Raw genomic sequence first — 288358 nt, 5'->3', positions numbered from 1 at the left:
TGTGCCAGGCAAATTCTCGGTGCGTCCAGGCACAGAACATTTATTGCTGATCTAGAGGCATGTAATTTTGCTTTCCTTATTAGGTGCTGTTCAGTTGGCAGGTGCACTGCAGCCAAAATGAGAAATCCTTGCAACTTATTGCAGATCCTAGCTGGGGAAGGGTTGGAGCTCAACGGTAGAGCGTCTGGCAAGTTCCACTCATCTATGGCAGGTCTTTGGAGGAGACAGCCCTGCAGGAAACCCTGGACAAAGTGCTGCCTGCCAGTGTCAAGACTGCTAAGGTAGATGGTCAGACACAATACAAGGCAGTTGGAGGATGGATGGCAGCTAACAGATTGAGGCTGAATCCTGACAGGACAGAAGTACTGTTTTTGGGGGACAGGAGGTGGGCTGGTGTGGAGGACTCCCTGGTAATGAATGGGGTAACTGTGCCTCTGAAGGACCAAGTGCGCAGCCTGGGAGTCATTCTGGACTCACAGCTGTCCATGGAGGCGCAGGTTAATTCTGTGTCCAGGGCAGCTGTTTACCAGCTCCATCTGGTGCAAAGGATGAGACCCTCCCTGCCCGCAGACCATCTCGCCAGAGTGGTGCATGCTCTGGTTATCTCCCGCTTGGACTAGTGCAATGCGCTCTACGTGGGGCTACCTTTGAAGGTGACCCGGAAACTGCAATTAATTCAGAATGCGGCACCCAGACTGGTGACTGGGAGTGGCCGCCGAGACCATATAACACCAGTCCTGAGAGACCTGCATTGGTTCCCAGTACGTTTCCGAGCACAATTCAAAGTGTTGGTGCTGACCTTTAAAACCCTGAACGGCCTTGGTCCAGTATATCTGAAGGAGTGTCTCCACCCCCATCGGTCTACCCAGACACTGAGGTCTAGCTCCAAGGGCCTTCTGGCGGTTCCCTCACTGCGAGAAGCCAAGTTACAGGGAACCAGGCAGAGGGCCTTCTCAGTGGTGGCGCCTGCCCTGTGGAGCACCCTCCCACCAGATGTCAAAGAAATAAACAACCATCTAGCTTTTCAAAGACATCTGAATGCAGCCCTGTTTAGGAAAGTTTTTAATGTTTGATGCTGTATTGTGTTTTTAATATTCAGTTAGTATAAATAAATTCTTCTTCTTCTACTACTACTACTACTACTACTACTACTACTACTACTATAAGGTAGCTTTGTATTTTCCTATGATTAAAGTCGGCAACTATTGTCCACTTCTGAGTCTGACTCTTGCTTGATTCTTCCGGAAACCAAACTGAAGAGAATGATGCCTTCCCTAATTCCATGAAAAGTACCACCTGCTTGTTTTTTTGTTTAATCAATTGGCAGTGCTGCTAGTGGCGTGTGTGTTCATGGTGGTGAAGCCACGCAAATGAGCAGCCACAGCTACAAAGGCTGTATTTTTTTTTAAAAAGCTCTTGAGTATTTGTGGGCTGCATCAACAGAAGTGAAGTGTCCCGATCGATGGAAGGAATAGACCCACTCTATTCTGCCTTGGTCAGACCACACCTGGAATTCTGGGTCCAGTTCTGGGCACCACAATTTAAGAAGGATGTTGACAAGCTGGAATGTGTGCAGAGGAGGGAAACCAAGATGAAAACCAAGCCTTATGAGGAATGGTTGAAGGAGCTGGGTATGTTTAGCCTGGATAAAAAAGGAGATATGATAGCCATCTTCAAATATCTCAAGGGCTCTCACATGGAAGAGGGAGCAAGTTTGTTTTCTCCTGCTCTGGAAGGTAGGACTTGAACCCATGGCTTCAAGTTACAAGAAAGGAGATTCCGACAAAACATCAGGAAGAACCTTCTAACAGTAAGAGCTGTTCGACGGGGGAACGGTCTCCCTCGAGAGGTGGTGGACTTGTCAGGATGCATCCAAGGAAACGGGGGCAATTTGCAGGCCCCCAGGTGGCTCCAGACCCCCAGCCGGTAACTGGGCGATCTCCGGTCCTTGACACAGCATGAAACAGCAACCTGCAGCTTCAGAACTCTTCAGGAGCTGGAGCACACTCTAATCAGCAGAGTAAATAACTCTTCGCAATGGAAGGGCAGAAAGAGGCATATGTAAAGTGTATTTGCGGGTGGCGCTGTGGGTTAAACCACAGAGCCTAGGACTTGCTGATCAGAAGGTCGGCGGTTCGAATCCCCATGACGGGGTGAGCTCCCATTGCTCAGTCCCTGCTCCTGCCAACCTAGCAGTTCGAAAGCACGTCAAAGTGCAAGTAGATAAATAGGTACCGCTCCTGTGGGAAGGTAAACGGCGTTTCCGTGCGCTGCTCTGGTTCACCAGAAGCGGCTTAGTCATGCTGGCCACATGACCCGGAAGTTGTACGCCGGCTCCCTCGGCCAGTAAAGCGAGATGAGCACCGCAACCTCAGAGTCGTCCGCGACTGGACCTAATAGTCAGGGGTCCCTTTACCTTTAAAGCGTATTTACAAGCAGTTTATTCATGACAAATGAAAAACATGACTCTCCCCCTTTCATGTCCAAGCAAGCAGCTAAAGCAAAAGCTATACACAAACCGAAGTTCCCAGCAAGCTGTGTTGGACTGTAAACAGACATGTGACATACAACAATTCCACACGCCTGTTCTTAAGATGGAACGGAACATCGATATCCTAACAGGACTCTCCTTCCTTGGATGTTTTTCAGCAGAGGTTGGATGGCCATCTGTCATGGATGCTTCAGTTGAGATTCCTGCACTGCAGGGGGCTGGACTAGATGACCCCTGGGTCCCTTCCAACTCTATGATTCTATGAAGCTTTGGTTTGCTGTCGTGGAAAAATACAGCGCTGAGTATAATTTTGTCTTTTCCTGGTAATGGGTTGCTATGCAAAGGTGTGAGAAGGGGAGTTTCCCCACATCCACTCCTAACGCACTGTTCTCTGCCCGAAAGCCCTGACCAATAAGAAAACCCTCAGCATCCTCACCCTTTTTGCAGCTGGCCATGACAAATACTGTATCTGATTGTGCTTGTCACCCTACCGGTTCAGGGTCAAGATAAGGCGGAAGACTTGGAAAGAGTCTGGCCATAAATATTTGGTCACCAGCTACCAACTCATCTGGGCACTTTCTCACAAAATCGGGGACAGAAGCTGGCCAGGGAGTTTTATCCCACAAGCAGTTTGATAACGCCTTTACAGTAAAAGGATCGTTGCCTAACCTTGAGAAATCCCTGCATCAGAAGAAGAAAAAGCACATTCTAATTTGGGCACCCGCATAGATTGGAAACTGTATTCAAACAACGGTTGGAGGAAGTTAATCAGGGGCTAGATAGCCTGCTATCGTTTTCCTTTGGGAACCGTATTTAAGCAGTCAATCTCAGGGTTGCACGTTGCTTATATTCTTGTGCCCTGTCTGGAGGAGAACAAGTCAACCGACACAAGTGTCAGCCTTCCAGAAGGTAAAGGAAAACTACTTGAAAATGATTTACAGATGGCATTTAATTCCAAGTAGGCTTGCTAAGATGTATAAGACTGAATCAGATAATTTCTGGAGTTGCAAAGAGGTGTAGGGACCGTTCTTTCATATGTGGCGGACTTGTAAAAGGGTAAAAGAGTACTGGGAAATGATCCATAATGAATTGAAAAAAAGATGTTTAAAAGTACTCTCTCCCAAAAACCAGAGTCCTTTTTGTTGGGGAAAATTCAGACTGAAATTTGCAGGTGTCAAAAAAGGTTATTTATGTATGCCACTACTGTGGCCCATGTTTTGTTAGCCCAAAAATGGAAAACGAGTGAGGTCCCAACCAAAGAAGAATGGCAGCTTAAGTTGACAGAATATGCGCAGCTTGCAGACTTAACATATAGAATGAGAGAACAAGAAGAACATACGTTTAGAGAAGATTGGAAAACATTTATTGAATATATGGGGAAGAACTGTGTACAGCTGAAAACGCTGGCAGCATTAAGATAAATTCAACTGTGTAAATAAGTTATGATGGGTGTGACAATGGAATACTGAAAGGTATAGTTTCTGTAAAATATGCAGGGGTTTGTGATAATGTGAAATGAACCATGGAAAGAGAAGAAGGGAAGTCATTGATATTTTAAGGATGTAAAAACGAGTACTTTAAACTGTAAAACAGAAAATTTAATAAAAATTATATACACAAAGCAATTTTCTTCTCTATTAAAACAATTTCCTTCTTCCGCTCTCCTGTTTTTTAAAGATGATTTTTACTGAATTTTTTACGATAAAAAAACCACATAAAAACGAACGGGACACAGGTTTGATTTGAAACTTAGTGCAGCTTGCAAATGAGCAGAAAGAAGGAAACAATCAAACAGTCATGGAGAAGATAACAGAACCATAGAATGGAATACAGTTGTACCTTGGATCTCAAATGCATTGGCTCCTAAACAAATTGGCTCCTGAACAATCAAAACCCGGAAGTGAGTGTTCCAGTTTTCGAACGATTTTCAGAAGCCGAATGTCCAGTGTGGCTTCTGCAGCTTCTGATTGGCTGCAGGAACTTCCTGCAGCCAATCAGAAGCTGTGCTTTGGTTTCTGAACGTTTTGGAAGTCAAACGGACTTCTGGAACGGATTCCGTTCGGCTTCCAAGGTACGACTATAATGGAATTGTAGAGTTGGAAGGGACCCGGAGGATTATGTATAGTTCAACCCCCTGTAAGGCTGGAATACGCAGGTGTCCCGTATGGGGATCAAACCTGTTACCTTGGCCTTATCAGCACCACGCTCTAACCAACTGAGCTATCCAGATGCAGCAATATAGAAGGCCAACAAAGCTAATTTATAGATTTAAAGCTAAAGGCAAAAAATGTCTAGGTGGAGAGCTGAATGAAGGACTGCTCCCTGTTGTTATAAAATGAGTTTGACCAATGGAAACCAAATAACTGCAAATGATCTTTTAGATTTAACCCCTCTGTGTTGCCTCTTGCGCTTCGTAACTTTCTGCAAATGCTAACTGACCTATCTTATTCCAGCATCCCTTTAGAGAATGAAGTGAGATTGAGCTCTCCAACGCTGGGCGATTTCCAGCCTCGCTGCTGTTGCTAGGTGGATGATTAGATCTTTAAAGGAGGCATTTTGCATGGTTTCTGGGAAGAGTGATAGCAGTGCTAGACCTGGGTCGGGAGGAGCACTCTGTTCTTAAGAAATAAATAAATCACCTGACTATTTAAGCAGAGGGATCTGCAGTGGAGATTAGGGGGGGGGGAGAAATTCAGCTCACTTTGCATTTAGAGCTGGTTCTATCACACTTCCCGAAAAACCATGGGAACCAGAACACAGCTCTCCTTCATAAATCACATTTCTCCTGATTTTGCAATGCTGTGCTCCAGCTAAGCAATGTTCCCAAAACTGCCTATGTGAAAGTTTGCATTAAAAAACTGAACGCATAAAGCGAAGATAACAACACACAAAATGCATTCTATTAGAAGAATCAGCTTGCAAAATATGCATGCTTAAAGAAATGTATTCAAAATGTGTTTATTTACGAGAAATTGGCACTAAAGTTCCTGCAGAAAATGTGGGGACCTGAATTTAAGATTGGAGAAATGGAGAGACTTGAAGTTATCGGATCCTTCCCTCCCTAGGTGGGAGGAAATGAGATCCATTGCGGGCTAGTGGTTAGAGCAGGTGTGGGGAAAAGACAACTTCTGATAGCCCTGGCCATTGGCTGTGCTTGCTGGTGCTAATGGGAGTTGTAGTTCAGCGATATCTGGAGTGCCAAGTGTTCCCTAAACCTAGGTTAGTGTGACTATTAAGGGGTTGTTTCCAGCTAATGAAACTATGCATTTAAACAAGCGTCTCTTCAAACAGCCGCTCGGTTTTGAGGAGCCTGCACAATGTTGCCGATTCTCCTCCTCGTGGCGGTGTGCCAGCTGAACTCGCCAGGGAGCGCCGAGGTGGTGACCTCCTTTGAAGACACCTGCCCCCAGTTTTTCTTCAGAGGAACCCCTCCGAGTATCGGGCTGGCTCCCCCGCGCCCGGCTCGGATTTGCCAGCGCTACAAAAACCAGTATCGTTTTGCCACTCTCTACGACCGAGACAACCGCATCCCGGTGTTCTCTGCGTACATCTACAACCCTGGGCAGGCAAAGAGGCCGAACACATGGAGGATTGAACCGCAGGTAAGAGGTCTGAGCAGACAAGAGCCGCTGCTTTAAACTCAGTGTCTCCACCTGTGTTCAAGTACGTTGCTGAGCACAATACAAAGTGTTGGTGCTGACCTTTAAAGCCCTAAACGGCCCAGTATACCTGAAGGAGCATCTCCACCCCCCACCGTTCAGCCAGGACACTGAGGTCCAGCTCTGAGGGCCTTCTGGCAGTTCCCTCACTGCGAGAAGCCAAGTTACAGGGAACCAGGCAGAGGGCCTTCTCGGTAGTGGCACCCGCCCTGTGGAACGCCCTCCCATCAGATGCCAAGGAAATAAACAACTACAGTGGTACCTCAGATTAAGAACTTAGTTCGTTCTGGAGGTCTGTTCTTAACCTGAAACTGTCCTTAACGTGAGGTACCACTTCAGCTAATGGGGCCTCCTGCTGCCGCCGCACAATTTCTGTTCTCATCCTGAAGCAAAGTTCTTAACCTGAGGTACTATTTCTGGGCTAGCAGAGTCTGTAACCTGAGCTACCAATGTATCTGACTTTTAGAAGGCACCTGCTTAGGGAACTTTCTAATGTTTGATGTTTTATTGTCCTTTTAATATTCTGTTGGGAGCTGCCCAGAGTGACTGGGGAAACCCAGCTAGATGGGCAGGGTATAAATATATTTATTATTATTATTATTAGTAGTAGTAGTAGTAGTAGTAGTAGTAGTAGTAGTAGTATTCAGCCTGCCTATTTGGGAGGGAATTCAGACATTGCAAAATGCCTAAGTTCCCGAGGAAACCCTGATCTGGGAAGGCATAGCACCCCAACACATCTTACTGCTGAAAGTGGGGTGGGGAGAGCCTAGCGAGGTGGTTGAAGGCAGTGTTCGGCGGGGGGGGGGGGAGGTTTGTCTTCTCATTTACTCCCTTTGTCTTCTCAGTGTGGTGTAGTGGTTAAGAGTGATAGACTCACATCAAACAATTGTTATCCCTCACTTCCCAGAGCACTTTCCTTACCACAAAAAATGTTCTTGGAGAGGGTGGAAGTGTGTTTCTTGCATAGAGCACCAAATCCAAAGAAATTGGGCAATCTCAATTTACTGGTATGGGATCAAATCCCACACAGGAATTTTGGATTTATTGGTGGGGCTTGCTTCCAAGTAAACATTCCAAGTAAAGATGGGGAGATGGGCTAGATCCAGAAGGGGGAGCCAGTGTGGTGTAGTGGTTAAGAGCGGTGGACTCGTAATCTGGTGAACCGGGTTTGCTTCCCCGCTCCTCCACATGCAGCTGCTGGGTGACCTTGGGCTAGTCACACTTCTCTGAAGTCTCTCAGCTCCACTCACCTCACAGAGTGTTTGTTGTGGGGGAGGAAGGGAAAGGAGAATGTTAGCCGCTTTGAGACTCCTTCGGGTAGTGATAAAGCAGGATATCAAATCCAAACTCCTCCTCCTCTTCTTCTTCTTCTTCTTCCTTGCTTGCACCCCTGTCTCTCTTTTTCCTAAAGCTCTTGGATTTAGCACTGCCGCCTGAAATGGAAACGGAAGGATCCCTCCTGCAGGAAGGTGATGACATGCAGGAAGCACTTAAAGGCAGCCAGGCTGTTTTGCTAGATTACAAGAACCTGACCGATTTCAACAGGGGTCACCTTAACCCTAATGGCCACCAGCCCGACCGGGACGCCAAGACTTCCACCTTCACGTTGACCAACATTGTGCCGCAATACATCAAGCTGAACGGCGGGGCCTGGAACCACTACGAGCAGTCGACGATGGCAAGCAAGACCGAAGGATGCAATGAAACCTTTGCCGTGGTGGGCGCAGTGCCAGGGGATAGCTTCATTGCCAAAGGGAGGGTCAACAAGCCCAGCCATGTATGGTCTGCAGCCTGTTGTGTCATAGACAACAATCACCTGAGATCTTGGGCCATAATTGCCCGGAATGACGAAAACGCAGTGCAGACTCTCACTCTGGGGCAGTTGGAGGAGAAGCTGGCAGAGTTGTATAACCAGAGTCACATCTCTCTATTTGATAGTGATTGTCCCCGGGAATAAAGCCTTGTTCACTGAGACATCCTGCATGAATCTAGTGATTTTAAAGTATACGTTATGTTAGTCACATGTTATGTTAGTCACAAGGTTTGACCTTAAGTACAAGGTTTTTTATTATTATTCTGTAAGTAGTCAGCCTGGTTTTTTTCTTTGGCAATCACTCATAGCTGAGTAAGATTGTCTTCCATTAACACAGTTTTAACAGTGAGTCCGAAAGTGACTGTGGAGGCCAATTCTGGATCCACACGTCCTTCCACAGCGGGGACATAGGTTTCTGGGTGGGAGCTGATCCCGGTGAGGGTTTGCCAAGCGTGCCTTCCTCTTAGCACGTTTCTCCCTTGTGTCCTGAGTTCGAGCCTCTTCAAAGCTCATGACACCTTTGGCAAAGGCTGTTCTCCAATTGGAGTGCTCACAGGCAAGTGTTTCCCAGTTGTCGGTGTTTATAACATTTGATTGGGAGCCACCCAGAGTGGCTGGGGAAACTCAGCCAGATGGGCAGGGTATAAATAATAAATAATAATAATAATAATAATAATAATAATAATAATAATAATAATAATAATTATTATTATTATTATACTACATTTTTTTTAGATTTGCCTTGAAACACTCTTTTGTCAAACCACCAGCATTACGCTTTCCATTTTTAAGTTCGGAATAGAGTAGTTGCTTTGGAAGACGATCATCAGGCATCCACACAACATGACCAGTCCAACACAGCTGGTGTTGAAGAATCATTGCTTCGACACTGGTGATCTTCGCTTCTTCCAGTACACCGGCATTAGTTCACCTGTCAGCCTGCTGCCGCTGATCTATATCAGGAAGCTGGTATAGAGGGGAGGGGAGCTTTAAACATTTGCCCCCACTATGTTTCTAATCCGGATCCTGCCATGGTTCCATTTGCCTCTCAATTCAGGAATTTTTTTGTACACACTGAAGCTCCAATGCACAAGCAGCACATATTAATTTTTTGCACAATTTTTTTTATTGATGCTTTGTTGATACAATGAGAAAAAAAGGGGGGGGAGAGAAAGAAAGAAAAAAATAAAATGAAGGGGGGACACCTTGGGCAGAGCAAACAAGTGCAGTAGCTACAGGCCACCCATAGCAACATTGGAGGTGTGTACAGACATGCACACACCCCGTTGTTCCATCCAGGCAACTGAGAGGCGTCTGAAGAATTCAAGGTTACATTTCAGCCAGACAAAAGCAGCCAAGGAGGGTGACAGTGAGAGGTGTGACCTGGGAAGGAGGGCTCATAGTATGGGGAGAGTCCTAGGGGCTAGATAGGAAAGCCTGAAAGGGCACATTTGGGGTGAAGGCCTCCCCACCACTAGTACTAGCCCACGGGGCCTGGCTTTCCCCCTATGAATATGTTCCAGTTTTGCTTTCTAGCTCATCTTGGCTGAAAATGTGGTTGGTGAGAAGGACCGGTCCTTTGCAGGGGTGGCCCCACAGTAACTGAACTCCTTGATGAAGAGGCTCCCTTCTCCCTTTAGGAACACAGGGGAATAGAAACGTTGGTGGGTGATGGATCAGGGCAAGGCAAAAGCCCTTGGGAGGATAGTTGCCTGGCGTAAAGGTAAAGGGACCCGTGACCATTAGGTCCAGTCGTGGCCAACTCTGGGGTTGCGGCACTCATCTCGCTTTATTGGCCGAGGGAGCCCGTGTACAGCTTCCGGGTTATGTGGCCAGCATGACTAAGCCGCTTCTGGCAAACCAGAGCAGCACACAGAAACGTCGTTTACCTTCCCGCCAGAGTGGTACCTATTTATCTACTTGCACTTTGAAGTGCTTTTGAACTGTTAGGTTAGCAGGAGCAGGGACCGAGCAATGGGAACTCACCCCGTCGCGGGGATTCGAACCGCCGACCTTCTGATCAGCAAGTCCTAGGCTCTGTGGTTTAACCCACAACACCACCAGCATCCCTGCTGCCTGGCATCTAACAGCCAATAAGGAATGAGTAAGGTGGCCTACCCTTGGGGAGGAGTTCTACAGCTTTGGGGCCACGAGGAGAAAGGCCCCACTGTCACTGCAGATATATGTATTTACATCCTGTCTTTCTTCCACGGTGATATATACACAGTTCTCTCCTTCCCATCTTACCCACACAACAACCCTGTGAGGTAGGCCAAGCTGAAAGACTGTGGCCAAGGTGAGCTTTGTGGCCAAGCAGGAATTTGAACCCTAGTCTCCTGGGTCCCGGTCTAGCACTCTAACCACCAAGTCACATTGGCTTTCATATGGTGGGGGCAAGATAATTTATATTTCTTAATTTCCCCCAATGTGCAAGAGGGGGGTGTTATTGCAAGAGGCTAAAATCTGTATGGAATTTATTTTTTCAAAAATACACCAGCAGGAGTCCAGCAAATGCATGAACGATATGAGCGTTATAATAAAATGGAAATCAACATCATATTATGCATGAATGAATCTTGGGCAAATGTTGTTTACATGGAAAACAAAACAGAATATGAAGATGGAACTTTTAAACTTAACTCTATGCAGAACAACAGGCAAGATTAAATTAACTACAAATTAACAGCTGCTAAATGCTGTGTTAGGGACGCGGGTGGCGCTGTGGGTAAAACCTCAGCGCCTAGGACTTGCCGATCGCATGGTCGGCGGTTCGAATCCCCGCGGTGGGGTGCGCTCCCATTGTTCGGTCCCAGCGCCTGCCCACCTAGCAGTTCGAAAGCACCCCCGGGTGAAAGTAGATAAATAGGGACCGCTTACCAGCGGGAAGGTAAACGGCGTTCCGTGTGCTGCGCTGGCTTGCCAGATGCAGCTTGTCACGCTGGCCACGTGACCCGGAAGTGTCTGCGGACAGCGCTGGCTCCCGGCCTATAGAGTGAGATGAGTGCACGACCCTAGAGTCTGGCAAGACTGGCCCGTACGGGCAGGGGTACCTTTACCTTTAAATGCTGTGTTGGGGCACCTAAAGCCCAGAATGCCTCTAGTCAAAAGTTTACTACATTAGCAACGCTGTCCTAACTACACAGTCCTTTAGAAGAAGACCAACTACCCAAAGTGAAATTCCGGGAGGCATAAACGTCCATGGTTTTAGTTTCACATTACTAGAGACCAGTTGGGCTGCCAGGATATACAATCCAGGAAAATCCAGATGGAAGATTAGTCCAGGCATAAACTGTAGAAAAATGCTTATTACAAGCAGCAAGAATAGAATCTAAAAAAGAAAAAGAAAAGGTAAGTTATTGCACACGCACGCACACACACTGTAAAAAAAAAAAAGTGTCTGGAAAGGTGAAGCTAAGATGTTGACCACAGAAGAAACTGCAAACTTTTCTCTGATTCCCAACAACCCAGAATTCTCTTCCCAAGTTTGATTGGTTCTTCTAATTCCACCTTTGCTCACAACTAAGACTTGTTCCGCAGTTGCTAAGTGGCAGCCAGGTTAACAGATAGAGCAAGATAAGTGACTGAACCGACACTTGCGGTCAAGTTGCAAGACAGTGGGTAGGCAAACTAAGGCCCAGGGGCCGGATCCAGCCCAATCGCCTTCTAAATCCAGCCCACGGAATGTGCCCTTTTATTTAAAATGCATCTCTGGGTTATTTGTGGGGCATAGGAATTCGCTCATTTTCCCCCTCCAAAATATAGTCCCCCCCCCCCACAAGGTCTGAGGGACAGTGGACCAGCCCCTGCTGAAAAAGTTTGCTGACCCCTGTGCAAGCCGCATCCATGACCTCCAACCCAAGCTAAAGATAGTCCCACCAAGCTAACTCAAGTCCTATTGCTTTTGAAAGCCTTCATGATCAAATTAAGGTAAGTTCAGGGTGCTAGGTTAAGAACGTAAATATCAGGCGGCAGAGGACCCAGCCCCCACAGCAGGTTGCCAGGAACGGACAGGACAAGGAAAAGTCCTTTCCATTTGCTTTTCTTCAATATTCACAGAGAGAGGCTTGGGAATGCAGCCACTTGGAATACAGTGGTACCTCGGGTTACATACGCTTCAGGTTACATACGCTTCAGGTTACAGACTCCGCTAACCCAGAAATAGTACCTCTGGTTAAGAACTTTGCTTCAGGATGAGAACAGAAATCGTGCAGCGGTGGTGCGGCAGCAGCGGGAGGCCCCATTAGCTAAAGTGCTGCTTCAGGTTAAGAACAGTTTCAGGTTAAGAACGGACCTCCAGAATGAATTAAGTACTTAACCCGAGGTACCACTGTAATGGCATTGCCCTAAGTGAATCTCTGCCCACTCCATCTCTCCCACTTCCTCATGGGTCCAGCAGCGGAGCAAGCCAATCGGGTGCCTGGGGCGGCGTGCACACCCTGTGCAGGGGGCGGGGCCAGCCACCCCAGCCGCCCGCGGGGCCTCCAAAGGGTCTGCCTGCCTCCTCCCACTCAGCCACCCTACAGCTGAGGGGCAGGCGGCGGGTGGACCATTTGGGGCAGCGGGGAGCCTGCGAGTGCTCAAGGAGAGATGCTTGGCTCAGGTGCGCTGCAGGCCCTGTGTTGAGTGCCGCTAGGTGTGGTGTTTGCCCTCCTATGTGTGTGACATCATACTGGGTTCATAGGGAAAGGGTTAACTACCGTATTTTTCGCTCTATAACACGCACCCGACCATAACACGCATGTAGTTTTTAGAGGAGGAAAATCCGTAGGCATGCCACCCGTAGGCATTCCCTCCATAACACGCACATACATTTCCCCTTACTTTCTAGGAGGAAAAAAGTGAGTGTTATAGTGCAAAAAATACGGTAATTGTAAAATGACTAACCAATGGGGACCCAGGGGGCAGATTTAACTGTGTATAAGGTTTAAGCACAGAGGTATTTTAGGGGTTTATAGTTGTAGAGAAGACAGTCTGGAGTGAGAAGAGACAGAGAAGATAAGTCTGTGGGTTGGGCTAGTCTGGTGTGAGAGAGGGAGAGAGAATCTGTTAAGAGGAGTTGGTCAAACAGTTGAGATAATCAGTCAGAAGGTATTAGGAAGATAAAGATACTAAAGTTAAGAGGAATATTATCTGAGAAACGATAAACTTGTTAATGCTTGTAAAATAAACGGGTTTTTTGGTTCACTTTTAACAACTGTCTGGACTCAGTGTTTTACCAGAGAGTAACCGGTTGGTGGCAGCGGGGAAGCGAGCACAGTGGTGGCGCAGGGATCAATAGACCGTTAAACATCCGGGGTGGTGTTCGCTTCAGGAGGCGAATGGGGCTCCAGAACTAATCCCGTTTGCATTGTTGTAAATAAAAATATGCCCTTTTCCCTTATGGGGTATCCAAGAGCCCATATAGAGTCCTTACATAGGTTCCCTATTGGTAGGAGAAAATAACAGAGGCCAACCAGAGAATATTGAGAAGCAAAGCAGCTAGTAAGCTTGATCTTTATTAATCTGTTGCAACAGGGTGCTCCCCTCACACGCAGGAGAGGAAGAGGACCCACAAAAATGCTGTGCAATGGCTTATAAAGACTTTTGAAATTCCCCTCCTCTAGATCAAGACCACCCCCAGAAACATTATGCATACATCACAGAAATTTAAATGTTGTTTTTCTCCTGTTGTTGTTTATCTCCTGTCTAGCAGGTTACTTGATTGGATTTCCTGGGGAGCCTGGCCATTCTTTTGTAGTGGTAAAATATTTATTTCCTGGGCCAGGTCACAGGCTCACACCTTATTCAAACAGACATATCCTTGAGACAGGATTTGTGAGGAAAGAGACAATAGGGAGGCTTTTCCAGTTTTACCTTGCAGAAAAAGGATTTGGTCAGTTTAGGAATCAAAATGGTTCCAGGTTGGTCTTCCTGTGTTGATCTATGTATGTGCAGTTATGAACATTACCATATATCTAAGACCATAAAATTCCTATCACAGCATCCAGAGGCACCACTGTATAGACATTTTAAATTCCCTGCCCTGGAGCTCAAGACCACCCTTCCATACATCATACATACACCACAGAAGGGGTGTAACCCAAGACCACCCCCCACAAACATCATATCTACATCACAGAAAAGGTGTTGTCATTTTTTCCTGTCTGCCAGGTTATCTGGTTGCCTTTCCTAATAGTCTGTCACCCACTAAAATGCCGATTACTCAATTCCTGAGACAATGGGAAGGCTCCCTGACCCCCTCCCTCCTTGCAGAGAAAACACCTGGTCAGTTTGGGAACCAAAAATGGTTTTCCTGTGCTGATCTATGTATGTGCTTGGTTGGTACACTTATGAACATTTAACATATATCTAAGACCTCAAAATTCCTACCACACCCCTCATCTGCCTCTGAGCTGTGACTTCCCTCAAATCCCTGCTGTAATTCTGAAGTGTCTTCTTCTCTGGAAGGGTCAGGCTGGGGAGATGGCCTCCACCATTCCTCCTCTGCCCAGTCCCTGACAGAAACTACAGTTTTAGGTTACAGCTTTTCCGGTGCAAAGGGCACTTTATAAAGCCACTTACCCCACAGTTCCTGCGAGGATTCCTTCTATGATGATGAACTTGGTCACTGCAGCAAGGCTGAGAGCAGCTTTAAAACGAAAAGGAAACCACGTAGTCAGGGAGTGAAGAAATGGCTGGCTTATACTATCAATGCTTCAGATCCACGTTGCTTACTCTTTATCATCCCACGGTGGGATTTATGTACAGTGGTGCCCCGCAAGACGAATGCCTCGCAAGACGGAAAACTCGCTAGACGAAAGAGTTTTCCGTTTTGGAGGTGCTTCGCAAAACGAATTTCCTATGGGCTTGCTTTGCAAGACGACAATGTCTTGCGAGTTCCTGCTGGTTTCCCCCCCTTTTTCTAAGCCGCTAAGACGCTTATCAGCTGATCCGATCAGCAGATAAGCCGCTAAAAGCCGCTAATAGCGCTAATCCATCAATGGGCTTGCTTCGCAAGACGAAAAAACCGCTAGATGAAGAGAATCACAGAACGGATTCTTTTCGTCTTGCGAGGCACCACTGTATAAGCTAAACAAGCTACAGTTTAGGGCTACACTCTCTTGCCCCCCCCAATTTTTTTAAAGGAAAACAAACTGGATGTACATTTCCAAAATACAAGATAAAAAACAAATGAAATAAAACCTACATACAAGCAATAGTGTTTTGTGTTGTGTAGGCTCCCTATTTGTTATGTGCAAATGGCTTTAGATACATATGAAGTCCATGAATTACCATACAGTGGTACCTCTGGTTAAGAACTTAATTCGTTCTGGAGGTCCGTTCTTAACCTGAAACTGTTCTTAACCTGAGGCACCACTTTAGCTAATGGGGCCTCCCGCTGCGTGATTTCTGTTCTCATCCTGAAGCAAATTTCTTAACCTGAGGCACTATTTCTGGGATAGCGGAGTCTGTAACCTGAAGAGCCTGTAATCTGAAGGGTCTGTAATCCGAGGTACCACTGTATAGCATATATTCAACACAAAGAACAGTGACAATGTGTTGTTGACAAAGGACAGCTGGACATATAAAGGGCCCCATTGCCTTCAGGAACTTAGAGCCTCATCAAACCTAAATCCGGCCCTGATCCCACCCAACACCTGTGACTCCTATAATGAGTCCTCCTTGCAAGCAAAATGCTCTCTCCTAACTCTGGAGGAGGAAGAAGAAAAAATGGGAAACTGCAATGAGACCCTTGTATGGGGCAAATGTGTGAAACACACCAGAGCTGGTGCCAGTTGGAGAGGAGGGTGCTGGACTCTGTAGATGATTGGCGTGAGTCAGTATAACACAGCTCCTTGGTCACATCCACAATATACATTTAAAGCAGGTGACTCCCCCAGCCGCCACTGCTGCCACTGCCGCCAAAAAAAAGGGAACTGTAGTTCAAGTTCTGTGAGGAGTAAGCAACAGTTCACAGAATTCCTTGGGGAAAGTAATTTTGTAAAAAGCGCATAGTGTGGATGTGTCTTTATGGACACAAGCAATTCTTAGAACTTAAATATATACATGGGTGGCATATAATATATACATGGGTGGCATATAAAGGAATCATGATTGTCAGGGAACTGCCATCAGCTCAGAGGCGAGAGGTGGAAGGGCAGTTGGGTTACAGGGAGCCTCCGAAGATCGTGAGTAGTAGTTCTTCCTCCGGGGAGGAGGGAAACCACACCTCCAGTGGGGAAGGGATGCAGGGCTCGGAGGTTGCAAGGGACAGCCACAACACCGAGCCTGAGCAAAGCGGGGGGGGGGGGGGAGGCAGGTCCCCCTTTGCCCACGCCCTCTCTGCGCAGTTGGTTTGCGCACAGAGAGGGGAGGCGTAGGATGGAGTCAAAAGACTGCTCTGCTGGGGCAAGTTTAAGGACCGCCCACTCCCAGATTCTGCTAGTGACTGAGCAAGACATGGAATTGAGACGTTCTGAACTGTGAATGTTTTTGTACCAATAATAAAGCCTTGAAAAGACCAGTGGGGGTCTTGCTTATTCACTCTCGAGCAACCACGCATAGCAATGATGATGAAAGAAGTCTAGAATCAGCGGCAGAAGCTGAAGTAGGGGAGGAGGGAAGCCAACAGGTGGAGACTCCTGACACATCAGAGCCAACCGTCACAGCCAGTAGTCAAGTATGATGAGAGCTGTAGCAGAAATCATCTGTAGACCACCAAGTTGGGGAAGGTTGGTGGAGACAGGCGGACAACAAATATGGTGGCCATCGTCATTATTAGTTCGAACCTAGGATATTCTGTAAGGGGGAAAGTGCCCTGTTACTATGCAACGTTTACTCTTAAACCTCATCTTACCTGCACCAGAATCCTCTGGTGTGTCCCTGTTGTGTCCCTGTTGTGTGCCACAACAGAGATTTAACTTAGACCAAACGTTTTTTCCACCAGAAGCCTCACAGGTGCTGACTTCAGAGAAGGGGACGGTTCCTCGATAGCCTTCCAGGCATTCATAGCGCAGTTTCTGCCCCACATGGTACATTGTCACTTTAACGTCAGCATTGCTGAGGGGTTCTGGTTCTCCGCAGAAGCCTACAGGGCGGAAGAGGAAGAAAATGAAGAAGTCTGACAGTCAGTGATGGAGCCAGGAACAAGCAGGGGCTGTTTGTTTGTTTTTAAGGGCCATATATTTTTATTTTCAATTTCGTGAACTCATTTTTTTCATAGTACAAAAACCAAGGCAGGAGAAAATGAGAAGCGGGTACATGAGATCATCAAGGACAGAGATTCAAAAGCTGTTTGGCACCTTCTACGGCACCCAATGCAGCAGGTCTACTATAGGGGTGCAACAACCCAACAGAGAGGTACAGCAAGGGGGTTCTCCTGTATCTGCCACCTGAGGTGGTTGCCAAACTTTACCTAATGATAGGGCCGGACTGTCACCACAATTCTGGGTCCAAGATCTCAAAGATATCACTTTTGCAGGGTTAAAGTAAAGGTAAAGGGACCCCTGACCATTAGGTCCAGTTGTGGCCCACTCTGGGGTTGCGGCACTCATATCGCTTTATTGGCCGAGGGAGCCGGTGTACAGCTTCCGGGTCATGTGGCCAGCATGCCTAAGCCGCTTCTGGCGAACTAGAGCAGCGCACGGAAACGCCGTTTACCTTCCTGCTGGAGCGGTACCTATTTATCTACTTGCACTTTGACATGCTTTTGAACTGCTAGGTTGGCAGGAGCTGGGACTGAGCACCCCGTCGCGGGGATTCGAACCGCCGACCTTCTGATCAGCAAGTCCTAGGCTCTGTGGTCTAACTCACAGCGCCACCTGCGTCCCTCTTTCCATGGTTACATTTGTGTTAAATGCATGATCAGGGACACGTACAGGATTAATAGCACCCCAGGCCTTAGGAATCCCACCTACCCACCCTGAGATGTTCTGCTACTTCTGAACTTTCCAAAATTTCTCCAACCCTGCTGGCATCAGAAGAGGAGCCTGGGGGATCAGGCCAATGGCTCATCAGGTCCAGCATCTTGTTCTCACAGTGGCCAACTGGATACCCATGGGAAACTGAGGCAGGATTCAAGCACAAGAGCCTTCTTCCGTCTTGTGGTTGCCAGCAACAGGTATTGTGAATTGTTTTGTGGATTACGAGGGCTGCAGTGCTTTGTGAATTTTATAATACAGTGGTGCCTCGCAAGCCCCACCGCAAGCCTTCAGGACAGGTACGGGAACAGAGGGGAAGGGGCGCAGTGCTTCTCCTCTGTTCCCGGGGCTTGCGGTGGGAGGAGGGTTTTTCCTCCCCACCGCCAACATTCAGAACAGCATTCTGAATGTTGGCGGTGGGAAGGAAAACCCTCCTCCCACCCCAAGTCTTCAGGAAAGCCATCCGATGCCGCGCGGCGGGAGGAGGCGTTCCCCCCCTCCCGGCATCGCAGCCCATAGGAAATTCGTTTTGCGAAGCACCTCCAAAATGGAAAACTCTTTCGTCTAGCGAGTTTTCCGTCTTGAGAGGCATTCGTCTTGCGGGGCACCACTGTACGACTTTTCTTGTGGTTGTGCTGTTTGATCTATACTTTTTTTTAGTTGCTTTGTTAATGTCGTATGGAAGGTGGCCGTTTCATTGGTGATTTGTTAATCGTTTTATATACCGTATTTTTCCATGTATAAGATGCCCCCATGTATAAGATGACCCCTATTTATGAGCCCCAAATTAAGAAATTTTAAACATTCCATGTATGATGCCCCCCAATTTTAAACTTAAACATTTTTTGGGGGGGAATATACGGGGAAATACAGTAATTTATGATGCAATGGTGATGCTCTGCGTGATTGCTTATTGTATCCAAGCCGCTTTGTGACTCATGGAAGTGAAAAGAGGTCATAGAAATAAAACAAATAAAACTGAAAAGCAATGGTATTAGGAAGGATAATGCCCTTAACTGGAGCGGCACACAGGGCACCAGTTTACTCTTTGCCTTTATTTGTTTCCTGTGCGGCTACATCCCCACTTGCGGAGTGACTTCACCTTTAGGCTATGGGATACGAAGATGGAAGTGTCTGTCTTACCTGCCCGATTTGTAGGTTGGGGGCTGGTGGAAGCTATGCTCCAGTTTCCTGCTGTAGAATGTACTGTAGGAGGAAGAGTCTGCCGCGGGTCAACTGTGTAGAAGAAAGAGGAAGAAAATAAGGTACTCCGAACAATATACAGTGGTACCTCGGGATGTGAACGGGATCCATTCCGGAGCTCCGCTCGTATCCTGAGTAGAACGTAAGATGCGTCTGCGTGACTGCGTGTGCGTGGGTCGCATTTTGCAGCTTCCGCGCATGATGTCGTTTTGAGCATCTGCGCATGCGCGAGCGGCGAAACCCAGAAGCAACACGCTCCGTTACTTCTGGGTCGCTGTGGAGCATAACTTGAAAATGCTCAACCTGAAGCACATTTAACCTGAGGTATGACTATAGAAGTGCTTGCTTGTTAGGCGCATCATGCGTTGAACAGCAAAGAAGCAGTGTCTGTTTTCAGTCCAGGGTCCACTTTCCCTTGTGGTGAGCCTGGCAGGAGCCACATAACCATGGTGGGTGGAGCCAGAAGCAAAAGCGGGCAGAGTAATAATAATAATAATAATAATAATAATAATAATAATAATAATATTTTATACCCCACCCATCTGACTTGATTGCCACCGCCACTCTGGGAGGCTTCCAACAGAAACACAGGAAAGCAACAACATCATCTAACCTTGAAAGCTTCCGAAAACAGGGCAGCCTTCAGATGTCTTCTGTATAATTTTTCATAGACATCTGAAGGCAGCCCTGTTTTGGGAAGCTTTTTCACAGTTTAATGTTTTGTTATGTTTTTATATATGTTGGAAGCTGCTCGTAATGGCTGGGGCAACCCAGTCAGATGGATGGGGTACAAATAAATTATTATTATTAACCTATCTCCTTGACATCTGATGGGAGGGCATTCAACAGGGCAGGCGCCACTACCAAGAAGGCCCTCTGCCTGGTTCCCTGTAACCTCACTTCTCCCAGTGAGGAAGCCGCCAGAAAGTCCTGGACCTCAGTGTCCGAACAATGGGGGTGGAGACACTCCTTCAGGTTGACAGCACAGAGGCCATTTAGGGCTTAAAGGTCAGCACCAAGACTTAGAATTGTGCTTGGAAACATCCTGGGAGCCAATGTACATTTTTTAGCATTGTTGTTATGTGGCCCCGTGGCTGTTACCAGTCTCGCAGCTGCATTTGGGATACGTGATAGTTTCTGAGGTCTTTTCAAAGGTAGAGCGCATTGAAGTAGTCTAAGTGGGAGATAACCAGTGCATGGAGCATTCTGGCGAGACAGTGTGCAGGCAGGCAGGGTCTCAGCTGTCGCAACAGGGGAAACAGGTAGACAGCTGCCCTGGAAACATAGTTTACCTGCACCTCCATGGGCAGCTGTGAGTCCAAAATGACCCCCAGGCTCCACACCTGGTCCTTTAGGGGGACAGTTACTCCATTCAGGACCAGCGAGTCCCTCACACTTCCCTGCCTCCCCATTTTGTTGGGATTCAATTTCAATCCATTAACCACCCTCCAACTGCTTCCAGACACCCACAAAGGGCCTTCACCACCATCACTGGTTCCAGGAGGTCGAGCTGAATATGGCTGCGATCGGCTGCCATTTTTCTTTTTTGCAAAGTGGCGTTACATGCAAAAACAGAAGTTTTTACCTGCAGGTGCTTCTCTTCATTTCTCAGATCTTCCAGCTGACTTCAAAGAGGAAGACAAGGTATAGAAATTCATTCTGTCTCCCAGAAACACAACTTCTTACCTACACAAATTGGGAGCGGAGAAGTTCTGTTCCACTTAGCTGTACCGCCCACGTTCCTGCATGTCAGAAGATTGCTTTTCATTGGTTTTCTCTGGTACCCTTTATGACAACTGTAACGAGCAGGTGTGCCTACGACATACCCTTCAGGAGCAGTGTATTCCGCAAACTCGATTTTCTGTGGAACGGGGCACTCTTCTGCAAAAGAGAAAGGAAGTTTGCATGTGTGAACCAGGGATACGGGATGTTAGCAAAGCCATTCAAATAATGCATAATAAGACGTAACCGGCTGGATTTTTGAATAAATAAGGTATACTATTCATTGTATCAAATTGTAGATTTCAACGGAAGTTTCATAAAGTTCAATGAAAAATCAGAAGACCCAGTAGATCAGTTCATTCTCTAGTCAGTTCATACATGTATAAGTCATCATCATCAATCTTTATTATGGCCCAGAGACCCAACAAATCATTACAAAGCAATTCATATAGCCTACCTCCAGGTTAAACAAGCATTTTGTTCAAAATATAGGGATCACTGGTTCTTGCAACCACCGATAAAAACTTTGCCACTGCTAATGTTCTAGCGTTTGTCCAGTCTTCCAATAGGAACCTGACATCGTGAGCCTCTGATTTTCCCGGGAAAGGTACCAGCAAGGGTAATATCAGTTCAGCCCTGGCTTGCTCATATTTTGCACAGTGCAACAAAATATGTTTTATAGAAGCAATGTATTGAGCACAGGAGCAAAGTCTGTCCTGGTAGGGAGCTCCTCTCAACCTGCCATCCAACAGTGCAGAAGTGTCTATTCCACCTGTCTGTCCAAAGAGTCCAATAATCCACCTGAAGGGTTGTTACAGTTCCACAGAATCCTTTCACAGAGTCTAAGACAAGGATTTCTGGAATATTAGCCTTGTTTCGCCATCCTAGGCTTCATCAGTAGAACAGGCTCTGGGTAATGCAAATAAATACAATTTCGTAATCTCACACATTTTTACAGCAAAAATAATATAAAAAACCATAAACAACTGTACATACAATATGTAATATTACAGGCTAGTGGATCTTATAGCATAGTTGTGGTTGCAGTAAACAACGACTGTTACAAAGAAGGATTACAGTGGTGCCTCGCAAGACGAAATTAATTCGTTCCACGAGTTTTTTTGTCTAGCGAATTTTTCGTCTTGCAAAGCACGGTGTCGGAAAAGTTTTGGAAAAGCTTCAAAAATCACCAAAAACCTCAAAAAAGGCTACCACACCACGTTATATGAGTTGCTCCTCGAAGTCAAGTCGCAACTGTATTAATGGTGTTAAGAAAAAGGAAACAAACTTGCAAGACGTTTTCGTCTTGCGAAGCAAGCCCATAGGGAAATTCGTCTTGCGAAGCAGCTCAAAAACCACAAAACCCTTTCATCTAGCGAGTTTTTCGTCTTGCGAGGCATTCGTCTTGCGGGGCACCACTGTATATGGACAAGCACAATATTGGTTTGAGTAACAAGTGTTGGCAATGCACAGATACAAAATTTCTTTCTTAAAGAGACCCATATGGCACGACAGAAGTGAAGCAAACTTAATCCATGCTCAGATGTGTAAACTCATACATAAATGTAATCAATTTTTAGATCTAAGGTAATAGCAGTCCACAGATACAAAATTTGTAATAATGCAAGCAGAGTCTAGGAGGAAAATAAATCCTGACAACACTTCACTGAAGAAACTGAACGAAACAGCGTATAATTTGAGAGGAAAGGAACAGAGAAGCCTTTCTTACTTCTGGCCTGGTTCGTAGCGGGAAGACAGTCAACCAGTCATACAGAGGGGGGGAAACTCCCTCAGAACAGCACAGCCAATCACATGCTACCTCAGTAAACACACTGCCTGGTTGCTAAGAAATGTCTCTACCAGTCCCTCTCTTGTTTATAATAATAATTTATAATAATTTATTATTTATACCACGCTCATCTGGCTGAGTTTCCCCAGCCACTCTGGGCGGCTCCCAACCGAGTGCTAAAAACAATACAGCATTAAATATTAAAAACTTCCCTCAACAGGGCTGCCTTCAGATGTCTTTTAAATAATAATAGTGAAATATACTCAAGAGTCGAGAGTGGATTTCATGCTCTTTATTCAGCTCATAGTGGTGAGGAGGAATGAAAGTTTCCCCAAAGTATCTGCTTATATACATTATTTACACAATGGGCTGCACGTGATTGGCTAATTTCAGAATTCTCCTGTAGGCCAATCAGGTTGTGGATTCACTTCCATCTGGAGCTAGATTGGGTGGCTCCTGCAGACCAATCATACTGCTGCATTGTTCTAGGACCAATCAGATTGCAGCATTCTGAATCCTATTGTTCTAGGACCAATCAGACTGCTGCATTTTGGATCCTATTCAACTCAGTACATAACAAATAATAATTTAACAGAATTAACCCTTTAGTTGCAAACTGGATGATCCTTGTTGTTGCATTTCCAAGGTCTGGGGGACAAACGCAGCCTTCCAAATCTCTCTGGTCATTCCCTAAGACTCTCCCCACGCCACAGCCCTCACCAGTCCTGTTCCACAGCCTCCTCAGACTTGTGTGTCTAGCCAGAATGCGTCCCTGAACTCTGAAAATGCTCTTGCTTGCCTCTGTGTGTGTGTGACAATAATACATATACATCCATCGCTCCTCCCGCTTTTGCTGCTCCCCTAGGAAATATTACTGGGATTTAAGTCCACAAATCACAACTTGAGGGATGGGAGAGAGATTCAACTCAGTTGCATTTAAAGGGGAAATTACCTAATTCACACTTTCTAAACCAACATGCAAATCGAAACACAGCCATCCTTCGAAATTCACACTTCTCCAAGTTGCACAGTGCAGTCCTCTAGCCAGTTAAATGTATAACGTTGGGGTAAGTGTGCACTCATTGCCGAAAACAGCGTATGAAAAGAAATTATATTTGGTGAAATTGCTTTGGAAAAAATGTGTATAACGGGCAAAACTGCACACGCAAATTGAGGCGTTCACAAAGTAAAGGAAGGATTGAACTCTGGTTAATAAGAATACACACAGAGGCTTGAACCAGTAAGACTCTGGGAAGGGTGCGTATAATAATCTCTCTCTGCCTCCACCCCTCGGCCCAGGTCGTTGTATTCACAAAATAACTTTTACAGAGTGTTTGTAAGAACCAATCAGATTTCTTCTGAGCATTTCAACAAACCCCACGTGGGGACAAAGTTAAACTACTAAAACTAATTAAGCATGGGGTAAATAGAGAACAGAACTACAAAGGAGTGCCAGAGGTGATAAACAAGCAATATACATGATAAGAAGGATGGCCAGGAGGACAGCGATCATTATCACCTTCATGTGAGATCTGTTTCCTGGCCCTAAGATTAACATCCTAAGATTAACATATCAGAAAAGCTACATCAAAGAAACTGCCCACTGTCTTTGATGACCCTGGATGCCTGCCTGGCGAAGCAACTGGGCTGTGTATGTGACTGGTCAAGAAAGAGAAATGGAACAGGGATGCAGAGGTGTGGATTGATCAAGAATCATATCAAAATAGTTTAAACCCAGTCAACGCAACGCTTTCATTGCTGACACAGATGGCTTACTCTATATTTGTTATAATTCCTCATAGCAATCCCACCTGATCACTACAGCAAATGTGTACATCTGGGGAAATTTGCATTAAGATGCTGACATGTTTTCATGAGGACTTAAAAATTAATAAATTGTAAACGGGTGTGGAATTATGAGGAACTGAACTGAAGATTGGAAAAATAAAAAAATTCCTTCCAGTAGCACCTTAAAGACCAACTAAGTTAGTTCTTGGTATACAAGAACTAACTTAGTTGGTCTTTAAGGTGCTACTGGAAGGAATTTTTTTATTTTGACTATGGCAGACCAACACGGCTACCTATCTGTAACTGAAGATTGGAAGAATGAGAAACTGAGGCCACATTCACGCCATGCATACAAAGCACTACCATACCACTTTAAACAGTTATGGCTTTCCCCACCAAACAATTATGGGAGCTGTAGTTTGTTAAGTTATCACAGGCATAGGCAAACTCCGGCCCTCCAGAAGTTAGGGACTACAATTCCCATCATCCCTGACCACTGGTCCTGTTAGCTAGGGATGATGGGAATTGTAGTCCCAAGCATCTGGAGGGCCAGAGTTTGCCTATCCTGAGTTAACAGGAGGCCCCCATCCCCCTCACAGAATTACAATTCCCAGAGTGGTGTAACAATCCCTCTTCCCAGAGAACTCTGGGAATTGTAGTTCTGGCCGGGGACTAAGAACTCTCAACACCCTTAACAAACTACAGCTCCCAGAATTCTCTGGGGGAAGTTATGGCTATTTGAAGTAGTGTCATAGTTATTCACATGTATGGTGTGGTGACTGTGGCTTTAGAACAGGCTTCCTCAACCTCAGCCCTCCAGATGTTTTTGGCCTACAACTCCCATGATCCCTAGCTAGCAGGACAGGTGGCCAAGGATGATGGGAATTGTAGTCCCAAACTTCTAGCCCAACCCCTTACAATGCAATTATCTCAACACAAACAGTGTTAGTAGACATGTATTAGGATTTTCCTGTAAATGCTCTTTAGAGATGGCTTTGAGCTTCACCCTGCAACTGCGCTATGACTCTCTTGTGACTCATTTAATCAAGAGTGCCCTTTAGAATAGGCAGTTTTGGGGCAAAGGGGGGAATGAACGAAAGATAAGCGTCAAAAACAGATGAAAAATGGAAATCCCAGGCTGCCCGCTGCTTTCAAAGAACCGTTTGAAGCCTTAGCAGAAATGTGTCACCCCTTTATGAGGAAGTAGCTTGCGGAGACTTTTTTATTTGATAAGCCTGCTTTCGTTTCAGAATATGTGGCTGAGGTGTGCGGTTAATCTCTCTCTCTCTCTCTTCCGATCATCAGTCCTGCAGGAGAACCACAGCCTGCGACTAGGTTAGAGAAGGGGAGGGGAGTGACCTTAAAACCATCTTATACAAACGCAAAGCACAGGCACAGACATATTGTTTTGGCTGAGGACCAGTAAATGGTTCAGGGCGCCTATTAGTCATTTTAACCATAGGACTCGGGGCGGGCTCAAGACTTTTTGCAGCCTGAGGCGAAGGACAAGATGGCACCCTCCCCCAAGGTATATACAGAAGCCAGTTGGACTGGTAGTTGAATCTTACTCCAATACGGGTGAAAGGATGTTTTGTACTGAGTTGAATAGGATCCAAAATGCAGCAGTCTGATTGGCCCTAGAACAATAGGATCCAGAATGCAGCAGTCTGATTGGTCCACAGGAGCCACCCAATCCAGCTCCAGGTGGAAGTGAATACGCAACCTGATTGGCCTACAGGAGAATCCCGGAATTAGCTAATCACGTGGGGCCCATTGTGTAAATGATGTATACAAAGCAGACATTCTGGGGGAACTTCCATTCCTCCTCACCACTATGAGCTGAATAAAGAGCATGAAATCCACTCTTGACTCAGAGTATATTTCAAAGGACAATGCCTTCCACTGGATTTGGAAGCAATGTCTTCCACTGGATTCTAGCTTAGGGGATACAGGGCGGGCCCAAGCCTGAGGCAGTTGCCTCACTTTGCCTCATCGTAGAGCCGGCCCTGACAGAATCACGGAATTGTAGAGTTGAAAGGGACCCCAAGGGTCATCTAGTCCAACCCCCTGCGATGCAGGAATCTCAGCTAAAGCATCCATGACAGATGGCCACCCAACCTCTGCTTAAAAACCTCAAAGGCAGGAGAGTCTGCAACCTCCCAACAAAGTCCATTCCACTGTCGAACAGCTCTTACTGTCAGAATGCTTTTCCTAATTTTTAGTCGGAACCTGCTTTCTTGTAACTCGAAGCCATGGGTTTGAGTCCTACCCTCCAGAGCAGGAAAAAACAAGCTTGTTGTTCCCTCTTCCATGTGACATCCCTTAAGACATTTGAAGATAGCCATCATATCTCCTCTCAGTCTCCTCTTTTCCAGGCGAAAAATGCGCAGCTCCCTCAACTGTTCCTCATAAGGCATGGTTTCCAGACCCTTCAACATCTTGGTCACCCTCCTCTGCACACATTCCAGCTTGTCAACATCCTTCTTAAATTGTGGTGCCCAGAATTGGACACAGTATTCCAGGTGTGGTCTGACCAAGGCAGAATATATTCAATTCAATATAAGTTTATTGTTCTAGCCAATGTCTATGACAAAACTGCAGCAGCAGTACCAATGAAGTAATTGAGATCATACACCCATAATTTGAGCCAACATTTGCAATGTAAGAGAGGTTACCAGGGACGCAAACAAACTGAAATCCAGCTTGATTTCAAATTAAACCACCAACTCACTGCAATGATTTCCAGCGATTTTACCTAACTCCTTTTTTCTGATTTCCTCCCCTTGAAGCCAGCGGAATAGAGGTCCACTCTCTGTGTTACGAAGCTATTATTGCCACTCAAAAGAATGTGGACCATTTCTACCTAGCTGCTTGCTTGTGTGAACAGAGGTTTCTGAAAGCAATTTCTTGAGTATATAAGGGGCAGGCTATGATGTCTTCCACCTCAGGTTGACCACTAATACAAACTCTGTCTGTGTACAGGACCTTGTTGTATCAGCCATCCAAGAGCCAAAACACACCTCTGTGTATACGCATGTCTATCTATCTATCTATCTATCTATCTATCTATCTATCTATCTATCATCTATCATCTCTATCTATCTATCTATCTATCTATCTATCTATCATCTATCTATCATGGATATACTTCAGCAACACTTAAGGGAAGCTTTCCTTCTGTTCTGGAAAACATATTCTGTGTGTTTCACTTCCTTCCAGTGTATAATGGATGACATCCCTTAAAAATAGACTGTGTTATATGGAGACAGACCATTGGTCCATCTTGCTCAGTGTTGTCCACACTCATTGGGTCTCTCGTTGTCCCAGCTAGAGAAGCCAGGGATTTAACCTCAGAGCAAGGCAGATGATCAGCCCTTGCGTTAGGTGGCCCTTTCCTGGTGTGCATGCCCATTCTGGAGTGCATTATTTGGGAAGATCAGTGGCACAACATGCGCACTGCAGGCAGAAGGTATCAGGTTCAATTCCTGGAACCTGCAAGAAGGGCTGGGACTGCCTCATGCCTGAATCCCATGAGAGTCACAGTAGACAATGCTATCCTAGAGGGAGCTAGCTTCCTTGTGTTACCGGCACCCGATGAAGGCAAATTTCTGTGTTTCTCAAACTGTTTTTACTTATGTGCACATTTATGGTAATCCATCAAGGCTGACCTCCTAAGTCCAATTACTTGGGAGAAAGTCCCACTTAATTAAGAGCACACCCTTCAACGTTTTCCCAGTGAAAATAGGGACACCCTATTCCACAACAACAACAACAATTTTATTATTTACACCCCATATTTTTTATAAAATTAAAAACAATTTTATTATTTGTATGCCACCCATCTGACTGGGTTGTCCCAGCCACTCTGGGCAGCTTCCAACAGACACATATAAAAACATGATAGAACATAAAAAAACCCCCTCACTATACAGGGCTGCCTTCAAATATCTTCTAAAGGTTGTTACAGCTACTTATCTCCTTGGCTCAGGGTGACACATAACTCCAAACCCTCCAACATTTCTCCAGTTGGAACGGCCTAAGGAAAAGCAGGATATTCTAGGATCAAATCAGAAACCGGAACGACTTCTATAAATCTGGGACTGTCCCTGGAAAATAGGGACACTTGGAGGGTCTGTAATAGGACTTATTTACTTCCGAGTAAAACTGGTAAGTCCTATTACAAACCTTATTTATTTCCTTATTTACTTCCAAGTAAAACTGGAAACAGGGACGCGGGTGGCGCTGTGGTCTAAACCACAGAGCCTTGGGCTTGCCGATCAGAAGGTTGGCGGTTCGAATCCCCGCGACAGGGTGAGCTCCCGTTGCTCGGTCCCTGCTCCTGCCAACCTAGCAGTTCGAAAGCACACCAGCGCAAGTAGATAAATAGGTACCGCTTAGGTGGGAAGGTAAATGGCGTTTCCGTGCGCTGTTCTGGTTCGCCAGAAGCGGCTTAGTCATGCCGGCCACATGACCCGGAAGCTGTACGCCGGCTCCCTCGGCTTGTAAAGCGAGATGAGCGCCGCAACCCCAGAGTCGGCCATGAATGGACCTAACGGTCAGGGGTCCCTTTACCTTTACCTAAAACTGGTCAGGATTGTGGTGTAATTCATCAGGTCGAACCCATACAGTTAGGACAGCCAGAGGACAGCTGCAGCAGTTTGCTACTTACCCTCAGTGGCAGCCAAAGTGGTAGGTTGGAAAATTCCCCATATGAGAAGTAGCCCCAGTCCAGTGTAAAAGCCACCCATGTCTTCTCCAGCTGTAAGCTGGTTCTGAAGGTGGCAGGAGGTTTTCCACTGACTGAATGCGAGCCGACACGCCTCTCTAGTGCAGAGCCAGAGGAAAGGGACTTGATAACATATTTATATGCTCGTTGTCTCAAGTCTGATCAGCGTTGCTCTCTGACTTTCCCCCATCCACCCCCCTCCTTGTCTAAGAATAGGCGAAACTGTCCTTCTCAGGTGTGAGGACTACTCATCCAGGAAGCCACATTTTCTTGTCAAGGTGTGACACAGCTTTGCTCTTGCTGTGGAGGAGGAGGAAGTGGTTTTCACAACTGGCTCTGCGGGTGAGCTTGGCAGAGAGTGGACAGCTCTACCCAAACTCCTTGTGTGGCCATTATTATAGTGACCCCCAAGCCAGCGGACGATTGCTCGTCTCTGGTCTAGGATGGACTGAAGTGTGGCAAGGAAAAGGAGAATTAAAGCACCATCTTTAACAGCCTCGGCCCAGTATACCTGAAGAAGCGTCTCTACCCCCATCGTTCTGCCCGGACGCTGAGGTCCAGCTCCAAGGACCTTCTGGCGGTTCCCTCATTTTGAGAAGCAAAGCTACAGGGAACCAGGCAGAGGGCCTTCTCGGTAGTGGCACCCGCCCTGTGGAACACCCTCCCATCAGATGTCAAAGAGATAAACTACAGTGGTACCTTGGGTTACATACGCTTCAGGTTATAGACTCCGCTAACCCAGAAATAGTACCTCGGGTTAAGAACTTTGCTTCAGGATGAGAACAGAAATCGGGCGGCAGCGGGAGGCCCCATTAGCTAAAGTGGTACCTCAGGTTAGGAACAGTTTCAGGTTAAGACCGGACCTCTGGAACGAATTAAGTACGTAACCAGAGGTACCACTGTACCTGACATTCAGAAGACATCTGAAGGCAATTCAGGGAAGTTTTTAATGTGTGACATTTTAATGTATTTAATGTATTTTTAATCCCAGCCAGATGGGTGAGGTACAAATAATAAATTATCATAGTATTATTATTATATTATTATCTTGGATGCACTCGGCGCTACAGGAGAGCAGGCGCTATGCAGTATTCCAGGTTTCAGAGTGCTCTTGGGTCAAGCACTCTCCCTGGGATTCTCACACAATGGGTCTTGTTCCTGGACCTCTTTGTCAGGTGTGTTGCAATGTCCTCCTTGTTGGTTCCACTTTTTGGCTCAGGAAAAGAGTCAAAGAGCAAGCAGGCAATGGGAACTACTTATCCAACTGCACCCATTGGTGGCTGGGATGGGTGGGTCAGATGGCAGGTGGAGTCAAGAGTTCCTGCTCTTTTTCTCGTGACACGCTTTTGATGTTTACTGAACTATTTCTTTAGGAAATTCCCTGGTTGATCATATGCACTTGATGCTTCATTTGCCCCTTTCAGATCAGAGTGCACGCATCTCTTCCAGGACAGCTTACTATTTTGCTGCTGCACATAAAATAGTGACAGATTTCATTTTCATTTTCATTTTTTGCTGTGGCATACTTTTATGGGGTTTTCTTTTTCTCCCCCCCTTAAAATCTTTTATTGAAATTAATAGATATCACAAAAAGGTAAAGGTAAAGGTAAAGGCTGCAGAAGCAGCGCCTCCAGTTGCGGAAACTTTGGGATATGGCTGGACCTCTGGAATGGATCCCGTCCACAACCGGAGGTACCACAGTAATCCTGTAGATCAGAGGAGGCTAACCTGTGTCCTTCAGGAGGTTTTGGCATACTTATAATTACAACTACAGTCAACTCGCATCTTGTGCGCATTTAATTTTCGCGATTGACCGCCTACTTGCCAGCAGGTCAGCTGACATCGCACAAATTAAATGCATGCAAAGTGGAGAACCTAAAACCTTCCTCTGTGCTGGGTTTTCCTGGAAAAGACTTTTAAGCTCCCAGACTTGCTTACTGGGCTCTGGGACGGTCTCAGGCGGGCTCTGAGATGTTGAGATACAAGGGGCCAAACAGCACCTTATCAATTTGACAGGGTACTGTTTCCGTTCCTAACCTTCGTAAACACTTCTCTTAAGAATTCGTGGCCTCCAGCTACCCACAGGGGGTTTTGGAGGGCCGTATCAGACAGTTGGTTTTACTTAATTCTTTATCTGATTTAAGGCTTATCGCTTCTTTCCAACAATCAAGATATCAAGGACATGAGATCTGAAACTTCTTCCTTTTAAAATTGTGCAATTTGCACCATCAAAAAAAGGTTTCCTGTGGAAAAAACAGGCTCTGTAGCTCTGTCCTATCACAATGGCTCCTACTGCCAGACACCGGGCAGATCCACACCATGTATTTCAACCCCATTCAAAGCACATTTAAAACACAGTGTCCATTTATTTATTTTCATAAGATGTATACACTTCTTGATTGTAAAAAACAACCACCACCTCAAAGCAGTTTACGAAAAGATAAAACAATAAAATCCAGAAAACGTGTCTCCCCCTTACAGAGCTACCATTCCCAGCATCCTTAACAAACTACAGTTCCCAAGAATCTTTGAGGGAAAGTTACGTGCGTTAAATATATGGCGTGTGTTATTTTGTTTTACAAAAATGTATGGTGTGGATCTAGGCCTGGCATGCCTGTGGATTGGTGGCTCCGTAAGGGAGGTTGCATATCTGCCGTGTTAAGTATCCCTACTGATCTTTAATTGGATTTTTTTTGCTTTTATTGCTAAAGGAAGATGGTTTTTTATTGCGTTACAGTTTCAGTGCCCCAGAATTCCAATACAGTGGTATATTGTGTTACGGATGGGATCCGTTTCGGAGGACCATCCGTAACGTGAAATGCCCGCAACTCGAAGAGCTGCGTCTGCGCAGGCGCGCAGCGCAATTTGCCGCTTCTGCGCAGGCACAAAACATGATTTAGCACTTCTGCGCATGCTTGAGCGGCAAAACCCAGAAGTAACCCATCCTGGTACTTCTGGGTTGCCGCGGGACGTAATGTAAAAAGACGCAACACGAAGCGGACGCAACACGAGGTATGACTGTATTTATTGCTGCACCGTGTATGGAAGTGAGAGCTGGACCATAAAGAAGGCTGATCACCGAAGAATGGATGCTTTTGAATTGTGGTGCTGGAGGAGACTCTTGAGAGTCCCATGGACTGCAAGAAGATCAAACCTCTCCATTCTGAAGGAAATCAGCCCTGAGTGCTCACTGGAAGGACAGATCCTGAAGCTGAGGCTCCAAGACTTTGGCCACCTCATGAAAAGAGAAGGCTCCCTGGAAAAGACCCTGATGTTGGGAAAGATGGAGGGCACAAGGAGAAGGGGACGACAGAGGACGAGATGGTTGGAGAGTGTTCTCGACGCTACCAGCATGAGTTTTACCAAACTGCGGGAGGCAGTGGAAGACAGGAGTGCCTGGCGTGCTCTGGTCCAGGGGGTCACGAAGAGTCGGACACGACTAAACAACAACAAATTGTTGCACCAGGCAGAAAAATCCACAGAGACCCTCCACAGAATTGATCACAGGACGTGGGGCACGCAAACTATTTGAATATCAATGCCCATCAACTTGGGGGGGCGGGCCCTTCAAATATTTTGGGGGGGGCAGGTCTGAAGAGCCCTCAACCCCTAGGAGTTGGCTGCTATGCTAACCAGTGTGACGCCTGTTTTGGGAATCCATCAACGCCAGTTTTCTGCAAAACCATTTGGTGCATAACGCTGGGTGGGGAAGAAAGGGTTAACACCTTCACTCTAGCCCCTTCAGAGCACTAGGGAAACCCCATACGCTTGAGCGTCCCGGAGCTTTTGCAAGCCTTTCGGAAGGGTTGTTCCAAACAGATAAACGGGGGGGGGGTGCATGCAAGAGGATTTTTAGGTGGAGACGCTGCTAGGGAAACCCAGTGTAAGCTTGACAGATACCAAGGGTAGTACTTAAAAAGTGTTTGTGGTGATGTGTGCAACCCGGGCAGGAGGTTTGAGCTGGGGTGTTCTGCAGAGGGCAATCGGGAAGAGCTCTCCCCTCTTGTCGTTCTTGAGTTGGTACGATCCATCGCTTCTCTCCCCTTATCTGTTCTGCGAGCTGAGCTGAGTTTCAGATGAGCGCGGCGCGTTAGCGGAGTGGGATGGCGGTGGGGAGAGTTAGGGCTTGTCTTGCAAAACCTTTTGCTGACTTAGAGCATTTCTATTTTAAATTAAAGTAGTGTAATTGCTTAGGAAAGCTTATTTTCCATTTCCAGTTGAGCTTTAGGGGGAGTGGAGGGGAAACAGCTTAAGAAGAAAAGCACAGTTGAGGTTTTTTTAAAAAATGCTGCCTTTTTTAGGATTTGCGTTTTTTTGTGCAGTGATTATTTCGGCAGAGTTCTCTCTTTTTAAATAAGCCATATACTTCATATTTAACTTTTAAGGGCCAGGAAAGCTAGTCTGCCCCTCTGGTCCTGTGTGAAGCTGACATGCAACATGCAAAAGCTTTATTTTTTTTACAACAAAGAGCTAGCTGTGTTTATTTTACACTTAACTACTGGCAGTTCCCAAAAAAGGGGTGTGTGTTTGTAGAAAGGTCATTTTTACAGAACTGCTGTTAATATAAACCACCCAATGTAAATTAAAGGGAACTGGTTGTTTGCATTGTAGTGAGAAATGCTGTTGCAAAGGGTTGCGTTTAAAAAGGACAATTCAACCTAAAAGCTTTGAGAATCCTGCTTTTTCTTTTTTTAAAAAAAAGGCACAGTTCCTGTTTGCTCCAGAAACAAGTAGTTTGGTTGCAGTTACTAACAATGGTTAAATAGAACTGCAATGGTTAGGAACTGTGTGAAAAGCAAACTATGGGGCAGTTGCTATCCTAATAATCCTGCTTTTGCACTTCAGAGGAGTTCTGTTGTGTGTCTGAGGAAAACGCTGGGATTCCCCCCCCCTTAATTGGTTCTTAGCTAGATTATCCACCTGGTGGTTAATCTGATAGTGATAATTTCTCACCTGTCCTTCCAGAGGTCTCAGCACAGGTTAGAGGATTAAAAAGAATAAAAAGTGGCTTTCAAATAACTTTCAATTATAAAAGTAGAATTACTGGTAAAAAGAAAGTGAAACAAAAACCAGCGAAAAGAAAAGCAATTTGAATCAGAAGTTAATATGATTTGGGGAAGGTTTGATCTGCTTGGTTCTATGTTTCATACCTTGCCCAGTTAGCCCTGCTAAGCGCTAGTTGTAAGTTTGCCAAGAAGGCCCCAGGAGTTGGGGTGGAGGCATTCCATGGGACTACCAACCATGAAAGGCACCAAAATGAGGGGGTTGGAAATTTTGCAGCTGCAAAATGCTTTCCAATTAAACATCACCTCCTGACTTTGGGGAATCTGGGCAGGTGGTTGAGAGCCAGGAGAAAGACTGATGGTGTGGAGGTTCGCAAAACAAGCTAAAATGCTACAGGAAAGGTCTCTGAGCACACAAGATTGCTTAAATTACTGCAGAAATGGGCTCAAAACCAACTTATGTGCCTTCAACATGGGATATCACTTGGGGCATCTACTGAATCTTACCCATATATACCATAATCCTGCTAGTCTTTAAGGCAGGGGGTCTCAAACTACTTAAACCTGGCCATGTCTAGGGGTTAGGCCTTGGTGTAAAAGTTTGGCATAAAATTTATACACTGCTTTAAAAACAAACTCAGTGGGTTTGCAAAGACTCAAATGATGGCATTAACAATGAAAGCTGTTTAAAACACTCAAAAGTCTGCAATTGACTAAAAGTCTTAAACACATTTAATACATTAGCTTTTTGCATTAGAAATGTATTTATTCAGTCAGAATCTACAGAGCACTGCATAGCTTTGAGAAACATAACTAAAGTGTTTGAGTGGACCACTCCCCAATGTTAAAGGACTATGTACTTCTGAAATGCTCCTACAAACTAGGCAGCCCTCCAGCTGGAACCATTTTGCACCTTTATTGCACAATTACCTGAATTCATTGGGTTTTCAGGGGGAGGAATTGGGATGAAGAAATGTTTTTTGTGTATAGTATTGTCATCTCGTGAAATATCAGGGAGTAGTATAAGGAAACAAAAGCTATTCAAAACAATGAAAAATAATTAAAATACCTAGCTAAGAAAACAATAGAAAGTCTCAGCTGCTGTTAATCTGCATTCAGCTGTTCTGGGACCTTGGTGTGATCAAGTCTCTTAGGAATTCATATACATAATTTTGATAGACTTAAGAAAGCTAACCAAGTTTTTAACACCTAAGAAGGAAAGGCAGAACAGAAAGAAGTGTACAGTTTTAAAAACTTGCTTCACAGGTGTTTTTGGCTAAATTTGGTTATTAATCAAAATACAAAACAAATTGCATTTTTCAGACGTGGTTTTTTAAAAAATTGTGTTAGGTCTTTGTTTCCACCTCAAGAAGCAGGTGTAGGACAGGAAAATTGTGCCTGTTTGCTTTTCTCTTATCAAGTGTAGGTTAGACTTCTTTTTAAAGACCTACCACCCATGGTAAAATTGGTACAGTACCACTTGACCTTTTTTAAAAAGCACACAACTAAGAAGGCTTTGTTGCAAGGTTTATATTTCTTAACAGTCACTACTTTTTGTGAAATGAGCAGAGTTGGATCACAATTGTATATTTCCATTAAGACCAGAATTGTATTCGGTTTTGCTAATGTGCCAACTGAATAAAGGAAATCAAGTTAAGAGAACAAGTACAACAGTGTGACAACATATATATAAACAGCAATTAATTGAAAAATGGGTACACTCTAGGACTTTGAGATGTTAACTGTTAAACAAGCCATTTATGCTTTGCAGTTTGCTTGCAGCTAAAGCACATAATGAAGTATTATGTATTACATGTGGGTAAAAGTCCTTACAAGATGTGCTACTTGATCAGTAGGTTGTTGAGCTAGATGAAATGTGGCTTGGGATTTTTTTGTGTGCATTTCTATCCTTCGAAGAACATTGCAATTCACAGTTTACATTCTCCATTCCATAGCAGTTTCCCAGCAAATTTGTGTACCTGTTATCTACTGCCCCCAGATGGCAGAAGATTTAATCTGTTGGGGAAAAGGCCTACAGATTTTTCATGCCCTCCCTTTTTTGTGTGGAAAAAGAATGATAAAATTGAGACTTTTTGAATGTTGTCAAAACTTTATCTATCTTGCTCTTTATCTAACCTATCACTTCCTTTTCTGTCTTAAATTAGCCTAAAATTATTGTGGCAGACTACATTTTTGTAACAGATTTTGGATTCTTACTGAGTTGCTTTTTCTGAGTGGGACCCGTAGCTTCTGCCTCAGGGATTTAAGGGGTGATACCCTCACCCAAATGATAAAAAAGCGTAGTGAAAGTATTTTCCAAGGGAAAACGGATAGAGTGAAGGAGGAGGTGGGGTTCCGTTCCATGGTAGGACCTGAAACCCAATTGAAAAGGAAGGATCCCAGAAGACATTGACAAGAATGACCAAAAACTGTTCTTAATACACAACAACGGTGGCAAGGTTATTGCTGGCTTAGGTATGGAAACAGCAAAAATTGCCTACAATAGAAGAATGGCAGTACAAAGTTATGGAATATGCAGAAATAGCCAAATTAACAGTAAAAATTTGACATCAGGGGGACGAAACATCAAAAAGAATGGGGAAAATTTATGTTATATATAGAGATGATGTGAAATAGGGGACCAGTAGAGCAAAAATAATATCTCATAACGGGAAAATACAAGAAATTTACTGGATAATAATATCTTAATGAATTAATGTATATTAGGACTATTATTGAACAATATTTGTAAATGAATATAGACAGACAACAAGAACTTATATATATATAGAAAGATTTGTTTACGGACATTTAATGGAAAAAATGTCATCTGGAGAAAAGGTCTGCATCTTCCAAATGTCCTTTGGAGTTGTTCAGTGACCCCACTCCATCCCCTTTCCCAGGAATATGGAATGTTGGAGATTAATCTGCCCAGGTCCAAATATGGTTTTAAGAAGCAGTTTGTGGCTTCTTGCAGGGGTCCTGTGAGAACTCTCAACAGAGGGAAGCATTCCCCACCCCACAGAGCCCAGTCTTGCCCGCCTCGCTTTTATGAGTCGGGATGGGCAAGGATCAAGGAGACAGGTTTCACTCGTCCAAGCAGCCTGTCCACATCCGCAGGGGTAACAGGTTGAGATTTATCCCATACAACTTGACTAGACAGCGCTCTGGCACTCTCCGGCCCCGGCCCCCCACGGTGGAGTCTCCTTTCCAAATTGCAACAAAATAGTTACAGTAATAATAATTTATTATTTATACCCCTGCCCATCTGGCTGGGTTTCCCCAGCCACTCTGGGCAGCTTCCAATAAAACACTAAAGTACATTAAACATACTAAAGATTCAAAGCTTCCCTAAACAGGAGATCTTGGGTGTCTTTATTGGACCCCAATGGCAAAGATGGTTCTGTTAATAATAATAATAATAAATTTTATTTATATCCCGCCCTCCCCAGCCGAAGCTGGGCTCAGGGCGGCTAATAACAATCAAAATAGTTGAACATTCTAAAACATTCATTATCAAATTAATGGCAACCATCAAGCAAAATTTTGTGCAGATTGCCAGAGGAGGGGGTCAGGCTGCGCCCTGACAAAAGGCCTGGTGGAACAGCTCTGTCTTGCAGGCCCTGCGGAAGGATGTCAGGTCCTGCAGGGCCCTAGTCTCTTGTGACAGAGCGTTCCACCAGATTGGAGCCGCGGCCGAGAAGGCCCTGGCTCTAGTTGAGGCCAGCCTAACCTCTCTGAGGCCTGGGATCTTTAGGGTGTTTTTATTTGCAGACCGTAAATTGCTCTGTGGGACATACCAGGAGAGGCGGTCCCGTAGGTACGAGGGTCCTAGGCCGTATAGGGCTTTAAAGGTTAAAACCAGCACCTTAAACCTGATCCTGTACTCCACCGGGAGCCAGTGCAGCTGGTATAGCACTGGGTGAATGTGATCCTGCGGCGAGGACCCCGTATTGAGTCTCGCCGCGGCATTCTGTACCCGCTGGAGTTTCTGGGTCAGTCTCAAGGGCAGCCCCACGTAGACTACGAACCTCCTGAAAGAGTTTCCTGTCCTCTGCTGATATAGAAGTTGCCGAATGAGGTCCTCTTTACCGTCACTATTGCCACTTGGTAGGCTCAATGTTTAAATTTGGAGAAAATCAAAAGAGAAAGATGTTTGACATGCATAAATCAAGATAATATAAAGGAATCTGGGGAGGGAGTTGGAAGGAAGTCAAGGGATTTGAGTAATCGCAAAATGGATTTAATAAAAGATTTCAATCTGTATTCACATATTTTGTGCTTACATATTTTTATTTAAAGTGATTTTGTTTAATTGTGAGACTACTTTAAAAAATACTAAAAACCAATGCATGCTTGCTGTGTAATAAGCATGGCCCTATGTTTTCTTTTAACTCACACAAAGTTGTTCCCCCTGCCTTTTCAATAGCAAGCCCAAAGGTTTTCTAATCCATTCTGTCACCTTTTGGAGACATTCAGTTGGAGGGTATTAACTTCAGTCTGCATGGGAGATGCCATACAGGAGAGAAGCAATACAAGTGCATTTACCTGGGGCTTGCAGGCTGAACATCCATGGCAGTTGTTCATTAGAGGCCTAGGTAAGCTATCAAATGAAGCTGCTTTCTGACCCAGGACAGGTTCAAATGTTACTTTTAAGCATCGCATCCTGCACACACTTGAATCTCCCAATAACCCCACTGAAACCAAGACCAACTCCCTTCTGCATAAACCTCGATAAAACAGTGGCATTTGTTCTGGGCTCTAATACTGTAGGATATTGTTGGATACATGTTAAAATGAACTTTCAATCTCTGAATTTTCAGTTTTGTTGGCAGTCGTGATTTTTTTGTTCCTCTCCATGATTGTTCTGCTGTATTTAGATGGTTTTTTTATTTGAAAACCAGTTAGTTGTTGGTGTGGTGAGGTGGTGCTGCTGCACCACCACCTCCTAACACAGCAGGGGCAAATTTGGGGTTGTGTGGATGTACCAACAGCCTGTGCGGTCCTTTTGCACAACTCTGCCTCACTTGCCTCCCTTTACCTGCACTTCTGTTGGGAGAGGAGCGGCACAGCATTGTAGTCAATAGACTAACCGTGCTTCCAGATTGTTGCTATTTTCAGGTAGGATTCAATTACATGCAGTTATGCTACATTTACATTGTGCTACTGCTAAACTTGACTGGGACGTTTTGCACAGCACACCTAACGTCCCCCCAAAATAAGACTTTTTTTTTTTTTTGCAACGGAGAACATGCCAGGAAAATGCACTGGAGAGGGGGATAACGATACCTTTTGACTTGCCACTTCCATGAAAAGAAATCAGAATGAATTCTCTTTAAACAGGCAGTGTCCTTTTAATCACCCTGCAAACAAATTAGGATGAATACGTAATAAACAGATTAGTCTTGTGCATATAATCCCTACCCTCTTGTGCTTTGAAGTAAAAAATGGAAGGCTTTAATTTTTACCTGCACTTAAAACAAGAGTAAGCAGGAGCAAGAGTACCTGTGTCATTAAAACATATGACCTCTTTTTGTTATAGAGGTGGTCCTGTAATATTTTACATCTTGCAGGTAGCAGCAAAGGGAATTTGCAATATTTGCAGACCTGTTATGTGCATACTTCACGAGTCTTTTCAAGATTGCATCATGCTAACTGTGATTGTATGATGAATCTGTTTCCAAAGACCCCCGTGAAACCCGAGACGTTACGTGCTTTAATTATAATTTGTACCTTTTAAAACTTTAAAGGGGTGTGCAAGTTAGATTTTATTATAAATCTCAGCTCAGTTTAGAATAAGGATTTAGCACCCTATTTGATACCAAAATTGATTTTTGCACTAACTTTCTTATATTTTTGAAATATGTATTTTTATTTGTAGAAGGGATGAACAATTGTGTCCCAAATGTTATTCAGAAGGTGTTGAAGTAGTCTGAGCTGCAGAAGGTAAAGGGAAGTAGAAAAGGTGAGAGAGTAGAGAAGTGAGAATGTTGGAACAGGAGAAAAGTTGTAGTGTGTTGTAAAGATGGTTGAGTGTTTATGCTGATTAGTATTACTGAAATTAATATATTCAGATGCTATTATTGAGAGAGAATTTACTAAATATGGTAAAAGCTGAATTGCATAGTGGCTGTGTGTGTGACTTAAAACAGGAGTAAGCATCAAAACCAATGGGACCAACTCGCTTCTCTTTTGGGGGCCCAATTAGTACCATTGCCTTCTGTTTAGGTGTAATCCTTGATTCCTCCCTTTCCATGGAGGCGCAGGTTACAGCAACAGCCAAGGCAACATTTTTCCACCTTCGCCGCATCAAGTAGTTGGTCCTTCCCTTTCCCACTCCGACCTGGCCACTGTGATCCATACGACGGTCACCTCCAGGCTTGACTACTGTACGCTCTTGAAACTCCCACAGCGGGTTCAGAATGAAACCGCTTTCTTTGTACTGCATGGAAAAGTAATCGTAAGTCCACTGTTCTTTGAATACCCTGCACTCTTGAGTCAATTTTTATTTTCTTTTTTTGGACATAGCAATCTATTAGTAAAAAAAAACAACCAATAAATACAGAGCTACTGATAGATCAAATAGAATTTATCTACCACCCCCCAGCAGCCCCTGCCCCAAACATGACCAGAAAATGTCTGACTGAGGAAATAGTGCAAGAATCGGCAGTTAGAAAAGCGGAAGTGGAAGAGTCTTGAAATCTTGTGGAAGCAATGTGTGTCTGGAAAGAAATGAGGACGTAGAGAGATTTAGAATTTGCTTGGGTTGTCTGCGCAAGGGAGACTGTTCTTTTTATAATCTGCTAATTTGCAAAATAATTACTGTAATCCCGCTCCACATGTGTGTTTGTCAGTCATTATAAAAGGGCCCCTGAAAGAGGAAATGGGTCTCAGCCCTTGAGAATGGTCTTGCTGCTCCGCAGCTTAGAACAATAAACTAGACCTTCCTTGGAAAGGACCCTTCGTTGACGGGGATAAATTCTGCAACGCTACAAAAACAATATAACAGCAATAGCGACTTAGTAGTGATGATGCACATTAAATACGGGGGAGCCCGTTTTGAAACCTGGTCATGGCTGACCCCCACCAAGGAGGCTGGAGGAGAGATGGCTTAGCAGCTGCCTGTCTCAATCCTGAGACAGGACCTCCTTTCACCTCTGTTGGGGTGGCCGACCGACCCCCCCCAGCTGCCTCACCCACGTCGCTCACATTGTTTGTTTTTTTTTTTGAAATTTATAAAACAAACCTAAACTACTTTTATTGAAAACATTTAAACTTGTCCAATACAACTCACACTTGGACGTTTAGAAACTTTAATTTTAACTTTAATACTTTCCATTGGAAAGTTAACACAATACACCAACCTAAACCCATCTTAACCTCATTGTAGCTTCAAAGATGCGTCTATCAAACACATTATGCATACGAACAATCTGATCCAACATGCTAGTTGTTGCATTCTGGAAACTGTTCTGAGCATCATTTGCGTCGGTGAATACCGATGGAGGCATGTCTCTCGCTTTGCCATCTTTAATATGATCGGCAAAAGACAAAGCACCTCTCAATTGCTGGAATTTTCTAGCCCAATCTCCCAAAACTTCACAAACATAATATGCCCCATCAGGAAATCTTACATCAGGTCCATACGGGCACGTACCATCCAAACTATTCAGGACGGACAAAGCCTGCTGTCTGGCCTCTTTAACAGTCCAATTGATACAACAAATCTGCTTCAATGCACGCATTAAATCAGAAACATTATACCAATTTGCATCCTGCAAAACAAAAACTCTCCCACCAAAATTTTCATAGTGGTTCGCCATTACAACTCTTAACAGCTCTCACACGGGATCTAGCCCTGCCAATAACACTACGAGCAGCTCTGCGAGCCTGCGACACCAACTCCAAAATTAACTCCTCACCCAATCCTAACTCCAGGTTTTAATCCTGTGTCACAAACCCGCGCCACGTCGCTCACATTGTGCAGTGCAGCCAAAGAAACTCTCAGCCATGGACCATAGAGAGAGAACGCAAAAGCACCAGCCCGCCTGCTGCATGTGCGCAGGATTGCATCGTCCCTCCCTCTTGTGCACACACTGCTCCCCCTCCCCGCAACCAACTAGCCACTCGCAGTAGCAACGGATGCTGGATGCAGGGATATTTCTCCTTCGGGGGTGTGTGTGATGGAGTACTCTCCTTGAAGGGTGGCACATTCTCGGTGGAAAGTTAATCTCCGCTTTGATCTGAAGGTTACGTGTTGTGGTCTTTTTTTGGTCCCCCTTGATAACCTCGTTGCCTGAAGCTCTCTCGGCCAGCTTCTCTTAGCTTATCTAGTCTTACCAAGATGTCGGTTTGTATTAATGGTGGGAACATCCAGAATTGGTCAATTAGGATATTTTCTTCCATAGTAAAGAAATCCTCACCTTTGCTTGCAAGGCGTTGCGGGTTCTGTTTGTCAGGCCAGAATTTTGAGAGTTGTTTTCCCTTTCTAAGTATTCTAAGATACTTAATTTTATTTATGCTGTCTAATTTTAAATTGCTGTTATGGCCTAATCTGTATTGAAATTGTCCTTTGTTTTTTCCGGTGTTATGCTTCGCTGACTAGCTGTACGAGTTAATCTGGTCTGTGACCGTTTAATAAAATTTGATGCAGAGGCCACGCTGTACTTCCTTTTGCCATAGATCCATTAGACAGTGGCTGGTTCGACAATTGCCAGGCGGGCTGGGGTCAGGACCCTAGCGGGCGAGACCTGGCCAGCGGACCATAGTTGGAGGAGCCCTGGTATAAAGTAAAGTAATAATGCACAGCATCAGTTGAAATTTTGAGGGAACCAGGGAGGGGAAATTGTAGGTGGAATGATTGCTAAATTTCTAATGTTGCAGAATTGTTTTGTTTTGCTTTTGTACTATGAGGTTTATCAGTGCTTTTGAGTAAAACAGGAATGTTATTGCCCCTAAAGCAATGCAGAATATTCGTCTTGGCTTCCTTCTCCGCCAGCACTGGCTTTTGACTTCCTGTGCCACCAAGTTTCCACTCTGTAAGCCTCCCCTCCCTCATATTTCCACATTCCAACCATTGTTTGCTCAGCGATCTGGACCCCACATATTACAACTTATTTTCTTAATTCATCATCATCAAACCTTTTATTGGCATCACATAGAAACAATATTTTCTTAATTTCTACGACGCACCCAGTGCCTATTCTGTCCTGCGGGCTCCACCTGCTTTGCCTGGTGTTGAGGGGGAGACCGGATATTTTTAAAGAATGCTTAATCCTGCAGTTGTGTTTTTCTGATGGCTTCTTTTACAGGGCTGTAAACTCCACCTTTTCGGCATATACACTGTTTAAAGTGGATGGGGGGTAATCGTGATCTCCCCAACAAATGACCCTTAGAGAATTGATCTCGTCCTCTTGGGAGCTGGGGCGTGAGGGATTCACAGCAGGCAGATACTTGTGGAAAGTAAGAAGGTAGAATGGATAATTCCTTCTTTCCTCACCATGTTTGGAAAGGGTTAGTTCTGGGCTGAAACGCAGGCTGAAGAGAATTTCCATGCCTTGTTTGTAGTGGCCCCCAGGGACATGTGTTAACTTGTGAATGGGGGGGGGGGGAATCCCTTCTAGTCAACCACATGAGAGATTCCATACAGGGGAGAAACCTTATGAATGTTTGGATAGATGTCACCAAGGAACTAGTAGTAGATGCACATCACACAAACCTGCGCCTCAAGTATATAGTGTCAAAATCATCTTTCCCTTCCAGTTCAGACGGCAGCGGCAGCTCTGCCTGGTGGGTCTCCTAAGATTGGGACACTGCTTGTTTACAAAGAGAACCTCAAAGGGGCTACCATTTTATTTTATTTTTATTCTGAAAAACCAATTCTATAAACCATTTACAGCCGTGATTTAAAACGTGGAGAGTTGAACGGCGACAGACCAGACTAAAACAAAATGAAAGCGCTTGCAGATGTTGTAGGTGTTGTATAGTGGGAAAGCTGGGCGACAAGACATCTCTTTTAAGCAATAGCTCTTCATTAACAGCAGTTAGCACTGCTCTAAGTCTCTGAAAAACAGTGAAGCTGGCTGCCTTTTATAATGCTCAATAACTTGTAACAGTAACGAATTCCAACTAACTACCCACAATTGGTGAAAGCCTTTTGCGTGATGAATTCAATTCTGCATATAAGTTAAATAAGCAGGGGGACAATATACAACCTTGTCGTACTCCTTTCCCAATTTTGAACCAGTCAGTTGTTCCATATCCAGTTCTAACTGTAGCTTCTTTTTTTTTTAAAAAAAATATTTATTACTTTTAAACCTTACAGAAAGGAGAAAAGAAAAAAGCAAAAGAAAAAACAATACAGTACAATATATAAACAATACACAATACAACATTAGCACATTAAACAAAACGAAAGCAAAAACAATTCAAAAAACACACATTATATCATCTCAATATCCTCTCTTTCATTCCCTTGTTTCATCGACCTCTCACCTCCCTTTTTGTATTCCATTTCTAGTAATTATTTCAGCAAATCCTTTCCATCTTTCTCTATTTTCTGTCATATGATTATCTTAACATATTTTAACCTTATTTTCCATTAATACTATAATACTTATTTATGCTTAATTCCTTAAAACATTTCTACTAAAGCCTTATAATTCCCTTCCAACATTTTTCTAACACTCATTAATTTTACATTATTTCCATATATAGATTTTAAACTTTTTCCAATATTCTTCCACCGTCTCTTCTCCCTGGTCTTGGATTCTGCCAGTCATTTCCGTCAATTCCATATAGTACATCAACCTGGTGATCTTCTGTCCGAGGCTCTTAACTCTTTTCCAAGTTCCTTCTGCAGGTCTTCTTCATATTTATACATGCACTTTACTTTGTCTTCTCCTGATCTTGTTATTATTTTCCTTCCTTTGATGCTGAAAAGTAGATCTCGGGGAAATTCCCACCTAGCAATGTTTTTATTCCTTCTTGACAAGTCAGCCAAATCTCCATAGTTAAAACTAAAATTCAAAAGATATTTCCAAGTTCCTCCAAGTCTGGCGGTCCCCACAACTCCACTCTCCTCCTGACCCAAGTCCAGTCCCAAAGGTCAATAAATTCCTGCGTGAAGGGATCTATCCAACTTTCCTTCTCCAGTCCAAGCGGGGCTCCAATTCTCAAAGTCTGACTTTCTCTAAATTCAGTCATAAAAGGCATCAACTTATAGTCATAAAAATGCATCTGTGAGGCTGGGGCTCTCTCCCTCTCCACTTGTGCTACTTTAGGTTCCACAACAACAACTTTCTCCCCCACCTTCTCCTCAATTTGCCATGTCAAAGTAGATCCCTGTATCGATTCCTGAATCATTTCTGTATTAATACTCACTTTTTGTCCAAAATTAGTCACTTTTTGTTCCAAGTTATCAGTTTTTATAATCATCACATCTGTCTTCTTATGGAGCTGTTCCAGTGAGTCATTAATCTTACATAATGCAACCACTAAGGCTTCTGTCAACATTCTTAACGGTCCAAGGTCAATCCCAGATTCTCACAGTCTTATTGCAGCTGGAAATTCCCTCAGCTCATGTAACAATTTCAAAGGCTTCCTCTAGGGGGAAACAATTTCTATTTGTATCATTCCTTTTAAGCACAGTTCAAGCAATAAAGTTAGTTTCAATTTTCAATTACTTTTACTCCTTTTTAAACACAGAAGGAGACAATGTAAACAATGTATTTCTCTTCTTTAACTTACTGTCAACAAATGATCTATTCACAGTCAATGAGCATATCCAAAACTTCAGTCTTACAAGCAGCCCGTTTCCAGGTTCAGAGCGGTGGTAATTTGACTTTCTTCACTCTCTCCTGCAAGCGAACGGGGTCTAAAATTTCCCCCCTCTTCTGCTGCCAAGGGGGGTTTGATGATTTTAGCCGATGGAAGTTTAATCCGTTATAAAAAGCTTTCCAAGACTTTAGTTTGCAGCCTCTTTGCTTCAGTCTATTTACAAGGGGAAGGTGGACTTCCTGTTTGAAACCTCCCCGTTTCGGTGCCAAATTAAGACGTTTAAAAATCCAATTTTCCGTTCTACTCACGGGTAGTTGTTTTAAGATCAAATTGTCCACAGGAAAAAGTGCTCTCTGGTAACAGCAATGTGGCTTCACTCCGTGAAAGAAGCAGTCAATTCGAAGCACTGCGCCACTCACCCCACGTCGCTCCGGATCCCCGAAATCGGGTTTCCCCGCAAGTAGGGGAGGCGCAAAAGGTGCCAGCCGAATCCCACATTCACAGGCTTCTCCCGCCTGTGATTTTTTGTGGGTCCCCGCCTTCGCCGTGGCGGCCAGACCCTAATTTCCATGAAGCAAATTCCTCCCGATCAGGTGAATTCAGCCATTACCGCGGAAGTCCCTAACTGTAGCTTCTTGTCCCACACAGATTTCTCAGGAGACAGATGAGGTGATCAGGCACTCCCGTTTCTTTAAGAACTTGCCATAGTTTGCTGTGGTCGACACAGTCAAAGGCTTTTGCATAGTCAATGAAGCAGAAGTAGATGTCTTTCTGGAACTCTCTAGCTTTCTCCATAATCCAGCGCATGTTTGCAATTTGGTCTCTGGTTCCTCTGCCTCTTCTGAATCCAGCTTGCACTTCTGGGAATTCTCGGTCCACATACTGCTTGAGCCTTCCTTGTAGAATTTTAAGCATAACCTTGCTAGCGTGTGAAATGAGTGCAATTGTGCGGTAGTTGGAGCATTCTTTGGCACTGCCCTTCTTTGGGATTGGGATGTAGACTGATCTTTTCCAATCCTCCGGCCACTGCTGAGTTTTCCAAACTTGCTGGCATATTGAGTGTAGCACCTTAACAGCATCTTTTAAAATTTTAAGTAGTTCAGCTGGAATACCATCACTTCCACCGGCCTTGTTATTAGCAGTGCTTTCTAAGGCCCATTTGACTTCACTCTCCAGGATGTCTGGCTCAAGGTCAGCAACCACACTACCTGGGGTGTACGAGACATCCATATCTTTCTGGTATAATTCCTATGTGTATTCTTGCCACCCCTTCTTGATGTCTTCTGCTTCTGTTAGGTCCTTACTACTTTTGTCCTTCATTATGGTAATCTTTGTACGAAATGTTCCTTTCATACCTCCAATTTTCTTGAACAGATCCTTGAGTCATATAGTTGACCTTAAATAATTTTCTTTAATTTCAATTTCGAAAATGATCTTTCACCTTCAGCTACCGTTACCTGTAGTGATATGGACAAGTTAGAAAATATTGGGTGTCAAATTATTTGACTATATATAATTGAAAACATCCACTGGATTTGTGTCTTGAAAACAATTGGTAATAGTTCTAGTTCGTGAAATAAATCTTCTCCGTCTATATCAGCCCCCCTTTCGGCAGTCAAATTTCTGTTGCAAATTGAAACACTGCTCTTTTCTGGCATGTCTCTAATTTTCTGCATTTGTCTATATTTTGTTAAAATGAAAAATGGTTATTGTGTTCACTTAGTAGTTCAAATCTTTAATTTTGTGATTGACGTGTTGAACAAATAATAATTTTAAAATTTTCTGTGGATCTGTAATTGGCTCATTGGTAGACTCATAACTGAAAAAGCGTTTCCTGGCATAAGGGCATGCAGTGTATGTAAATTCAGTTTTGCATTCTATTTACTCAGCAGTTGATATAGCTTCTAACAACATATCGTCAAACGTGGAGTCTACACGATTAAAAAAATAATAATTGTCCAGTGGCAATGTGACCAACTTGTTCTGGGAGTAAGCTTTTGTGTGCATGCACACTTATTCAGACACTGAAACAGAAATCATCAGACCCTTCCCACTTATATATAGTGGGAAGGTGGGGTGGGGTATTTCTCAGAAGGGTAGTAGGAGATGGGTGATTGATTCAATGGGTATAGTAAACCTGTTGACTGCAATTAGTCCTACAGGAAGAAGCAGGGGATAGTATGCAGATGACCAAAAACAGCTTTAGCATGTGTAAAGACAAGAATCCAATATTTCTATTCAGACCAGGTCCCTCCATATCAGTTTAGTAATAAGTTGTAATTCAGCAATTTCTCTTTCTGTAATTCTTGTGTATTAAGATGGCTGCTTTGAGATCCTGTATTGAATGTCCTGGGAGACTGAAGTGTTATCCTCCTGGCTGTTCTTGTCTTGAGATTCCTGATGTCAGATTTATGTCCATTTATCCTTTGGCGTAGCTGAAGGGCATTGTTGGCATTCGATGGCATACACAATGTTTGAAGATGAGCAATTAAACAGCCCTGAGATGGTGTGTTGGATGCTGGGTCCAGTGATGGTGTTGTCTGGGTGCAGGGGCGCCGACTTATAAAAAATAGTGGGGGGGGGCCCATACCGGGGTCCTGCCCCGGGAAGTTTTCTAAATTTTAGATGAAAATTAGTGAGTTTTAAAGTTTTTTAAAAGTATTTTAGAGTCATGTGATCAACATGAGAACCCCGAAAACTCGACCCTCTAACTTCACACTCCGGGAAACTCAACAAGCCTGAAACACTTTTTGGCTTTGAAAAAAGAAACAAAACATAAACACGCACGGTATTTTCGTAAAAAGCTAATTTAATTTACAGTAATAATTATGCTTATAGACTATTACAGAGCAGTGAATATATAGCTCTGAAAAGACTGAAATGATATTTAAATAAATCCTAAACTATCATTAAAAGAATAAAACATAAAATATTGCTGTCGCACAGTAATAGCACTTTGATTAATAAGTGAAATAGCTAATTTAAGGTTACTTTGAATAAGGCTGAGGGTTCATTAAATAAAAATAATATCTCAAAGTTAATGCTTTAATACAGTTAATAAAGTTAATACAGTATGCCTAATACTGTATGTAAATACTGTAATACTGTATGTAAATAACGGGCTTTAATTGGGTCTTACACCCTAAAAATATTTTATTTGAAAATAACTAATACAGTACTATAGTAATATAGAAATACAGTACTAAACTAGTCCTAATATTTCGAAACTGAAAATTTAACATTCTGTATGTATTTAATTCTCTATTTTATAAAGATTTTTAATATTGCTCTAAATACCATTATTAGGGCTAGAGTGTCTTTAGAAAGGTGCAAATGTCGACCGTCTGACTGGATTACTGAATATGAAGTCGTTGATGACTGGTCGGATATCCAATTCATCCAAAACATCTCGATGGGCTTGAAGAACAGCCAAGTTGTTCAATCGCTTCTGTCCCATTGTTGATCGGAGATATGACTTCAGACGTCTTAAGGGCGCTAAATGACCGTTCTGCTGTTGCTGTCGTGATTGGAACTACTTGGAGAAGCTTAATGCACTTCACTACTAAACATAACATTTCTCCAACTGCAGGCTCTTGTGTAATGTACTTTCTCACATCACACATGTTTTTTAAGACCAGTTGTTTTTTATTAGCGATATCGGCTAACATACTCAAGTGTAAGCGCAGTCTCTCAATGTCTAGGTCATTTTTGAAAAACTCAGTTGATTTTTCAAAATTTGTTTCACCTCTGTTTACTAAAAGCAAGCACTCTTGTTCAACTGCAATGACCTGTGTGAATCCAGTTGATGCAAACCGCTCAGTAATGCAAGATTGCACCGTTTCACAAACTTCAATGTAAATAGCTTTGTAGTATTCCTTTGGGGTTTTGAAAGTGTGCGGTGAGCTGGCTTCGTTGTTTTCATACTTCTTTGGTATACGTCTATTCCGAGGGAGCGAAGGATCATCAACTTGTGAAGGTTTTTCTTTTAAACACAATTCCCAAAAGTGTTCAAAACTATCACGCCTTCCATTCAATATACAAATCAAGCCCTCATATATTTTTTCCAGATCAGCAACACTTAGATGAGGGCATTGAATTTTTTCATTGACATCCTCTACTGGGTTCATTGCATGGCAATAAAGAAGTAAAAAGAAATAAGTTTTGAATTGTAACATTGACTCAAAGTTAGCCTGCACATTTGTAACCTGCCTCTGTTTTGTCCTCTGCAGAAAATGTTTCAAAAAACTCTAGAAGTTCTTCAAAGTTTTTCAATATTCTCAAGATACTAGAAGCTCGCATAGTCCATCCAGTCGGGCAAAGGGGTCGTAGACCAGCTTGGTCGTTGGCGCTCTCACAGTGTATGCTTCTGAAAAGTCCCATCCTTTTGTTGGATTCCCTTACGGTGTTTATTAAGTCCTTGGCTAAGGCCATAATATCCCTCATAGACGTAAGATGGCGGAGACTGTCTACAACTGCCAAGTTTAAACTGTGACCAGTGCAGTGCACATAACGTGCTTTTGGTTGTATATCCAAAACTAACTTTTTTAGTCCTTTGAACTTGCCTCTCATATTCGAGGCACCATCATAGCACTGTCCTCTTAAGTTATCCATTGACAAATCAAGACGAGCAAATACGTCTTTTAAAATACTAAACAGAGTTTGTGATTCAGTGTTGGGGGTCTCGTATAAGCCAATAAAGTCTTCGTTGATAATGAAGGAATCATCGACAGTACGAATACAAAATGACACTTGTTCGTTAATCGAAGAATCACTTGTTTCGTCAACCATAATAGAAAAATGTTCAGTCTTCTTGATTGAAGCCAATACTTTTCTCAACACACTTTCCTAGTAGATCAATGATCTCGTTTTGAATATCGTGGGACGTCCACTTATACCCCGAACGCCCTAACCAATCTTTTAACTCAGGTACGTCATTCTTTCGGAGGTCCAACAATTGAAAAAAATTTGAGTTTACATCTTTGTGCCCTCTAATTGCTAGTCCTTGTCGGCATAAAAATTGCACGGTAGTAAAAATTGTCTCAAGAGCTAAACGGCCTTTCTTCATATCACTATCTAACTGTTCATTCAATTGGGAGGCCACACTTCGGTTAGTGATGGAATTTAGTTTCAGAACACCTTCTTTATGCATAAACGTATTTTCATGAAGACGGAATTTTTCCAAAGCCTTTTTCCAGTTAGAAAACCCTACTGAAATAAATGCATCTTCTTTTTTTGAAGAAAATTGTAATAGATTTTTAGCATCTGCCTCTTTGCAGGTTTTGCAAAAAACTTTGTCGGTACATGCTTCATATTCTAGCCATGTATATTTGATCAACCAAGACTTCTGAAATGATCTTCCCTTACCGGATTGTCCAGGTTTCGGCTGTGAACGGTTCTCGCCTGAAGACGACGAAGCAATTGACGACACAATTATTGTTGGAGGTTGACTTGCAGTATCATCAACTTCCAAGCGCGCCTTTTTGGTAACAAATTTATCCATTGCAAACTTAATTCACAATACACTAAGAGACTAAAGTAAACGAATAAAATATAGTCATATAAAAGAGTCCACTAAACACTAAAGTCGGAGCGCTAAACACGTCTGCAGCATGCACTGAACGAAACTATCCACACTGAATGACTGCGCCAGCAGGGTGGGCTTTATATAGCCGCGGCGTCGTAATGTCTTGAAGCGTCAAGGCGACGCGAGGTGGAGGATTCCAGGCGCTTCTGCTCCAGTCCTTTTGATGTCGCCGCGGCCGCAGCGCTGGCCCGCCAGACTTTACACGAAGGTTCGCGCACCGGGACAAATTCTAAGTGTGCCCGCAGCACCGTAACACTAGCATGATTCACACCACTCTTTTCAGTTAACCTGCTTACTACCGTAATAATTATTTGTTTTAACTCATTACTGAATGTATTTTAAAAGGCAACTATCGTCAAACAAGGAAAATAAAAAATACCAACATAATTTTGTGATTTTACAAAGCATAATATAACTAATAATTTTCTTAAATTATTGGGGGGTGGAGCCCCCCCAAACGAATTTTTGAGGGGGCTCGGGCCCCCTCAGGCCCCATGGAGTCGGCGCCTATGTCTGGGTGGATGTGGCAGCAAAGTTGGCATCTGGGTTTATTGCAGGTTCTGGTACCAGTGTCCATGTTAAGTCTGTTTGCTGTATTGTGGGTGAGGAGTTGTTTAAGATTGGGGGGCTGCAGGCAATGAAAAGTCTTCCTGTACTGTAAGCCAAGTCATTTTTGACTTGCTCTATCATTTTAACTGCTTCCGGAAGAACGACAGACTTTTGTAAGGTTTTACTAACAATAATTTTCAATAATACGTTATACTGTGTCACTAAAGAACAAATGAATTTGAAAGACTTCAATTTCAACATCAACGAACTTGCTATGTTCCTTGTGTCACTACCTCTTGTTATCTGAATAAATAGAATATAAGGTGTTGTAAACCTTTTCCATATTACAACACAAGTGCTTTCAACGCCTCTTGCTTTCCCATTGCGTGTTTGATAATGGTCTTAAGGTGAAAGTGGGCACCTGGTTCATGACGATTTGCCGACGTGACGTTGACCCGGAAAAGAATACATATATTTCTTGAAGAGCAGGAAAAAACGTCATTTTCAGTGAGCTTTTAGTGACATCATTCACTACTAAGTTGAGGCTGTGAGCCACATAACGAATGTAGAAAGCACGTGGGTTTATAGCCAGTATTTTTTTTTTTGAGGCCTGTATTTTTGCCTCTCATATTTGCGCCATTAACATATCCTTGACCTTGCATGTTGTCTAGTTTGATATTTGAAAAAATCCAACAAAACAACACTTGTTCTTGTAGAGTAGTGTCAGTAACTGGAAAAAAGCCTTTAAAATGCTCTTTGATAATGGGTTAATGTGTACAAACTTAACAACAGTAAGTTTTTCCTTTGTGTGAGGCATCAGGAGTACAATCTAAAATAAAAGAATAGTATTTGGATTGCTTCATAAGATAAATAATAGTGATGATAGCTATTAAAAACAATCTTAACTTTTCTGGAACTATTTGAGGCCACAAAGAAGGACCATCCACTGCATCTTCATGAAACGTCTCTTCCGGGGGAGGATCCGACGTTGAGGCAGATTCAGTTGCAAGTGCAGGTGTGGTAGGAGTAGAGCTTTCTGCAATAGGGCTTGGCGCTGGCCTTTGCTTTCTTGTGTACTTCGTCCCTCAGATATTCTGCAAATCTCGGAGAGTTGTTAATTGTGGATTCATCCAGATCTTCCACCTGCAATTCGTTGTTGTATCTTAATGCGTGTGTCAGCAAGGTGTTGATCCTGCTGGTCGCCAAATCTCTTTCCTAAACAGTCTCCCAGCCATTTATTGGCCTTTTACATTATCTTCTATGGAATCTGTACGGCGCTCCCAGTGCCTGCTCTGTGCCAAGGCCTTGGGCATGTTTGTCCTGTTTGCTCCTCTTTAGTAGGGCTGTGAACCCCTTCACCTTTTTGGTATGCGACTTGTTAAGGCGTATCTATCTCTTGACTTGGTTTCCCTTCTTTCATAGAACCTTGCCTTCTGCATGATTTTGCCAGATAAGGGCTTGGTGCTGGCTTTTGCTTTCTTGCGTACTTGGTCCCTCAGATCCTTTGCAAATCCAGTAGCGTTTATTCTGGATTCCTTCAGGTCTTCCACGTGCAATTCCTACCCATGTTGTTGAACCTTAATCCCCGTGCCAGCAAAGCTTGGATGCTTCTGTCCACCAGATCCTTTTCCTCCTGGTTGTTTTGATCGGACAATCAGCACATCACATCAACATGCATTGCATTGTCTCGATGGTTGGGGCTTCTGAAAACATGTCCTTTTAGTTCCTCCGTTTCATCAGAGGTGCCCCCCTGGTCTCTGCTTCCAGAATACTGAATCACTTGATTTGGAGTACAAGAGCCAGTCTTTTAATAGTTTCGTTGTTTTGTAACTTTCTTGTCTAATGAGTATCTGAATATGCCCTATTACTACCATTTGTAGGATAAGCTGATTTTTTCATTTGAAGTGGCTCATGATCTATTAAAACAATCTTAACTTATCTGGAACTATTTGAGGCCACAAAGAAGGACTATCCACTACATCTTCATGAAACTTCTCTTCCGGGGGAGTATCCGACGTCGAGGCAGATTCAGTTGCAAGTGCAGGTGTGGTAGGAGTAGAGCTTTCTGCAATAGGGCTTGGCGCTGGCCTTTGCTTTCTTGCGTACTTCGTCCCTCAAGATATTCTGCAAATCTCGGAGAGTGGATTCATTGTGGATTCATCCAGATCTTCCACCTGCAATTCGTACCCATGTTGTTGTATCTTAATGCGTGTGTCAGCAAGGTCTTGATACTGCTGGCCGCCAAATCTCTTTCCTAAACAGTCTCCCGGCCATTTATTGGCCTTTTACATTATCTTCTATGGAATCTGTACGGTGCTCCCAGTGCCTGCTCTGTGCCATGGCCTTGGCTCACTTTGCCCGGTGCCGCGGGGGCACTAGAGAGTTTAAAAGAAGTGCTCCTTCCTTGTTCCAGTAGTCCAGTTCAGCCTTGGGCATGTTTGTCCTGGTTGCTCCTCTTTAGCAGGGCTGTGAACCCCTTCACCTTTTTGGTATGCGACTTGTTAAGGCGTATCTATCTCTTGACTTGGTTTCCCTGTTTCATAGAACCTTGCCTTCTGCATGATTTTGCCAGATAAGGGCTTGGTGCTGGCTTTTGCTTTCTTGCGTACTTGGTCCCTCAGATCCTGTGCAAAACCCAGTAGCATTTTTATTCTGGAGCTTTTCCACCTGCGATTCCAACCCATGTTGTTGAACCTTAATCCCTGTGCCAGCAAAGCTTGGATGCTTCTGTCCACTAGATCCTTTTCCTCCCGGTCGTTTTGATTGGACAATCAGCACATTACTTCAACATGCATTGCATTGTCTCGATGGTTGGGGCTTCTGAAAACATGTCCTTTTAGTTCCTCCGTTTCATCAGAGGTGCCCCCCTGCTCTCTGCTTCCAAGTGTGGGCTTCAGCCTAATGGGCCTCTCATCAGTTCAGGTGGTGCTGGTTCCTTCAGGCCCATTGGTCCTTCCTTGGAGGGAAGGGTCTCCTGCCCCCTAGCCCTGCTCCCTGAGCATTGAGCCTGTATGCAGCCCACGAATCCACACGTCTGATGGCGGTCGCTTCTCTGTTCCCACCCGTAACACAGTAGCTGGAGCGGGATATATCCTTCCCAGTAAATTTGTGTGGTTTTTAAATATTGGCTCCAAAGAACACAACTTCCAAAAGTCAAAGGGGAAAAGAGAAAGAAAACCAAGCTGTTCACCATTCTAGAAACCTTTAAGGTCTAGGGCCAATGGGGCTCTTCCTGCCAGCCATTTTGTTTTGCTTCCTGTTGCTGTGCCAAGGCTGGGCTATTCTCTGAGCAAGGCAGGAACAGAAGGAGGCCAAACACAAGAATGGGGCTCCTGTCAGGGTGGGATAACTGCCTGCGAGGACCCTTGATCCCTCTCCAAGAGATGGAAGCCTGCCTGCTCACTGACTTTCTCTGATCTTGGTGTCACTGTACAATGTGGCTTTCTGGGGGTTGGATTTGGAGTTATTGCTTGAGGCTTTGTGTCACTGAGTTCTTCAATTAACGTGTGGGGATGTTTGGGATAATAGGTAAGGAAATATTGTTTAAGTATCCTTCCTTCACCCACGCTAGTGAGTGACATAGCAGAGCAAATCCCCTCTATTTTCACGGAAGCGAGTTGTTGATAGATTGGTTTGAATCTCTGCAAAATGACTAATCCAATCTGGTTTGCCCAGGGGGGTTGCTCCTGGTGTCCCCTTTTCTCCCTCCTAAAATACAATAAAGACTTAAGAGTCTGTCTTTAAAAGTATAACAGCAAGTTTACTCACAAGCTGTTCACAGTACACATCTTTTTAAGCTTCAGGTTACAAACATATAACGTGGCTTGACATCCTTTGTGAGGATGGGTCCAAGTTCTGCTGGCTGAGAGCCCTCAGACAACAAAATGAATGAGACGTAACAGAGTTGAATTGAATAGAGACAAAATGGGTGCGTGACTCTGCTTTTATAGAGGAACAGGAAGTTACACATCCCTCTGTCCACTCTAGGAAGTAAAGTGTGTTGTAATTGACTGTACTGATGTAACACACCCCACAATATGCTGTTTGTGGTGTGTGTGTGTGTGTCTTTCTGCACCCTAGACAATGTTGTGCTCGGGGGAACGGGCTGGATTTCTGGAAGAAACAGTTCCAGTCTGGAGACCCCCCCCCCACTCCTTCCAACGTTGATCTGTTTGATGCTTGTTCCCGTGGCTGAGCAATTTGTGCTTCTGAAGGGTGAAACACATTTCTCAGAGCAGCTAGTGCGAGTGGGGAGAAGCCAGCAAGTAGCTGTGCTCTCTTCCAAGTTCAGGGTTTTGGGGAGGGGGATCCCTCCTAGTCAACCACACGAGAGATTCCATACAGGGGAGAAACCATATCAGTGCTTGGGAAGATGTCACCAAGGAGCTAGTAGTAGTTGTGTTTCACAGGGCCAGATTTAGATGAAGAGAAGGCCCTAGGCTACTCCAGTTGTGAGGTCTCTGGAAAATTTCTCCTCTCCTGAGCAGTTGGTGACTATAAGGCTAAGAAATAGCCGCAAGATTACTTCCACATTAGGAAAGGCTATCTGAATTTTTCCTTCTATATAATTTGATAAAGGTCTGTATGAGACAAGTGCTTTGCCGTAAGCCTATGGCTTTGTGTCACATACAAGTGCAAAAGTTCATCCAGAAGTCTCAGGTCAATATGTTCTGTGGGTATGCTTCCAACATTTCAACAACTTGCTGAATTTCTTGCTTCAATGCTGTCAAATTAGCAAGAACGGCAAACGATTGTGCAACATCACTTTACGCAGTACTGCTTCTTTTTAAATTGGCTTCAAATTGGCATCTATAATGTAGGAATAAAGGATTTTATCCTAAACCTATCTCTTCAAGAAAGGGCATCTAAGGCATCAGGTGGACTTCTGTCATTTCTTTGCCGTTCCCTCACTCTTCGTCTCCTTGTTTTGTTGTTGACATTTGGCAAAGTGGCTTTTGCTTGTTTCTCAAGCTCATCAAAATCATTCCTTATTTTCCTTAAAAAGATCCAGGAGTGAACTGTACAAACTCACAAGAACTCAATAACAGGTCTGGTTTTTGAAGGCCTTTGCTGACCTTGTGAAAATGACCTTGCACCTGGGTCCAAGAATGCAGCATAAACACAAATTCCAGTTCTTCCATTTTCTGCAGGAGACTGTTAACTCTGGGCTTGGTCTCCCTCTTCCCATTAACATCAGAACAAATGACGGAGGGCATCAATGATAGCACTGTAACTTTCCAAAACAGCTGCTGTGGCTTTTGCGTGTGCGTCCCGTCCTAGAGTCTGACAGGCACTTTAGACTGAGGTGGCAAAAATAAACTGCCCATCTCTTTGTGGAGGATGAAAAGAAGGTATAAAGATAGATAGATAACACTTTATTCGGCTATAAGCCCACCAGGTAAAAGCAATCAGTAAATAAAATAGCATTTTACGTTCTAAAATATCAACTAAAATACTTCAACGCATAATCTCCTTCACATTACATACGGTCTCTAGATGTACCATATTGTGGCCTTGAATATAAAGATGGTGGATAGAGTTTATTAGATTTTAATAGTCACGCTGCATTCCATGAAGTCTTTTATATGAGAGAACAGAATTCAGGAATCTTGCAACCTGTAATGTTCTATAAGAGTCAATGTCCTGGAGTAGATAGGCTAGATGGTCTAAACCCGGCCTGTTCATGGCCTATCAGATTGGAATCTTCGGCCCATTGGGTTAGTCTGGTTAGCAGGAAGCGAGTATAGATTTTTCCGATGATTGATAATAAACTGATATTACGATAGTTTCCTGGGTCCTCTGGTGGTCCTTTTTCATATATAGGAATTATGATGGACTCCTTCCATGATCTAGGTATCTGGCCCGTGGCATTAATTGCATCAAAGATTTTTGCAAGGATTTTGGAAAGAAGGTATAAATTTCATTGATAATGCCAAAACAGTTCCCTGCATCAAGGCAGCAATCCACAGCTGAACTGCCCACCAGATTTAAAGAGTGACCTGCGCATGGAATAAATTTTGCAAATTGTTTCCCCCCCCCAATGTTTTATTGCTGCATATCGTCGTACTTGCCAGCCATGTTGGCAGCGTTGTCATAAGACTGCCCTCAGCATCTAAAGTCAATTTCAAGCTCAGTAGTAAAATAGGAGAAAGCACGGCTGAATTAGTGTTCAACTGTAAATCTGTGTTGGCAAACGATCTTCAGGTGATACATACCTGATAATTAAAGTCAACTGATCAGTATGTGAAATGTCAGGAGTGGAATCTACTGAAAAGCTTGAAATATCCAGTCTTTCTCACATCAGCCAGAGTTGCATCCTTAACTTTTTTTGTCCTGAGCTGAACAATTTCCTCACATACAGTTTTTGACAAATAAGAGGGATTGCTTGATTCAGAATGTCCATACTGATAAGAGCAAGTAAAAATGGATCAAATTTTGCCACTAGTTCTAAAAGACCAAGATAATTGCCATTATTTGGAGATCCAAAGTGCTCATTGTCTCTTCTGAATGGTAAGCCTCGTTCTACTGGAGTGCATATTAACAGCAATAATTCTCTCCATGACATGCCTCCAGTACTGCTGTTATGCTTTTATTTGTTCCTCTAATAGAAAGAAAAAAAACACAGAACTGAGAAATTGCACAAAAAAAAAAATACTGTGAAAATCCCTGAAACGAGAAGTAATCGACTAGAAATATTAGCTTGTGGAAATAAACTAAATAATAAAAATCAAAAAGCTTAAGGAAAAAAACATAGAAAAACCTAAAATTGAACAAAGCATGCTGGCTACAAACCTCGTTTCACTGAACTATTCAGTTTTCTCAGACGGAAATAGAAAAATTAAATGACGAAAATTCAAAAAAAGGGGAAGAACCCAAAATGCTGAAGTATTATAAGCCTAGCTCAACCTAGGTAAAGCAAAGTGCAGTAATAAAGGATAGAGAGCTCAAAAGTACCGTTTCTAATACTGAATTTACAAAACCTAAATGGCAAGTTTTAAACAAAGCCCAGCTTGAAGAAAGCAAAGCACAGTAATAAAGGGTTGAGGACTCAACTGTGAAAATTCTAGTGCTGCTTTTACAAAAAGGTTTAAAAACCAAAATGGCACAAATTCAAAGAAAGGAATACGAGATAAGCTGTTTTAGATTTTAAACTCAAGAACAGGGCTGAAACGCTCCTATGGTCTAGATGTTCTGGCATCTCTCCTATGAGGGTGACCTCTTGCAACAGAATAATAAAAGATCAGCCTTTCTTTCACTGAAGCCCACAGCTGATTCTCTGAGCAATAGCAAACTTTGGGACTCTTGAGTCCCTTAAAAGGGGAAGCAAGCAAGCCATTAAAGCCGTTAGCCTGTGTTTTTCCAAATTCAGGATTTTGGGGAAGGGGATCCCTCCTAGTCAACCACATGAGAGATTCCATACAGGGGAGAAACCATATGAATGCTTGGGAAGATGTCACCAAGGAACTGCACTTCACACACTGGCAGAGGAAGAGGAGTGGGGGGGAGCGCGCTGGCCCCAGAACCACGATCCTGGTGGGGTGCCAATGTGGCTGCCCCCCATGCCCCCGGGACACACGACAGCCCTGTCCACGCCTGCTCTCTGCCCCCCCCCCCCGGTGCTGGAGCATGAAGCTCCGCTAATACAACACACACCCTGCACCCCAGTTATAAGATGTCAAAACAAAAAAATGTTCCTAAATACAGAGCGGCACACATACATAGGTACAAAACCCATACTCAGAAAAAGGTTGCAGGAAAGCAATCCTAAAGCCATTTGGATGCTTTTAAATGATCCCAAATTTTCAAAGAAGGTAAAAGGGGAAGAATTGTCTGTACACCTTTCAACCGATGTCAGCAACTGGGCTCAATAACTGGTTCTGCCCCGACTGGGCTAGGTGACTGGAGCACCACTTTCAGAGACCTTCCAATCCTGGAAAGCAGGTCCCAGTGCACTGGACTCACAACTGTGTATTGTGAGCACCAGACTCAGCAGAGTATAAATAACGTGGAAGCTTAACTGTTTATTTCTAATAGCTACTACAGACTAATGAACTACTGGCTTGTGTGAGTGTTAGTTACATCTCTGACTCAGCCATCTAGTCACTACCATAGAGGGAGGAGGAGCCAAAGAAGATGGCGGCTGTAACAACTTCTCCTTCGTGAACCCTCCGGATTACAAACCTTTTATTGCCTTTTATAGCCTTTTACAGCCGTCTTTATAGCTGTTTTTATTTGACTTTTAAATTATTTTACCTCTGTTGGAAGTTTTCAATCGTTTTACTTCTATGGTTGGCCTGTCGGGGCCATATACGTATCAACAAGGATATTCAAACCCCCTGCTGAGATAAGACTCTACACAGAGTCAGGCAATCAGTCAGCAGCAGAAGAGTAGAAGAGCAGTTTCCGCCCGCTCCTTTCTCAAAACATCAGATCAGGAGATTCTTGCAATGGGAGGGGGTGAAAATATCAACAAGAATACTGTCAAAAAATAGTTCTTTTCATCCGTGTTAATCCTATTTATCTATTGAAGACCTTGAAATGTAGAGGCGTCTGTAAACTAGTTCAAATTAAACTCTTAATTTAACAGAAGAACCTCTGTTTCTTAATGGTAATCCATGCCAGAGCAAGAGCCAGGTATTGAGAAAAACTGCGAGTGAAGGCCATTACCCGCTGTCCCTGGGGGGAATTCGCAAAGATAATTGCCCTCTTCGTTTCCCCCCGCTAATCTCCTGTCATGGGAGCCTTTCCATTAAGTCACACCGGAACCGGAAGCCACTGCAAGATGTTTTGGGAGTTGCTGCGCTAAGTTTGTAGCTGATGGTGTCATTTCCAACTGGAGGAAGAAAAGTTGCCCAGCTCTGAGCCTCTCACCCTCCTTGTCACCCCCTCCCCCACATTGAAATTATTAAAAGGGGAAAAAAGATACTTAAAGTTGCAAGGGTTATTTTCTGGTTCATTTACTTAACATTGTGAGCATAAGCACTTAAAACCTTTTTTAGGCTCTGGGAATTTTTGAATGATTTTTTTTACTTAATTTCTCATTTTGCAGCTTTGGCTTAACGTACAAATACAAACAAATAGCATTCATCCTACCGTTTATGTTACTTACCAGACTCCATATCATAGAGAAGGGGATGATCACAATGAATCAATGAACTAAAAAACGTAACAAAAATAAATTCGGCACGGCACTTAAAAGCTTCAGTAATAATGCACAACTAACTCAACAGAATGACGTGGGGCGACTGACCGGCATGGCAGCAGATAGGATTGGTTGCGGGTTGAGTGATGATGAGTTTGTACTCTCGAGTACAAACCGCGGAGACAGACTTAGGCAGAAATAAACACCCCCTCCCCTTCCTTATCCTTACGCTCTCTGCTACATAAGTGAGTTCAACCGCGTCGCGTTGCATTTGTTGACTGAACTAAAAAGTTTAACAGGCATTTTCTAGTTTGTTTTGCCTGCTTATGAAATAAATAATGATCATTCACACCAACAAAAATACATAGAATATCCCAGAAAAAAGGCGAAAAAAGAATAATATACACCCATGTGACTTCCCTCCTCCAATACTCATCATCCCTTAAACTTTTATTATTTACAGTGCATCTTACGCATCTCATCTCTAATATTCTAAATATATTAATTTTTCCTAGGGCCTCTTTACAAATTTAATCTAAACATATCAACATGTTCTCCTTAGAACAGTGTTTACTCATGAACCCTTCCAAACACTGCCGTTCTAGCCTTATTTTCTGATTTTTCTGGTGTCTTGTGGCTGCTGTTAATTTCGTCGTTTCTATAAATTCAGATAAGTTACAAATCCAGTCTTTTGTGGGTATAGAATTTCCTTTCCAATTCTTTGAAAGTAAGAGCCTGGCTGCGGCTTGTTGCATTTTGTTGAACTAAAACGTTCCAGTATGTATTATGTTAAGTTCTTGAGGTCAATTAATTGTCAGATGACGTTACTAAACTCGTTTTAAGTATTTTTTCAAAAAGGTGCCGTGAGCCCAATTTTTAGTTATTTACTTTAGAAACGCATTTTTGTCATTTTGTCGCCCCCCTCGGTGATGACACCCTGGGTGACCCGCACTCCCCCTTCCTACGCCACTCTGTATATCTGCTGTGGGGTTGTTCTTTAAAAAAAATACTATGAGGTTTTTTGGTGCTTCTGAGTAAATACCTAACTGACAGAAACCTAATACCACTTGTGCAAAGTCTCTGTGCGTACAGGACTCTTCTATAGGAGCCTTCCAGAATCGGTGAGGGCAAGGCCGAGCTTTCTAGCAAAAGTGAAAGCCCTTCTTGCATTTCTGGATGTAAGGAAATAAGAGATAATGTTGCTGGAGCAGCTACATAGCTCCCGTTTTCTATGATTTTATAATTGGGGACCCTTGTACAGTCCTGTTGTCTCTAGGCCCATGATTCTTTGCCTAACCGCGGATCTAGCTTGGCCAAGGCCCATAGTTAGGAGGGTTTGGGGAGCAAGGCCCAGTTTCTTTTTTTAAAATTATTATTTTTATTAAAGATTTTCTTGTTTTACAGAAGTGTAATGTCTCGTATTTTTTTCCATGTAACATTTTTACAAATCCGTTTTATTTGTTGAGACATTAGGGGGAGCAAACAAAAGGGGTGGAGAGAGGGAAGATGGGTGAGGGTGGGGTCGGGTGACGATGTTTCTATTTTGCTTAATGTTTGGTGTCAGTGTTGCTTGTGCTGTTCACTTGTGTTCCTTTGGTGGTGAGAGAGGTTGGGGTTGGCCTAGGGTGTGGTTGTTTGTTTGTGATTGGCTGTGGTGATCTTTGTTTTCGTGTGTGAGTGAGGTGGGTGGGTGTTTTGGATCAGGTTAGCCGTATTGATTGTATGCTGTTGGTGGATTATTGTCATTGTCTTGTTGGGCTGTGTATTTGATAAAGGGGAGCCATACCGGGGTGAAGGCGTCTTCTGTTTGTCCCCGTGTCAGTTTCAGTTTATTAGTTAATCTTTCTAGTAGGGCTGTTTCCCATACTATTTGGTACCATTGGTCCATGCTTACTCCTCACAGGTCTCTCCAGTGTCTGGTTATGGTGTTTCTGGCTGCTGAAAGTAGGTGGGTTATGAGTTCTTTGTGGTGTAAATTGGCATTGTTGTCTTGGAAGATGTTTAGTAGGGCCAATTCTGGGGTGATGTCTAATACTTGCTTAAGTTATTTTACATATTTCTCATGTGGCTGTTGTCCAGAAAAGTTGGATTTTCGTCCAGAATGGTTGGATTTTGGGGCACTCCCACCACATGTGAAGGTAGGTGCCTGTGGAGGTGCACCCTCTTCAGGTGAGGTTAACAAGGCCCAGTTTCTGAAGACTGTTTAAGACCGCCGTCTGCCTGTCAGACTGAAACTGGTCGCTCAGTCAATGGGGCTATTCCTTAGGGGAGCAGTTTCAGAGTTAGCCACTTACATATTGATGTTAGACTAATATGAGCTTCGACTTTTATCATGCCTGTTTCTAGTCTGACCCATGCATTTGAAACACATCTAGGAACTCTGGGCTCTGAGGAGTTTGATATAAAAGTAAATTCCCCACAAGTCTCCCCATTCTTGCGCCCATTTAGTATCACCAGGTCCAGCTTGTTAGAAAGACGCAATAGGCAGAGACCTGCATAATTACATCCCTTGTCTTTTGAGAGTCTGGTGGGTATAAGGTGGTTTTCTTCCACGATAGGTGGCGAGTCGTGGAAGTGTGCATATAGTGCTTCGTCAGACTGGCCAATTCTGGCATTAAAATCACCAGCCACTAGCACTGAAGTTGCAGGGGTTTGAGTCATCAAACCATCAATGTATGTTTCCAGCCCATGCCAGGTGTTTTTAATCAGCTGCTTGCCAATTTGGGGGGGAAGATATACATTAATCAGGGTGAAGAATCTACTTTTCACTAGTAAGGCCATAGCCAGGTGTTTCAGTGTCTCTAACTTTACTAGGGACGCCCTCAACCTTGTAGATATTAAAATGCCTAGGCCACCCTTGACTCTCCCCCCTTTAGTGCTTGGGGATCCTGTGAGGGACATTGAGGAAAAGCCGTTAACTTCTAGGTCCCCTGTGAGCCATGTCTCCTGTAAAAATACTATGTCATAGCCTTGGATAAATTTAGCAAAGGATGGGTCAGCTGCCTTTTTTTGCCATCCTGCGATATTCCATGATAAAAAGCTAAGGTTGGCTTTACCAAGATCCACTCATTGTCAATTATCTTCCAAGGTACTGTTGGAGTTTACCATTCTACGTGGCTGCCGACTATCATCTTTACATGGAGAGCTGCCCAGGTGTTCTATGGTGTCAGATGGTAAATATAGAGTGCTCACATTGGTAGACACTGGGCCTTTGCTATACAAGGCCTCCTCCTGGGGGTACTCTACCTGGTTGTAGCCTAATTCTGCTTCATCTAAGTATCTCATTTTGGACCAGAAGCCTGGTGAGGTTTCCTTAGGCATGTTTTTCCTTATAGGGAGTGATGCATTGTTCTCCTTTGTGAGTTGTACTTTCTTGATTGCAGGTAGATTAATCTCTGCCTTTATCTGAAGGGGTTACGTGGTCGACGAGCCGCTGAATCGAGTTCTTGTGAGATGATCATTTTGGAAGGGCTCTTGCTCTTTCTTTGGACATCCACCTTAGTTTCCTTATAAGTCTTTCCCGGCCAGCTTATTTCTTAGCGTTTCTAATCTTTCTAGGATTTCAGCTTGTATTAAAGGTGGAAATGTCCAGAATTGACTAATTAAGGTATTTTCTTCAGAGGAGAAGTGTGTGGAGGTACCCAGATCGTGAGGCGACTGGTAGTTATTCTGAAATTCAGCTTTATTGTTTTCCACCACCTTTGAATAGATGTCTTTCTTATTTAGTTTGATGAGGTGCGAGGGGGGACCGGGCACTTCGAATAGGCGAGTCACTATCAGGCCCACCCTTTGCAACTTTTCCTTATTAATTAATATTTATTTTGCAGTCGAGTCATCTTTCAATGTCAGCATCACTCGATTATACTTATTGTCATTTGGGAGAAAATCTACATTGATAACATTACGTTGTAATAAGAGTACTAAGTCAATTTTTTTGAATATATACGTTCTTTGTGGGTCCAGTGAATGTAATTCTGTACGGTTGTACATAGGGCAGATAACCAATCTGCTTCTGTTGAGGATCAGCGTTTGATTGTTCTGAGTTATCTTATTGCGAATGGGGGTGTTTAAAGGGAAATCCTCTCTCTGCACATAACTGTTGCATTATGGGGAAGCATTGCTTCTTTTCTCTTGCATTCTGGGAAGTCTTGCTTTTAAGCTTTCCTCTGCTCCTGCACACACTGTACGAACCTGTTCCAAACACCAAGACATTCCTTCCTTGCTCAGTTCATCTTGAGTTCATGAAAAACACTATGACCTGTACTTAATGCACAGCTGACACATCTATGGAATTCACTTATTATATTCTTTCATGTTATGATCAATCATTAGTAATTGTTTTAGTCATGTTATATTAATCTTTAGTTATAATTTGATTAGGAGGTTTCATGCCTGTCTAGTTCCACCTTCGTTTCCCAGCCCTTAATCTATCGGTGATTAATGATCACATGTAATTCCCGCCTTGTACTTATGTTAACCAATCAGCAACAAGTTGCTTTGTTTTTGTATCAACCAATCAGCCACAAGCACACCTGTGGCAATGTTTGAAATATTCAATAAAAGAGAGTTCACGGGGCTCGCCCCGGTAGACGCCTCTCTCACATGACACCTGCTACTCGTCTGTCGTTATTCCAACCCAACAGGTGTTAGTCTCCACAGTAGCAGAGGAGGTTTGCCGGTCTTTATCTAGTTGTTCGTTCTGATCTTTCGTTGATTGAGGGTTAGGGGATTGTGATGCACTTGTCACTTTAGGTTGCTGGATAATGCTCTGTTTTGGCGTCACGGATTTAGTATTCTTTGTATTTGATTCCTTTATTGTGGGATTCTCCAGGAGCTTGAATAACTTAGAAAAATTGAATTTCTTAGTTCGTGTATGACTCTTAGTCCGCCTTCCCACTTTTATGTTTTTAGACTTCTTCTTGTGAAGTGGGTATATTCTTTGGTGGCGATGCTTCTTTTTAAGTGAGGGGTGTGTGGTTCGACTGTTGGTAGACATGGGAGTGGCTCTCTTTGGGACCACCTCTGAGATACTGGGCTCTGTTGGAATTTCAGCCGCTGGAGTGGGGGTGTGAGATTGCTCCCTTCCTGATGAGCTCTGTCAGGCCTACTAGCAAACCCACACATTCCGTAAGAAAGTTCCTAATTGGTCCTAATTCTTTACTTATGTGCATTTGGCATTCTTTCATCATTTCATTGAAAAGCCCAATCAGGATACAGATAATGCTATCTGCGTCCCAGCAAAGCACATACATAGAACTATCAGTTGACCCGATTTCTTACAGATGAACTGAACGATTAGAAGTATAAAACAGGCACCCATCGTTTGTATTTCTACGCAAGACAGTACCAAAATATGGTAGCATTAAACTGTTAGGTGTCACTGCCTAAAGTGAGGCAAATTTGCCATCATACAAGTAACTTAAAGGAATTTTATTTCTGTTCCTTTTTTCTGAACCCCTTTCAAAAAGAATCGTGTGATGGTGTATATGTCTACATCTGGAAGAGACCAGACACGCATCCCACGTCAAGGCAGGAATATGCAGGAGAAAAACCACCAACATTGGTTGTGCTGTCAGTGTTGCCCTTTGAAATTGCACTTTTCAGGCAATTAAAACTGCAGCTGCAAATTGTGCCATGAAGCACCCCTTGCCATCCCCTTTTCCTGACAGAGAGCAGAGGAGGTGCTGCTTACAGTCTCCCCAGGAGCCTTCCAACACAGAGGAGGAGGCCTGAAGCCCTCGGGGGGATTGTACATCTGCTAAGAACATTTATGCCTCCAGGAAAGGAAAGAACCATGAGCCTGCTCCAAGGGAATGCTCATGAGTGAATAAAGTGTTTTTTGTTTTAAACACATCTCTGAACATTACAAACTGCTGTAAGTTTCCTAAATGCATACAAATACGTGCCAGTGTTTGTAAACGTAAATGATTACGGTGTCTGTCAATGTAAATGTAGACTTTCCATGGCTTTTATTACTCCAACTTTATTTACTTTATTACTCCAACCCCAAATTGTCCTGCTTGTTGTGCATCTGGTTAGAAGTAGCATTTTCATTAAAGGAAACATCTCATAATTTTCTACACCTGCAGACTCAGGTGTGCATTGCAGAGCAGTCCCAAAAGATAACTGCCTTCCTGACCCCAGGGTTAGGGCAAATAGGGCTAGAGGATAAAGACTAAACATTTTTGGAAGCGTATTTATTCTGACTCATTTCTACAGTTGTGTATACACTGCACACTGGTGTTCAAGAAAACCGCAGTCCGTCCCTGGTGTAAGTGCACTGCTTTAGGAGGCAGGAGTCCTGTCCAAACACTCACCCTCTCAAACCCAGAAAATCCCAAGACTATTTGGCTCCTACCATGCTCAGAATGGGTGCTCCTCCTCATCCATGCAGATGCTTAAGGTGGGTTGAAGACCTTGTCTGTCATAGTAATAGAGGGAAGACAGATTAGGGGGGACAAGGCAGAGCGTTCTCTCCATCTGCCACTTCTTCCTTGAAGTTTGTGGAGGGAAGCCCACTCTTTTTAAAAGCCCTCATTTTCCCAAACCTTTCCATGCCTTGTACCGAATGACACTAATGAACAAAGCACAGCCCATACAGAGAAATATCAATGCGCCAGATTTATTTCAGATGTACTGAAAGTGTAGGGGTATAAAACAGGCGCAATAAAGTAGCAACCATGGAAGGGCAAGTAGTTGGCAATCATACAACTAACTGAAATTTATGTTTTCCTGTTACTTTTTTCTGAAGCACAAATCAAAAGAATCCTATGATGCTTCATCTGGAAGAGACCTCAAGGGTCATCCAGCACCAGCCCACGGCAAGGCAAGAATATGCAAGAGAAAAACCACCAACATTGGTTGTGCTGTCAGTGTTGCCCTTTGAAATTGCACTTTTCAGGCACTTAAAACTTTAGCTGCAAGTTGCGGCATGAAGCACCCCTTGCCATCCCCTTTTCCTGACGTGGAGCGTAGCAGGTGCTGCTTACAGTCTCCCCAGGAGCATTACTTCAGGGATCCTCACCTCTTCCGGAGCTGTAAGTTCACCCAGGAAGCTGCAGTTTAACCCACAGCACCACCCGCGTCCCTTCTTTGCGACCTTTGATCCCTAGTTAAAATCTGCTTTCCGTGGCCTTCTTTACTCCAACCCCAAATTGTCCAGGTTGTTGTGCACCTGTCTAGATGCACCATTTTCATTAGAGAAAACATCTCAAAGAGATTTTACTGCACCTGTAGCTTCAGAGCATTGGCAGGTGTTCACTGCTTGGCAGTCCAAAAACAACACTGACTTCCTGACCCCAGGGTTACGGGAATTTGGGAATTTAGGCTAGAAAGACTATACTTTTTTGGAAGCCTGTTTATTCTGACTCGTCTCTACAGTTGTGTATGCACTGCACGCGGGTGTTAGTGAAGAAAACCCTCACCCCTCCATACCCAGAAGATCCCTGGAGAATTCGGCTCCTACCGTTCTCTGTATGGGTGCTACTCCTCTTCCGGGCAGGCACTGAAGGTTGCACTTTTGTCCGCCATGATTAGGTACGGAAGACAGATTAGGGGGGAGAAGGCACAGCATTCTCTCCATCTCCCCCTTCTGCCCTGAAGTGTGTACTGGAAAACCCACTCATTTCAGAAACCCTCGTTTTTCCCCACCCTTTTGTTTTCCATGCTTAGGTAGGCTTTTACAAGAGAAATATGGGTGATAATAGATCCACAAATTATGACATAAAGTAAGGCACCTAACCTGCGGGCCTGATTTCTTTCAGATGAACTGTGGAGTATATAACAAGCAGCTATCATTTGTATTGCTATGCAAGACAGAATAAAGTAGCAGGCTGTGAAGGGGTACTTGTTTCCCATCATACAACAAACTGGTAGGTTATGTTTTAATGGTTCTGCTTTGTGTTCCACTTTGCTGCTCTTAAGAATATGCATGCGTCCCTTATGGAGATCCCCCTGTAGCCTTTGTGCTCATACTAAGCACTTACATCCTATGATGCTGCATATATATCTATATACGGAAGGGACCCCAAAGGTCATCCAGCCCAACCCACGGCAAGGCAGGAATATGCAGGAGAAAAACCACAAACATTGGTTGTGCTGTCAGTGTTGCCCTTTGAAATTGTACTTTTCAGGCACTTTAAACTGCAGCTGCAAGTTGCGCCACGAAGCACCCCTTGCCATCCCCTTTTCCTGACTGGCAGCGGAGGAGGTGCAGCTTACAGTCTCCCCAGGAGCATTTCAACAGTCAGGAGGAGGCCTACAGCCTTCGGGGGGATTGTACATCTGCTAAGAACATTTATGCCTCCAGAAAAGGAAAGAACCATGAGCCTACTCCAAGGGAATGCTCATGAGTGAATAAAGTGTTTTTTGTTTTAAACACCTCTCTTAACATTACAAACTGCTGTAAGTTTCCTAAATGCATACAAATACGTGCCAGTGTTTGTCAATGTAAATAATTCAACTGGCTTTTTGTTGTGGCCCCTCTTGCAAGGGCTCAGCCCACTTATTCTCATGCCATTGGGGCTATCAGCCTGGGTGCATAGCGGGAGACAGTCTTAAATCTTTCCTTTGCCCCTGCTGTGGAGCACATTGCAAAGTTTATTTTTAAGGGCTGACACGCACAACCACCCCCAAACTATTCAGAAACAGTTTCAAAAGAATCATATGATGGTGGGTGAGTGGGTGAGTATATATCGGGAAGGGGGACCCCAAGGGTCATCCAGTCCAACCTGCCACAAGGCAGAAACCCACCCTTCTGCAGCTGCAAGTTCGTTTCCGCCAGGAAGCCCCGCTTGCCATCCCCTTTATTCCTGCCTGAAGTTCTTGGGCTGATTGCAGATATACTAACCTGCAGGCAATGGAAAAACCATGAGTCTACTCTGAAGGCTCAGAAATGTAGAAAGTGCTTTTCTTTAGAGCACCTCTCTTGACATTGCAAGCTGCTGCAAGGGTCCAAAACTAGTGTCAAGTTGCTGGTTTGTAAACATTAACTATTCCAACATTATTGATCTGAATTACTCAAATAGCTTCTACTGCTGTCCACTACAGCAGGGGCTGATCCCCATTTCTTCTTGTGGTGTTCAACTCAGAGTATCTGCTCAAAAAATCGAAACATAAAAGCAATGGAGGGTTGCCATTAAGTCTAGGGTGAGAGGGCAAACAGGGTCTTCTAGACCCAAAACGGGTTTTGGATGCTCCATTAGACAAACCTACCAGCTCTGCCTCTCTAATTCACTGTGCTTCCTTTCGAATTAATTATCTTTTTTTATTTTTGCCTCTTCCAAAACATTTATCTTAAGATTTAACGTGCAAGTGTTCAACTTTTGTATCTCTTGTTGGATTTTGTTGATAAATTGATAGATTAAAAATAGGTGCCTTGAGTAATTACCTTGTTAAAGCAATGGTTCATCTGAATAAATTAAGTTTCAAACCCATTGCTTTGTCACCTTTTGATAGCCTAACAAGAACAGGAAAAAGGAGACATACCTCACCAGCATAGGAGAAGCCAGGAGGCTCTAGCCTACCCCAATCAAAAAAAACAACTTATCTTACTATATTTTTACTGTACAGTACTGTGGTGGTTAGGGGGGATAGGGCCAAGCCCCACTTGGGTGGGAGTGGTATATCAGGAGTGGGGTTGTTGAAAAATGTTCTTAAATGTTATATATTAATATGTATTTCTATTTTTTACCTTTTACCTTCATGTCTTTTCCGCCATCTCCTCTTCTCCCTTCATCACGCGAAATTTCCTCCTCCTCCTCCTCCTCCTCCTCCTCCTCCTTTTCAGAGCAGGAATTAAGCAAAGCAGACCTAAAAATATCATTAATGGCAATTATTTTAACAAGAAGGGAAGGAGGGGTCGACATCAAAGCAAACATATATGTCTAGCCAACATTCCAATAAAAGAAAGAATAAAGTAGGATAGGAGACTCCCTTCCCTATATGGACTAACTGGAAGAAATTTGCTTTTGACCTTTATTTTTTAGTGTTTCTTCTGGTTTCTTCTTTCTGAATCACTTCCCCAAGAATCACATAATGGTACATCTAGCTGGAAGGGAGCCCAAGGGTCATCCAGTCCCACCCCCCGCAAGGCAGGAATCAGTGAAGGAACCACAAGGGTTCATTTAATAATAATAATATTATTAATAAGTGGAGGAATTGCGATCTGGAGGAATTAGCTGGTTACAAAGGCACCGCTTCAAGCAGTTTCAAATACATTAAGGGCGGCCTGAGGGGGAAAGCAATGGAGATCGACACTTTATTTTATATAAAGAATGAATAATTATAATGATAACAGACAGTTACTCTGGAGTTGCTTTTCCCCCCAATTCCAATATATAAAAGGAATATACTGCTAAGGCTTAGGGGGGAAGAGGCCATGTCCCCCTTGGGTGGCTGTGATTTATAATATTAATAATAATTAAACATTTAATGATATTAATAATGTATTACTATTTACCAGCCACCATCAGAATATTTTTCTGAAGCCGAAAATAAATCATACACTACAAACTTTCCCCACCCTTTTATAATAAATAACAATAATAAAATTAACGATAATAATAATGTATTACTCTTTCCCAGTCACCTAGAGTATTTTAAAAAACGACAAAATTACCTCACCCTTTAATAAGAATACGCATTACAATAAAAACCATTTAAAAATGATGGATAATTCTCATTTCTTTCCCTTCCCCAGCAGAATCTTAAATAATTCGACAAAACGTAATAAATTACAAACTTCCCTAAGCCTTTCCCAATAATAGTAATAATAGTAATAATACTAATAATAACTTAAAAAACAATGATGATAACCCTTTATTATCATTTCCCGCCCTCTCCCAACAAAAGAGAGTCTTAAAAACTCGACCAAACTCACGCGCTCCCTTCGAGGAAATGGCGAAGGAGACGCTGAGGAGAAAACGCGCCCAAGGCATGGCCCCGCCCACAGCCCGACCTGGGATTGGCCCAAAGGCCGACCTATCGCCGTCGAAGGCTCTCAACCAACATGGCGGCGTGGCGCCTCTTCTGCCCTTCCCCCCTTCTTCCCCGTCCCGTTGCCCTGGTCCAAAATGGCCGTCCTAGGAAGCCCATCGCTCAGCGCACGCGTCCAGCATTCGCAGCAGCAGTAGACTCGGCGGCGATAGGTCGGCCTTTGGGCCAATCTGAGGTCGGGCTGTGGGCGGGGCCAGGCCTTGGGCGCGTTTTCTTGAGCGCGGTGGGCGGGGCCAGCACTTTCCCGCTTTTTCTCCTCCCAGGTGTTTCCCAGCCGATTCTCCTCAGCGGTTTCCCACGCCCTGGACGCCAAGTAAGTTTTGGCGCGTTTTTATTACAATTAAGGATTATTAGAATTACTTTTTAAAATATTTTTATTTTTATTATTAGAAAAGGCGTGGTAAAGTTTGCAGTACAGTATGTTTTGTCCCGTTTTTAATATTATGTGTGGAGCAGCTGGGGAAGGGGAAGAAATGAGGATTATCCTTCATTTTTAAATTGTTATCATTATAATTATTATGGTTATCCTGCTAAAGGGGTGAGGGAAGTTTGTAGTAAGTATACAATTTTTTTTTAAAAATAATACTCTGTCGGTGGCTGGAAAATAGTAAAAAATTATTAGTATTAACTGTTAAATTATTATTATTATTAATCACACCCACCCAAGTGGGACACCCTAAGCCTTAACAGTATAGTATTTTTATTTGTTCTAATTGGGGGGAGAAGCAACTCCAGTGGAAATACCTGTGATAATAATAATTCTAATTATTATTTATTATTTATATGAAATAACACTTCAAATCTCCATTGCTTTCCCTCTCAGGCCGCCTTTAATGTATAGAAAACTGATGGCCACACAAGGGCACTGTTTATTTTCCTATTGAGGTCTATTCCACAAATTGCCACACAGGGTCACTGTCTATTTTCCTATTGAGGTCAATTCCAGCAATGGCCACACAAGGGCACTGTTTATTTTCCTATTGAGGTCTATTCCAGTAATGGCCACACGATGGCACTGTTTACTTTCCTATTGAGGTCTATTCCAGTAATGGCCACACAAGGGCACTGTTTATTTTCCTATTGAGGTCTATTCCAGCAATGGCCACACGATGGCACTGTTTACTTTCCTATTGAGGTCTATTCCAGTAATGGCCACACGATGGCACTGTTTACTTTCCTATTGAGGTCTATTCCAGTAATGGCCACACGATGGCACTGTCTATTTTCCTATTGAGGTCTATTCCAGAAATGGCCACACAAGGGCACTGTTTGTTTTCCTATAGAGGTCTATTCCAGTAATGGCCACAGGAGGTCGCTGTTTACTTTCCTATTGAGCTCAATGAACTAGGTCTGCTGGTAAAGTCTTGGCTACGAGGGCCTCACGGTGTAAAAAACAATGCGTAACAATCACATCTGGATTTCTTTCCTTCACTCTGCTTACAAAGCCTTTGGTGCGCCCGACCATGGCTGCAGCTCCATCGGTGCAGACACGTGTGCAGTTTTCCCACATAAGACCTCCTTGTTCAAGGTGTTCTGATGTGACCCGAAAAATTTCTTCTCCTGTTGTTTTTTCTGGCAATGCCTTGCAAAAAAAGAAGTTTTCTCTAATTGCATCACCATCAACAAAACACACATTGGCCAAGAGTTGAGCATGTTCACTTGTGGTAAAACCTTCGCCCCCAGCTGCCCCTCCCTCACCTGTCTTTGCTCTCCGGCCAGAACAGGTTTCTTGAGCACACTGGCTGGCGAGGTTACTTTTTCAGAAAGTAACTTTTTTTTTACTTGACCAAGGAATGATTTCTAAATATTGTCTACTTTACTACACCCTCCCCTTTAAGATGAAATAACAGGGTTAAGTCCCGTAATTTCATCCCAAACTATTTACACTGAGGTAGATTTTCCGGTCCAGGGGGTTCTAGCAGCTTTAGAACATACATGACTAGCAGCACCCCCACTTCATTTAACAGATTGGTACATCCTAGATAAAGTGTCAGCAACCACATTGTCCCTCCCAGCAATATGAGTAACTTTAAACTGGAAATCCTGCAGGGCCATGCTCCATCTAAGCAATTTCTGGTTAGAATTTTTTACTCTCTCCAGCCAACACAGTGGAGAGTGATCAGTTTGGACTTCAAAAGAGTTACCCCACAGATAAGGACGCAATTTGGTCAGAGCCCAGACCAAAGCAAAACACTCTTTCTCGATGGTTGAATAATTTTGTTCCCTGGTTATCAATTTCTTACTAAGATAAACCACGGGACGCCAATTTCCTTCTTCATCTTCTTGGAGCAAAACGGCTCCCAGCCCAGTCTGACTGGCATCAGTTTGCACTTTAAACGGCCGTCTCTGATCTGGGGCCAACATGTCTTGAGAGCTCACCAGGGCATGTTTTAACAAATCAAAAGCCCTTTGACACTCCTCAGTCCATTCTATATTAACTGGCAAAAATTTCTTGCAAAGGTTAGTGAGAGGAGCTGCCAGGGTCGCGAAGTGATTGATGAACCTCCTGTAATAATTTACCAGCCCTATGAAGGACTGCACATCTTTTTTCACCACAGGGCGGGGCCACTCTTGAACGCATTGCACCTTGGCCTCCAAAGTTTTGATGCTCCCCGACCCCACTCTAAATCCCAAATACACCACTTCTCCTTGAGCAAACTGGCATTTTGACATTTTTACGGTCAGATTTGCCTCTTGTAAACGGGCCAAAACTCTCTGCAGGTGTTTAAGGTGTTCTGGCCATGATTCAGAAAAGATCGCTAAATCATCCAAGTAAGCACAGCAGAATTCACTCATATCATGAATCAAAGAATTAATCAACCTTTGGAAAGCTGCAGGAGCATTTCGCAATCCAAACGGTAACACTTTAAACTGGTACAGGCCTACATGGGTAATGAAGGCAGATTTTTCAGAAGCTTCTGGAGACAGCGGGATTTGCCAATACCCTTTTGTCAAATCCATGGCTGTAATGAATTTCACACATCCCAGCTTCTCAATCAGTGTGTCAATCCTAGGTAAGGGAAACACATCAGGAACAGTAACAGTGTTAATCTTCCGATAGTCCACACAAAAACGAATGGAACCGTCGGGTTTTGGAACCAGCACTATAGGAGAAGCCCAAGCACTTTTACTAGGTTCTATAACCCCCAATTCCAGCATTTCCTTCAATTCGGACTCAATGTTCTGGGCAATAGCTTCACCAACTCGGTAAGGACGTGAGGAAATGGGGGGGGGGGTTTCCCCCGTAACAAAATGATGCTGAGCCAAGTGAGTCCTACCCGGCTTAGTGCTGAAGGTGTTGCTATAAGGTTGCAGTGCCTCATAAAGCTCTTTAGCCTGGGTTTCACTTAAAATAGGCAACTGTAAAACATCCGAAACCGCTCCAGCCTGTTTATACTCAGTTAAAAGATCAACAGGTGAAGAAGGTACCTCCTCCTGACTCTGCGTAATGGCCAGCACTGAGATCTTTTGTTCCACATATTCCTTCAAGGAATTTACATGATACTCCCGAGCTGTGGGGTGCAATTCCTTGCAGCTTACCAGATAACGCACAGAGCTCAGTCTTGCTTCTACAACACCCGGACCTTGCCATTTCACGTCCAACTTGTGAGGACGGGACGGACGCAAAATCCATACCTGGTCTCCCACCTCAAACTGTTTGCACACAGCCCTGGCATCATATATCTTCTTTTGATCTAATCGGGCATTCTCTAAATTCTCTTTGGCCAATTGCCAAACATCTGCCAGGGTTCCTTTTAATTGAGCAAAATATTCACTGACAGAAGGTAATTTTATCTCTTCCTCAGAACCTTCCCACTCTTTGCGAAGCATTGAAAGAGGGGTATTCAGAAGCCTTCCAAAAATTAACTGATTGGGTGCAAAGCCCAAACTCCTTTGATGGGCATCATTATAAGCAGCCACCACCAAGGGTAAATCTTGGTCCCAACTGGAACCATGAGCCAAAGCATATTTGCGTAACATCTGGACTAAGGTCTTTTGTACTCTTTCCACCAACCCATTTCCCTGATGCTGATAAGCAATGGAGGTATGGTGGCGCACCTCAGACATCCGCAAAACCTCCTGGGTTAACTTAGCCATGAAATTAGTTCCCAAGTCGCTCACCAAAACTTTAGGAATTCCTAAAGAACAAAAGGCAGAAATTAAAGCTTTCACCAGGTTATTAGCAGAAGTGTTAGCCAAACTTGTCCCCCAAACGTAACGAGACGCATAGTCTATTATTATACACAGGTATTGCTTTCCTGAGCGGGTTTTTGGTAAGGGACCCACCAAATCAACTCCCCACTTTTCCAAAACATTTGCTTCTAAGGGGACACTTTGTAACTCATTGGGCAGATTATCACGGTCATTTCCCACCTTCTGACATATTACACAAGAGCGCACATATGCGTTAGTTTGATATACATCAGGCCAGTAAAAATAACGACTCAGCCTCTCTAAAGTCTTTTGTAGTCCCATATGGCCTGCTAAGCCATCCTCATGCGCCAAACTGAGAACAGTGGACTGCTTCTTTTCTGGCACCACTAGTTGTAAGACAAAGTCTTTGTCCTTCACCTTTTTTGGTACAAATTGCCGATACAAAAGTCCTTTTTTATACACAAATTGTGCCCTCTTCGCTCCCCGCAGGGGAGCCCCAACCGCCTCCCAGCACTCCTGCAAGGAGGGGTCTGCTCTTTGCTCAGCAGCAAACTCTCCCATATCCCCCAGTTCGACAGAGGCATCAAAGTCCTTTGTGGGTTCCGCTGAAAACTCCAAATTCGCCCAATTCACATGGGGTGTTTTCAGATTACTCCCCGCACTCACCGGCCCCACATTAACAGCGGTTACTGGGACTGCAGGTGTTTCAGCTTTATTAACATCAGGTGTTACCCCACCCTTCTCCAGAGCCAAACTCTGCTCCACTCCAGATTTTAACTGTTCCTCCTCCCAATCTTCCTCTTGACCGCTGGATCATCCGCACAGCAGGGGTGGAGGTGAGGACGGGAGATTTTTTGTTACCCAACTGGGGACAAGCTGCTTTCACGTGCCCCGGTTTTTTACAAAAGAAACACAGTCCAGAAGTTGGGGACATTTTAGGTCGTTCTCCTGCTGCTGCAACAAAGTCTTTGGTAGGTGTAGGAAAACCTCTGCTAGGTTCCTTGATGGGGGGGGGGGATCTTCCCGACCCAGTTATAGATTTGTTCACATTGCTCACCCCCTTATTGGCCCAATGGGCGCGGTTAACCCTAAAAGACTCGGCAAGGGCAGTGGCTTCCGCCAGCGTTCGTGGCTTTTGGTCTGCAACCAAGCTAGCAATTTCTGGGGACAGGGAACGCATCAATTGTTCAATCAACAGGAGCTGCTTGATCTCCTTCGCATCCTGCGCCCCCTCGGCTGCAAGCCACAGTTCAAAATACTGGGCCATCTTTGCAGAAAAAACTGCAATGTTGTCAGTGAGCCCCCCTCTCTCGACTTTCCGAAAAGCTTTTCGATAATGCTCAGGGTGTAGTCCATGTCGCTGTATGACTAACCTTTTAAAGCTTTCATAGTTATTAAGTTCATCTGGGGGGAGGTTTCCCATAAGCTCCGACAAGTCACCACAAACTAGGGGACGTAAAACCGCCATGTACAATTCGGGAGCAACCCCCATGTCCTTGCAAGTCACCTCAAAAAGGTTTAGGTAACTCAGTACATCAGTAGGAGGCCGATATTTCTGGAACACCCTCCAATTAAGATTACTTAAAGTCAGTCCTGGAGGGGACGGTTGGCATTGGTTTCCCCCCCGTATGGGAACAAGTTCATACCTTGGTGCTAAATTGGGAGGTATCTGCCCCTCCGGGCGTAGCTGTTCCGCTGCCGTCGCGTATCCACGCTTGGGTCTCTGAAAAAACTCCTCCTCCTCTGCCACGTGCCGGCGTACTGGCACGCGCACCTGTTGAGCACTGACGGGCGAGTAGACCTTTCCCGGACTGAACAAAGGCTGTCTCACCATCCGGCGGACGTCCGGCGCACACGCCTCTCGGCTGTAGTCTCCCCCCGTCACCTCTTGTCGCTGCTGCGGCAGACCTTGGTAGTCATACGCCATCCGGCTGACTCGCGGTGCCATAAGGATAGATTGGCCCACTTTTGGACACTTCTCTCGGGAACGGAATCCACCATCCACCGGATCTCGTATCCACTCCACATCAAGACCTTCTGAGAAATCCATCTCTTTATACTCCGTGTAAACAGGAAAATTCCCCCTAGGACGCATGGAGGCCACCTCGGCTTCCACCTCCTCACGAGGAGCTAGGGTTTGGTAATCTGGCGCACCCTTCCCTCCTTCCACAAGGCAGGACTCTTGCCGACCCCTCCGGACCGTGCCTGGATTACTGGCATCCACCAGTTCTCCCTCCGAGTCCGATCCACCGGAAAACCAGGAAGCGGATTTTTCTCCCGGGCTTGGAGTTCTAATGGGGTTGGTTTCCACCAGCAGGGAGCTAGCTTCTCCCACTACTCCCCATTGATCTAAAGTTCTTAATGATTGCTGCGAAGTTGCTAAACTTTCCTCCATCCTAACTATCTCTATCCAAAAAAAATAAACCACCTGTAAGCCACAGAAGATACGTGCCAATTTTTAAAAAACATTTCAGTGCTTTTCCGCAGGGAAGCTCGATCCCACCAAGCTGCCAACATGTGGTAAAACCCTCGCCCCCAGCTGCCCCTCCCTCACCTGTCTTTGCTCTCCGGCCAGAACAGGTTTCTTGAGCACACTGGCTGGCGAGGTTACTTTTTCAGAAACAGGCCGAAATAACACCGGTAGGGCTGCCACCACTCCCTTTGTTCCAGGGAACCCAGAGCCACAACCCAGGGAGAAGGGTGTGTCCCGTTAAGCTGGCAATTCCCCCCCTCTACAAGCTGAATCCACAGACTTGCAGACAGAAATTCTTACGGTAGAGCGTAACTAAGCGTAAGGCTAGGATTTAGCTATTCCCCCGGAAAAGGCACAAATACCAAACAGGTTCTTCTTTAAAAATTTATTTTAAAAGATTAACAGAAAACATGTTGAAACAACAGGCACTTCTTATGAAACTTACAAGCAAGGAAAATAAAAACGTTGCATAGTCTAACTAACTTTACATACTCACAAAGACAAACAGAGTTAGGATAGTCAAAGTCCTTTCAAGCATCTGCGTATTGAAGGTGTTTGAAGATTTCCATTTCAAAAGACGAAACGACGGCTATTAGGTGGACATCACAGACGGGCATCTTTGCAGATTGCAGAGCAATGGCAGAGAGCAAAGAGCAACTTCTCTAACAATTCCTTGATCTTTTATTTCCAATTCGCCCTTGGCGTCGTAACTTTCCAACCAATCATAAGTCCTAATCAACCAATTTACTCTTTTGCAGCTTGGTCAATTTAAGGTCCGAACCCAAATCAAAGAATTGTCCTCCCTTTCGTGGAAATTAACCAGATCCCCATTCCCAAGCACTTCAAGGACAGATAACATCATTGAGGGGAGGGGGAAGGTTCACACTCCGAACCCAGGTGTCAGGCCTTTCATTAAATCAAGGATTCCTTTATTCCCGTAAACCTCTCACGCCAAGGAGCCAGATTGTCTTAGAGTTTAAAGAAACATAACTCCTTTTCCCAGGGTCCTTGTGGCTGATGAAATACCCACAAGGCCACAGTCTTTTACTTGACCAAGGAATGATTTCTAAATATTGTCTACTTTACTACACCACTGATATCAGTAGACTCATCAGGTTGCAATGCAAATTTCTCACTGATACGGATCTTTTCCAGAACCACACTTTCGATGTCTGCAGACATGTCATCAATACGTCTGGAAATTGTGTTGTTTGAGAGAGGGACTTTGGCTATTTCCTTAGCTGCTTCAGGTCCGAGCATCTCCTCTACAATAGCTTTGCAGGCGGGAAGTATTAATGTCTTTGCCACAGTGTGCGACTTTTTTGTCTTGGCTATAAGTTCAGCAACGTGATAGCTAGCTTTAAGAGCTCTTTCATTTACCTTTGTGGTTTGTCTCATGAAAGTTGCCTGTTTCTCCGTGTTTTCACGCAGGCGAACAAAATAGTCCACATTCTTGTTTTGAAGCGAAGGATGTTTCGTTTGGAGATGGTGTTTAAGTTTGCTTGGGACCATAGCACTGTTAGCTAGCTTTTCATCACACACCACGCACAGTGGAGTTGGTTTGTTTGCATCTCTGGTGAAAGTAAATCCAAATGAAATATAGCTTTCGCTATATTGCCTTGTGCCAGAGAATTTGCTTGAGCTAACCATCTTTGCTTTCTTTTGATCCCCACTCATACTTGGGCTCTCACCTGGCTCCAAATTTTGTTCAGAGTCCAGTTCTTTCCTTTTCAAAAACTTGTCCATCACTGCAGTATCTCACTGTCACTCAGTACTTACTGTGCTTGTCTCCTCCAGATAGCCGCTGTCCGTCACACTCAGCACTCTTCTGTGCATGTCTCCATCCAGATCCATCAGTCAGCGCTCTTCTGCTCATGTTTTCTCCAAATCCAGATCCATTGGCGCTCTTCTGCTCATCGGCGATCTACTGCGATGTCTCCTCCTGTCCTCTTCCTGTTAGTGTAACAGTGACACCGGAGCTATTTATAGTCCTTAACATCAGTGGTGGGATTCACAATTTTAGTAACCAGTTCCGACATTCAAGCATGGTTTAATATTTTTTTCTTTAATGGCATCAGAAAAGTGGAGGGTGTCCCCCTGAGGAGCACCAATCGGCGCCCCTGCTGGCTGAGGGTGGGGTCAAAAACCCCACTCCCCCCATACCCAGGACACAGTCTGGTGCCCGCCTAGCGGGCAAAAATTTGACATTTTTTTTTAAAAAAAAATTTCCACGGCACACCAGGCAACATCTCGCGGCACACTAGTATGCTGCGGAACAGTGGTTGAAAAACACTGCTCCAGAGGCTTAATAGGGGGGGCTACTGCGCCCTGTAGCACCCCCTTTTTCATCCGAAATAGCTGGGATTCCTCTCATCAAAAAATTCCTCGCTTGCGATGGGATCGCGCTCCACCGGAAGTCTCCTACAGTGATTAAATTAAATTAAAATTAATTATCAGAAACAAACCCTTTAACACAAACCCTTTAACTCTGTTGCAGTTAGCTCTTTGACCACTTGGAGTTAACTCTTTTTGCCACTTGGAGTTTCTTCAACTGTCCTCCCAAGCGTGTTACAAAAAAAAAGGGGGGGGGACCCTTTATGAAACAAAGTAGATGGCGTCAACCCCTTTCCAGCAAGGAGATTCCTTTCTTCAGCTGCCAATTCAGCTTAATCTGCAATTTAGAAAGCTCAGTCTTATATCTAACGCCACCTCTCTTCGGTCTCTTCCACGACCTAATTCGCAATTCGTGTATTATTCTTGTAGTAATTCCTCTTAACAGCCACACGCGTCACTGTTTCCTCCTTCAGTGCCTTCCTTCCCTGTGCTTCTCTCTCTGGGATCTTTAGAATCTCCTCTTTGTCTTCTCTTCCTGTCTTTGTTCCCAGTAAACTCTTGTCAATGATGGAGGGCTCCCGTGACTCAGCAATCGCCCTCCACACCCCTCTCTCACAGGTATGTCGGTTTTCTCAAGTTATTTTTCCCCAGCGTGTCTGTTTTTTAGTTGTTTATTTTCGCTACAGTTTTTAGTCCATTATAAAATCCTCCAGTAGTTTACTCTTGTAGTTACTTCTAGTTTCAGTTTGTCTATTTTTGTTCAATCTGGTGTACCTAGCAGTGGCGTAGCGTGGGTTGTCAGCACCTGGGGCAAGGCAAGTAATTTGTGCCCCATAACCCGTGGATTTTAGCACTCGAGTCTCTTCCACTAGATTAGTTAAAGAAACCCTTACCCCCTAAGCACATGTAATAATAATAATAATTTATTATTTATACCCCGCCCATCTGGCTGAGTTTCCCCAGCCACTCTGGGCGGCTCCCAATCAGTGTTAAAAACAGTACAGCATTACATATTAAAAACGTCCCTGAACAGGGCTGCCTTAAGATGTCTTCTGAATGTCAGGTAATTATCTCTTTGACATCTGATGGGAGGGCATTCCACAGGGCGGGCGCCACTACTGAGAAGGCCCTCTGTCTGGTTCCCTGTAGCCTCACTTCTCGCAATGAGGGAACCGCCAGAAGGCCCTCGGCGCTGGATCTCAGTGTCCGGGCTGAACAATGGGGGTGGAGACGCTCCTTCAGGTATACAGGACCGAGGCCGTTTAGGGCTTTAAAGGTCAGCACCAACACTTTGAATCATGCTCGGAAACGTACTGTGAGCCAATGCAGATCTCTCAGAACCGGTGTTATGTGGTCCCGGCGGCCAGTCACCAGTCTAGCTGCCGCATTCTGGATTAATTGCAGTTTCCGGGTCACCTTCAAAGGTAGCCCCACGTAGAGCGCGTTGCAGTAGTCCAAGCGTGAGATAACTAGAGCATGCACCACTCTGGCGAGACAGTTCGCGGGCAGGTAGGGTCTTAGCCTGCGTACCAGGTGGAGCTGGTAGACAGCTGCCCTGGACACAGAGTTAACCTGCGCCTCCATGGACAGCTGTGAGTCCAAAATGACTCCCAGGCTGCGCACCTGGTCCTTCAGGGGCACAGTTGCCCCATTCAAGACCAGGGAATCCCCCACACCAACCCGCTCCCTGTCCCCCCAAAACAGTACTTTTGTCTTGTCAGGACTCAACCTCAATCTGTTAGCCGCCATCCATCCTCCAACCGCCTCCAGGCACTCACACAGAACCTTCACCGCCTTCACTGGTTCTGATTTAAAGGAGAGGTAGAGCTGGGTGTCATCTGCATACTGATGAACACCCAGTCCAAACCCCCTGATGATTTCTCCCAGCGGCTTCATATAGATATTAAAAAGCATGGGGGAGAGGACAGAACCCTGAGGCACCCCACAAGTGAGAGCCCAGGGGTCTAAACACTCATCCCCCAACACCACTTTCTGAACACGGCCCAGGAGGAAGGAGCGGAACCACTGTATAACAGTGCCCCCAGCTCCCAGCCCCTCTAGATGGTCCAGAAGGATGTTATGGTCGATGGTGTCAAAGGCCACTGAGAGATCCAGCAGAACTAGGAAACAGCTCTCACCTTTGTCCCTAGCCCGCCGGAGATCATCAACCAGCGCGACCAAGGCAGTTTCAGTCCCATGGTGAGGCCTGAATCCCGATTGGAAGGGATCCAAATGGTCCGTTTCCTCCAGGCATGCTTGGAGTTGTTAAGCAACCACCTGCTCAATCACCTTGCCCAAGAATGGCAGATTTGAGACTGGGCGATAGTTGGCCAAATTGGCCGGGTCTAAAGATGTTTTTTTAAGAAGCGGTTTAATGAACGAGACGGTCCCTCATGGAGGGAAGCATTCACCACCCCGCAGAGCCCATCGCCCAGCCCTTCCCGGCTCGCTTTTATCAGCCAGGATGGGCAAGGATCAAGGAGACAGGTGGTCGGTTTCACTTGTCCAAGCAGCCTGTCCACATCCTCGGAGGTAACAGATTGGAATTGATCCCATGTAACAGGACTAGACAGAACTCTCACTCTCCTGCCCTGGCCCTGCTCCCACGGTGGAGTCTACCTCCTTCTGAATCTGAGCGATTTTATCTGCAAAAAACTTTGCAAAAGCATTGCAGGAGATCTTGGGGTCCCTACCAGGCCCCAGTGGTACAGGTGGTTCCGATAGATTGCGAACCACCTGAAAAAGTCTCTTGCTGCTGTTTTCTGCAGATGCAATGGAGGCGGCGAAGAAAGCCCTCTTCGCCGTTGCCATTGCCACATGGTAGGCTCGACGTTGAGCTCTAGCCCGTGTCCGGTCTGATTCAGAATGAGTTTTCCGCCACCGGCGCTCTAGCCGTCTCAACGATTGTTTCATCACCCTCAGCTCTGGGGAAAACCACGGGGCTGTCCGGGCTCCATGCAATCGGAGAGGGCGCTTCGGAGCCAGACAGTCAATAGCCCTGGTTAACTCCGCATTCCAGCGTGCCACCAGGGAATCAGCTGAAAGGCCATCAACTTGGGATAAAGCATCTCCTACCACTCTCTGGAAGCCAATTGGATCCATTAAGTGGTGGGGGCGGACCATCCGAATCGGTCCCACCTCCCTGCAGAGGGGAAGGGTTGCGGAGAAGTCCAGTTGCACCAGGAAGTGATCTGACCATGGCACTTATTTTGTTTCACTTTTAGTTAGTGTCAGATCACCAACATCCATAGAGTATTGTATTGTTTGTTATGTGTTGTTTGTTATGAAAATACTGATGTAATTAAAGTAAAATGCATCTAAATACAAGTTTATTTTCAAACACTTTCTTGAGTGCGAACATGCATTACATTGATTGATTGATTGATTGATTGATATTTATTACGGCCATTGGCCCGTCACATGACAGTTTCCCACCAACATATATATACTTAAACCTCCAAATTTAAAACAGCCAAAAACTTACAGAAAACAGACAAGAACCAAAGCAAAGTAAGCAAAAGACCAACAGCATACATTACAATAAATTTGCAACATAAACATCGAACATGCATTACACATTCTCCACATTTTCAGCAGGTCTATGAATACAAATCTACAAATGTAGTAACCTAGCATGGGCCATGCATATGTCGTCTCACAACCATAGTAAACGACAAAAAATATCAAGAACAAAAACTAAACATCAAAATGGAACCATACCCTGGAGATGATCCAAGACTGGGCTAGATGGAGCCAACTTCCTCAAACCTGTACCTCTAATTGTAATTCTTTAATAGAAGTGCAAGATATCAATCTGTATATACAGATTAATTTAAATTTGCCTGCTTTTAATTAGTGCAAATTTTTCAACAATGGAATTGAAATCTACGTTAGTCTCTCTCAATGGACAGTATTGCTAGATTACTCAGTCTTTCTTGGCTCATTGTAGATCTCTGATATGTTTTAATTAGTTTAAGTTTTGAGAAACTTTCACAACTCGCTGTAGAAACAGTGATAGTAAGAAAGATTCTTAATGTGACAACAAAGTTAGTTAAACTTTCTTGCAGCTTCCACTTATACACCCAGCGAAGCAAATCTAAAGCTGACCTGCTCATCAGGACTGACCTCCTTATACAAGATAATGTGGTGCCGAAGTCGAGTTATTTCGGTGAGCATAGATGCAGCATTCAATTCTGTGTACTGAGCACACGTGTGCTGAATTTGTTTCTTAATAAAATCATCTTTTCCAGTATCCAACAATGTTTGGATTTGCAAAAAAGCAAATCGCTGGTGAAGCGTATTCATCTGCGTAGTATGTTTTTAAATTTCTGCCTGAAGCTGATTAATTGCTTCCAGTTGTTCTCTGCTTGTTTTCTGTATTAAGGTCAAGCCAGCATCGCAACTGTTCTCGCCATCCATCTTCCAACTCTTCTCTCTGTAGGTATGCAATAGGTTTTGCATACCTGCAGAGCTTTCTCAGTTGCCTTTGACACTAGACTGTCACGTTTTTCATGACAAAATAAAGCCAATGCTTTTAACTTTTGCACGCGTTGATCAAGCGCAAGCCCTTCTTTCAATGCGGAGAGACCAACGTGCCCCCTTTCAATGCAGAGAGACTTACCTGCAGCAGCGGCTTCTACTCAGTTCCCCGCGTCTCCTCGAGTTCTCCTGCCTCCTGCTCGGCAGCTCAGCCAATTGCATGCATTCGCCTTTCGGCCAATGAGGAAGTGGATCCCACTTCCTGATTGGCTAGGAGGAGGATCGTGTGACAATAGCGAAATTTTTACGAAATCTGTGACAGCACTGAGAGTGAGTGAGTGAGCCAGGTAGGGGCAGAGAGGTGCAAGCGCGCCCCCCTCAGATGTTGCGCCCGGTGCGGCTGGCCCCCCCTGCCACCCCCATGCTACGCCACTAGTATCTAGGCAGGCTTTTCTTAAAACACCTTGTACAATTATTAACAGGGTTTTCGCGTGAGGAATACGTCCCCCTTCTCTGTTGTCTGTTCGGTTCTGTAGTTCACTTCATAAACTTTTCTTCCTGCCTCCCCTTCCCTCCACTGAACAGGTAGAGGTTTTTCAATTGTTTTCTTACAATTTTATTTTACAGGGGAGAAGAAGAAGAAGAAGAAGAGTTTGGATTTGATATCCCGCCTTTCACTCCCTTTAAGGAGTCTCAAAGCGGCTAACATTCTCCTTTCCCTTCCTCCCCCACAACAAACACTCTGTGAGGTGAGTGGGGCTGAGAGACTTCACAGAAGTGTGACTGGCCCAAGGTCACCCAGCAGCTGCATGTGGAGGAGCGGAGACGCGAACCCGGTTCCCCAGATAACGAGACTACCGCTCTTAACCACTACACCATACTGGCTCTTGCTTTTAACAGTCTCCTTTTTATAGGAGAGTTCAGTGCTGCCGTGCCGGGGAATTGGGGCGTTTGTACCAGAGAGTGGTTTTGCCTCTTTGTGCAAAGGTCTTCCCCACGTCTTTTATAAGTTTTCTTTGTTCTATAATATTGGGAAACCTCTTCTTTTGCGCTGCCTTGGGCTTCCGCCCTCAGGTCCCCCCCCCTGAGGTCGAGGAGACTTATGCCTAGTCCCTCGTTTCTCTTTGGCACCATGTCCGCCTCGAGATTGCAGGAACGCGGATCTCCACCTGTCTCTCTGGCGCACTGCTCTGGAAGTCCTCCCCTCCTGCAGTTCCTTATTTAACCAGCTGGTGGTACCTATTCAAGCTCACTTCTCAGTTGCAGTATTATAATTGGCCACTTGATGTTTCTCTTAGCGTCCCCCAAACTCTGTTGCAGTTAGCTCTTTGACTACTTGGAGTTAACTCTTTTTGCCACTTGCAGCCACCCTGGGTACGAGCATATCCGAATCTCGATCCCCATCGCTTATGACATCTGCCCCCACCGCCATACCTCCCTCGCCCCACTACGGTAGCAATCCCAAGCCTCAAACCAACCTCCATTTACAAAATAGAAAAACAAATCAAACCAAAAACAATTATACCAAACAAAAACAAATCCCCACCCCACTCAATATCCAACCCCAAGCCAAAATAAAACGGAACAAAATAAAAATACATCAATAAAAACCACCGTTCACGGTGGTACAACAAAGTAGAAAGTAAAAACCCCTTTTAAACACTTTGAAATATATAAAAACATTTTTAACATTTGCTGCAGCAACACCAGTGTCGTTAAAAGTGTAGTGGTGGCGAGTGTGGGCCCTGCCCCCAAGGCCTGGTGGAATGGGCCTACCGGAGGGAGCGGCCTTCCTCAACACCCACGGTGCAGCAGCAGCAGCGGTGTCCCAGTGCCTCAATGAGGCCTCTTAAGCTGTGGCGGGGGTTTTAAAAGAGAGTGGTGGTCGTAGCTGGGGGGGGGGGAAGATTCCCCCCTTAAGAACAAGCCAACAAATAGAAAAGCAAGGGCTTTAAAAAGAGAAAGAAGAAAAAAAATGTGTGGTTTTTGTTTTGGTTTTTTTAAAAAAATATTTTCCCCTAATTGTTATTATTTTTTGTTTGTAAAAAAGTAATTAAAAATGTACGGGTAAAAGATAAAAATGAGAATTAAAGGTAAAAAAGGGGGGGGTTGTCTTGATGATAGATAGAGCTTTTTATTTTTTTAAAAAAATGAGTAAAGTACGAAGAGGATAGGTAAAAGAGTGGAAAGTCTGGGGCGAAGTGGCAGTCCCAGGAAATGGCCTGTGATGGTTCAGGGCTGTTTTCTGGGTGCTGCCATTTTAATTCTTAAGAGGGAAGTTTGAGGTGAAAATAAAGTGAGGTTTAAATTGAGGGAGTGTGTGTGTGGAAAAGTGTGTCTTTAAATAGTGTGTAGAAAAGGTAGAAATAAAAATAAAAATTCAAATAAAGGGTGGCTGCAGCAGCAGTGGCCCCTCCTTTAAAAAGAAAAATGATAGAAGTAGGTTTATGGGGGAGGGGAATAAAAAAGAATTTTTTTAAAAAAAAGGAGAGGGGGAGGAAGGGGTTAAAAAAAGGGATTAAAAAAAAGAGAAGGGGGTAGTTTCTTCCTTTCTGCGATCTCCTTTGTCATGCGGCTTTCCTCTGTTTTCCTTGCCACCACGTGTTTTTTCGGAGCCGCTCACCTACCTTTCCTCTTATTTCCCGTTGGCAGAGATGGGGGCAGCAGCGGTAAAGTTGGGGCTCCTTTTTCTTTCTTCTTCTTTCCCCCTTTTCCTTTTCTCCCCCTCTGCGTTAGCTCCACTGTCCTGGTTTTGGAGCTCCTCTCGGCTGCAATACCTATACAGTGGTACCCCGCAAGACGAACGCCTCGCAAGACGGAAAACCCGCTAGACGAAAGGTTTTTCCGTTTTGGAGACGCTTCGCAAAACGAATTTCCCTATGGGCTTCCTTCGCAAGACGAAAGCCCATAGGGAAATCTCCGGGACAGGGCGTCTTGCCCACTGTCCTCGGACCTCCTCCCGCCGCCAGGCTTCGGAAGGCTGCTCTGAAGCCTGGCGGGGGGCGGAGAGGTTTTTTAAAAACCCCGGGACAGCGGAGGACTTCTCCGCTGTCCGGGGCGATTTTAAAATGCTGGGGGGCGGCAGCGCTCCCGCCCAGCAACATTTAAAAAAACCCTGGGACAGCGGGGGACTTCTCCTTTGTCCCGAGGTTTTTTAAAATGCTGGCGGGCGGCAGCGAAGGCTTCGCTGCCGCCCGCCAGCATTTTAAATTCGCCCCGGACAGCGGAGAAGTCCTCCGCTGTCCGGGGCGATTTTAAAATGCTGCCGTGGGGGGGGGGAGCAAAGACTTTCGCCCCCCAGCCTTCTGAAGGCTGTCGGGGGGCGAAAATCTTTGTCCCCCCTGCCTGCCTGCCTGCCTGCCTGCCTTTAAAAGCCCTCCCGGGGGAGCGGAGAAACGCGCTGCGTTTCTCCGCTCTCCCGGGAGGGCTTTTAAAGGCAGGCAGGCAGGGGGGACAAAGATTTTCACCCCCCGACAGCCTTCAGAAGAGGTCCTGGACCTCTTCTGAAGGCTGTCGGGGGGCGAAAATCTTTGTCCCCCCTGGCTGCCTTCCCGGGAGGGCTTTTAAATCGCCCCGGACAGCGGAGAAGTCCTCCGCTGTCCGGGGCGATTTTAAAATGCTGCCGTGGGGGGGGGGAGCAAAGACTTTCGCCCCCCAGCCTTCTGAAGGCTGTCGGGGGGCGAAAATCTTTGTCCCCCCTGCCTGCCTGCCTGCCTGCCTGCCTGCCTGCCTGCCTGCCTTTAAAAGCCCTCCCGGGGGAGCGGAGAAACGCGCTGCGTTTCTCCGCTCTCCCGGGAGGGCTTTTAAAGGCAGGCAGGCAGGGGGGACAAAGATTTTCGCCCCCCGACAGCCTTCAGAAGAGGTCCTGGACCTCTTCTGAAGGCTGTCGGGGGGCGAAAATCTTTGTCCCCCCTGGCTGCCTTCCCGGGAGGGCTTTTAAATCGCCCCGGACAGCGGAGAAGTCCTCCGCTGTCCGGGGCGATTTTAAAATGCTGCCGTGGGGGGGGGGAGCAAAGACTTTCGCCCCCCAGCCTTCTGAAGGCTGTCGGGGGGCGAAAATCTTTGTCCCCCCTGCCTGCCTGCCTGCCTGCCTGCCTGCCTGCCTTTAAAAGCCCTCCCGGGGGAGCGGAGAAACGCGCTGCGTTTCTCCGCTCTCCCGGGAGGGCTTTTAAAGGCAGGCAGGCAGGGGGGACAAAGATTTTCACCCCCCGACAGCCTTCAGAAGAGGTCCTGGACCTCTTCTGAAGGCTGTCGGGGGGCGAAAATCTTTGTCCCCCCTGGCTGCCTTCCCGGGAGGGCTTTTAAATCGCCCCGGACAGCGGAGAAGTCCTCCGCTGTCCGGGGCGATTTTAAAATGCTGCCGTGGGGGGGGGGGAGCAAAGACTTTCGCCCCCCAGCCTTCTGAAGGCTGTCGGGGGGCGAAAATCTTTGTCCCCCCTGCCTGCCTGCCTGCCTGCCTGCCTTTAAAAGCCCTCCCGGGCTCTCCCGGGAGGGCTTTTAAAGGCAGGCAGGCAGGGGGGACAAAGATTTTCGCCCCCCGACAGCCTTCAGAAGAGGTCCTGGACCTCTTCTGAAGGCTGTCGGGGGGCGAAAATCTTTGTCCCCCCTGGCTGCCTTCCCGGGAGGGCTTTTAAATCGCCCCGGACAGCGGAGAAGTCCTCCGCTGTCCGGGGCGATTTTAAAATGCTGCCGTGGGGGGGGGGAGCAAAGACTTTCGCCCCCCAGCCTTCTGAAGGCTGTCGGGGGGCGAAAATCTTTGTCCCCCCTGCCTGCCTGCCTGCCTGCCTGCCTGCCTGCCTGCCTTCCTTTAAAAGCCCTCCCGGGGGAGCAGAGAAACGCGCTGCGTTTCTCCGCTCTCCCGGGAGGGCTTTTAAAGGCAGGCAGGCAGGGGGGACAAAGATTTTCACCCCCCGACAGCCTTCAGAAGAGGTCCTGGACCTCTTCTGAAGGCTGTCGGGGGGCGAAAATCTTTGTCCCCCCTGGCTGCCTTCCCGGGAGGGCTTTTAAATCGCCCCGGACAGCGGAGAAGTCCTCCGCTGTCCGGGGCGATTTTAAAATGCTGCCGTGGGGGGGGGGAGCAAAGACTTTCGCCCCCCAGCCTTCTGAAGGCTGTCGGGGGGCGAAAATCTTTGTCCCCCCTGCCTGCCTGCCTGCCTGCCTGCCTTTAAAAGCCCTCCCGGGGGAGCGGAGAAACGCGCTGCGTTTCTCCGCTCTCCCGGGAGGGCTTTTAAAGGCAGGCAGGCAGGGGGGACAAAGATTTTCGCCCCCCGACAGCCTTCAGAAGAGGTCCTGGACCTCTTCTGAAGGCTGTCCGGGGGCGAAAATCTTTGTCCCCCCTGGCTGCCTTCCCGGGAGGGCTTTTAAATCGCCCCGGACAGCGGAGAAGTCCTCCGCTGTCCGGGGCGACTTTAAAATGCTGCCGTGGGGGGGGGGAGCAAAGACTTTCGCCCCCCCCCAGCCTTCAGAAGAGGTCGGGGGACAGATTGTCCCCGGACCTGGTCTGAAGTCGGTTTCCATAGGAACGCATTAATTGATTTTCAATGCATTCCTATGGGAAACCGTGCATCGCAAGACGAAAAACTCGCAAGAAGAAAAAACTTGCGGAACGAATTAATTTCGTCTTGCGAGGCACCACTGTATTGTGAATGCCATAGGCTTTGTCAGCACTGAAAGCTGAAACTTGATCTAGGAGAATCCCTGTTTTTCTAAAGTGTGTAGTATGCAGTCCACAATCCATTCTGCAGATTTTTCATGTTCTTTAGTAATCTGTTTCTAGCTGTCGGAAATTCTTCTAACAGTGGGAGCATAAGCAACGGCGACTCAGTGTGTTACGGTTCTTTTCCAATTGCCCATAGTTTGTCTGGAAATGGGTCCTGTAATTGTGACGCCTCGAGAGCCTCTAGTGCATGAAAACTGTTGACCTGGATTTGAAACAGAGCATCTGTAGTATTATTTATTTAATCCTTGTATGAACCTTGCAGAAAAGGTTATCCCGCAGTCATTTCAAAACAAAGCACTCAGCAACCTGAAGCAGCGGATCCAATGGTGGGCCAACGGTTTTAATTTTATTCATGATACAAGCTAACCATTTGGAATGGTGGGAAAAATTAGAAAAGGGGTCAGACTTGAAATGGAGGTGTAGCTATAATTGTTATAGTAGTGAGCCACGCTCGTAAGTTTTCATAAGCCATTGTTCATATGGCTGCTTACGGAACACGGTTTGGCAAGCTTGGGGTTTTATGAAGGAATTTTGATTGGGTGCGTTTGAGGTGGTGGTCAATTTCACCAACCCATAATGCTGTGCCATACTGTCAGTGTTGGGATGCGTCCAAGGAAATGGGGCCAATTGGCAGGCCCCCAGCTGGCTCCAGCCCACTGGCTGGTTGCCAGGCAATCTCCCGTCCTTGGATCAGCATGTAACTGCAACTTTAGCATCAGAAAGCTTCAGAAGCTGAGCAAGCAAGTCAGCAGATAATAAAACTCTTCACAACAGAAGGGCATATAGAGGCTTTGTAAAGCGTATTTACAGGCATTTTATTCAGCAGCAGGACAAAGGGAAAAACATGTCTTCTCCCCGTCGTGTCCAAGCAAACAGCGTAAGCAGTAGCTATACACAAACGGAAGTTCCCAGCAAGTTGTGCCGGAATGTAAACAGGCATGTGACACACAACAGCCTGTTCCTCTTAAGATGGAATGGAATACCTTAACAGTCAGGTCCCCAGCTTGGTAACACAGTGAGTGTAGTTAATTGAGAAGGATTCTTTATTTTCAAAACAAACTGATAACTCCTGACGGCATTAACACAGCCGCCGCTATCATGAATTATGACGACCCTTCTAAGGGTCCCTTCTGCTTTCTAAAACAGAAAGTGAACTTATGAAGCTGATGTCCTTTCTGCTTTCTGTCTAGCAAGCCCCCCATATGCTGGCTCCGGGGAGAGATGGGATCAGCTCCAACCTCTTCCGAGTCACTAGCTCTGTCTCTGTTCCTGCCTGATGAACTGATTCCTTCTCTCTTGGCGGTATTTTGTAGTTCTCTAGAGCGCTGGCAGGGCTCCAGCTCGCCCTCTTGTCATGCTTTTTATCAGCTGGCATTCCTAAGGGTGGGGGAATTGGCACTCGGCTATGCTCCTCTTGTCTGGCTGTAAAGTCCCTCTATTCCTGGCTACTTCCTTCACTGGGAGCTGGCTCATTCATGACACAATACAGTAATTTTGGATTTACTTTGCGTTTAAAACCTTTTGCGTAGCAAGAATATATTGGTTCTTTATTGAAGGAGCAGCAGTTGATAGCCAAGCACTGGTACCTTCCACACTTGATGCAAACTTGCCAGGAGGCATTATATTGAAAGCAAATGCCTAGGTATTGAGAAAACTCAGTTTACCAGAATCCTTGGCCTTCGGTAGCTAAGTAACTACTCACCCACACAAGAGAACTTGGTTCCCCCAAGCTCCTTTGCACCCGAAACAGCCGCGGCAAAACACAAATCCAGGAATGGCAGCCAAGACCCTCATGCTTGCTCCTCACTGCCCACTTGTTGAAGGAGGAAGCAGTACATGGCTGTGATGGCCTGGGAATCTGATTCAGAGGCTGAACCGGAGGAATCCCAGCCTGCACAGGAGTCCCCGCCTCCAGGGCTGGCTGAGCCGGGGCAGGGGCTTGAATCTGAAGGGCCTGCACCTGTGCTGGATCCTCAGGAGCAGACACCAGATGAATCCACTCTGGCTCCGGAGGTGATTAAGGACCCATTGCCTGTAGGTGCTCCTCTCCCAGCTCTGTCAGGAGAAGGTGAGGCTGCCTCTGGGTCCAGTAACCCTCCAGCCTCTCCTGAGCTGCAGAGGCTCAGGGCAGAGAGACGGAGGGAACTAGGTTCTCTCAGGAGCAGTGCTCACCTTAAGGCCAGGAGAGGCGAGTCACCTGTGGGCCGGGACCGCCCTAGGCCCCAGAGGAGATAAATGCCAGTCAGCCCAGTCCCAGGTTGCGGGAGCAACGCCGTTGGAAACCTGTTTCTTCCAGCACCCAGACCTGTTTTTCCGGAGTTCCCGACCACGCCCGGCTTCTTGCTTTGGACCCCGCTTCGCCCTTGGTGGACAGTCTCCAGACCCTTGGCCCAGGACCAGACTCTGACCACGCCTCACGGTAATCCCCCCCCCCCGGGACCAGCACAACGGCGCAAAAACAGGGCAGCAACCTCCAAAAACACTTGGAAAGGAAAGGAAAGCCGCGCTGCTCCCGGCAGCCAGGCACATGGCTCAAAGCCCCAGGCTGTGCAATGGAGCACTTAACAGTAGAATCACAATCGCTGCTGGATGCTGCCGCTGGCAATCGTTACAAAGGCCCAGCGCACGGCAAGGAAAGCGTGGAGGAGATCCCAGAGGTGAGCTTGGGATGATCGGAGCAACGACGCAGGAGTCCGACGGAGAGCCACGCTGAAACCCAGCAAAGGAACAAACAGGTAGTGCCCCAGGTGCGGGCTGCTTAAGTGGGCAAGGGGCAGGATCCGAGGGAAGCCTACCTGCTCTGTCAGCTCTGCCGCCTGGCACAGCCTATTGTTGGGATCTCCGCTCGGCCAAGCTGATAAAGCTCATCTTCCTCCGGCCGAGTCCTTCAGAATCACCTCCGACGAATAATTAACGACCTGAGCCTTTGATGAGGCCTCAGACACATTCCCGTTCAGCAGAGTTTCCACAGGAAAGTGATAAGATTTGTGGCTACATCGCTATGCTTTATTTCTTACTACGCAGACAGCAAAGAAATATACATCCTCTCTCTATGAAAGCAGAGAGCAACTGAAAGGAAACAGGAAGCCAGTACGTCACATCCGTCTCCCATCTCCCGTGAGACTTCCAACAGTATGGAATCCCAGGAATGTAAACAGAGTCCTTGTAACTAAGCAGCTGCACAGTGGCAAAACAGAAACTTAACATCTATGTCCCTAGCCTCCATTCCCATTGGCCAAAGCCAGGTGTAGGCTAGGACCCAGTTTCTGATGGGTGCAGGGGGGAGTGTAGAAAAGGTTATGCCAAGGGCAATAGGAGACAGGTAGACTACATGTTCTCCCCATTTCTCCTCGTCTACTTTGTGTTCCTCGGCACTCTTTTATACCTGGGGATCTTGGATTCTGTTGGGCAGTGTGGGAGAGTCTCTGGCAAGTTCTCAGTCCGCCATTTCCCTCAGAAGTGCGTCCATAACTCGGCTCCCCTTTCCTGAAGGTTCTGAACATATGAACCAGAACCCCTCCCTCCCTGACTCTGAGCGAATCTGGATATTCTTGCGAGTGCTGGGATCTTTCCCCTCAAACTCCCACCCCTTACTGTCTGGACAATTTCTACAGATCCGCGCCTTACCTATGAGATACATAAGTGATCATCTTCTGATGGGTGGCTTTTTTGTGACATTTGCAATGAAAACCCTTAACGGGTTTCAGGGACCGCCCCTAAGATGTGTTGTTATGCCTGCTTGGATTTCTGCCTCAGCTAGCAAAATACCACTAAATGAAAGAAATAATAATAATAAATTTTTATTTATATCCCGCCCTCCCCAGCCGAAGCCGGGCTCAGAGCTGCTAACAGTAGTAAAATGATACATTTCTAAAATTTCATTTTAAAATCAGTTCAAGTCAGATTAATACCGTGAAAATCCCTGAAACGAGAGGTAATCGACTAGAAATAATAGCTTGTGGAAATAAACCAAATAATAAAAATCAAAAAGCTTAAGGAAAAAATCAGAAAAACCTGAAATAGAACAAAGCCTTAATGGGATGCCAGCTGCAAACTTCGTTTCACTGAACTATTCAGTTTCCTCAGAAGGAAATAGAAAAATCATAAACTTTAAATGACCAAAATTCAAAAAAGGGTAGAACCCCCAAAATTCTGACGTATTATAATCCTAAAATGTGTTGTCATTTCTGCTTGCATTTCTGCCTCAGCTAGCAAAATACCACTAGACATCATTACTGGCCAGTTACGAATAACATGCTTGCGGAGTGACCTGAGACCTCATGTTAGAAGCAGTTTCTTTAGATTTTGACCCAGCCGCCCATGAGATTCGCAGCACCATTATTGGTCAAAGTCCTCAGTCCAGCATTGAGGTGTGGATCCAATTGCCTCTGGACCACCAGGTGTCAAGAGCTCCTAGTGCTTCCCACTGCTGAAGGCAATTTACACATAGAGAGTTTCGTTTTCAATAAAAATGGTTATATCAGATGCTAGCTGTACTAAGCATACATTCATTGAAATAAACTGAGAGTACAAAGCTGGGTTCATGAATTTCAGTGGGTCTACTCTGAGTAGAACTTCATTGGATGCAGAACAAAGCAAGCAGCGTTTAAGGACCAAATGACAATTTTTAAAATATATATATACTTTGATTCATTTCCACGTTTTTGCAACGACTGCATGGAAAAAGTTTGGTAATAGTAACTTGCATGTATATTATCATTGATTTTGTTACTCCAGGGCATCAAGAACATTCATTTCTCCTTCAGTTCATGAGGTTGATTAGTTTGCATTGCCTTATAATAGTTTTAACCAGATACCAAATGTTTTTAAAAAAACACATGTACAAGGGGATGGAGAATTGGACAATCAATGGCTACTAGCCATGGTCGGTGGCATTAATGTTTCTGAATTCCATTGCTAGGAATCGCAAGTGGGGAGAGCGCTGTTGCATTCTCAGGTCATGTTGAACCGAGAATAGCGGCTAAATGGAAGAAGAAAGCATTACGAATACATTCATTGACCACTGTCAATGTGGATTACAGTTCCATAGCGGGCGCTTATGTTGGTTATTGGTTTGCGAGTATATTCTATTCAGCACAATTTCAATCTGTTAGTTTCCCTTCCTTAGGAAGATTCATACTTCTTCATCGGATCCTCTGTCCACGGGGAAAGGGATCTGGCCAGCTCCTGAGTGAGATTCTCCTCAATTGGCCACCCCCAAGCTTTAAAGAAAGGACCCAGATTTTTGCTCACTTCTTGAGAAAAATGGCGTGTCCAGAGGTTCATCTTGGCGCTGTTGTCAGTTGGGATGTGGGTTATTGCTTGGTACTTTGCGAAGATGTGGATGTAGGGTTCCCAGCCAAAGGTCTCCTGCAACTGAAAAAAATAATTATTCAGACCCTTTCCCAAGGACTTAAAAACTATATCACTTGCTTTTCCTGTGTCTCTGGGTGCCTGTTTATGCTACCAAAGCATTATCAGTTTTACACCATTTATGACTTACGTGGCTCCACCCTCCCGGCCCTTGAGAATTCTGGGAACAAATGAGAGCCGCAACAAAATGTTGCAGTATGAAGTGCTGCTCTTCAGGATTCCGGCTACTTCACTGCACGGCATTCCCCTTTGTCCTCCCATGATCCTCCACTCCCCACCACTGAACATGCTTGGTCCTCTTTGGGCTGGTTTTAGAATAGGCCTCATAAAAATATTTCTGCAGCCCTTGGAATTTCCCCATTCCTGCCATTTTCTTCGTTCCCCATATATAAAGTCATTCCAGGAACAGAAGCAACGCTCTCACAAAACTACAGTTCCCAGAAGTCTCTGAGAACAAGGAACATTCTGCATGCCTACTTGGTCCTAAGTCCCGTCCTGCTCAGTAAGACATTCTTCCTTCCTAGGGTTTGTAGCACTGCAGCTTAATTCTGACTTAATAACAATTCCGACTTGCTTTTGGTACTTGGATAGCCGAGTCACACCCGAGAGGTGTTTGACGTCCCATATCTCTGAAGCACAGGCTTTTATAATGAAGGAGATATTTGTTAAGCAGTTTGTGGTAAGTTGGAGGTGGAGAGGAGGATCTGCATTGGAAAGTGGGGGGGATATCAAAACAACCCCTCTGGGCATTACCAGCGGCAATGGCTGAATCCAAGGTTTAGGCCTACAGAAGTTCAACAGATGGAACTAAAGGTCAGTTGTTTTCAGTGACTTGACCCTGAATATTGCAGAGTTGAGATACAACCCTGAGTCCTGAAGGAATGAAAGACCTTAACAATTTATTCTACCTGGCTTGCAGCAGTAGGAGCAGCTTCTGTCACTGGCCAGTTAAGGCAGCACTGGTCTAAATGGTCCAGTGATCTGACTTCCACTCCGCTGTGGAGGATATGGCGGTGAACTCTATGTTGTCTGCTTTAGAGACGACACGGTTTAGGCAAATAGAGCTTGAGGGTGGCTGCCAGGGCTCAGCACCCCCCGAAAAGCCCCCCACGGAAGAGTGGGGACCCCAGGGTTCCGGCAGAAGTGAGGAAAACTCGCCTCCCCGGCTACCATTTCGCACGTGGAGGAAAGTTGAAGGGGCTTGAGTTTGCTGACGGCTCCAACGCACTCTATTGCCGAAGCCGCACTCCGTCACCAGAAGCAGCAGAGCTTCCAGTAGTAGATAGTAAAATTAGAGGCAAGAGCCAAATAAAGTTGTTAAAGAAATTAGTCTTAAATTAATTAATTTGGTGAAACAGAAGCCAAACAGGAAGTCAGCTTCCTATTTCTGCAGACAGGCTCTGCAAGGGATATTTTTGTGAATGGTAGAAAGAGAATTGGCTCCAGCCATGGAGATTTAGTAACAAAGAGACTCTTGACTTTGGGAATGGTTTCCTTCTGTTGGATATATGTTAGAAACAATTGTGTCAAGCTGTCCTTTGGGATAAAAAGAAGATAGAAGATGACAGCTGGAAAGAATTTGACAGTCTGATAATCCTGGCAGTGTATAAAGCAAGAAGAAGGAATTTTTAATGGTCCAGTGGTCTGACTCTATAGAGCAGCTTCTTTATGTACCTGCAAGTAAGGTTCCAGTGCAGTCCACACCGTGAAGTCCTTCAGCTGAGCTCCGCCTTGAATATAGTCCTTCACCCTCCTCTTTCTGCTGTCTGGTTTAAGCTCTGGATGGGCTATTTCTCTGGGGATGTTCAGCACAGTTTCATTGACGTAAACAGACCAGAGATTGCAGGTGGCTTCCGTGGTATGTGGGGGGAATTCCCACCCACCCTTCTGCTGATTGTGACCCAGCTCATGGATCGGGCCCCAAGTGCCTTTGGTGTACATGCGCTGTACATCCGTGATCTCCTCTGACGCCGCCACGTTAGCCATGATCGGGTAGCCAGAGTGCATCCCACCTGGCGAGAGAGTTGGGACAAGGGGGACTTGTAAGACAGACACATGTTTCTCCATGAAAGCGGAATAAATCATTTGCAGATAAATCACTTGCATCTTTTCCCTCGGCTTTAAAACAAATAAGGTACTGTGGTTTGTGTATGTATTGTACTGTGTGGTTATTTCTCCCTAAAAAAATATTTTTATTGGAATTTTAACATACAGAAAATCTTGATTTGCATGGGGGTTGCTTTCTGTGTCTGGGTTTAAAATTGCTGAAGTAAATGATTCACAGTGATTTATGGGGCCGCCTAGAATTTTGCTGGCCAAAAATTGAAAATTACAAGAAGTACCAACAGTGGAGGAATGGCAGATGAAGATGGACTTCTTGGAGCTAGCCGAACTGGCTGGAAGAGTCTGCGACCAGGAGGAGGAGGAGTATCAAGAGGAATGGAAGAAATTTAAAGATTATTTAATTAAATATGTTAAGATAACTTAAATAGAAATTCTTGTGAGTAACAGATTGGCCTAGGATTTAAATATGTGATGTTGTAGAATACTATGGATAAAAGTCAAAAGGAAAAGAAAGATGTTAATTGGCCAAGTAAATTTTATGTGAAAATAGTTTTGGAAAACTGCTACTATTAATTCATATGGAAACTCAGCCAGGGGATTCAAGGAAGTCACCCAACAATGATAACAAAAATGTAATTATTACAGTTAGGATAAATATTTGTTTTTTGATGTTTTCTTTTTATGTTTGTTGAAATTTTGTTATAAATTTGGAAAACTAATAAAAAATTGAAAAAAAGAAAACAAAGTATAGTAAAACTTAAACTGTATCCTTAGTTTGAAAATAACTTGAGTTGCGGCAATATCCATGTTTTTCCGTAGGCAATGCCTACGTGATTCCAAGATGCTGAGCTTAAAAATGGGACTTGCTAGCAGATCTTGCTCTGCACTAAAAATATATGGGTAAATTATTATTATTTTATTGTTGATTTCAAACATACAAATAAATGCATAGTTTACAAATACTTCCATTGGTAACCTCTGTAAAAGGCAAATAATATCAAATATTTGAAACCATACATCTCAACCTATGTGAAAAGAAAAAGAAGGAAAAAAGAAAGAAAATACAATACAAAAACAAATACTTCAATATATTGTGTTAGATACTGTTCAACACGATTCATTCGTATAGTAGCATTCCTTTGATGTGGTACTTTTCCATATGGATTGAATCTCCTTACATATTTTAGTTATAGACTTCCATCTACCTTTTTGTCAGTGTTTGTTAAAAAAAAAAAGTTCTGACCTCCCTTTGTCGCCTCAGCCTGGTCCTCAGACCCTTGTCGGCATAAAAGAGTCCACAAGAATAGTATCCTTGCAGAGTACTTTCTGATTTTATTCTTAAAAGTCTTTCTGCAAAAGCGACTGACAAACTGTATACACCAACACTACCAGCTTTCACTAACCAACCAACCAACCCAACACCAAATTAACATTTCTCACTCTATATATACTCATGCTGACCCAGCTTTTTTAAGCATTAAAGAAACAGCGGCCATTTTAGCCGTGACACTTTTGGGGCTCAGAATTCTATTTCTGAGCCTTTTAGGGGTCTGCGTTGCCTCTGCTCCCCTTCTGCTTTTTTCAATGAATGAGACACCCTGACAAGCAAGCAGGGCGTACTCTCGACCTGAACACAGTTGCGGTTGATCCTATTTGTTGATCATCAGTGGTTTTAACAAATAATCCCATGAAATGTTATCAAAAGCCTTTTCGGCATCCGCTAACAACATTGCTATTCTTTTGTTTGATTTCATCTCCAAATATTCTAGTAAATATTTACTGTTCTTGTGTTGTTATATAGTTGTTTTCCTGGCAGGAATCCCGCCTGGTTGTCATTAATTATTATATTCAGTATTTTTTTAAGTCTATTTGTTAATATCCCTGTAAAAATTTTGTAATCTGAATTTAATAATGAAATTGGTCTATAGTTTTTGGCATTTGTCAGATCTGCTCTTTGTTTTGGTATTAAAGTTATTAAGGATTCTTTCCATGATTCCGGAGTTTTTCCATTCTCTAGTATATGATTCATAATCTTTTTAAGGATTGGAAGTATAACCACTTCTAATATTTTATAATACCTAATTGAAATTCCACCTGAACCCGGTGTTTTTCCTACTTTCATTCTTTTTAATTACTTGTACTATTTCATCTGTTTCAATGTTTGAATTTAAAAAGTTGTGCCGGGTGGGAGCGGATGCAATGGAAGCTGAGAAGAAAGACTTCTTAGCAGCTTTCACTGTCATCTCATAGGCTTTTATAAGCGTCCTATAGGATGTTTTTGAGGTTCCGTCGCAAGCATGCCACCATACTCACTCTAGCTGTCTGAGGTCCCGTTTCATTTTCCGGAGCTCCTCGGTAAACCAAGAGGCCCAGTTTTGTCAGAGTCGCAGAGGGCGCCTGGATGCGATCTCATTGATGGCTGCCAAGAGCCGGTTATTCCAGCCCTTGACGAGCTCATCTAATGGACCGCCAGGGGGAGCAGGGTCCTGCAAGGCCTGATGGAATCCATCAGGATCCATCAGCCTTCGTGGGCAAGCTCAAATAGGCTCACCACCCAAGCGAGGGGGGGGGTCAGTCTTGGCCTTCAGAGCATGGTGATCAGACCATGGCACCTCCACAGGGGGTGGGGACATGATCACATCTATACCTGCACTGAAGATCAAATCCAGTTTGTGGCCTGCTTGATGTATGGAGTCAGAAACAAATTGGGAGAGCCCTAGTGTCTCCATGGAAGACACCAGGTCCAGAGCCTGTGAGGAGGGGGTAGCATCCGCATGGACGTTGAATTTCCCCAAAACCAATAGGTTAGGGAACTCCAAGCCCCAGCCTGCCACCACCTCCAGAAGGCCTGACAGGGTGGCTGCTGGTGGGTTAGGTGGTCGGTACACCAGCCAGGCAGCCAAGCTCTCCTCGGTGCCTCACACTAGGCCAACACATTCAGTGCCATAGATGGATGGCACTGGCAGAGCCGTGAAAGGGCAATCCTCCCAGATTAACAACACCCCTCCCCCCTGGCCCACAGTCTGCGATTGGTGAAGGATAGAGAAACCCAGGGGTGCCATCTCACACAAGGCGACTGTTTCGCCTTTGTGCACCCAGGTCTCCACACAAGCCAGATCAACCCTCTAGGAGGCAAAGAAGTCTCTCAGGGTGGCGGTTTTATTGCCTATAGACCTGGCATTGCATTACACCAATGATGGAGGTAGGTAATCCTGCTCACCCCTCGGGATGGGGCGCAGCTTGGAAGGGGTTCGAGCATATCCGTATTTCAAAGCCCTTCGCTTATAATATCTGTCCCCTCCGCCATACCACCCTCAGCCCTCAACGGTGGTGATCCCAAGCCCCATGCTGGCCTCGCTTGGTAACATTGGTTACCAAGAAGGAAGGCAAGGCCCTTCAGGCCCTCAGCAGCAGGTGAGTCCCTCTAGCCAACTTTTCACCAAACCACACATTCCAATGATTCTTTGTGGAAGCCATGATGCTTTAAACCAATACAAGCTTATAGCTCAGATGTATCTCTGAGGATATTTTTATAGATCCCGGTGGCTGCTTATTTAAAGACGGGAGGATGGTGCAAAATGGATTGGAGAATATACTGTTTTCACCCACCTATATATGAACAAGTTTGTACTTACCAGCAGAGATTTGGACATCTTGCACTATCCTTTCTGGTCTGGGGAAAAGGGGAGGGATGGCTGCTAACTTGGCCACTGCTCTCATCATCTGGGCCCAGGTGTTCAGTAGGACCCCTGGATTGTCCATTCCACGCACGTCATCTGAGGCCACTGTCAAGATGATGTTCTCCGTTTCTAACTCAGCCCAGGGAGCAGGGTAGTGGCGGATAGTGTCCTTCCAGGCAGATAGGCTGGTTTCACCTAATTGCATTTATTTATTTTGTTGAAAAAACAAGTAATGAAAATTAACTGCAAATTCTAGTGTGGAGAGGGGAAAAAAGGAATGGAGGGGTTTTGGTCAGTGTATCCCCACAATAAGCGCCCTCCTGACGATATTGTTTATGAGGAGCGTCGGGTTCTGATGATACTTCCAGAGAAAGGGCAGATGGATTCAGGAAGGTTTGCCCTAGCTCCGAGTGGGCTTTATTTTTCATTATGTAGTTGGGTGTGATGTGGCATAATCTAGAAAATGCCTGAACCTCCAAGGATGGTCCCAGATTTACAGAAGCCATCCTGGTTTCTGATTTGGTCACAGAAGGTCCTCCTTTTCTGTAAAGGTAAAGGATCCCTGACCATTAGGTCCAGTCATGGCCAACTCTGGGGTTGCGGCGCTCATCCCGCTTTATTGGCCGAGGGAGCCGGCGTACAGCTTCCGGGTCATGTGGCCAGCATGGCAAAGCCGCTTCTGGCGAACCAGAGCAGCGCACGGAAACACCGTTTACCTTCCCGCCATAGTGGTACCTATTTATCTACTTGCACTTTGACGTGCTTTCGAACTGCTAGGTTGGCAGGAGCAGGGACCGAGCAACAGGAGCTCACCCCGTCAAGGGGATTCGAACCGCCGACCTTCTGATCTGCAAGTCCTAGGCTCTGTGGTTTAACCCACAGCGCCATCCGCGTCCCCTCCTTTTCCTATTTTCATCAGAGAAATGTTGGAAGGTATGGAGTTACATGACCCGCAAGTCAAGGAGATAAGCAACTATACAACCTTAAGAAGACATCTGAAGGCAGCCCTGTTTAGCGAGAACATAACCATGCAGTTGGGTTCCTGCACATCTTAATTCAAACAGATTTCTGATCTCACGAAATACCTCCCCTGCTTCTTCAAAGGGAGCCCCCTTACCATGCTTGAAATAAGGAGCCAGTGAAGCCCCTTCAACGTTGACTGATATGTTGCCCACGGAAGACTTCTTTGGCAGCACAATGTACAAGAGGCCGCCCCACAAGCTGGAGACTTCCATTCTTTCACTCGTAACTTTAAACCGCCTGATCACTACCGGAGGGCGCAGCAAGTTCTCAGCATTGCTCAGGTCATCGGAATGGCAGCCAATCTGGACCTGGAGAAAAAGACACTGGGTTCAACTAGCAGGTGGTGCAAAATATTAACCCCAGGGGCAGTTGATAAGGTCTGCTGCTGTTGAAGGCACCGAATACTTTTGAAGACTCAAGGAACGATTGCCTTTCTTTCCACTCTTTATCTAAGGGACCGCATGATACAATTCGGTTATAATCACACGCGATCTTCACAGCAATCTTGTGAGGTGGGAGAAGGGCATAGGTGGCAGAGAAGGTCTTTCTGTGAGTGAGGAAGTGGAGATTGGTTAGTTGGGGGAGGGACTGGCATGCTGGGAATTGCAGGTTGGTGCTCAAAGGTGTAAAGAAAAAAAAAGGGGGTAAAAGTTGTAGGTCCCACAACAAGTGGCTAATAAAACAATCCCGTCAAAACCCAGTGTACAGTTAAATCAATGAATAAAATACTAATTATATACAGGGTTGTATTCAACTAACTTTTGCTCAGAGTAGCCACATTGAAATTAATGGAGCCTGGTGAGTTGGGAGGCAGAGACTAGCATGTTGGGAGGTGGAGCCTGGGGGTCAAAGAGGTAGACCTCGTAACACCCTTCAGCTGGGGGTTGGGGCCTGGTTGTGCTACGCTTGGCTCCCAAAGGTGCATTTTTCTGCACCTGTTCTTGTAAACCACCTCATCCTGTGCTGTATTATTCTTGTAAAATACCAATGTTATAAAGGTTTGTTTTCAACGAACTTTTTTTCAGAGTAGCCCCATTGGAAATAATTAACCTCAGTCATGACCACTGATTTCATTGGATATACTCTTGAGTAGTAAAAGTCAGTGAAATATAACCCATCAATCACAACAACCGGCTAGGGAGGAGGGGACGGGATCAAGTTTCTCCCCAGGGGAGTGTTTCCTATTCTGATGTGGAGATCTACCGGGAGGGAGAAGGGTTACCAAGAAAACAGCACAAGGGGAAATGATCAGCCACCTCACCCTCCCAGCAGTCTGGTCCCAATCCTCTTGATAGAGATTTAAAGAGATGGAGGAGCTAATTGTTTAAACCCAGTTGCCCCCCAAAGCTGTAGTTACAGCCCTGACTCAGAGGTTTAAAAAGCATCACCTGCAGCTGAGCACTGATGGCGTTGGGCGGAAAGAGTAAACTGACGGTCTTTGCCGGAGGAACATAAAGGCCGGTGCTTCTCCAGGCTTCGTCTCCTGCAAGGCCAAACCAAGACATGGAGGTGAATCATAGGTGGTCAAAGATGATGGGAATTGTAATCTCAAAACATCTGGAAAGCTGAGGTTGAGGAAGCCTGTTCTATAGAGCCCTCTCACAGGTTTTTTTTAAAAGATAAACCCTTTTACTTAATATTTTCATTTATCTGGATTAAATAATCAGCATTGCTTCATGAGTGAATGCGCTGCATGCGCACATTTCAGCCAAATGTGGGCACACACCCATGTTTGCCTAATGTGGCTCCTTTGTGTCACAGCCAGGAACAGCCAATGTCAAGAGGCCCTGCCACACACCTGGCCTCCAAGCAGCAGGTTAGGGCTGTGCGGGCGCCCCAGTGTGGCCGATCCATTGCTCCTGCTGGTGTCAGAATGGTCTGAAGGCGAGGACTGGGGGGTGCATTCTATGGTAGACCAGCTTCTCTCTGATGGAGAGCTGGAGGGGGAAGAGTTGCCCCCCTCGTCCACAGCATGTTCAGAGGCAAAGAGAGAGAGAAAAGCTGAACGACTTGGGGAGGAGTTACCCAGTTCTGAGATAATGACGAGAACCAGAAGGGAGGGGGTAGCTAGTTGAGACTTCTCTTGAGAGCACGGGGGACCGCCCTTCACCACGGACTCGGAGGTCCGAACATATCAGAGAGCAAAGGAGTCAGAGGGAGGGAGGGACGGACTTCCTGTTGGTGTCCAAAATGCTGTGGAAGTTGGATTAGACCAGCCAACTGACCTCCTTATGCAGAGCTGTGTGATTGTGCTTGCAACGTGATGCTGCAATAAAAGGACTATAAATCTATCAACTGCTTGTTAATTCCTACATGTCAAGTTATGGAAGGGGGGAAGGACTGTGCATGCCTGACCACTGGTGAGCCCACACAGCCCCAGCCTCTCCCCAGTACCTTGTGTGGGATATGAAACACAAGAGCAGTCAAGTACAACATTCCTAGAGTGAACATGTTTACACATGGGGAGGAATGTTTGTCCAGCCAGCAGGTAACCTTCCTGTTTCCTTCTGGGCTGGGACAGACTTCCTCTGCATGTGACTAGAGGTGGGCGTGGCCTCACCTGTGCAGGTAACGACAAAAGCACAGGGCAGAGCAGCCATCTCTCTCTTTTTGACTACATGCATCGAAGAAGCAACATCTGCTTAGCCAAAGATGCTCTCCAACCAAGAGAGGACAAAGGGACTGTCTTCTTATGAGATACTGTATTTTTCGCCCCATAGGGCGCACCTCCCCATAGGACGCATCTAGTTTTTTTTGGGGGGGGGGAATAAAGAAAAAAAATTATCCCCCCCCCCGGCGCAGGGCTGGTGTGGGGGAAGCCCGAGCTTCCCCCGACCCCAGCCCCGAGAACAGCCTGCTATCCGCAAGCCTAGGGAGCCCGGCGCGAAGTCTCCCCAGGCTTGTGGAGAGCTGCGCGAAGCCCGGGACTGCAGGCGGCTCTGCGCAGCCCTCGGGAGACCGGCGCGAAGTCCAGGCTTCAGCGAAAGCCTGCATTCGCCCCATAGGGCGCGCACACATTTCCCCTTCATTTTTGGAGGGGGGAAACTGCGTCCTATAGGGCGAAAAATACGGTAGTTTCCAGATTATGTTACTTTTCTAAGCTAAGTCTGCCTTCTGGGATCCTATTGTGAACAGAATGTGAGTAAACTCTTTTTATACTTTTATAGAAGGCTATGTCGTGTCTTATCTTTTATAAGGGAATAAGGGGGAACTACCAGGACGGTTATTATAGAGGGTTTAGCGAGCCTGAGCAAACACATCCGCTGCGAGTTTAAAAAGGGGGGAATGTTAACTCTGCTAAATTGTGAACTTGTTTACACAAGTTGGAAAGGCTATAATCAGACAATATATCCTCCCCTTCATCCCTGAACATTTCCATACCTTGCCCCCTCTCGCCTCCTACCTGGCCAGTGGAAAAGCTACTGCTGGGAGATGAGGAGGAGCAAGATCGCCCCCTCCTCACTGGCTGCTCCTGGGAATGGCAGGGCGGGGAGGCCAACGTGTGCAAGCCCCTCACTTTAAATGTGCCAGGGGCTCCTATGATACTGCGAGAACTGTTAATAAATGAGAGAGATGCTTTGTACTGCAACTTGAAACATGACCGGAACTGAGAAAAATGAGTTCTGAGCCAAGTTCACAAAACGACCCATTTTCAGATGAGGAAATCAGACAAGCTGAAAGGAACAGATTTACCTGAGGGAGAAATACTGTGGTAACAAACTGGTTTAAAGCAACAAAATCTCTCACCCTCATTTATTCCATTGATCTGAATGACTTGAGGAGGTGCTGTGGGATAGTTTGGAAGGTTTTGAATCAGATGGGGCACTACGCCTTGGAAATGTGGTAAATTGTTGTAGAGCAGGAATGCCATTTGAATTAAAAAGGCTTCATCCGAGTTGCTTTCAATTGGATTGCTTGCCCTGACACCAGAAATCCCGCAGAGAAGTGCAATTTTTCTAGAAGAAGAGGTGCCGGAGCTCAGCATGGACGCCACCATTATTCTCTGGGTTCTGGTGAGTTCCGGCTGAAAAAACCTGAGCTTGATCAGCTGCAGCATATCCTCATGGACTGAGGAGAGAGGTGGAGAGTTGGTAGCTGGGATTCTCAGGAATGTGGCACAGTCTTTTCCTAGCTTCTTGAGCCATGAAGAATATGGAGGCTGCAGAGCTTGCTTGCACCGAATGTGCTCCTTGAATTGGAAGAGCGCTTCGCGGAAGTGATAGCTCGAAGCAACAGCGCTGGCCTGTCTCGCTGGGTAGCTTTCACCAGGTAGGTTGATACACTCCCCGGTGATCCCAATTCCAAATTTCTTCAGTATCTTGTTTCCTGGATATTGTGCAATGGCGCAGGCGGTGGGATTTTGATAAGTCCAGTACCAAGCTTGTCCACCGATTAGGAGACCACCTCCCTCAGAGACGAATTCGTGGATTCTTTCCTTCTCTGTGTCACTGTAGGCGTTGCAGCAGTACATGCTCAAGCCAGGCTTAAGATCGGTTAGCTCACAAGGAATCCCACCCTGATCTAACATGTTGTAAAGTTCCTTCAATTGGTCTCCGACGCCAACTTTCCCTCCCTTTCCAGCAGTAACCCAGTTGATAGCGTTGAGGAGGAAGGTTTTGATGGATGGTATGTTGAGCATTCCTTCGTGGGAGAAGACCACAACACGTCCCCTGCCGTAGTAGGCGGCTCCAACAAAGCACTGGAAAGAATCAGTTATGCCCACTGGAAATGCCAGATTCCCGTGAATAAGCAGGTGAGAAGGGATAATATCCTTAAAACAGAAGGTTGTCACGCCATTCAGAAGAGTCTTTAAGTCACCCTCAATGTCTAATCCATGCCTATTTAAAAAAAATAGATAATCCTTTAAGCGAGGTTATAACTTCCTGTGGGATCATCTGAATCATTATTGCCTAACTCGGTCCCTTCCTAATGTTTTGGATTCTATCAAGGCCTCTCAATTTAGCCAATGATCTTGGGCGTCCCAACACTTGGAGGCTCATTGCATTGAAACCAAAGCCCTTGCTTTGGCAATTCCATGTGCGGCTAATAATAATAATATTTTTTTATTTATACCCTGTCCATCTGGCTCGGTTGTCCCTACCACTCTGGGCGGCTTCCAGTACATATAAAAACATAATAAAACATCAAACATTGATAGCCACAATCTGATTCAATATAAAAAAGTCATTCTAATAGTAAACAGTAAAATTACCGTATTTTTCGCTCTATTGGACGCACCGGACCACAGGACGCACCTAGTTTTTAGAGGGGGAAATCAAGGAAAAAAATAGTATCCCCCCCCAAGCCCCAAAGAGCAATGGACAGGCTGCATGCAGCCTGTCCACTTCTCCCAGAGCTTCTCGGGGCTGCGGGGGAAGCCCGGGTTCCCCCCCCCCCCAGCCCCAAAGAGCAAAGAAGCCAAGACAGTGCGCGGGATCCATAGCCGCGCAACCTCTCCAGCCAGGAGCTAAACCTCTCCAGTGCAGCTAAAGAAGACAAGGCAGCAAGCGCGATCCATCCCGCTCACTGCCTTGGCTTCTTCTTTAGCCTTGCACAGCATCTTTAGTCTTGCGCAACGGGATGGATTGCGCCTGCTGTCCACCGGGGCTGGACTAGATGACTCCTGGGGTTCCCTTCCAACCCTGCAATTCTATGACCTCGGAAGGTCCTTGGGGTCTCCACCACTGGAGGCTTTTAAGCAGCGGTTGGGGGACCATCTGCCTGGCGTTCTTTAGCTGTGATTCCTACATTGTGAGGGGGCTGGGCTAGATGACCCTTGGGTGGCCCTCCCAACTCTATACAGTCCTACAGTTCTGCGGCAGGAGATCCACAGCCACTTCACACAATGCCCACTCCCAATTTTCATCTGAGAGACATGTGTCTCTCAGTACCCCCCCTACCTGCCACACTTCCCCCACCCCACTTAAGCTGAGGGAATTCCTGCCCAGAGAAACTCCCAGCAATCAAGGAGGAGGAATCCGCTTCAGCCTTGAGCAGCGCAGGATCCATGGTCCCCTCCCTTCTCTCCTCCGTAGTTGCTTTGAAGCAGGAAAGTGGGAGAGGAGCTGCTTACACGAGTGTAAGCTGCTCCCCTCCCACTTTGCTGCTTCAAAGGGAGCCCGGGAGGAGGGAATCTGCTGCAGCTTCCCCCAACTCCCGCAGAAGCCGCGCGCTCTTTAAAGGGGCTGCGCGGCTTCTCCTGGCTTTTCTGGGAGGTGGGGGGATTCGCCCACCTCGTAGAAAAGCCCGCAGGAGCCGCGCAGCCTTTAAAGAGGGTGCCGCTCTTGGGGGCTTTTCCCCCAGGAGGGAGAAGGGACTGCTGCAGCCAGTCAGTCCCTTCTCCCTCCTAGAGAAAAGCCCGCAAGAGCGCCCGAAGCTTGTGTGCGGCTCTTGAGGGCTTTTCCCGCCTGCCTCCCCCCTGCATTCGCTCCATAGGACACACACACATTTTCCCTTGCTTTTTAGGAGGGAAAAAGTGCGTCCTATGGTGCGAAAAATATGGTAAGCATAGCTGTGAGCTTTTGTTTTCCTACCCTTATTGTATGCTAAGTTTTTTGAAGCTTTTTTTCCTGTAATGAAGCTGAAAGTTCTTAGTAAAAAGTTCTCTTTGCTAATGAACTTTTGGCTTTGCCTGATATATTGGAACCAGACGTGCCAGCTCCCAATAGGCTCCTGCAACTCTGCGGTCTAACAGGACAATGGAGTGCCTTGGAATTTAAGGCCAAATCATGACAAACAAATGCAGTGTTAAGATTAAATACTTCATACTAAGTTTAAATACTAAATGTCTTGGGGGTGGTATTCTGTTCCTGAATCATGACAGCCTGTCCATAGTGGTCTGTGCATTGGAAACGTCAAGACTTGATTACTGTAACACACTTTACGTGGGGCTGCCCTTGTATCTGGTTCAGAAGCTGTACCTAGTGCAGAATTCAGTGCCCAGACTGCTCTCAGGAGCAGACTACTGGCAGCATGTCACCTGTCTCTTGCGACAGCTGCCCTGGGTGATGATTTGCTACCAGGCTGGGTTCAATGTTCTTGTATTAATTCACCAAAGCTCTAAACAACTAGGGCCCAGTGTACTATCTGAGACACTACACTCTGCCTTGATCGCTCAGGTTTTCCAGTGCTTCACTTCTGGCGATCTCACATACCTCTGAGGTCCAGTCGACCTTCACTAGGGTCTGTGCCTTTAAGGTGGCAGGCCCTACTCCGTGGAACTCCCTGCCAGTAGACGCCTTCTTTCAGACATCTTCGGAAAACTGACCTGTTTAGACAGGCCTTCACAATACAAATTCCACTTTTTAACCAAGCACTATCAACTGGCAAGTTTGGCGTTGGAGTTCAAAACGAAGCAGGGCAAAGGCTAATAGAGTTCTGCCAAGAGAACAAGCTGGTCATCACAAACACGCTTTCCCAACAACACAAGAGATGACTCTACAGATGGACGTCACCAGATGGGCAGCATCAAAATCAGATCGATTATATTCTCTGCAGCCAAAGATGGAGAAGCTCTATACAGTCAGCAAAAACAAGACCTGGAGCTGACTGTGGCTCAGATTATCAGCTTCTTTTAGCAAAATTCAAGCTTAAACTGAAGAAAGTGGGGAAAACCACTGGGCCGGTAAGATACAATCGAAGTCAAATCCCTTATGAATACACAGTGGAAGTGAGGAACAGGTTTAAGGATTTAGATTTGGTGGACAGAGTGCCTGAAGAACTATGGATGGAGGCTCGTAACATTATACAGGAGGCAGCAACTAAAACCATCCCAATGAAAAGGAAATGCAAGAAAGCAAAGTGGCTGTCCAACGAGGCCTTACAAATAGCGGGGGAGAGAAGGCAAGCAAAATGCGAGGGAGATGGTGAAAGATACAGGAAATTGAATGCAGATTTCCAAAGAATAGGAGAGACAAGAAGGCCTTCTTAAACGAGCAATGCAAAGAAAAAGAGGAAAACAACAGAATGGGAAAAACCAGAGATCTGTTCAAGAAAATTGGAGATATGAAAGGAACATTTCGTACAAAGATTACCATAATAAAAGACAAAAGTGGAAAGGACCTAACAGAAGCAGAAGACATCAAGAAGAGGTGGCAAGAATACACAGAGGAACTATACCAGAAAGAAATGGATGTCTCGTACACCCCAAGTAGTGTAGTTGCTGACCTTGAGCCAGACATCCTGGAGAGTGAAGTCAAATGGGCCTTAGAAAGCACTGCAAGTTACAAGGCCAGTGGAAGTGATGGTATTCCGGCTGAACTATTTAAATTTTTTAAAGATGATGCTGTTAAGGTGCTACACTCAATATGCCAGCAAGTTTGGAAAACTCAGCAGTGGCCAGAGGATTGGAGAAGATCAGTCTACATCCCAATCCCAAAGAAGGGCAGTGCCAAAGAATGCTCCAACTACCGCACAATTGCACTCATCTCACACGCTAGCAAGGTTATGCTTAAAATTCTAGAAGGCAGGCTTAAGCAGTATGAGGACCGAGAACTCCCAGAAGTGCAAGCTGGATTTTGAAGGGGCAGAGGAACCAGAGACCAAATTGCAAACATGCGCTGGATTATGGAGAAAGCTAGAGAGTTCCAGAAAGACATCTACTTCTGCTTCATTGACTACACAAAAGCCTTTGACTGTGTCGACCACAGCAAACTATGGCAAGTTCTTAAAGAAATGGGAGTGCCTGATCACCTCATCTGTCTCCTGAGAAATCTCTATGTGGGACAAGAAGCTACAGTTAGAACTGGATATGGAACAACTGATTGGTTCCAAATTGGGAAAGGAGTACGGCAAGGCTGTATATTGTCTCCCTGCTTATTTAACTTATATGCAGAATTCATCATACGAAAGACTGGGCTGGATGAATCCCAAGCCGGAATTAAGATCGCCGGAAGAAATATCAACAGCCTCAAATATGCAGATGACACAACCTTGATGGCAGAAAGTGAGGAGGAATTAAAGAACCTTTTATTGCGGGTGAAAGAGGAGAGCGCAAAATATGGTCTGAAGCTCAACATCAAAAAAACGAATATCATGGCCACTGGGCCCATCACCTCCTGGCAAATAGAAGGAGAAAAAATGGAGACAGGGAGAGATTTTACTTTCTTGGGCTCCATGATCACTGCAGATGGTGACAGCAGTCACAAAATTAAAAGACGCCTGCTCCTTGGGAGAAAGGCGATGGGAAACCTAGACAGTATCTTAAAAAGCAGAGACATCACCTTGCCAACAAAGGTGCGTATAGTTAAAGCCATGGTTTTCCCAGTAGTGATGTATGGAAGTGAGAGCTGCACCATAAAGAAGGCTGTTCGCCAAAGAATTGATGCTTTTGAATTCTGGTGCTGGAGGAGACTCTTGAGAGTCCCATGGACTGCAAGAAGATCAAACGTATCCATTCTGAAGGAAATCAGCCCCGAGTGCTCACTGGAGGGACAGATCCTGAAGCTGAGGCTCCAAGACTTTGGCCACTTCATGAGAAGAGAAGACTCCCTGCAAAAGACCCTGATGTTGGGAAAAATGGAGGGCACAAGGAGAAGGGGACGACAGAGGACGAGATGGTTGGACGGTCTTCTCAAAGCTACAAACATGAGTCTGACCAAACTGCGGGAGGCAGTGGAGGACAAAGGTGCCTGGCGTGCTCTGGTCCATGGGGTCATGAAGAGTCGGACATGACTAAACAACAACAATCAACTTATGTCTTACTGATGTCTTTAATTATGTTTTACAGATATTTATAGATGTTATTTACTTACAGTTGTCTGCTTCACACGGCCTTGATTACATCCTATGAACGTAAACTGATGGGAAAGATCAGAAGCCAGAATGATCAAGTATTCCTAAAAGACTGGAGTAATTTTTTAATATACAGTGGTACCTCGGGTTAAGAACTTAATTCGTTCTGGAGGTCCGTTCTTAACCTGAAACTGTTCTTAACCTGAAGCACCACTTTAGCTAATGGGGCCTCCCGCTGCTGCCGCACCGCCAGAGAACGATTTCTGTTATCATCCGGAAGCAAAGTTCTTAACCCAAGGTACTCTTTCTGGGTTAGCGGAGTCTGTAACCTGAAGCGTCTGTAACCCAAGGTACCACTGTATTTAAAAGACCTCTGTAAACAGCTAAAATCATTGGCAGGGATATAATGACACTTGTAATGTGGAATTAACTATGGTAACTATAGATACATAATAGACGGATAAGGGTAAAAGATGCAGAATATGTTATTTTAAATATGGAACCGATGTAGGGAGGGAAAGAGGTCTGACGGTTGAATGAACCTTTTATTTTAATGTTTGAAACAGTTCCAAGTTAAAATTATATAAAACCAAGAAAAAAAGTATGCGTTAGACATATGTAAATAAAACGGACAATAAATAGTGTACTTACTGGGTGATCAAGGGAACCTTTGGCATTTTCTCTTGCACTGGGAAGATCCCATTCTCTCCCATGTTGGCAGTGAAGTACACCCCGGAAACGCTGCTCACCCAGTTGCCAGGAAATTCAGCCAGCACGTTCTCCTTTCCGTGTTGACTTGACCAGTACCAGGCCTGTCCGCCGATGAGCAGACCCCCGCCTCTCTTTACAAACTGTACAAGGCCATCGGCTTGCGTGGCATCGTAAGCGTCAGTGCAGTAGACCCCAAGAGAGTCTCCAGGCCTTGCATCTGGGTGCACCTTGACACCGTTACTGAGGAGCAACTCGGAGAGGGCACCCAAACTTTTGTGGACACCGATCTGCGCCGTTGATGATGGCTTGAGCCACTCCAGGCTATTTCTAATGAATGGCAGGAACTGGGGCATTTGCAACATGGCTTCATGTGCCGTCACCACCATCCGGCCTGCCCCGTACCAGGATGCAGCTATTAGTACATTGCCTTTTATACTCACCAGCACAGGAAAAGCTTGGTCTCCGGTGAGAAGGAGTTTGCAAGGGTTGAAGCCCCCAGTGACATCAAAATCCTGAATACCTTTCACCAGTGATGAATAAGAATTTATTGAGTGCATCTGGGACATTGAGACTGCTGGACCGCTTACAGAACTGGAAGACCAAGAAATAACACCCACCCACCCACCCAAAGAAAGCACATTAAAAATTTCCTGTCCACCTGCAATGTCCATACATATTTCCCATGTGAAAGCTACATAAAGTACACAAGCTAGCCATCTTGTGTGTGTGATCATTCTCTTAAATTTGTTGTTGTCACACATTTATACAAGAAGCAACAGTGTGCAGTCGTACCTTGGATCCCGAACGCCTTGCAAGTTGAATGTTTGGGCTCCCGAACGCCGCAAACCCGGAAGTGATTGTTCTGGTTTGCGAACTATTTTTGGAAGCCGAACGTCCGATGGGGCTTCTGCAACTTCCAGTTGGCTTTGGTTTCTGAATGTTTTGGAAGTCAGATGGACTTCCGGAATAGATTTGGTTCAACTTCCAAGGTATAAGTGTATATTGAACCACCATACCCCCCACTCCACAAAAGCACATTTCTATACTAGGTTTTTAAAATTGGGGCTCGTCTTATACACGGGTAGTGCTGAGGGGTGTTTTCTTAATTTGGAGTTCCCCAAAATGGGCGTCATACATGGGGACATTTTATACACGGAAAAATATGGTACATCTAACATTCCAGTCAAAAGTATCATTCCACAAGCTGCCATGCACACCTCTTAGGCTTCTGCCTTACCTTACACACTCTCACTTGGGTTTGGGCCATGCCTTTGGACCCCTGCGTAAGGTGTTAGGGCCGTCTTAAGTATATCCGGCGCCGTGGTGCAAAGATCCCTCCTGCGCCCCCCCCCCCAGAGCAGCGCACGGAAACTCTGTTTACCTTCCCGCCGGAGCGGTACCTATTGATCTACTTGCACTTTGACGTGATTTCGAACTGCTAGGTGGGCAGGAGCAGGGACCGAGCAACGGGAGCTCACCCCATCGCGGGGATATGAACCGCCAACCTTCTGATCAGTAAATCCTAGGCTCTGTGGTTTAACCCACAGCACTACCCATGTCCCTTAATCTGGATCTACAAAGGCTGTTTAAGAAGGAGTGGATTAATGGCTTACCGCTTCCAGAAGATTCCTCAAAACTTGCAACTGAAAAGCAGTGGTCACAGAGCTTTCCCTCTTCTGCTTTCGCGGAGAGCTGTGTCTGGTGCTGACTCGCTCCTTCAGATGGGCAGGTTGCTCAGAACTGCTTTGAATTCTTGTAAGGCTTTTGCATGAATCTGATATGCAGAGTGCAAGGAGCTAGTATGGTCTGCTTCCCTATGTGACCGTAAATAGTGAAAGTGAAAGATTAAACTGTTCTAAATTTGTACTTTGCATGTCAACGACATGGAATGAAAAGCATATGACACACACAAAAAGTTACATTGATTTCTTTCTATTTTAATTAAAGACACTCCTTTTTCTTCTTGATTGTAGTGTTTACTATTGCAGCCTCAAATTACCCTTGTTTTTTGCCTGGGTTACTGGTTGCTCTTTGCTATAAGAAAACAGACACGGCAATTTGCATGCACTGGTTGCTCCCTTTCTAATACTAGGATTCTGTTCTAGCCAGCACTGTTGCACACCTGCTTCTCTGTTTCACATACCTGGCAAGAGCCACACAGGAAGTTGTCCTTTTGATGCCTTCCTCAGAACTGTCAGGTGAGCAGAACCGGCGTGTCACTTTACAGTGCATTTTTTTCTGCAATTCGGCTGTCTCAGTTTGGCCTGTGCCTTAAGGCAGAATTAAATGTCGTGTTCCAGAGTCGTGTTTTCTCTCCAGCGTGTCCAAGAAGTAGTTCCGGGAACTTCTGGGCAAGTGGCCAAAATAATCTCTGATAGAATAGAATTTATTATTTATAACCACGCCCATCTGGCTGGGTTTCCGCAGCCACTCTGGGTGGCTTCCAACAAAGTATTAAAATACAGTGGTCTGTTCAACATTGAAAGCTTCCCTAAAGAGGGCTGCCTTCAAAAGTCTGGTAGTTGTTCTTCTCTTTGACATCTGGTGGGAGGGCGTTCCACAGGGCGGGTGCCACGACTGAGAAGGCCCTCTGCCTGGTTCCCTGTAACTTGGCTTCTCGCATTGAGGGAACCGCCAGAAGGCCCTCAGCGCTGGACCTCAGTGTCCAGGTAGAACAATGGGGGTGGAGACACTCCTTCAGGTATACTGGGCCATTTAGGGCTTTAAAGGTCAGCACCAACACTTTGAATTGTGCTCGGAAACGTACTGGGAGCCAATGTAGTTCTTTCAAGATCGGTGTTATGTGGTCTCAGCGGCTGCTCCCAGTCACCAGTCTAGCTGCTGCATTCTGGATTAGTTGTAGTTTAATTTTATTTATTTAAGCAGATTTCTGCCGCAGCCACGGTACTCAGGATGGCAGACTGCAAAAGCCCGTTCGTAAAACTAAGAAAACAATGGGAATAGGAAATGGGAACATGAACCCAGAGCTCTTGTGCTGCAAACTCATCTGCTTGGCAAGTCATATGTCAGCTGGAGTAAAAATAACTGCATTGGGCAGCAAGAAGTCAAGGGAGGGGCTACAAATTCCTTATTTGGATGTGGTCATAGAAAGATGACAATACAGTGGTACCTCAGGTTGAGTACTTAATTCGTTCCAGAGGTCCATACTTAACCTGAAACTGTTCTTAACCTGAGGCTCCACTTTAGCTAATGGGGCCTCCTGCTGCCGCCGTGCCACTGTAGCACAATTTCTGTTCTCATCCTGAAGCAAAGTTCTTAACCTGAAGCACTATTTCTGGGTTAGTGGAGTCTGTAACCTGAAGCGTATGTAACCTGAAGCGTATGTAACCTGAAGTACCACAGTAATAATAAATAATAATAAATTTATATGCCACCCATTGGACTGGGTTGCCCCAGCCGCTCTGGGCGGTTTCTAACAAATTGAAAACATTAAGCACAGTGAAACATCAAACATTAAAAACTTCCCTGTACAGAGCTGCCTTTAGATGTCTTCTAAAATTCAGATAGTTATCTCCTTGACACCTGACAGTAGGGCATCTCACAGGGTGGGTGCCACCACCGAGAAGGCCCTCTGCCTGGTTCCCTGTAGCTTCACATCTCGCAGGGAGGGAACCTCAGTGCTGGTCCTCAGTGTCTGGGTGGAGACGCTCCTTCAGGTATACTGGGCGGAGGCCATTTAGGGCTTTAAAGGTCAGAACAAGCACTTTTATTATTTAATTTTATTTTTTTCATTTGCATTTTCAAAAACAGGAACAGAGAGCATACTTAACCCCCCTCCCCCATCCCACTTACAACTTCATACCAAATTCAGCATGTGTGTATATTGTTAGAGGGGGGTTTTTCACTGGTGGCAGATGAACGGAAACTGTGACTCCACGAGACCGGTGTAAAACCAAGTTAAATAAGGACTTTATTTCAAAACAACAAACAGCAACGCTTTGGGGTGTTTTTCCTGCAGGCAGAGTTCAAACTGCATCTTTTCTCCTTTTGTAGCCATGGGCAGCTGCAGCCAATCAGCCCAGAGCTTACAGAAACTGCTCTTAAAGGTACAAACATGTTTCTGTACAGAATGATTCCCAGTACCCCCTTTCATTCAAACAGAAACAGTACTTTTTTTGTTATTTAATCGTTTAGTCGTGTCCGACTCTTCGTGACTCCCTGGACCAGAGCACGCCAGGCACTCCTGTCTTCCACTGCCTCCCACAGTTTGGTCAGACTCATGCTGGTAGCTTCGAGAACACTGTCCAACCATCTCGTCCTCTGTCGTCCCCTTCTTCTTGTTCCCTCCATCTTTCCCAACATCAGGGTCTTTTCCAGGGAGTCTTCTCTTCTCATGAGGTGGCCAAAGTCTTGGAGTCTCAGCTTCAGGATCTGTCCTTCCAGTGAGCACTCAGGGCTGATTTCCTTCAGAATGGATCGGTTTGATCTTCTTGCAGTCCATGGGACTCTCAAGAGTCTCCTCCAGCACCATAATTCAAAAGCATCAATTCTTTGGCGATCATCCTTCTTTATGGTCCAGCTCTCACTTCCATACATCACCACTGGGAAAACCATAGCTTGAACTATACGGACCTTTGTTGGTAAGGTAATGTCTCTACTTTTTAAGATGCTATCTGGGTTTGTCATTGCTTTTCTCCCAAGAAGCAGGCGTCTTTTAATTTCGTGGCTGCTGTCACCATCTGCAGTGATCATGGAGCCCAAGAAAGTAAAATCTCTCACTGCCTCCATTTCTTCCCCTTCTATTTGCCAGGAGGTGATGGGCCCAGTGGCCATGATCTTCGTTTTTTGATGTTGAGCTTCAGACCATATTTTGCGCTCTCCTCTTTCACCCGCAATAAAAGGTTCTTTAATTCCTCCTCACTTTCTGCCATCAAGGTTGTGTCATCTGCATATTTGAGGCTGTTGATATTTCCTCCTGCAATCTTAATTCCAGCTAGGGATTCATCCAGCCCAGCCTTTCGCATGATGAATTCTGCATATAAGTTAAATAAGCAGGGAGACAATATACAGCCTTGCCGTACTCCTTTCCCAATTTTGAACCAATCAGTTGTTCCATATCCAGTTCTAACTGTAGCTTCTTGTCCCACATAGAGATTTCTCAGGAGACAGATGAGGTGATCAGGCACTCCCATTTCTTTAAGAACTTGTCATAGTTTGCTGTGGTCGACACAGTCAAAGGCTTTTGCATAGTCAATGAAGCAGAAGTAGATGTCTTTCTGGAACTCTCTAGCTTTCTCCATAATCCAGTGCATGTTTGCAATTTGGACTCTGGTTCCTCTGCCTCTTCTGAATCCAGTTTGCACTTCTGGGAGTTCTCGGTCCACATACTGCTTAAGACTTCCTTGTAGAATTTTAAGCATAACCTTGCTAGCGTGTGAAATGAGTGCAATTGTGCGGTAGTTGGAGCATTCTTTGGCACTGCCCTTCTTTGGGATTGGGATGTAGACTGATCTTCTCCAATCCTCTGGCCACTGCTGAGCTTTCCAAACTTGCTGGCATATTGAGTGTAGCACCTTAACAGCATCATCTTTTAAAATTTTTAATAGTTCAGCTTGAATACCATCTCTTCCACTGGCCTTGTTATTTGCAGTGCTTTCTAAGGCCCATTTGACTTCACTCTCCAGGATGTCTGGCTCAAGGTTAGCAACCACCCTACCTGGGGTGTACGAGACATCCATATCTTTCTGGTATAATTCCTCTGTGTATTCTTGCCACCTCTTCTTGATGTCTTCTGCTTCTGTTAGGTCCTTACCACTTTTGTCCTTTATTTTGGTAATCATTGTACGAAATGTTCCTTTCATTTCTCCAATTTTCTTGAACAGACCTCTGGTTCTTCCCATTCTGTTGTTTTCCTCTATTTCTTTGTCTCTATTTCAAAGAAATAGGAACAGTACTTTAAACATATACAAAAGGTATTTATACATCATGCACAACAATTCCTAATTTTGTCACCAGTTGTGCATGTTTCTCAAAAGTTAGTGCTTTTGTAAATATATCAGCCACATTTTGCATACTCTCACAGTATTTTAGCATTATCAGGTTTTGTTTCACATTTTCGGTTACATTTTGATATTTAATTTCTAAATGTTTGGATTTGTTTTTAAACTGCTCAGATCCAGCCAAAGTTATCACAGCTTGATTGTCTTCCCATATTTGAATTGGATAATCACATTGCATATCTAAATCCTTGAGGATTTGAACATAAAGTTTTACTTCATTACACAACTCTGATAAAGCACAGTATTCAGCCTTCCAGGCATTTTCTGTGGGACAGCTTACTAGTCTGCTCAGTATTCCAACTGCATAACTCAAATCTGGTCTGCTCCACAATGAAATGTATAATAAACTTCCAATTATTGAATGGTACGTTTCAGGATTTACCATATTTTTTGCTCTATAACACGCTCCCAACCATAACATGCACATAGTTTTTAGAGGAGGAAAACAAGAAAAAAAATATTCTAAACGAAACAGTAGATGTATGATTTTTGTGGTTCATGCTGTGGCCACAGACATGCGATCTGACGGTGAGTTTGGGGTAGCCCAATGCAAAAATCCTGAGGATCTATGTGGATCCGTGCTTTGTAACCACGTTTTTGCACCACTGTGGCCCCACGCAACAGTGGGTGCGTGATTTTTTTTGGTGCAAGCTGTAGCCATGGACATGCTATGTGATCTGATGGTGAATTTGGGGTGACCCAGTGCAAAAATCCTGAGGATCCATGTGGATCCGTGCTTTGTAACCACGTGAATGAAGGAACTGTCAGTAATGTATGGTATCTCCAATACAGTGATGAAGGAAGAGGAGGGGGGGAGCTCACACTTGTCCTAGGCAAAGCAGCCAACTCCTATAGGCCTAGGTGCCTTCACCCCCCCATTAAATATTTGAGGGAGTCATCCTCCCCCCATGCTGATGGGCATTGCCATTCATATAAGGCACCAGTGTGCATGCACTTTGTCTTGAGATCATTGCAGTCTGTGAGATGGGGCTTACCTGTACCTGCCCCCCCCCATATTTTATTGAAGTTGGAAAAGGGAGGGAGGGAGGGAAGAGATGGAGAGCTCACATTTGTCCTAGGCAAAGCAGCCAACTCCTATGGGCCTAGGTGCCTTCACCCCCCCATTAAATATTTGAGGGAGTCATCCCCCACCCACCATTGTGGTATGTGAGTGGGGCTTACCTAGCTGTCCCCCCAATATTTTTTGAAGTTGGAAGAGGGAGGAAGGGAGGGAAGGAAGAGAGAGGGGGAACTCACATTTGTGCAGCTGCCTTGCCTCGAACTGGAGCAAAAAGAGGAGGAGGAGACTCGGGGACACGAGCCTTGTAAGCCGCTTTGTTTGAATTTACCGGTGAGGTGCTGGGGGAGGGATGGAAGGGAATGCCCTCTTTGTCCCTCCTTCCAGCTCATTGTAAAGAAAGCAGAGTAAGAGCTGCTTACATTTGTGTAAGGGAGAGCCATAGAGCAGGCAGACACTGAGAAAGAGAGGCTGTCTCCCTTTCCCCACCTTGGCTTTTACACACTGCGCGCAACTCTTGCTGGCTTCCGAGCGCCCACCTCGCCAAAAAGCCATAGAGCAGGCAGACAGGAGGAAGAGAGGCTGTCTCCCTTTCCCCACCTTGGCTTTTACACGCTGCGTGCAGCTCTTGCCGGCTTCCGAGCTGCCTCCCTTCTCCCACCTCGCCAAAAAGCCATAGAGCAGGCAGACAGGAGGAAGAGAGGCTGTCTCCCGACACTCAGCTGTTGCTCAGCTGTTGCCGGCTTCTCAGCAAGCCAAGCGGAGGAAGAGAGTTTGCCGAACAGCCAGCAGGAGTGGCTCCTCCTGCCTGCATTCGCTCCATAACGCGCAGACACATTTGCCTTTACCATTTAGGGAGGAAAAACTGAGTGTTATGGTGCGAAAAGTACGGTACAGGTTCTGTGCATTCTCCTTCATTCTTGAAAAAAACTATTTCCATTGGGGTTTTTACTCCCTTGCTGTTTTGCATATTGTTTATTTCAAGTAATTCCATTATTTTATCTTTTTGACTCAACAAAAAACTTCCATCATTTGTCCTTTGAATTTCTAAACCGAGATAATTTTTTACTGGCCCCAAATCTCTTACTTTAAATTCCTTTCTTAGTTCTGCAAATTTTTCCACCTGCTTGTCATTTTTTTGTAGAAAAAAGCAAATAATCAACATAAGACAAACACAATTCTTGTTTACCACCCTTTCCTTTAGTGTACAAGCAATTATCAGCTAAGCTTCTTTTAAAGCCAAGATTTTTTAAAGCATATCAAGACACTCGTTCCAATTTCTAGCTGATTGTTTGAGCCCATAAATTGCTTTGTGTAATCTATATACAGAATTATGTTCGCCTGCCTCAAAACCAGGTGCTTGATTCATAAAAAAATTTTCGTGCAGATTTGCATTAAGATAAGCTGTTTCAAGATCAAAATGGTTTACCTTAAACCCACGTTGTGCTGCAAGAGCTAGCAATAAACGTACACTTGCACTCCTTGCAGTAGGAGAAAAGATTTCATCAAAACTTTCCCCTTCTCCTTGTGGAAAGCCTCGTGCTACCAGCCTAGCTTTGTACTTAACACTACCATCTGCTAAGTGTTTTATTTTATACACCCATCTTCAGTCCACTGCCTTTTCCCCTTCTGGCAATGGCTCAATAGTAAACACATTATGCTCTGCCAAAGATTTCATTTCTGCTTTCATTGCATTTTCCCACATTACTATTTCCTGGTGTGGTAACTTTAAAACCTCATAATCACGAGGCTCTTTCTTCACATCAACAGTTTTAACTTCTTGTATAGTAAACCTTTCTGGAGGCACCCCCTTTATTGCTTCTTTGTGATCTTCTAACTTGAGCACTTTCCCCCTCTGAACTATCTTCCCCTTCTGATTCATCTTGCTCATGAGAAATTGGTTCAGCTTTAGGAGATTGTGTACTGGGACTCTCATCCCCTGATTCCTCATCACTATCACTTTCAGAACTTTCTTTAATTTGTGGCTTTTCTTCCTCAGATTTCACAAATTTATCTGTATCATCTGAAGATAAAACAACTTCTGAATTTCCATGTAAACGAGCCCAACCATCTTGCTCACCAAACTCTGCATGTCTTGATATCACAACTCTGCCACGCCCTAGTGCAAAACGATACCCTTTTGGCCAACTTTGATAGCCAAATAAACCTAAGTCTCTTTGCCTTGGGTTCTCCTTTCCTTCTCTGTCCTTTCGGGATGTGAACCCAAGCCCAACAACCAAAAGTTTTAACATGGTCCAAAAAAAGGTTTTTTTCCATAAAGCAAAAAATGAGGGGTATTGTTTATGGTAGAATGAAACAATCTGTCCTGTATGTAATTAGCACAGAGAATTCCTTCCCCCAAAACTTCCTAGATAAGCCAGAATCACATAGCATAGAATCTAGCATTGTTTGTAAAGACCTTATCTCGCTTTCTGCAACTGAATTTTCTTCAGGTGAAAAAGGACACTATTTACAGTGACTAATACCACGCTTTTTCAACCATACCTGGAGGGCTTCAGACATGAACTCGTCTCCATGGTCACTCTGCAATTGGGTAACTTTGTAGGGAAACTTCCTTTCTATATAGTTGACCCAATTTTTAATGAGTTGGCCAGTTTCACTTTTGCGTTTTAACAAGTATACCCAAGTATACCGGCTATAATCATCCACAAGAACCAGAAAAAACTTTGCTCCTCCTTCAGACTCTGCAAATGGTCCACAAAGGTCTGAGTGTACTAAACCAAATGGCTTCTTGCTAATTCTATTACTTTCAGGCTACAACCCCCGCTTACTTTTAGACTCCTTGCAGGTATTGCAGTCCAGAAAAACTGAACATTTTTTCATTTTAATTCCCTTACTTAATTCTGGCATTTTTGCAATACTGCGGAAATTGGCATGCCCCAAACGACGATGCCACAGATGCTGGCACTCATCATGCAAGGCTCTATTACAGGCTTTAACACATGCCCCAGACTCACTTTTTAGCTGGTCTTTTAAAACAAATAAACCATTTTTAGTGACGCTGTAACCACTTTTCCAGCTTTCTCTATTTTACAGCCTGAATTAGAGAAGTTTCCCTTAAACCCCTGTTTAACAAGACTTGTGACTGAAAGCAAAATATTTTCTAAACTTGGTACACATAAAACATTGGTAAATTTGGTGCTTAAACAGTTAATATTCACACTACCCTTTCTAACTGACTCATGCACTGTTCCATCAGCTAGTACTACATTTACAGATTTACAAGGTTGCTTTTCTACAAGAACTTGTGCAGACTTAACAAAAATGTTTGTCACTGCTGAGTCTAAAGTCCTGTCCAATATCGTGACTGGTGCCTCGAACTGCTGCAGAAACATACTGGACTCGACTCTTCCTGCCTCCTCGCTTCCCAGCAAACGCAGGCCGTCCTTTTCTTGTGTTTTCTCCCACAGGCACAGTGCACTGTCGTACTAAATGCTTTGTTGACCCACAATGATAGTATCTTCTGACTGTGAAAGCTGCTTCCTCTGTGTGGTCAACAACCTCTTTAGGTTGCTGCTCCTCATCAGTTGCATATCTTTTACTGGACCACCTCCCATTTCCGGAATTACGGTGAGGGGTTGTCGCCTTCCTCTCATGGCGCCTTTCCTCCTTATCAAGCAAACGCCCAGTTAAGAAATGCATCGTTAATTGGCTTTCTGGAATTGCCTCCAGAGTCATCACTAAGTTATCCCATGACTCAGAAAGTGAAGACAGCACAATATAAACCTTTCTTTGCTCAGAAAATTGTTCCCCAAAGTTCATTTAACTGCAAAAATAAATCACGCATTCTTTGAAGATGTTTTGAAACACATTCACCCTCACTTAGTCTGGCTCGGTACCGAGCTCTCATTAGAATAATTTTGCTGCCAGCAGTGTCTCTGATGTGTATCGCTCTCAGTGCTTTCCAAATTTCACTTGCTGTTTCAAGGTCTCGCACATGAGATAACTGAGACTTCTCTAAACTCAAAATTAAATTGGCATTTGCTTTGTCCTCCAGCCTTTGGTCTGCTTCATCTACTTCTTCATCCTCATCTTTTACAGGAGGGCTAACAATAACAGTCCAACATTGTTCTTTCTTTAAAAATGCCTGCATCTGTAAACTCCATGACATATAATTGGACTCTCCCAGTTTCTCTACTGGAAAATATGAAGTTCCCCCTTGAGCTCCAGCTCCAAGTCCAGCCATGGCTCCACCCAGCTTTCAGCTTTCCACTCAGTCTTTACTCACACGTGGCTTGAAGCATTGTTCGGCTCCTGGTCTCAAACAGACACTCCCTGCCGACGCCTTCACACAGCCAGCTGCTTGAGAAACGCTGAGTTGCTTCCAGTCTCTGGGTTCTTTTCCACACACTGTCTCTGCCCACTCAGGACTGGGCCCATAACCTGTTAGAGGGGGATTTTTCACTGGTGGCAGATGAACAGAACCTGACTCCATGAGACCGGTGTAAAACCAAGTTAAATACGGACTTTATTTCAAAACAACAAACAGCAACGCTTTTTGTTTTTCTGCTGCTCTGCATAATCCACATCTTTTTAATCATTTTTTAATCATTCAATTTGTTACCTATTTCAACTCGGCTGGATTTACTCGAGACCTGCGAAGCTATGTATTTGTTTATATGGTTCTTAAAATATTCAGTAAACATCAATTCCTCCTTGTATTCCCTATCTTCATTTTCTCTTATCCTGTTCGTCGGACAAGCCAGTTCACCATATTCGAACATTTTGCACTGCCATTCCTCTTTGGTGGGTACTAGACTTGTTCTCCACCTTTGTGCCAGTAAGGTTGTAGCTGTGGCATTGGCGTATAGTTTTTTGTTTTCGGGGGACCTCCGTTGTTGTCATCCCCAAGAGGAAAATCTTGTCAGTGTTCGTAAAAAAAAAAAAGGTTCTGACCTCCCTTTGTCGCCTCAGCCTGGTCCTCGGACCCTTGTCGGCATAAAAGAGTCCACGAGAAGAGTATCCTTGCAGAGTACTTTCTGCTTTTATTCTTAAAAGACTCTGCAAAAGCGAGCAGCAAGACGCACCTAGTTTTTGGAGGAGGAAAACAAGAAAAAAAATATTCTGAATCACAGAAGCCAGAACAGCAAGAGGGATCGCTGCGCAGTGAAAGCAGAAATCCCTCTTGCTGTTCTGGCTTCTGGGATAGCTGCGCAGCCTGCATTCGCACCATAAGACGCACACACTTTCCCCCTTTTTAGGAGGGGAAAAGTGAGTCTTATAGAGCAAAAAATACAGTAAAGATTTTAAAATACAATGTGTACATAAACCACGGCGATACAATCTATTTTAAAGTCTTTGGGGTGCACGTATGTGATTTCTCCACAATGAATTTATTCCGCTTCTGTGGGGAAGAACGAGTCTGTCTTATGAGCCTCTCTTGCCCCCAAATCTCCCAGCAGGTGGGATGCATGCCGGCTATCCAATCATGTCTGATGTGACTGTGTCAGTGACTGGGCGCCAGTCAGTGAAGATCACCAATATGCAAATGTACACTGAGGGGGCCTGGGATGCTCTCCGGGAGCTGGGTCACAACCAGCAGAGGAGTGGGTGGGATTTCCCACCCCATACTACAGATGCCACCTGCTATCTCTGGTCCACCTATGTCAATGAAACTGTGCTGGAAATCCCAAGAGAGAAAGCCCACCTGGATCTTGACCCCAATGTGAGGAAGAAGAGGGTGAAGGACTATATTCAAGGTGGAGCTCAGCTGAAGGACTTCACAGCATGGACTGCGCTGGAACCCTACTTACAGGTAAATAAGCGGCTGCCCTGGGACTTGGGTGGCGCTGTGGGTTAAACCACAGAGCCTAGGACTTGCCGATCAGAAGGTCGGCGGTTCAAATCCCCGCGATGGGGTGAGCTCCCGTTGCTCGGTCCCTGCTCCTGCCAACCTAGCAGTTCGAAAGCAAGTCAAAGTGCAAGTAGATAAATAGGTACCGCTCCGGCGGGAAGGAGCAGTAGTGTTATTTGTAGTGGTAAAAAACTGGGTTTTTGGGGGGGGAGGGGAGAGTCTTAAAGTGCTGACCTGTGCATAGAAACAAAGTCAGGATGAGTCCTGAGTGGTCACAAAATGCTGTGGTTTGTTTTTTTTTGTTTTGTTTTTTGTTTTTTTTGTAGGGAAAGGAGGAATACCGGAAAAAGAGTGGGAATGCAGTTGGGTGTTTGGGATCCCAAAGAACTGCACATCATACCATAGGTGCAGCTAAGGGGAGGGGACAGGGAGGGGCAGCTGCCCCTCTAACAAAGGACCTGACCCCCCCCCTCCCAGAAATCCTGGCTACTCTTAGGCTTCATCCTGAGCCCTTTTTTGCTGGTCTCATTTGTTCTCAACAGTAGGAGTGGGGAGAAGCCATGGGAACAACAACAACAACAGCAACAACAACAATAATAATTTATTTATATCCCGCCCTCCCCAGCCAAAGCCGGGCTCAGAGCGGCTAACAACAGTAAACGTAACACAGTTTACATAAAATCACAATCAAATAATTGAAATACAGTGGTACCTCGCAAGACAAATGCCTCGCAAGACGAAAAACTCGCTAGACGAAAGGGTTTTCCGTTTTTTGAGTCGTTCCGCAAGACGAATTTCCCTATGGGCTTGCTTCGCAAGACGAAACGTCTTGCGAGTTCTTGCGAGTTTGTTTCCTTTTTCTTAAAGCCGCTAATAGCCACTAAGCCGCTAATAGCCGTGCTTCGCAAGACGAAAAAACCACAAGATGAAGAGACTCGCGGAACGGATTAATTTCGTCTTGCGAGGCACCACTGTACATTCTAAAATCAATTCAGAATCAAATTAATGGCAACCATTGGGCTAGAGTTCTGTGAGGATTACCGAAGGAGGGGGTCAGACTGTGCCTTGGCCAAAGGCCTGGTGGAACAGCTCTGTCTTGCAGGCCCTGCGGAAAGATGTCAAGTCCCGCAGGGCCCTAGTCTCTTGTGACAGCGTTCCACCAGATCGGGGCCACAGCCGAAAAAGCCCTGGCTCTGGTGAAATGGTGAAAACTGCTACTCTTTTTGGTAGCATAAGCCTGCAGAGAGACAGGGAATGCAGCACGGAAATTGTTCTTAAGTCCTTAGGAAAGGAACTGAATATACATACACACACACACACACACACACACACATACACACATACACACACACAGTGGTACCTTGGGTTAAGTACTTAATTCATTCCGGAGGTCCGTCCTTAACCTGAAACTGTTCTTAACCTGAGGTACCACTTCAGCTAATGGGGCCTCCTGCTGCCACCGTGTGATTTCTGTTCTCATCCTGAAGCAAAGTTCTTGACCCGAGGTACTATTTCTGGGTTAGCGGAGTCTGTAACCTGAAGCGTATGTAACCCGAGGTACCACTGTGTGTGTGTGTGTGTTTGTGTGTATATATATATATATCTTCACCACTTCCCCAGTGGTAATTCTGTATTGGTTGTTTTGGATGTTGTATGTGATGCCAATAAAAGGTTTGATGAAGATATTTCTTCAGTTGCAGGAGTCCTTTGGCTGGGACCCCTACATCCGCATCTTCGCAGAGTACCAAAAGATAACCTCCATCTCAAAGGACAACACCTTCAAGATGAATCAGTGGGCAATACGCTTCTCTACAGAAGTGGACCTGGGCCCTTTCTTTAAAGCCTGGGGGTGGCCGATTACAGATGAGCTCATTCAGGAGCTGGCCAGATCCTTCGGTCCCTGGGCAGGGGATCCAATGAAGGAGTATGAATAGTCCTGAGGAAGCCAAGTGAAGCGAACAGAGGTCGAAACGGACTAAACACAGTGATCTTGCACAAAATCGACCCCTCGCAACACAAATTCCTTTGTAGTAATTCGCTTGCCAGCTACTGATGATATGGAGCAATTTATTTGGCTGCTGCTGCTGCCTTAAAAAATATAATCACCTCTTGCTGAGTTGCCATTTAGTGCTGTACCCGAAGGAGTCTGGTTTCTGGGCCTCTCCAGACTGGTGTTTTACCACTGGTGTATCCCGCAGCTGTGGTGCAGCACGTTTAGCAAAGCTAAGCAGGGTCTGGGGTGGTTTCAAATTGGATGGGGGACTTGCGTGTTGAGATTTATGCATTGCAGGGGGGGGGGGTTGGACTTGATGGAAGGGTCCCTTCCAATTCTACAATTCTATGATTCTATGACACAATAATAGTGCGTTTGTGTGGGGATTTTTTCTGCTTTATTGTTTTATTTTTTGAATATTTTAAATTGGATTTTAAATGTGTTAATACAAACCCAAGGGGGAGAAAATCATGTTAACGAAAGAAGAATATTTGGGGTACATAAGACAGACATATCAGCCTCATTAAATGAAGAGATTTACTTCAAAAAAGTATTGTCATTGGTGTCCTTGTAGCATTTAAGAGCACATTCTGCCATGGAAAACTAAAAGGGTGAAACCTGCATATAACCTCTTTATAAAGCCACCAGGGTCACATATATATCAAAGTCCCTTTCCTATTTAGGTATAACAGGAAAGTCTCCCTTATACTTTCAAATTGCTTTTTCTTAGCAGTTCCCCTGAGCACACAGTACAGTGGTACCTCGGGTTACATACGCTTCAGGTTACAGACTCCACTAACCCAGAAATAGTACCTCAGGTTAAGACCTTTGCTTCAGGATGAGAACAGGAATTGTGCTTTGGCAGCGCGGCAGCAGCGGGAGGCCCCATTAGCTAAAGTGGTGCTTCAGGTTAGGAACAGACCTCCGGAACGAATTAAGTACGTAACCCGAGGTAGCACTGTACTGACAAACTAAATGTTCAGAAAAAGCCATGTCCCAGATTTTGTGTCTAACCAACCATTCTTGCTGAATACTGATGTTTTCCAATGGCTGGACAAGTAAACCCCATCAAATACAACAGCAGTTTCTTCTGAGTAACCAAACATAGGATTGTGTTGCAAGATGGGCAGAATTTATAGAGCGCAATGTTGATAACAACAATAAAACTTCTACCACCTAGAAACACGACATAGTTTTCATTTTATTTAATAAGATATGCGTACAGCTTTTGAAAAAAGAGATCTGAAAAAATAAAACATCTCAATTCACCACCAATTTCTTTTAAGAACTTCACAACCTGTGAACAGAATTGGCAGTGAGAGGACATTGTGGGCATCTCTGGTTGGGAGATGAATTTTATACATCCTTCCTCTATCTTGGGGATAAAACTAGCTCTCTCCGCAATCAGCTGCACACTAGTTACAGGAACCATTGAAAAGATCCACTTTCTTCTTCCCATAAAGTTCAGCTAGGATTTTCTGGAGGGTCTCCAAGCTGTATTCCTTGACTTCATTCTCACTGTTTTTCGCTAGGGCAGCCCAAGATTTTCTGTGCTGGTTATCAAGAACACAGCAAGCTGCCGACCAGATGTGGCTGGGCTTATTGACCCTGAGGTCCGAGATATACTCATCCCCGGGCACAGCTCCCACGAGGACGTACATATCATGGCAAGCCTGGGCTTCTTTCTTGAGGAGGCTCTCGTGCTCGGCCCAGGAACCTTCGTTGAGCTTGCTATACTGGGGCACGATATTGGTCAAAGTGGAAGTGGCTGCTCTGCTGTCTTCGTCCGGTTGGTGGCTCACTGGGTTCAAGTGCCCCTTTTCAATGCTTACGGCCTGCGCATAATCGTCAAAAGTGGCCTGGCTCTTCTTAATCCCCGCGGCAGCGACGTTGGTTTCACGCTCGTCTTCCATGCCCTTCCCCAAAGTCGGATCTACGAGCTGAAAAACAGCAAGGAAAATATGTCAACTGCTCCCTGCTCAGACATGCAGTGGAACCAGACAGAGGGCCTTCTCGGTGGTGGCGCCCACCCTGTGGAACACCCTCCCTTCAGATGTGAAGGAAATAAGTAGCTATCCTATCTTTAAAAGACATCTGAAGGCAGCCCTGTTCAGGGAGGTTTTTAACATTTAATGCTGTATTGTTTTTAATATTTGATTGGGAGCTGCCCAGAGTGGCTGGGGAAACTCAGCCAGATGGGCGGGGTATAAATAAATTATTATTATTATTATTATTATTATTATTATTATTATTATTATTATTATTATCCAAACCTTTGAGACTGAGGCTACATCCACGCCAAAAAATTGGGGGGGGGGGGGTTGTGGGGAGAGCCTTAAAGTGTTGACTTGTGCATAGAAACAAAGTCAGGATGAGTCCTGAGTGGTCACAAAAATGCTGTGGATTGTGTGTGTTTTAGGAAAGGGAGGGAAAAGAGTGGGAATGCAGTTGGGTGTTTAGGATCCCAAAGAACTGCACATCACCCCATGGGTGCAGCCAAGAGGAGGGGACAGGGAGGGGCAGCTGCCCCCCTAACAAAAGACCTGACCCCCCCCAACAGAAATCCTGGCTACTCTCAGGCTTCATCCTGAGCTCTTTTTTTGCTGGTCTCATTTGTTCTCAACAGTAGGAGTGGGGAGAAGCCATGGGAACTATGTAAATGGTGAAAACTGCTACTCTGCAGAGAGACAGGAAATGCAGCATGGAAATTGTTCTTAAGTCCTTAGGAAAGGGACTGAATATATATGTATATATTTTTTAGTTGCAGGAGGCCTTTGGCTGGGACCCCTACATCCGCATCTTCGCAGAGTACCAAAAGATAACCTCCATGTCAAATGACAACACCTTCAAGATGAATCAGTGGGCAATACGCTTCTCTACAGAAGTGAAGAAGGACCTGGGTCCTTTCTTTAAAGCCTGGGGGTGGCCAATTACGGATGAGCTCATTCAGGAGCTGGCCAGATCCTTCGGTCCCTGGGCAGGGGATCCAGTGAAGGAGTATGAATAGTCCTGAGGAAGCGCAAGGGAAGCGAACAGAGGTCGAAACTAACTAAACACAGTGAGCTTGCACAAAATCGACCCCTCGCAACACAAATTCCTTTGTAGTAATTCGCTTGCCAGCTACTGATGATATGGAGCAATTTATTTGGCTGCTGCTGCTGCCTTAAAAAATATAAGCACCTCTTGCTGAGTTGCCATTTAGTGCTGTACCCGAAGGAGCTTGGTTTATGGGCCTCTCCAGACTGGTGTTTTACCGCCGGTGTATCTCGCAGCTGTGGTGCAGCACGTTTAGCAAACCTAAGCAGGGTCTGGGGTGGTTTCAAATTGGATGGGGGACTTGTGTGTTGAGATTTATGCATTGCAGGGGGGTTGGACTTGATGGAAGGGGCCCTTCCAACTCTACAATTCTATGACACAATAATAGTGCGTTTGTGTGGGGATTTTTTCTGCTTTATTGTTTTATTTTTTGAATATTTTAAATTGGATTTTAAATGTGTTAATACAAACCCAAGGGGGAGAAAATCATGTTAACAAAAGAAGAATATTTGGGGTACATAAGACAGACATATCAGCCTCATTAAATGAAGAGATTTGCATCAAAAAAGTGTTGCGTCATTGGTGTCCTTATAGTATTTAAGAGAACATTTTGCCAGGGGAAACTAAAAGGGTGAAACCTGCATATAACCTCTCTATAAAGCCACCAGGGTCACATATATATCAAAGTCCCTTTCCTGTTTAGGTATAACAAGAACGTCTCCCTTACACTTTCAAATTGCTCTTTCTTAGCAGTTCCCCTAAGCACACAGTACAGTGGTACCTCGGGTTACATACGCTTCAGGTTACAGACTCCACTAACCCAGAAATAGTACCTCAGGTTAAGACCTTTGCTTCAGGATGAGAACAGGATTTGTTCTTTGGCAGTGCGGCAGCAGCGGGAGGCCCCATTAGCTAAAGTGGTGCTTCAGGTTAAGAACAGTTTCAGGTTAAGAACGGACCTCCGGAACGAATTAAGTATGTAACCCGAGGTAGCACTGTACTGACAAACTAAATGTTCAGAAAAAGCCATGTCCCAGATTTTGTGTCTAACCAACCATTCTTGCTGAATACTGATGTTTTCCAATGGCTGGACAAGTAAGTAAAGGTAAAGGTAAAGGTACCCCTGCCTGTACGGGCCAGTCTTGCCAGACTCTAGGGTTGTGCGCTCATCTCACTCTATAGGCCGGGAGCCAGCGCTGTCTGCAGACACTTCCGGGTCACGTGGCCAGCATGACAAGCTGCATCTGGCAAGCCAGCGCAGCACACGGAACGCCTTTTACCTTCCCACTATAAAGCGGTCCCTATTTATCTACTTGCACCCAGGGGTGCTTTCGAACTGCTAGGTTGGCAGGCTCTGGGATTCGAACTGCCGACCACGGCAAGTCCTAGGCGCTGAGGTTTTACCCACAGCGCCACCCGCGTCCCTGGCTGGACAAGTAAATCCCATCAAATACAACAGCAGTTTCTTCTGAGTAACCAAACATAGGATTGTGTTGCAAGATGGGCAGAATTTATAGAGCGCAATGTTGATAACAACAATAAAACTTCTACCACCTAGAAACACGACATAGTTTTCATTTTATTTAATAAGATATGCGTACACCTTTTGAAAAAAGAGATCTGAAAAAATAAAACATCTCAATTCACCACCAATTTCTTTTAAGAACTTCACAACCTGTGAACAGAATTGGCAGTGAGAGGACTTTGTGAGCATCTCTGGTTGGGAGATGAATTTTATACATCCTTCCTCTATCTTGGGGATAAAACCAGCTCTCCCCGCAACCAGCTGCACACTAGTTACAGGAACCATTGAAAAGATCCACTTTCTTCTTCCCATAAAGTTCAGCTAGGATTTTCTGGAGGGTCTCCAAGCTGTATTCCTTGACTTCATTCTCACTGTTTTTTGCAAGGGCAGCCCAGGATTTTCTGTGCTGGTTATCAAGAACACAGCAAGCTGCCGACCAGATGTGGCTGGGCTTATTGACCCTGAGGTCCGAGATATACTCATCCCCGGGCACAGCTCCCACGAGGACGTACATATCATGGCAAGCCTGGGCTTCTTTCTTGAGGAGGCTCTCGTGCTCGGCCCAGGCACCTTCGTTGAGCTTGCTATACTGGGGCACGATATTGGTCAAAGTGGAAGTGGCTGCTCTGCTGTCCTCGTCCGGTTGGTGGCTCACTGGGTTCAAGTGCCCCTTTTCAATGCTTACGGCCTGCGCATAATCGTCAAAAGTGGCCTGGCTCTTCTTAATCCCCGCGGCGGCGACGTTGGTTTCACGCTCGTCTTCCATGCCCTTCCCCAAAGTCGGATCTACGAGCTGAAAAACAGCAAGGAAAATGTGTCAACTGCTCCCTGCTCAGACATGCAGTGGAACCAGGCAGAGGGCCTTCTCGGTAGTGGCGCCCACCCTGTGGAACACCCTCCCTCCAGATGTGAAGGAAATAAGTAGCTATCCTATCTTTAAAAGACATCTGAAGGTAGCCCTGTTCAGGGAAGTTTTTAACATTTAATGCTGTATTGTTTTTAATACTTGATTGGGAGCCGCCCAGAGTGGCTGGGGAAACTCAGCCAGATGGGCGGGGTATAAATAATAAATTATTATTATTATTATTATTATTATTATTATTATTAACCAAACCTTTGAGACTGAGGCTACATCCACGCCATACAGCACTATCGTGTCACTTGGACAGTCTTGATTTCCTGCAAAGATTTCTGGGAACTTTAGTTTGTTAAAGGTGCTGAGAGTCTTAAGGAGACCCCCCAATACCCCCTCCCAAAGCTACAATTCCCAGAGCCCACTGGGAAGAGGGATTGGTTGCTAAGCCACTCTGAGAATTGTGCAGAAAGCAGTGATGATAGGTTGCACATTTAACTTTTACTCAGAGTTGACCTATTGAAATCAATGACCATGCATAATAATAATAATTTTATTATTTATGCCCCAGCCATCTGACTGGGTTGCCCCTGCCACTCTGGGCAGCTTACAGCATATATAAAACATAGTAAAATATCAAACTTCCTGATACAGGGCTGCCTTCAGATGTCTTCTAAAAGTCAGATAGTTGTTTATCTCTTTGACATCTGATGGGAGGGCATTCCACAGGGAGGGTGCCACTTCCGAGAAGGCCCTCTGCCTGGTTCCCTGTAACTCTGCTTCTCGCAATGATTAAGGAAGGTTTGTTCATTTTAATGGGTCTACTCTTTGTGTAAAAGCTAGTTGGACACAACCTAATAAGCACAAATGTATTTGTTTATAAAAACGGTTGTATACCACAATTTCATAAAGTGTATCAAACAAGTTTATAACACTTATAATAAAATCAGGTAAAGAACTGGAACAGATTCCCAGCTAATTACCGCAGAAAATGTTTATCTTCGTTGTCCACTTAAGCCTGGCGGCAAAGAAACAGATTTAAGCAGAAAACAGGTGGCAAACCGGAAGGTCCTTTTGGATTGGGCAGGTGAGAAGTCCCCTTACCTGTGGCTCTATCATCCATCCTTGATATCTGTGTCCCTTCCCAGGTTTGCATTTGTAAGCGGAGTAGATGGGAATCCGCTTCTCCCGGTCGTACATTGTGGCAAAGCGATAGGCGTTCCTATAGAACTGGCAGATCTTGGCTTCTCTGGGTGGCGTCAGAGACTCTCCGGGGGGCATCTTGTCCAAGAAGAACTCGAGGCAGTTTTTAAAATCCTGGACCACCTCTCCCTTTGCGGCTGTGAGACAATGTGCAGCCCCATAGAGGAGGAAAGGCAGCAACATTGCTAAGCTGTTTTTATCGTTCTATAGATACCGTCCGAAACTTAGAGGTATCAGAAGCAATGCTAGAGGTGGTCACTGTCGGGATCTTATAAAGAGGTCAGCAAGAATTTGTCCCAGGGGTTTTTGTGTGTGTGTGAAAATGTCAGATGTGGCGGAGAAACGGGGGTGGGTTGGTGCAGGGTTATCAAAAATGCAAAGGGAGCCATGAATCTGATAAGGAACATCAGTCACTCCCTCTCTGAGCTTACACACAATTTGCAATTCAAGCCGGAGGAACGTGAGAATACAAATCCCTGTTTGAATTTGCACACCAGAGGTATTGATAAGGCACAGGAAGGGGGGAAAGATATGTAATGTGTTTGCTGTTAACGTGGTCTGCTTCTAATGAATTTCGAAATCACTATAGCAGGCACCAGAAATAACTTCATATATTTAGTTGGAATCTCCTGTCTTGTAATTTGAATATATTGGTTTCTGTCCTCTCTGGAGCAGCAGAAAACCAGCTTGCTCCATCCTCCATGTGGCAGTCCTTCAGCTATCACATCACCTGTCTTCTTTTCTCCAGGCTAAACATGCCCAATAAAATTAGTTTGAGTTTCTTTAGCTTACCTACCAATAAGACTTTCCCAGTAGTGATGTATGGAAGTGAGAGCTGGACCATAAAGAAGGCTGATCGCCGAAGAATGGATGCTTTTGAATTCTGGTGCTGGAGGAGACTCTTGAGAGTCCCATGGACTGCAAGAAGATCAAAGCTCTCCATTCTGAAGGAAATCAGCCCTGAGTGCTCACTGGAAGGACAGATCCTGAAGCTGAGGCTCCAAGACTTTGGCCACCTCATGAGAAGAGAAGACTCCCTGGAAAAGACCCTGATGTTGGGAAAGATGGAAGGCACAAGGAGAAGGGGACGACAGAAGACGAGATGGTTGGACAGTGTTCTCGAAGCTATTAACATGAGTTTGACCAAACTGTGGGAGGCAGTGGAAGACAGGAGTGCCTGGCGTGCTCTGCTCCATGGGGTCACAAAGAGGCAGACACGACTAAACGACTAAACAACAACAAACCGATAAGACATCTCCTTCTTCAGTAGACAGGTGTTCAGACTGCTGTTAACAGCTGCAGTTCTTTGACACAGAGCAGCAGCCGATCCTGATTTTTATGTGTATCTGTCACGTCAACAGAGTGGTTTTTCATTTTGCTTGTGGTGAATTTCAAATCTTTGGGAGTGTCGGATGCCTCTGGGGTAGAGAAGCCTGCCTCTAGCATGCCCCCAAGCAGAAAGGAAGGTTGTTTTGCATGAAGTTCCAGCTAGATCAGTTGCTGCCTCTGAAGTTCACTGGAGGAGATTTTCTGGCCGCAGTCTGTTTCCCCTCCCATTGCATCCAGTCCTATTTCCAGCCTTTCTGTAAATTGAGAATAGTTTAATTCAGGCATGGCCAAACTTGGTGGTCCAGCTGTTTTGGGACTACAACTCCCATCATCGATGACCACTGGTCCTGTTAGCTAGGGATGATGGGAGTTGTAGTCCCAAAACAGCTGGAGGGCCAACTTTGGCCATGCCTGGTTTAATTGAACAAAATAAAGTAGAAATAAAAAGCGGATGAAGAAGAAAATATATATTACAGTGTATCATTTTATATGCAAACAACTTCAATACCATTGCCTAGGATATAAGCATATAAATGTTATTATTATCCAAATACATATATGTTCATAACCTACTATATTTTTTGTAAACACGGTCCAAATGTCATTATACTTGTCCAGAAAAAGTCTACACTTTTAAGCGATCTGTCCATAAGTTGCGAGTGTTGTCATATCTCAAAATCCATTGACCAAAAAGAAGCCATAGATTTATCTTTCCAATGCATCAATCTCTGTCTTTGGGCTGTAAGTAAGGGCATGAAAAATCAATTTACGCTGCCCAGTTGTACAATACAATAGGTTTGCAATTCCAAATAATATTTTCCTCTGGCCTATTTCCAGTCTTGTGTGTGTGAATGTTAAAAATTTTGGGGAGATTTGTAGGAGAGAATCTGGAGGCTCAAAAAGTCTCTCTCTCTCGCCACTGGACCAGAGCCAAGGCTAGTCTAGTCCATTGCCCTGATCTCTGCAATCATAATAAATAATAATAATAATAATAATTTATTTATATCCTGCCCTCCCCAGCGGAAGCCGGGCTCAGAGTGGCTAACAACAGTAAAAGTAACACAGCATTCTAAAATCAATTCATTTTAAAGTCAAATTAATGGCAACCACTGGGCTAGATTTCTATGAGGATTACCAAAGGAGAGGGTCAGGCTATGTCCTGGCCAAAGGCCCTGCGGAAAGATGTCAAGTCCTGCAGGGCCCTAGTCTCTTGTGACAGAGCGTTCCACCAGATTGGAGCCACAGCCGAAAAAGCCCTGGCTCTGGTTGAGGCCAGTCTAACCTCCCTGTGGCCCTGGATCTCCAAGATGTTTTTATTTGAAGACCGTAAGGTCCTCCGTGGGACATACCAGGAGAGGCGGTCCCGTAGGTGCGAGGGTCCTAGGCCGTATAGGGCTTTAAAGGTTAAAACCAGCACCTCAAACCTGATCCTGTACTCCACCGAGAGCCAGTGCAGCTACAGATAGCACTACAGATGTGTACTTTTGTATCATTTTAGTGTGGGCATGTGCATTCTGTGACGGGAGATTTTGTAAGCTGTTTTTCAGCCATCCCCAGCTTGATTTGCTTCCAGTCCCATCCAGTATAGTGGTGCCCCGCAGACGAATGCCTCACAAGACGGAAAACCCGCTAGACGAAAGGGTTTTCCGTTTTTGAGCTGCTTCGCAAGACGATTTTCCCTATGGGCTTGCTTTGCAAGACGACAACATCTTGCAAGTGTTCCGATTTTTTTTCGCCCCCCCCCTTTTTCTAAGCCGCTAAGCCGCTAATAGCCTTTTCGCCGCTAATCCGCTAAGCCTTTAATAGCCGCTAAGCCTTTAATAGCCCCTAAACCGCTAATAGGGTTGCTTCGCAAGACGAAAAAACCGCTAGACGAAGAGACTTGCGGAACGGATTAATTTCTTCTTGCGAGGCACCACTGTATGAGCATACTGGGTGCAGCTGATGGGAACCGGAGATCCAAAACACTTGGAAATATTTGGGAAGGTTGCCTGGGATGCCTCTAACCCCCCTTACAATGGCAGCAACCTTTTGTAGCATAGCTAACCAATTAAAATATGTTTCAGGCTGCAATATCCTTGACCACCTTGCCCAGCAGTAAGCCCATTTAACTCAATGGGGTGTCTCCTGAATAAAGACTGCACTGGGAGCCTGGTTCCTTGCTCAGCCTCAGTGCCAATGATTTAACATTTTGAAAGACTCTCTAATCCTGAGTCAGGTCACTATTCCTGCTAGCTCAGGGCCAAATGTGATTCTGATGTCCCTTTGCATTTACAACACAGGCTTTTTTTCTTTTTAAATGCAAAGTGTATCAGCTGCAGGGCTGATAATTAACAAGATTTACTCTCTCTGTAGTTCCCCTTTCCCTTGCCTTTCTTCTTTCTTTATTGCATTTATATCCCAACTTTTTCTTCCCAGGATCTCAGGTTCTCCCTCTCTTATTTTGTTTTGCTTTGAATTTAGGTAGTTAAGCCTAGTTCCGCCTCTACCCCCTCCAATATTGAATTTATTCTGTGTTTGTCAAATTTCTGATTTTTTAATGTAGTGGCCTGCTGTGCATTTTGTATATTTGTATTTGGACATCTTGAAATTTTGCAGAAAGCTGCTTTGGGTACAGCTCATTGTGGAAAAGCGGCATATAAGTAAACTCAATAAGTAAAGCAATCTCCACAACAGCCCTGTGAGGTACTTTTGGCTGAGAGGTCAGCCAGCGAGCTTCATGGATGAGTGAGGATTCGAACCCAGGTTCCCAAGTCCTAGTTCAGCAATCTGAGCACCGCATTATTAGCTCTATTCTTTGGCGAGCACTCGTAAGATTGTCTTCCATGAACATGGTCATAACAGTGGGTCTGTAAGTGACTGTGGCGGCCAATTCTGGATCCACACGTCCTCCCACAGTGGGGACATTGGTTTCTGGGCGGGAGTTGATCATGGTGTGGATTTGCCAAGCATGCTTTCTTCTTAGTATGTTTCTTCTGTCCTGAGTTCAAGTGTCTTCAAAGCCCATGACATCTTTGGTAAAAGGCTGTTCTCCAGCTGGAGCACTCGCAGGCCAGTGTTTCCGAGTTGTGGGTGTTTATACTACATTTTTTTAGATTTGCCTTGAGAGAGTCTTTAAACCTCTTTTGTTGACCACCAGCATTACGCTTTCCATTTTTAAGTTTGCAATAGAGTAGTTGCTTTGGAAGACGATAATCAGGCATCCGAACAACATGAACAGTCCAACGAAGCTGATGTTGAAGAATCATTGACACTGGTGATCTTTGCTTCTTCCAGTACACTGCTATTAGGCTGCCTGTCTTCCCAAGTGATTTGTAAATTTTTCCAGACACCAGTGATGGAATCTTTCGTGGAGTTGGAGATGGCGTTTATAAGTGGTCCATGTGTCACAAGCATGCAGTAAGGTTGGTAGTACAATAGCTTTGTAAACAAGCATTTTGGTTTCCCTGTGAATGGCCTTTTACTTTTTCCTCATTGCTATAGTAGTAGTCTTCTCTTCTTTGGCGATCCCTCATAGCCAAGTAAGATTGTCTTCAATAAACACGGTCTTAACAATGAGTCCGTAAGTGACTGTGGAGGCCAGTTCTGGATCCACACGTCCTTCCACAGTGGGGACATTGGTTTCCAGGCGGGAGTTGATCACAGTGTGGATTTGCCAAGTGTGCCTTCCTCTTAGCACGTTTCTCCCTTGCGTCCTGAGTTCGAGTGTCTTCAAAGCCCATGACACCTTTGGTAAAGGCTGTTCTCCACCTGGAGCACTCGCAGGCCAGTGTTTCCCAGTTGTCGGTGTTTATACTACATATAGTAGTAGTATGACTTGCTTTACCCCAGCAGGTCCCAAGGTGGGCTCAGCAACTTAAAATTCAGTTTTAAAAACAGTTAAAACAAATTAGGAATAGGATATTATTACACCATTTGCCTTTAAAAAAATCTGCATATTAAAAATCAAAGGTGCATTTAATGGGACATCTGGGGTGGACCCAGATTAATGGACGCCCCCTTCCCCTCACAAAGTTACAATTCCCAGAGAGGCAACTCTGGGAATTGTAGCTCTCTGATGCACCCTAACAACTCCCAGCACCCTTAATAAACTACATCTCCCAGGATTCTTTGCGGGAACCCACGACTGCTTAAAGTGATATCCTAGTGCTTTGAATGTATGGAATGAATGCAACCAGAATTATATTTTCCCGGGAAGAGGGAATATTTATTTAACTCAGTTTAAACCTGACACACCACACAGACATACATGGACTGAGGCGGACAGAGCAATAGCAGGCAAGCAACCTATTTATGAATCACTCAAAAATAGCAGTAATATCTGCTCCCAGCATTCACTCACAAGGGCACTTGGCTTTTGCTTTGTCGGGTGGAGGAGGATTAAAGCAAAAGCACCAAAAATAAATCTTCAGCTTGTTCAAACAGTATAATTCCAAATATCTTTATTTCATGGAGCTTGGGCGCCCTCTTGTGCTCAAAGGCTGTCGCTTACCCACAACAACAACACAGCAATTGACAACATGTCAGGTTGCTGCTTTTAGATGGAGGAAAAAAACACCACAGTTGCTATTTTGTGCAAGGTACATTTTGTCTGTTTTGCTTTCTGTGCTTTTTGAAACAGTCGGTTACTCTGCCAGAAGCGACAGAGCCTAGGGAGGACGTATGTGTTTGTAGGAGGAATGTGCCGAGACAGAAGATGTGCTCTGTGTTTAATGAGCTGAGGGCCAGACAGGGAGAGCTGGGGACCACATACCTGAAGTAGCATCTCCACCCCCATCGTTCAGTCCCAAAACTGAGGTCCACCTCTGAGGGCCTTCTGGCGGTTCCCTCACTGCGAGAAGCAAAGCTACAGGGAACCAGGCAGAGGGCCTTCTTGGTGGTGGCGCCCGCCCTGTGGAACGCCCTCCCACCAGATGTCAAGGCAATAAACAACTATCTGAAGGCAGCCCTGTTTAGGGAAGCTTTTAATGTTTGATGTTTTGTCACTTTTTTATTATTAATACAATCATTATGTTGGGAGCCACCCAGAGTGGCTGGGAAACCCGGCCAGATGGGTGGGGTATAAATAATATTGTTGTTGTTATTTGCAAACCTGAGATTTCCCTTGGGAGGTTTCCCTCCTTCATTGCAAGTTTTTTAAAAAAAATGTTTTATTACATTTTCAATTTTTTGTAATCACAATATCCATACATAAATCAATAAGCTCAAACATCGCTCTATCCGAGCATTAACCTCCTCCCGCCCCTCTTTCTGACTTCCGTACATATTTACCTTCTTAGCATTTCTATAGCCACCTTTTTACCTTCTCTCTTATTTTTATACTTCCTCTTATTAAATGTAAATCAGTTCCTTATATTGTCATTACAAAACATTTCATCTCAAAGCTACAAACGTTTTCAGATGTTTACAATATTCTTTCATATATAATATAAATTTGCTCTAGTCCTTTTGAAACATTTCCTTCATTGCAAGTTTTTAAGCACAACTTTGATGGCCCCCTTTCACAGATGCCTTAGCTGATATTCCTGCACCATGGGGGGTTGGACTAGATGACCCTTGGGTCCCTTCTAAATCTACAATTCCATGTCTACCTAAAACCCTGAAGACCCACAGACAGTACAGATCTATATCTATCTTTCTGTTGCACTTATATCCCACCTTTTTGTACAAGGTACCCAAGGTGAGGGAGGTGAGACTTAATAATAATAATAATAATAATAATAATAATAATAATAATAATTTATTATTTATACCCCGCCCATCTGGCTGAGTTTCCCCAGCCACTCTGGGCGCGGCTCCCAATCAGTGTTAAAAACAGTACAGCGTTACATATTAAAAACTTCCCTGAACAGGGCTGCCTTAAGATGTCTTCTGAATGTCAGGTAATTATTTATCTCTTTGACATCTGATGGGAGGGCGTTCCACAGGGCGGGCGCCACTACCGAGAAGGCCCTCTGTCTGGTTCCCTGTAGCCTCACTTCTCGCAATGAGGGAACCACCAGAAGGCCCTCGGCGCTGGATCTCAGTGTCCGGGCTGAATGATGGGGGGTGGAGACGCTTCTTCAGGTATACAGGACCGAGGCCGTTTAGGGCTTTAAAGGTCAGCACCAACACTTTGAATTGTGCTCGGAAACGTACTGGGAGCCAATGTAGGTCTTTCAGGACCGGTGTTATGTGGTCCCGGCGGCCACTCCCAGTCACCAGTCTAGCTGCCGCATTCTGGATTAATTGCAGTTTCCGGGTCACCTTCAAAGAGGCAGTAACTGGCCCAAAGTCACACTCAGTGAACTCCATGGCTGAGTGGGAATTCGAACCCTTCTCTCCCCCCCCCCCCGTCCCAATCAAGCACTCTAACCATGACACCACGCTGGCTTCGTATTGAAAACAAATCAAACGTGGCAAGAAAAACTGGTGAGTTATGCAAAGTAGGCTAAACTGACATATAAATTGCGGGACATGGACAACTGTGGTTTTAAGGAAGAATGGGAGCTTTTTTACAAATTATTTAAAAGGACAACAAAATGAACTGGACTCCTTGGCAGGTTTTGAATAAACATACACAAATTTATTGGTTGATGCTAGATAGATAATGTAAGGATATGTAAAATTTTATAACATGCAGAGAATCACAGCTGTCAACCTTTCCCTTTTCTTGTGAGGAATCCTATTCGGAATAAGGGAAGTTCCCTTAAAAAAAAAAAAGGGAAATGTTGACAGCTACGCAGAGAATAATATGTGCTGAGAAATCAGAGGAGCTGAGGAAAGTCTTTGGTGGGGGTAGGGAAAAAATAATGTATGTGATTATATGGTTTGATAATTTGTTATGTTGAAATTGCTAATAAAAATAATTTTTTAAAAAGAAAACAAATCGAACGTTTCACATGAATGTGACAGTGGTTTTAGGGGGCGTTTAGGAGCATAAAACGACAGCGAGTCAGCTGGTTGGGAACTGTAGATGATTGCCCTAAACTGGTGTGGGTGTCTGGATCCGTGCTTATGTATACAGAAGTTCTGTTGGGGTGGAGACCCTGGCGGAATATGGACCCTTCTTAAAGACTTGGCTGCTGCATGCAAAAGCAACACCAGAGGGCAGCACATCCTCAAAGATTTTAGCTGCATGTGCACTTGTTGGGGTGAGAACATAGCTCAGCGGTAGAGCACATTTTTTGCACATTAATTCCTTGGTAGCACCAGATCAAAGGATCTTCTAGCAGCAGGGGCGGGCGGTCCAAAATCCTCTGGGATGTGTGCAGAGGACAACCAAGGTGATCCAGGGCTTGGGAACCAAGCCTTATGAGGAACGGTTGAAGGAGCTGGGCATGTTTAGCCTGGAGGAGACGGAGAGGAGATACGATAGCCATCTTCAGATACCTTGAGGGCTGTCACGTGGAACAAGCTTGTTTTCTCCTGCTCCTGGAGGGCAGGACTCGAACCCATGACTTCAAATTACAAGAAAGCAGATTCCGACCAAATATCAGGAAGAACTTTCTGGCAGCAAGAGCTGTTGGACAGTGGAATAGACTCCTGTGGAAGCTGGTGGACTCTCCTTCCTTGCAGGTTTTTAAGCAGAGGTTGGATTCTCTAGGCTAACAGATTGAGGTTGAATCCTGACAAGACGGAAGTACTGTTCTTGGGGGACGGGCTGGTGTGGAGGACTCCCTGGTCCTGAATGGGGTTACTGTGCCCCTGAAGGACCAGGTGCGCAGCCTGGGAGTCATTCTGGACTCACAGCTGTCCATGGAGGCGCAAGTCAATTTTGTGTCCAGGGCAGCTGTCTACCAACTCCATCTGGTACGCAGGCTGAGACCCTATCTGCCCACGGACTGTCTCACCAGAGTGGTGCATGCTCTGGTTATCTCCCGCTTGGATTACTGCAATGCACTCTCCATGGGGCTCCCTTTGAAGGCGACTTGGAAACTACAACTAATCCAGAATGCGGCAGCTAGACTGGTGACTGGAGGCGGCCGCCGAGACCACATAACACCGGTCTTCAAAGACCTACATTGGCTACCTTTCTGAGCCAATTCAAAGTGTTGGTGCTGACCTTTAAAGCCCTAAACGGCCTCGGTCCAGTATACCTGAAGGAGCGTCTCCACCTCCATTGTTCTGCCTGGACGCTGATGTCCAGCAATGAGGGCCTTCTGGCGGTTCCCTCCCTGCGAGAAGCCAAGTTACAGGGAACCAGGCAGAGGGCCTTCTCGGTAGTGGCGCCCGCCCTGTGGAACGCCCTCCCACCAGATGTCAAAGAGAAGAACAACTACCAGACTCTTAGAAGACATCTGAAGGCAGCCCTGTTTAGGGAAGCTTTTAATGTTTGATGTATTACGGTATTTTAATATTTTGTTGGAAGCTGCCCAGGGTGGCTGGGGAAGCCCAGCCAGATGGGTGGGGTATAAATAAATTATTATTATTATAAATTCCTGCATTGCAGAGGGTTGGACTAGATGACCCTTGGTGTCCCCTGCAACTCTTATTCTAGGCAGGTTCTTGCAAAGAATGGGGTCTGTGCTGGGAAACACTTTGTGAGGTGGGAAAGTGCCTTCCAGTAATCTTTTGATTGTCTGCTGATCGCAAGTCAACGTTCTTCCTTGACATTATGATGGATTCCTTTCACGTAACCAGACAATTCTGCACATGTATGCAACTTTCGAAAGGGAAAATAATGGCAGGTGCAATTTATGCTGCGGTTCATTTGCAAACTGCGCCGCAATCTTTATTGCACTGGTCCCCAACAACAGCCTTGTGAGGTAGACTGCTCCTACCCCCCCACCATACAGATAAGAACTGGCATATCCCAGTTTCAGACACTGTCTCTTCACCTTGAAGCAGACCTTCAAACCCAGGTTTTTGCAGTTCCAGCTCTCCAACCAACCGAAGCACACAATTTATTTGAAATACAGTTGCAACTTTGGATCAGCTTATACACGGTGCTCTTCCCCAATCACTATAACCGATTTCAAATGGTGCTAGAAAGAGAAATAGACTCTGAACACCAGAAGAAATCAGTCATCCTCTAAAGGGGTTACTGGAATCTGTAGATGCTGATGCTAATGTAATATGTGCTGGGAATATTGAAAGTATATATATATGTTAAAACAACAACACAGCATATGTTCAGTTCAGATGCTGAACGAGCGAAGATTCCATTGTGTAAGTCTAATTAAACACCTTCACATCTTAATAGGATATTGGATGTGACTGACAAAGCTATGGCAGGTGTCCTTTACACCAGCCAATTCAGTTTCCTTTGAATCGTTGCAGCATATCTTGCGTTATCTGTAGCCATTCTGAAAACTACCTCTCTTTTGCTTATTGCACATGCTTTGTTGAATCGTCGTTCCAATTTGTCTCTGGCTGTGTGCTTTTACTTGCAAACCAAAAAAAAATAAAAATAAGACTCTTACTAATGTGCATAAGATCTGCCTTGTTTTACTCTTTTTGCAAACCGCTTTAAGGTTTCTGCTTTTGCAATCAAGTGGTATATGAATTTTGTTAAATAAATCAAGAGAACGTCCCAGAGAAAAGGCCCACACAGAAATGGGATTCTAAATGGGCTCTAAACTCTGAGTGTCTGACAACCCACTTATTTCTTCACCAAGCAAACCTTGCTCTGTTCTCCCGCCTCCCCTCAAAACCTTACTAAACACAGCTTTCCAATAATCTGAGCATCTCCATCTCTCTTTTTAACCAGTTCCCTAGGAGGACACCATTTTGATGGGTTATGCTAAAAAAGCAAACCATGGTTAGATGGGTCATCTGTCCTTCAGCCGTGATTTCTGCATTGCAGGGAGCTAGACTAGAAAACTCTTGGGACCCCCAACTCTACGGCCTTTGCTCAACACTGCTACCGTGCCGTGTGAGTCTGTGTAGGCGGCAAATCCTTTTCTGACGAGGTTTGTCCCAGAAGGATTTTTCGGGAGGCCTTGCACTTCCTTTGCCTCCAAACCAGAGTCGCTTCCCGTCCGGCGAATGTGCAGCCAACCTTCCCCCAAGAACACTGATTTCAAATGGTGCTAGACATCGTGTAGTTAAATCTAAACCACCATATGAAACCAGCTTCCTGAGGGAGCTCCAGACAGACTTCCTCCGACGGCAGAAGAGGCCGCAGCCTGACCTAGAAAGAAGAGATGTGAGCGCAAGGGCTGGGCATTTTCTTTTATCTAAAAAATAATAATTAAATAGGCCCCACTGGCAATCAGGAACAGGGAACTATGTGCCAATGATGTGATGTTAGCCACCAGCTTATTCACCATTAGTGGGGAGAGAAACACGATTCACTTTGCATTCAAAGGCAAAACCACCCAAACCAGACTTCCAGAAACGAACATGTGAACATTTGGAATGTCATAACTTCCCCGTGTTTTGAAATACAGTTCTCCCGGCCAAGTCATGTGTACAAAAATGCACACACTTGGGCAAAGTATGTATATATATCAGTGAAAACAGCGTATGTCCGTGCACACACACAAATGCATTGTATTGTGGGAAACCGCATTTTCAAAAGGTGCACATTATAAATTGGGTGGCACATTTTCTCGAGGTTGTCTGACGTAGAAGGGCGGAGAGCTAAACCAAAGGATGGGAAAACGAGAAAGGGGGAGACCGATTTGCCCATTCCAACAACTGTATGTGACAAATAAAGTTCACACTGGAAAACCCTTCTTGGGTGTGAAAGATATGACAGCCGACCTTTGGAGAAGAAGGAAGTCAGATCTGCGAGCTCCAGGATAGGCTAACAGCCCTTAACTACCAAGGGACGCGGGTGGCGCTGTGGGTTAAACCAAAGAGCCTAGGACCTGCCAATCAGAAGGTCGGCGGTTCAAATCCCCGTGACAGGGTGAGCTCCCGTTGCTCGGTCCCTGCTCCTGCCAACCTAGCAGTTCGAAAGCACGTCAAAGTGCAAGTAGATAAATAGGGACCACTCCGGCGGGAAGGTAAACAGTGTTTCCAAGCACTGCTCTGGTTCACCAGAAGTGGCTTAGTCATGCTGGCCACATGACCCGGAAGCTGTACGCCGGCTCCCTCGGCCAATAAAGCGAGATTAGCGCCGCAACCCCAGAGTCGGCCATGACTGGACCTAATGGTCAGGGGTCCCTTTACCTTTACCAAGCTGGAAAACTTTCAGCTCTGTGTTTTCTTGTCAACAGGTGAAGGGAAGGCATCACCTCGACCCAGGCCAAAATTCCTTCCAGCATCAAAACAACCCAGCTTTGACATCTTCTGGGTATTGGTTTGCACGTGTCGCCACGGCTCTTAACTCCCATTTTGGCTCCTTATCTCCCAACACGTAAAGGACAGCAGAGGAAATTCAAAGCCTCCTCTCCACAGCTGGGCACTTCTCCTTCCTCCCCGAAAAAAACGAATTCCTGCGGTTGGAAGTTCTAAACGAGAAGCAATCCATCATCTCACTCTGGCTGGTGAAAAGGACAACTGTGTGTGCATTCTGGAAGCGTGACTCCGGGATTAATCACAAAGGCTCCGAACTGGCAGCCTCTCGCAGAGGTTTCTCGAAGGGGAAGAAGTGCTTCTGGAGGGAGGTGTTCCAAAAATATGAGCGTAGTTCCTTTCCTCCCCCACCCCTGGGCTGGTGCATGTGCAAATGTGGTCTGCAGATTGCAGGGCGGTCTCCTGCAACATCTGTGCTACACTGGGGAAGGGAGAAGCCTTTGACCCTCCAGATGTTGACGGGCTTATTAGCATCCATCTGTCTTGAGAGGCAATGGAGTTAAGCTCTGGGGGTGAAGCCAACCACTGCATTAGCAACGCCAAAGTGACCTTCCTGGGGAGCCAACCTGGGCAGTGTGTGTGGAGGCCCTGGGCTTCCCAGTCAAAAAGACGCTCCTCTCTCAGCCTCGCTCATGTGGAAAGCAGAGCAAGACATTTAGCGCCAGCTTGGCTGCAGAAATTGCTGGAAGGAAGTGTATAGGGCACCATCTGACCGTCTTAGGGATTCCACTTCGGATTTGTGAAGGGTTTTCCCTCCCCCTTAGTCTTGTCTTCTCCCAAAGAAACCCCACAAGGCAACAAAGGTTTAGGGTCAGAGTTTTCCTTCTCCTAGATGGGCTACTTTCCCAGGCCTACGAGCCACAATTGCCCCTTGATGGACTATAATGCCTCTGATCTCCAGCTTTTAAAATGGAGATACTTACCTCAGTCTGTTTCTATACAGTGGTACCTCGGGTTACAGACGCTTCAGGCTACAGACTCTGCTAACCCAGACCTCGGGTTAAGAACTTTGCTTCAGGATGAGAACAGAAATCGTGTGGCGGCAGCAGGAGGCCCCATTAGCTAAAGTGGTGCTTCAGGTTAAGAACAGTTTCAGGTTAAGAACAGGCCTCCAGAACGAATTAAGTTCTTAACCCGAGGTACCACTGTACTGGCTCTGAAACTGTTTTCAAATACGTTCCGCAGTGTTAAAATTCCTTTGGGATGGTTCAACCAAAGCGATTCCTACATCAAAACAAACGAGCGGATCAGATTTTTAAACAGAGGTTTTGAATGGCCACCTGTCAGGGATTACAGTGGTACCTCAGGTTACATACGCTTCAGGTTACAGACTCCACTAACCCAGAAATAGTGCTTCAGGTTAAGAACTTTGCTTCAGGATGAGAACAGAAATCGCGCAGCGGCAGCAGGAGGCCCCATTAGCTAAAGTGGTGCTTCAGGTTAAGAACAGTTTCAGGTGAAGAATGGACCTTTAGAACGAATTAAGTACTTAACCCCAAGTACCACTGTATTTAGTTGTGATTCCTGCATTGTGGGGGGGTTAGACTAGATGACTCTTGGGGTCCCATCCAACTCTGCAGTTCTGAGTCCATGAAGTCATCCAACCAAGTCACTTTCTCGTCTCAAGAGAAGCCTCCAAGTTAAGTTCGCATTCTTCTTCCTGCGTTGCAGGTCTGAGGCCAAATCCTTGGGGTATCACTCTGCCGTTTCCTAGTCCTCAGCCAAGTTTCCCCCTGAACCACAGTCTACATCCCCTCTCTCTCCCCCTGTTGTTTAGTCGTTTAGTCGTGTCCGACTCTTCGTGACCCCCTGGACCAGAGAACGCCAGGCACTTCTGTCCTCCACTGCCTCCCGCAGTCTGATCAAACTCATGCTGGTAGCTTCAAGAACACCATCCAATCATCTCGTCCTCTGTCGTCCCCTTCTCCTTGTGCCCGCCATCTTTCCCAACATCAGGGTCTTTTCCAGGGAGCCTTCTCTTCTGATGAGTTGGCCAAAGTCTTGGAGTCTCAGCTTCAGGATCTGTCCTTCCAGTGAGCACTCAGGGCTGATTTCCTTCAGAATGGATACGTTTGATCTTCTTGCAGTCCATGGGACTCTCAAGAGTCTCCTCCAGCACCATAATTCAAAAGCATCCATTCTTTGGCGATCAGTCTTCTTTATGGTCCAGCTCTCACTTCCATACATTACTACTGGGAAAACCATGGCTTTAACTATATGGACCTACTCCCTCTCCCCCTACTCACACCCAAATTCAGGGTCTCTTCAACACCCTAATCACACAGCTTTTGCCAACCTGCCTTTCCGGCTGGGGCTGATGTAAACTGGAGTCCAAACATCTGGAGCGCATCCGCTTGGCAAAGGCCGCTGTGACCAGTGAACCAACCACCGCTGCCTCCTGAAACGAATCCCGCTTAGAAGATCCCCAAGAAGGAAAAAAAAACCCCACATCTTTCTCGGTAGCAGCTGGCTTCTTAGCAGCGTTGCTTCTTTTGGCACACGGCATCCTCACGAGGCGAACATCTGCACCTTAAAATAAAAAGGGATTACTGTTAGTATTAAAAGGATGCCAGCAACATTCCAGCTCTCAGCGTTCATTGCTTTTAATTCACCCTCATTTTTTAATTCAAGCGAGGAAGAGGGAGGGAAGGAACAGCAGGGGGAAGAAAGGAATCAGCCTCTTTAAGAAGAGGATTGGACAAAGGAGAGGGCTATGGATGGCTCCCGGCCACAAGGACTGCGCTATGCTTCCACATTCAGAGGCAGAAATGCTCCTGAAAGCCAGTTGCTGGAAACGGCAGGAGGGGGGAGGGCTCTTGTGTTCGAATCCTGCCTGCGGGCCTGATCCTGCAGGCTCCTCTTGTTTCCTTGTGACGGCTGGCAATTCTGTTTCCAAAGGCCAAAGCAGTTTCCTTCCTTTGGGCTTCTGGACGCCCTTGCATAATTCCCAAAGCAGCAGGAATGTCTCGGCTGAGACTGTCTCCAGCTGATCTCTTTCCCTACATGCGGCTTTCCAAAAGGGAAAGGAGGAAACGCAAGCATTCTCTGGGGATCCATCACGCCCTCGTATCTTGGAAGGGATCCCAAGGGGCATCTAGTCCAGCCCTCTGCAATGCCGGAATCTCAGCTAGATCATACATGACAAATGGCCACCTGGTAAAGGTAAAGGGACCCCTGACCATTAGGTCCAGTCATGGCCGACTCTGGAGTTGCAGCGCTCATCTCGCTTTATTGGCCGAGGGAGCCGGCGTACAGCTTCCAGGGTCATGTGGCCAGCATGACTAAGCAGCTTCTGGCGAACCAGAGCAGCGCACGGAAACACCGTTCACCTTCCCGCCGGAGTGGTACCTATTTATCTGCTTGCACTTTGACCTGCTTTCGAACTGCTAGGTTGGCAGGAGCTGGGACTGAGCAACAGGAGCTCACCCCATCGCGGGGATTCAAACCGCCGACCTTCTGATCGGCAAGTCCTAGGCTCTGTGGTTTAACCCACAGCGCCACCTGCGTCTGACACCGGCTTAAATACTTCCAAGGAAGGAGACCCTGCCACCTCACAAGTCCACGTAGTTCTTCTGCTGGTCCTTGCTGAGCTGAAAGCTGCAATACTGCCCTCTGGCCACCATGCGGTGCTGAGGGGCAGGGGAGATGGCCAGCAGCGCCCTCTGGTGGCAAATTAGCAGAGCAACGTAAATAGCAATGCCCCTGAATCTGGCTGGCGGAGCCCCTAGTTTGGAGTCCTGTGCCTTATGAACCTCTCAAAAATAACCTCCCTGAATAATGTTATCATGCCAGGGTGGGATCAAATTTCAGTGCCAAAGAGTTACAGGGACGCCAGCAAAGAGTTGCCAATTGTTTAAACATTTGCCTTTAAGCTGGCTGGATGAATGTGAATGAAAAACCTCCATACAGGTGTGTTCTTGAGATACCGCAGGAAGCATAATTCATCGTTTTTAACAAGCAAAAGCTGCTCCTCCTCTTAGGAGGGAACAGAAAGGATATATCAAAGATGCAACGTTCTCCCCCTAACAGTAGCACAGAGAAACCGAAACAACTTCAAAGAAACCAAGCCGGTGTGTTCCAAAGCTTGCAGACCCTCCTATCAACTTTTTCTTTCTCCCGCTCCCTTTGCCAATTAAAATTAGTCAAGTGCTTTGACGGATTATCCAGCTCGGGGGTGGATAAACGAAAGGTACCAATTAAAGTGTGCAGTGACACAGCCCTGTGCGCGAGAGACACTGTCTATAAATAAACACACCCAATGCATATGCGGGAGAGACCGTCCGGGGGTTTGCAGGAAGGAGAAATGAAATATAATTCAACATGTCCTCATGGAATGATGCGCCCACAGCAGAGGGACTGGCCCATGAATAACAGCAGCCTTTTGCTGGCCTTAGTTGTACTTTTAAAGAAAAGCTATGAGTCTAGTCCTTATGACAGTAGACGATTCCCCCCACCCCCAGCCCCAGAAAACAGAAATCCCAATTGTGCAATATCAGTTTTGCACAAAAGAGTGCAATATCAGTTTTGCACAAAAGAGAGTCCGAGGAATGGCCATTCCTACAATGCGTCATTTGCATGTCAAAAGTCCTGGGCTCGATCTCTGGTGAGCTCCGGGACAGTGGTGGAAAACATTTCCAAGCAAGCAAGTTCCATCGAGACCAGTATCCTGCTCCCAAAGTCCTCCATTCCTCCTTATACCTTTTTCCTATGTTCTCTTGGCAGGACTTTTCCCCAACGCTTCCTTACAGAAAGGAAGCAATTGCTACTCTGGCCCTCCTACAAGGCTCTCAAAAAGACAACTGCTTTTGCAACATCCCTCTGTTCAACTGGCAGTGATCTTACCCACTGGATTGACCAGAATTGTTGAGCTTTTGTTGGGGAGGATGAGCTTGAAATATTTGATTAGCATTGGGAGAGATTATGTGATACAAGCCTCGGGCCGTTGCACAGAAACCGATCCAGGTTTTCCACCATTTAGGGCAACAGTCTTCTCCCTGTACGTGCTGACCAGTAACTTCTGCTGGAAACTTGATGATTTCATCTAATCTAATAAACTGGAGGCATCCCCCCCCCGCCGCCCCCTTTCCAGGAACATCCTTCATTTGGTGCTGGGGGGGGGGAGCATCAGGAAGAAATCCTTTGCCTTGAAAGACTTCTCTAGCGTGAAATGAAGCCCATTTTTTTTCATTTCCAGCTCAAAGAGAAACAGAGAGAGAGTGAGGTTTTCTCACAGAGTGTTTTCATTTGGCTTCTTGTCCCTCATTGATAAATCAGACATATATATTTTTTGCTTTGTTTTCGATGCAACTCGAAAGCATCCAAAGATGTCATATGCAGTATGTAAAAGGAGGAGATTTTTTCATGCACGTTTGGTGGCATTGTGGAGACAGAGGAGGCCCCTGGCAGGGATTTTGAGTGACATAAGCCGGTGTTCCAGGGACTCCTCCGCTCTTAATCCTGTTTGGGTGCCTCAAGCCCAGAGTTGCAAGTAGAAAGACTAAAGGAACTTGCTGGGAAATGTAAAAAAAAATTCATGCTTGCTGGGGCTGATGGGAGTTGTAGTTCAGCAATATCTAGAGCAGGGGTCTGCAACCTTTAAGACAAAAAGAGCCACTTGGACCCGTTTCCGAAGGGAAAAAAACTGGGAGCCGCAAAACCATTGCGACATTTAAAACAAATATATCTCCGGAGCCGCGATCTGACAGGGGCGGGAAGGTGACATCGGGATGGTGCGTGACTAACACACGCACTGCCCCCATGCGACGTCACAGCCAGTACAGCGCCCGCCACAGTGGGGAGTGTCGGGGCGCACAATGTGCCTCCTCCCCTCGCTAGTATCCGCCCCAGAGCCGCAGCAAAGGTGTAAAAGAGCCACGTGCGGCTCCGGAGCCGTGGGTTGCAGACCCCTGACCTAGAGAGTCAAACGTTCCCTGGAACTGACCTAGATGAATGGTAAGGTCTTCTTCACCAGGCACCCAAACAAAAACAGCGAGCCTCCCTGGGGTGGGAGTTCTGGAGACAGAGCTTTCTAGTTGAGCTCTCCCATCTCCTGTCACTCCCGTCCTCGCTTCTGCCAGCAAGAAGAAGGGTCTCTAAGGACTACCCATCTTGCAAGCAGAAGCTCACAGGTTAAATCCCTGCCATTTCCAGAGAGTGCCCTACATGAAACCCTGGAGTGCTGCTGCCTGTCAGAGCGGACAGTCCTAACCTAGGTGGACCAATAGTTCTTGAGTCAGTCTAAAGCCACTTCCTCTGCTCCTAACTGCCTGGGAGCTGCAGGATCCATCTGGTTTGGTTATGGAATTCAGGGCAAACGTAATTTCCAAAGGAAACTTCCTCCTTCCCCTGCCAGCACATAAATCTGGCACAGTTTTGGAGACGGAGCATGATGAGGCATGAATAATTTCTCCCTTGGTTTTAGATACATATATATATACAAAACCCAAACTAAAGAATTGTAAAAACAAAACAAATTGTTCAGCAGAAAATCCACACGGACACGCCTGTCCCTTGCATCCTTGGGGTTTTATTTGTCGTCCCCCCCCCCCGTTTTGTGCCCACATCTCCAGCCTTCCAAATCATGAGCGATCAGAGTGACGTAACAGCAGACGGCCCAGCAAGAACAGCATGTACTTTGCTCCTAACGCTGCTCTTGGAAATCCTTCGGCACTCGTTTTGTTTGGCCGGCGTTCCCGGCTGGTGCCGGAGCAGCTCGTGTTTCCACCTTCCTCGCCCAACTCCAAAGGCCTGTCCTCTTGAGGAAAACCCTCAGGCTCTAGATTTAAGGAACTGCTTGAAGCTGACCCCTAAGTGCATGAAGGGGGAGTTCAGGCCTCCCCCCTCCTCTGCGTACATCAAATGCAGGGGGGGCACAGTCGGAATAGAGAGGTTGACCATCACCAGGGGCAGAAATCTAGGCGCCTGGTCTTCATTCCTCGTTCCAGCGCTCTCACAAGCTGTAGGGTAAAGGTAAAGGGACCCCTGACCATTAGGTCCAGTCGTGGCCGACTCTGGGGTTGCAGGGCTCATCTCGCTTTATTGGCCAAGGGAGCCGGCGTACAGCTTCCGGGTCCTGTGGCCAGCATGACTAAGCCGCTTCTGGAGAACCAGAGCAGCACACGGAAACACCGTTTACCTTCCCGCTGGAGTGGTATTTATCTACTTGGACTTTGACGTGTTTTCGAACTGCTAGGTTGACAGGAGCTGGGACCGAGCAACAGGAGCTCACCCCATCACGGGGATTCGAACCGCCGACCTTCTGATCGGCAAGCCCTGGGCTCTGTGGTTTAACCCACAGCGCCACCCGCGTCCCAGCTGTAGGGTAGTGGTTCCCAATTAGGAGTCCGTGAAACGCACCCAGGGGGTCTGCAGCCCCATCTCTTGTCTCTCCCTCCAACTAAATTTTTGCATGGCCAATATCACAAATATGTTGGAGGGGTTTTTTCCGCTGGTGGCAGATGACAGAAGCTATGACACCATGAGACCGGTGTAAAACCAAATCAAATACAGTGGTGCCCTGCAAGACGAATGCCTCGCAAGATGAAAAACTCGCTAGACGAGAGAGTTTTCCGCTTTTTGAGTCGTTCCGCAAGACGAATTTCCCTATGGGCTTGCTTCGCAAGACGAAACGTCTTGCGAGTTCTTGCGAGTTTGTTTCCTTTTTCTTAAAGCCGCTAAGCGCCACTAATAGCCGTGCTTCACAAGACGAAAAAACCGCAAGACGAAGAGACTCGTGGAACGGATTAATTTTGTCTTGTGAGGCACCACTGTAAAGGTTTTATCACAAAACAACAAACAAAAAAGCTTGTGGGTGTTTTTCCTGCAGGCAAAGTCAAACTGCAACTTTTCCTCCTTTTGTGGTCATGGTCAGCTGTACCCAATCAGCCCAAAGCTTACAGAAACAGTTCTTAAAGGTACAAACATATTTACTGTTTCTTTGCAGAATGAATCCCAACACCCCCTCTCATTCAGACAGAAACAGAAACAAAACAGTACTTTAAACACATACAAAACATATTTATACATCACGCACAACAATCCCTAATTTTGTCACTAGTTGTGCATGTTTCTCCAAAGTTTCTGTTTCTTTGCAGAATGAATCCCAACAAAATATTATGGCCTGTTTTTCTTAGTATACCTAAAATCCTCCGCTTATTTGGGACTACTCCACATTCTGTTCAAAAAATTGCTTTGCAGAGGTAACTACTATAGAGCTTCCTGCAGCCAACTGGAAGCCGGTCCCTGCTCTGCTCCGAGCCGATTTAGCACAGCACAAGGGAGCCGACCGAGCGGGCGCTGGGGGTCCATGGGCCGGTTAAAGGACCCCCATGGGCCGGTTGTGGCCCATGGGCCTTCGGTTGCCGACCCCTGTTTTCGACTCTCCTATTTGGAGGTTTTTAAGCAGAGGTTGGATGGCCATCTGTTATGGATGCTTGAGTTGAGATTCCTGCTTGGAATGGGTGGCTCTCAGCGTCCCTGCCAATTCTACAATTCTATCTTCTACCAAAGTGCAGGCAGCACATAACTAAAACAAGCTCCTTTGAACAACTCCACCTGCTCCACAACAGTGCCCAATGCTCATTCCCTTGCTATGCATGAATCGAAACTATGGTTGCGCAAGCCAAAGACCCCCGGAGGGTCTAACACACACACACACACACACACACACACACACACACACGTCCTGCAATGGGCCCTTTGCACTTTGCCAATCTGCCTTGCCTGAAACCTGCTCGCTGGTGGAAAACAGACAAGCCAGCTTTGAACCCAGCCCAGTTGGCAACGAGCGACGAGAAGGCCCATTAAAAACCATCCGAGCTCACTGAACCACACAGGTCTCTCCGGGACAAACAAAAGGGCCCCCGTCCTCCGTGCGTCCGGGGCTGCTCTGAGGGGCTTTGATGCTGAATTGAGCCCTGGGACCTTTAAAGATGCACAAAACCCCCCAGCAAAGTGCTTCCGATCAATGGCGGTGAAGGCTTGACAGCAGAGGCTTTTGAGACCCCTTGCTATTTCTAAGAGGTGCATAATTAGCACCGGAGCTCTGAAAGGCCCGGGAGCCGTGCGCGGGGATGTTCTCGGGAGAGAGAGCATGGGCAAGGGTTTGCTAATTGGACGGGCCGTGTCTCCGCTGCCAGCAGCATTCAGAAACGGCTGGGCACGGTTGGCGGACATGCCAGTCCACACCTCCCGTACAAAGGCAGGTCTCTCTAGGGCAAGGATGCCAATGCCTCGGAAGCACAGAGAAGCCGGAGAACATGGCGCTGGCAGCAGAACACAGCTCCCCAGGAGCCTCGGCTCCCTTTTGTTTCCATCTGAGGTTTTAAAAAGCTCAAGTTTCTAGCCATCAAGCTTGAGAAGAGCATGCGAGCAACACTTACTGGGATCTCGGGAGCCAGGGAATAACTTTCCAGCCACCGAAGCCCAGGGCAGATTCCCATCTCACCCAATGATTAGCCGGAACGGAACAAATTATGCAAGGTAGTAAAAATGCCGAAATGTGCCAATATAATTGCAATTTGCATAATTTGTGCAGGCCACAGTTTTTTAAAAAAATAAATAAAGCACAGGGATTTTTGATCTCCTCCTGGAATACATCGTGGGCAAACGGGAAGGGGGAAACTAAGTTAGCATGTGCTAAACTTCTGTACTGTACTGCGCACACTGAATTCTCAAGAACGAAAGCAAAATTCCTGGGAAAACTCAGTTGGAAGAGCATGAGACAAGAGTTGTGCGTTCGAGGCAACATGTTGGGTAAAAGGTTCCTGCATTGCAGAGGGCTGGACAATTATATGAAAAAGTGACTGGGCTACAGTGAATTATGGGGTGCAGTTCTCACCTTACCCCAGATTGTACCATTCTGATCTTCAGCAGAGGGGGCTGCAGTTTTGCATGCTGTGTCCCACTACCCCAGTGACTTGAAAACCATCTTTGTACTTGAAAGACTATAGGGACGCGGGTGGCACTGTGGATTAAACCACAGAGCCTAGGACTTGCCAATCAGAAGGTTGGCGGTTTGAATCCCCGTGACGGGGTGAGCTCCCGTTGCTCGGTCCCTGCTCCTGCCAACCTAGCAGTTCGAAAGCACGTCAAAGTGCAAGTACAGTGGTGCCTCGCTAGACGAAATTAATTCGTTCCGCGAGTTTTGTCGTCTTGTGATTTTTTTCATCTTGTGAAGCACGGTGTCGGGAAAGTTTTGGAAAAGCTTCAAAAATCACCAAAAACCTCAAAAAACCTCAAAAAAGGCTACCACGCCGCGTTCTATTGAGTTGCTCCTCAAAGTCAAGTCGCAACTGTATTAACGGTGTTAAGAAAAAGGAAACAAACTTGCAAGACGTTTCCGTCTTGCGAAGCAAGCCCATAGGGAAAATCGTCTTGCGAAGCAGCTCAAAAAACCCTTTCGTCTAGCGAGTTTTTTGTCTTGCGAGGCATTCGTCTTGCGAGGTACCACTGTAGATAAATAGGTACCGCTCCGGCAGGAAGGTAAACGGCTTTTCTGTGCACTGCTCTGGTTCTCCAGAAGCGGCTTAGTCATGCTGGCCACATGACCCAGAAGCTGTACGCCGGCTCCCTCGGCCAATAAAGCGAGATGAGCGCCGTAACCCCAGAGTCGGCCATGACTGGACCTAATGGCCAGGGGTCCCTTTACCTTTACCTTACTTGAAAGACTAGCCCATTGGGGAGACAACTGACGCAGGGTCCTTCTCCCCGGCTTGCCACCTTCCTCTAAACAGGATTTTGTGTGTGTGAAGGGTTATTCCTCCACCTGCAAATGGAAGACAAACAACCGCCCTTAACACAACGGTGTGCAGAATTCTGACAAACTCACAGCACACCCAGTGCTGCCTTCCCCATTACGTAAGTAGAAGTGGTGATGGGACAGTGACTTAGCACATCACTGGAGACCTAAAAATGGGGCGGTTTTGCCTCTGAATGCAAGTTGCTGGGCAATGCACCCAGGTCCTGATCGCAGGCTTCCCATGGGAAACTGCTCGGCTGATAGATAAATAAACTTTATTCGCATTAGCCAATGGCCATAGCAACAGTAAAACATTACAGCATACGCAGAAAAGGAAATTTGATATAAAAGCACAATTTAAAGTCCTGAATCAGCCATCAGTTAGTGGCCCTTATTCTGATTGCCCCTGCTATGAACCTAGCAACCTTTGCTGTTATCTGCTCATTTTGATCTGAAAGAAGAAAGGACATTGTGGCAGTGGTTGAGTGTCCTGAGATGGTTAGTACGAGTGGGGTGATGATCTCGTTCCTCAGGTCTTTGTAGAGAGTACAAGACACAAGGACGTGTGCCGCTGTTTCGGTGCTACAGTCTCCACAGGGGCAAAGACGTTTCTCAGGCGGGATCTTTTGGAATCAAGTACCGCAGATGGCAAAACATCCAGTCTTGCAAGTGTAAAAGCACGTCCGTATTTTGGGATATTAAGTTTGTGGAGATATGGGGCCAGAGAATCAAAATGGAGAGGTGGAAAATGAACATACCAAGGGCAGAATTTCCTTATAGTGGCCAGGTTGTTCTGAGGCTCGATATCTTTTAGACGTTGACCAATTAGACTGTTTGCTTTAGTGGGGCCCATAGTGAGTAGGTGTTGTGGGGATAGGACACAAGAGTGAAGTTTTTGATAGACGGTTTTAAGCCAGGCACTTTTATGCATCTGCTCGGCTGCTGTGAGAACAGGTTGACGGGCTAACTGGACCTTTAGTGTGATCCAGCAGCCGGTTTTTTTCTTGTGCCCTTAAGTTCATTGGAAAATAAGCTTTAGCTGGGACTCTGGAGAACCTCCAGCAGAGGGAAGTTTCACAGATGTACCAGCACTGCCAGAGTCCTCTGTGCAACACCGTTTGCCATAATGATGCCGACTTCTAAACTCCACATTACTGCAGGCGCACGATTCACTTAGCATTGTGGGAAACGCTGTGCTCTAGGAAAGGACGAGTGTTGCCCCGAGGGGGGGAAGAAGAGGAAGCTGGGAGGTTTTGACAGACGCTTCCAGGAATGAATGCTCGAGTCACAAGACAGGCAGTATGACTCGGAGCAGGAAGGCTGGCTGCCCACAGACGAGATGTCAAAAATGGGTAACAGGCAAGGATGAGGCCTCTCTTCCCTGCCGGTTGTGAAAGCTGCCCTTCAGCAGCAGCTGGAGAAAAGGGAGGAGGAATTGTGTTGGGGGCAGACAGAGGAGAAAGATAAGGAGCTCACACATACCCCAAAAGCGTTTTGCAACTGGCAAGGGTCTGATTGCAACCATGGGGAGATCTCTGGATGTCAGGTTTCCACTGAAATATCTGAAATATTTTCCTTGAAGCTTGAATTTGTTTTATTCTGGAACTGTTTGATTTGATCCTTTAATTTCAAGTTTTTTGAGCTAGTTTTCAGGAAATCCGCCCAAAACCCAACACTTCCACATCATGGGTTGCCATATGCCCGGGCTTTCCAGGACATTTTTACCGATTTTAGGAAATTCCGCCCGGACGCTATTTTCGACTGGCAAATCCTCTGGATACGTCCAGGAAATTCTGGGCGTATGGCAGCCCTAAATGCAATGAACAGTAATAATAAATAAAAATAAATTCCATTGCGAAATAAAAGAAAACAGCACCTAAAACATTCTATTGTGGTGACCGTAACCAAGGTTTAAGGTGACATTTGGCAATTAGGTTTATATATATATATATATATGAGCTTCTAACATTGGTTGGGCATGACTTAATAAACAGAAGCTGAATCCTAAAAAAGCTGAAAATTCTGAAGCTGAATCTTGAAAAGTCAGGGGTGTTATCATGGAATTGTAGAGCTGGAAGGGACCGCAAGGGTCATCTAGTCCAACCCCCTGGAATGCAGGAATCTCAATTAAAGAGTCCAAGACAGATGGCCATCCAACCTCTGCTTAAAAAATTATGTCTCCCATGTTCTCATGTCTGGGAGGTGGTCTGTCCTGGGTGGGGTTTCACTTTCCTGGGCCGCAGCTCCTGGATTCATCACTGTCACTGAAAGCTCAGCTGGCCTTCATCATCATCATCATCATCATCATTTGAAACTACGTTCAAGGCGGCTTACAACAAGACAAGATTTACACAATTACAAACATAACAGAAGTCATAAACAATAAATAAAACACATCAAAAAGCACACAACCAAATGGAAACTATTTCCAAGTAAATCGTAAGATCTAAAACTAAGGATACAACAATACAGTCATACCTCATGTTACATCCGCTTCATGTTACGTTCTTTCAGGTTGTGTCCCGCGGCAACGAAGAAGTACCGGAAAGGGTTACTTCTGGGTTTCGCCGCTCATGCATGCGCAGATGCACAAAATGACATCACGTGCATGCACAGAAGTGGCGGATCGCAACCTGCGCATGAGCAGTCGCGCCGCTGCGGGTTGCGTACGGGCCTCCGGAACGGATCCTGTTCGCAACCAGAGGTACCACTGTAATATCAATAACAGCAACAGCTCTCTCAACACCCCCCGTAAACAATACTCCAGCCCAAGAATCCGTTCAACAGCTTCAGCTTTTGTAGCTGGAGTCAGTCCGCGCTCCACTCTCTCAGGCCAGATGGGAAAGGGCCAGAATGGCAGGGGGCAGGTCTTCCAGGACTCACAGCCAAGATGGTCTCATTTCAAACAACACAGATAAAAACGAAAAACCATTTATATACAGCTGCAGTCCTCGTGAAGCCTGTCAAGCCGCCCACCCCAAGCCATGTGGAAAGAGGCAAGGGCAGGGTCCTTCGGGCTCTCAGCTGGCAGTCGTCCTCCTCCAGGTAAACTCTGCGTTAAATGCAAAATCTGCATTGGCAACAACCCAGATCGTTTCTCTTCTGGATTCCCTCCTGTGCTAACTACTTTTACGTACAGAACAGGGAAAGTAGGAGGCCAGCTCAGCTATTCTTCTTAGGCCACGATTGCATCTTCAAGGAAAGACTTCCACCGAGCAGGTGCTTCTGAAGTGTTTTGAAGCTATGCAGCAGCAGGTGGCGGTAGGTGAATTCAAAATCTTTCCCCCCCACTTGCCATTTTCAGACCTGCACATCCAGTTGCGCCCCCCTCCTGTGCTATGTGTGGGTCTGGGCACGTGAGACTGACGGAAAAGTAGCTGAGCGTAAGGGCTTGCAGAGGTGAAGGTCCCAGCCTTAGGGCTTAAAGTAAAGGTATAGGGACCCCTGACCATTAGGTCCAGTCGTGACCGACTCTGGGGTTGCGGCGCTCATCTCGCTTTATTGGCCAAGGGAACCGGCGTACAGCTTCCGGGTCATGTGGCCAGCAGGACTAAGCCGCTTCTGGCAAACCAGAGCAGCACACGGAAACGCCGTCTAGCTTCCCGCCAGAGTGGTACCTATTTATCTACTTGCACTTTGACGTGCTTTTGAACTGCTAGGTTGGCAGGAGCAGGGACCGAGCAACGGGAGCTCACCCCGTCACTGGGATTCGAACCGCCGACCTTCTGATCAGCAAGTCCTAGGCTCTGTGGTTTAACCCACAGCGCCACGTGCGTCCCTGCCTTAGGGCTTAGTTGCATGTAAAATTTGCACTTTTAGAAACAGAGTGGGAACTGAAACACAGCCACACTTTTGAAAGCTGCGCTCCTCTGCGTTTTGCAGTGCAGATCTCCCGCCAAGTAATCTGTGCAGAAACGCACAGGCTGGGGTAAATCATAATATGCCGGGGTTTATATGAGTTGAAATTACATACAAAATGCATTCCATCGGGCAAGACTGCATGCAAAATTTGACAGATCTGCCCAACTGTATTTCAGTATTTTGTTGGAAGCCGCCCAGGGTGGCTGGGGAAACTCAGCCAGATGGGCGGGGTATAAATAATAAATTATTATTATTATTATTATTATTATTATTATTATTATTATTATTATTATTACTACTACTACTACTGCTACTGCTACTACTACTACATTATTATTATCTCTGAGTGACAACAGGGCAACCACTTAGAAACAGCAAGCAGGGAACGGGGATAAACCCCCCTGTTTCTTCACCCCAAAATGGCAGCTTTGGGGTGGAAAAACAGGGTGAGTGGTGCTTAACCCCTTTCCTCACTGGCTGTTTCCAAGCTGCAAAGCACCCCAAAGCTCTGCCACAACTTTGTCCCTCCTACAGGTTCAAAATAATGCAATTAAGGATTCAGAAATGCCCCCCCACTGCTGTACCCTGCTAAAATCCAACCCCTCAAATCTGACTTTGATTTTTGAGCCAGTGTTAAGGCTTGATTACATGCATAGAGGGTTTTTTGGGGGGGGTGTCACAACTCTCCCCACTAAGCTTAAAACTCACAAATCTTGTTGGCTTTCCTCTGCCCAATTTTGTTCAGCAAAGTGAGTTGCTCATTCAAGAGGCATTCACACCTTGACACCAAGGATGAAGGGGGTATACGTGTTCTGCCAGGACACTGAGATCCAGCGCCGAGGGACTTCTGGCGGTTCCCTCGCTGCGAGAAATGAGGTTACAGGGAACCAGGCAGAGGGCCTTCTTGGTAGTGGCACCTGCCCTGTGGAACGCCCTCCCAGAAGATGTCCAAGAGAAAAACAACTACCAGACTTTTAGAAGACATCTGAAGGCAGCCCTGTTTAGGGAAGCTTTTAATGTTTAACAGACTATTGTAATACTTTGTTGGAAGCCACCCAGAGTGGCTGGGGATGGGCAGGGTATAAATCATCATCATCATCATCAATCAATCAATCAATCAATCAATCTTTAGTCACCTTAGGAAACACTGAGCCCCTCCTGTCTGCTGCCACTCCAACCAGTACCCTTTTCACAGAAATGAGAAAAAACTTGTACCGAGTTGCAGCCGAGTCGCCTTGTGGGCAGAGTCTCACATAGCAGGCTCCAGTTTCTTCCATGCAAGCGGAGTCCCTTTGCCTGGAAGAGTCAGCCCCAGGGCCGTCTTAAGCATATCTGGCGCTGTGGTGCAAAGCTCCCTCCCCGTTTCCCAGAGTTTTTTGGGGAGGACGGCACTGCCGCGGGGCTGGAGGAGGCGGGCAGCAAGCTGATGCCAGGAGGTGCCGCATCCAGCCTCCACCTCTTCCCTGGCACCCTCCAGAACTTGGCGCCCTGGCGTCCTGTGCCACCAGCCTCTATGGGTAAGACGCCCCTGGTCAGCCCTTCTTCACAAACATCTAGACCAGGTGGCGGGCAAGCACAGGAACCCAAGGAATGAAGCAACGGGCTACAGAGCTTCCTCAAAAGTCATTCTCGTGCGATTCGTCCTGCCTGTGGATTGCGTACGTGCCGCCAAGGGAGGCGAGAAGCAACCTTGAGAAAACTTGCCTTCTTCCAGAAAACCTGTTGTTGCTGCTTCTAAAGGCTCAGTGGCAGAAGCTCCTGCGTGCAGAAGGTCTCCGGTTTGATCCCCGGCAACTCCAGGTATAGGATCACAGAATCGAGTCCAATCTCAGCTAAAACATCCATGACAGATGGCCACCCAATCAGCTTAAAGGCCTCCAAGGAGAGTCCACCACTTCCTGAGGGAGCCCGTTCCAATCTTGGAAGAGCTCTTGCGGTCAGAAGGTTCCTCCTGACGTTGAGTCGGGAATCTCCTTTCTTGCAACTTGAAGCCATTGGAGCAGGAGAAAACAGGCTCGCTCCATCTTCCCTGTGACAGCTCTTTAGATATTTGATAAAGATGTCTCAAGACATCTTTAAAAGAGAGGTTCACTATTGTGTGAGTGAAGAGGAGGGGAATATACCTCCCCCACCTTAGACATGGCATATAACCTAAGAGAGTCTGCTGGATCAGGGTAAGGATGCGGGTGGCGCTGTGGTCTAAACCACTGAGCCTCTTGGGCTTGCCGATCAGAAGGCTGGAGGTTCAACTCCCCACAACGGAGTGAGCTCTCCCGTTGCTCTGTCCCAGCTCCTGCCAACCTAGCAGTTCAAAAGCATGCCAGTGCAAATAGATAAATAGGTACCACTGTGGTAGGAAGGTAAACAGTGTTTCCATGCACTCTGGCTTCCGTCACGGTGTTATGTTGCACCAAAAGCGGTTTAGTCCTGCTGGCCACATGACCCGGAAAGCTGTCTGGGGACAAACGCCGGCTCCCTCGGCCTGAAAGTGAGATGAGTGCCTTTGGCTGGACTTAACCGTCCAGGGATCCTTTACCTTACCTTTACTGGATCAGGCCACAGGCCCATCTAGCCGAGTATCGTGTTCCCACAGTGGCCAGCTAGAGATGTGAAAAACCAGCAAGTTTGCCCCAAACAAAAGCTCACTCTCCCCTCACTGGTATTCAGAAGGATTGCTCCCTCCAAGTGTATCACGGCCATCATGGCTACGAGTCTTTGATAGCCCTCTCCTCCTCCTTGAACTAGCCTAATCCTCTTCTAAAGCCATCCAATGTGGTGCCTCATGTGGGAGGGAGTTCCATAGTCCCACTATGCACTACTTTAGAATCAATGTCTTGCAGAGTTGGGAGGAACTATGAGTGTCATTGAGTCCAAACCCCTGCAATGCAGGGATTTTTTGCCCATCATGGGCCTGGAACCCACGAGGTTAAGACGTTAAGAGTCTCATGCTCTACTGACTAAGCTACCTCTATTGACTTAAGAAACATGCAACTCTGCGGGATTCGAACCCACAACCTTTGAATCACTTCTCTATGCCAGAAGTCCAATCCATAGCTCTCTTTTTATAACAGATGCAATCATCGTCTGAATCGCACAGCACACTTTCTCCTGTAGAAATGTTTTTCTTTTCTTATAGTATATAATTTTCATTACGTTTTTTGTTTTACAATTTATAGCACCCATTTTTGCATCCTTGAAATATCAATGGCTTCCCTTCTTCTCTTTCCCTGGTTCACTTTACATATCATAAATCCCTGCATATTTTACAGAAACTATCTGTGGTTCTCAACCTGTGGGTTCCCAGGTGTTGTTGGACTACAACTCCCATCATCCATGAGCTCTGGCCTTGCTAGCTAGGGGTGATGGGAGTTGTAGTTCAACAACATCTGGGGACCCACAGGTTGAGAAAGGCTGAACTATATCACTCAATATTCCATTATTACAAGAAATCCCCCCCCCTATGCAAAACCTGTGCAGATTCATCAGTTGACGAATGCAGCAACCCCAAGCCAAATTCTACTTGGAACAAGACAGGACTGACTGCCGAATAAACAAAGGCCTGGAAACGATGCCTTATGAGGAACGGCTAAGGGAGCTGGGCATGTTTAGCCTGGAGAAGAGGAGGTTAAGGGGTGATATGATAGCCATGTTCAAATATATAAAAGGATGTCACATAGAGGAGGGAGAAAGGTTGTTTTCTGCTGCTCCAGAGAAGCGGACACGGAGCAATGGATCCAAACTACAAGAAAGAAGATTCCACCTAAACATTAGGAAGAACTTCCTGACAGTAAGAGCTGTTTGACAGTGGAATTTGCTGCCAAGGAGTGTGGTGGAGTCTCCTTCTTTGGAGGTCTTTAAGCAGAGGCTTGACAACCATATGTCAGGAGTGCTCTGATGGTGTTTCCTGCTTGGCAGGGGGTTGGACTCGATGGCCCTTGTGGTCTCTTCCAACTCTACGATTCTATGATTCTATGTGTTGTATCGATGCAAGGCTCCTGTGATCAACTCAGATTTCTTTTAACTAGCTGACAGCCACAAAAAGAATAAAAATACAGAGGTCATAGCAACTCTTCTGCGCAACGGCAACACACAGCTCAGAACAGCCCTGACCTCACTGCCGTCCTTCCACCGCAGAGCACGAGGTTCTTACACAAGTCCCTTTACTCCACTGACCTCCCTGCAACATTTGTACATGCAAATAGCTAGCGGAAGAGGAACCATGCGCCGATGGGGTGACTAGATGGAAAGGGAGTGATTTATCTGTTGGACGGAGTCCTAAATTTAGGCACATTCGGCTCCCAGGCAGGGAGAGGTGTGCCTGTCTCGTTGCTTGTAAAGGCAATTACATAAGCAAATTTCACAGAATGAAGCCGTCAGAAGGTGCGTTTCAGAGCAGTTGTGTATGAAGGTAATTATATGCCCCCCTGTCTTCCTGGCACCCCAAAGACACGAGGTGCTTCTTTAAAAAAATATGACTGCCATCACAGATGTGATGCTACAATTGGAGATCTCCGCCACGCAGGAATCTCAATTAAAGCATCCATGGCAGATGGCCATCCAATGCCTGTGCTTACAAACCTCCAAGGAAGGAATGTCCACATAATAATAATAATAATAATAATAATAATAATAATAATAATAATAAATTTTATTTATACCCCACCCTCCCCAGCCAAGGCCGGGCTCAGGGCGGCTAATAAGCAATAATAAAAACAAGTTGAATGAATACAACTTAAAAACAAAATACAACATAAAACATTAAAATGCAGCCTCATCACAGGAGGAAAAAGGAAAAAGAAAGAGGGGGAGGGAATCAAATTGGCTCCAAGCCAAAGGCCAGGTGGAACAACTCTGTCTTACAGGCCCTGCGGGAAGAAATCAGATCCTGCAGGGCCCTGGTCTCATGAGACAGAGCGTTCCACCAGGTCGGAGCCAGTCTTGAAAAGGCCCTGGCTCTGGTTGAAGCTAATCTAACTTCCTTAGGGCCCGGGACCTCTAGGGTGTTGCTATTTATGGACCTTAAGGTCCTCCATGGGGCATACCGGGAGAGGCAGTCCCGTAGGTACGAGGGTCCTAGGCCGTGAAGGGCTTTAAAGGTCAAAAGCAGCACCTTAAATCTGGTAATGAAAGCAACATACAATGCTATACTTGAAAGACTGCCTTATCTCTTATATGCCCAGTAGGTCATTGTGGTCTGCCTCCAAAGATCCCAAAAGCCCACACCACTGTAACTTGGAGCAGGGCCTTCTGTGTGGCTGCCCCTGTTGTGTGGACTACAACTCCTTTTGAGATACTGTACATACGTAATTTTATTTGCACGTCGCCCTTCCACAGTTCAAACCATGATCATAGCGGCGTACAACATGGGAAAAAGAGCTAGCTACAACGTATCAAAAAGTAGCCGTAAACAATAAAACATTAAAGCAAACTGAACGGTTTTTGCAATCACATCAAGTTCTAATAAATTAAAAAATTGTCCAGCAGCACCTTAGAGACTAACTAAGTTTGTTCTGGATATAAGTTTTTGTTGGCATGAACACTTCTTCGGATACACTGAAACAGAAGTCACCAGACCCTTATATATTGTGGGAGGGTGGGGTGGGGAATAAACTTGAAAGAGAAGTTGCTGAATTACAACTTATCTGTATAGTTAAAGCCATGGTTTTCCCAGTAGTGATATATGGAAGTGAGAGCTGGACCATAAAGAAGGCTGATCGCCGAAGAATTGATGCTTTTGAATTCTGGTGCTGGAGGAGACTCTTGAGAGTCCCATGGACTGCAAGAAGATCAAACCTCTCCATTCTGCAGGAAATCAGCCCTGAGTGCTCACTGGAAGGACAGATCCTGAAGCTGAGGCTCCAATACTTTGGCCACCTCATGAGAAGAGAAGACTCCCTGGAAAAGACCCTGATGGTGGGAAAGATGGAGGGCACAAGGAGAAGAGGACGACGGAGGACGAGATGGTGGGACAGTGTTCTTGAAGCTACCAGCATGAGTTTGACCAAACAGCGGGAGGCAGTGGAAGACAGGAGTGCCTGGCATGCTCTGGTCCATGGGGTCACGAAGAGCTGGGCACGACTAAACGACTAAACAACAACAACACTAAACTGAAAACTATGGAGAGACCTGGTCTGAATAGAGATATTGAATTTTTGTCTCATTACATATGCTAAAGCTATTTCTGGTCATCTGCAAACTATCCCTTGCTTTTTCCTGTAGGACTAATTGCAGCCGTTAACAGTTGTCAGCAGGTTCACCATACCCATTGAGTCAATCACCCATCTCCTGCTACCCTCCTGAGAAAAACCACGCCCCACCCTCCCACTATATCTAAGGGTCGTATATAAATTCAGTAAATAATGATGATGATGATGATGTCTGAAATTGTGGGACTGCTATGCATTGCAGGTGCTTGGACCACGACCCTCGGGGTCACTTCCAACGTTACAATTCTATGAAACACAAGACTGGGCAATGCCTGCACAGTTTGTTGTATTCCTGGACCAGAAAGAAACAATTTGCTTAAAATAGGACCGCTTCTCCTGGTGTGCCCCGCGGAGGACCTTAAGGTCCCCAAATGACAACATTTTGGAGATCACAAGTCACAAGGTGGTTAGATTGGTCTCAACTAGGGCCAGGGCCTTTTCAGTAGTGGCCCCGACTTGGTGGAACACTCTGTCACAAGAGACTAGGGCCCTGCGGGACTTGACATCTTTCCGCAGGGCCTGCAAGACAGAGCTATTCCGCCTGGCCTTTGGTTTGGACTCAGTCTGACCCTTATGTTTCCCTCCCCTTATGGTTTTGACTTCTAAAATGAGGCTGCATTTTAAATTGCACTTTAACCTGTATTTTAAATTCTTTTTTTCCCCTTTTCTTTTTTCTTATTGTTATTACTGAAATTTTATTGGTGTTAGCTGCCCTGAGCCCGGCTCTGGCCAGGGAGGGCAGAGTATAAATAAAATTTATTATTATTATTATTAGACTGCGATCTACTCCCAGTATAAAAAACTGGCAGTGATCTACCCATTTTGGGGAAGTGGGAAGCCAACGTTGTTGACCTTGGGGGAGGGGCAAAGCTAAAGTTGTTGACCTTTTTTTGAAGGGTTTTAATAGGGAGGGAAATCGCTCGCCTATAACGACGACGAAGCAGGAACAACTAATTCCGTTTCCTCACTTGCCGGCAAAATCTGACACGGCGGAGTAGAAGATCGCCGGACGAGGGGCGTGGGGACTTTTACCCCATCGCTTTTCACTGTCGCAGATCAGGGATCAACCTGTCGATCGCGGTCAACGGGTTGGACATCCCTGTTCTAAGCCACTGGGATGCCGTCCTGAGACAGGCAAATTGTCCCATGTTTAATTCCTGTGGCTTCCTACATTTTTTCCTTTTTGCATTTTTCGCCCACAGCAAAGGAAGGCCAAAGAGGGTGGTTGGTTTATATTGACTCCATGGTGCTGAGGTAGTGTCTGTCAGGAAAATAACCAGACACCTCGGGGGAATAGAAATATTTTTAGCCGGTTAAGAAGCTGCTTAAGTTGTTGGAAGGAAGGGAAGGGAAGGAAAAGGAACATCTTTCCCCCTGAGTGTTTGTGGTTTAGTCTGCATTGCCTTCTCTCTCTCGCACCCCCAGCATCTACCAGTAAAACCAGTCAGGTGTCTTATTGGTTTTACACGGGCTGAACTCGGGGCATGCTGCTTTCCAAGGCGCACACCCGGCCGCTTAAATCTGTGGTCAAGCACCTGGTTCTCAGATCTGATAGCTGCTTTGCACGGGCATGTGTGCGAAAGACGCCAGAAAGGACGATAAGGCTTGCGCCTCCTTAACGGCCAGAACACGTTTGAGTCTTCCAACACAGCTCTGCCTCGTTGTGTAACCGCCAGCTTTTCCCCATTCTTCTCATGCGAAACACCTGCCTCTACAGGTCATATAAAGATTAGTAGGAACACGGTGTTCAGAGAACATTTCCTTTCCTGGCCGGCAGTGTGTTTGGAATGAAGGGAGTGGCCGGCGGTTCTGTTCCCCATCTCCATCTGATATACGCTCAGAGGACGGAAATAATAACCTGCGCTTAAGTAACGTACGGGTTCCTCTGGCGTAGTGATAGCTTTCAGAAGGGGATGATTAGCCTTAACTTAGCAGCATGGGAAGAACTATGGAGAAAGAACTGGAAATTTACAGCCTGTGAAGTATTGAGGGGAAACCTAATCAAGATGTTTTATAGATGGTACTTAACACCTACCAAAATAGCTAAAACGTATAAGACTAAAACTAATCTGTGCTGGAGGTGTGGTAAAACAGAAGGGGCACTTCTACATGTTTGGTGGACCTGTGAAAAAATCAAAAGCTTCTGGAACACAGTATATGACTGGCTTAAAATAATGTTTAAGTATAATTTTATGAAAAATACAGAAGCTTTTCTTTTTTAAAAAAAGGGGATTATTAGACCCACAATGGGTAGGGATTTAGCAGCAGCCAGCCATCACAGCTGATCAGAACTTCCATGTTCAGAGCCAGTATATCACTCAATTGTTGTTGCTGGCATCTGTCTGTCTCGAGAGAGAGAGAGTCTCTGGGGGTGAAGTCAAACCGATGTGTTTAGCAGCACCAAAGTGACCTCCCTGGGGCGCCCTCAAGGCAGCGCACATGGTCTTGCCCTGGTTTCATCGCACAACAGCCCTTTGAGGTAGGCTGGGCCCAAAGAAACTGGCTCACCCAGGGAGCTTCACAGAAATTCAAACTTGGGTCTCCAACCACTAAGCTGCACTGCTTCTTTGGACCGCTGCACATGAACAGGCTCTACACTGCAAAAAAACAAAAAACAAAACCCTTTTGCTCCATGAACTTCTGGCAAACTGTTGCCCGGGGTTCAAAAGGTCTCTCTTTTATCACCGAGGTGGGAGGGCGTGCGGAACTGGCAAAATGTACTGTGCGTAACTTAATAATACAACTCAACCAGGATGTTGTAGCAATAACTCTTAAAACAATAGGCCGATTGTGGGCCGCTAAATGAAGGTCACGGCGGCAGGCCTGTAACCTTGACATTGGGAGCTAAACAACCAAAAACATCTACGGATTAATCACATTCGGTGCCGGAAGATCACTGAACTTCTGAGGGAAATCGTTCCCTATTAAACAGGTTAAAAAAAAAAAGGTAAAGGACCCCTGGGCGGTTAACTACAGTCAAAGGCGACTCTGGGGTTGCGGCGCTCATGTCGCTTTCAGGCCAAGGGAGCAGGCGTTTGTCCACAGAAAGCTTTCTGGGTCATGTGGCCAGCAGGACTAAACTGCTTCTGGAACACCATGATGGAAACCAGAGCGCATGGAAACGCCGTTTACCTTCCCGCCGCAGCGGTACCTATTTATCTACTTGCACTGGTGTGCTTTCAAACTGCTAGGTTGGCAGGAGCTGGGACCGAGCAATGGGAGCTCACCCCGTCGTGGGAATTCGAACCGCTGACCTTCCAATCGGAAAGCCCAAGAGGCTCAGTGTTTTAGACCACAGCGCCACCCGCGTCCCTATTAAACAGGTATTCAAACACTGTCCTGTGAGCAGGTACACATCTGCTAGCTGTTGGGTGGGACAGCTCCGAAGGAAATCAAAAGGAAACTGGGAGATGGAATAAAAATACTTGTGGCTGTCGTCCGCCACCATGGGTGGCCTGCAACTAAGCTTTACTCAGAGTAGACGCACTGAGATTACTGGCTTTAATTTAGCCATGTTCATTCATTCCAATGGGCCTAGCTGAATGTCACACCGTATAATTTGTTTCATGAAGTTTATATGCCGCTTGATTGAAAGAAATAATAGAATTCCTCAAGTCTCAATTCTGTTGTCTAGTCTCTATGCACACACCTGCTCAGAGGTCGTGTCGAGTTCAATGGGGTTTGCTCTCAGGTGGGTTTTGCAGCTGTGGACATTTAATAATTATTAAATTATTATTATTCCTTAGGGTCCCGGGCCCTAAGGAAGTTAGATTGGCTTCAACCAGAGCCAGGGCCTTTTCAACACTGGCTCCGGTCTGGTGGAACGCTCTGCCTCATGAGACCAGGGTCTTGCAGGATCTGATTTCTTTCCGCAGGGCCTGTAAGACAGAGTTGTTCCGCCTGGCCTTTGGCTTGGAGCCAATTTGATTCCCTCCCTCTCTTTCTTTTTTCCTTTCCTTCTCCTCCTGCGATGAGGCTACGTTTTAATATTTTAATGTTTCAATATTTTAATGTTGTATTTTAATTTTGTTTTTAAGTTGTAATCATTCAACTTGTTTTTATTATTGCTTGTAAGCCACTCTGAGCCCGGCCTTGGCTGGGGAGGGAGGGGTATAAATAAAAATTATTATTATTATTAATTCTACATGTGATAAACTAGGATAGCTCAGTTGGTAGAACATGAGACTCTGAATCTCTGGGTTGTGGGTTCGATCCCCATGTTGGGCTAGGTGATCCACAGGATCCCTTCCAACTCTGCAATTCTATGTTCCTCCACAAATGGTTCCAACCCTGCGAAGGTTCACAGCCTTGAAATTTTGAAAGCAAAGACATTGACAGTCAGAGCTGGGAGGGGTCTCCCTGTGCCTGAAACCTTGGAGAGACGTCCCCGCTCCAGGTAGACTATGCTGGGCTAGAAAGGAGCAACAGAGAGCTACGGCTATTATTTATATTTGCTCATCGTTTTTTTTAAAAAAAGAAAAGGCTCAAAGCAACTTGTGCAATATTGTAATAAGAAAAAAAACGGTAAAACCTTTAAAAACTCTGCAACGCAGAACTGAACTGGAGGATAACAAAAGTGTTTGTCCATCAACAAGAATGAAAAAGGTGACTCTTACCCCAGAAAAAAACACACACCAGTGAAATGTGAACACCTAAAAGCAAGTCACAATCAATCGGCACTATGATCCAATTAACATCCAAATGTTTGGCCAAACCAGAATGTTATTGCTCGGCGCCTAAAGGCTGCCAAGGTGAGCATCTGTGGGGAGCCCCCTACCCAATCATGTGCTTTATACGTTCATATATGAGCCCCCATAAAAACACTCACACCTCTACTCTCCAGAAAGCTCATCCAAACCCACTGCATTTCCATTTAACAGCAGGAAAGAATTATTTGAGGCATGAGTTCAGATCCCTTGTGGTACAGCGGTTATAGCGCTGGACTGGGGCTTGGGAAAAACGGGTTCTAGTCCTGATTCAGCCTTGAAGGTGACCTTGGGCCAGTTGTTGATTCTCATCCAAACCTGCCTCACAGGGTTATTGTGAGAATAATGGGGAGAGCCATATCTGCCATACTGAGCTTTTTTGGGGTGTGTATGAATGCAACAAGGGACGCGGGTGGCGCTGTGGGTTAAACTACAGAGCCTAGGACTTGCCGATCAGAAGGTCAGCGGTTCGAATCCCCACGATGGGGTGAGCTCCCGTTGCTCGGTCCCTGCTCCTGCCAACCTAGCAATTCGAAAGCACGTCAAAGCGCAAGTAGATAAATAGGTACCGCTCCGGCGGGAAGGTAAACGGCGTTTCCGTGCGCTGCTCTGGTTCGCCAGAAGTGGCTTAGTCATGCTGGCCACATGACCCGGAAGCTATACGCTGGCTCCCTCGGCCAGTAAAGTGAGATGAGCGCCGCAACCCCAGAGTCGGTCACGACTGGACCTAATGGTCAGGGGTCCCTTTACCTTTATGAATGCAACAGATAAGCAAACAAACTACATACCCTTTGAGCGATGCCATGTTCCCTGAGATTAGGGTGCTGTTTTGAGGGGTACAGGTGGCAACAAAGATCTCAGGTTCCCTGCTTATTCGGGGGAACAGTTTTCCAGCTCCTTTCTGGTGCTTGCCGATACGTGGAGGCGCCACAATGTTTGCTAATGAAGTTGGCCCAACTCTGCATTCATGTGCGGCCAAGTGCTCATCGGAGTGTACGCTCCCCGTACGCTTGCCAACCTAATTAACCGCCCACTCACATCATCGCTCGCTCACGCACCCAAGTCACACGTTTTTTTCCATCCACTTCCTTATTCAGCTGTGTGTACAATGCAATTATTTCACGCTCCCAGCCAGGTCCCTGCTGCTGGAAAGAAAGAAAAGAGGTCCCCTGGCTCCATCTTTCCACCCTAACCTTGGGAGTCCTTGGCGGGTGTTCACACATTCCTCATCCAGCCCTTTGCGGAGTCAAGAGTAGACTTGCATGTGCGGAAGAAACTGTCACGGGTAAAAGGAATGCAGTGATTTTATTTCCCCTAACCTAAGGGGAAGAAATGGAGGCAGTGAGAGATTTTACTTTCTTGGGCTCCATGATCACTGCAGATGGTGACAGCAAGCCACGAAATTAAAAGACGCCTGCTTCTTGGGAGAAAAGCAATGACAAACCTAGACAGCATCTAAAAAAGCAGAGACATCACCTTGCCGACAAAGGTCCGTATAGTAAAAGCTATGGTTTTCCCAGTAGTGATGTATGGAATGAGAGCTGGACCATAAAGAAGGCTGATCGCCAAAGAATGGATGCTTTTGAATTATGGTGCTGGAGGAGACTCTTGAGAGTCCCATGGACTGCAAGAAGATCAAACGTATCCATTCTGAAGGAAATCAGCCCGGAGTGCTCACTGGAAGGACAGATCCTGAAGCTGAGGCTCCAAGACTTTGGCCACCTCATGAGAAGACTCCCAGGAAAAGACCCTGATGTTGGGAAAGATGGAGGGCACTAGGAGAAGGGGACGACAGAGGACGAGATGGTTGGACAGTGTTCTTGAAGCTACCAGCATGAGTTTGACCAAACTGCGGGAGGCAGTGGAAGACAGGAGTGCCTGGCGTGCTCTGGTCCAGGGGGTCATGAAGAGTCGGACACGACTAAACAACAACAACAAACCTAAACACAATGCTTTAAACCTCGGCTCTCGTGTTCAATGGTGAGTTCTTGGCAAAGAAACATCCCGAGTGATGCGCATGCATGTGCAAAAGTGAGCGCAGGTTGAGTCAGCTCACCAGCTTGCTGAACGCACTAAGCCCAATGCTGTCCGCACTGGCTGGCAGCGGCTTTCCAAGATCTTAAGGCTGTGCTGACATTCTGACTTCCAGGTATTTTGGGGCCGCAACTCCGATAAGCTTCAGCTATCACAGCCATCCTAGTTGATGGGATTTGTAGTCCCAAAGTGCATGAAACAATATGAAGGGGCAATGTGATTCGAACCAGGGGAGAAGCTGGGTTCAATTCCCCACTCCAATGAAGTTCGCTGGGTGAGCTTGGGCCAGCCGATCTCTGAGCCTGGTCTGCCTCTTATGAGGAGAAAGTGAGACCCGACAGGGAGTTATTCTGTGATCGTCGGACAGGATAGAAGCGGGGAAGGTAACATGCGACGGTTATAATAAAATAAATGTGCCAAAATCTGAGTGCAAATTTTGAGAAATATGCAGGGGTTTATGCACCACCATCTTATTTGTTTATTTGGAATATTTACAGTATTCATTTATTATTTTAAAAGAGTTATGCCCCACCCTTCATCAATTACTGGCACCATAACAACAACAACAACAATAATAATAATTTATTTATACCCTGCCCATCAGGCTGGGTTCCCCCAGCCACTCTGGGTGGCTCCCAACAGATTAAAAACAGAAGAAAACATGAAACACGGCAGGGGACATAATAAAATAAGCAATAAAGGTGAAAGGAAACAGCAGCAACACGCACACACCGAATTCTTATAAACACTGACAAACGGCAAGACCCCGACAACGTGTTTGCATCCCTCAGTGCGGCTATTGAGAAATAGGAGTGCCGAAGTCGAAAATCAGCACACAAACTAAACAAACGAACGAGAAACAGAAATGGAGACAGGAGCAAGCCGCAGATCAAAGCAACCGAAATGAGGGTTTGCTGCATAAAAACGTCACTCAGCCTGGCAGGGCAAACGGCTGCCAGAACAATTATCGTTATCATTTACAGTGGTACCTCGGGTTAAGAACTTAATTCGTTCTGGAGGTCCGTTCTTAACCTGAAACTGTTCTTAACCTGAAGCACCACTTTAGCTAATGGGGACTCCTGCTGCCGCCGCACCGCTGGCTCAAGATTTCTGTTCTCATCCTGAAGCAAAGTTCTTAACCCGAGGTACTATTTCTGGGTTAGCGGAGTCTGTAACCTGAAGCGTCTGTAACCTGAAGCTTCTGTAACCCAAGGTACCACTGTATTAAGTTTCTACAATAAGAAAAACGACAATAAAAGTTTTGCTCGCGCAGCGAAAACAACGAGAAAAGAAGCCAAACTGATGCTCCGTTGCAAAGCATCCTTCAAGACAGGCCAGGTACAGAGAGGCAACCCTTCACAGCAGATCCTTCCTGCACCATCTTCTGGGGACCATAGGCCAGGGGTGGGCGGGGCCACAAACAAAAGTGGGTGGGGCTACGGATGCAAGCTTTACCTTGGTGCAGCAGACACTAGTTTCTACCCCAGGGGTCAGCAAACTTTTTCAGCAGGGGGCCTAGTCCACTGTCCCTCAGAACTTGTGGGGGCCAGACTATATTTTTTGGGGGGAAATGAATGAATTCCTATGCCCCACAAATAACCCAGAGATGCATTTTAAACAAAAGCACACAGTCTACTCATGTAAAAACACCAGGCAGGCCCCACAAATAACCCAGAGATGCATTTTAAATAAAAGGACACATTCTACTCATGTAAAAACACGCTGATTCCTGGACCGTGCGTGGGCCGAATTTAGAAGATGACTGGGCCAGATCCAGCCCCCGGGTCTTAGTTTGCCTATCCATGTTCTACCCACTATTACACAAGCACCTTTCTGTCCCGCATCTGGGTAACCAGGTGGGCTGGGGAATGACTGCAAGCAGAAACACGCAATCAATGGACCACCGAGCTGTGGCTGAGCTTGGGGTTGCTTGCGTGCATGCCCTTTTGCCAGAGCTTTTGTAAATAGGGGTGGGGAGAGCACACACACACACACACACACACACACACACGTTTGGTGATTTGCTGAGGCAGGAGAAACCACGCTTTGCAGGCCGCCACAAAAAAAAAATGGACCGCGAGGGAGAGCCGGGGAACATTCTGTATTTCCTTTAAGTGCTTCTTTTACTCCAGAGAAATTCTCACGGGAAAGTTGAGGCGCAGACTGCTTCTGCCACCTGAAAACATTTGAATGTGCTAGGTTTTCCCCTCTTCCTTTTTTTGCAAGCCATTTGTTGCTTTCCGGTGCGCCCGAACTGTCACCACTTTCAGGTAGGATTCAATCGCACCATGGAAACGTCAGGCTGAACAACTACAGCTGATTTGGCACTCTTGTACAACAAATCCGTTTCCGCCCCCCGCCCAAAGACCAGACTTTTGCAATATACATGGCAAGTGCTGAGATGTGCCAGAAAGAGTGGGATAACATTTGCTCTGACGTGACGCCGTCTAACCCCCGTGGAAACGAATCAAGATGAACGCTCAATAAACAGGTTGTCCGGAAGGACCTTCAGCGTCTAACACACGCCTCTTTCTCTTCCTACGTATCTTAAGCTTCTAAACAGTGTGCAAAATGGACTGAGGAGCTAGCTGCGAAGTTTGTGCTTCACCTCCAATTTGGGAATTCAGAATGGCGTTTGGGGGATTGTCAGAAACCATATGAGAAGAAGGCTTTTTTGTTCTTATTTTACATGGTGTGTGTCTGTGTTAATACGATGGCTAACGGGACAAGGTGTGATGTTTCACACTTTAGAGCAAGAGGAAATGTAGGTGGCAAAGGGACCGTGTATACAGTCGTATCTCGGGTTACAGACGCTTCAGGCTACAGACGCTTCAGGTTACAGACTCCGCTAGCCCAGAAATAGTGCTTCAGGTTAAGAACTTTGCTTCAGGATGAGAACAGAAATCGCGCAGCGGCGGTGCAGCAGCAGCAGCGGGAGGCCCCATTAGCCAAAGTGGTGCTTCAGGTTAAGAACAGTTTCAGGTTAAGAACGGACCTCTAGAATGAATTAAGTTCTTAACCCAGGGTACCACTGTATACCAAGGAGGAGTCAGTTCTCCTTTGTGGGTGAAACAGCACCATCCAGAGACAAATGGAAAGCATCATCAGGCTAGGGAGAAAGCTCCGTTTTGGGGGAAGTACCGAAAATATTTAGAAGAAGCAAAAACAGCTCAATGATGGCTGAGCGTGCTAAATGCGCACAGAATCTGGACTGCTGGGTAGCTAGAGAAATGGAGAGCCGAGATGGAGTATCCTGGAAAGGGGCATGGCTGGCTTGCACCCTGAACAGCCGCAGGTCCACCTTGTGTGGTATCTTTATTTAAATTTCATTTCGTTAGCTTTCTTACCCGCCCTCCACCGCAAGATCCCAGGACAGGTTGAAACAATAAAACAAAGCAGTTTTAAAGAAAAGAGAACGGTTGAAGCCATAAAACGAGTGCGGAGACAAATAAAAACAGTTCCACATATAGAATAGTTAAAACAATATAAAACAGGCACAGGCAAACTCGGCCCTCCAGATGTTTTGGGACTACAACTCCCATCACCCCAGCTAACAGGACCAGTGGTCAGGGGTGATGGGAGTTGTAGTCCCAAAACATCCGGAGGGCCGAGTTTGCCTGTGCCTGATATAAAAGATACCCATCCTTTACCCAGTAAAAATTGGAGGGTGGGAAGGAGGAGAGAGGGGGGAAATCCTGCAATAATAGAACTATTATTCCTGGGGCAGGGAATATTTTGGCTGTTGGCTTTTTTAAAAAAAAGATATTAGGAGAAATTGGCTCTAAAATGCAGATGCATTTTCACATTGGTTTTTTTTAAAAGCAAACTGATGAGGAAAGATGGGGAACTCAATGTAAGAATGAGAAATGAAGTGAGAGAGGGAAATTGTCAGATTTTCCCATCCCTGGTTCAGAACCCTGTTCCTTTGGGCTTAGTAAAGGCCTATTCTCGACACCACATGCCTGGCTCTCCCTGGGTGACCCTGAGGACAACAGAGCAGATGCCAGCAACTCTGAAGTCTGCCTACACCTGCTTGGAAAACTGCAACCGGCCAGCGAAAAACTTGCAAGAGTGAACTAATTCAGAGACACACACAAGATTAATCCTGGCTTTTTCCTTCAGGTGAAATCTTCGTGGCAACTAGGGCTGGGCAATATATTGATATATCATTCCAAACTGGTTCCAAGTCCAGATCACGATACAGTGGTACCTCAGGTTAAGTCCTTAATTCGTTCCAGAGGTCCTTTCTTAACCTGAAACTGTTCTTAACCTGAGGTACCACTTTAGCTAATGGGGCCTCCTGGCACCGCCGGAGCACGATTTCTGTTCTCATCCTGAAGCAAAGTTCTTAACCTGAGGTACTATTTCTGGGTTAGCGGAGTCTGTAACCTGAAGAGTATGTAACCTGAAAGGTATGTAGCCCGAGGTACCACTGTATTGGTTTCATAGTTTCTGACCTGGCAATATACAGTGGTACCTTGGTTTTCAAACGTCTCCACTGACGTTTTGGAACACCGTAAACCCAGAAGTAAATGCTTTGTGTTTTCGAATGCGCCTCAGAAGTCGAACCGCAAACGTGGCTTCCCTATTGAGTTTTCCATATTGATATTTCCGTTTTGAGTTTTTGAACGTTTCAGAACTCGGTCTTCCAAAACAGATTATGTCCTAAAACCGAGGTACCACTGTATCACAAATCATGATGTGTATTAGAGGTGGGCGATATATTATCCAAAATTGGTTTCAAGTCCGTATCATGAGACCGGCTTCATAATCTTTGACCTGGCAATATATCACAAATCATGATGTGCATGTGCTTTGCGAAAAATCACAATGTGGGGGAAACTGTGAAGCTAGCCAATGCCTATTTATTGCTCCATCCTGTTTCAGACATCATGATATATTGATACAGTGGTACCTCAGGTTAAGTACTTAATTTGTTCCGGAGGTCCGTTCTTAACCTGAAACTGTTCTTAACCTGAAGCACCACTTTAGCTAATGGGGCTTCCTGCTGCTGCCGCGCCGCCGGAGCACAATTTCTGTTCTCATCCTGAAGCAAAGTTCTTAACCTTAAGCAGTATTTCTGGGTTAGCGGAGTGTGTAACCTGAAGCGCATGTAACCTGAAGCGCATGTAACCCGAGGTACCACTATATTATCATGGTGTTTAGCTGGTGATATATCGTGATGTTGAAAACCAGGTATCGCCCAGCCTTAGTGGTGACTACAAGCCAGCCGCTTACCTGCTAAATGTGGGACTCACCTGTGACTGCTATGCTGCTGGGCCCGTTTCCAAATTTCCCCAATCAGCAGCAAAGAGCCCCCCCCCCCCCAGCCACAGCCTTAGAAGGAATTAACCGACCCCAATGGCATCTTGGGCAAGGGTACGCACATGCTGGTATAAGCCATTCTCGCCTTCCTTTTGCCAAACCGCCTGGGAAACAAATCCTGCAAGGATCAAATACCCATCGCTGACAGGAATGCTCTTTCTAACATGAGAGAACAAGACGCGCTTGCCTGCGCTGGAATTTATCTCCCTCCCCATTGCCACCCCCCCCACCTGTGCTTTGGTGAATCCACGTAAACCAAACATATTTTCCCCGCCATACGGCACATTCTTGCCCGGGACAGTGTTTTGGCAATGAGAACCGTCATGTGCTTAGACAGGAGCCTGTGACGGCACGTCGGCAGAGAGAACACACGTCGGCACTTTGCCTACGAATGTAAGGAACAACCTTGCACCGAGTCACACCCTTGACGCGTCTAAAGGCTGTTTGGTTGCCATGGCCTGGTTGGCAGCGGCTTCCGAGGGGGGTCTTTGCCAGCCACGTGGAGGAGGCTGAGGGTCGGATCTGACACCTTCTGTGTGAAAACGGCATGGGACTGCCATTGGTCCTTCCTTACTGGTGAAAGGCTGGATTTGCCATAAGAACGTTCTGATGGATGGTAGTGGCGCCTGCCCTGTGGAACGCCCTCCCACCAGATGTCAAAGAGAACAACAACTACCAGACTTTTAGAAGGCATCTGAAGGCAGCCCTGTTTAGGGAAGCTTTTAAAGTTTAATAGAGCACAGTGGTACCTCACGTTACATATGCTTCAGGTTACATATGCTTCAGGTTACAGACTCCGCTAACCCAGAAACAGTGCTTCAGGTTAAGAACTTTGCTTCAGGATGAGAACAGAAATCATGCTCCGGCGGCGAGGCAGCAGCAGGAGGCCCCATTAGCTAAAGCGGTGCTTCAGGTTAAGAACAGTTTCAGGTTAAGAATGGACATGTCTGAGGACTGGGAAAGGTTATGGACCACCGGTATGAAGTTTACGGCATGTAGTGCCTTGAAAGAAAACATTATGAAAATGGTATACAGGTGGTACATGACCCCAGTCAAGCTTGCTAAGATTTACCATCTGTCTGATAATAAATGTTGGAAATGCAGGGAGGCTGAAGGGACATTCTTTCATCTTTGGTGGACCTGTCCAAGAGTGAAGGCCTTCTGGGAAATGATTTACAATGAGTTAAAAAAGGTGTTTAAGTACACCTTTCCTAAGAAACCAGAGGCCTTCCTTTTGGGCATTGTCGGCCAAAAGGTGTTAAAAAAGGATAGAACGTTTTTTATGTATGCTACCACAGCAGCAAGAATTCTTATCGCTAAGTATTGGAAGACTCAAGATTTACCCACACTGGAAGACTGGCAGACGCAATTGATGAACTACATGGAGTTGGCTGAGATGACTGCCAGGATCCGAGACTTGGGAGAAGAAGCAATGGAGGAGGATTGGAAAAAATTTAAGGACTATTTGCAAAAGTTTTATAAGTTATATGAACTTTAAGAAGCCGCATGACTTGGAGGGTCAGCCCCAGCAATGAGAGTGGATTATATAGGAAATTGGATAATATTATTGAAAGAATCAAAGTTTAAACGGTTAAGAATGATAATATGTTCTGTTTTTCAGACTAAATGGAAAATAAGGGATTTAAACTTAAATTGTAATTGAAAAAACAAAAGGAACACACGAAATAAGGTTATAATTTGTTGACAAATTTATTGTTAAGAATGCACTGTGCGGGAGGTGTGGGGAAGTTCGATAGAAAGTTGAAATAAGTTGCTGAACTGGTTTGATTTTTCTTTTTCTTTTCTTATCTTCTTTTCTATCCTTTTTTTGCTCTATCTGTAACTGGAAAAAACGTAATAAAAATTATTATAAAAAAAAGGAAAAAAAAGAATGGACCTCCGGAATGAATTAAGTACTTAACCCGAGGTACCACTGTAATGTATTTTAATATTCTGTTGGAAGCCGCCCAGAGTGGCTGGGGAAACCCAGCCAGATGGGCGGGGTATAAATAATAATAATAATAATAATAAGAAGAAGAAGAAGAAGAAGAAGAAGAAGAAGTGCCACACCTGATGAACTGCTAGCTTTTCTTTTTCAAAGAGCAGCCCTCATGCTACCTGTCAACTTTCATATTGAGCACACGATCTGAATCTAATTTATCAGCAAAGCTTCCTGAACTGCCATATTGGCTGTGCCGCATTTTAAACCAAGGTCTCTTCCGGACAACCTGAGTTTTGAGCCTTTTCTCCTGCTTTGCCTGCACAAAGTCTGCAGAGAGAGGAGACAAAAGCGCATCCCTTCCGATTTGCTTTCAGGGAGTTCATGTGATGTTTCATCCGTTATCCCACAATTCCCTGCCACTTTTATTTTAAATCTCTGAAACTCAGGTATTTAGGAGGCGGCGGGTGGGGAACAGGTTTGCTGCTTGAGTGCGTCAAATCCACACTTCAATAAGTACGCTACCTGGGTTTTCAGGTATGCAATGGAATCCTACCTGCAAAGGTTTATAATGAATTGGAAAAAAATGTTGAAATATACATTTATTAAGAAACCAGAGGCCTTTCTTCTTGGAATAACAGGTTTGGAATTGCCCAAGAAAGATGTTAAATTGCTTTTGTATGCCACAACCGCAGCTAGAATTTCGTTAGCGAAGAATTGGAAAACACAAGAAGTTCCAGCAGGGGAAGATTGGCAGATGAAGATGGTGGATTTTTCAGAGCTAGCCAACCTGACTGGAAGAGTCCACGACCAGAAAGAGGAGGAAGAATGGATAAAATTTAAAGACTATTTAGCTAAATATGTTAAGATAACTTAATTGGAAAAGCTTGCAAATATTAGATAGGCTTAGGATTTAAATATGTAAGGATAGGAATTAAGATGTTTAAAGCTAGATTAGAAAGAATGAAAGATGCTAAGGGATCAAGTTAACTTTTTGAGAAGATTGATTTTGGAAAACTGTTAAAATGATTTACAATGAAATTCAACCAGGGAGATTTGAGGAAGTCACTTAACAATGTTATTAAGATTGCTTTAATCACAATTAGGATGTATGTTTGTTTGTCTTAAAAATTTTCTGGAAAATTAATTTTTTTAAAAAATGAAAATAAATAAATAAATAAACCGCCACAATAAATGAACCTGGAGTGATATCTTTCCCCTTGCACCACGCAGGTAGGTAAGCAGCAATGAATGGGAAGAGAGGTCTTTTTCACACACAGCCGGCTCTGACTTCCTCGGCAAATTAATGTTCCTGCTGGCATCGCCCTTGGCGAAACCTGATCCTCGGATCCCAGTTCGTACCTGGCAGTTACAAATCACGAAAACTATAAAAACCCACAGCTTCCTCCTTGAGATAAGGGGTGCTGAGCTGCCGTTCCGCTGGCAAAGGACTCCTTGGAGAAGGACTCCTTGAGAATCTGGCTGCGATAAGAGCCGGGCCTTTTCTGGATCTACGGGGTTAGTCCGGCCTTTGCCAATCTGATTCCCTCCAGATGTTTCTGGACTAGAACTCCCAGCACCCAAAGCATCTGGAAGGAGCCAGGCTGGCAAATCTGGGCTGGGTTAGCCCATGTAAGGACCTGCAGCGGCGGCAGCGACAAAACAATGTTTCTTTTTAATGCACAATTAAAATTAAGAAATCTGGTCCTCTGCCTAACCACACCCCTTTATTTGCTGAATTCGAGCAAGTTGGTTTCCTCCACCCTTTCCTTTTTCTTGGGCTTTTTCCCGCCTGCGCAGAAACCGCAGCAAACGTGGCTTTCTCTGTGACCTTGACACCCACGCCGTTCAGAGGATCCGCTCGCTTGAAACTTGCTCTTTACGTGTTCATCCCCAAAGATCAGGGGGTGTTTTTGTGGGCGGCGGAGGCAGGTCTCGCGAAGAACCAAAACGTGGGGTGCTTTGCCTCTCCCTGTGCAATCTTATAAAAAAAAAAACCTCCATGGCCATTACTGCTATGTAGACCTTGGTCTCGGGTCCAGGAGACTGCAAAGGACATGTCTTGACTCTCAGTTTGTGCTCAGCCTTGCAAAGCAAAAAATCCACAACTCCCTCTCTCTCTCGCTATTGGACCAGAGCCAAGGCCAGTCTAGTCCATTGACCTTAACTCTGCGATCATAATAAATAATAATAATAATAATTTTTTTTTATTTATATCCCGCCCTCCCCAGCCGAAGCCGGGCTCAGAGTGGCTAACAACAATAAAAGTAACACAACATTCTAAAATCAATTCATTTTAAAATCAAATTCATGGCGACCATTGGGCTAGAGTTCTGTGAGGATTACCAAAGGAGGGGGTCAGACTGTGCCTTGGCCAAAGGCCTGGTGGAACAGCTCTGTCTTGCAGGCCCTGCTGAAAGATGTCAAGTCCCGCGGGGCCCTAGTCTCTTGTGACAGAGCGTCCCACCAGATGGGGGCCAGTACTGAAAAGGCCCTGGCTCTGGTCGAGGCCAACCTAACCTCCCTGTGGCCCGGGACCTCCAGGATGTTTTTGTTTGAAGACCGTAAGGTCCTCCGTGGGACATACCAGGAGAGGAGGTCCCGTAGGTACAAGGGTTCTAGTCCGTATAGGGCTTTAAAGGTTAAAACCAGCACCTTAAACTGGATCCTGTACTCCACCAGGAGCCAGTGCAGCTGGTATAGAACCGGGTGAATGTGATCCTGCGGCGAGGACCCCGTAAGGAGTCTCGCCGCGGCATTCTACACCCTCTGGAGTTTCTGGGTCAGTCTCAAGGGCAGCCCCACATAGAGTGAGTTACAGTAATCAAGGCTGGAGGTGACAGTTGCATGGATCACAGTGGCTAGGTCAGGGCAAGGGAGATCATCTACAAGATGCCCCAACAGGGTGGCCACAAAGCAGGAGATAAGAGCAATACCTTCTACTGTTGATTCAGAAGCAGGCGTTCTCTGACCCTGCAGGTAGGCCATAGCCGTTGTGGCTAACAGTATCCATTGTATTTCTTTAGCTGCAAGCTATAATGAAGATGAAGGCATGGAGATGTCGAGCCTTCAATTCGGATCTCCATTTGATGGCTGCCAATGCAAATAGAGAAACGTGCCGAAGCTCAACAAAAATCTTCCTGCGGCTAAAAGGATGTTGTTGAGCAGGAGGGGCAAACTGTAAGTTGCACTTGGCACCTAATTCATGTTGCTTAGAAACGTTGGCTCAGTCGCTCTCAAAGGCTGTGGGCATGTGTGCCACACTGGCCTGGCAGGAGAGGATGGCGAGTGTAGCAGGGAGATTCAAGGACAAAGAAACGTTTAAACATTTCAATATAGCATAGCATAGTAGCCAAATTATGAATTATGAATTATTTTTGAATTATGGTGCTGGAGGAGACTCAAGAGTCCCATGGACTGCAAGAAGATCAAACATGTCCATTCTTAAGGAAATCAGCCCTGAGTGCTCTCTGGAAGGACAGATCCTGAAGCTGAGGCTCCAAGACTTTGGCCACCTCATGAGAAGAGAAGACTCCCTGGAAAAGACCCTGATGTTGGGAAAGATGGAGGGCACAAGGAGAAGGGGACGACAGAGGACGAGATGGTTGGACAGTGTTCTCGAAGATACCAGCATGAGTTTGACCAAACTGCGATAGGCAGTGGAAGACAGAAGTGCCTGGCTTGCTCTGGTCCATGGGGTCACGAAGAGTCGGACACGACTAAACGACTAAACAACAACAACAGTATCCAAATACAGTCATACCTTGGGTTGAAGTAGCTTCGGGTTGAGCATTTTTGGATTGTGCTCCGCGGCGTCCCAAAAGTAACGGAGTGCATTAGTTTTGGGTTTCGCTGCTCGCGCATATGCTCAAAATGACGTCGTGCGCGTGCGCGGTGAATTGTGACGCGGGTTGCATTTGTTTCAGGATGCGAACGGGGCTCCGGAACAGATTCCGTTCGCATCCAGAGGTACCACTGTACCTGGAACAAGCTGGAAGGTGTGCAGAAGAGGGCAACCAAGGTGGACCAAGGGTCCAGAAGCCAAGCCTGATGAGGAACGGTTGAAGGAGCTGGGCATGTTTAGCCTGGAAAAGAGGAGACTGAAAGGAGATACGATAGCCATCTTCAAATATCTCGAGGGCTGTCACATGGAACAGGGGAAAGCTTGTTTTCTCCTGCTCTGGAGGGCAGGACTTGGACCCATGGCTTCAACTTACAAGAAAGGAGATTGAAACTAAACATCAGGAAGGTGCTCTTTCTGACAGTAAGAGCTGTTTGACCATGGAATGGTCTCCCTCGGGAAGAGGTGGACTCTCCTTCCTTGGAGGTTTTTAAGCAGAGGTTGAATGGCCATCTGTCATGCATGCTTTAGCTGAAATTCCCGCATTGTGGAGGGCTGGACTAGATGACCCAGGGGTCCCTTCCAACTCTACAATTCTATGATTCCATTTTTTTAGTTATTTGCAGGATAGAGGTGACTCCCCATTTATGCAGGGGTTCTGTAACGGGCCCTTGTGCACGTACGCTGAGTTACGTAAAATGGGGAGCGCCCAGGAGAGTCTTCCTGCTGTCCTCCTGCTCGCACGAGGGGAAGAAGATTCCCCGCTTGTGTCGGCTGTGACAGCAAAGCTCGGTTGACCAGGTGCCCTAGATTTCCCCTTCTGTGTGTGTGGTTGCGAGCAAACAGAACACACATGAATGGGGAGTTGCCTGTATAGTTAGATGTTTAGGGAAGCTTTTAATGTTTAATAGATTATTGTATTTTAATATTCTGTTGGAAGCCGCCCAGAGTGGCTGGGGTAACCCAGCCAGATGGGTGGCGTTTAAATAATAAATTATTATTATTGTTATCATCATCATCATCTCTTTTCCAAGAGCCTCTAGTGACACTGAGGACAACACTAGAAAATTTGCTGTGGGTGTGAGCAGATTCTTCTTCTGAAACGGTGGCTCAGAGAAAAATGTCTGAGAACCACTGCTGTGGGCCACATCCTTAGAAGTACAGGAAGCTAAAAAAAATCAGGTCAGGCTATCATAAAAACATAAGAAAAGGCTGCTTGGACCAAGTCCATGGTCCCTCTAGTTGATTGGAAGGTTGGCGGTTCGAATCCCCGTGATGGGGTGAGCTCCCGTTGCTCGGTCCCTGCTCCTGCCAACCTAGCAGCTCGAAAGCAGGCCAGTGCAAGTAGATAAATAGGTACCACTGCCGCAGGAAGGTATACGGCGTTTCGGTGCACTCCGGTTTCCGTCACGGTGTTCCGTTGCACCAGAAGCAGTTTAGTCATGCTGGCAACATGACCCGGAAAGCTGCCTGCGGACAAACGCCGGCTCCCTCGGCCTGAAAGCGAGATGAGTGCCACACCCAAAGGTTAAGTCCACCTTTGACTGGACTTAACCATCCAGGGGGCCTTTAGCTTTACTTTTATACCATCTAGTCAGACATCCTGTTCTCACAATGGCCAGCCAGATGCCTGGAAGTATCTGAACACAAGAGCAACTCTCCTCCTCCAACCATGGAGACAAGGCATAGCTATTGTGGCTGGTAGCCATCAACAGCCCTTTCCTCCACGAACTTCTCTAAACTTCTTTTAAAGCCATCTAGGTCATCGCTGCCTCTTGTGGGAGAGAGTTCCACAGTTTAACTATGGGCTGCATTAAAGGTGTTGATCTTTAAAGCCCTAAACGGCCTCGGCCCAGTATACCTGAAGGAGCGTCTCCACCCCCATCGTTCTGCCCGGACACTGAGGTCCAGCACCGAGGGCCTTCTGGCGGTTCCCTCCCTGCGAGAAACAAAGCTACAGGGAACCAGGCAGAGGGCCTTCTCGGTGGTGGCGCCCTCCCTGTGGAACGCCCTCCCCCCAGATGTCAAAGAGAAAAACAACTACCAGACTTTTAGAAGACATCTGAAGGCAGCCCTGTAAGCTTTTAAAGTTTAAGAGGTTATTGTATTTTAATATTCTGTTGGAAGCCACCCAGATTGGCTGGGGAGACCCAGCCAGACAGGCGGGGTACAAATAATAAAATTGTGGGGTTTTTGGGGGGGTGGAGTGGGAAAGAAAGGCAGTTTCCTGTATGTTCTACTTGGGAGTTTCTCACAGCAATCTGGCTGGTCACAATACTGGAGCAGGTGCACTTTTTAAGACTTGAAAAGGCTACCTGGATTTTTAGTGCACCAAACCTGAGATCTCCTTAAGATGTCATATGCCAAATATAGCCGAGGACTAAACTCTAAATACTACGTGCCATTGCATGTCACTATCAAACGCAGTAAGTCTCTGTTAAGTCCTAACAGACAGCAAATACTGTGAAATGCCAAATTCTGCCTAATATCCAGTAATAAGCATCAAACATTTATTTAACAAGATATACATACCACAATAAAATAAAACCTCTAAGCGATTAAGCTAAAGTAATATAAAATATTCATAAGGAAATACTGAATAAAATCAACAGACTTTAAAAAAAACAAAAGATATAAAGCAATTAGCAAAATATAGCTAAAACCAACGGTTTTTAAACCAAATGTGCATAATCACTCATACATGTCGCCTGTGCAGGTTTGTCTAAACAAAAGCCTTTTTAGCAGGCATGGAAAGCAGTACAATGAAGGCACTTCACTTGCCTAATACTGGAATTGAGCATCATAGGATTTCAAGGTCATATTAAAATTATTTGGCAAATTATAGAGCAGACTATACAGTACATACTTGGAAAATTGTATTAGTTAAACAATTCCTGGAAACTCTTTCAAGGCTGAAACTGCAGAGCAGAATTTTGGCTTTTCAGAATTTTTTTGCATTTCAGCTCAGATATAAAGCAATAACCGAGAGTGCAAGACGCAACTTAAAATGGCCCCGAATTAAGACAGTATGCATAAAAACAAAAGAAGTTGTAGAGACTTGAACCAAAATCTATCTCAATGTTAGTGGGAGAAATTAGATTCAGTTCACATTTAAAAGTGAATCAGTCTAAGTCACTTCCCCAAACAATACAGAAACTCGAAACACAGGTGTCCTTTGAAATTCATGCTTCTTTGAATTTCGCCATGCAGTTCTCCAGCAAAGCAATGGTTACAAAAATGCCTAAATTGGGGGTAAAGTCTGCATTACTGTGTTAGCAAAAACAGCACGCCAAAGAAATGCTTTGCATTAGCGGGAATTTGCTTTGTGAAATTGTGAATATTTAGGCAAAAATTGCATACAAAAAACGTGCACGTTAAATGCGCGCATAAAAGCTGGTGAATTTTCACGATGATTTTAAAAAATTGCAGACCAGTGTGAAACGGTGGAGAACTGAATGTGAAGATTGCAAAAACGATATACTCAGTATATCCTGAATATCTAGGAGCTGCAATGTGCAAAGGAGACAGCAGATTAGTCTGCACTGTCCAAGTCAGAACATCCTACAGAAGGAGAAAGGAGAAATGAGCAAAGGGGTGTCATGGCCAGAAAGATGCGTGATGTAGAACCTAATCAGCACATGGTCACATGGAAGGTCTGCTTAGTCAGAGCATTGCTCTGTCTTGCCCAGGACTGACTGAGCAACAGCAGAAGCATTTCTCTTGGGTACCAAGAAGACGGTTCTTCCTGCCCCCTTGCACTGGGAACAGCCAGAAATTTCCACATGCAAAGCCAGCCGGTCTATCGCGATGAGCCCTCCATGTGGGAAGCATCTGCCGCAAACTACAGAGAGTGAAACGCACCCCCCCTATTGTTTTATTACTGAGGTCCAAATCTTGCATTATGCCTTTAGGAAGCTGCAGGTAAGCCCTGATCTCTCCGCGGCTGCTCTCTCATCCCCCACAATCTTCCATCTGCAATACAGACACTGTGAGCCTTTGTAGGGCTGTGGTGAGAATCATGCAACATGATTTGGGATGTTCAGTTCAAGCCAGGAAGGAGAAAAGAACAAAGGCAACCAAACCGCCCTGTTGTCAGCATTGTCGTTAGAAAATAAGCCAAGTGGGAATCGGGTTCTGATTTTAGGAAAAACCAGAAAAAGCAATCTATTGCAGGCTGGTGGTGGTTCTACATTAGAGGTCTCTTTTAGTCCCTGGACCTGATGTGCAACACTCACCCCAATGTTTAAAGCATGCTACTCCTTGATGTACCTTCCTCCTCCATCTTCAGGATAGCTCAGTCCGCAGAGAACGAGATACTGAATCTTAAGGTTGTGGGTTCGAGCCCCACATTGGGCAAAAATATTCCTGTGCTGCAGGGGGTTGGGCTGGATGACCCCCGGAGGTCCCTTCCAACTCTACAAGTCTACGATTGTGAGCTAAACCAGTCGCACTGCAGCAGCAGAGGAAGACGGGGGAGAGGGGAGGAGAGATAGCCTGCTGTCCGCAGACAACCCTACTCATCAGCCTCAGTTGTCCGCCTCTAAAATGGGAACAGAGATAAGCTTCCTCGCGGCGACTGTTTGAAATGCCGGCGAGGTTGCAAAGCGCCTTGAAAGCACGCAGTGGAAATGACTGAAAACCAACCCACGAGCCTCTCAACCCAGAATTAAAATGGCATTTTGACTTACTCACCCTCTCCAAGAGACTGGGATCCCAGGCAGTCCTCGTGGTGACAAAGGCAGCAAGTTCATTTCATCTCAGGCACCAAATCCGTGCGCATGCAGCAGCCCCCTCTTCTCCTTTTCCTGGCGGTGCTCCTGGGCGACTCCCGAAATCTGCTGCGAGTGAAAGGGAAAGGAGGAACCACGGTGAGGCTTCTGTCTGTGACCCCTCCTCCTATCTGAGCCAGTAGGTCAAGAATCCACCGGCAGCAAACACTCTGCAAAGATTATCCTTATTTCCCCATCCTCCTCTTCCTCTCCGCTGAAAGAGCTGCCTATTTTTTGCCCGTGGCTGCTCTTGTAGAAGCTGATCTTTGCCTGAGCTGCCAGGGCCCAGGACCGTGCAGTTTGGAGACGCAAGCCAAGAGGCGAAAGAGAGATAAGATATGCACAAAAATTTCCTCCAAAACGAAAGCAAGGCACACCTTCAGCCAGCACCTCCCAAACTGGCAGCGCATGCTTGTATTCCGGATTGCCTGATTCCCGCACACTCCCTTTCCGTTCCCCAAAAGCGGAGTGCGGCGTCATCCACCACGAACCGTTTGTACTCCACATGCAAATTACGGAACGTGGTGGACACACACCATCCCTGGCTGTGTGCAGCACAAGGCAGCCTCCTCTCCCCGCTGCCTGATTCAAGGAGCTGCTTGAATCTGGTTTCATAACAGGCTCTTGACTAACCGGCGACTCTCTCTCTCACACACATCGCAGAACAGGCTTGTGAGGAGAAGCTCGCAGGAAACTGTCCTCGGCTGCCAATGCGCACCCTCCTTGCGGGCTTATGAATCCTTCACAATGGAGAAATTAAGCAGCGCTCAGGTCCTATGGTCCCAATGCGCTGCAAACCTCAACATTCGCGGACAGGTGGGTCTCTGCATCAAATCTATCCGTGCTTAAGTGGAACTTCCACAGCCAAAGGCACTGTACCTCTGGGTACCAGAGGCGAGAGGAGGAGAGGAGGAGAAATGACCAGAGGTGCCTGGCTGGCTATAGTTGCGCAGCAGAACTGGCCAGACCCCAGGCTTGAGAACAAAGCAATTCTTATGCACTTAAGCATTGGAGCACATGGCTTTCCTGCAGAAGGTCCCAGGTGCGACGTCCAGAATCTCCAGGTAGGAGCTGGAGAGACCTGACACCCTGCAGCTGCCAGCCAGTGTGGGCAATGCTGGGGCAGATGGGCCAATGCTTTGGTCCAGTATAAGGCAGCTTCCTAAGGTTCCTGTCATCATGATTCGTATAGTCCTTTTCATTTGCTGTGCGCTCAGCTTCCTTCACCCTGGGCCAGGCTGGGTTTCACAAAATGCAAGGTGCCAGAACTGGGAATCTTAGTACCTCCGCCTGAATGCCCAGCATCAAATGCACCTATAAGCAAAATAACTGAAAACTATAAGGCAGTGCCTTATTCCAGCTTAGGCTATTTGTCTATCTAGCCCAGTTTTCTGTACTCTGGCAGCAATTCTCCCAAGGTCTTACAGAAGCCTAGAATTGCAGAGTTGGAAGGTACCTCCGGAGCCATTTAGTCCAACCCCCTGTAAAGCAGGAATCTCAACTCAAGCATCCATGAGAGACGACCACCCAACCTCTGCTTAAAAATCTTCAAGGAAGGAGAGTCCATCACTTTCCAAAGAAGTCCATTCCACAACTCTTACTGTCAGAATGTTCTTAGTCAGAATCTCCCTTCTTGTAACGTGAAGCCATTGATTCGAGTCCTACCAGAGAAGCGGAAAACAAGCTTGTTCTATCCTCTGTGTGACAACCCTTCAGATTAATTTGAAGATAGCTAGCTTATCTCCTCTCAGTCTCCTCTTTCCTAGACTCAACATACCCAACTCCCTCAGCCGTTCCTCATAAGGCTTGGTATTTTCCTGGGCAGAGGAGGGTCTTTCTCGTCACCCCCTCCCTCACCCTCCTGAAAGGAGAGGGCAGGGACTGAATTTGGCACCTGTTGCATGCAAAGCAGGTGCTCAGTTGCTCAGTGGTCCCTCCCTGGTGCATAAAGTGGCAAACACACATGGCAGGATGGTTAGGCACAAAACAAGATAACCACACACACACACACACAGCCCTCTCAAAGGAATCCAAAACTTAGTTCAAAACACACTTGCAAGCTGCCACGTTCCCAAACTTACATCTTAGCTTTCAGCACTCCATCGGCTGATTCGGCGAGATGGTCCTGGGAATGGAGCAGGAGAGAACGAAACACTCCTTTTTCTTTCCCACGGGGCAAACAGGATCGTTCCTACGCTTATGCACCTTTGGACTCCACAAAATCCATCCTCGGTTTCTAAAAACCAGGGCTGCTTCTGTCTCAAAATGCAGCCGCTTCAATCGAGCTCTCTCTCTGTGTGTGTGGTTCAGCAGATCAGCATGCAACTTTCATTTTTCTTTTTTCTGCTTCCGAAAGTTTCGCTCTGATTCAGAGGCAACGACGAAAAGAAAGAAACACCCCCCAGCTAGAAAACCTGCCTGCCATATGTGAAAAGAAACCCTCTCTCCTTGCAAACAACAATCGCAGCTTTCTGAATCCGGCAAACAAACGGGTTCTCTGGCAAAACGCCGGGACGAAGGCAGATTCCCCAGGGAAAATGACTTGGCCTCTGATTAGCATACAAAAGCCATGAAACTGGCCACGTGCCTCGCTGACCACTAACAGAACCAGCTCCTGAATCATCCCCACCACAGGATGACTCCTTGCACATTTATTTCCTCTCCCTTCCACCTCCTCCTGCCAGGGGTTACTGAGTGTCGCTAGGGGACCCTGAGCCACCTCCGTGCGCTGATGGGAATTCCAACCCGGGTTGCACTCTGCAGCCGTAATGATGCGGCCAGCTGCCAGCCCCTCGCTTTGAGTCAGCCCTCAGCTATACACCGAAGGATATTAGTCAGGGGCCAGGCAGCGCGTGTTTCGTAGTGAGTAGCTGCTCAGGCTCTCGTGCAACGCTGCTTCCGAGAAATGGAAGATCCTGGCAACGCCCAGAGCACAGGAAAATTCCACAAACAGAGAGAGAGAGAGAGAGAGAGAGAAGGGAAGACCAAAAGGAAAGGGGGGAAAGAGGGAGGCAGGGTAGGGTAGGGAGAGAGCGAACAGGGCAAACTGCAAAAAGTCTGGTGCTAGAATCCACGCTTAAGAAGTTGCTTTCGGAGCCGGTGCAGTAATCAACGGAGGGGAGAGTATTATTGGGGGAGAGAAACGTCACCCCACAAAATGAGATCTGAGAGTCTTCCAGAAAATCAATCTCTCAAAGGACCTGTTGATGGCATTTTACCATTGTACTGTGGAGAGTGTATTAACTTATTATGGTCTGTGTGTGTGGTTTGGGAGCTGCACGGTCAGGGAAAAAACAACGCTGTCCAGGGTTGTAAAGACCGCAGAGAGAATAATTGGGTGCACTCTTCCCACTTTGGATCAAATCTATGCTTCCACGTGCCATAAGAAACTGCAGAGATAGTGCAGGATAGTGCGCACCCCGGAAATGATCTCTTTCAGCAACTGCCTTCTGGAAGAAGGTAAAAAGGTAAAGGTAAAGGTACCCCTGCCCGTACGGGCCAGTCGTGTCCGACTCTAGGGTTGTGCGCCCATCTCACTTAAGAGGCCGGGGGCCAGCGCTGTCCGGAGACACTTCCGGGTCACGTGGCCGGCGTGACGAAGCTGCTCTGGCGAGCCAGCACCAGCGCAGCACACGGAAACGCCGCTTACCTTCCCGCTATAAAGCGGTACCTATTTATCTACTTGCACTTAGGGGTGCTTTCGAACTGCTAGGTTGGCAGGCGCTGGGACCAAAAGATGGGAGCTCGCCCCGCTGCGGGGATTCGAACCGCCGACCATACGATCGGCAAGTCCTAGGCACTGAGGTTTTACCCACAGCGCCACCCGCGTCCCATCTGGAAGAAGGTACAGGGTTTTAAAAACTACGACTAGCCGCCTGAGAAACAGTTTCTACCCAAATGCGATTTTGGTTTTAAACACAGTGTAAGGAGTCTGTATGGGAGTATATAGTATTTAAAAATGGGGCATCAGAGTTTTTAGGGGCTAACTAGGTTGGGATAGCTGGGATAGCAGGCTTGTTGGGTTTTGAATGTCTGATGTATATTTTTCAATTTCGTTGTTCTGTATGGGACAATGACAATAAAGATTATCATAGCTCTCCTGTGCATGATTAGAAAAATAATCAACGGAAAGAAGCGAATGAAACTGGAAGCTGGTGTTGGTGTTGAGGTTAACTCTTTTCAGGTTCGCATAAGGGGGGGAAAGAAGACTAAAGCTTGGGGTGAACTAACTCAGTGTCGTGGGATGGTTAAGTGGGTCGCTGAAAGGCGGAGCGGACAACCTGTGACTGTGGTGATGCTGTGACGACTAGCACACCTGGAAGGTGTTTGCGGAACTCTTGAGGGAGACAGTGGGCAGGCTATGAAACAAAAGCCAGGCCTACAAAGCTGTGCAGCTGCTACGTATAGACCAAACCAGAGGTAGTGTGGTGTAGTGGTTAGAGCGTTGGGAGACCAGGGCTCAAAGCCCCGCTCAGCCACAAAGCCTTGCAGCAGTCACTCATTCTCTGCCTGACATACCTCACAGGGTTGTTGTGCGGATAAAATGGGGGGGGGGGGAGAGAGAAGAGAGAATGACATACGCCACCCTGAGCAACTTGGGAGGGAAAGTTGGATAGACATGCAATGAGGAATAAATGAATAAAGTAACAGCACACACAGTGGAGAGGACTGCACAAGGGATTAGAACACCCTGGTTCTGACATGCTTGCACAAGTTGGCCTCCACCGACACCGCTGGTTTTCCACAACCTGCTTTTAATGTGGCCGAACTAGATGTGTGAAATGTGATGTCTTCCATAGGTAAAGGGACCCCTGACCATTAGGTCCAGTCGTGGCTGACTCTGCGTGCTCATCTCTCTTCACTGGCCAAGGGAGCCGGCGTACAGCTTCCGGGTCATGTGGCCAGCATAACTAAGCCGCTTCTGGTGAACCAAAGCAGCGCACAGAAACACCGTTTACCTTCCCGCCAGAGTGGTACCTATTTATCTACTTGCACTTTGACGTGCTTTTGAACTGCTAGGTTGGCAGGAGCAGGGACCAAGCAACAGGAGCTCACCCCGTCGCGGGGATTCGAACCGCCAACCTTCTGATTGGCAAGTCCTAGGCTCTGTGGTTTAACCCACAGTGCCACCTGCATCCCTCAGATGTCTTCAATACACTTGCTTTATTTTTAAGCGGCAGGTGCAGCCAGGGGAGAGATTGCAGCTAGGACAGTGGGAATGGGGCTGATTCCCAGAGCATCCTGTTAAGAGAGTCGTCTCTCTGTGAACAGCTGCTATTTGCTCCAGGAAGGGAAGCTTCCCTAGCAGTTTCAGGTGGGTGGGACAGCCACTGGAGCAAAAAGATAAGGAAAAAGCAATCATTTGTTTTGCATGGATCTCTTCTCTCTCACACACTCTGCACATGCACACAAGCACACTCCTCTTATTCCAGAATGGTAGATGGGTTCATCTTCTGTAGCAAAAGGAACAGCACCCTCTGACAAAGGCCAACAAGTTCTGAAGAAAGCCTCCAAACACCAGAACAGAGACTTGCGATTGTCCGTGATCTTGGACTCCAGCTCCCATCATCCCTGACCACCTGCTGGCTGGAGCCGATGGAATGTCTTGAGCCCAACAAAACCTGGACAGAGCCACAGTCCTCATAATAATAATACTACTTTTTTTCCTTATACCCCGCCCTTCCCAGCTCAGAAAACCGGGCTCAGGGCAGCTAACAACAAATTTAAAACACTTAATTAATGCAACAAAAAGCAGCATAAAATACAGTATAAAACGTGAATAACAATAAATTCAGAATTCAAAAATCAATTTAGGGGGGAAATCCATCCAATAAACATTAGATGATCACCAGGGCTAGCTGGCTGAATTTGTTCTACTTGGGCCAGCGAGGAGACCAGGGGAGAATTAGCTGTGGGATCCCAGAGCAGGTAATCTTCATAAAAAGGGGAGGGGGAGGGAAGGAAGGGGAATAAAAGATCAGGCTAAGTTCAAATTGAAAGCCAGGCAGAAAAGCTCTGTCTTACAGGCCCTGCGGAAGGAAGTTAAATCCAGCAGGGCCCTGGTCTCATGGGACAGAGCATCCCTCCAGGTTGGAGCCATCACTGAGAAGGCCCTGGCCCTGGTGGAGGATAATCTGACTTCCTTAGGGCCTGGGACCTCTAAACTGTGATTATTCATGGACCTCAGAGGTGTTGGGGTGGAAATGGGAGACTTAGCATCATTCTGATACTGTTCCCCATGTGCAGTTCAGTTGTCTTAGGCATACATTGTAGACCATATGTGTGGTCCCAAGGTGTGGTCTGAAGTCACACAAAGCTGCTGCCACATCTGGGTCTTCTCAAGGCTCGGATTGGTCCCAGAGCTCCCCGTGAAGACAGATTGATGGTTAAACCTCTCTGGGAATTGTAGCTCTGGGAGGGGAATCGGGGTCACATAAGAACTCTGAGATCCCTTAAGCCAGGCACAGGCAAACTCGGCCCTCCAGATGTTTTGGGACTACAACTCCCATCATCCCTGACCACTGGTCCTGTTAGCTAGGGATGATGGGAGTTGTAGTCCCAAAACATCTGGAGGGCTGAGTTTGCCTGTGCCCGCCTTAAGCAACTACAGTTCTCAGAATTATTTGGAGAAGCCTTGTGGGGTATCTTCAGGAAGGGCTAAGGAGCAAACGCTACACAAATCCAGAGTGGAGTCCCTAAGATGGTTGGATGGCACCTTGTACACCTCTTTCCGGCAACTCCTGCAGCCCAGCTGGTGCCAGACGTCTTGCTCTGCTTTCCTATGGACCACAACAGTGAGGCCGAGAGGGGGGTCTTGTGGTCTGGGCAGCCCAGGACCTCCAGACACAATGCCCAGGCCTGCGCCCCAGGGAGGTCACTTAGGTGTTGCTAATACAGTGGTTTGGCCTCACACCAATTATTATTATTATTATTATTATTATTATTATTATTATTATTATTAATTTTATTTATACGTTAAGGGGTGATATGATAGCCATGTTCAAATATATAAAAGGATGTCACATAGAGGAGGGAGAAAGGTTGTTTTCTGCTGCTCCAGAGAAGCGGACACGGAGCAATGGATCCAAACTACAAGAAAGAAGATTCCACCTAAACATTAGGAAGAACTTCCTGACAGTAAGAGCTGTTCGACAGTGGAATTTGCTGCCAAGGAGTGTGGTGGAGTCTCCTACTTTGGAGGTCTTTAAGCAGAGGCTTGGCAACCATATGTCAGGAGTGCTCTGATGGTGTTTCCTGCTTGGCAGGGGGTTGGACTCGATGGCCCTTGTGGTCTATTCCAACTCTATGATTCTATGATTCTACTCTGCCCTCCCTGGCCAGAGCCAGGCTCAGGGCGGCTAACACCAGTAAAATTACAATAGGAAAAAACAAACCAATTTAAAATACAGGTTAAAATGCAATTTAAAATGCAACCTCATTTTAAAAGTAGCCCATAAATCAAAACCATAAGGGGAGGGAAACATAAGGGTCAGACTGAGTCCAAACCAAAGGCGAGGCAGAACAGCTCTGTCTTGCAGGCCCTGCGGAAAGATGTCAAGTCCCGCAGAGCCCTAGTCTCTTGTGGCAGAGCGTTCCACCAAGTCGGGGCCAGTACTGAAAAGGCCCTGGTCCTAGTTGAGACCCATGTAACCACCTTGCAACTTGGGACCTCCAAAATGTTGTCATTTGTGGACCTTAAGGTCCTCCGCGGGGCATACCAGGAGAGGCGGTCCCGTAGGTACGTGGGTCCTAGGCCGCATAGGCCTTTAAAGGTCAAAACCAGCACCTTAAACCTGACCCTGTACTCCATCGGCAGCCAGTGCAGTTGGTAAAGCACTGGATGAATGAGATCCCAAGGCAAGGACCCCGTAAGGAGTCTCGCTGTGGCATTCTGCAACCGCTGGAGTTTGTGGGACAGTTTCAAGGGCAGCCCCACGTCGAGCGAATTACAGTAGTCAAGCCTGGAGGTGACAGTCGCATGGATCACTGTGGCCAAGAGGCACACTCCATTGTGTTTCGAGACAGACAAGATGTCAGCAACAACACAGCACACCCATTGCATGCTGCAAAAGTGGCCTAAGTGTGCCTTCAGACCACCGCTCTTTTGCGGGACGGATTCAAGAGCATACCAGAACTTTAGGTTTCCTCGGTTAAAATGGGCAGAACGGCTCTGTTGCCCTGACATAACAAATCCACGTTAAAAAGAAGACGAATCGTAACTCGCTGTGCTTTGGAAAGCGAATGAAATAAACAAAAGCACCAGCAAGTGTGTGAGATGAGCGAATGACTAACGGGAAGATGAAGAAACACTCCACAAGCAAATCTGGATGAATACAGGGCGGGAAGGCCGGTGCTTGTATAACCGCCTTGTAAACAAATCAGAACAAGCGGATATAATCTAACCTCCATGCCAGATTTCTGCATAAATAGGTCATCTGGAAGAGCCCTGTCAGGGTAGACAACAGGGAGCTAGATGGACCGATTCAGTACAGTGGTACCTCGGGTTACAGACGCTTCAGGTTACAGACTCCACTAATCCAGAAACAGTACCTCAGGTTAAGAACTTTGCTTCAGGATGAGAACAGAAATCGTGCTCCAGCGGGGCGGCAGCAGCAGGAGGCCCCATTAGCTAAAGTGGTGCTTCAGGTTAAGAACAGCTTCAGGTTAAGAACGGACCTGCGGAACGAATTAAGTACTTAACCTGAGGTACCACTGTATAAGGCAGCTTGCAGTGCATGCCCACCCAAATACCTTTTGCCCAAATAGCCTAATAATGTCACCCTCAGCATCAGGGGTTACTTCACTTTCTCATCTTCCACTGCAGTAATAAGTCATTGTTTTGCATCCTAGAGAGGACGGACAGGTCAGGACCTGTGCGCAAAGGACAAACGGACACAGATCGGACATCCGAAACGGCAACATTTGAAAGCCAATGCAGGAAGGGGGCATTTCGGCCTCACGAAATGTTCTGCAACTGATCCACTGGGAAGACCTGAGGAAAGGTGCATCGGAGGGAAAACTGCAATGGGAAATCACTGAACTACAGTTCATCAATGCTCACCCATGTGGACAGCGCGTTTTTTTAACACGCGAAATGCGTTAATTGCCAATGCTGGGCTGTCAGCGTTACCAACCACTGTCTTGTTCATTACTGACACGGAGACAAACAGAAGAAGACACCTTCACCCCGGTATGGCTCCCCTTTATCACATACACAGCCCAACAATGAAAAAATCCACCAACAGCATACTAATCAATATGGCTAACCCGATCCAAAACACCCACCCACCCCACTCACACACGAAAACAAAGATCACCACAGCCAATCACAAACAAACAACCACACCCTAGGCCAACCCCAACCTCTCTCACCACCAAAGGAACACAAGTGAACAGCACATGCAACGCTGACACCAAACCCTACATACATTAAGCAAAATAGAAATATTGCCACCAGACCCACCCATCTCCCCCCCTTCCTCCCCCAATGTCTCAACAAATGAAACTGATTTGTAAAAATGTTACATGGAAAAAATACGAGAGACATTACACACGCTTCTGTAAAACAAGAAAACCTTTAATTAAAAAACAAACAAACAAACAAACGACCGTCTTGGGAATTCCGCTATCAGCTGCATAGTTATCACTGTCTTCGAACGTTATTGATTTCATTTGCCTCTGATCCCGCTGCGGACAATGCCCACAGCATCAGAAACCTATGCGCCTATGTACCTGCCGCTCAGGATAATTCAGCATGGGTGGTGGACGGAAAGCAGACCGTAGTTCCCCAAACTTTATGCCATAATAAATTGGTTAATCTTCAAGGCGCCACAAGGACCGGTTGGTTTTTCTTATTGGAAAATGTTTTGCAAGGTTCCTGGTGATTCCTGCACTGCAGAGGGTTGGACTAGATGGCCGGCGGTGTCTTTCCCAATGCATTCTGTGAAATCGGCAAACAGAGACCAGAGTGGGATGAAGCTATATCCCTGGCATTAATAGTTCTAATCACACTGCTTCTGGCTCTCTGGGAGGGCAACGAGACCGACAATCAAAATCCCCTTCTTCCCCCAAACCCTCCTGTCTCTGCCTCCAGTGGATGACCTGACCAGTAGGAATGTAGCCCTGGCAGGGTGAAAACATTCAGATCTTTTATTACTCAGATCAGATTCATGTCAGCCTCGTTGACTAAGGGGAGTGAGCAGCGCCGCAAGTCGCCGTTTCACTCACACCTGCCACAGAGATAAATGCTTATTTGGACCAGTCATTGATACTTGACGAACGGAAAAGGATGTTGATTTTAGAGAAGAGAAACAGGAGACTCACTGCAGCGTTTTTTCGGCATTACAAATGTTTTTGAAGCACTTGACGAGAATTAATTTTCCAGAAGAAAGGATTTCCCCCCAGGGCATGTTTCAGCAGAGGTACTTCCCTCTCTCCAGTTTTTGTGCAGAAAATCCCCCTGTGCCCTCAACTAAAATGTGTAGTGAAATTGTTCTAAGTTAGCAGAGAGGACACAAATAGCTGTCCACTCATATGAGGAGGGTCTCCTTCTGAGATACAGTGGTACCTCGGGTTACATACGCTTCAGGTTACAGACTCTGCTAACCCAGAAATAGTGCTTCAGGTTAAGAACTTTGCTTCAGGGTGAGAACAGAAATCGCGCAGTGGCAGCAGGAGGCCCCATTAGCTAAAGTGGTCTTCAGGTTAAGAACAGTTTCAGGTTAAGTACGGACCTCCAGACCAAATTAAGTACTTAACACGAGGTACCATTGTATATAGATCCCAGGCAATGAGGGGATTTTAATCTGCAGGTGGCATTCAGAGAAACATAGAATTGGAGAGTTGGAAGGAACATCTAATCCAACCGCCTGCAGTGCAGGAATTCAACTAAGTTTTACTCAGAGTTTTGCTTCAGAGAAGACCTATTGAAATCAATGGGCCTGATTTCAATGTATTTGTTAGTTTACACTTAGCGGCTGGATAAAAGTTTTCTCCCTCTCTCATAACACTAGAATTTGTGGACATTCAGGAAAGATAAAATAAAAGATAAAAAAGATAAAGATAAAAAGATTCAGGAAAGATAAAATAAACAACGTCTTCATGCAGAGCATAGTTATAACCTCTGGAACTCTCTCCCACAAGGGACACTGATGGCCACCAACCTAAATTGTTGGTGTATATACCTGCCACTTTGTGGCGTAATAAATTGGTTAATCTTCAGGGTGCACAAAGGCTTGGCTGATTTTACTAAGAAGGCTACCCTTCTGGAAAATATTTTGCAGGGTTCATCAAGAATTATAAAAGCAGGGGGCTGGACTAGATGACCCGTGGGGTCCCTTTCCAATTCTACGATTCCATCTCTGCAAAGGAAACGCAGGTGGAAGCCAACAGATTTTCAGAAAACAACCGCGCAGAGCATTTAAAAACTCCCAGGAAACCTTCAAAGAAAGTGCAGGGCTTTTTCTGCAAAGAATGCAAAATAATAATAATATATTATTATTATTTATACCCTGCCCATCTGGCTGGGTTTCCCCAGCCACTCTGGGCGGCTTCCAATAAAAAATTAAGTGCAAGTGTTCTGCAAAGTGGTATGCCACCTTCCCTGCTACATGCAGCCTTGTTTGCAAAGAAGAAGAAAAAGACGAAGAAATCCTGTAAGTTGAAAGCCCTGCTTTTCATCTACCCAACCCCAGCACTGAGGGTTCTAGAGCTTCCTGCCATAAAACCACAATCTGAGAGAACAAACAAGTCAAAACCAGGGCAAAGATCCTCTCACACCAAGCCATGTGTCTTGATTATCCAAAAGCGAGTCTATCCAGAAACTTCAATTACCCCCGTTAAAATCAGGGTGAAGAGGGGATGGAGATGGCCCCAGGACGGTGCATGCAAGCTCAAAGTCTGGAAAGCGGGGAAGAAGTAATCAAGATTGCCACAGGCGAAGCACCCTTCATCTTAACCGAAAAAGATCCACAACAGCAACCCACCGAAGAGTTACGTTCCTCTGTGAATTTAGAACAGCAGTCTGAATCACCATACTAATTTGCAGATTCATAATTTCTGTGCGTATACTACTTTATTTGTCTCCATCTCACTACATTATTATTTATTCAATTTATATACCGCCCTTTATCAAAAGATCCCAGGGCTGATTAAAAACACCATACAGAACATCAATGATGAAAACATATTATGTTACATTGAGCATGAATTAGGACATCAATCTGTTGTCACTTTAGGGAACATTTGCAATTTGGCTTGTGCTTTCTTTTCTACGACTAGGCAAGACTTCCTGGAGATTTAGTTGAGATTCCTGCATCGCAGAGGGTTGCACCCTCAAGATCCCTTCCAAATCTAGGATCCTACGATGCCTGTTTGCTGAGCTTCTTGTAGTATCGGCAATGCTGTAGAAATGAATGAAAACTACTTAGCTCATGCCCAGGGAAACTCTTTTCAATCATTACTTCACATATTCCAACCTCCCAGCATCCAAACTGTGCCCTGGGTTATGTGTCAGGGGAAGCATCCAGGATCCAAATTTATTCAATGAACAGCGAAATCCTTTGCACATTTGATTGGAAGTTAAGGCTTTCCTCCTCCATCGCTGCTTAACCTCTGCCATTTTTTAAAAGTTGTCTGTTTCCCTCTCTCACTGCCTTCCCACCTTTGCTTTACTCAAACTTCTCCCCCTTCCATTCCTCAGCTGCCTTATGCATGAGAGACAAGGTAAAGGTAAAGGGACCCCTGACCTCAGGTCCAGTCGTGACCGACTCTGGAGTTGCGGCGTTCATCTCGATTTATTGGCCGAGGGAGGCGGCGTACAGCTTCCGGGTCATGTGGCCAGCATGACTAAGCTGCTTCTGGCGAACCAGAGCAGCGCACAGAAACGCCGTTTACCTTCCCACTGGAGCAGTACCTATTTATCTACTTGCGCTGGTGTGCTTTTGAACTGCTGGGTTGGCAGGAGCAGGGACTGAGCAATGGGAGCTCACCCTGTCACGGGGATTCGAACCGCCAACCTTTTGATCGGCAAGTCCTAGGCTCTGTGGTTTAACCCACAGCACCACCCGTGTCTCTCTGAGCTTAGTGGCACAACAAACCCTGAAACAGATCTACCTGCAATTCAACCCTCCCTTCTTCCCTTCCACGTCTACTCCCAGGTAAATTCAGTTTTAGAATTCCGACGCAGCCGTATCTCTTGTCCTGCCTCTACCTGCCGTAACAAATAACAAAACAGGCTTATGGGAACAGGTGCACATGCAGAAACAGAAACCCCCTGCTAATTTTACCTGTATTAATAGCACAGTTATTAATAACTCCAGTTCTTATACTTGGCTGTTTTGCAGACCTGGCTTAGCCAGAGGCGGCCGAGTCCCAAAAGAAATCTGAAATAGTGCCCTTGTAGTTTCTTTCACATGTGGTGGTCATGTGATAAGGTAAAAACATATTGGGAACATATTGGGAAAACATAGATAATGAATTAAAGAAGATATTTAGATATACGTTTTTGAAAAAGCCAGAGGCATTCTTGTTGGGAATGGTAGGAGAAGACATTATTAAGAATGACCAGAAATTGTTCTTATATGCAACAAAGGGACCCCTGACCATTAGGGACCCCGGACCAAACGACCCCAGACTTAAAGGTAAAGGGTAAAGGGACCCCTGACCATTAGGTCCAGTCGTAACCGACTCTGGGGTTGCGGCGCTCATCTCGCTTTATTGGCCGAGGGAGCCGGCGTACAGCTTCCGGGTCATGTGGCCAGCATGACTAAGCCGCTTCTGGCGAACCAGAGCAGCGCACGGAAACGCCGTTTACCTTCCCGCCAGAGTGGTACCTGTTTATCTACTTGCACTTTGAGGTGCTTTCGAACTGCTAGGTTGGCAGGAGCAGGGACTGAGCAATAGGAGCTCACCCCATTGCGTGGATTCGAACCGCCAACCTTCTGATCGGCAAGTCCTAGGCTCTGTGGTTTAACCCACAGCGCCACCCGCGCCCCTCTGAGCTTAGCGGCACAACAAACCCTGAAACAGATCTACCTGCAATTCAACCCTCCCTTCTTCCCTTGCCCACCAGAAGCCAGCCTCTCCCAAGCCCCTTAATTCTGCCACTCACGGTGCGTTCCTGGGGTGGCAGGAGCGTTTGAAAAGCTGGTTGAGAGAAAGGAGGGGGGAAAGAAGGAAGAAATGCAAGTCACTTCCAGCACCCACCCACGATTATCAAGGGCAGAGGTAAGCTGTGTTTGCCGTGGCAGGGAGCCTAGCATTCTTCCGCAACACCTGCGGACTCCCCTTCGGATGGCTCAATGTTGCCGCGCTGGCAGTCAAAAGTGACGAGGCAAAACAATCTGGATTTGCCTAGGAAGGGGAGTCGAGAGCCCTGCAGAATATCTCAGCTGGTAGAACACGAGGCTTTTGATCTTAGGGTGGTAGGTTTCCGAGCACAATTCAAAGTGTTGGTGCTGACCTTTAAAGCCCTAAACAGCCTTGGTCCAGTATATCTGAAGGAGCGTCTCCACCCCCATCGTTCTACCCGGACACTGAGGTCCAGCTCCGAGGGCCTTCTGGCAGTTCCCTCACTGCGAGAAGCCAAGTTACAGGGAACCAGGCAGAGGGCCTTCTCGGTAGTGGCGCCCGCCCTGTGGAATGCCCTCCCACCAGGTGTCAAAGAGAACAACAACTACCAGGCTTTTAGAAGACATCTGAAGGCAGCCCTGTTTTGGGAAGCTTTTAATGTTTGATGTATTATAGTATTTTAATATTCTTTTGGAAGCCGCCCAGAGTGGCTTGGGAAGCCCAGCCAGATGGGCGGGGTATAAATAATAAATTATTATTATTATTATTATTATTATTATTATTATTATTATTATTATTATTATTATTATTATTATAGGTTTGAGCCCCAAGTTGGGCAGAGGATTCCTGAACTGGGTCCCTTCCAACTCTAGAATTCTATTATTTATTATTCTATGACAGTAGCACCAATTGTGGGGGCTTTGTGATCTTTATGCCTTCTTCTCTCTCTCTCTCTCTTTCTCCAAAGGATGGGATAGCAATTTGACTCCTTTCACATTCAAAGATGAGCCGACCGAAACCACACTCAAACTGAAACACAAGTTGGTCTTCAAGTTCAGGCCACTTTCACACCATGCATAAAAGCACTGTGAACAGTCGTGACTCTCCATCCCCCCCAAAAAAAGAATTATGGGAGTTGTAGTTTGCTAAGGGTGCTGAGAAGTGTAAGGAGGCCCCCTATCTTACCCCAAGCTACAATTCCCAAAACTCCCTGGGTAAGGGGGTTGGCTGTTAAAACCACTCTGGGACTGTGCCAGCTGCAGCTTTTGGGAGTTGTAGCGCAGAACACCTGGAAGGTAGGCAAAATCTGCCATAGGCTTGGCGAGTAACCAAGGAGTTGGGCCTCCAGGTCCAGCACTCCAGCTACTCCCATCGCAAGGACGGATTATTCCTTGCTAGGGAGGAAACGGGATCTGGGTCTGCTCTCCCCTGGCAGAACAGATTATCACCGGGGGTGGTGGTGCAGAAATTGGAGAGCGAGGGAGCAGCGCTCTGTTTCCTCCCTCAATCATAGCACACACATCCATGGCAGTTCCTTTGCCCTACTGAATTTTATTTGCAACTTTCAGTTCCATATGCCTGAACGTCGGCTGCTGGGCAGCAACTGCTTCTGGGCTCAGGAATATAGGAAGCGGACTTAAACCAGCAATTTCCTTTTTCTAGCCGCCACCCGCTTGGTTCCATAAACCCACCCCCAATGCCCCCTATAAAAAGCTCAATGCCCAGAGATCTGCACTGGTTACCAATTTGTTCCCAGGCAAAGTTCAAGGTGTTTGGCGTCGGATTTAGGGCGATCCAGGGAATTCCGGCTGCGCAAAGCACTTTGGAACTCACTTCCGATTGAGACCAAGCAGGTGCCTTCACTGTACTCTGATCAGGGCCGGCTAAAAGCATTCTTGTCGAGACAAGCTGACCCAGACGGTTAGGATTAAAGTTTCAGTGCTTTAACTTTGTATGTTTCAAAGTAGGGTCATGAATTTTTCTTGATGTTACTGTCTTCTCGTAAACTGCTTTGAGGCTTTTATGCAATCAAGCAGTGTGTAAATTTTATGCGATAAATAAATAAAATTAAAAGCACCATTCAGACTAGCGGTTCCACAGCCCACTAAGGAAGAGGACACAGTAAAATTCAAAAAGGACCAGTTAATTCGAAATCCAGTTAAAACCTTTTAGTTTAATTAATTGAAAGAAATGGGTAGATTTTGCCAGAGATGCCAGAGTTTCAAAGTCTGGTGGTCATTGACCCCTCCAGCACCCTTCCCCCATTGCCCCTTTGCCTCTCAGCACCCCACTATGTAATCCCACCCCTCCAGGAGGTGGTAATAATAATAATAATAATAATAATAATAATAATAATAATAATAATAATAATAATAATAATTTATTTATAACCCACCCATCTGGCTGGGTTTCCCCAGCCACTCTGGGCGGCTTCCAACCAAATATTAAAATACAGTAATGCATCAAACATTAAAAGCTTCCCTAAAGAGGGCTGCCTTCAGATGTCTTCTAAAAGTCTGGTAGTTGTTGTTCTCTTTGACATCTGGTGGGAGGGAGTTCCACAGGGCGGGTCCCACCACCGAGAAGGCCCTCTGCCTGGTTCCCTGTATCTTGGCTTCTCGCAGTGAGGGAACCGCCAGAAGGCCCTCAGCACTGGACCTCAGTGTCCGGGCAGAACGATGGGGGTGGAGACGCTCCTTCAGGTATACTGGACCGAGACTGTTTAGGGCTTTAAAGGTCAGGACCAACACTTTGAACTGTGCTCGGAAACGTACTGATATAAGGTCAGGTAAGGTACCCGACTGTTAGGTCCAGTCGCGGACGACTCTGAGGTTGCGGCACTCATCTCGCTCTATAGGCCGACGGAGCCGGCGTCTGTCCGCAGACAGCTTCCGGGTCATGTAGCCAGCATGACTAAGCCGCTTCTGGCGAACCAGAGCAGTGCATGGAAACGCCATTTACCTTCCTGCCAGAGCGGTGCCTATTTATCTACTTCCACTTTGATGTGCTTTTGAACTGCTAGGTGGGCAGGAGCTGGGACAGAGCAACAGGAGCTCACCCCGTTGCGGAGATTCGAACCGCCGACCTTCTGATCGGCAAGCCCTAGGCTCTGTGGTTTAGACCACAGTGCCACCCGCGTCCCTCATCCAGGAGGTGGTACCTTATACCAAAAGGCAGAAGATTTGGTCTGCCTTGCTCCATACTGCCAACAAGGGCTGGTAGCAGCTTTCCAAGGGTTTCAGGAAAGGGGTCTTTTCCAGCCCGGGCTGCAGACACCCACAATTGAGCTTGGGAACTTTTGCATGCAAAGAATGTGCTTAATCACTGCCTGAGCTATCGCCCTTGCTGCAAGACTCCCCAAACACATCTGCCTGGCCACCGTGGGAACAAGCTCTCTCATGCTGAAGAATTCTCTTGCAAGCAGCTGGAAGTGCATGTTCACAGGTGCCAGAACAACTTCAGTCAACAAAGCAGCCACACTGGAAAGCCTTCTGATTAGCTGCCGCCAAGGTCATTTGTGGCACGCAAAGCACAACACAGCGAGAAGGCAGGGTTGAAGGTGTTCACACAACAGCTTTGCGGTGACTTCTCCTGCTTGGGTGCTCCTAGCAGCAGCAGCAGAGAGCCTGCAGGTGTGTTTTCTTGACAGGTCAGGCGAGAGCTGCATGCAAACCGAGCCAAATGCTCCAGAGCAGCCAATGGCACCTTAAACCTAAGTTGCGGTCGCCACCATGGAAATGTTTAGGTGCTGTTTTCTGTTTTGCAATGGAATTCATCATTATTGCTGTTCATTTCATTTCTATAGTGCTTTGTATTGTAAAGAACAAATCTTAAATCTGTTTAAAGGTAAAGGGACCCTTGACCATTAGGTCCAGTTGTGGCCAACTCTGGGGTTGCGGCGCTCAGCTCGCTTTATTGGCCGAGGGAGCCGGTGTACAGCTTCCGGGTCATGTGGCCAGCAGGACTAAGCCGCTTCTGGCGAACCAGAGCAGCGCACAGAACCGCCAAAAGGCCCTCGGAGCTGGACCTCAGTGTCCGGGCAGAACGATGGAGGTGGAGACGCGCCTTCAGGTATACTGGGCCGTGGCCGTTTAGGGCTTTAAAGGTCAGCACCAACACTTTGAATTGTGCTCAGAAACGTACTGGGAGCCAATGCAGATCTCTCAGGACCAGTGTTATGTGGCCTCAGCGGCCGCTTCCAGTCACCAGTCTAGCTGCTGCACTCTGGATTAGTTGTAGTTTCCGGGTCACCTTCAAAGGTAGCCCCACATAGAGTGCATTGCAGTAGTCCAAGCGAAAGATAAGCAGAGCATGCACCACTCTGGCGAGACAGTCTGCGGGCAGGTCGGGTCTCAGCCTGCGTACCAGGTGGAGCTGGTAGACAACTGCCCTGGACACAGAACTGACCTGCGCCTCCATGGACAGCTGTGAGGAGGAAGAGGAGGTGTCAGAAGCTGAAGAGGTAACAGGGCTTAATGAGCTGGGAGAGTGTGTGGCAGAGAGACGGGAGAGAAGCTGAAGCAGGAGAGGAGAGAGGCCAAGAGGCAGAGAGGAGTCTGACTGGTGAAGAGTCACGGGTGTGTCCCCCTCTTGTTGCAACAAGCTGCCCTCCACCCAGGTCTCCCCGAACCAGAAGAGGCATGGAAAGGGCGGAGGAGAGGTTGGCTGCATGCAGGCAAGGTCTCCGATTGCTCAAGGAAAACACTGGAGAGGAGGGGACTTAAGACGGCTGTGCGCTGTCTGATCCATGGGGGCAAGACCTACCAGCTCATTAGACCTGACACTCCGCCAAGTCTGTGCAGATCCTGTTCTTGCAAACGAAGAGTTAACACCAACTTGAACGGTGTGATTTACTGCCGGCTCGCTCCTCACAGAGGCCCACTGTGCAAAGGTAAAAGGTGCATTTTTCGCTCGGCCCACTTTGGCCTCCAGTCCTGCCCAGTACAGTGGTACCTCAGGTTACATACACTTCAGGTTACAGACTCCGCTAACCCAGAAATAGTGCTTCAGGTTAAGAACTTTGCTTTAGGATGAGAACAGAAATCGTGCTCTGGTGGCGCGGCATCAGCAGGAGGCCCCATTAGCTAAAGTGGTGCTTCATGTTAAGAACATTTTCAGGTTAAGAACGGACCTCTGGAACGAATTAATTACTTAACCCGAGGTACCACTGTACTGGCATGCGGTCCTCAGAAGACAATCTGGAGCTAAAAAGGACTCCTCAACCCTGCAATGTGGGGAGAGGCACAGGGTTAGGCCAGGTGCCTTTTCTGCCACGCTGAGCACATACTTTGCATGCCAAGCCCAGGAAAGGTCAACCTGCCAGGAATGTGGCTTTTCCGCCCACCTTCGTTTCAGCCCAAAATTTTGTACGAGCTGCCACCTCGGCGGCTACGAAGCCGTTCACCTTGCAAAAAAAAAACAACAACGATAAAGAAAAGAATAAAACATGCTGATTCACTGCAATGCCAGTGGGCAGAATTTCACAAGCAACAGGCGTCACACCCCTCTGTTTGCCTTGCCGGGATGGAAAGGGCACAGGCAGGTGAAAGGCAGTAGGAGGGAGGGAGCGCTTAACCCTTTGCCCACCGGCTCCTTCTCCCCAGCAGCCTCCCTGGCTGCTTTCCCTTTTCCCCCAAGCTGCCTCTTAAGACTGAAAATAAGCAAGGGAGGAGGTTGTCGGGATGGAGAGAGAAGCAGAAGGTGGGAATGCATAAGAACCATCCTTCTCACCTGCAGAAACCCCCCTGCAGTTGCCCTCAAAGTTACAGTTAACAAGGAAACGCGTTTCTGCTGAAAAGTGACATACAGCTCCGTCCAAAAATAGTTGTGTAAACTGAACAGAATGGCTGCTTCCCTCGTCATCAGAAGGCAGAGAGGATAGTGTTTGCTGCACAGGGTAAAACATTTTTGAAACGCTGACACGGCGAAACAATTGGTGAATTTGTCAGTGTTGGGTTTTCTCAGTCCCGCCCCTCCCCATCGAAAGTTCAGTTCTCTACATCAATTTGCGATTCATCAGCATTTTCTCCTAATATACCCGTGTTTGAATATAACTTCGCCTAATACAGACATCTTTTTTTTGGCAAAGAATGGTCCCTGATATAATGCACGCTTTTAAATGTTGACGAGCTGGAAGCAGTGGCAGAGGAAGCCATGCAGGCGCATGGCGGTGCGCCCAGGGTCGGGGCGAGCTGCCCATAGGGGCGGGGTGCACTTTGGGGCCTCCAAAGCCTGCCTGCCTCCTCCCACTCAGCCGCCCTACAGCTGGGGGGGAGGCAGGGGGTGGACCGTTTGGGAAGTGCAGAGCCTGTGTGCGCCCAAGCCACCTTGTCACTCCCAGGAGTGACGCATGACTCGGGCACGCTGCAGGCCCCGCGGTGAGTGCGGCCCGGCATTTTGCCACCCCCCTCAGTGGTGACACCCGGGGTGGCCCACACCCGCCGCACCCCCCTTCCTCCACCCCTGGCTGAAAGGTGTGCAGAGGAGGGCAACCAAGATGATCAAGGGTCTGGAGACCATGCCTTATGAGGAGCAGTCGAAGGAGCTGAGTATGTTTAGCCTGGAAAAGAGAAGACTGAAAGATGTGATAGCCATCTTCACATATTTCAAAGGCTGTCACATGGAACAGGGGAAAGCTTGTTTTCTGCTGTTCTGAAGGGGAACTCAAACCAATGCATTCACACTACAAGAAAGGACATCAGGAAGAACTTTCTGACAGTGGAAAGGTCCCTCAGGAAGTTGTGGACTCTCCTTCCTTACAGGTTTTTAAGCAGAGGTCTGGCGCCATCTGTCATGGATGCTTGAGATTGCTGCATTGCAGGGGGTTGGACTAGATGACCCTCAGGGTCCCTTTCAACTCTACAACTCTAGGATTCCAAATGTTGCTTTTGTGATACATACATTTTTTGGCATGCTTTACCGCAGTATATACCTTTTTGCTTGTTTCTCATTACAGTGGTACCTCGTGTTAAGAACTTAATTCGTTCTGGAGGTCCGTTCTTAACCTGAGGTACCACTTTAGCTAATGGGGCCTCCCACCGCCCCCATGCGATTTCTGTTCTCATCCTGAAGCAAAGTTCTTAACCCGAGGGACTATTTCTGGGTTAGCGGAGACTGTAACCTGAAGCGTCTGTAACCTGAGGTACCACTGTACTCGTCCGGAGAAATGCGTTGGGGGAAAAAATTCAGAGAAATTTGAATGTTGAAGAATGGCGGTGCTTTGTCCCACATGCTGCTTTAGAAAGCCTGAGTCAGGTGGGCTCACCTTTAAATGGTATTTCTCCCCCATCTCTAGAGGAGGGGGGGGGGGAAACACTCAAGCATCGGATCCCACTTTTGTAGGGCAGGGTGTGGGCCTAATTTCAAGCCTGGCTTTGAGCGGGTCACGCCTGCACTTCTTCCGCAATTCCTTCTTTCCCGCCACTGCCTCCTGCCCACGCAACTGCCGCTCTGCTTCTCCCCGCTTGCAATTAACGTGCCCTGGAGTATTCGCTGTGTCCTTGGACAAAAGCCCTGACTGTGTGGGCCAGAGATGGAGACGGCTGGCGGGCGCCTCTCTCTGCCCCAGCTCCACCAATGCCCTCTGGCCTGCTCCACCCTTGGCCACTCCAATCCTGGAACTCCCACAAGCTGCCACGGCTGCCAATTGTGGCAAAGTTGCCGAGCGTTGGCTGATGTGATCAATTATCTACCAAGGGATTAGGGTGGGACGAGCCACTTCAGAGCCGGAGTCTCGTGGAATGCCAGGTCTTTGCCAAGCAGGAAGAGGAAGTCCTGAATCCTGGCAGCTACATGCTGTGGAAATCTACTAGGAAAAGAAAGAACCCAGCGCTCCTCCCTCGGCCCCTTCCAACTCTACAATTCTATGGTTCTATGACTTCCAACGGGACGCAGGTGGCCCTGTGGTCTAAACCACTGAGCCTCTTGGGCTTGCCGATCGGAAGGTCGGCGGTTCGAATCCCCGCGATGGGGTGAGCTCCCATTGCTCGGTCCCAGCTTCTGCCAACCTAGCAGTTCGAAAGCACACCAGTGCAAGTAGATAAATAGGTACCGCTCTGGCGGGAAGGAAAACAGTGTTCCCGTGCACTGCTCTGGTTCGCCAGAAGCAGCTTAGTCATGCGGACAAATGTTGGCTCCCTTGGCCAGTAAAGTGAGAGGAACGTCACAACCCCAGAGTCATTCGCGACTGGACTTAACTGTCAGGGGTCCTTTACGTTTATGACTTCCAACATGCGCACTGAGGGGAGTATATGGTAAAGTGGCTCATAAATGTCTTACCGTGCTACCTCGGGTTACAGACACTTCAGGTTACAGATGCTTCAGCTTACAGACTCCGCTAACCCAGAAATAGTACCTTGGGTTAAGAACATTGCTTCAGGATGAGAACAGAAATCGGCCGGCAACAGTGGGAGGCCCCATTAGCTAAAGTGGTACCTCAGGTTAAGGACAGTTTCAGGTTAAGAACGGACCTCCAGAACGAATTAAGTTCTTAACCTGAGGTACCACTGTACAACAGATCCAAAGCAACTCCTGGAATCTGTAAAAATATCAGGATTTAGACCTACTCTTACAGTACATGTGAAAAGGATCTAGGGGTTTTGGTGTACCACACGCTTAACAGGAGTCAACCGGGTGATGCAGCAGCAGCAGCAGCAAAAAACCACACTAATGCTATTCTAGGCTGCATCAACAGAAGTCTAGTGTACAAATCAGGGGAAGTAATAGCACCACTCTGTTCTGCCAATTCTGTGTCCAATTCTGAGCAACAGAAGGGCAACCAAGATGATCAAGGGTCTGGAAACCAAGCCTTATGGGAAAGGTCGAAGGAGCTGGGTATGTTTAACCTGGAAAAGACAAGGTTGAGAGGAGATAAGATGGCCATCTTCAAATATCTCAAGGGCTGTCACATGGAGGATGGAGCAAACTTGTTTTCTCCTGCTCTGGAAAGTAGGACCCAAACTCGTGGCTTCAAGTCACAAGAATGGAGATTCAGACTAAACATTCAGAAAAACTTTCTGACAGTAAGAGCTGTTTGACAGTGGAACTGTCTCCCTTGGGAGGTTGTGGACTCTCCTCCCTTGCAGGTTTTTAAGCAGAGGTTGGATGGCCATCTGTCATGGATGCTTTAGCAGGTGTGGCCTGACCAAGGCAGATGTATTCACACAAGATCTGGAGAACCTCAGGTTCCGCACTCCTGCAGGAGGAAATCTTACACTGATCCCTGGTTACCTGGGAGTGAGCCCCATTGCATTTGACAAAGCTTGCTTTTGAGTAGTTACGTAAAGAGATGCACCGTTAGAATCGTAGAACTGCACAGTTGTAAGGGAACACGAGAATCATCTAGTTTAGTTTTTATGAAGAATGGATGCTTTTGAATTCTGGTGCTGGAGGAGACTCTTGAGAGTCCCATGGACTGCAAGAAGATCAAACCTCTCCATTCTTAAGAAAATCAGCCCTGAGTGCTCACTGGAAGGACAGGTCCTGAAGCTGAGGCTCCAATACTTTGGCCACCTCATGAGAAGACTCCCTGGAAAAGACCCTGATGTTGGGAAAGATGGAGGGCACAAGGAGAAGGGGACGAGATGGTTGGACAGTGTTCTCAAAGCTACCAACATGAGTCTGACCAAACTGCGAGAGAAAGTGGAAGACAGGAGTGCCTGGTGTGCTCTGGTCCATGGGGTCACAAAGAGTCGGACACAACTAAACAACTAAACAACAACAAGAATGCAGGAATCTTCTGCCCAACGTGGAGCTCAAACTCACAACCCTGAGATTAAGTCTCGTGGTATCTTTGCTCCTTATCCTTCTTTATTTTGTTTCTCTTCTCATCTTAAATTGAGCTCTACAGCCGTGAGACCTGTAAACAGACCCACCTTTCCCCCATGTAAACCGAAGCCACATTTTCTAGTATGAATGTTTATGTTGCACCCATGTGCTCAGGAGACCCGCTGGATAAAGGCTGCAAGTTCTGACCCCCTCCCCAGTGCAAAGGAAATTTCATATCCCCCACGAAATGAGTGCAACAAGCAATTAGCCACAACACGCCTCATTAATTCCAATGAAACTACAGCACAACTTCCACTCCGCCGTGCCCTTCGGATATATAGCTAGCCTTTTTGAATGTATGTTATTTGCGGTACACAAAAGAGCAGCGATCAGCCGAGTTGAGAAGAGACAAACAAGCGGCTCTGTAATGTCTCCTAAACGAATTCCTGCAAACCTGCTGGGGCAGAACCAGAGTCAATCCTCCAGCCTCTTTCAGCCGACTGGCCAAACGGAAAAGACCGCACCCAAAACTAAGCTGTGGGATGAAAATCTTAGCTTCTGGCCATTTATTTAACACTCCAAAGCCCAGGAACTGATAAAAAAACAACCCACCAGCGGATGGTTATAGTAACAAGGAGCAACAAGCACGACTCTTTTTTAAAATGTGGTTTATCGGCCTAATCTTGGTCTTACGAGAAGAACACATGAACATTCCTAACGCAATTCTTCCACGCCTTCTTTTCCTGTAGCTAGTGCAGCTGAGGAATCGGTTAGGATTAATCGCCGAAAAAGCCTCTGGATAAATCGAAAGGGATGCTGCAATGATTTGGTTGGAGAACTGTTGTGCAGTATTATTATTTTTTTACATACAACTTCTAGAGGGTTTGTGTTAGGTCTGTTGTGGGGGGGGGGGGACCAAAGCTACAAAACTTGTCCAAACCTTTCGGTCTAAGAAACTGGTATCTATGTCATGTTGATCCCTGAAATCCTATTTATTCCAGTGACTAACTAGATCCTTCCAGGACAGACAGCAAAGTTGTGTTTGATGCTTTAAGCACAGGTTTGGGGGAACTTGGGCCCTCCAGATGTTGCTGAACTGAAGCTCCCATCACTTCTGTTTTCTTCAATAATTTTTATTGGGTTTTCACATTTTATATAGACAAAAACAAAACACATAACACCAAGACAAACATAAAAAACAACAAACATGAATAGTTCCAGAAAATCTTATTTTCTAACCCTAGTCCTTGACTTCCCCCCACCCCCTCCCTTGCATCCCTGTTCCCAGGTTTATGTCAGCAAGTTAGCATTTCTTCCGTCTTAATCTTAGTCCTTTTATAAAAACAAAAAATAAATTTTCCCTAAGTTGGACCCCAATTCTCTTCCCTCGATTTCTCATTTTTTCTTAAGTAATTTCCTTATTACTAAACCCCCTGGTCTTGAGTGTTGTTTAAATTTATACTTCCCTCCCTCCCATCCCCGCTTTGCGTCCTTTCCCAAGATATGTCCAAAATAGCAGTTTTTAGCCTGGATTCCGCACATCCGAGGCTCTCAAATCTATTTCAGTCCCTCTCCGCCGGTTTTGTTGGTAGTCCTCTTTGTCAGTCATCGAGTCTCGAAAGATTTCCTTAACATTCAATCCAATCAGTCCATAGTCTCTTCCCATATTTAGAAGCAGCTGCTGAAGAATTTCCACAAGGCCTGAGTCTTGGTGATGGTCAAAATCAAAGTCTATGTGGAGGCCCCAATTGTACTTCTTTGTTTCGAGTTCCTGAATTCCATAAACTCCCAGGGCCTCCACTTTCGTCTTCTGTATCTTTCGTAGGCTTAAAATAGATTCCATCCAATGGTCTCCTTACTTGTGTTCTCCAGATGTCGGCCTCTGGTTAGTATTTTCCCACATAACTTGTTCTCTTTCTTGTTTTGTCTTCTCCTCTTCTTTGTTTATTATCTCAAATTCAGCTGTGGGTTCTTTCTCATTCAGTTCCTCATTACATTCAGCAGAACTACTTGTTTCCATATCCAAAGCCGTCAATTGTTTACTCATAGCTGTAGTCTGCTCCTGTAAGGTTCCCACCAGTAAAAACATCCTTTCGATTTCTCTCAGTATCTTTCCACCCACAGCCATTGTAATTCCACAGAATTCCCCCTAGAGGGAATCTGGTTACTGGATGGTCTTTTCTCCAACAATCCTCTGTCCTATTATTGTTTCTTTGTTTCCCAAAATTTTAGTTCAATTGTAACTCCTTTTTATCCGGAGAGGTCTTAAGTAGCAATTTTTCACTATTAACAGTCCATTTGACAGCTTTGACAGCTGTCAAATTCTGCTCCTCTATACAGGCTCCAAAGCAGATCGCTCCCGGGTTCGGGAGGGAGGGTTGTTTGCCACAAAACAAAAACTCTTCCAACACTCCACTCTCCTGCTTAAATTTGCTTTTCCAAATCCTGGAAGTTACTGTCTTTTTTAAAACTCACCCTTTACAGGGTGGGCACTCCAGCTTAGCTCTTATATCGTTGCTCTGGATCGTCTGCAAGGGGGGGGGATGGGGACTTCCTTTTGGCACACCCCCCGGTCGTCTCAAATTCAGAAGGGAAAAGTTTTTAAAGTTCAGTTCCAAATTACTCACGGGTTCTTTTTTCAGTCCAAATTTCAAGGAAGGAAGTCAGCGCTCTCCAGTTATGGCTCGCGGCTTCGCTCAGCGGCGGTAGCGATCGACTCTCAGTGCCGCGCCGTCCCCCGTATCCCCTCCGTAGCCTTTAAAAAGGCTCATTGCGAATCAGGGGGGGCGCTTAAGGCACCCGTCGAGTCTTCAGTCCGCAGGCTTCCGCGCCTGCGGTTTTTAAGGGTCCCCGTGTCGCCGGCACGGCAAAGACCCATCCACCGCTGAGCCGATTCCCTCCGGAGCTCGGAGGGAATCCGCCATTTCCAGATCGCACCAACCCGGAAGTCCCGAAGCTCCCATCACTTCTGACCACTGATTCCTGCACTACGGCGGGTTGGTCTAGATGTCCCTCAGGGGTCCCTTCCAACTCTACAACTCTATGTTTCTATGGCCAGGCTTGCTGCGGCTGATGAGAATTTCAGTTCCACAGAATCTGGAGGGCCTTGGTTCCCCATACCTGCTTTAAGCACACACAACTCACATCCCTCTCTATTTCTGAAGATTCTGGAAATCTAATAAGAGACCAAAGCAAAACGAAAGACAATGATGTCAGACTGGTTAATACAGGCTTGGTGCTTCCCCCTTCATGTACAATGGTACCTCAGGTTACATACGCTTCAGGTTACATACGCTTCAGGTTACAGACTCTGCTAACCCAGAAATAGTGCTTCGGGTTAAGAACTTTGCTTCAGGATGAGAACAGAAATCGTGCTCCAGCGGCGCGGCAGCAGCAGGAGGCCCCATTAGCTAAAGCGGTGCTTCAGGTTAAGAACAGTTTTAGGTTAAGAATGGATCTCCAGAACGAATTAAGTACTTAACCAGAGGTACCACTGTATTGCTTCCCACACACACACTTTATTGACCAAACAAACTGCTTACCAAAAATATGATAAATATAGGCCATTTCGCAAAGCTTGAATTTTAGCGACAGGCCATTTATCAGCATCTATTCTAATGCTGACTGTTTTAAACCCAATAGGGTTGTGAGGGAGATTGCAATGAATGGATTCACACAAATTTTGCCATTTGTGTTATGTGGGTGTTATGCAACATACATTTGATGTTCACATTATCTGGTTTTCCACTGGAAAAACACTGTACATTGCAAAGATTTATTGTGACACAAGGTGCGTCTGTTATTTTTAAGGGAAGGTAGCATTAAACGGCCTCGGTCCAGTATACCTGAAGGAACATCTCCACCCCCATTGTTCTGCCCGGACACTGAGGTTCAGCGCCGAGGGCCTTCTGGCGGTTCCCTCGCTGCGAGAAGCCAAGTTACAGGGAGCCAGGCAGAGGGCCTTCTTGGTAGTGGCACCCACGCTGTGGAATGCCCTCCCACCAGATGTCAAAGAGAAAAATAACTACCAAACTTTTAGAAGACATCTGAAGGCAGCCCTGTTTAGGGAAGCTTTTAATGTTTGGATTCTCGCAGTAAGGGAACCGCCAGAAGGCCCTCGGCGCTGGACCTCAGTGTCCAGGCAGAACAAGGGGGATGGAGATTGAAATATACTCAGAGTCGCAAAGTGATTTCATGCTCTTTCTTCAGCTCATAGTGGTGAGGAGGAATGAATGAATATCCCCTCAAAGTATCTGCTTTATATACATTATTTACACAATGGGCTGCACATGATGGGCTAATTCTGGAATTCTACTGTAAGCCAATCCGGTTGTGGATTCACTTATATCTGGAGCATGATTGGGTGGTTCCTGCCAACCAATCATACTGCTGCATTGTTCTAGGACCAATCAGACTGCTGCAGTTTGGATCCTATTCAACTCAGTACATAACAGAGATGCTCCTTCAGGTATACTGGGCCGAGGCCGTTTAGGGCTTTCAAGGTCAGCACCAACACTTTGAATTGTGCTCACAAGAACTATGCTGGGAGAGCTTGAATGGCCATCTGTCAGGGATTCTTCTTTAGCAGTGATTCCTGCATTGCTGGGGGGGGGGGTTAGACTAGATGACCCTCAAGGTCCCTTCCAAATCTACAGTTCTACAAAATAAACAAACAACAGACCACTCAGTCACCACACTGAGCAATTTGAAGCTGTCTTACCACTGATACATCTAGCTCAGTATTTTATCCAGCAGTCTCTCCCCTTCCCCGCCACCCAATACGAGGACCTAGAGCTTAGAGACCAGGGTTTGAATCCTGACTCAGCCATGATGCCCAATCACAGGGTTGCTGTGAGGACAGAATGCTACCCTGAGCTCCCTGGGAGTAAAGGCAAGACAGAATCAAATAATTCAGCCTCTCCACCCTGCCCTTTCCCAGAACTTATTTTATAATGATTTTTGAAGTCCAGAGACTGAGCTCCTAAGTCTGGCTCCGATGTCTCATGCTTTGTTCCCTTCGGCACTCACTTTTCAAAAGATGAATCATTTTTAAGATTTCCGTTTGAAGAGAGATGAACGCGATGATGGGAGCTTGGAAGCATCTGACCGAGAGTCACAAGGTGTTGGGTTCTATTCCCGGCTCTCCCCTGACTTTGGGGGAAATTCCTTTCCTTGCTTCGCAGTGAATCTTCACGCTGGTTTTATCTTGACTTCCTGTTGGTCGGTGCCACCACAGGCTCCTGAGCAGCAAATGGGTGGTTTAATCCGCATTCCCATAGGTCCCTTGCAACAACTTCCAGCCACCTTGGTTAAGCACATCTGGAGAGCCACAGATGTCCTGCAACCCTGCGTTCCTGCACCATCCTTTATTCACAGAAACCGAGAATTGTAGAGATGGAATGGTCCACGAGAATCATCTAAGTCAGGGGTCAGCAAACTTTCTCAGCAGGGAGCTAGTCCACTGTCCCTCAGACCTCGTGGGGGGGCCAGACTATATTTTGAAAAGAAAAAAAAAGAACGAATTCCTATGCCCCATAAATAACGCAGAGATGCATTTAAAATAAAAGGACACATTCTACTCATGTAAAAACACGCTTATTCCCGGACCATCCATGGGCCGGATTTAGAAGGCGATTTGGTTGGATCCGGCCCCCGGGCCTTAGTTTGCCTACCCATGATTTAAGTCCATTCCTTGGCAACGCAGGAATCTTCCACCCAACATTGGGCTCAAACCCACAACCCAGAGATTTAAGTGCCTCATGCCCTACCGACCGAGCTACCCATCACATGAAGAGCGCAACTTGTGCTTTTCTGATATTGAGATTCTGTGCCAAGAAATTCAAATTGAGACAAACTCGCTCAATAAAAGCAAAATGAGTCTGTGTCTTTTACAAGTTGCTGCTGAACAGGAATGCGCAAATCCGACCTTTTCTACATGACAACATTTGCACGTCGCTTGGTTGTAGCTAAGCCGTTGAGCAATATGAAAGCTATCAATTAAAAATGGTTTTTAAAGAGTTTAAAATGATTAAAACATTTGGAAAAAAGGAAAACCCTTATCCAAAATCTCTGCTGCCTTGTGGGATATTTTTGGGGAAAGGTTCAGGAGTAAGCCCTGCACAAATCCGGACCTAAGACGGTCAGATTGCGCCTTGTATGCCTCCTTCCGGCAACTTCTGCAGCCAAGCTGGTGCTAAACGTTTTGCTCTGCTTTCCTTTGGACTACATTGGCGAGGCTGAGAGGGGGGTCTTGTCGTCTGGGTAGCCCAGGACCTCCACACACACTGCCCTGGCTTGCACCCCGGGGAGGTCACTTCAGTGCTGCTAACACAGCAGTTTTACTTCACCTCCGGAGGTGCACTCGATAGTCTCTCGAGACAGATGGATGCCAATGCTATTAGACAGCCTACACCTCCTGGCAAATAGAAGGTGAAGACATGGTGGCAGTGAGAGATTTTACTTTCTTGGGCTCCATGGTCACTGCAGATGGTGACAGCAATCACGAAATTAAAAGACACCTGCTTCTTGGGAGAAAGGCGATGGCAAACCTAGATAGCATCTTAAAAAGCAGAGACATCACCTTGCCAACAAAGGTCCGTATAGCTAGAGCTATGGTTTTCCCAGTAGTGATGTATGGAAATGAGAGCTGGACCATAAAGAAGGCTGATCGCCAAAGAATTGATGCTTTTGAATTCTGGTGCTGGAGGAGACTCTTGAGAGTCCCATGGACTGCAAGAAGATCAAACCAAACCATTCTGAAGGAAATCAGCCCTGAGTGCTCACTGCAAGGACAGATCGTGAAGCTGAGGCTCCAAGACTTTGGCCACCTCATGAGAAGAGAAGACTCCCTGGAAAAGACCCTGATGTTGGGAAAGATGGAGGGCACAAGGAGAAGGGGACGACAGAGGACAAGATGGTTGGACAGTGTTCTCGAAGCTACCAGCATGAGTTTGACCAAACTGCGGGAAGCAGTGGAAGACAGGAGTGCCTGGTGTGCTCTGGTCCATGGGGTCACGAAGAGTTGGACGCAACTAAACGACTAAACAACAACAACATTATCTGTTAAAACTCTGCGCATGTTCAAACATGGGGAATCCCAAGACTGGAGGCCCTCCAAGCCTCTCCATCTGGCCCTCAGGATTCTCCCCAGCCAAGCCCTTTCTCCACAGCCCACACCTCAGCTGTGCTTTGCATCTTCCTGGAGCACTTTTGCCTGACTGGAACGTGTCCTTGAACCCAGAGTACGATTCTTGCTCGCTCCGGTGGGAAACAGAAACGGGCGCGTGCGAAAATACCCGGCTGTGTAGAGAGATAAAATTTTACATTCGCTGCCCACTTTTGCCTCTGGATGAAAAAGGTCCTTCGCCCTTGCCTTCGTCTGCTTTGCAAGTGTTAAATAACAATAATCTCAGCGTGTGGGCAGGTTCCTGTAGGAGCCGGCAGTGCGGATATTAAGTTTCCGTCCCAACGCAGAGGTCAGGACTACAAAGTACATGAGCGGCGGCAAAAATACCATTGGCAGAAGGACTTACGAGACAATGGGTCGAAGGCCAGCGGTTCACGAAGGAAACAGGCATGGCTTTCGAAAACACCCAGTCCAAAGCTGTTCTTGAACAATTGTGCAATCTGGGAATAATGGGGAGGGGAGAGAATGGAGGGAGGTTTAAAAAAGGACAAAGGCTGGCGATGTGAGCAGCAGCCAGGAGCTGAATGTACCACCAGTCCTAAGTAAAGGGGACAATTCAGAGAGAGTAATCAGCAGGCAATTTGCCTCCAAGATTCAGGTGGACAAATGTGTTTCTCAAATCTTCTCAAGGTTGTTCTGAGCCGGCAACTTTCGACAGAACAACAAGCGCCCAAGGGGGTTGCCAGAGTTCAGGACTGACTTCACCCAGGAACTGTGCTCGCAGATCAATGTGACCTCTTGCCTCTGTGTAATTGCTGCGATTACACTATGTACCAGCACACAAACTCGCTTCCTTGAAAACGCACACACCAGCGTACCTCTGCGTTGTTGCAACAAAGCTCCAACCACAGGAGGAGCAAACACACAGGAACGAAAATGCAAATCACAAACGAAACCAGACTTTTGGGGTGCAAAGACGAGATGTAAAAATGCAGAATGGAAGGGAAGGATGTGTTTCTCACCTTTACAGTATTACCTCGGGTTACAGACGCTTCAGGTTAGAGACTCAGCTAACCCAGAAATAGTACCTCGGGTTAAGAACTTTGCTTCAGGATGAGAACAGAAATTGAACGGCGGCGGCACAGCAGCAGCAGGAGGCCCCATTAGCTAAAGTGGTGCTTCAGGTTAAGAACAGTTTCAGGTTAAGAACGGACCTCCAGAACGAATTAAGGTCTTAACCCGAGGCACCACTGTAATTTGTTTTTGTTAAATTTGTATATCACCCTACACCCATAAGGGATGCGGGTGGCGCTGTGGGTTAAACCACAGAGCCCAGGGCTTGCCGATCAGAAGGTCGGCGGTTCGAATCCCTGTGACGGGGTGAGCTCCCGTTGCTCAGTTCCTGCTCCTGCCAACCTAGCAGTTTGAAAGCACGTCAAAGTGCAAGTAGATAAATAGGTACCGCTCCGGCGGGAAGGTAAACTGCGTTTCCGGGCGCTGCTCTGGTTCGCCAGAAGTATCTTAGTCACGCTGGCCACATGACCCGGAAACTGTACGCCGGCTCCCTCAGCCAATAAAGCGAGATAAGCGCCGCAACCCCAGAGTCGGTCACGACTGGACCTAATGGTCAGGGGTCCTTTTACCTTTACCTATACCCATAGATCTCAGAGCAGTTCGCAACATTAATGACATCACTGGTGCTGTCCAATAGGTGCCCAAAATCATCAAGCCGGTAGTTTTATGCAGAGATGAATCCTACTGACTGCAGCGGCGTCAGCCGGGGTGAAAACTGGTTTGAGCCATTGGTCACAGAATCAGGGGATGGGAAAGGTCAGTGGAGGAAGGGAAACATCTGTATTTTCTGAAACCGAAGAATACAAGAGCCCTCTCTTCCAACCAACACTCCACACGTCTAGTGAACAAATATAGGGGAACAGGATCGTGCTGGATGATCACACTCTTGACCTCATGTATACTGCCAGCGTTTGACAGGTGAACCGGAGGCACAAACAAGTAGGTTGTACTTACTGTAAACACATATAAATCAAATCTCCATCTTCAGCTCAATGCGTGAAATTTGGGGCCATTCAATGCAATGGGGTCAGAGGGTGGGGCTAGCAAGCAAGATTCCTTTCCTTCTCCTCTATGTACTCCTGTGTTTGTTGCACAAGAGGCCTATTTGTGGAAATAGATCGACTTCAGTTCCGAAAAAAGCAGCAACAAAATAAGATCTATCCTACTTCAGCATTGAAGTCCACACAACCAGCTTTCTATTTATTTATTTCAAACGCCCTGCCCTGGCCTGCAGCTTACAAAACCAAAAGCAACAATAGCGCACGCTCTCTCTCTGTATATACACACACATACACACACACAAACACTATTAAAACACTACTAAAAACATCTTCTGAACACACAGCAGCTATGGCAACAAACTCACTTTGCTCCTCCTGCTCACAGTCACCAAATGCCTGTGCAAACACGTTTATTTCATTTAGCTCTATTATTTGTTAAAATGTTTTTTATTGCACCCTTCCAGCCTATGCGCTCCCCTCCCCTGAAAGGCCTACAGTGAGCAGGGATAATGCCTGGGCCACATTTGAAGAGTATCACAGAATCACAGACTTGGAAGGGACTGTGAGGGTCATCCCGCAAGGGGCTCGAACCCACAACCTTGAGATTAAAAGCATCGTGCTCTACCAAGTGAGCCCCTTGGCAGAGATTGAGGTGGCCCTATAACAGCATTTTATTACAGACTGGAGCGAATTGAGATGTCCTGCCATTTAAATCCCCGGTTGTCCTTGTTTTAATTAAATTTGCAAAAGTTCTGCAGTTAAACGGCCCTACAGGCTTCTTATTCATGAAGTCGAATGGCTATCCAACCTGCAGGTCTCCCCCAAGGCGACCAGGAAATGGAAATTCCTTTTATACTTAATTGAAATAATTTAAACAACATGACCATTTACCTGTGATTATGCTGCCTTTGCAATGAAGACTTCACTGAGAAGATGAGTAGCTCGGCAGCCCATAATTTGCCTGATTGAAGGGCACGTAACTCCTTAGATGTCTCCAAATAAGATTTCACTGCAGCTTTTAGCCCTTTAAAGTTATTTCCAGTTCCAGGGGGAAACATCTCTCCCCAGCCCGGCTGCCAGCCTTTTTAATGATCTATTTGGCTTTGTATTGCTTAATGCAGTTGCTCATAGAGTTGCTATTTCTGACTTATTTCTAATGTGGATTTTCTTTTTTAAAAAATAAAAGTGTGTATTACTGTAAGACGACGTAATTTGATTAAAGAGCGGGTCACGAATTTTAATTAAAAAAAGAAAAGATCTAAAATGTTACGAGTGAACTTTCTAATCTCTCCTACAGGTGAGATTAGCTTTGGGAAGAAAAGAATTTGCTAATCAGTGAACTGGTCATGAAAACTCCCTTCTCAAAGCGAGATGGAACAGTGTGACCCTGATTACCTGTTCAGCCCTGAGTCACTGTTCTGGAGCAATGCACCCTCTCGCCGATAGTAAAATGTGTACTCTTTTCCACATTTACAACTTTTGGCACGATGAACCAAACCTGGACTGCCCCCACCAACCGTTGGCTCTGACCGATAAGAACCCAGCCTTATTCAACCCTTCGGTCCCCATTGGAAATTACCGTATTTTTTGCTCTATAAGACTCACTTTTTCCCTCCTAAAAAGTAAGGGGAAATGTGTGTGTGTCTTATGGAGCGAATGCAGGCTGCGCAGCTATCCCAGAAGCCAGAAAAGCAAGAGGGATTGCTGCTTTCACTGCGCAGCGATCCCTCTTGCTGTTCTGGCTTCTGAGATTCAGAATATTTTTTTTTCTTGTTTTCCTCCTCCAAAAACTAGGTGCGTCTTGTGGTCTGGTGCGTCTTATAGAGCGAAAAATATGGTGATTATTGCCGGAGGGGCGACGGCACGGTTCTGGCTCCCTTAGTGAACCTTAATAATAACAACCATTTTATTATTTATACCCTACGCATCTGGCTGGGTTGCCCCTTAAAGGACAGAGAAGGCCACACTTTTTTGATGTAGGTTGCCTATTTTAAAGTTTTATTATCACATTTTCGTATTGCATTAGATTGTTATAAGATGTACATTTTTTGTTTCTTCAGCTTGTAAACCGCCTTGTGTATTGTAAGATAGAAATACGGTATACAAATTAAAAAATGATGATGATACATACATACATACAGGGACGTAGGAAGCCATCTTCTGCCAAGTCACAGAATCATAGAGCTGTAGCGTTGGAAGGGACCCGAGGGTCATCTAGTCCAACCCCCTGAAAGGCAGGACCGTTGGTCCATCTCAGCTCAGTACTGCTGACACGGGCTGGCAGCAGTTCTCCAGAGTTGACAGCAGCACAGCAACTGAAGAAGCTGCCTTCTGCAGAGTCAGGCCACTGTGAGAACAGGATCCTGGAACAGATGGGCCTACATTTTTGCCTAATCCTGCAAGGTTTTTCTTAGGTCCCAATGGGAACTGGGACCTTTCGCTTGCAGTGCGGTTAAGCATCTTATTATGAAAAGGCCTGAGCGTTCGTTCAACCTGCTCTTACTCATCCGGACGCCACTGCTGAGAAGTTCGTACCAATACAGATACGAGCTGCCAATTTTTCACTGTGGCATTTTATTAATTTTATTATTGCCCTGCTTGTGAGCGACAATTTCCATGCGCTCCCTGAGTGATGGAGCGTGCTTAAAATCCTTTTCGCTCCGGCGGACACTTTGGCGTTTAAAACCAGGGAAAGGGTTCCCCGTGTTCTCTCCAAAATGTCGCCATGAATTGTGTGCCGCGATATTTATCTGAGCTTCTTACTCTAGCCGCTCAGACAGCCAAGGCAAATAACCGTTCTTCCTGAGCAGGTTCCTTGCCACCCCCAGAAAAAAAACACCAAAAAACAGCGACGCATGTGGGCAGGGAAGCAGAGACTATTTTCGCATTTGGGGCTCATTCCGGCACTTACTGGCAAAGCATAAGACAGCGAAAACCTTTGCAATTAAAACACACACCTGCCCCAGAATCATTTGATTGCCTGTCCTAGAACAGATCTTCATTTCCCAACCAATTAAGCTTCGTAATACTGAACGCCTTTGCAAAAAAGGTTCCAACAAAACATTGGCACCTGCAATCTAAATATTTGACTATTTCATTCCCAAAGGGCTCGTTTATTAGCCACACTGGAAAAGCTCATTGAAAACTCTGAATTATTAGGGCTGCCTGCACCCCTGGCTTAACAGAGACTTTGCAGCCGTTCGTCCTCCTCAGGACGTTTCTGTGAGGGAAATGTTTGCCACCGGATTTGAGCGGGCTCTTTGCTGCGCTAGGAATCGCAGAATCGCAGAGTTGCAAGGGACTCCTGAGGGTCATCTAGTCCAACCCCCTGCTGCAATGCAGGAATCTCAACTGAAGCATCCATGACAGATGGCCATCCAACCTCTGCTTAAACCCCCCCCCCCCCAAGGAAGGAGAGCCCACCGCCTCCTGAGGAGTGGCAGGCCACAGCAGCAGCCACCATTTTGATTTTCCACATTGCCGAAGGCTGGGACTACAAGCTTGGTTGTGGAGCTCCCCAACGGCGACGCAAGCTGGTTTTTGAAATTCGCTATTTCCCCAATTATATTTTATTAAGTTTCAACGTTTTACACATGTACAATTGATATACTGACTGAAAATGTGTTTTATTGCAACTGTACTGTAACTTTTGAATATACCGTATTTTTTGCTCTATAAGACTCACTTTTTCCCTCCTAAAAAGTAAGGGGAAATGTGTGTGCGTCTTATGGAGCGAATGCAGGCTGCGCAGCTATCCCAGAAGCCAGAACAGCAAGAGGGATTGCTGCTTTCACTGCACAGCGATCCCTCTTGCTGTTCTGGCTTCTGAGATTCAGAATATTTTTTTTCTTGTTTTCCTCCTCCAAAAACTAGGTGCGTCTTGTGGTCTGGTGCGTCTTATAGAGCGAAAAATACGCTATATATATTTTTTAAAAGCATATACAATCAAAACACATTTCCGTCGTTTCTCTTATTTTTGCCAGCTCCCCCCCACCCCCCGGTTTCCATGGAGTTGTTGTTTCTCCCTTCCGCTGCACCCCAACTTCCATCTATTAAATCCTAACAACTGTGTTATAATCTAATTACGTCTGTTGCTCAAAAACTGCTCGCAAGTTCTCCATACTATAATATTTAAGTAGTCCGAAAAAGGCACCCATTCTTCCATATAACACTTTGGGAATTCGTTCTACTGGGACAGCCAAGTCTGTTAAAAAAAACTGGTGTGACCTTAGCTGACCAGAAGCACCTATTGAAAGACTCGTTTCGCCCCCAGTTCTCCACATTTCCTGGGCGAACAATGGCGAGCAGCCGGCATCGTTCCTGCCTCAATGGCCGTGCCTGATCGATGCCTCCCTGCAAGATCTGAGCTCCTAGTTCTGCTGCAAAAATAAAGCTGTGGAGTCTTCCTGAGCTGCTTGCTTTGCCTGAAGAGAGGGAGTTGGAGGGGAAGCAGCAATGTGAAGGGGCTTCTATCTGCCCCCCCCCATAACCAGAGGAAAGCTTAAGGCAAATGTGGGGGTCCCATCGGCCCCAGACAGCATGGCCAACGGTCAGGAGTGACGGAAGTTGCTTCCAACAACATCTTAATAATAATAATAATAATAATAATAATAATAATAATAATAATAATAATAAATTCCCTGGCTTTTTTCTGGCCCATGTAGGACCAGTCTGGAAAGTTAGCCTTGGTGAAGACCTGACGTTTTCATCCCCAAAATCTGAGTTTTTGATTTGAGTTTCCACTAAAATGAGGCTGTATTTTAGTTTTAATGTTGTATTTTTAATCTTGTTTTTAAGTTGTATTTCAATCAATTTGTTTTATATTGGGTGTTAGCCGCCCTGAGCCCAGTCTTGGCTGGGGAGGGCGGGGTATAAATAAAATTTAATTAATAATAATAATAATAATAATAATAATAATAATACCCATCTGGCTGGGTTTCCCCAGCTACCCTGGGCGGCTTCCAACCGAATATTAAAAACATAGCACAGCATCAAACATTAAAAACTTCCCTAAATCTGAAAAGCTAAAGGTTCCCTGCTGTGATATGCGGAGAGTCAATATTCTTTTCTCCCCTGGAAAAAGGGCCCCATCGGGTGTGCTGGATTGGGGCAGCGGAGTCGAAGGAGACCCAAAATTTCCCCTGGTTTATTCGCTGCCTCTGCAACTGCGTTTGATGCCATCCTTTCGAACAGGAGAAAAGTAAAGGGGTGCAGCTGGAGGCAAATTTTGCCTCTTCTTAGCTGTGCTCCCAGTTCAATCGCTGCCTGTTCAATTTTCTAGAACAGCCCTTCAGATGCTGGAAGAACGCAATCGGGTCTCCCTTTAAACCTTCACTTCTCTAGGCTAACCCTACCCAGCTCTTTCCAGATTCTCCGCCATCCGAGTCACTTTCTCCTGGGGGGGGCATCCCCCAGTCTGTCCATTTCCTTAATGAACATTTGGCACCCAGAACGAGACGTGGTACTTCAGATGCGGCCTGGCTTGTGCAGAACAGAGTGCGGCTATTACTTCCCATGCTTCGGACACTATGGGCAGCCCAAGATCACATTAGCTTTTTTAGCAGCTGCCTCTCATGGCTGGCTCACGTTCAGATTGCAATCAACTAAAGCAGCAGTGGGGAACTTGCTGGCCTTCAGGTGCTGCTGTACTATAACTCCCATTGCGCCTGGCCGTTGACATCCAGCAACCTGGGGGCGGTGGGAATAAGCAGGCACAGGTCCCCCACCCCAGAACGAATACACCTGGAAGTTTGTTTTTTTACGTGTATTGCAGCCAGCCTGTTATTAATTACTATCACCGTTAATTTTATCCTGCCCTTCCTCATTACAGAGCCCAGGGAAGCTAACAACACCCACAAGATACAGCACGGAAATAAAATAAAAGCTACATTTTGCAGGAAAGTACTTCAGCCTATGATAATCTGCAGCGTTCAAGTTTTTGAATACTTTGGCTAAATGCGTAAAATAAAATAAAAGCTACATTTTGCAAGAAAATACTGTAGCCTATGATAATCTGCAGCATTCAAGTTTTCGAATACTTGGGCTAAAAGTGTAAAAAAGTGTAAAAATGAAATAAAAGCTACATTTTGCAAGAAAGTACTGTAGCCTATGATAAAGTGGAACACCTTTTAGACACCCTGGACAGCTAAAGACAAACAGGGACACTTCCTCTAGGCTCCAGAGACCTCAGCCTCTCCTATCCTACACTTGAGCTTTTGAATTTATTTATTTTTTAAATAATATTTATTACTTTTAAACCTTACAAAAAGGAGAAAAGAAATAGAAAAGAAAAGGAAAAAGCAATACAGTACAATATATAAACACAACACAACATTAACATTAACACATTAAACAAAATGAAAGCAAAAACAGTTCAAAAAACACACATCATACCATCTCAATATCCTCTCTTTCATTCCCTTGTTTCATCGACCTCCTCTCACCTCCCTTTTTGTATTCCATTTCTATTAATTATTTCAGCAAATCCTTTCCATCTTTCTCTATTTTCTGTCATGTGATTATCTTAACATATTTTAACCTTGTTTTCCATTAATACTATGATACTTATTTATACTTAATTCCTGAGCTTTTGAATTTTGTACCGAAATGGGAAAAACATACCCCAGAAGCTTCCCCATAAAGGTCTAAAAACCTTCCTTCCCAGTTTTCCAAGAAACGGCAATTCTGTACATGTCTGAATCAGGCGGCACCCACCCTCACCTTCAGTGAACCTGGCAATTCCAAATAAAACCATCTCACTACGCCACAAAGCGATTCATAAGATCAAGGGGCAAGTTTGCATTCTCAAAGGCATCCGAGGGGCCACGGTGGGCTTCAAGTTTGAACAGCTCGTCTGCGTGGAAACATATGTTTGTTCAGAAACCTCCACTTGCTCCGAAGAGAGCTGTAAGGACCGACGACGGAGACAGAAACAGAAGGCATACCTGTGAAGCCGAAACACGGAGAAATACCTGCTGTCTAACCAAACCACCATGAGCCTTCTCTCGCTCTGAAAGGTGCCGAGATCGACGTGGCAAGATGCTCATCTCTGCCATGAGACTGCCTAAACCACAACATTGCTTTCAAGGAGTGCTGTGGAGGAACCTACCAAACTGACCTTGAAGCACCTCAGCTTCAATCGCTTTCACCGCTGCCGAGAGAAGGGAAACCTGGGCATACGTTACAATCACGAGAGGAGAGGAATCAGAAATTGTCGCAGTCTTTAAAAACCCTCCTCGCAAAGTGTTTGGCGTCTTATTTTTCAAGTTAAGGTGTGGAACAGACGTCGCCCGCAACCGGATTCTACTTCTTATAAAGAGAGAAAGAGACAAGGAGAAGGAGGTGGGGCGGGAAAGCAGAAACAAGAAGGAACCTCGGTTTTTGGAGAAATGAAAAAAAACGTACTTGTGGAGATGCGCTTGACGACCTGAGCTGTTAAAGCAGAGGAGACCCAGCCGACGAAAAGCACGTAATCCAAATGACAGGACGAGTTCCAGGCTGCAGCCCGCAGCACGCCCAAAGGGGGGGGGCATGATTTGCATGTTCCCTTTATAACGAAAGCAAAGTTCAGGTCAAAATCGGAACGGGAGGAGACGTGTAAAAAACCCCTGCAACCCTGATCAAACTCAAGTTCTTGTTCCGTTGTGGACACACACACACAATTCCCATAGGGAGACAGGAATTTGCACCCTGGCAATTATTTGTTATATATATATTTTTTTTAATGCTATTTATGCCTGCCTGGGACAAACTGAGCAAAGCAACCAGGAAGTTAAGGGCAGCAAGCGTCACTCCCAGGAGGCTGGCAGGTTCTGAGCAGAAACACAGCAGCGTTCATTGCCTTGGGTGGGTTTGAAGCAGGAGAAAAGCCGTGCCAGGATACGGCCCTCCCTAAAGATTATATATATGTGAGAAATGCTGAAACAAGGAACTGCAAAACAAGAAGTCGTCTGCCTATTTTTAAAAGGAACTGCGTCAAGAACTAGGGAGTTGTTTCTTGGTTTTTTTACAGTAACGCTTCAAAGCTTGGAGGACTCGGGAGCCGGGAAAGATACGCAGAGGAGGCTGTTTGCACATGTCACTGCTGCTTCCATTATGTAACTCTCTTTCAAGCACTTTGGCAATCCAGTTTGTGTTCATTCTTAGCGGCCTCATGAAGCGGATCAATATTGTTTCCACCGGGAAGATTAAGAGCCAGTGCTTCCCTCCGCAGCGCCGGCTGAGTGGGACAAGCGCTTTGTACACGTGGCACTTTTGTGCAGCGCAGGAATAAGAAATGTGGTCACGGGGACGGAAAGAAGCTTCCTGAGAATCTCTTTGACTTTTCTGGGGTTTTTTAAAAAAGGGGGGCAAGCTTCTAGACCTTGCAAACTTATCTTTGCGGCCAGGTAGCTGCCGCTGGCGCCAGCAGCCAGCTCCCAGGTCACCCTTCTGTCCTTTCCTCCACATTCGTCCCCTAAAACCACCATTTTCCATTACACCTTTGGCATCCACTCTGAAATATACTCGGAGTCGAGAGTGGATTTCATGCTCTTTATTCAGCTCATAGTGGTGAGGAGGAATGGAAGTTCCTCCAGAATGTCTGCATTATATACATTATTTACACAATGGGCCCCACGTGACTGGCTAATTCCGGGATTCTCCTGTAAGCCAATCAGGTCGCGGATTTACTTCTACCTGGAGCTGGATTGGGTGGGTCCTGTGGACCAATCAGACTGCTGCATTCTGGAGCCTATTGTTCTAGGACCAATCAGGCTGCTACATTCTGAATCCTATTGTTCTAGGACCAATCAGACTGCTGCATTCTGAACCCTATTGTTCCAGGGCCAATCAGACTGCTGCATTTTGGATCCTATTCAACTTAGTACATAACACCCACTCCCAGTAACTTATTTAGACTGAGCCAAAGTACGCAGAGCCAGAATACTTATATAATCTTCCAATTGACCCCCTATGTCCTTTTCAATCCCCTTCCTCTGTTGCTTTCCTGGTGCCTTTTTCTAGTACGTAAGTTCCTTGGGGCAGGCACCTGCCACCAGGTATTTTAGCAAAGCGCCTTGTACCATGTGAACAGCATAATAATAGCACAACCGTTTGAAAATGAGTGGGCAACGCCTGGTAGAATAGTGGGAGGAGATGGTCAAATAGGATTTGCAATGGTCAAAGGAGTAAGATGACGATGGGAGTTTTCAGGTAGCGTTATGGACCGGGCAACTTCAGATACAAGGGAGTGCATAAGAACATGAGAAGAGCAATGGCCTGTGGGGAACCTGCAAGCAGGATTTGAACACAAGAGCAACAATCTTCCCTCCTGTGCAATGTTAGAAACTCAGATATATAAGCTAACCACCAAATGGCACCTTAAACCTAGGTTATGGTTTTCCCAGTAGTGATGTATGGAAGTGAGAGCTGGACCATAAAGAAGGCTGATCGCCAAAGAATGGATGCTTTTGAATTCTGGTGCTGGAGGAGAATCTTGACAGTCCCATGGACTGCAAGAAGATCAAACCTCTCCATTCTGAAGGAAATCAGCCCTGGGTGCTCACTGGAAGGACAGATTGTGACGCTGAGGCTCCAATACTTTGGCCACCTCATGAGAAGAGAAGACTCCCTGGGAAAGACCCTGATGTTGGGAAAGATGGAGGGCACAAGGAGAAGGGGACGACAGAGGATGAGATGGTTGGACAGTGTTCTGGAAGCTACCAGCGTGAGTCTGACCAAACTGCGGGAGGCAGTGGAAGACAGGAGTGCCTGGCGTGCTCTGGTCCAGGGGGTCACGAAGAGTCGGACATGACTAAACGACTAAACAACAACATGGTTGCCACAGTGGAATGTCTAAGTGCCATTTCCCACCAATGGAATACTACTACTACTACTACTAATAAAATTGTTATTATTATTATTATTATTAGTAGTAGTAGTAGTATTTGCATTTCGATACTGCATTATCTTTTAAAGAACAAATCTCAAAGCTGTTTTAAAACATCCAATAAAACAACCCAGAAAAAAAGAAATTCAAGCTGCAAGGAAAATATTTCAGATCCTTCTCTAAATGACACTTTGCTTTCTTCAATTGCCAACTTGGCATCCAGAGATCTCCACATGGTTGCAATTGGACCTGTGCTGGTCGCAAAACGCGCCTGGCGCCTGGCTAATTTCTAATACTGCTCTTGCGGTTTCCAGCAACTGGTATTCACAAGCATTGCTGCCTCCGACTGCAGGGGTAAGAGCATAACTATGATGGCTAGTAGCCATCGATCGCCCTTTCCTCCAGGAATTTGCCCAATCCCCTATTTGACAGCTCTCTAGGTTGGTGGGCATCCCTGCCTCGCATGTTCCATAGTTTAACCATGCACGGCACAAAGCACTTTCTTTTATCTGCCTTGAATTTTACAAAACATTTCGCTTGCTAAATAGTCCTAAAAACGGCTGCACTATTTAATTATGTGCCGCATCAAACACACACACATTCCCTCTAATTGTTTCAAACGAGTGGCCTTTGTTACAACGAGCAAATACTTTGTTCCCCCCGTTAAGTCGGAGATGAAATTAGCCATGCCTAATTGGGCAGATTGCAAACCTTTGAATTATTTTATACGCCACCGACACCTCCGTGGTTATGCTCCCTGCATCCCCCTGGGGAAAAAGCTATCTCCTTTGTCTGTTCGGTCCCAATTTGGGGCAAATCTTACAGTTTGGGGTTAAGCCATACCCTTCAACAAAGAAAACAGTTCTGATTTTTTTTTAAGAGGCTTCAGAACATCCTACAAGCCCTGGGGCAAGTAGCAACTGCCCCAGAATGAGAAGACATTTATTGAATCTGTACACAGACATCCAGGTACTACCATGTCCAGGGAGCAATATCTGCTTTTCAAGATTGTGATATATCACCAACTTGTACTACCAACCTTACTGCACGCTTGTGAAACATGGACCACTTATAAACGCCATCTCCAACTCCTCCAAAGATTCAATCAATGGTGTCTCTGAAAATTTTTACACGTCCCCTTGGAAGAGAGGCAAACTAATGCCAGTGTACTGGAAGAAGCGAAGATCACCAGTGTCGAAGCAATGATTCTTCAACATCTACTTTGTTGGACTGGTCATGTTTTTTGGATGCCTGATTATCGTCTCCCAAAGCAACTACTCTATTCCGAACTTAAAAATGGAAAGCGTAATGCTGGTGGTCAACAAAAGAGGTTTAAAGACTGTCTCGAGGCAAATCTAAAAAAATGTAGTATAAACACCGGCAACTGGGAAACAATGGCCTGCAAGCGCTCCAATTGGAGAACAGCCTTTACCAAGCACTAGGATACCACTTTAAGCAGTCGTGGGTTCCCGCAAAGAATCCTGGGAGATGTAGTTTGTTAAGGGTGCTGGGAGTTGTTAGGGTGCATCAGAGAGCTACAATTCCCAGAGTTGCCTCTCTGGAAATTGTAACTGTGAGGGGAACGGGGGGGGGGGGTCCATTAATAGCTTAGATGATGACCACCTCAGATGTCCCATTAATTGCACCTTTCATTTTTAATAGGCAGATTTTTTTTAAAGGCAAATGGTGTTGTAATAATATCGTATTCCTAATTTGTTTTAACTGTTTTTAAAACTGAATTTTAAGTTGCTGAGCTCACCTTGGGACCTGCTGGGGTAAAGCAAGTCATACTACTACTATATGTAGTATAAACACCGACAACTGGGAAACACTGGCCAGCGAGCGCTCCAATTGGAGAACAGCCTTTACCAAAGGTGTCATGGGCTTTGAAGACACTTGAACTCAGGACGCAAGGGAGAAACATGCTAAGAGGAAGGCATGCTTTGCAAATCCTCACAGTGATCAACTCCCGCCCGGAAACCTATGTCCCCACCGTGGAAGGATGTATGGATCCAGAACTGACCTCCAAAGTCACTTACGGACTCACTGTTAAACCCATGGAAGAAAATCTTACTTGGCGGTGAGCGATCGCCAAAGAAGATGATCTTACCAGCTAACCATTGTGATATAGAGATATATCAAGATGTCTGAAATAACACTGGAAAAGGCTGGAAAAGAGGCTGGGCTGTGGAGGGAGGGAGGACCAACGGCCTTGGTCCAGTACAGTGGTGCCCCGCAAGACGAATGCCTCGCAAGACGAAAAACTCGCTAGACGAAAGGGTTTTGCGGTTTTTGAGCTGCTACGCAAGACGAATTTCCCTATGGGCTTGCTTTGCAAGACGAAAACGTCTTGCAAGTTTGTTTCGTTTTTCTTAACACCCTTAATACAGTTGCGACTTGACTTCGAGGAGCAACTCATAGAACGCAGTGTGGTAGCCTTTTTTTGAGGTTTTTGGTGATTTTTGAAGCTTTTCCAAAACTTTTCCGACACCGTGCTTCGCAAGACGGAAAATTCGCTAGATGAAAAAACTCGTGGAACGAATTAATTTCGTCTTGCGAGGCACCACTGTATACCTGAAGGAGCGTCTCCACCCCCATCGTTCTGCCCGGACACTGAGGTCCAGCGCTGAGGGCCTTCTGGTGGTTCCCTCACCACGAGAAGCGAGGTTGCAGGGAATCAGGCAGAGGGTCTTCTTGGTAGTGGCACCCGCCCTGTGGAACGCCCTCCCACCAGATGTCAAATAGAAGAACTAGCAGACTTTTAGAAGACATCTGAAGGCAGCCCTGTTTAGGGAAACTTTTAATGTTTAATAGACCATTGTATTTTAATATTCTGTTGGAAGCCGCCCAGAGTGGCTGGGAAAACCCAGCCAGATGGGTGGGGTATTAATAATAATAATAATAATAATAATAATAATAATAATAATAATAATAATGGAAGAAAGGGAAGGAGGTTGCCTGCCTGCTCGGGCAAAGGAGCTTCTGCCTTGTCCCCCAGTCCCATCCTCTGCAGTTCAGCCCCAGCCTCGGAAAGGGAGCCTGAGAAGTCTGCTCCATCTGCCTGCCCTTTCGCCTTTGCCCAAGCAAGTGGGTGGCCTTCCTCTTTCATAGAATCCTAGAGTTGGAAGAGACCACAAGGGCCATCGAGTCCAACCCCCTGCCAAGCAGGAAACACCATCAGAGCACTCCTGACATATGGTTGTCAAGCCTCTGCTTAAAGACCTCCAAAGAAGGAGACTCCACCACACTCCTTGGCAGCAAATTCCACTGTCAAACAGCTCTTACTGTCAGGAAGTTCTTCCTAATGTTTAGGTGGAATCTTCTTTCTTGTAGTTTGGATCCATTGTTCCGTGTCCGCTTCCTCCTGGTCAGTTGTAGGAGGAGCGATCAACTGGGAGGGAAGAGGCAGCCCACCCCGCTTGCTCGGGCAAAGGCAAACCTACAGGCTGAGGGAGGCAATTTGAACTGGCAATACAACATGCTTCCCCAGCCAACACCAACACAGAGCAGGCAGGTAGGCTCTGCGCTGGCAGCAGCTGGAGAGTCGCAATGTCTTGCCAGCTCAAAAAGCCCAAAACCGTTTGGAGGGGACCTGAATTTCATACAGGTTTCAGGTGATGAACTGACACATTGCCCAGATCTACTGCCCAAGGTTAGCCTTCTTGGCCACCTGAAAAAGCCCCTGCCGCTGTGGGGTGCCCCCTACCACCCAGGAGTGGGTGGCAAGTTCTTCTCCCTCTCTCATAACACTGGAACGTCCTGGTCAGATTAAAGGTGGTACTTCTTCATGCATCAATTGGCCGAACGGTGGAACTCACTGCCACAAGAAGCAGTGGTGGCCACCATCTTGGATGGCTGCAAAAGAGCATCTTGGATGGCTTTAAAAGGACAAAGCCATGGCTTTGGGGTAAAGGTATCAATGGCCACTAGCCAAGACAATTACGCTTTGCCTCCATAGTTAGAGACACTAAATGCTTCTGAATACCAGCTCCTGGAAACCCCTGGAAGGGAGAGTGTTGGCGTGCTTGTGTGGATTTTGGCTTTTGATTTTGACCCAGCTTAAGAGCGTGAGAAGAGCCTGCCTGGTCCAGCCAATGTCCCAGCATCCTGTTCTCACACGGGCCAACGAGTGGGAAGCCTGTGACCTGGGCAGGAGTGAAACAACCCTCTGCCCTTTGGTATCATCAGCGAACCTGGCCACCTTAAGTGCCCAACCCAGTTATAAAATGGTTTATGAAGCCCGCTCCACTTCCTTGTGGGGAGGAGTTGCGGTGGACCACGTGGCCACCCACTCTCCCCAGGGCCGGGGGACAAAGTCCCATGTTATTCTGGGGATCCTGGCGGCGTCTTCACTCAGCCAGCCAATCTGCTGGCTGGTGGGGGCATGGGCAGGACCATTTAAATGGAGGCGCGAGCCGGAGGGCTTCCTCTTGGCTTGCTCCTTCAATCTCCCGCCCTCCCTCCCTTTTTTGCAGGTTTTCACCGGACTTGCTATGGACCTCGGTTGGTCGCCATTGCGGGGCCTGGTAGGAATTTTTCCACTTGCAAATTGGCACGGGCCATTTGGTTTTCGCCTACCTCGTAGCAACCGTCACAACTTTGTAAGGTTTTGCGGTTAGGCATTGTTCGACCTTATGATGCCCCTCCAAGCTTAAGGGTATTCCGTTAAAGGAATCCGGGGGTGTGGATCTTGTCCGAAGCCCGGATCAGGGGCTAGGGCCATGACACAACCCCGTCAAGAACACCTAGGGGAGCTCGAGTTGGTTTGCATCGACAGGGTTTCCCCTTCTGGTGGTTTACCCTTACCAGACTCCCTGCGCGCCGGGAAGGAGTCAGATATAGTCGGGGCCATTCAATGCCTAAGCCATTTACCGCTCACATTCTGTAATCAATAAAGTTGTGGCCAAAATTTCCCCAATAACATTAACTTAATATCTGTGTCCTAGTGTGTTTTATTCATCAACAAGGGGCGGTTGCGGGGTGTAGACACACAACAGGTTTAAAAGCGCAGGTCCCAATACTGATCCTTGGAGGACTCCGCTTTCTCTTAGAGTTGTGGGTTCGAGTCCAGCGTTGGGGAAGAGATTCCTGCATTACACAGGGTCGGACTAGATGACTACACTTCAGTAGCTCTCCTTCTCCGTAACTCAAAATGTATTATGCAAAAGGAGAGGGTACAGTATAAGCAAATAGTACTTTTTTTGCAGAATCCTTTTCTTGGCATCTGGGCTTGCCAACGTGCTGCAGAAGACTAATATTTTTAGCTCAGGGTACAACCATCCCTGCAAATATGCTCAGAACACGACACGGCAGCTACTAGGAACAGATGATTTTGCAAGCGGCGCTTTTTGACAGTCGATGCCCCCCCCTTCCCCCATCTTTGCAGAAAACAAATCTCAATCTCTATTTGAAACTAAAGTGCTTCTCTAAGTGCTCCTCATTAAAAGAAGCTTGTGGTTTTCCTTTTTTCGAAAACAAACTACTGCTCGGATTTCGAAAGTATTTTTCTTTAAAAGAGAGAGAAAGAAAGACAATGCTGTCAAACAAAAAGTTCCTGAGTTGAATACAGAGCCGTTTGCCACCTGAACATCGTGTTAACAATGACTGGGGCTGTTTCGTATCAGCCTAGACTTCAAGCAGTGACTCATCAGCCTCTACCACAGATTCCCAAGCTGTGTGTACAAGCACGTCGGCGCTGGGTTGCAAAGTTACTGGGCAACGGGGAGCCTGCCTGCTCTGTCTCTGAGTGAGTCCCTGCTCTGAGCTTGCCCTCTCCCAAACCGAGAGACATGTTTAAGAAGAGCCGTTCACACGGGCTAAAAGGTGTTTGGGAGGGACAACCAGAATGATCAGTGCAAGGGAAGGCAAAAGCATTGGGCTTTTGGTTTTTGCTTTTACAGGTCAAAGATCAGTGGTAAAGCATCTGTTGTGCAGGCAGGCCAGACAATACTCAGGTAGGTATAGCAGTGGGTCTGAGTCAATACAGTGGTACCTCGGGTTAAGAACTTTATTCGTTCTGGAGGTCTGTTCTTAACCTGAGGTACCACTTTAGCTAATGGGGCCTCCCGCTGCCACCGCAACACTGCCACACAATTTCTGTTCTCATTCTGAAGCAAAGTTCTTAACCTGAGGTACTATTTCTGGGTTAGCAGAGTCTGTAACCTGAAGCATGTGTAATCTGAAGCGTATGTAACCCAAGGTACCACTGTACCACCCAGGGCCCAACTGTTGGTGCTGCTCTTATATGAGCCGGTGGAAAGAGTTAGGGAGCCTGTGGAAAGGGTTAGGGAGGCCACTTACATACTAGATCTTATAACAAAAAAGAAGGGGGGGTCAGACTGAGCCCCGACCAAAGGCCAGGCGGAACAGCTCCATCTTGCAGGTCCTGCAGAAAGATGTCAAGTCCCGCAGGGCCCTGGTCTCTTGTGACAGAATGTTCCACCAGGCTGGGGCCATGGCCAAAAAGGCCCTGGCCTTGGTTGAGGCTAGTCTACCAGCGTGGTGTAGTGGTTAAGAGCGGTAGTCACGTAATCTGGGGAACCGGGTTCACGTCTCCGCTCCTCCACACGTTGCTGCTGGGTGACCTTGGGCCAGTCACACTTCTCTGAAGTCTCTCAGCCCCACTCACTTCACAGAGTGTATGTTGTGGGGGAGGAAGGGAAAGGAGAATGGTAGCCGCTTTGAGACTCCTGAAAGGTGGGATATCAAATCCAAACTCTTCTTCTTCTTCTTCAGACCCGGGACCTCCAAGGTATTATTACTTGTGGACCGTAAGGTCCTCTGTGGGGCATACCAAGAGTGTGTGCCATTCTCACGGGGGGGGGGGGGAGAAATATGTATCACAACACCTTGACCACAAGAAGAAAGGCAACCCACATTCTCATCATTTTGCCATGGAAATGGGCCCTGATTTATCCCAAAGCAATTAAATGCAAGTGTCCTAGGCTGCGCCCAGACAACGTGTTTACTGATCATTCGTCCTCATTCATCTGCACTATCTATGGAGCATTCATTCTGATCTGCCTGCAGGGAGGTCACATGACGTTGATTGCTGGAAGAAATATCAACAACCTCAGATATGCTGATGACACAACCTTGATGGCAGAAAGTGAGGAGAAATTAAAGAACCTTTTAATGAGGGTGAAAGAGGAGAGCGCAAAATATGGTCTGAAGCTCAACATCAAAAAAACGAAGGGGAAGAAATGGAGGCAGGGAGAGATTTTACTTTCTTGGGCTCCATGATCACTGCAGATGGTGACAGCAGCCACGAAATTAAAAGACACCTGCTTCTTGGGAGAAAAGCAATGACAAACCTAGACAGCATCTTAAAAAGCAGAGACATCACCTTGCTGACAAAGGTCCGTATACTTAAAGCTATGGTTTTCCCAGTGACATATGTGACATATGGAAGTGAGAGCTGGACCATAAAGAAGGCTGATCGCCGAAGAATGGATGCTTTTCAATTCTGGTGCTGGAGGAGACTCTTGAGAGTCCCATGGACTGCAAGAAGATCAAACCGATCCATTCTGAAGGAAATAAGCCCTGACCTCACTGGAAGGACTGATCTGTTCTCACTGGGAGGACAGATCCTGAAGCTGAGGCTCCAAGACTTTGGCCACCTCAGGAGAAGAGAAGACTCCCTGGAAAAGACCCTGATGTTGGGAAAGATGGAGGGCACAAGGAGAAGGGGACGACAGAGGATGAGATGGTTGGACAGTGTTCTCGAAGCTACCAGCATGAGTCTGACCAAGCTGTGGGAGGCAATGGAAGACAGGAGTGCCTGGCGTGCTCTGGTCCATGGGGTCACGAACAGTCGGGCACGACTAAACGACCAAACAAAAACAACTATTTCCCAGTGAATTTCTCCACTACTTTCCTTACTGCAAAAAGTCCAGCTTGGAGCAGGGGGACGTAATCGGGTTTCTTGTGCAAGAGCTCTGAAGTTACCGTCACCACACAATCCCAAATCTGAATCCCACCTGAAGCAGTGTGGGATCCCCAGAGTCCCGTCATTTTGCCATGTAAACCCGAACCCAACTAACCACAAGTTTCCTAGTCTAAACAGAGGCTGGTTCTATCACGACGGTTTCTGCCTTGCTCAGAAATTGGGGGGAAAGCCATGCCAGAATTCTTTTTTGCTCAGAATTCTGCCCATGAGCACCAAGGCATGCATTCAGTTCTGACATGCACAGGTGCGCCAGAGGACGAGTGCTTTGAGGGCACAACTGGTGGTATGAATCAAAATAAATATTATCTCAATATAAATGTTGGGAAACTGGACTCTACATCTTCCCCCCCCCCCCATTAAGTGAAACGGGATATAAACTGGAATCAGGAGCTGGTGCTCAGCATGCAAAGATTTCTACATGAAAACACACACACTTTTATTGCAGGGGGGGAAACGCCTGCGGAATCCTTAAGCATCTCTTTTGACACAGCAAAAGGCAAAACGGGGAGAAGGAATTTCAATTAGGCTGCGTTTTTTTTTGGACGCCACGTTAACACTTGAGTGCCGACACCGAAACCCGACATGGGCAGCGGGTGCCGGGGAGGGGAGAGAGAAAAGGCTGGAAGGCTGGGAGAAAAGAGATGGGATGAAATTCAATGGAAACCACCGCCAAAAAAGCATGCAAAGAGATGGGGGGGGGGCCTTCCTGGCAAAGTCGCCGTTCCTGATTAACGGCAAATAAAGGAGGTGGGAGCAAGATGTGTTCAGCTTATTACAACTCCATCGAGGGCTCCATCGCCATGGAAACGGGCTCTCCGCAAGCAAAGCGACGTTCCCCGGCTACCAAAGTGTACATGTGCTTCTGTGCTCTCACGTGTTTTGAGGAACAGGAATTCACAGAACCACAAACACTTCTCTGATTAAAGTAACGTGCTGCACACATCGTCTGTGGTCCAGGGCTTTGGCGCTCCGTGGATGAGACTGGCCAAACATATTGCTCTGCTTTCCATTGGAGGTCTAGAGGGGGGGTCTTGTGCCCCGGGGAGCTCACCTGGGTGCTCCAAACGCAGTTGTTTGGATTCACCCCTAGAAGCACCCTCCATAGGCTCTCGTGATAGTATACCTGAAGGAGCGTCTCCACCCCCCATCGTTCAGCCTGGACACTGAGATCCCGTTCTGAGGGTCGTCTGGCGGTTCCCTCGCTGCGAGAAGTGAGGTTACAGGGAACCAGGCAGAGGGCCTTCTTGGTGGTGGCACCCACCCTGTGGAACACCCTCCCATCAGCTGTCAAGGAAATAAACAACTATCTGACTTTCAGAAGACATCTGAAGGCAGCCCTGTTAGGGAAGTTTTTAATGTCTGATATTCTATCGCTTTATTATCATTATCATTAATTACCGTATTTTCCGCTCTATAGGACGCACTTTCCCCCCTCTCCTGGCTTCAGCAGAGAGGGAGAGCTGCACAGTGCCCCTTCAGCCAAGCGGGAGGAGAAATGGAAGGGGCTCCGTTTCTCCTGCCGCTTCGCTGAAGGGGCGCTGAGCAGAGAGGGGGAGAATTTTTTTTTCTTGTTCTCCCCCTCTAAAACAAGGTGCTTCCTATAGAGCGAAAAATACGGTATGTTGGGAGCCACCCAGAGTGGCTGGGGAAACCCAGCCAGGTGGGTGGGGTATAAATAAAAAAATTATCGTCGTCATCATCATCATTATTACTATTATTAACAGATGCCAACCACTGTAAATACATTCAGTCAAGCATTATCTCTCTCTCTCTCTCTCTTAGGCGGTCATCCTCTGGGTACTCACAAATGGTGCTTGGAGGGGGTGGCTTGCATACCCTCCAACGTTCCTCTGATGAAAATAGTGACGCCTTATTCTATTATTATTATTATTATTATTATTATTATTATTATTATTATCGTGCCCATCTGACTGGGTTGCCACTCTGGGCAGCTTCCAACATATATAACAACATTAAAAACATTTTGAAAAAAACTTTCCCTATAAAGGGCTGCCTTCAGACAGCTTCTATAATTTGTACAGTTACTTATCTCCTTGGCTTGGGGGGGGGGGGGAGTCACATAGTTTCACCTCCTACGCTGGCTCCCCCAATCAGTAAAGCAAGATGAGCACCACAACCCCAGGGTCGTCCACGACTGGATCTGAGAGGTGCGGCAACTGTAACACACTTCCCCCCTCCTCAGTTTTTCTGGTTACGGCCTTCATTCCTTGGTCCCTTACAAATGGATGGGTCAAACATCTCCACAACCGATCCTGCCTACAGTAAGTTGCAGTGTGTGTTTCTGTGTTTAGGAGTTAAACTCCACCAATCGTAGCAACGTAGCCTTTGTCCCAAATGAAAAAAATGGGGTGTGTTCATGCAGAGGGCATTCTAATGGCAAAGTACCCCTGACCATGTGCAGAATGCCTTTCCTTTCTGACAGGAAGATGAAAGGTACAGTGGTGCCTCGCAAGACGAAATTAATTCGTTCCGCAAGTTTTTTCTTCTTGCGAGTTTTTCGTCTTGTGAAGCACGGTTTCCCATAGGAATGCATTGAAAATCAATCAATGTGTTCCTATGGAAACCGCCTTCAGACCAGGTCAGGGGACAGTCTGTCCCCCGACCTCTTCTGAAGGCTGGGGGGGGGCAAGGGCTTTTCTTCCCACCCCCAGCATTTTAAAAAACCCCGGGACAGCGGAGGACTTCGCTGTCCGGGGCGATCTTAAAATGCTGGCGGGCGGCATTTTAAAATCGCCCCGGGACAGCGGAGGACTTCTCCGCTGTCCGGGGCGATTTAAAAGCCCCTGGGAAGGCAGGCAGGGGGGACAAAGACTTTCGCCCCCCGCCTGCCTTCAGAAGAGGTCCTGGACCTCTTCTGAAGGCGGGCGGGGGGGGGCAAAAGTCTTTGCTCCCCCCCCCGCCTGCCTTCAAAAGCTGTCCGGGATAGCGGGAAGCGCTTCCCTGCTATCCCGGACTGCTTTTAAAATGCTGGCGGTGGGGAGCAAAGCCTTTCGGCCCCCGCCGGCCTTCCTGGACCTCTTCTGAAGGCCGGGGGGGGAGGCTTTGCTCCCCACCGTCAGCATTTAAAAGAGGTCCCCGGAGATTTCCCTATGGGCTTTCTTCTTGCGAAGCAAGCCCATAGGGAAATTCGTCTTGCGAAGCAACTCACAAACGGAAAACCCTTTCGTCTTGCGGGTTTTCCGTCTTGCGAGGCATTCGTCTTGCGGGGCACCACTGTACCACGAGATTGTGTATAAATGCACATAAAGAAGGAATGAGATTTATTTTTCCTGGCTTACATACCCCTGTTCTGACAACAAAAACTCCGATAGGCTGGTCCCCCTGCACACCGAGTAGAAGAAAACAGATAATGCACTTTAATAAAAGAAACACTTTTTTTAAAGTGCAGCTGGGGAAACATGTATACAAACAACAACAATCGAACGGCGTACCAATCTATAAATTGCTATGAAGTGTTCTCCTCATTCGCACCATTTCACACACACAGCACATTTTGAAGGCAACTCATCCTAAATATATATAAACGCTAATACGAACATCTAATTGTTCAGACTGCAGTTTCCCATCAGCAGGCAAGGCCACCTGTGGGAGGAGAACTGGTCCTCTTGGTCCACGGAAAACAAAACTGCAGCTTTGCTGTGAGCAGATAACAAGCGAATAAACAAAATGCAAAATAAAACAAACAATTATTTAATCAGTTTGTGTCTGCCAGAAATAAGACGGATGCGCATTAAGTGGCGCTTGAGAGTCGTATTCAGATGACACTTGGAGGAAATCTATTGGGTCCCTCAAAAAAACCCAATCAGTTTCCTGGAGAGAAAACTCACTGGTCCTCATTCTTCCCCTACCAAGGCAGCAGAAAACCCCAGGGCGGTGTACAACATTAATAACATACTTTACGGAGCATAATAGTACTTGTAAGGTAAAGGTAAAGGGACCCCTGACCATTAGGTCCAGTCGTGGCCGACTCTGGGGTTGTGGAGCTCATCTCACTTTATTGCCCGAGGGAGCCAGCGTACAGCTTCCGGGTCATGTGACCAGCATGACTAAGCCACTTCTGGCGAACCAGAACAGCGCACAGAAACGCTGTTTACCTTCCCGCTGGAGCAGTACCTATTTATCTACTTGCACTTTGACGTGCTTTTGAACTGCTAGGTTGGCAGGAGCAGGGACCGAGCAATGGGAGCTCACCCCATCGCGGGGATTCGAACCGCCGACCTTTTGATCAGCAAGTCCTAGGCTCTGTGGTTTAACCCACAGAGCCACCGGCATCCCCAATAATACTTGTAGTTGTTGGCATTTCTCCGTCTCAAGAGACAATGGAATGCATATCTGGAGGAGAAGCGAAACTGCTGTGTCAGAAACACCTCCCCAGGGCGCAAGCCTGGGCAGTGAGCTTGGAGGTCCTGGGCTGCCCAGACGACAAGACCCCCCTCTCGGCCTCTCGGATGTGGTCCAAAGGAAAGCAGAGCAAGTCGTTTGGCACCAACGTGGCTGCAGGAGTCACTGAAAGGAGGCGTACAAGGCACCATCCAACTGTCTTAGGGACTCCACGGAACCCTCGCAGAAAATGGTTGCTGCCTCCACTACAGTTGCCACACAATACCCATTCCACATGTGTAACAACACGATTGTTCGGTGAACTTTGGAACTCCCTGCCTCTTGAGATCAAGCAGGTCCTTTCACCGTAATCTTTTCGGCACCTGCTAAAAACATTCTTGCATAGTCAAGCCGACCCAGATGCTTAGAAAGCGGGTGGGCATTTTGACCTGCTTTGTTGTTGTTGTTGTTTAGTCGTTTAGTCGTGTCCGACTCTTCGTGACTCCATGGACCAGAGCACGCCAGGCACTCCTGTCTTCTACTGCCTCCCGCAGTTTGGTCAAACTCATGCCGGTAGCTTCGAGAACACTATACAACCATCTCGTCCTCTGTCGTCCCCTTCTCCTTGTGCCCTCCATCTTTCCCAACATCAGGGTCTTTTCCAGGGAGTCTTCTCTTCTCCTGAGGTGGCCAAAGTATTGGAGTCTCAGCTTCAGGATCTGTCCTTCCAGTGAGCACTCAGGGCTGATTTCCTTCAGAATGGATCGGTTTGATCTTCTTGCAGTCCATGGGACTCTCAAGAGTCTCCTCCAGCACCAGAATTCAAAAGCATCCATTCTTCGGCGATCAGCCTTCTTTATAGTCCAGCTCTCACTTCCATACATCACTACTGGGAAACCCATGGCTTGAACTATACGGACCTTTGTTGGCAAGGTGATGTTTCTTTAGTACTGAACTTTTTGTATGTTCTAAACCACCGTTGCAATTCTCTCCTCCGTTTTATTGTTCTGTCTTTTTGCAAACCGCTTCAAGGCGTTTGGTTGTTGGTTTTTCACATGAAGCGGTGCAGAAATTTTTATATATATATATATATATATATATATATATATATATATATATGAGAGAAGAACTACCTGGGATAAACACGGCTCTTACATGCAACCACAAAGAAAAAAGGGAGATCACGGAGGTCATCATCTCAAGCCAACCACTCACACCTACTCTGGGGAAACTCACTCCTTCTAAGGAAAGCTGTGGCTTTAAGAAGAACCTTGAGTCATAGTTATTTATTGGCATCGATTTAAAAAAAAACCCCACACTCAACCAGAAAACATACAAATTCCTCTCATTCAAGTGAGAACCATCAAGAAAGAGTAATCTAAGCCATTACCATTATGAATATTTTACCAATGAAACATGAATCGTGGGTTCCTTTGTTCTTAGAACGGAACTATCCATTATTACTTTCATAGCTCACCAAGAAGGATGAAGGGGACAGCAACAAGGTGCAGTTGGACCATCAACATGACGCTGGCTGGGAGTGGGAAAAGCAGGTGGTAACAATTATGACTCAGTTGACTTAAGAGGATTTCTAGTACATCCCAATGTGGCTTTCAGTTTGGTACCAGAAACTCAGAGACGTGTGTCACTCCAGTCTTCCAGCTCTTTGCCAAGAGTTTTGCTGTTGTTCTTCTTTTAACGTTTATATTTTATTGAGATTATTATAGTAAATTAAAGTATATTACAAACAGAAAAAGGAAAAAGAGGACACATTAAAAAAAATTTAAAAACACAGGAAAACAGCAAAAACAAAATAACAGTCAAATATAGTTACTGTTACAAAACTAAACAGTATGTAAATGGATAAACTAATTGTTTCGCTCAAGACCCATGGAACCATGGGTCACTATGGTTTCAACAAATACGTTCCAAATATCATTACATATGTCCACGTATAATTTCACCCGAAAGTGATTTATTCATAGGCTGCAATAGACTTGCCACTCTATTCTGCCTTGTTCAGACCACACCTGGAATACTGTGTCCAGTTCTGGGCACCACAGTTTAAGAGGGCCGTTGACAAGCTGGAACATGTGAGGAGGGCAACCAAGATGATCAAGGGTCTAACAGTATGTTTATCTTACCCTGGAAAAGAGGAGACTGAGAGGAGATATGATAAAGGTAAAGGGACCCCTGACCATTAGGTCCAGTCGTGGCCGACTCTGGGGTTGCGGTGCTCATCTCGCTTTACTGGCCGAAGGAGCCGGCGTACAGCTTCCGGGTCATGTGGCCAGCAGGACTAAGCCGCTTCTGGCGAACCAGAGCAGCACACGGAAACACCGTTTACCTTCCCGCCGGAGCAGTACCTATTTATCTACTTGCACTTGCACTTTCGAACTGCTCGGTTGGCAGGAGCAGGGACCGAGCAACAGGAGCTCACCCGGTCGCGGGGATTTGAACCACCAACCTTCTGATCGGCAAGCTCTGTGGTTTGTATGCTTTACTCTGGAGTAAATAAAAGAGGCATTCACCCAGAGCCTTGGGCCAGTCACAACATTCCATCAGTCTAACCTACCTCACTCGTTTGTTGTGAGGAATTAAACGAGGCGGGCGGAGAACTATGTACCCCACCTTGAGCACCTCAGGGAAGAAAGTGGGATAGAAAAGCAATAAATGAATAAATATGAATAAATGAATAAATGAGACAGCTGAGACTGAGGAACAAGAGCCCCCAGAAGAACCTCCTATATCTGTAGAGCCAGAATCTGGGCCTTCACAGGCATCTTCCCTTGCACAGGAGTAACCAGATGCCTCTCCCAGAACCTCAGCAGTCCAGCCGTGCTAGCTAGAGGTGATGGGAGTTGTAGTCCAACAACATCTGGGCATAGCTGTCAACGTTTCCCCCTTTTTAAGGGAAATTCCCTTATTCCGAATAGGATTCCTCCAAGGAAAGGGAAAAGTTGACAGCTCTGCATCTGGGGACCCACAGGTTGAGAAAGGCTGATCTAGAGTGAGGTGGAGTGTGAGAGAGGAAGTCTGAGAGTAGGAAATCAAAAAGGCTTCTCATAATCTTTGCTGGAGCAAGTGGCTCATTTGGAGCTATCCGTAGTGCTGAAACTTCTCACCAGCCTTGCCTCCTCTTTCATGGAATCTGGCATTGGACTACTAGAATAGGGCATCCTTGCTGCTCATTTGGCTCCCCCACCTTCCCTTGATCCTCAGCTGTATCCTGTCGTAACTTCCACGATGGGAGGTAGCCCACGCTGTGCCCAAACCAATGGCTTAAAGTTACAAGAACTTTCTGATGGTAGGAGATGTTCGGCAGTGGAACCGTCTTCCTCAGGAGGTGGTAGACAGTGTTAGAAACTGAGATATGAAAGCTAGGAGCTAAATGGCAACTCAAACCTAGGTTACGGGCACAACAACGGAATGTCTAGGCACGCTTATTTTATAACAAGAATACAAAGCTGAAAATGAATGAACTTCAGCTAAAATATTATGTTCCTTTTTCACATGGTATAGTCCTAGCTGTATATTGTCTCCCTGCTTATTTAACTTATATGCAGAATTCATCATGCGAAAGGCTGGGCTGGATGAATCCCTAGCCGGAATTAAGATTGCGGGAAGAAATATCAACAACCTCAGATATGCTGATGACACAACCTTGATAGCAGAAAGTGAGGAGGAATTAAAGAACCTTTTAATGAGGGTGAAAGAGGAGAGCGCAAAATATGGTCTGAAGCTCAACATCAAAAAAATGAAGATCATGGCCACTGGTCAATTTAGGGGGGAAATCCATCCAAAAAACATTAGATGATTACCAGGGCTAGTTGGCTAAGTTAGTCCTATTTGGGCCAGTGAGGAGACCAGGGGGGAATTAGCTGTGGGATCCCAGAGCGGGTAATCTTCATAAAAAGGGGAGAGAGAGGGAAGGAAGTGGAATAAAAGATCAGGCTAAGTTCAAATTGAAAGCCAGGTGGAATAGCTCTGTCTTACAGGCTCTACGGAAGGAAGTTAAATCCTGCAGGGCCCTGGTCTCATATTTTTTTTTTAAAAAACCAGTTGCACAAACACTAAATATAAATACCCACAGTTGAAATACACAGCGAAACAAACATTAAAATGCAAACATCCATAATTAAAATGTGCGATAAATCAATCCCATTAAAACAACGCAACAATTAAACAGGAGAGATGGGTTGAGAGATCAAGGGAACACCTGTGTCCGTTTTCAAAGCCGGCACATAGGGTCATTTGAAGCACTCCTTAGTAACCCTAAGAACTGACCCTTCAAGGCCTCGTGGACAGAGTGTTTGATTTCTCTCACCCACCCCTAAGAACCATTTTATTACACACAAACTGGCGTAATATGAGCTGTTCCTCCCCGCTGCTTCGTGCGCACAGACATGCACACTGGTGCCATCGCACCCCCGATTTTCAGTTTAACCAGAACAACTCCATCAATCTCATTTATCGCTGGGAAGAAACCCCCTTCCAAATCTCACCTCAGCCTTTTGAGGAGGGGGAGAAACACTTCAGCAGGGGCAGGGTGGGGTGGGGGCTGGGAACGCAAACGGCAACTCACATGCCGAATAATAATCCGCAGCACTTTACAGAACCCGTGACATTTCTATACGTGTGCTCCTCATCCTTCAAGAGACAAGTAGTACGCAGTCGCCAAAAGAGGCTGCTCAGGAATCAATCTTCAAAGCACAACTGCGAAGATTAGATGGGTTCGTTACTTTGCGTACCATGTGCAAGCCCACGCACACAAACGCACGCTTATGATGCTGAATGCCGTACGCACAAGGACATATTTTGAAGAAGCAGAACATCTTGGAAGAGCGGGAGGATGAAGATCTTGACAAGCCACATCTGCACTGTTTGTTTCAGACGGTCACAGAACAGTCAGGTTTTCTGAAATGTTTTGAGAACCCCAAACCTAGATCGAAGCTTGCTATGGCTGCATAAAGTTGAATGGTTTTTAAATTACAGTGGTGCCTCGCAAGACGAAATTAATTCGTTCCGCAAGTTTTTTCTTCTTGCGAGTTTTTTGTCTTGCGATGCACGGTTTCCCATAGGAATGCATTGAAAATCAATTAATGCGTTCCTATGGAAACCGCCTTCAGACCAGGTCCGGGGACAGTCTGTCCCCCGACCTCTTCTGAAGGCTGGGGGGGGGGACAAGGGCTTTTCTTCCCACCCCCAGCATTTTAAAAAACACCGGGACAGCGGAGGACTTCTCCGCTGTCCGGGGCGATCTTAAAATGCTGGCGGGCGGCATTTTAAAATCGCCCGGGACAGCGGAGGACTTCTCCGCTGTCCGGGGCGATGTAAAAGCCCCTGGGAAGGCAGGCAGGGGGGACAAAGACTTTTGCCCCCCGCCCGCCTTCAGAAGAGGTCCTGGACCTCTTCTGAAGGTGGGCGGGGGGTGAAAGTCTTTGCTCCCCACCGCCTGCCTTCCAAAGCCGTCCGGGACAGCAGAGAAACGTGCTGCCATTCTCCGCTCTCCCGGGAAGGCAGGCAGGGGGGAGCAAAGACTTTCGCCCCCCGCCCGCCTTCAGAAGAGGTCCAGGACCTCTTCTGAAGGCGGGCGGGGGGCGAAAGTCTTTGCTCCCCCCCCGCCTGCCTTCAAAAGCCGTCCGCGATAGCGGGAAGCGCTTCCCTGCTATCCCGGACTGCTTTTAAAATGCTGGCGGTGGGGAGCAAAGCCTTTCGGCCCCCGCCGGCCTTCCTGGACCTCTTCTGAAGGCCGGAGGGGGGGAAAGGCTTTGCTCCCCACCACCAGCATTTAAAAGAGGTCCCTGGAGATTTCCCTATGGGCTTTCTTCTTGTGAAGCAAGCCCATAGGGAAATTCGTCTTGCGAAGCGCCTCCAAAACAGAAAACCCTTTCATCTTGCGGGTTTTCCGTCTTGCGAGGCATTCGTCTTGCGGGGTACCACTGTACAAGGATGAGCTGCAATGAGCCTCAAGCTCATGTGAGCTCCCCTCCCCATGAGCTCAGAAGCTTTTGCTTCAATTTTAGATTAACCACGGCTTGCCATCTTAATCCACACCCAGGCAAACCGTGGTTAGCCTTCATTACAGTTAGTCAAAACAAGCTAACATCAAACCATGGTTTACAAAGCTGGCATGTTTTCTGTAATCGGGGTTACAGAAAACCTGCAATACAGGGTTCAACACAATACTGAACTGTGATCAGTTCAAAACAGAAGCTTCTGATCTCCCCCAGAGATGGGTGGGGGAGCCCACAGCTCACTGTGGTTTGCCCCTGTAACACTAAACCATGACTTGGTTTTTTGTGGGAACCAGGCCAAAGTCTACAACCCTCAAAGCCATGACTTAGCCCAATCATTCTGATATGAATTGAAGGTGACGAATCGTATTTCGTTCATTTTGTATCCTGCCCCTTGCCAAGGGCTCAGGGTGGGTGAGTACCTTTAAAAAACAACAACAACCAAGAACAAAGCACAGAAGTAAAAATATAACTGTTACCTCACACCTGCTTAATCCAGGTCATTAAACACTAGCTCCATGTTTTGTAGCTCCTCCAGAAAGTGCACTCTTCCAGGTTGAACTTTTCCTAGTGAGTCGCCCAACTGTAAGAGAATCATCCAAAAGGAATCTCCCAGCTATTTCAACTCGGTGCACACATAGGACAGTCAAGAGGGCACTCTTTGAGCAAAAGCCTGTCGTAATAGGAACATACTAAATCAAACCACTGGGCCCATCCACCTCACTGACTGGCAGCACCTCTCCAGCATTTCAGGTAATGGACATTCTCAGGCATCCTGGAGATGATGGAGATCAAACCTGGGAACAAGCTGCTCTCCCTCCCAGGACCAGGAGAGGTATGAAGAGGGAAGGGCAGAGACAGACACAGTGGCGGAGTCTCAGATTGCTTGGGAAGGGCCCAGGGGAGGAAGAGATTTAGGCAGCTGTGGGAAGGCAGGGACCATCAGCTCCACAACTGCCTCATGGGGGCAAGACCTACCAAGAAGACTTGCTGTGCTCAGCAGGCCTGGCACTCCTGAGCAGACCTTGTTTCTTCTAAAAACGAGTGACTTCAATTGCTCTGTGCGATTTATTCCTGACACCGAAGCGGATGGGAATTGGAGCACAAGAACTCTGAGAGGCCACAGCTTGCCCACCCCTACTCTTGGACCAAACATAAAGCTGTATCCAGCAGGCCACAGTGGCTCATAAATGGATTTTAACGGAGGCGCAGTGGGGAAGATCAGGCCAGCTGCAGTGACTTGTGTTTTCTTCTGCAGAGAGCAGGGGCTGCTTCTGTTTAAGAGGGGAAGTACACAGAGCCGTATCTTAAGCATTCGTTCTCCTGTTGCAGAGAAGCTTTACTCATGCATATGGGATCGATTTCTCGTAAGCTGAAACAAGCGTGCAGAGAAGACTTTCAACAAGTCGCCAGCAGACTGAATCACTACACCAGTCGGAATGATTTAGCAGCCCTCTTCCTCCCGAGGATATGTCTCCCCCACCCACTCACACTGTTTAACTGCTGCAAGAAGCAGGAGATCGTAAATTAAACACTCACTGCACATTGCCACATACACATTCTGTTGCCTTTTAAAAGGGCCCGTCTAATATCTTCTTTAAAAAAGGAAAGGGAAGAGAACAAGAAGCTTTCGTCTCCCGTCGGAAAGATGCTCAGAAGCAGCGGAGCAATAAATCACTTTAGTATTAAGCCAGAGGTGTCATCTTCATGGCAAGCGAAAGGTTCTTCACAGTGAGTGAACCATATTGCGGCTCTGGGGTTTCTGTTTTTGTGGCTTTTTGTGTCGGAATAATTGGTCCTGTTTGCAAGCAGCACCCAGCTGGACAAGGAGACTTAGCTGTGCAACATGGCGCATGTTTATGTGGAGGTGGAAAATAGATCTAACCCATGTGTGGGTAATTAATTTTTAAAAATCGACTAGGCACCTAGATTCAAAAGAATGGGGTTTGCACACCTTTCAGTGGGAGAGAGCCTCCAGCAGACTTAAAATCTTTCTCAAAATTAAACAGCAGTATAGCATGGAATATAGGTTGTTAGAAATTTTTTCAGATCCTGCTTGGTTTGCTTACAGCCCCTGGCAATGAACAGACCACACACTGTTAAGTAAGTTTAAAAAGCTTTACTTACAAACCCCAAAGGTCTGTCTATGCAATGTTCCATGCAGCACCAAGGAAAACACAGGTAGAATACTCTTGGGTGCAAAATACAGAATGCAGTTTCAAGCATGCAGTCTGAACTTGGAGCGAGCTCAGACGTGTCCGTGCTGGTCCGTTACATGGCGCAGAGAGACAGAAAGGAAGAGAAGCAGCTTCACTTCCTCCTTCACAGAAGTAAGGGGGGTGGCTTCAAAAACAGATTTGACAAATTCACAAAGGGTAAGGTTATGAATGGCTGCTAGCCATAATGTTTGTGTTCTATTTCGGCTGTCGGAGACAGTGCATCTCAGTTGCTGCTGTGCTCAGGTCTTGGTTACGTGTTTTGCTATAGACACCTGCTTATTTTTATTTATTATTATATATTAAATTTGTATACTGACCTACACCCTTAGGTATACACTGTGAGAACAAGATAATGGACCAGGTGGACCACTGGTCTCTTGTTATTTTCTTACCGTATTGGCCCGAATATAAGCCGCACCCAAATATAAGCCCCACCTTTAAAATTGGAGGGCAAAAAAGCAAAAAAAACCCTGAATATAAGCTGCTCCCTTCCTCGCTGCTCCTGGCTGCATACCGTAAGGTCACGAATATAAGCCGCACTTTAACTTTTCATGGTCGGAATTTTGGGGGAAAGTGTGGCTTATATTCGGGCCAATATGGTAATTAAATATCACATACAGTGCTACCTCAGGTTACATATGCTTCAGGTTACAGACACTTCAGGGTACAGACTCCGCTAACCCAGAAATATTACCTCGGGTTAAGAACTGTGCTTCAGGATGAGAACAGAAATCGTGCTCTGGTGGCGCGGCGGCAGCAGGAGGTCCCATTAGCTAAAGTGGTGCTTCAGGTTAAGAACAGTTTCAGGTTAAGAACGGACCTCCAGAACGAATTAAGTTCTTAACCCGAGGTACCACTGTCACATATATATTCATCCTTTTCAGTACACGCGCACACAATCCCAAGTATTCTAAAAACAGCTGCTCTAAAGATGGAGGGGAGGCTGTGTTGGTGATGTCACAGACGCTGGCCAACAGGACCTTGACACAATGTTTTTTCACCACCTCAAGTTGCTAAGAGCCCGCAATATTGCATGTTTAAATCCAACCCAGAGCAGAGAGAGGTGTGTGTGTGTGTGTGTGTGTGTGTGTGTGTGTTTTTGTTTGAAGGGCAGGGAGAGCACTATTGAGCCACCTCCCAATGGCCATTCTGTCTTCACTCTTAAATAAGAACAAACTGTCCCTGGAAAGAAAGGGAGGTTTCGAATGGGTGATCAAGGAGACAGCATGCTCAAATAAACACGGCATATTTCAACACAGCGGCTACTTTTCTCTCCCTGGACAGCAGGAGGAATGTATGCACACCTGAGACCTGTACCGGTTTGAGATTTCTCCCCGGAAAACTAGCAAGCGAATAAATAGTCCCTCAGCACATCACATTCTGAGTCACAGGCGTCAAAAGCCGCATTCAGAATGATTGCCTTTGTTGTTACCGCTCAGAGGGACTGGCTGTCTTTCCACAGAAATCAATACTTGCATAAGAATAAATGAAACAAAAAGGCCAAGAAACAAAACCAGGAAACATTGCACAAAACAAAACCCAGGAAAAGCAGAACTGGCAGTCAGCCAAGCAGTTGGGAAAGCTCTCTAGGCCTTCGCCAGTCTAGGGATTCCATAATTGCACATCTCTAGTTGTTGCTTTCCCCCCATAATTCATTCTACTTCCACACTTCCCATTTTCAAGTTGCAATAATAACAATAACAATAATAATAATAATAATATTTTTTTATTTATACCCCGACCATCTGGCTGGGGTTCCCCAGCTACTCTGGGCGGCTTCCAACTAAACACTAAAATACAAAAACCTATTAAACATTAAAAGCTTCCCTAAACAGGACTGCCTTCAGATGTCTTCTGAAAGTTTGGTAGTTGTTGTTCTCTTTGACATCTGGTGGGAGGGCGTTCCACAGGGCGGGTGCCACTACTGAGAAGGCCCTCTGCCTGGTTCCCTGTAACTTGGTTTTTCGCAGCGAGGGAACCGCCAGAAGGCCCTCAGCGCTGGACCTCAGTGTCCGGGCAGACGAAAGAGGTTGAAGAAGGACCTTGAATGTATTGGACTAGAGCAGTTTCCCAAACTTGAGTCTCCAGCTGTTTCCAGACTACAATTCCCATCATCCCTGACCGCTGGTCTTGCTTGCTAGGGATGATGGGAGTTGTAGTCTGGAAACAGCTGGAGACCCAAGTCTAGGAGAGCTTTGGTTCACAAAGTGGGCAGGGCTGCCCCCCAGGGAGTGGGACTAAGAAGCAAGCGGGGAGGGCAGGGGGATGCTGGAGATGCAAATGACTGCCAGACTTTGAAAAGCTGGATCGAAACCATCCGTTCTGTCGAATTAAACTAAACTGCTTCAATTGCATTTTCAATAAATGCGTGATTAATCGTCGCCGCTTGGATTTTATTGTGCTGTCAACTTCTCCTGCAGGTCGTGCATAATGCTTTTTTATAAGTTGGGGGGGAGCGGGCCCCACAGGAGATGAGTTTACAGAACCGAGGGGCCGGCGGCCTCAAAAAGGTTGGGAAACCGCTGGATTGGAGTGACGTTACGTCTACTGCGCTTTGGCCCCACTGAAATCAATGGGATAAGCAAGTTGCGACTTTGGTCCCAATGATTTCAGCAGGAATGAAGGGCAAAATAATCCGAACCCCGAATCCCAGCAGCTGGGAAGCAGTGGGGCAAGGCTGGCTGCTCTATCCAAAGCGGAAGGGTTTTCGGTATCTTCCTAGAGCAAAATATACGTCAGAAGGTTTTGTTTGGTCAGAATCAAGGATACACTTCCAGAGTTAACGGTAAATACATTACAGTTGTACCTCCGTTTACATAACCCTCTGGTTAGGTAAACTTTGGGGTGTGCGTGCGGCAAACCCGGAAGCATTTTACCAGGTTTCACCATGCGCGAATGCGCAGAAGAGGGCTGCGCATGTGCAGAAACGGTCCTCAGGTTGTGGAAACCTTGGGATCCAACCGGATCTCCGGAACGGATCCCATCTGCAACCAGAGGTACCATTGTACTTCTGGTAACTGAGCCGCCACAACTGATAAGAGGGCTGTGAAAATTTGTGTCCTGGGCTTTTTAGACGCTTCGACCCATGTAATCCCTAAAGAGCCACTTTGGTGGCCTGATGTGGCCCTCCCCCCAGTTCTCTTACCTTGCTACCATGACCTACTGGAAACCTATTGAAGGCCTCATCCAACAAGCCTTTTAAGCAAGGATCTTTCCCAGTCTACATCTGCATTGCCATCGTTTCCTAGATGTCTTATTATTTGTGTCCTTCAGGAGGAAGAGTGGAGTATGAATTTATTAACCACCTGGCTCCTGACTGCTCCTACAACTTCCCCTTCAATTCAACCTCCGATTCCCCCACACCCGGCGCACGAAACCTTCTCAGTGCCTACCTTTGGTTCGTTTGCGCCACGGCAGAAAACGATGGGACTTCCAACATGTAATCTCCTCAGCAGTCGTGGACCGAGGTCTTGCGTATTCACACCCCAAACAGTGCCCGTCTCTCTGAAGAGCTGAAAGCGGTTACTTATGTGTGTTTTTTTAAGGCACACTTGTGCATCAGTTACCCACAGTGGAGGCCACATCACTATGGGAGGTGGAAGTGACGGGTCTCTGCTCCTGAGCCACAGCACGAGAAGTCCAAAGGAGCAGGGGGAAAGTTTCATTCGGAAGAGACGAGACTCTTTGGCCTACTGTAGACAACAAATATAGCAGGCCCACATTGCATCAAAAACATTCAGCTTGAACATCAAAAATTTTTGAACTGGTGCATCGCTGGATTGGATTGTTCAGGTGTGGCTATGGAATCATCCATCACCTGGAATCCGTTTTACAAATCCAGCAGAGATCCCCTTACGTTCCAGACCAGTATAAAAAGAGCGACCCATGATCACCGCTGGAAACAACATGACGGTAGTGGAAGTGATCTTCCAGGGAAGGGAAGATGGGAGGAGATGTTAGCACAACCTGTTGCTTCGTGCAACAGTCTTCAAAATGATTCTGCGAGCAGTTGCCTAGGAAACAACCATGGGGTTCTCCGCTTGCCGGGATGAAATCCTTCCCTCCAACGTGAGCTGATGATGACTCCTCACGAAGAGACAAAACGTTCAGATGAAGAACAATGTGAAGGGAACCTCAAACCGAGCGGTCCCTGAACCTGAAAGGGAGAGACAGACACAATTATACGTGAAGGAACACACGCATGAACCACAGTCTAAAATCTGCAGACCACTCTTAAAAATAACCATCACAGCTCGCTGGAAACTACTGGGACTCTCCCTACAGATGTTTTGGATCTACAACTGGCCAAGCCAACATAGTCATGTTGGAAGTCCAAAATTAATGAGAAGGCACCTGGTTGGGTGTGGGTTGGTGTATAGAAATAAAACAGGTGGGAGGACATTGGAAAACCTGTGGCTTCCCAGATGTTTGACTGCACCTGCCATCGGTCCAGCAGTATTGGCTGGAACCTGTGGTCTTTGAAATAAAACAACAGTGATGACATTGAGACTGAAGTTCCTAAGATGGTCAAAGAGAATATCCGGAAAATCATGGAATTGTGGGGCTGGAAGGGACACAGCTGATGACGACTCTATGACAGCCTTCCTTATGCTGGTTCGCTCCAGATGAATCATAGAATCACAGAATCATAGAGTTGGAAGAGACCACAAGGGCCATCGAGTCCAACCCCCTGCCAAGCAGGAAACACCATCAGAGCACTCCTGACGTATGGTTGTCAAGCCTCTGCTTAAAGACCTCCAAAGGAGGAGACTCCACCACACTCCTTGGCAGCAAATTCCACTGTCAAACAGCTCTTACTGTCAAGAAGTTCTTCCTAATGTTTAGGTGGAATCTTCTTTCTTGTAGTTTGGATCCATTGCTCCGTGTCCGCTTCTCTGGAGCAGCAGAAAACAACCTTTCTCCCTCCTCTATGTGACATCCTTTTCTATATTTGAACATGGCTATCATATCACCCCTTAACCTCCTCTTCTCCAGGCTAAACATGCCCAGCTCCCTTAGCCGTTCCTCATAAGGCATCGTTTCCAGGCCTCTGACCATTTTGGTTGCCCTCCTCTGGACACGTTCCCGTTTGTCAGTGTCCTTCTTGAACTGTGGTGCCCAGAACTGGACACAGTACTCCAGGTGAGGTCTGACCAGAGCAGAATACAGTGGCACTATTACTTCCCTTGATCTAGATGCTATACTCCTATTGATGCAGCCCAGAATTGCATTGGCTTTTTTAGCTGCCGCGTCACACTGTTGGCTCATGTCAAGTTTGTGGTCAACCAAGACTCCTAGATGTTTTGGACTAGGAGCTCCATCATCTCTAGTCAGCGCAGCTGAGGAAAGCTGTTCTTCTGCGTAAGGATGCTAAAGGCAGAGGACATTTCTGGATTTCAAGACTTTCACCAGCGCCAAAGGACACAGGTGAGCTGAGACTTTCAGCCAAAAGTGGCCAAAGTTGTAGAAAAGAGGGGGCAACCTCCAGTCTCCCCCACCCCACAATAAAAACCATTTTCCTGCAGACCTTATCACTTTCCTTCCACTGTTGATGCTCACTGTCATTCACTCTACACATCTGGTCACTACTTTGAATGGGAAGCCCTTCCATAGGAGAGCAGTCCTTTCCTTTGCCTTTGAATTCTTTTGCCAACACTTATCAGCATTAAAACAAAAAACAGCACAAGTAAATATTCATTTGGGGGAGGTGTACATACCTCATTTTAATTCAATGGATTCATAAGCAAAACCGATTACGGACAATGCAGCCACAAGAATGTCTGCCCTACTGCAAACCTGCCCCTATGACTAAGTTACATTAAGGAAAATATTTTCAGATCCTTCTCTAAGGGACATTTTACTTTCCGCATATTTATTTACCTACTTGATTTACCGTATTTTTCGCCCTATAGGGCGCACCGGCCCATAGGACAAACCTTGTTTTTTGGGGGGGAAATGAATAATTTTTTTTTACTCCCGCCGGGCTTGCAAGGCTTGCGGGTAACTTCCTGAAGCCTGCATTCGCCCCATAGGACGCACACACATTTCCCCTTCATTTTTGGAGGGGAAAAAGTGTGTCCTATAGGACAAAAAATACGGTATACAGCTGCCCCATAGCAGGAGAACTCTAGTGGGCTAATATGGTACAGTGGTTAGAGCGCTGGACTAGAACCTGGGAGATCGGAGCTCGAATTCTCACTCAGTCATGAAGATCACGGGGTGAGCTTGGAATTAGTCACAGTCTCTTAACCTACCACACCGGGTCATTGTAAGGATTAACTGAGGAGGAGAGTGAATCATGTACACCTTGGCGGAAAAGGCAGGATAAAAATGCAGTAAATGAGCTCTTCTGCTGACCTGCTTAAGAAAGCTGGAGGGGCCAGCCGGGTGGAGATGTCAGTCACCAACCTGCCATCCAGAAATCTCCGCATGGTCACATTTCGAACCCATGCCAGTCACAAAACGCGCCTGGTCCCTGGGGAATGTCGGACACCGGTTCACCCTCTTGCTCAGTGTAGGATCTGCAGTGCCAATTTCAGCTACAGCAGGGGCCAGTAAACTTTGTGAGCAGGGGGCCGGATCCACTGTCCCTCAGACCCTGTGGGGGGCCGGGCTATATTTTTTTTGGGGGGGGATGAACGAATTCCTATGCCCCACAAATAACCCAGAGATGCATTTTAAACAAAAGGACACATTCTACTCGTTTAAAAACACACTGATTCCTGGACCGTCCGCGGGCCAGATTTAGAAGGCGATCGGGTCGGATCCAGCCCCCGGGCCTTAGATTGCCTACCCATGATCTAGCCCAGGGGTCAGCAAACTTTTCCAGCAGGGGACCAGTCCAATGTCCCTCAGACCTTGTGGGGGACCGGACTATATTTTGGAGAGAAAAAAGAATGAATTCCTATGCCCCACAAACAACCCAGAGATGCATTTTAATTAAAAGGACACATTCTTCTCATGTGAAAACACGCTGATTCCCGGATCGTCCACGGGCCGGATTGAGAAGGCGATTGGGTCAGATCTGGCCCCCGGGCCTTACTTTGCCTACCCATGGGCTACAGCATCTCTGACAGCCACCGTCTCCTAAGATATCTCCAGCAAAGGGGGTCCCAGCACTCTGTTAATTGTTAGACAGTCCCTCCTCAATGTTGAGCCAAAAACCTGCTTTCCTGATATTTCTACTTAGTGGTTCTCAGGTGCGTCTGAGAACATACCCTGCTCTTCAGATACCTGAAGACACCTGTCACTCCCCTCCCCAAATCTCCTCTCTTCCAGGCTAAGCAGACCTAGGTGCTTTCAGCCCTTACTCGCAGACTCACCAAACCCCTGGGGGTGGGGAAACAACACAGTTCCATTTTGGGACCTAAACGGCTGTGGAGGATAGCAGAAAAGGGCCTCTGAATATCATCTGAAGGGGACTGCAGAGTTCGTAAGGGACAAGGCAATCCTTTGTTGCACGGATTGACTTGCAAAAATGTTCTTAACAGAGCTCTTTCGGGAGGAAATGTAGGGTATAAACGGGATAAATGAGTAACAGCACCAACACTTTAATGGGGCCAAATTTCCCACTGATTACATGTGATCGCAGGAGACTCAAAGGATCGCAGGAGGCAGCAAACAGTGCCTTTGGCTACTTGGGTGGTTAGCAGAGGGCTTGGAAATAAGAGAATGCTGTACCAACCACTGCTATGCTGCGGTCTTTGTGTCCACCTAGTGATAGCTACCTGGCACTGCAGCTCTGCCAAATTTGACGTCCTTCCACCAGGAAACTGATCTACCAGTACATCACAATATCTGAAATAAGGGTAGAGTTATGAGGAGGAGAACAGTAGGGCGCGGCGATACCTGCTTTTCAACATCGTGATATATCACCAGCGAAACATCATGATATACCGATACATCGCGATGTCTGGAATAAGGATGGAGGCACTGTCTGGCTTCGCGGTTTTCCCTGCATCGTGGTTTTGGCATAGGACACACACGCATCGTAATTCGCGATATATTGCCAGGTCAAAAATTATGAAACCGATTATGGCGATATGGACTTCAAGCCAGGTTTGGACGATATATTGCCCAGTTCTACTGTGGATCTCTTATTTTTCAAAAGCCAAGCAATGCAACTCCTACTTTTGAACATTTTGAACATCTTTCTCGCAGTTTTTGTTATGCGGGGAAGAGGCGGAGAAGAAGAGGAGGAGTTTGGATTTGATATCCTGCTTTATCACTACCCTAAGGAGTCTCAAAGCGGCTAACATTCTCCTTTCCCTTCCTTCCCCACAACAAACACTCTGTGAGGTGAGTGGGGCTGAGAGACTTCAGAGAAGTGTGACTGGCCCAAGGTCACCCAGCAGCTGCATGTGGAGGAGCGGAGACGCGAACCCGGTTCCCCAGATTACGAGACTACCGCTCTTAACCACTACACCACACTGGCTCTCTGGTGAATGGTGCTGTTGACTGGCAGTGTAGAGAATACTGAGTTTGTTGGACCAACTGTCTGATGCAGTACTGTATAGGGCAACTTCCAACTTCCTAAATTTTCACATATCTGCTAAGAAGCAGGTCCCACTGCGCTAACTGCATACAATAAATGCAGTATTTGGAATTCCCCAGGCGCTGAGTGCATGTTGCTACTGGGGCAGGTCAAACTGCAACGACGTGGAGATTTCTGGGCACCAGGCTGGCGACTTGACATTTCCACCGAGTCAGCCGTCTTGTGCAAAAGACCTTTTGTGCTTCTGCACTGCAGCGCAAATCGTGGACCCCTTGCTGGGCATCTTAAGTCCTTCATCGTCACACCAAGGAAAGTAATTCCAGGGTGGAGCACAGAGATATTGGACGGAGCTGCAGCCTTTCCACAAACCACCCAAAGGAAACTCACAGACCACAGTTTAAAAGCCCCTGCATTAGTCCATATCTGATACCATTTCCATTTCCACTGTGTTTCTCTCCTTCTTGCATACTAGGACAAGTTGTAAGAGCAAGCTACAGTCAAGTAGCGTAGCTGAGATCACAGAATTGTAGTTCCCCCAAGGTCTTACAGAATCCTAGAACTGTAGAGTTGGACGGGACCCTAAGGGACATCTAGTCCAACCCCCTGGTGAATAGACATTCTGCTGCGGCGACCATAACCTAGGCCTAGCTTATAAATCTGAGTTTCTAACACTGGCTAAATGCATGGTGCGAACGGACTTCATAGCTGGCTAGTAGATACCGATGCTTGGCTACCACAATTTGTACGTGCCTTCTCCATTTTCTCGCCATGATAATGCATAACCTCTCTCACGTCCTGAACTTCTATCCTGCCTCCCCACCTTGCGGTCACTTTTTTGCTAAACAAAAATGGACAGCTAAGACCATGGGTAGGCAAACTAAGGCCCGGGGGCTGGATCCGGCCCAATCGCTTTCTAAATCTGGCCCACGGACGGTCTGGGAATCAGCGTGTTTTTACATGAGTAGAATGTGTGCTTTTATTTAAAATGCATCTCTGGGTTATTTGTGGGGCACAGGAATTCGTTCATTATTTTTTCTTCAAAATATAGTCCGCTGCCCCCCCCCCCCAAGGTCTGAGGGACAGTGGACCAGCCCCTTACTGAAAAAATTTTGCTGACCCCTGCCTAAGATGAACTCTTTGCATCAAGGCAGGAAAAATGAAAGAGCTGTGTGGGTGTTTTCTTTCTTTCTGAGAAACTGGGTGTTTTTTTTAGATCTACTCTGATGAGAGAGAAAGAGAGTTGCTCAGGAAACAAGCTCATACCGGAAGCCAATGACCTTTTACCATTCTTGATATTTGTATATCATGCTGTTCTGCATGGCAGAGGAACTACACATATGTAGACTTCTTGCCGTCTGACCTTTCGGTTTCTGAGCTTCCAAGGCATCTGAACCAAAAATCTTGGATGACACGGGTAGACGAGCGAATCACACATATCTAAGCTTAATGCAATTTCTCAGCGCTTGATGCCTATAGCAGGACATGTGAAATGATTCCTTTGAAAAACTGTACAATGCATCTTCTATCTTAGTGGGGTTATTATATCCATCATGCCACAATCACATGTGCAAGTTGCTGTTTGATGCTTCAGCCACTAAGTGACCAGAATTCTACCTGAATCCTTCCTCGCACAGACCACCCCCAGGAATCTTATGCGCCGTAAGCTTGTTCAGCTAGAGAACGTTCAGTGAAGGATGTTTTGCAAACGTGGGAGTTTGCTTGCTAACAAAACACCTGTTCTAAATTATCGCACTGAATCTGGATCTTCGTGTAGAAGACAACAGACGGCACCAGGAGTGAAACGGTATTTGCAGAGCCTGGGGCTTGCCGATCAGGTCGGTGGTTCAAATCCCTGCAACATGGTGAGCTCCCGTTGTTCGGTCCCTGCTCCTGCCAACCTAGCAGTTCAAAAGCAGGAAGTGCAAGTAGATAAATAGGTACCACTCTGGCAGGAAGGTAAACGGCGTTTCTGTGCGCTGCTCTGGTTCGCCAGAAGCAGCTTAGTCATGCTGGCCACATGACCCGGAAGCTGTATGCTGGCTCCCTCGGCCAGTAAAGTGAGATGAGCACCGCAACTCCAGAGTTGTCCGCGACTGTACCTAACAGTCCAGTTTACCCTTTACCTTTACCTTGTCTCTCATGCATAAGGCAGCTGAGGAATGGAAGAGGGAAAGGTTTGAGTAAAGCAAAGGTGGTGAGGCAGTGAGAGAGGGAAACAGACAACTTAAAAAATGGCAGAGGTTTGGGTTAAGCAGCGATGGAGGAGGAAAGCCGCAGTTTTAAGCAACAGCAGAGGTTTCAGTAAAGCAGTGACAGTAAGGGTGGGAAGCGATGGTTTTAAACAGCAGGGAAGTTTTGAGTAGAGTGAGCACGTAAAACACAGAGGGGGATCGTGATGGTTAAAATTAAGATCTGAATGCAGTGATAGGGGAGGTGATAAAGGCTTTGCTGTGTTAGCTTTTCAGTGTTGATTTCTGCATTGCACCCATCTCCACTATTTTTCCTAGTAGTAGTAGTAGTAGTAGTAGTAATAAAATAATAATAATAATAATAATAATAATAATAATAATAATAATAATAATAATAATCCGTCAGTGTTCCTCTGTTCCCAATCTTTTCAGATCTCTCCCATTGTTTGAAACCATTTCCCCCCCCCTCCTGTGTCTCTCCCTTCTCACTCCCACGCCACGGCCACTGCTGTGATACAGCCCGCTTTTGCCTACCCCATCCTAACCTCATTCATATCCAGGGTACTCCAAAGGCATTCCAGATCCTCCAATGGGAGCAGGCCTCTGACTTTATGCAAATCCAGGTTTGTGATGTGGAACTACAAATCCTCCAATGGGACTGCGTGATAACAGACTGGTGCAACACTAGTATAGAGAGAAAACCAATGGAAAGAGTCCAACTTGAAAGCACAAAAGAGACACTTTGGTTCCTAGCTCAATACACAAACACTACAGCTCTTTGGTCAGAGCATAAATGCCCGGACTTTGCAAAAGGACCTTTGTTTTCCTGTTTGGTGATTAATTTCGTTGCCATTAGACTAATAAACTTGGCAGCCAAACCAAGTTGGTCTTTAACAAGCTTAAAGTCAAATGTTATTAAATCTTCTCTTGAATCTTACTATAAATGGACGTGTTCCAGCAATCTTCTGGCTTGCAAGCTGTAAAGTGTTTTTCTTTTCTTTTTCTTTTTACAAGACTCATCCCATCATCCAAGGCTGCCCATGGTTGCTGTAGATTAACAGACTGCTGGTTCTCTTTCCATTTAGCTGTCATAAAGTGGTGCATTTAATCTGGATGTGCTTCAACAAATATAAAACTGTCCTCTGCAAATTATCGGTTTCCCAGGGGATGTTATTAAGCTGCTATCCTTTGTAATGCTACTGACTCATAAGGCTCTAGAAAAAGCAGTATTTTATGTATAGCGATGTCACTATATAAAATGGCGGTGCATTGGGTTTTGACCCTAATTGCCAGATTCTATTTACTTCATTAAATACGTTTTTCTTTCATATTTCAGAGGGGTTTACTTCATAGAATTGCTGAGTTGGAAGGAACCCTGCAATGCAGGAATCTCAACTAGATCATACATGATAGAGAGATTCCCGTTTCAGAGATGTCACCATAAAAGCCTTGCTCCAAGCTGTTGGGAAATACTACCTTAAGGGTTGAAGTTTCCAAGCCATGCAAGTCTTTAAAACATGATGGCTGGGACCGATAGAACCTGGAATCCAACATCTGGAGGGCTACAGATTACCTATTCCCAGCTTTTTTAACAAAGGTTAAAACCAGCAGCCTGAATTGGGACTGGAAGCAAACTGGCCACCAATGTAACTGTCCCAGAACAGCTGAAACGGTCCACACTTTACAACAGAGATAGTGACCCTGTGGGTCCGTGGGTGTTGCTGTTGAGCACTCAACTTCTACCAGCTCCCAGTCAGCATGGCCAATGGTCAGCAATGATGGGAAGTGGTGATCCAACTGAGGTCCAGAGGACCACAGGTTCTCCATCCCAGCTTCAGAAGGCCTGAAGCACCAGCTGAAGCTTTGGAGTCAACTTCAAGGGCAGCACCATGCCTGGCACACTGCAGGAACCATGCTTGATGGTACAGAAGCATGAATGAGCAAAGCATAGTCCCATCTGTCAGAGGAGAAGGAATGACTCTTTATTAGCCAAAGGTGATTTTTTAAAGGCATTCACGACAACTCTCAATGGCTTCTCAAGAATATGTTTTAATTTGCTGGAAGCTGACCAGGGTGGCTGGGGCAACCAGGTGACACAGACAGATAAGATTATTATTATGGGATGCAGGTATACCCCCAGGCTTGTTATGGATAAATATGAATCGCCAAGGAGAACAGAAGCTCCTCTACTTTCAGTAAGCACGCAGGAGAGAAAATTTTGGCAGGTTTCCTACACACATGGGGAGGAGAGGAGGACCACCACGAAAAGTCCTTCTTCTAATCTACGCAAGCGTTAAAGGTTCAGGGGCCCTGTCCATCTTTGTATCTGTTCGTCCTTGTTGGTTTTGGCACACGTTCTGTTATTTGCCCAGCCAAAGAGATGCTTCCTTTCTTCCTTCCCCGCCATTCTAATTTCTAATCAAGATTCGCACTTCTTCCGTTGGAGTGGAGACAGGCTTGTTTCGGAAAGACTTGTGCTTCTGAGCCAAGTGCAACGAAGCTGTCTCTCTGTTGACTTTTCATCGCTGTTTGCTTTTAATACCGATGCACAATCTGCTTTAATAAACTGTGCTTCGGCTGCGCATTCATATGTTGTTAATTTCTTGGTGGGTTCTATAAAGCCGCACGAGGGGGCCCCTGAGAATTGCATAGCTATGAAGTTTACAAGTGAATCCTAAGCCAGCCCCTTCTGCCAAACCTTCCAGGGGACACAGCGTGCTTCAACCCAAGGGAGGGTCATCTAATCTGCCCCGCAGACTACAGCGATGGGAATTCCTCCTATTGCTCAACTACAGTTGTTACTGGAAATTTGCTCTTTAAGTAACTAAGTTTTTAATGAATGTCTTTCCTGGTACGAGACAATGGGCTTGCTTATATGCTCAGTTCGAATAGACTCTTAAAAAAATAATGAAACAGTGAGGGTCAAACCAGACATAAATGCAGACGGCGTCCTTTGTGTTTATTGTTGTTGTTTTCAGATAGCAGCTGTGAGGGGCCCGGATCTGGATTGGGACCTGCTGTGACAGAGATGAAGGGGATTTAACCCTTTCCCCCGCTTGGTGGTCTCAATGAAAATCACCCAGCACCTCCAAACCTGCCATTTGCATGAAGACATGCTTCCTTCCTGGACTGGCCTCCTAGTGGGCATTCAGTGTTGCTGGTCCCGTGCTCTGAACACGCTTCCCGCAGAGATGCAGCAGACACCCTCGCTTTTTATTTTCAACTCTTCCAAGAGCTTTTTTCTGTAGGCAGATCTATGCAACTACTTTAATATTGTCTGCCACTGATCTTAATAATTTTGGACCTTTTTGTGGTGGTTTTGTTGTATATGCTGCTGTATAGGTAAAGGGACCCCTGACCATTAGGTCCAGTAGTGACTGACTCTGGGGTCGCGGCGCTCATCTCGCTTTATTGGCCGAGGGAGCCGGCGTACAGCTTCCAGGTCATGTGACCAGCATGACTAAGCCGCTTCTGGCAAACCAGAGCAGTGCACGGAAAGGCCGTTTACCTTCTCGCCGGAGCAGTACCTATTTATCTACTTGCACTTTGACCTGCTTTCGAACTGCTAGGTAGGCAGGAGCAGGAACCGAGCAATGGGAGCTCACCCCGTCGCGGGGATTCGAACCGCCGACCTTCTAATCGGCAAGTCCTAGGCTCTGTGGTTTAACCCACAGCACCACCCGTGTCCCTGTATACACTGTATACGCTGCTGTATACCACCTTGTATGGATTGGAGGCATAAGAATACTTTTATAAACAAATAACTCACAATAAGGAGGGGGCAGGGATTAACATTAAGACCATGGCATGGAGGTGTGGAAGAGTTAATCCCATACGCATTCCACAGCTGCTATTTAAAAACACAAGGGTAAATACAAAGAAAAATGAATTTGTGAACACATACTTCTGCCATGATTAGAAAGAGCTATCTGAAAGATCAAGGGAAGAAAATACGATCTACAAGAACAGGAGAGCAGGTATCTAAACAATGGAGACCATGGCGTCCTTGGGTTGCGGTGCCACCCACAGGATGGCATAACATAGCTGCATAACACCATGCAAGCACATCCATCCCCAATGACTGACGCATTCCTTCCCACGCCATCACTGGCAGGAACACACATCACGGTTGCCGTGGGGATCATGCTCGTCGCATGACTTTCCCCCATCATGCAAGTCCCCAGGCCACACCGCTGGGTGGGGGGCTGGGGAGGCTCACCACACAACAGGAAAAGCCATGCAGAAAGTAACTTGCAGTGATAAGAGGCCACTGAGTGTCATGAACTGGTCGGACGCAGAGGAATGGTGGGAGGAACCAGCAGGGGAAACCCCAAGAGAAGGAGGCTCAGAGCCCGGGAACTGGTGGTGAGTGGTCAGAGGGAGAAGATGGAGAAGACTGGGGGAAGGAGGTGTCAGATGCTGAAGAGGCAACAGGGCTTCGTGAACAGGGAGAGGCTGTGCCAGAGAGCAGCCCAGAATCAGAGGCAGGAGAGGAGGCTGGAGAGGAGAGGCAGAGATGAGTCAGGCTGGTGAAGAATCCAGGGTGCCCTCTCCCTCCTGCGACGGGCAGCTCTTCTCCCCCCCTGGGGGGACCTTTCTGCAATTGAAAAAGATCCCAAGTACCTAGTATTGGGGGGAGGGGGGGAAGCCTATACATGCAATCTCTGAAAGCTTTTGGCATTCCGAGTAGTCAATAGTCCAATAGTCCAAAAGAGGCATGAAGAGGGTAGAGGAAAGCCAGAAAAGATGAAGGTGCCTCACATTGCTTGGGACAAAACTGGGTGAGGAGGAGCTGTAGGAAGGCGGGGGTCATCGGAATTGCAGCAACTGAATAGCAATTTGCGATTTTAACTTTTGCGGGCTTGCAAGATCAAAGGCTTAAACTGGCCCGGAGTTACAATTCGACCAACCGCAGCGATTTTCAGCCTGTAACCCAATTTTAAGGGAGCGGCTTATATTTGGGTATTGCCTCCCCCTCCCCCCCAATTTTAAAGGTGCGGCTTATATTCGGGCCAATACGGTAATTCAAGGAGGAGAAGGCTACTAGCCACAATGGCTATGTTCTGACTCCACAGTTGGCGGCAGCAATGCTTTCCAATACCAGGTCTGGAAACCACTGGAAGGGAGAGGGCTCAAATCCTGCTTGCTGGTTTCGCACAGGGACCTGCTTGGCCACTGGCCTGATCCTGCAGCCGCCTTCTTACGCCCTTGCATTCTTAATGGAGCAGCCTCCACCGTTTGAGAGAACTGGGCTTTCCTTCTCTGGGATTCTTGAGTTCTGATGTGCAATAAAGCAAGGTCCCTGTCTATGACCATTAACATCAGGAAATACACATCAGAAGTCGGTGGTTTCCATCTACCGAGGGAATACACACACCCTTCCTTCCCCCGCACCCCGTATATACCGCACAGGAAGAAACGCAGAACAGTTCGTTCCTAGTAGGTAAATTCCCCTCCCAGTGATCTCAAAGGCGGTGTTCTCTCTCAGCTCTCCCAGTTGGGGCCTCTGCCCTTCTTCCCTTCCCTCTGTGAATTTTGCAGAGGCAAGGCACTATGTAGAGTAATTTCAGCTTTTCTTTTCCGCGCTGGATGAGGCGCTGCATTTTCCAACAGCTGTATAACAGGCAGAAATCCACTGTGGAAGCTTCCCCCCCACACACACACACACAAGGAGGAAGGAATTAAAAAGCTGCATCTGTTAAGTTTCTGGCTGTCATGCAGCTATTAAGTGCATGGAGGGTCTATGCCCAAAACAGAGAGCAACCCTGAAATATATGAGCAGTAGCAGCAGAGTTCCCTGGATTTGGATTAGGGTTGTTTACATTTCGCTTGGGACTGCTGGGCCTTTTTACAGGGTCTCTGGTGCCTCTGAGCAGCAAGCGAAACTTCACCTGCTGAATTTCTGCCTGCCACACACTTTTCAAAGGCAGAATAGCTACGCCAGGGTGAGGGGGAATGGGTAAACCTGATTTTGGGTGCCAAAAAGGGGAATGAAAGAAAAATAAAATAAAATATGGTGTTAATAATAAACATAAAACCGTGCAAGCTAGTAAAGGATAACATTAGCCTGAAAAAGAGGAGACTGGGAGGAGATATGATAGCAATCTTCAAATATCTCGAGGGCTGTCACATGGAGGATGGAGCCAGCTTGTTTTCTCCTGCTCTGGAGGGTGGGACTCAAAGCAATGACTTCAAGTTACAAGAAAGGAGATTCCGAATAAACATCAGGAAAAACTTTCTGACAGTAAGAGCTGTTCAAGAGTCTCCATGGGGGCATTGTGGGCTCTCCTTCCTTGGAAGTTTTTAAGCAGAGGTTGGATGGTCATCTGTCAAGGATGCTTTAGCTGCGATGCAGGGGGTTGGACTAGATGACCCTTGGGGTCCCTTCCAACTCTATATGACATGGAGCCTCTAGCAGGCAAAAGCTCCTTTTGACACTCCCCATGTCAATCAGCTGATTGGCGCTGATGGAGCAACTTCAAAGGGGGATGCTGTAACCTCCAATCAGCTGGTTGGTGGTTTTGTAGGGTGATTGACAGCTGTCTGCTTCCGCTCACGGGTGGATCCAGTTCTCTATCCCTGCTAGAGAAAGTTATTCTGGATTATTGCCCCACATCTGAGAAATTCCCTCCTCCTAGAGACTCACCCAAGTCTGAACTTGAGAATCTTCCAGAGTCTAGGCTGGCTTTCTGGCACCTAGGATAAAGATGGCATGGTATATAGGATTACCCGTTCCACACACCCCCCCATGGCCCCTAGATCTCAGTGTGCAATCATGAGCAAATCAAAAATTTGGTTCATTATCACATTTTGTACTGTTACAGGCATTTTATCGAATCTCAGTGGCATTTTGGTCTTGAGGGGCTGGGAGCTGGGGGCACTGTTATACAGTGGTTCCGCTCCTTTCTCCTGGGCCGTGTCCAGAAAGTGGTGGTGGGGGATGAGTGTTCAGACCCCTGGGCTCTCACTTGTGGGGTGCCTCAGGGTTCTGTCCTCTCCCCCATGCTTTTTAATATCTATATGAAGCCGCTGGGAGAGATCATCAGGGGGTTTGGGCTGGGTGTTCATCAGTATGCAGATGACACCCAGCTCTACCTCTCCTTTAAATCAGAACCAGTGAAGGTGGTGAAGGTCTTGTGTGAGTTGGAGGCGGTTGGAGGATGGATGGCGGCTAACAGATTGAGGTTGAATCCTGACAAGACAGAAGTACTGTTTTTGGGGGACAGGGGGCAGGCGGGTGTGGGGGATTCCCTAGTGCTGAATGGGGTAACTGTGCCCCTGAAGGACGAGGTGCGCAGTCTGGGAATCATTTTGGACTCACAGTTATCCATGGAGGCACAGGTTAATTCTGTGTCCAGGGCAGCTGTCTACCAGCTCCACCTGGTACGCAGGCTAAGACCCTACCTGCCCACAGACTGTCTCACCAGAGTGGTGCATGCTCTGGTTATCTCCCGCTTGGACTAGTGCAATGCGCTCTACGTGGGGCTACATTTGAAGGTAACCCGGAAACTGCAATTAATCCAGAATGCGGCAGCTAGACTGGTGACTGGGAGTGGCCGCCGGGACCACATAACACCGGTTCTGAGAGATCTGCATTGGCTCCCAGTACGTTTCCGAGCACAATTCAAAGTGTTGGTGCTGACCTTTAAAGCCCTAAACGGCCTCGGTCCAGTATACCTGAAGGAGCGTCTCCACCCCCATCATTCAGCCCGGACACTGAGATCCAGCGCCGAGGGCCTTCTGGCGGTTCCCTCACTGCGAGAAGTAAGGTTACAGGGAACCAGGCAGAGGGCCTTCTTGGTAGTGGCACCTTCCCTGTGGAACGCCCTCCCAGCAGATGTCAAGGCAATAAACAACTATTTTACTTTTAAAAGACAACTGAAGGCAGCCCTCTTTAGGGAAGTTTTTAATGTCTAATGCTGTATTGTTTTTAATATTCAGTTGGAAGCCGCCCAGAGTGGCTGGGGAAACCCAGCCAGATGGGCGGGGTATAAATTATTATTATTATTATTATTATTATTATTATTATTATTATTATTTTGGTATGGCCGTTCTTGGTATGGAATGGGTTAAAATATCAGCAAAAGTTATTCAAGTTCTAAAAAACCGAATTACGGTGTATTGTAGGATTGATGATGCGTTAGCCATTTCCTTTTAAGATGCCTTTTGAATTCTTCCGACTTTTGTTTTTTTAAAAGTAAGGAGTTTGCATTTGAAACTTCTGAAAACTTGGCACGTCCTTAGCTCTTGATGTGAAGCCACAGGCATCTCTTGCATAAGGAGAATAATAGATATTTTTTTACATACTTCCACAAAGCAAAGGCATAATCGCTGTCCGTCATGGGCCTTTTAAATTTACCCTCCGTATTCATGATCGTAACTGCTCCATAAAACAGTACAGTACAAACTGTGCTTCGGGACACCATAACAACAGGATGCCCTTCCCCTTATTTGGAAAGGTGGACAGAATTTCGGGTTCAAAAAAGAAATAATTTTCCTACGTTAGAAAAAATATATATCAATTCAATAAAACTAATGAAAGCAGCAGCAAGGCAGATATCAAGAAAGGGTAGTATTTTTTACTAGCAGAAATGTGTTTTAGGAAAGGACAACATATCCTCGCAATAATTTTATCTGATAGGCAGCCCACAAATAGCTGGAAATGTTATTGGTGTGCTAGCAAGCCTGCCAGCTGCTTCAAAAGAGAAAATGGCTAAGAAAGTCCTATTGAACTTAATGGGACTTTCTTCCAAGTAGACCACCTAGGATTGCAAAGCGACGTCAAGAATTTCTCTAGTTGTAGCATCAGCTGAGGTTGTCATATCCTCAATTCCAGACACTGGTTGCAACGCCTTTTCTGGCGCCAAGGTGGTGAAATTCCCTTCCTGGGGGAGTCTGTTATGTCCCTGTCCTTTTGCCCTTTGAAAATGTTCTTATTCAAGAAAGACTTTTCTCGCACTAGGCAAAAGATTCCTGCGCTGCAGGGGTTGGACTAGATGATTCTTGCGGTGCCTAACCGTACAGTTCTATTATTTTATTATTCTAGTTGCTTTCTTTCAAAAATGAAACTCACAAGCAATTTACAAAAAAGGGGAACATTAAAAAGCAAATATAAAAAGAGAATAACACACCTAAAATACGTAAGTAAGGTACAGATGCACACAGATATAGCAGATACAACTCCACCATAACCTGCTAAAATTAAGATCCAAAGACCTGGGTGAACAGGTATGTTTTTGCCCGGCACCTAAAAGCAGCTACTGAAAGGTGTGCCTTACCGGCGACAGTGTTCCATAATCAGGGAGCCACCACTGAAAAGGCCCGTTCTCATGTCGCCACCCTCTGCACCTCCCTTGGAAAGGGGCACAGGAAGAAGGGCTTCAGATGCAGAACAAATTCTGTTAGCAGTGCCACTCTATTATTTACATTGGATTGTCAGTTCATTTTTATATATGGTTGTTTTTAGGCAACAGCATGAGCTGCCTTGCAAGGAAGTTTCTTTTTTTTTTTAAATTAAAAACTTACAAATCTATAAGAATAATTAGGGTTGCCATATTTCAAAGTGAAATTCCGGACAAAAATGTCCAGAAATTTTCAGAAAATTCTGCCCAGACGCCATTTTTGAAGAACAGATCCCAGGTATGACTGGGGAATTCCGGACGTATGGCAGCCCTAAGGATAATAATCAGAATAACATAATAATAGTAATATCCCCCCCCCTTCTTTGCAGCAAGAGAAGCAACAATCAGGATGACCCCATTCCCTGGTCCGGTCACCTGCCTCTTTCTTCAAAAGGGTTTTCCACAGCCAGTAAGGGGCAGTTGACGGCAGCATCAGGAAAATAACAGGTGCCAGTATTAGAAACTCAGATATATAAGCTAGGTGCCAAAAGCCTCCTTAAAGCAGGGTTAGTCGCCAAAATGGAATGCCTGACTGCCATTTGGGGGCCAGAAGGCTCGAAAGCCATATTTTTCAAGACGACTTTTTGCTTCCAGAAATTCATTCTGATTGTGCAGATAAAATATAATGGACAGGATTCTACAGGGTGTGTTCCTAGTGTGTGAAAACAGGCAAGACCCATGCAAAAACATGCACCTCCAGATGGTGTCAGGCCCAGGCATTTTCACTTGGTCCCAATAGCTGATAACCAGGTGCAAAATGCGCCTGGGAAATTTTGAACATTGGGTGGGACAAGCCATGGTCATTTTGCCTCCTGCTGAATCTGGAGATTTAGAGGCAGCTAACATCCAGTGTCCAGATTATAACCGCTTAGAGATATTCAAAATATTGAGGCACTTATGCATGCTTTTAAACAAATAAATATCCTCACATGACAGTGGCCAAACGCAGAACAGATGCCTAAGAGACTCCTGCAGCTTTAACAACGATGCAAAAGACAGAGTTTGGAACCTCTCTCGCCATAGTTCAGAGCAACTTTCTTGCATTCCCAGCCCTGAAACCTTGGAGAGCCACTGTGACTCAGTGCAGAAAATACAGACCTAGACAGAGAAGCTTCCTCCGTTCCAAAATTTCCTCCTCTGTGCAGAAACCCCACTATCCTCCTTTTCGCAGCTGCCCGCCTGCCTACCTGCCGCATTGTTTCGCTCCGCTCAAATGTGACCAAACAGGTGTTTTTCTCATGAGTCACCAGCCTGCAGTCGGCTATTTTGGTGCCACGCAAAAAAAAGCAAAAGGAGGGGGACGTATAATGGAAACCTTCAGGGCCGAATCAGCGGCGGCAGAGCTACCTGGTGGTGGCTGTTTTAATAATCTTGGCAACATCTACTGAGGTTCCTGCAAGAAATCTGGCTGGCCAGCAATAGCCCACCCGAGTACGAGACGGAGACTGCAGACCAGTGGGATTCATGCTGGCAACAGCATCAAAGGTGCAACTGCTATAAAGCCGGCTTGAGAATGAATCCGGTCCTGGGGTTGCTGACCAAAAGGCAGGCCTCCTGCCTTTGCGTATTTAGCAGCAAAACAATAAAGCAATGCATCAGCCCAGCATGGAGAAAAAACACACTAGCATTCCCTAAACGAAGTCTGTAAAATCTTAAATGCAAAGGATCATGTCTGGGCCTTTGGCTGCACAGATCCCCTTGCAGCCTCACCTTGCTTGCGTACTTTTGTTTTGCTTGAAATCTGATAATGCCTCCTGCTTGCCTGAATGGAAGATAGAGAAGGGTGTGGGACGGGATTCAGAAAGGATACTTCTGTTATGCAGTAACTCGATAGCCAGGCCTTTGGCTGATTATAATTAAAACATCTATGGCCATTTTAATTGTGTTTGGGGGGAGCGAGGCGGTTATCGGTTGTTGTTGCGATTATGATATGCATTTGGGCTTTGCATTTTGCATTTTGATGCCGTAAAACTGCCCTGTAATTTTCTCTGGACAACCGGCGGTATATAAATTTAACTCATAGTAAGAATTCTGTGCAAGTATCGATGTTGCCTCAGCTGCTCCCACCCACTTGTGGCTCTGGCCCTTGCCTATCATTGGCATGTGGCCCCCAGAAGGCGGCCCAGGCGGCAATAAGGCCCTTGGGCTGTATCAGGGTGTGAGCGGATGTTGCTGGACTCCAATTCCCATCAGCCCCAGACACCATGGCCAATGGCAATGGACGATGGGAACTATAGTCCTAATAATAGTACATGTAAGGGCAGTTTCCCTGATCCCTGCTCTCTTCACAAAGGCAGCAAGTTGTTCTTGCCATAACAAATGTTGCACACAATACTACTACTACTACTATTATTATTATATTTATATTACGAGTTGCTAGAATTCAGGGATCATTGGGCTCCACTCCCACAGCTAGCGCTGCAACATTTCTTTCCGCAGCCATTGTGTCGAAATAACACAACATTTCCTGAAGATGAGGGTGGGGTGGTCCAATCGGTAGCTAAGGGAACTTCTCGGCCATATTGCTTTAAACAGCTGGCAGGCGGGTACTGGCCAGGTGCAGCTTCCCCTGAGGCAGAGACAAAAGCCACAGCAGCCATTTCTGCCTGTTGAACTTCTACCTGCTGCAGCGACTGAACACGCAGTTTGAAGGGTTTGTGGGAGAATAAAACTGGTGTTAAATTATTCTGACAACAGGAGCCCACTGACAGTAACTCAACGTTTATTCATAATCATGAGGATTATTTCTCTTCTTCACAATTTTGTCCATGCGTAAGAAGGAACCCAAGAGCAGGCAGTGCCATTATTGTTGGCAGTGTCCTCTCTCTCCACACACACACACACATATATATCTATAAATGTATATCTACATATATATTATAGCAATATAGCTATATATGTAGATATACAAACTTCTCTCTCTCTCTCCACACACACACATATATTTATAAATGTATATCTACATATATATTATATAGATATATGTAGATATACATAGAGATGTACGTATGTAAATCTATATACGTGTGTGTATGCCTAAATATAAATAGATCTACGTGCGCGCGCGCGCATTTAGTATAAAATCCAATAAAATTCAAGGACCAGGGTGTCTGAGGTAAAACGCCATAAACGCTTTTTAGCTCCCCTCCTTCCCTCCCGCCTTCCTCTCAGCCAATCAGAAGCCTCGTCGCCACAAGGTTCGGGGTGGGGGGGTGTAGAGGGAGCTAAGCACGAGGAAAGGGAGCGAACGAGCGAGAAGGGGCGGGGACAAGGGCGGCGCGAGGCCCTGCCGCGTGACAAAATGAGCCGGCGGCACGAGGCCGGACCATAACAAACACTGGAGAAGCAGGCAGGGAGGGGAGGGAGCGGAGGAGAGGAGAGCGAGAGACGTACTTGAGGAGGAGAAGCCAATCAGCACACGCGCGGGGGAGAGCGCCTGGGAGGGGGGAGGGAGGGGGGAAGCTGAGGGCGTGGCTGGAAGGCAGCGGCGCTAGGCTGTGATTGGCTGGCAACGGTGCGGAGGGAGGAGCGCAGGGTTTTGATTAGGCGGCCGCGAGTGTGTGGGCGGGCTCGCCGGCGGCAGTGCCGCAGTCAGTGCGAGGTGGCGCCGGCCGGGTTTGGGAGGCTGAGGGCGGAAGCCGCTGCTTGGCAGCGGGAGCTGCGTTCGTGTTCGTGTTGGCTGGGAGCGCAGCGGGGTGGGCGGGGCTTGGCACGTCACTGTGAGGAGGGAGGGAGGAAAAGCCCGGCTGTCAAAACAAACTCCTGAGGCGACCCATACACATTCACACGGAGGAAGAGACACGGTTCTCTCCTCAGACACGCCAAAGCCGCGCGTTCCCAAGACGCGCCTGAAAACAAGTCCGACACTTTCCCCACATAAAAGTCTCCCCTCACAAAATGATAACAATAACAACAGCAACATTCCTCATGTTACGCGTCAGGCAGCCAAACCCGCGTTCGCGGGGCGCAGGACAGGCAGGCGCAGAAAGGGAGCCAATCCGAGAAGGCTGATACTCGCAGTTCCAGAGCAGTTTGCCTCATTTCGGGTGCACGTGTGAACCTCGCAACGCGTGAAAGGTGTCACGGGCCCCCTAACGGCAACAGATAGATATTGCTCTGTGCGTGCGTGAAGCGGACTAACAAGGCTGCCCGCTTGGAGAAAAAAAAAAAAAAATATATATATATATATATATAAAATATTTTATATATATATATATGATATTTGTTTTCGTAGATTTTCACGGGTACAGGAATGCAGGTTTTGGTGTCCTCGGGTGTCTTCCCGTGTAAAAGTTGGGGTGTCTAGGCGACGTTTCGACGAGGTCTCACTCGTCATCTTCAGGCTGGTGCTTTCGGCTTCTTGTTACTGGAACAGAGAAGGGGCGGGGACAAGGGCGGCGCGAGGCCCTACATATATGATATTTTATATACATATATATATATATTTATAAAGTGCGAGGTATCCCACAAAAGACGTGAAGGGAAGCCTAAATTGCAAAGAACTTTCCAGCCCAACACAGAGCCAAGATGCATTGTCCTTGTTCTGGGGGAGGAATGCTGGAAGCAAACACTTTCCTGGCATCCATACCTTCCCGTTATAACAACAACAACAACAACAACAACAATTTATTATTTGTACTCGCCCATCTGGCTGGGTTTCCCCAGCCACTCTGGGCGGCTTCCATAGAAACCAACAATACAGTAAAATATCAGAGATTAAAAACTTCCCTGAACAGGGCTGCCTTAAGATGTCTTCTAAATGTCAGGTAGTTGTTTATCTCTTTGACATCTAATGGGAGGGCGTTCCACAGGGCGGGCACCACCACCAAGAAGGCCCTCTGCCTGGTTCCCTGTAGCTTTGCTTCTCGCAATGAGGGAACCGCCAGAAGGCCCTCGGCACTGGACCTCAGCTTCTGAGCAGAACGATTGGGGTGGAGACGTTCCTTCAGGTATACAGGACCAAGGCCGTTTAGGGCTTTAAAGGTCAGCACCAACACTTTGAATTGTGCTCAGAAACATACTGGGTGCCAATGTAGGTCTTTCAAAACAGATGTTATGTGGTCTCGGCGGCCGCCCCCAGTCACCCAGTTGTTATTCCACAAAACAAATGCCCCAAACTGAGAATACATCAGGGACTGCAACATTTGCCCCCCCCCTACAAAAATGCCCTTTTGACTTTAATGCCACCCTCATGCAAGAGAAACGAAACAAAACCAGGGCTTCCTTCCATCTAGAAAGCAGCAAAATGAAACCTCTTCACAGCATCTGTTCTCTCTTTCTCTGCCACAAAACAAGACAACACAGCAGGGCAAACCTCTTCACAACCCCAGTACTTGGTTTCTGAAAAGCATGCCATGAAAGGCAGGGTGCTTTTGGGCACAGCTTCCCCCCTAAGAAGGATTCCATAAACCAATCTGGGTACCATCCCTGTGAACATGTGCAAAATCATGTTTTTGTCGAGAGCAACACTCCCCGCTTCTTTCTGAAGCATATCTGGCCATGCTGTGGGATCTGGTGCCTCCCTCTCAACCTGTTTATTTACGGCGGCCCACATATCTTGCGCTGATCAAGGAGCATCCCAGAACAAGAGGATGATGATGCCATCCATTGGCTAGTTTTTATGCAGCAGATACGAGATCCCCACGCACCACAGCCTAGCAAAAATGGCGCCGGCCACCTCTGTGAACCTCTTATCGAGGCACAGATCTTCACATGGCAGCACCATGTGCATCCGTTCCGGTTCGAAGCAAACAGCACTTTTGCAATCTCTGCAGGACCCCACGCTAGAACAAGGCTCATGTCTTCGTGTGTACAGATGTGCTATAAGAGTTTGTGCATGTTTGCCCTGCGTTCATGCACAGAGGTAGCCGAATCATCTCCCGCCCACCCCCTTCCATTTCTGGTAACCATTTTTCTGTTGCTTCCCCGGCCACATCCAGGCCCCACAATTTCTGCTTTGTTCTTTGTGCCTCGTAACACCATCATTACCTATGCCATTAAAAACCCTGGACTCCCAAACACAAACCACTCCCCAGTGCAGCTCTCGAATCTTAACACAGAGCCCGCAACGCACAACAGCCCATGTTTCGTACGGAAGATCGTACGCATCAATTAATCCGGCACAGCCACACCCTCCTTCGATACAAAATAATGCAGATTACCTTCCCCCTTTTTCTTACGAAAACTGCTTTTCAGTCAGTCCAGTAAAGCACGGTGGTTCAGAGACGTTAAAAAGCATATATTTGTGATAATATAGCCTGTGTTTGTACCCTCAGAACCTATCCCAATAAAATTAGCCACCTTCCTCTATGGAGAGGCCTCTGTGGTTTCTATAAGAGAGTTCTTTCTCCCCAGAATGAGACACACACACACAACAAACCGGCCCTTTGCCCTCATTTAGCAGCGTTTCACACCATCGCCAGGCACAAATCAGCAGCTTGGAATCTGGAAGCATTGGTTCCCAGCCTGCAGTGAGCTGGTTATTTGCAAGCTCTCTCCCATGCACAGGACTGAACATCTTGTACTCTGCCACAAACCATCCTAGCTGTGGGTCAGTAGTGCTAGGCTAAAAACACACACACACACACACACACACACACACACGGGCCAATTTGCCATGGAACATGCACAGCAGTGTGAGGAGGCTTCCCAGCAACACAAAAACACACACACACACAATCAGACCAAAAGCCCTTTTACATTCAGCCTAAGCCAGTCGGAAAACAAATGGCCCCAAATTTCCCCCAGGCTCTTTTGGGGGGGGGGGGCCTTCATACTCCTAATTAAGCTGTGTTACCTAGAAGAATCAACTCCTTGTCCATAAATACATATATGGTCTTTAATCTAAAGATACCAACACTGTTATTGCCATAGCAAATAAAGACCCCTTAACTCATCTGTGAAGTTCAAGAAACCACGGTAGCTGCAAGCTGATTTAACGTGGGTGATACGTACTCGTGTGGGACTCCTGCTCCTTTATCCTGAGATTACCCCAAGGCAACCCTGTGAACATCCAATGCCCCGTTCCATGCGCACAGGAAAATGGCATAGTTCCTACTTTTTGCCTTCTCAAATGCTTCACACGCACACATCGGTCAGACAGCACCACCACAGCCTTAAAGCCTGCCTTCTCTTCTAACTGGCTAATCTGCAAAACCCTACCTTCATCCCAGCTTTAAAGGGTGTTTGTTGCAGGGAGGGGGGGGGGAGGGAAGGTTGTGGTGGGACCCAGTACTACAAATATCTTAGAAAGGGTTTTCTTAAATAAAAGAAGACGTCTCACCACGGGGGAAGAGAGGAATCTAGGTTATTTTCCTTTTACCAAAGAAAAATGCCGGAAAAGCCTATTCACTTCCTCATAATTCAACTTCTCCGGTTTCGTTGCCACAGTTTTAAATAACATGTTGTTACCCAAACTGAGCTGAGCTTCTAGGAGGCAATTGTGTGTGTGTGTGTGTGTGTGTGTGTAAAAGACAAAGAGAGAGAGAGAAAAAAAATACGACTTATGTATGCATATGAATATGCCTTTAAGACTGTTTATTTAAATGTTCCAGCTTCTGGCTTCCTCACTAACCCTCTCTCTCTCTCTCTCTCTGCATGCCACTGGAGGCAAGCTGTTCCCTGCCACCAGAGAACATTCGCAGAGGGGAAACTTGCATCAATTAATTAGTGAAATGTTTGCACAGGCAGCTCTCTCTGGATGCAAAACGTACAGCGAAGTTGCTAAGTATTACCCTGGAAGGCAAGGAGGCCTGGGGAGGCGGCGGAGGAACAACCACAGACACCAGGCAGGCATGCAACACTCTTTTAACAGCTAGCCTGTTATTCAACACAACAAGCACTTCCTGAAACATCTCCACCCACAGTTAACCAATCCATCGCCTGCACCTCCCTCCAAGCGGTTTGGGCAGAGGGGAAGTTTTCTCTTAAGTCATGTCAACACAGCCTCAAGCATCCCACTGGGCAAAAAGCACCCGTCTGCTTCCCACCCCCACCCCCACCCCGCAGGAAGCACATCACAAAAACCACCACCGCTGGTCGCACACTACCTGTGTGCCTGCCCCTTCACTACTACCATTCGCTCTCCTCTCTCCACCAACACCGCTGAGCCACATACGCAGCCAGCTGTCAACACCGTCTAACCTCACGCACGCCCAGCTGTCGCTTCCACAAACCCCCACAAACCTCCACCCTGTTATTACAGCGTTTTGCATGTCATGAGCGATATGCCCGAAACTGCAGAAGCCTTAAGGGGACCAGAGGCCAAGGAGAGAGCAAGGCTCCCGTGACTTTCCTTGCAGGTTCCTGGGAGAGGGAGGGTCTTTCAGCAAAGGTCTACAGAGCAGCACCCACCGAACGCCCCTGAGGTTCTCTCCTTTGCCCAGAAGTTTGGCGAAAACAACCACACAACCCACCAGCCCAGCGTTCCTCCACTGGCTCCTACGTTCATCAACCCTCTCTTTGTAAGCTCCACTACTACAAAACTCCCCACTGCACCGCTCCTCTTGCTTTCAGCAAGGCTGCGGTATTGTAAGAGCAAAATGAGAAGCGGACCTTAAGCCTTGGATTTCCTGGGGCAAGAGTGGGTAAGAGGGTCACACAGTATTTCCTTTTCTGACCTTTCTGTGTACACATACACACAGAGCTTTTTTTAGGTAAGGAAGAGACCAAGCAAAAACGGGAGAGGAGGTAGTGATAGGGATTCTACCAGGGCCATAGCTATGGGGCCGGGGGGGGGGAAGGGTCCTAGCTGGATTTTTGCCCCAGGTGAAGCTTCCAGAGGGGCGCCATTGAGGCTCCCAGCCTGTGCATGTACGCAGATGTACATGGGGGGATGCCCCCCAAACTGGAGTCTTTGACCTGGGTGAAATAAAGCCGTGTTTCGCCCCTGGGTTATGCCATGAAGCAAGGAGGGAGCGTTTCTTCCTCCTCCTCCAGAAACTCACCCATAGGCCTCAGGGACAACCCCCTCCCCTCTTACCGCCTCCACACCAAACTGCAACACAAGCACAGCGACACTGGTCTACCCTGCAAGGTTGTTGTCAGGAGTGCAAGCAAGATAACTGCTGCCAAGTCCTACTGACTACTCCATGCCCCTGTACAAAAACGCTGCTCTGGCTGATTATAAAACCTGGGTGTTTTAATATGGGGAGGTTAGAGAGGTTGCAATACCCCTTTCCTTGGAGGAAAGATGTTTTGCAGCTAACCGGGAAAGGAGCATGGCGCTTTCCAAATGGTGAACAAAAAGCAAGCCCAACGTTGGAGGTGTCTTGGGTTGTTAAACTTGGGGAGAGGATGCCTGGCGTTGCAAGGACACCTGCTCTTTCACCCCTGGGTGGAGAGTTCCGGGCATCAGCTAGGAGCCCCTGCCCACCTAAGAAGTGAAGGAATCTAGGGATGGATGGGGTTGGAGGAGATCTGGGGACTGTTCTCATCTCTTGAACCGGGAGGTGTTTCCGCCTGGGAGGAGGAGGAGGAGGTGGGATCTAAGGATGGAAACAACCTCCCTCCCTCCCGCCCCTCCTCCTCCTCTGTTTACCTCAAGTTTGAATTTTATCTGCGCAACATTAGCTGGAATGCGGACATCGCGGGGGGGGGGCGAGGCGCACGCACGCCACGCCGCCCGCAGGAGGGGCGCCCGCCGAGCCCGGTGCGCCCGGAGCCCCGCGCGGAAGCAGCGCCACCGCCACCATGGAGCGATCGCCTCTTTAACAAAACAAAAAATAGGAAAGAGAATTCTTTTAAAGAACAGCCCGGCCTTCGCTCTGCCTTCCTAGCAGAGCCGGGGGGGGGACACGACCGGGCAGTGCCAAGAAGAGGTGGCGAAACGAAAACGCAGCGTCTCGGAAACGGACCCAACGCCGAGCGCCATCCTTCCTTGCCCGGGGATGCGCATCTTTGCCTTCTCCTCAATCCTTGCCCCCCCCCAACAAATCCTCCCTATAAATAAACTCACCTTCGCGATCCAGGCGCGGGTCTTCTTCTTCCCAAAGAAGATGAAAAAAGGAGGGGGGGGAGAGAAGGAAATAATTCCCCCCCCAAGCAAAAATTTCCAAACCCACGCGGACCCCTTTTTCCCAGCATTGCAGGGGGCTGGACTAGACGATCCTCGGGATCTCTTCCAATCCTATGATGGCCAGGCGCGCGCTCTCTCCGGCCCGGAGCAGGTGCAATTCCCACGCAGGCTGGCGCGCAAAGTTCCTCTCGCTCCGGGCTGGGAAGAAAGCGGGGTTGGCCGGCTCTGCTGCTGCCTTTAACCCGTAGCGACGCCCCTTCAGCCGAAGCTGCACCGGGTTCCCAGGGCTGCTGCTGCTGCTGCCGGCGCGGCCGAGAACTTTCTCCGCCTCCCCGTGCGCGCCGGCGGCGCCCCGCGCGCCTCTCTCTCGCCGCCGCCCGGCGCTCGGGCACTGCTTCCCTCGCTACAATGTTGTTTCATTATATCGTGGCCATCATGTGACGCCGAGAGGCCTCGCTATGGAAACTTCGGGGACTCCCACGTGACTCTGCAGCGGCGGCAGCAGCGAGCCAAAAAAAAAAAAAAATAGGAAAAAGCCAAAACACCAACCCAGAAGCCCCAAACCTCACCATCATCTCGCCTAATCCCCGCCGACGCAACACGCCGGGCTGTTTGCAACAGGACCACCAGCATCACCAAGTTTTGTCTGGAGGGAAACAAGGAACAACAACAACAGAGGGGGGGGGGGAACCACACCGAGGTCAGAAACAGGAGAGGCACCAGGAGGAATCCGGCGCAGATGCCTTTCCCAAAAAGCAAGAGGAGAGGTGTACAGCAGTGGCGTAGCGTGGGGGGTGCAGGGGGGGGCCCGGACGCACCGGGCGCAACATCTGGGGGTTAGGGTTAGGGGACGCAGATCCACGGGTTAGGGGGCGCAAATTACTTGCCTTGCCCCGGGTGCTGACAACCCACGCTACGCCACTGGTGTACAGTAATGAGCAAGCACATTTGCAAAAGGGGGGGGGGGCGCACCTGGAGAATTGGATGCTAGGGGGTCTCTTTAAGCAGCAGGAATAGCTTCCCCAAGAGTTAACAAGTAAAAAGGAATTGATGGGGGAGAATGCATTATTATCCTGTGCAGTAATGCAATAATGATGATGATGATAATAATAACAACAACAACTGATGGGAAATAGGAGTAAATGGGTTGTTTGTTTTTCACTCAAAACAAAAACCTGTCTGGGTTCTGCTTGCTAGGTATCGGCATCACTCGGTTTGCCACAGGGATTGCACAGGGTCTCAGCACAGCCCCTCTGAGCAACTCGGGAAAAGGTGCTTTCTGGCATAAAGAAAATGCAGCTTCGCTCTTCCGCAGCTGTCTCGGGCCTTTGCAGTGCTGACAGAAGCAGAAACGAGGAAGGAGAAAAACTTGTTTGTGTTGAAAGAAAGGGGGAGAGAAGTTGCAGCCTGAAGCAGATGGGACCTGGAAGATGTGCTTCGCAAAACGTCGCTTCCGTAGAATGCATCTCGCAGTCGATAGTTTTGTTTTAATGCAGGCTCATAAAGTCAAGAAATGTGTGCCCTCCCTTCTCTGGGCCATCCGGTGCGTGGTTTATAGATCTGAACCGAAACTTGAACCTGGTTTATCCCCATGGTTTAGGGGCATAATCTGGAGGCATCATTTTGGCTGTCTCTGGTTTAGAGACTTCAGACATATGCTCTCAGCATCAACTGATGACTTGTTTGTCTTTGCAAGCCCACAATTAAAACCATGGATTGAACATTAATATCCCCTGTGTGATCGGGTTAAAAGGCCGATCTAGTCCAGCATCCTCTTACAGAGGCCAACCGGTTGCCTACAGGAAGCCCACATCAAGCATAAATTATTTTCGTCCTTGTCTGCTCACACATTAATGCTCACTGGTTGATGCGTCAGCAAGTGATGAGGCCAATCAGTTCGGTTTCAAGCCATATAGACATGGAGTAACTATCTTTCAGTCCCAACACAACCATGGGTTTGTTTCATGGATTTGAACCTGTCTCCCAGTCTCAGCCTTGTTTTGATGTAAAATGGGAATCATGATCTACTTCAGAGTGGTAGCATGGGGACTAATTATACAAGACATCAATTAGATGCTGCCTGTAAGATCATTTAGAACACCTAGGGAAATTCTGCTTGTGGCACCACACCCCACAGAATATCATAGGGTAGTGACCCCAAAACATTCATTTTCTGTACTGTGGATTGCCCTTCCCTTTGCCATAAATGAAGCTGCAACCATTACTTGCTTCAGGGGTCTAGTAAAGGCTTGTTTTTTTGCCTAGGCTTTCCCTGACCCTTAAGATCAAAATGATGTATTTTATGTGTTTGAATCTTCTGGTTTTGTTTTGTTCACTTTTATCAGTTTTTGTACCATTGATTTATTATTTTAGGTTGTTGTTTTTCTGTTTTAATGGGCATTGGTTTTATATTGCACATATACTATATACAGTAAGAGGTTTGGAAATCCTTTTAAATCACCAAACATCTTCTTATCATAGGCTTGAGGAAATACCTGGTTTCTTGATATAAACAAATAATCAGAACTTCATTATCCAGGTCCCTAGAAAATGTGGACCCATTAATATTTCTGTTAAACTATGTAAAATATGTTATCCCAGTGAAATATTTTGAAGCAGACCTATATTATTTAACTCTCATGCCTTTGAGAAATATTAGCAATCACATTTGGAAATGTAACAAAAAATAAAAGGGTTTTGTAAGAGTATGGGCAACAGCAAAGTGCCACGTTATCGAGACTTGGGGAAACTATGTCAAAATTACAAACTGTTAAGGGTTACAGTAATGCATTGCATTATGCAAAAATATTAATTTGATGATAAGTGTTTACTATGGTCCCATGTGATGTAAGCCTAAATTCCTAAGCTGCTGTTTGTTTATTGGATTCTATGAGTTGTCTCATACTGTAAGACTTTTTCTGTTGATCACAGCGACAACAACAACAACAACCTATTTCAGTACTAGGTTAATACCTCTCTTGTTTATCCAAATTTCTCCATCTCCACAATGTGTTTTAAGTTTCCACAATGAGGTTATTTAGCTAATTAGACTTTTGCGCTGAGCAGGAAGCTGGAAGGTTCAGTGACGCTTCTGAAACAAAACGTCTCCCTTCCACTTAAAGGGTAAAGAGTAAAGGGACCCCTGACCATCAGGTCCAGTCGTGAGCGACTCTGGGGTTGCGGCACTCATCTCGCTTTATTGGCCAAGGGAGCCGGCGTACAGCTTCCGAGTCATGTGGCCAGCATGACTAAGCCGCTTCTGGCAAACCAGAGCAGCGCACGTAAACGCCATTTACCTTCCCGCTGGAGTGGTACCTATTTATCTACTTGCAGTGGTGTGCTTTCGAACTGCTAGGTTGGCAGGAGCTGGGAGCGAGCAACAGGAGCTCACCCCATCGCGGGGATTCGAACCGCTGACCTTCTGATTGGCAAGTCCTAGGCTCTGTAGTTTAACCCACAGCGCCACCCATTCCACTTAACGTATTGACCCCTTCCACTTAACGTATTGT

General features: G+C 46.3%; 4 protein-coding genes and 2 long non-coding RNA genes across 14 annotated transcripts; 3 read left to right on the top strand and 3 right to left on the bottom strand.

The window, feature by feature from the left end:
* The first annotated feature begins 41 nt into the window (after positions 1-41).
* Positions 42-8124, top strand: LOC310686990 (endonuclease domain-containing 1 protein-like). Of its 2 annotated transcripts, none has more exons than XM_083461587.1 (3): positions 42-281; positions 5783-6093; positions 7562-8124. In XM_083461587.1, exons 2-3 carry the CDS (start codon positions 5809-5811, stop codon positions 8105-8107), a joined length of 831 nt encoding a protein of 276 aa, XP_083317713.1. In that variant the 5' UTR covers positions 42-281; positions 5783-5808; the 3' UTR covers positions 8108-8124. The 2 variants fall into 2 exon arrangements, with proteins under 2 accessions (XP_083317713.1, XP_083317712.1); XM_083461586.1 differs by lacking the exon at positions 42-281 and adding an exon at positions 2783-3400.
* A 2296-nt stretch (positions 8125-10420) lies between these two features.
* IL2RA (interleukin 2 receptor subunit alpha) lies at positions 10421-29206 on the bottom strand. Its single transcript, XM_083461617.1, has 6 exons — positions 29034-29206; positions 20752-20946; positions 19006-19098; positions 16800-17030; positions 14525-14591; positions 10421-11291 (listed from the first exon to the last, which is right to left on the bottom strand). The coding sequence occupies exons 1-6, from the start codon at positions 29110-29112 to the stop codon at positions 11270-11272; spliced, it is 687 nt and encodes a 228-aa protein (XP_083317743.1). The 5' UTR covers positions 29113-29206; the 3' UTR covers positions 10421-11269.
* Positions 29207-52890: 23684 nt separating this feature from the next.
* LOC310688116 lies at positions 52891-58738 on the top strand. The gene is made up of 2 exons (XR_014516787.1): positions 52891-57355; positions 57916-58738. It is a non-coding gene; the product is annotated as an uncharacterized lncRNA (long non-coding RNA).
* A 36347-nt stretch (positions 58739-95085) lies between these two features.
* On the bottom strand, positions 95086-117022 carry LOC310686801 (TRPM8 channel-associated factor homolog). Of its 3 annotated transcripts, XM_083461054.1 has the most exons (9): positions 116028-117022; positions 115498-115658; positions 113825-114475; positions 107189-108279; positions 104830-104924; positions 103536-103749; positions 102374-102613; positions 98349-98686; positions 95086-96677 (listed from the first exon to the last, which is right to left on the bottom strand). In XM_083461054.1, exons 3-9 carry the CDS (start codon positions 114448-114450, stop codon positions 96426-96428), a joined length of 2856 nt encoding a protein of 951 aa, XP_083317180.1. In that variant the 5' UTR covers positions 114451-114475; positions 115498-115658; positions 116028-117022; the 3' UTR covers positions 95086-96425. The 3 variants fall into 3 exon arrangements, with proteins under 3 accessions (XP_083317180.1, XP_083317179.1, XP_083317178.1); XM_083461053.1 differs by lacking the exons at positions 115498-115658; positions 116028-117022 and having other exon boundaries at positions 95086-96671; positions 113825-114916; XM_083461052.1 differs by lacking the exons at positions 115498-115658; positions 116028-117022 and having other exon boundaries at positions 113825-114914.
* A 9081-nt stretch (positions 117023-126103) lies between these two features.
* Positions 126104-128556, top strand: LOC310687096. Its single transcript, XR_014516215.1, has 2 exons — positions 126104-126698; positions 128432-128556. It is a non-coding gene; the product is annotated as an uncharacterized lncRNA (long non-coding RNA).
* Positions 128557-133327: 4771 nt separating this feature from the next.
* Positions 133328-285623, bottom strand: LOC310686991 (endonuclease domain-containing 1 protein-like). Of its 6 annotated transcripts, XM_083461588.1 has the most exons (6): positions 284790-285623; positions 258143-258906; positions 191245-191390; positions 150199-150425; positions 135249-136926; positions 133328-134084 (listed from the first exon to the last, which is right to left on the bottom strand). In XM_083461588.1, exons 5-6 carry the CDS (start codon positions 135528-135530, stop codon positions 133560-133562), a joined length of 807 nt encoding a protein of 268 aa, XP_083317714.1. In that variant the 5' UTR covers positions 135531-136926; positions 150199-150425; positions 191245-191390; positions 258143-258906; positions 284790-285623; the 3' UTR covers positions 133328-133559. The 6 variants fall into 6 exon arrangements, with proteins under 6 accessions (XP_083317714.1, XP_083317716.1, XP_083317717.1 ...); XM_083461590.1 differs by lacking the exon at positions 135249-136926 and having other exon boundaries at positions 150199-150431; positions 191241-191390; XM_083461591.1 differs by lacking the exon at positions 135249-136926 and having other exon boundaries at positions 150199-150431.
* Between the last annotated feature and the right edge of the window lie 2735 nt (positions 285624-288358).

The sequence above is a fragment of the Podarcis liolepis genome, assembly GCF_965112155.1.
Source record: "Podarcis liolepis genome assembly, chromosome: 10".
Lineage (NCBI taxonomy): Eukaryota > Metazoa > Chordata > Lepidosauria > Squamata > Lacertidae > Podarcis > Podarcis liolepis.
Note: the sequence above shows the minus strand (reverse complement) of the source record. Positions and strands in the feature narration are given on the sequence as shown.

Coding starts and splice junctions, on each gene's coding strand:
- LOC310686990 (XM_083461587.1), top strand. CDS start 5,809: ATGTTGCCGATTCTCCTCCTCGTGGCGGTGTGCCAGCTGAACTCGCCA. Junction 6,094..7,561: donor CATGGAGGATTGAACCGCAG/GTAAGAGGTCTG, acceptor TTTTTCCTAAAG/CTCTTGGATTTAGCACTGCC.
- IL2RA (XM_083461617.1), bottom strand. CDS start 29,112: ATGGGTGGCTTTTACACTGGACTGGGGCTACTTCTCATATGGGGAATT. Junction 17,031..19,005: donor CCAACCTACAAATCGGGCAG/GTAAGACAGACA, acceptor TCCGCCCTGTAG/GCTTCTGCGGAGAACCAGAA. Junction 11,292..14,524: donor ATCCTCGCAGGAACTGTGGG/GTAAGTGGCTTT, acceptor TTTCTTTTTTAG/ATTCTATTCTTGCTGCTTGT.
- LOC310686801 (XM_083461052.1), bottom strand. CDS start 114,645: ATGTGTGACAACAACAAATTTAAGAGAATGATCACACACACAAGATGG. Junction 108,280..113,824: donor AAGGTTCCCTTGATCACCCA/GTAAGTACACTA, acceptor TTTTTTAAATAG/GCATGGATTAGACATTGAGG. Junction 104,925..107,188: donor GATCAATGGAATAAATGAGG/GTGAGAGATTTT, acceptor TTGGCCTTGCAG/GAGACGAAGCCTGGAGAAGC.
- LOC310686991 (XM_083461588.1), bottom strand. CDS start 135,530: ATGTTGCTGCCTTTCCTCCTCTATGGGGCTGCACATTGTCTCACAGCC. Junction 134,085..135,248: donor GATGGATGATAGAGCCACAG/GTAAGGGGACTT, acceptor GCTGTTTTTCAG/CTCGTAGATCCGACTTTGGG.